Raw genomic sequence first — 288358 nt, forward strand, 5'->3', positions numbered from 1 at the left:
CCATTTATTTCTGTGAATGAGGCTGGTGCCAAGGAATAGGAGCTGACCAGAGCAAAGACAAAGGTTTGAGCAGGCAAAAAAATGCTTCATGTATCCAGTTTTTTCCCCTGACAGTTGGACAGGGGAAATGTGTGTGTGTGTGTCTCTGTGTGTGTGTGTGTCTGTGTGTGTGTAATAGTCACAAAGTATTCCTCAGGCCTTGAGGTTTTAATAAAATGTGAAAACATTTTTACCAGCACTCTCCCTTCCCTCCTGGTTTTTAGGCTCCGCCTAATTTAAGGAAATGTAATCCATATGTTTGATTATTCATACTTCCATCATCAAAAAATATTATTGACTCTTTGAGAAGTGTTTGATGTTCTGGAAGTGTTTGGGGAGGATGGGATACAGGGAAGAAAAGAAAATAATTTTTTAAAAAAACATCCTTCTTTTTCCTACTATTTAATTTTCCTTGAAAAACATGTTATGGCATTTGACTGAGAAATGAACAAAGTGGTCACTAGATTATTCTACTTTTTCCTATAGATTTTTAACATACTATATTTTCCCGAAAATAAGACCTAGCTGGACAATCAGCTCTAGTGCGTCTTTTGGAGCAAAAATTAATATAAGATCCAGTTTTATTTTAATATATAATATAATATAATATAATATAATATAATATAATATAATATAATATAATATGATATAATGTTATATAATACCGGGTCTTATATTAATTTTTGCTCCAAAAGACGCACTAGAGCTGATTGTCCGAGTAGGTCTTATTTTCAGAGAAACAGGGTAGTGCTGAGTCCAGGGATGCAGTTCTCTCAGCCTTAGGCTCTTATGTGGTGGGGAAGGGAGTTAGTATTTATGGAATTCCTACCCTGTCTTATGGGTGTTCACAATTCCCCTGGGAGGAGGTGCCATTCTTTGTATTTTATAGCGGAGAGGAGTAAGGTGGTGAGGCTAGGGAGTGCTCTAAGCGGGAACATAAATCCGGCTTTGACCCCAAAGTTGTGGTGCTCGTGCCTTTCAGTGCCTTCAAGAGAACACAAGAGTGTCTGCCATTCAGCCAGTGCATCATCCAATTCCGTCACATCGTCGTCATCTCTACATCACTAACCGACATCTGCACCCAAACCACTTCCTTTCAGGAGCCCTTGCTCACCTCTGCAGGGAGTGAGAGCTACGGGTTCGAATTCAGTGCCCCCATTTATTGAGCATCTACTATGTGCTGATTACAGAGCTAGGTGCAGGGAGGGACTGATATGAACCAGAAAAGTCCCCTCCCCTCTGGAGCACTAAGTTGGGGCGGCTGATGTGCCCTCACTACCACCAACCCTTCCAGAGCATGAAGTCACTGCAGCCTACATGCTCCTTCCTCAAAGAGACCACTTGTCTAAAGAAACCCTTCAGCTGTACTCTGTCACTTCAATCTGTTGCAATTTGCAACATAGCACTTTTCACAAGATGACATTTTTCTTGTTTATCTTTTCATTTATTATCTGTCTCTATTCCTCTCCCCTTCCCACTAGAAGTAGCATAGTCCCTGGTATACAGAAGGCCTTAAGAAGTATTTGTTGAAGGAAAGCTCATCTTATTCATCACCTAAGCCCTGAAACAGGCGAGGGGTTTAGTAATAATACTATCTAATATTGCTGAGTGCCTGTCATGTACGAAGTACTCTTTAAAGGATTTCACATGTATTTTCTCTACCTTACAAGAAACCTCTGAGGTAGTTACAATTATTATTTCCATTTTACAAAGGAGGAAACTGAGGCACCAGAAGGCTAACCTCCCACAGCTAACAAGAAGTCTTGACCCAGAGCTGGAGCTCTTAACCATGATTTTAAGTGTTTAGTGAATACAGGAATGATTGGGAGAACTGAGACTTAACAGAATACGGAGCCTTGAAGGCATGGTGGAAGCAATGGGCTAAGTGTAGAGAAGAGAATGCATTGTAGCTGAGAGAATCAAGTTGACAATTAAGCTTTCTTAGGGTGGGCGGGGTGTCAACATGTGCGTTCCAGAGTCAAGAGTCCAGAGTTAGAACCGTGGCTAAGATTGAGGGAAGGACAGATTATGCACTGACAAGTTAGGGAGGGGTAAAGAGGAGTGGGAAATAAGGCTGGAAAGGGAGGACGGGGGCAGAGAGTGGTGCGTTTTGAATGTCAGGGCAACAGATGTGTGTGTGATGGTGTACCATGGAAGGTTTCCACACAGAGAAATGCCAAGTTGTAGTGACTCCAGTGCAAGCTGCATATCGTATCTCATTTAATTGCCTCAGTCATCCTAGGAGGTCCAAATTACTCTTCCCATTTTACAGATGGCAACGTGGCTGCTCAGAGAGTTGAGTTTTCCCAAGTTTATTAGCTATTACATGTCAGAAGTAGGACTCTAATTCCGGTCTGCCCAGACTTTTCCACTGCCAGGGAAACGTTTCCACAACTCCAAGGAGAAGGAACGATGCCACCAGGCCCACCTCAACATCCTGAGGGAAAGGAGGAGAATTCCCTGGTCACTTCTCCCTTCTCAACATTTGAGGCTGGTTCCAGGAAAAGAGAGTTTTTGGTGTGGAGGGAGGAGCAAGAGGGTGGGGATGGTGGGGCAGGCTGGGGCATTAGTGAAGAGAGCCTTGTGGGGGAGGGGAAGACTGGAAGAGAGACAGCAAATTGTTTCTGGATGGAATTTTCCAGACAGGGCCTCAGAGAACAAATGTGCCTTCTGAATTTTCACTCTTAATTGTTACTGACCTTTAGTGAGATGAGCAAAATTACTCTCCCTGTGCCCCTCCACGCCCACCCTTTTTACAAAATTGTTTTCCCTGACTTTTCAAAAATTAAGTTTGGCCAGCCCAGCCCTGACTGCCTACTGTGGGAAAACAATGTATCTCCTTATGGCCCCAAAAGGGGCATTCGCAATTAATCCATTGATCTCAGTAGAAAACCCTATTGTATCAGGGCCCGCCAGGAGAAAGCTGCATCCTGCCCCTCTCCCGCCCCCGCACAGAATGTCCATTGAAGTCAGCCCCCAAATTGATGGCAGGATATGGCCCTAAGAGCCTCCAAATTAAAGGGGCCCAGAAAATAACTGGCTGGGTGGGGGAGGTTGGGAGAGTGGGGAAGGGAATGAGTTTCCTCTGGAAGCTGTGCGTAGGGGCGGGGCAGCGGGGTCTGCCCATGTGCAGAACTTTGCAAAATGTAAAGGTTTCTGTTGGCCCTTCACTCAGTGCTCCTCAGTTTGTTCTGCAGCTTTAGAACATTAGCTATCTACGTTGCTGACTGTTTGGCCTTTTGTTGATGCCGATAAAACTGACGGTTGTGGTCCTCCCTAGGATCTGCTGGGCACTGAACGACAGGTCCCCGAGGCCCTTGTGCTGCACCTCATTTGCTTCTGAAGTAACCTTTGGTGAAGGTGATGGAGACTAAGAGGACTCTCTCTTGTTGAATGGGTCCCACCTACGAGGTGCTTTGCACATTCTTTTCCATTTAACCTTCCAACCCTGGAGGTGAGCAGAGTGGCTAGTCGAACAATAATCTAGGACACAGTAACCCAGTCCACCCATATTCAAGAGGTGTTAAGCATAACATCACTGAAAATGCAAGACACCCGTTTCCCCGAGCTGCTCTGAGGTGGAGTATGTAGCTGGAAGGAAGGGTTACATAAGCAGCCTGGGCTGAAGTTACCTAAGGTGTCTTCCATGAGCGGCGTGAGATGATTGCAGGACTTGGTTTGGCTGAGTGGAGCATGTGGTGGGACGTTGCCAACCTGGGACGCCAGGCATGCCGCTGAGGTCGTGCACTGCTTCCGCGTTCCGTGTACACGTCATGTACCGTAAGTGCGTGTGCACACAGGAGCCCTGTTACATACCTTGTAATGGAGACAGGTCTACATGGCTGACCCGCTCTGGTCTCTCTTTTTAGCTCTTCCCTCATTCAATATACCTTTTGTCTTCTAAATAAATGTTAAGTTTTCAAAGAACTTTAAGCCCTCAAGCTGTCCCATAGTGTCAGTCTGGTCCTATAGGTGGGTATTATTCTCATTTTACCGATGAAGACACGGAGGCACCACCAGATGAAATGACATGCTTGAGGAGCCGCAACTATTAAGTAGTTGATTCGGAACCAGCGAGATTGGAAGCTCCAGAAAAACCCGTCGATCCTTTCTGTCTTATTCAGAACTACACTTCCAATATCTGTAGACCCGCTTACCATTTGGATAATGCCTGGTGTGTAGAGAGTGCTCGATAGATATTTGTGGCATCAGGGAATCAGCTCCTTTTTGCTCTTTTCTAGGGTACGGGCCCTGATTCCTCGCTGCCTGCCTGGTTCTTATACTAGGCTGTTTATCGGGTTCTTATGTTTTTAGAAACCTTCTACAAAGGTTTTCTGCTAAATCCCCCCCATAAAGTTCAGTTATAGGAGGAAAGTGGGTTTTCTTCAGATAAGAAAAGAGGGGAGGAAAAAGGTATGCTTCCTTCCATCCGAAAAGAGCTATAGAATTCCTCAAATTTCCCATTCTGTCCTGGCTTCCAAGAAGCTCAGAATTAAATTTGGTGTTCAATTTCATATTATTCTTGGGTTAGATTCAGAGTAGTTTTTTTCCCACATATTCTGTGGTTTAAGCTCTTTTCTCTCTCTCTACATGGTTCGATTTTACAGGTGTCTTTTGGGTGTAGAGAAGACGTAGTCTTAACAACAGCAGTGCGCTTGATGTCACTAGGGCCCTGTGTTGTCCAAAGCCGCTGATACTCCAAGAACTCTGCTGTGAAGCGCCATCCATTCCCGCACATTTGCTATAAACTTCATAGCTCCTCTACACCAGTAGTTCTCAATCAGGATGGGGCGGGGTCAGTGATTTTTGCCCCTCAAGGGACATTTGGTCATATCAAGAGATATTTTGGGTTGTCACTGGCATCTAGTAGGTGGAAGAGGCCAGAGATGCTGCTTAACATTTTATAACGTACGGGACAGTCCCCGCTGAAAAGTATTACCCAGCCCCAAATGTGAATAGTGTCAAGGATTCAGAAACCTTCATCCATACCTGCCAACTCTCTATACCTGTCAATGGTCACGAAGCATCTCATGGAAATAATTGGAACGTCACCACTTTTTTCCTTCCCTTGGCTGAGGGTTGTCAAGGAAAACCTCTGGCCAGGCTTCCTGTATGTTCTCTCCTGAGCTAGCCACCCATCATTCCCCTTACCTCCCAGTTTCTGTCTTACTCACATACTAAAGGAACCCAGACACAGGAGGACTCCATCTTACTCATCTTCTGACCTTTGACCTTCACACAGGTCGCGTGGTAGCACGGAGGCTTTTCTGTTTAAGTTATAGGGTGATCTTGCATCCTTGGCATCGGGATGAAATGGTCTTCAGGATGAAATGGTTTTCTTTTTCTGATGGACTTTAATTACACTGTCCCATAGAAGGCGTTAGTAAAAATACAGCTCCTCAGAGATCTATACTGATAACTTGTGGACAGAGCGTGGGTAGTTTTGCTGTGTTGGCATCGTTGTAATGAAGGCATTCTGCTTGTCTGCCTTTGCCATCCTGTGTTGTGTTCTCTTAGTTGACTTGTTCTCTTAGTATCAGCCCTTTGGGCCAAGGGACAATTTTATTGCCAACAACCTAGACTCTACTCTGTCCTAGCACCCTCATAATCTCTAAATTATAACTTTTCTTCCTCATCAAGCTGCCTACTTTAAATTTCTGGACATCTGCCGCATTTTCCCTGCTTGAACCCCAGGTTCTTCCTGGAATAGAGCTCAAGTTTGAACTCAAGCCTGATGGGTTGAAACCAGGCTGCCACGTCTACTTTTCCTGGTGGGGGGAGGTGGAGGGAAGGTCCGGGGTCCTGCTTTTCCTACTCATCCTTTGCTGACCAGGTCCTTCCTGCTGTGAGCCAGGATGATTTCTGCAGCCCGGTAGTGACCGCCCATCTGATTTTGAGCATTGCCTGTGGCCGTGCAGAAGTGAAGGATAGGAGCCCGTGGTACTAACACTGGGGGACGTGAGCTCAGGCTCACGTCATCAGTTAGACGCCTACTCATTCGACAGCAATTAACACTTTGGGCAAAAGTGCTACGTACCAAGCACCGTGCCAGCTATTGGGTTCACAAGATTAGTTAGATCCCATCACTAGCTCACGAAGAGACCAAATGGGGACACAGACTGCTCTGAACACAGAGGATTAGTGGAACACCTCGGAGGACGCCAAACTTGAGGGGAGGTGGTCAGGATAGCCTTCCTGGAGGAGGGGATGCCTGAGCCAGGGTTTCAAGGGCTTCTACTGGCTCAGCCAGCTCCTCCAGCCAGACTGGTCTCCCCAGCAACTGCGTCACACTGCTTCTCCTCCGCCGTATTCCTCTCAGCTCCCGGCTCCCCACATCATCTGTGCTGCCATACTTGTGGCAATTCTCTTTTCTTAGACCACACGATAAATAAAAATGAAAAAGAGAGTGGTGGGCCCATTGAATGGGAGGATGTTTCGTAGTCTGTGAGGTGATATATACCTCAGCTTGTGAGTAAGCTGGGGACCCCAAAGGTTCAACTTGGGGTTACTTCTGAGCAGTAGCCAGCCGCTTCCAGGTGCTTACTGAAGACTTCTGTTTGCTGTTAGAAACGGCCTGTAGGGGTGAGAGTGGGGTTGCCACACCTGTCAACCAGCTCCACCCACCCCACCCCCCAAAAAAAAGAGACCAGCCTCAGAGAGATGCCAAATTATGGGGCAGAGTATTTTCTGAATCACAATAGCTCTGAGAATTAGGTATCCTTGTCCCCAAAACATTGCTGAAGAAACTGAGAATCAGATGGGTTGAGGCACTTGCTGATAAATGCAGGAGCCAGGATTCAAAACCCGGGCTTTTCAATGCACATCCACTTTTTTCATGATCCCTCATTTTCTTAGCACAGCTGAGGCTCCCTGACCAGGGAAGAGCAAATCAGAGCCCCTGTCCTATTTTCCTTCAGGCTCGCACTCAGAGAGTTGCTTTGGAGATGAAACAGAACCAGAACAGACCTCATGTGTTTTTTATGCCACACCTCTTTTTCCCAAGATTTCAAAGGCATGGATCCATTTATCTAGATACTCAGATTCTCAACAGGGGCTTTAGATAGAGGTTGGAGACTGAAATGCTATTTTGGAAAGAATGAAACAACCCTTGCAGTGTTTATATTCAATTCCGGAGACCTGGTTAGAAAAATATTTTTAAAAAACGGAAGGAAGAGTAACTCTGCACTCACAAAATGTGGTGTCCTCGTGGGGGTGGGGAACCTTTGTCCTAGGATTCTGTTCCCAGGAGTAGACATGTCCAGCCCCAAACTGCCGTTAGGAGATGAAAGGGAATCTTTCAACATTTCCTCCTATTGTCTGAGCTTTCTCCCTGCTTTGTTACCATAACATTCCTTTTTGGAATTCCATTAATGTGGAGTTTTCCCCTCCCCCAGAAACAAAAGAGAATAGTTGGCAAAGCCAGCCTGGAAAGATCTGTGGCTCACTCTGAATTGACTAACTATCACATGTCTTGGAATAGTTTGCTGCTTCCAGTTGAAGAGGTTTGAGCTTAAAGAGGAAAACACATAAACAGGAGTGAAGTGAAATATGGACTTTCTATCTGGCTGCAGGATGTGATGTAGATTTTACAGTGAAGCACTGCGAGGGCTGAATATGACTTGGGGATCAGAAGACCTGGGCTCAAATCCTAATTTCACTCTTGACTAGTTGCACGACCTTGAGCAAGTTACTTAACTTTTTTGAACTTCACCAAGTTCATCAGTGAAAGTGGGAATTCTGCCTAGGTTATGTGGGCTCTTGTGAAAATGAAACAAGATGGATAGGGGATATCAAAGTACCTGGCACATGGTAGCTTTCAAATATGGCTTTCTTTCTTCCTCTTGTCACATCCGTTCCACCTGTACAGTCTCCAACATGGAGATTTTGAGTTGACAAAGTAAAAGAAATAGGAACAGTTGAAACAGGAAAGTTCAATCACTGGCAACTTCACTTAACTAATGAGGAATTATATGTACATTTGTATGTTTGGAGCAGGTAGTTTGTAACAGAAGTAAAGAGTCCTTGATTGAGGCTATCTGTCCATGTGGAGTTTCAACATTGCTTTGAGTACTAACCAGAGGTGAGGGAGGTGAGTGTGCGTGTGTGTGTGTGTGTGTGTGTGTGTGTGTGTGTAAAATAAACCCATCTTTTATAAAGCACCTGCTCTAGCCTGGGTACTTTGTGAATATTATCTCGTTTAATCCTTACAATCACATTATACAGTAGGGATTGTTAACCAAATGTCCACATAGGAATTAAGGCTGAGAGAGCTAGTCAGTAGTGAATTAGGATTTATTTTAGACTATTTTTTTCTTTTTTTTTTTCTTTTTTTGTTTTTCTTAGAGCAGTCTTAGACTTTATTGAAGTAAAATTGAGAGGGATGTACAGAGATCTCCCATATATCCCTGCCCCTGCACATGCATAGCTTTTCTTATTATCAACATCACTCACCAGAATGGTACTTCTTTTTTTTTTTCCAAAGAATGAACCTATACCAACATATCATTATCACCCAAAGTTAATAGTTTACCTTAATGTTCGCTCTTGGTTTTGTATGTTCTGTGGGTTTGAACAAATGCGTAATGACGTAATGATATATACCGTTGTTATAATATCATAGAATGTTTTTAGTGCTCTAAAAATCCTCTGTGCTCTGCCTGTTCATCTCTTCTCATTCCCCACTCTCAGCCACCCCTGGCAACCACTGCTCTTTTTATTGTTTCCATAGTTTTGCTTTTTCCAGAGTGTCGTATAGATGGAATCATACAGCATGCAGCGTTTTCAGCATGTTTCTTTCACTTAGAGATATACTTATAAGGTTCCTCCATATTTCTTCATGGCTTGATAACTCATTTTGTCTTAGCGCTGTATAATAATCTGTTGTCTATATGTACCACTATTTAGTTATTCACCTACTGAAGGACATCTTGGTTATTTCCAAGTTCTGGCAATTATGAATAAAGCTGCCATAAACATCCACGTGTAGGTTTTTGTGTGGGCATACCTTTTCAACTTTGAGTGAATAGCAAGTAGTGTGACGGCTGGAGCATATGGTAAGAGTATGTCTAGTTTTGTAAGAAACTGTCAAACTGTCTTCCAAAGTGGTTGAATCGTTTTGCATCCCCACCAGCAACGAATGAGAGTTCCTGTTGCTCCATGTCCTCGTCAGCATTTGGTGTTTGTCAGTGTTTTGGATTTTGACCATTCTAGTAGACGTGTAGTGGTATCTCGTTGTTGTTTTAATTTGTGTTTCCTTGATGGCAGGTGATATGGAACATCGTTTCATGTGCTTATTTGCCATTTGTATATCTTCTCTGGTGAGGTGTCTGTTAAAGTCTTGGCCCATGTTTTAATCAGATTGTTTGTTTTCTTATTGTTGAGTTTAAAGAGCTCTTTGTATATTTTGGATAACAGTCCTTTATCAGATGCATCTTTTGCAAATATTTTCTCGCAGTTTGTAGCTGGTTTTCTCACTCTCTTGTTATAGTCTTTTACAGAGCAGAAGTTTTTACTTTTAATGAAGTCCAGCTTATCAGTAATTTCTTTCATGGATTGTGTCTTTGGTGCAGTATCTAAGAAAGCATCACAATACCCAAGGTCATTTAGGTTTTTTTCTATGTTATAGGAGTTTTATAGTTTTGCAGTTTGCATTTGATCTATGATTCATTTTGAGTTAATTTTTGTGAATGTTGTAAGGTTTGTGTCAAGATTCATTTTTTTTTCCTTTTTGCATGTGATTGTCCAGCATCGTTTGTTGAAAATAATACTTTTGCCCTATTGCTTTTGATCCTTTATCAAAGATCTGTTTGCTATATTTGTGTGAGTTTATTTCTGGGATTTCTATTCTGTTCCATTGATCTATTTGTCAATTCTTTCATCAATATCACAATGTCTTGATTACTGTGGCATTATAGTAAGTTTTGAAGTTGGGTAATTTCAGTTTTCCAACGTTGTTCTTCTCTTTCAAAGTTGTGTTGGCTATTCTGGGTATTTTGCCTCTCCATATAAACTTTAGAATCAGTTTGTTGATATTCACAAAATAACTTGCTGAGATTTTGATGGGGATTGTATTGAATCTACAGATCAAGGTGGGAAAAACTGAGCTCTTGACAATATTGAGTCTTGCTATCTATGAACATGAAATACCTGTCCATTTATTTAGTTCTTTGATTTCATTCATGAAAGTTTTGTATTTTTTGTCATATAGATCGTATACACATTTTTTAGCTATATACAGAAGTATTTCATTTTGGGAGTGCTATTGTGGATGGCATTGTATTTTTAAAATTCCTCTTGTTTATTGTTGGCGTATAGGACAGCAACTGAATTTTATATGTTACTTGTGTATCCTGCAATGTTGCTGTAATTCCTTGCTAGTTCCAGGAAATGTTGTTGTTGTTGTTGTTGTTGTTGATTCTTTTACATTTTCTACATAGACAATCATGTCACCTATGGCAAAGACGGTTTCATGTCTTCCTTCTCCATCTGTATGGCTTTTGTTTCTTCCCGCCCCCTCCCCCACCCGCCTTATTACATTAGCAAGGACTTCTGTATGATGTTGAAAAGGAGTGGAATCTGACCTTGCCTTGTACCTGGTCTTGTACCTGACTTAATGTCTCCATTAAATACGATGTTAGCTGTGGGTTTTCTTGTAGGTAGTCTTTGTCAAGTTGAAAAAGGTTCCCTCTATTCCTAGTTTATTGAGAGTTTTTATTGCGAATGGATGTGGATTTTGTCAAATGCTTTTCCTGCACCTATTGGTATGATCCATGTGATTTTTCCATTTTAGTCTGTTGATGTGATGGATTACATTAAACAATTTTCAAACGTTGAACCACCATTGCATACTTGGGATAAAGCCCACTTGATTAAGTTAGGATTTTAATTTTGCTTTCTCTGAGGCGGAAGCCACCCTTACTACCACTGAATCACAAAAACCTTTGTGGTCTTTAACACTCGTATTAGAATTTAGCATGTACAACTTTGTATCCACTCATATATTCAGTCAAGGAAATATCATATGCTAGGTGCTATTCTAATTGGGGGGAGTTCCAAGTTGTAGAAGATGGTTTTTACCAGTTATCTAAAATTTGTGAACTTCAGGTGTTTTTTTGTTTGTTTGTTTGTTTGTTTGTTTGTTTTTTATTTGTAAGTGGAAATACTAATATTTACCTGAAAGTTTGTTTGGGAGGATTACATGAACAATGTATAGAAAGCATCTCAGAGTGTGCTTGACATATGGTAGGTGTTTGTGGAAGAGTCTCAGCACAGTCAAACTCGGCAATTTAAGGAGAATAGTTATGTAGGGAGTTACAGGCAGGGCTAAAGAAAGCAGTGACAGGTACTGCTTGGTCCTAGGGCTAGCAATAGAAAGGAGCTTTTACTAGCCCAGGCCTGAAGGCGTGAGAGGATAGAGCAATTATGGAAAGAGAAGAGGGTAGCCATATAGAGAGGGACACCTTTCAGAAGCTGTGGCGTCTGGTAAAGGAATGCAGCTAACCCACAGAAACTTGACACACGGAACAAATATCTCAACCTAATTCTTCTCTCACTTTCTGATCTCCTGCTGGTGGCTTCCCTGGCACGACCTATAGTGGTTCCCCAGTGTCTAATAAAGCCCAAACTCTAAGCAAGCATTGAAGATATTCTGCAGTGGAACTCAGATCATATTGAGTCCTCCTCTCACCAATGCTGTGGCCCCATTGGGCTGCTCGATGTTGACAGTCACTTCAGAAGCACTGCCATGACTCCATGCTTTGGTTGCAGTGCTTCCTTCAGCCCAGCAGGCCCTGCCTTCCTAACTTCCTCCACCCTTTTCCAGTACTCAGCTCACATTGCACAACGCTAGGAGTCCTTCTGAGCTCACTCCTACTCAGAATTTTAGTATGATTTCCCCTATACTTCTGCAGCACGGCATTTGCTGGTCTTGGTAGTATATATTTCATTCAGCAAACATTTCACTCGGTAGATGCTTACTGAATGCCTCTTGAATTCCTGGCACTGTACGAAAAAGAGGCTACACAGGGAATTAGAACTGGTTCTTATCCTTAAGAACTCATACTCTAATAGAGAGTAAAACTCGCCTTTTACTTGGCTATCTCTCCTCTAGATTGTGGGCGCTCGAGGGCAGGGAATCTGTTTAATTATCGCTAAGTATCTTCCAATACTTAGCGATTTTATGGCACAGAAGGCTTTCAGAAAATGTGAGGCTATAGACGAATCAAAGATAGAGAGGGAGGAAGGACGGAAAGAAGAAATGAATAATTTATTCCACAGTTATTTGCTAAGTGCCTAAAATGTCCCAGGCCCTGACATACAAGAATAGCAAATGCTACATACATGCAGTTATGTGGTGTGAGTGTGTGTGTGTGTGTGTGTGTGTGCGTGTGTGTACATGAAGAAGGAGGAATTGGTGGTGCATGTCTGCAGAGCCGAGGACAAATCAGAAGACAGCCTTTGGACTTGAGCTTTCTGAACTGAAGCTTTCAGTGTGCAGAAGAAAGGAGAAAAGGGACCTGTTTACATGCCCAACTGAGCTCTTGAGTGGTGGTGGTTTGAGAGGGCTCCTCAAACAATTTTCTGAAAGCAGGTGATTTTTGCAAATGAGGGCTTGTTGACATATGGTATTTGGATGATATAATTTCTTTAATTGAAAGTGTTATCTTAACCAGAGAGTTTTGCAAAACCCCAAAACAAAGACATCTGTTGCTGTTTTTGTTCTTTTCCCCAGCAAACAATCTGGTAGTGAAAAATAGGAATGACTAAATGGAACACCAGGAAAAATTATGGACTTGAAAAACAAACCCTGATATCTTTAAGAGGGGGGCGATTCATCCAGGGACAAGGTAAGCAGCTTCTGAACAGAGTCTTCTGTGAGCTGTTGGGTTATTATAACTCTGCTTCTTTATATATCAATAATTATTAAGACAGAACCAAAGGGGTGAGCTTGTGGCAACTTTAGTGCATTTTTCTGTTGTCCATGAAACTTAACTCTTAGCTCTGTGCTGCTTGGCTAAATCTCCAGGCCAGAGCCGTTGATCCATTGGTCTCCTGGACATCTCCTATGTTCCAGAAACTCCTCAAACTCAGCTGATCAAAACTGACCTCATCGGTCACTGCAACATGTTCTCCTCCTCCATTTTGGGGAGTGCCTCCCCACCCGCTCAGTCCCCCAGGACTTCTCCCTCCTGGAGACCCTGCACAAGGTGACCTGTGGCTCCTTGTGCAAGACCTGTGGCTTCCCCCTTGGAAAGATTCTCTCCTCTGCTGCCTTTTCTTCACCCCTACTACCTCTGCATCCCTCTCTCAGATTACTGCTATGGCCCTGCCTCTCTCTGGCCTCTATTTCACCTTGACCCCTACCGGTGAGGATCGGCAAGAAGCACAATTCACCTTGCATACTTCAAATGAAGAGCCGTTAATGAAGGGATTCTCTAGGGAGGTGGCGGCAGTGTTAATGGAATGAACAAGGGATGTTGAGGCACCAGAGACTAGCAATGGCCAGAAGCCCTGATCCCCTCTAGGACTGAAGGGACAAGGGGAAGAAATAGAGATGTGGAAGCCCGGTGAGAACTGAAACCATGACGGAAGGGCTGCCCAGCAAGAAATACCAGAGAGGCTATGTAGAGCAGGGAGGGAACAGGGAAGAAATCACACAATGCTCTCTCGACCCACCTCCTTTCTCCTTGCTGGTGTTTCCAATTGTTTGATCCCAGAACTTGGGTTCAAAGAGGATTTTATGAATTTGACCTCAAAGGTAAGGGAAGTAAAAGCTAAAATAAATGAATGGGACTATATCAAACTAAGAAGTTTCTGCACAGCAAAAGAAACCATCAACAAAACAAAGAGACAACCAACCGAATGGGAGAAGATATTTGCAAACAACGCCTCTGATAAGGGGCTAATATTCCAAAATAGATAAGGAACTCATACAACTCAACAACAAAAAGACAAACGATCCAATTAAAAAATGGGCAGAGGACATGAACAGAAACTTCTCCCAAGAAGACATACAAACAGCCAATAGATATATGAAAAAACGCTCAACTTCACAAGCTATTAGGAAATTTAAATCAAAACCACAATGAGATAATCTTTCTCTTTCATCCTCTTCGACCTAAAATTTATTAAATCAGCAGTGCTTCTTAAAATTAATGGCATCTTAGAATTTAAGAAATACTATAATTCTATGATACTCAAATTGCCCTCAGCACCCTGATGGGCTCATATAGAATGTTCCATAAATACCCCGTGTTTGATTTATTACTTTCAGTTTTTAGATAGAACATAATTTGGATTTACCCAGGGGCTGAAATATTGGGTGGAAACTAATGTTTTCTAGGTCTACAGCTGAAACAATTATTTGTTTACTAATCTATCCCCAATAGCAGTCCTTTCCCAGTAGGTAACTTTCTTCCTACCTTACAGATGAGAAAACTGAGGCTCAAAGGGAGATGCTGCTGTTTGATCAGGGTGAACAACTGGTGCTTTCCTGAACTGAGAACTCATACTTCTTCCACTGTGCCAAACAAGTTATCTGTGCGACTTGAAAAGCTCAATTCAAAAGTTACTCTTTTAGGAAGACTTCTTTGATTTTCTTTCCCAGATAATAATGATCTTTATCTTCTCTACACCTCCCTAACATTCTACCTGTGTCCAGATAATGGCCTCAATGCTTTATGCCTTAAATTATGGTAATTTGTGCATGTCTTGGTTTTCACTATTAATACCAATTCCTTGGGAGGCAATTATAACAGACCAGCCTCTACTACGAGATGTTGGCAACTTTCCCCAGAGGTTTATGACTTTTTTTTGGGAAGAGATAATTTAAGCCTTGGCTTTGTGTCTTTGTGGTTCATCTGAGATGGTAAGGTGGGGTTTTGTTGCCAACTGGTCTATACATCCTGGAGTGATTTACTTTTAAATTCATCTTGCGTCAATAGGATAGCTTGTTTTCTAGCAGTAATGTGGACCTCACACAAGTAATGAGGATTTGGGGTTGTAATTATAATTACATACAAATTTCCACTGCGTACAATGGAATAATGTCACCAGTGGTAATATAAGCCAACGTTTCGGTATCATTTTATAGATTAAAAACTACTTTCACATCTATTGTGTTGTTTCATTCTCATAACAACCCTATAAGGCTGGTAACCGCATACCCATTTTCCATAAAAGGAAACTGAGGCCAACAGTTACTCAAGGCACCCACTTACAGCAGAGCCAAAGCTAGAATGCGTCTCCATATCCACCCTGCTTTTAACAATACAATAAATGCTATTGTGGCTGGTTTTGTTATTTTCATAACACGGCTCTATCTGATGTAAACTCTTTATAGCTATGCACTCCCTGTTGGCCAAGTAGTTGATAGAAATCTGTTGTGGAGCTAGAGTTCCCCGGTGATATCTCAGGTAGGTTATTAAGATTCACAGGCAGGCAGCAGACACTATCAGTCATATGTTCCCTAAAGGCAAATAAACTACAAAGATGAAGAGAGTTACACAAGAACAGAAAGGCCCATTTCCCTGGCCATTAGGCAGGGCTCTTATGGGGCAAGTGGACAGAGCCCTGCACTAGGAGGGAAAGCACATATTTTTTGATACCTGCTAGTGGATGGTCCAGGACAGGTCCTAGACATGCTCAGTCTGATTGCCATCTATGAATCATGAATGCGATTCTGACTCACTGACTTGGTCAGGTGACTGTGAGGTCCAAAGGAGATGCTTTACATTTGTCCTGCTCAGAAAGCACTTCTCAGAGGTGGACTGTCACTGGGTTCCTGGCATATCCCAGCTCCCAGTCCCCTTCTGACTTAGGCTCACTTGCAAGGGAAATTGGCTTCTACAGTAGAAGGATTCCCTGTGGCACCTAGTGCCCATCGGCGGGATAAATCAACTGGGTGAGAGCTTTCTGCCCAGCAAAATCTGCTTGAGGATACAGGGGAGCTTATGCCTTACTTTGTATCTGTTCAATTCAGCTGTCCAATGGGAAACACGCAATTTCACCCTTCAAAGCCCTCTAGGTGGCTGCTGTCTCTGTGAAGCCTCCCTTGGTCTCTTTAGATAGAGTGTAGCATTCTGCGTCACTTCTGTTCCCTGTATTCACATTGTTTGAATTTTACTCACCTCATGGCATGGTGGAACTTGTTGACTTCTCAGTCTTCCCCACTAAACTGTGATCCCCTAAGTCCAAGAACTGCAGGGTCCCCTGGGCCTAGCAGTGAGGTTTGTATAAAGCAGGTGTTCAGATGGCTGGAAGGACAATTAAATAAATAACAATGACTAGACATTGGAAGAGCCTGAGTGGCAGTTCACGAGCTGTGTCTGATTTTTCTTTCAGGTAAGATGGATAAAATAATGTTTTTCTATTACGGTCAAAAGAGATAATGGATGGTGGAAATGCTGTGAACCAGTCAAGTTATATAATGCAAAGTAATGTTTTCTATTTCAGCAGCCTATAATGAGCAAGCACTCTATAACTGGCACACTCTAGGCAACTCAACAGAGAAGAAGGCGAACCTTGAATTGGCAGCCTGAGGGTGTGTCTTTGTTGTGCCTTGTAATTTGAGGAAGATGTGAGAATGAGGGGGATGGTTATCACTGATTAACTTAGAATTAAATATTTAGCCTGTCAGTCTTGTACTTGAAGTCACTTGACGATGTCCACACCAAGCTTTCCTCCAGCCCATGTCTCCCCGAGATGGAAACACGTCCAGGCCCATTGAAACCTGTGCAGCCACACCACCTTGTTTGTTTTAATTCTATGCTGCGGCGATCTTGAAAGTCTTAATAATTTTGAACAAGAAGCCCCATGTTTTCATTTTGCACTGGTTCCTACAAATTAAGTAGCAGATTTTACACGTCCTTTCTGGAGGCAGTTGCATCCCACTTTGGACTAGCCTGAAAGCTGTGATGCTTTTCTACTTAACGAACAGAAATCTCCCTCCCTGGTGCCCATTCGTCTTAATTTGGCCTTTGAAGCCTAAACTGGGAGAAGGATTTCTCTTTCAGCCAATGATCCTAAGATATTTAGAGACAGCTGAGGTTCTCCTCTCCCTGTATCGTCTCTTCTGTTTTCCCTCCCCATTGATTTGTGAGGTCATTGTTGTTATATCCCCCATTTGAATGTAAAATAAAGCCTATTTCTCATGTTCCTTGTACTCTATTTTCTGCCTGTGGTTTTTTTTTTTTGTACTAGTATTACACTATTTTATTAATTATAGTCTTGTGACATATTTTAAAATTGGTCAAGTTCTTCACTATTATTGTGTAAATCGTGTTTTTATTTCTCCTGTCTTTATTCATCAAGATGAACTTTAGAATCACTGCATTTCTGGGATAAATCCTACTTAGTCATGGTGAATTATTCTTTTCAATACACTATTGAATTCATTTCACTACCATCTTATTTAGCATTTTCACAAATTTGTTAAAATGTTGGACTGAACTATAATTACCCATTTTTGTTATTACGGTCAGATTTTAATATAAGGATTTATGATAGCTTTACAAATGAACGATACAACTTTTCATATTTTTCTATGCTCTGGAACATTTCAGGTAGCATGAAAATTTCTTAAAGTATATATATATAAAAAAATAATCACCATATGAAGCCTGGAGCATCTGGAGTAGCCTGTGAGGCTGAGAGGGAGAGTAATCCTAAAGATGATTTTCTTAATTTGTTCCATGGTTATTGCTATATATATATTTTTCTACTTCTTGTGGAACCAATTTTTACAATTTGTATTTTCCTGCAAATTATCTTAATCAAAATTAAGCATCAGTACAGTGGTATATAGCATTCTTTTGACGTTTACATCTTCTATCTGTATTATATATCTTCTGCATTTCTAATTTTTTCTTGAATAGATTTGTCACAAGTTTGTAAAGATATTTTATTTTTACCCCAAAGAAACAGCTTTCAGATCAAAGTCACTATATACTTTATTTCTGCTTTCAAATTGATTTAATTTCTAGTCTTTATAGTTTCTTTCTTTCTTTTTAAAAATAGTTTCTTTTCTATTACCCATCATTCTTAATCTGCTTTGGAGGGTTCATTAAAAAGAACCATGTTCACCATTTCTTTTTGGTGAAAATATTTATTCAATTTTCTTATTTAAAGATAGTAAATTATCTTAATAGAGCTTTGATGAATATTTGAAATCTTCAACTTTTTTGTGCTACTTTTCAGAATTGCTGTTTAATCATTTTAATGCGCTTGTTACCATTACGTCCTCTTTGGGGTTTGTAAATGTTATCAGTATGAAATGATTCTTGTTACCGTTCCCCCTTTCGAAATTGCTTTGTCTAATATTTAACTTTTTGGGCTTTCTCTTTTTGTTTATCTGACTTCTCATCTTTATTATTTTAAACTCTCTGTGAAAGTGTGTATATGGGTCTTTTATATCGACAAGTCATTGGTTTTTATTTTAAAATCGAACGCAAGAGTTTGTGTCCTTTACAAGATCATTTCTGTTTATCCACGTATGATTTACCGCTCCCTCACCATCCTGGTTAATAGTGGGTTTATAAGAGCTTCATGTCTTTCTAAATTTTAAGTTTTGTGGAATCCCATTTTATTACCTTCAACTCCCCATGTCCTCTTCCCTCCACTTCCAAATCTCTGCCTGTTCCCTCAAGGAAGCCAGCAAGTAGGAGCAGGAGCAATTCAATGATATGCTTATGTAAGGGTAGTACTTCTCAGACTTATGTATCTAAGACACTTAAAAAAATAATAATATTTTGATTGGATACCAAAGGAACTTCACAAATATAATGTACATTTTGATTATACAGGAATAAAATATTTTTGAGGATTTAATTGTGAGAAATAGCATTTTGATTCATATGTTTAATGCACAGCAAACATTGAATGATATTAGAAATATGTGGTACTCTTGTAAGAAATATGCATAATATAGACTAACAATCATCCAGAGGCAATACACATGAGTTGGTTAGAGCTGCCTATGCATTGTGCTATCACGGAATATTCTAGGTTTGGGAATAAGGCATTTCTCACAAGACCACCAGGCATTCCAGTGTAGGGTGTGCCATTTCTCCAGTTCTTCCGCCCACAGCATCATGCATCAGATGCTGTAATAACGAGGAACTCATTTTTTATGTATATATATATATATATATATATATATTAAATTACATTTTAGAAAAATATCCCAAGAATGATTTTTATATTTTACTTTTCATTTATTAATTTTTGGGGACAACAGCTGTCTCCTGGACTGCAAGCATTCCACAGGATATAATTTGGGGAAATCTGCCTCGGGAGCAACTGAGTTATAATAGTTCTGAAAAAGATAAAAACAATGTGCTGATAAATTTGAAGAAGTCCTTATTTATCCATTCAGTCATTCGTTATTACAGCAAATACTTACGAAGCACTTACTCTGGGTCAGACACTGTGCTCACGTACTCGAGCTATGATGTTAAATAAGACGTATCCCTAGCCCTTGTGAAGCTCACTGTCTCCAATGGGTGATCTAAGAGGGTGCGATGGATGTCATCACTGAGGGACTTCCAGGGGATTAAGGGAGCATGGAGAAGGGGGTTCATCCAGCTGGCGCATGAGAGGGCAGTCTCAGAGAAAGCCTGAATGACTCAGGGAACATTTTCTGTAGAAGAGGACACCAGAGCCACCACTCAAACACAGAGGGGGAGGACCTCTAGCTGTGCATGGTCTGTGAGGGCATATGGGCTCAGTGTTAGAGAGAAGTCCATCCTCTCTCTGTCCTAGACTCGTGGAGGAGTTTTAAGAACTTAGAATGTGGTGGGTCCCAGTTGCCTCAGGCAGATGACGATGCAAGGTAGTGGTGATTTCTCTTCATTAAACGTCAAATACAGCTGAAAAAGGCTATCTGGTGGGTGCTACTGTTCTGTTTGATGGAGGTATATTTTCTCAGAGGCTAGATGGGTCTCGACCCAAGTGAGGTGTGGAATCCCCTCTGCCTGAGATCCTTCATGCCAAGAGTGGATGGCTTTTCTGCACCCGTAGACTGAATGCTAGTATTTGTCTAGCTCATAACGATAGCCTAATAATTATATCTACACAATTCCAACTCCTTTGAAAAGAAATTCACCCTCGGACCCTAGATAAGTCAGTTTGTCTCTCTGGCCCTCAGTTTCATCATGTATACATTGAGACTTTCAAACAGAATTAGGTACAGTAAGTATATATTGGTGTGTTATTCTCTGTTTGCATATCCGGGACAGACATCCCTCATTGACTATTGCATGCCTTTTGGCTAAACTGAAACAGGCCTCAGAATCCCTCTCATCACTGCCCCACAGTCACTGCCAGATAAAACCCATGTCTTTTCCCTGGTTTCTGATGTTACTTTTGGGTCTAACATTTCGGTTTTAAGAAAGGTAGAAAAATATTCAGTGAACGTAGTTTGTATGTGAACAAAGAAGAGTAGAATCATCATGGAATGTTGAAGTCTTAATGTAAGAATGATTTAAATTCCTGTACATTCAGCAAAGAACGGTAGATGCTTGTCTATTTGTTTGCTGGACATTGTATTGTACAACTGTAGGACATTTTAGGTACCGCTGGCCCCCCATTGTGTGTCTGGTGTTTCTTGAGAGCGTCACAGTTTTGCAATCTGAATGTTTCAAAGGTGCGGAGTTGCTTGCCACGTAAAGGAAGGTTGTGAAGACTCTGTAAATAGAGAACTCTTCTGTATTTCTGGTAAGGGCCCTGTGATTTTTCTGTGGTGTTTTTGAGGTCTGTTTTTCCTTAAGTGGAGCATATTGAATGTTAACTAAATAGAGTGGGTTCCCCACTGAGAACAGGAAATCTTTTTTTATTTTATTTTGGTTTTTTTGGTTTTATAAAATAATCTAGAAAAGGCTCATAATCCAGAAATATGAACCTTTGGTAACAATGTTGGAGGCATGGCAAAGTGACATTTTTTCTGGGGGTTCAAAACCACCCTTTTCCAAGGAGGTTGAGTTGCTCCCCATCCACAGTAATCCAAGCCCAGAACATTCTCCCAGACATAGCACCTCCCCCGCCCAGGAAGAGTGGATTGGACCAGCCCCTCACAGGAAACACCTGGCCTCCCTGAACCCTCTGGAAATCACACACTGAGCTTTTCTTTAAGAATTACTTCCAGGTTTCAGGAAGAATCCCAAAGGTGAGGGAAATCGGGGGGAGAAAAAAAAAGTCCTTTGCTTTCACCCTTTGTTGCTCTTCTGGTACCAGCATTCTCCTCTTAGAACCCTGGCTTACTCCAACTGTCAAGGGGCAACGCGGTTCTGTCCACCGGGATCTTAACATCCATTTGGGGACATTCAACCCACTTAGGAGAAACTGCACACTCATTTGTTCATTCACTCGATATGGATCTGCTGAAGACCTCCTGTATTTCAGACATAGAGGAAGGTATAGATGACTGAGTCATGCTCTCTGCTGGGAAGCTCAACCTCAAAGGGGAGATGAGCAAATACATAAATGGATGCTGCGGGATGGGGGCTTGGAGTGCAATGGGAGCCCCCAGCTGTCGGGGCTCAGGGAAGATTCCCTGGGGGGATGCTGAGATCTGAATTTGATGGACAAATAGGAGTTAGCTGATGTGGGGGTATGGAAATTAAAATGCAGATATAAAGATGAAGATGATTAAGACTAGAAGACTTGCCCCAAGTCTTCTAGTTATAGGACTAGACTTCACCGTTCAGTTCAGATGGGTCAACAGATAGTCATGGAGCTCTTGTTATGTGCACAAGCTTCAAGTGAAACTAATAAATGATAATAGTAAAGAATGTCTGATTAGGTGCCCATGCTAGGAGTCACATTAAGTACTAAATGGAGGGAAGCAGACTGTGTGTGGTTGGACCTTTTTCACCCTCAATATGCAGACCACTTGACTCCTCTGAAGATCTAGCCAGGGTCACAAGGTCTCTTGAGGGACCATCCCATGATGGAATTCAACCCCAGCTCAGGTCACTACTTTCAGGACAGCAGGGAGGCTGACTCCCCATTCCTGCACTGAGTTCAGCTCTCGCACTTACCCATGTTTCTATTGTTTCAGGATTCACAATGTAGGAACAGTATTTATTCCAGTGTCTGCTTCTCCAGGAGCAGTGAATTCCTTGTTCCTCCTGGCACCTAGCAAGAGACCATGGCATAGTGCAGTAAGAGTAAAGGGTTTTACAAACACATGGCACTCCTGATTGTTATACATTACAGAGTTTAGACTTCCCCCTTGATTAACACAACAACAATAATCATAAAATCCTATATCAACAACAGAAACATCAACAACCACAAAGAACCACAAAAGTAGTTCATTCCTAATACTGAATTAGGTGAAGTGGAGCTCTCTGAAGCAACTAAGCGCCTCCTTGCAGAATTGTGTCAGGTCAGTCCCTGGATCCCCGTATCCATGTACCTGGCCTTTGGGGAGGACCAAACTTGGTGCTGAATGTCCACTGAACCATGAGTATGGAAAGCAGGCACAATGGTAGAAGCTCCCCAAGTTCTTCCCAGACTCAGACAGACTTTTATTGCACACTTACTATGAGTTCCAGGATGCCGTGTATGAAAGGGTTAAGAAGCAGCATCTGTTTGGTATGCAGTGAGCTCACTATTTGTCTTTATTAAGGGCCTCCTCTGTGTCAGACACTCGGTGGGATGCATTTTTACATCTGTTTGCTCTTTTAATGACCCTAACAACTTATGCAAGAGAAGGTGGTGATGGAAGGTGAGTCCCTGGGGTATGTGTTAGGGGCAATGGCCTTGACTTTTTCCCCATGGTGGTGAGGAAGTTTCTGGTTGCACCAGCGGTGGGAGTTGAGAGTGACTGCAGGTCATGCTCCCAGAATCCCCATTTCAGAGATGAAGACACTGAGCTTCAGTGCGATTGAGGGATTTATACCAAGTCACACTGTTTCAAAAACTATACAGCGCTGATCCAAGGTCAGCCTTTGTTTAGTCCTAGTTCTTCCATCATGATAGAGATATCACTCCTCTCTTTGGGGAAAGCCAGGCCCTTTGTTCTTCCTGTTCAAGGTGCAGTGGTGACCACCACACTAAGAGCTTGGGACCACTGGGTTTCTGCCCAACGGATGCATGGCTTTGAAAAAGTCACTCAATATCCAGGCTCGGAATCGCTTCATTATAAAACAGGATTGGTGATACCCGATTTAAATCTTGATTCTATCACCTGCCAGCTTTGTTTCCTTGGACTTCAGTTTCCTTGTCTGTAAAATGTGGCGAAATCATATTGGATGGGTGAAATGCAAAGGTATATGAAAGGGTTCGGCTTAAATCCTGCCGTTGTGCATTTCTCCCTTTTTAGGCAACCAGGCTTTCAGAGCACTCACTAGAACTTTTAGGAATTATTTGGGTGAAGGGTGTCTCTTTTTCAACTTCCCTCCCATTCTGTCCCTTCTCTAATCGCTCCATCCTGGATGCCTTGGTCCCTTATCCTCATTTACCGTCCCTGAAAATCAGACCTAGCCAGACATCAGCTCTAATGCGTTTTTTGGAGCAAAAATTAATATAAGACCCGGTCTTATAGTACAATAAGAGACAAAAGAGACAGACAGATGTATTTGTCTTATTGTACTATAAGACCGGGTCTTATATAATATAATAATAATAATAATAATAATAATAATAATAATAATAATAATAATAATAATAATATAATACTAGGTCTTATATTAATTTTTGCTCCAAAAGACGCATTATTGCTGATTGTCTGACTAGGTCTTATTTTCGGGGAAGCAGGGTAGGACTAAGCATCCATCAGGCAGGGGAGAGAGAAGTCCTCCGGGCAGTTGGGCCCCCAGGAGGAAGGGGGTGGGCAGGCCTCATTCTATTTGTACAGGTGCACTGTAATGCTGCCTGTGGTGTGAACATTTTCCACTTCATTACTCCTGGCCCTGGCCCAGGCCCCGTCTGCTCCCCTGGCCCCTGCCTTGGTTTAATTTCAGTGGTTCCTGGCCTTTGGAAGGCAGCAGTAACAGAAAGGAAAACAAATGAGGTCGCCATAAACATTTCTGCACGTTACCCAACTAGGGCAGATGGGTATACTTGTGGATCAGGAGGGGGCCTGCTTGGCTGGTACCGCTGGCACCCCTGTTAAATCACCTCAGTCCCCAGTGGCTTCTGTCTGCTGAGCCCCGTCTTTCTAATTGGAGTTGGCTTTGGTTTAATGTGGACCGTAACAGATACCCACAGGTCCCAGGACACTGTCAGTGCAGTTTATAAGAGGTGGTTGAACTGACTAAGTAATAGCTAACATTTATTGAGCACTTACTATGTGCTACGTAGATGCTGTTCTAAGCACTTCAGATGGAATATATATATATATATATAATTGGCCTGTTATTATTCTCGTTTTGCCTATGAGGAAACTCATCTGTGGAGTTCCAAACTATGAGGCACATACGAGTAGATGGTGTATAGTAGCAGAGCCGCCAGATTTTGTCCCTGGCAGTCAACTTCAGGTCGCATGTTTAAATACCATGCTATCATGCCTGATGATATAACACATTCTATGTGCCTATGTTTCAATAACGAGAAACCTTGAGTTATTCATTATATAGAATGATATGACTTGGACTCATTGACTCCTGGGATTGGATTTGACTGTAGGTGATAAAGCCCAGTGACCATTAGCGGCTGGGATTCCCCACAGACATTATCCCGACTCTGCTTACACACGTCCACTGATGTGAAATTCACTACTATGTGAGGAATCCCATCCATGACGTGACTGTTTAACTCAGTGGTAGTGCTGATAACTCTGTGCAAAATGAAGCTTCTTACCACTCCCGCTGGTTATCTGTAAAAGGGATAATGCACGCGACTGTGCCTGGCAGAGGACCTAGGTCACTGCGGGCACTCAGTACATCTGTCTGTCTCTTTTGTCTTTTACAAATTAAAAAGAAAGAAATAGTTTACTGTTGGGAAGGTGCATTTATAAAATAATATTAAACTCATGCCGCATTGGAAAGGTGAGAGCTTTAGTAGGGCAGGAAATTCCATTTCTCACCTTCTTTCTTTTTATTCCTCCTTCTCCTTCCTTTCTCAAATGATTTGTGCTAGTCCTTTGCTAGTTATGGAGCTGCAGAAAGGAATAGAGAGCGGGCTTTGCCTGACGGGAGTTCACATGGACCCTGGGAGCCTGCCGTGTAAACAACCTTCAGTTAGAGGTGTGTACATGTGCTAGGGAAAGCCAGCAGTACGAGGAGTGGCTAACTCATTGTACTCACCAAGGCAGGTTCTCCAAGGTTCATTGGGCAATACTTTTGCCACCTCCTGGTAAACTTACTCTATGTATTTCAAAAGCAGTTTAAAGCAGTTTGCATTTCAAAGCAGTTTAAAATTATCCCCAAATGTATAATTTTATTAATTGGGGGGGCATGTAATTGTAGTAGAGACACACCAGGGATTGAAATCAATCCCATCCCCTCTCATCTACCCAAGGGCATTGCTCCTAGAATAGGCCCTTCTCTTTCCTGCTTCATCAATTTATCCCTCTCTAGTAGGCCGTCACATCAGTACACAACATGCTGTGAAGTCAATCATCTTTAAAAAGAAAGCCTCCATTGATGCCACATTTCTCCTCATTTTTCTGTTCCTCTCTCCAGACAGAGTCTCCAAAGAGTTGAACTTACTAGCAGTTTTCACTTTCTCTGCCTCTATTCTCCCTGAACCCACTTAGTGAGGTAGATATTCTCAAAATCATGAAGGACAACCCTTTGCCAAATCGGAAGTTCCATGCTTAGCCCTTATGCTAACCTACCACTAGTGTGAGCCTGTAGGTCCCTCCTTTCTGAAAGCACTTCCTTCACTCAGCTGCCAGAGCAGGTGTGCATCTTAACGGGCCCCTCCTACAAAGCTTTCTGTCTGGGTCCTTTGCCTCTTAATTAGCTCTAACCATTAGACTGTTCCAAAAATTGGCCCTCTGCTTTAGCTCCACTTATTCCCTTGGGGATATCAATCCATGCCAATGACTAAATAACAGGCTCTGGAGAATGGCAAACATTTATCTCCAGCTTGCCTCTCTCCACCTTCTCCGTCTTCTCCTATTGGACCTTCAATATGCATCTCAAATGTACCAGATTTAAAACGAAACTTGATTATTGTCTCCCAGTGTGCTCCTCCCCCCAAAATTTTCCATCTCTGGAAATGGCAACTTTATTCTTCCAGTTACTCAGTCTGAAGACTGTGGAGTCATCATTGACTCTCCTTCCTCATACCCCGCCTTCAGTCCTCAGCAAATCCTGTTGCCTCTTCCTAAGAAATAGGTCCAGAATCGGCCACTTCTCACCACCTTTGTCTACCACTCTCTTTGAGCCACGGTCCTTCTTGCCTGGATTGTTGGCAGTAGCCACCTAACTGGTCTCCCTGTCCATCCTTGCGGCTCAGGTGGGGAGCCAGAGGGATCTTTGAGCATGCCGAGTCACACCATCTGCTTTGCCTGCAGCCCTCCGAAGGCTGCAGTCTCCCTCAGGGTGAAACCCAAAGTTTAGTCCATTCCCTAAGAGGCCCTCATGAACTGGACCCCTCACTTTCCTGGCTTCATTTCCTGCCCGTCTCCCCATCCCTCTCTTTGCTTCAGCGGCTCTCGTCTTCTGGATGTTCCACAGACATGCCAACATGTCCTCACCTCAGGACCTCAAGGCTGGCTCTTCCTCCTACTGGGGGACGCTCCCACCGTGGAATCCACATAACCAGCTCCTTACTTCCCTCAGGTCTCCTTGAAAAGGGCTTCCCAGACGACGCTATAGAAAATAGTATCCTGTATCACTGTGTTCTTCATTCTGCTTGTTTTTTCCTCCATAATGCTTCTCACAACCCGATATAGTATGTATCTATGTGATTGTTAACAGTCTTCTTCTTTCCTCTAGAACTTAAGCTCCTTAACAGAAATTTATTTTGTTCAATGTTTTAACCCGTGTCTAGCACAATGTTGGCACCTAGTAGCTGCTCAAGAAATATTTATTGAAAGACTAAGTTGGGGAATGTTTGTTTGAATTCCTGCTCTGCCTCTATGTCCTTTGTCACCTGGCTAAATATCACTTCACCTTTGTGCCTTATACCTTCGATCTACAGTGAAAAACAAGAATTCTTGCCCTTCCAAATCCAACAGATAGTTAAGAAAATCCAGTGATACATGGATTGGGAAAGCATACTGTAAATAAGACATAACATATAAAATCAAAGAAGATCAGTTCCTCCCCAGTGATGTCCAAACTGGTAAATTTATTTTAGATACGAGAGAACGTTATAAAAATACGTGGACTCTTGTTCATCTCTCAGAACTTTCTTTGGAGCAGCCCAGGATGAAGAAGGAAGGGAAACAAACTTTTACAGTATGTCTAGGCCCAGGCAATGGACACGTGGTGTGATCCAGCCTATTGATTAATACAGGTCTGCCAGGTAGGCAGACCTGTATTATAAGCTCCCTGAGGGCAATAACCATGTGTTTTTAGCTTTGCAATTCCAGCATCTAGATCAGGATAGGCACCAATAAGAGTTTACTGAATTGGGATTGGACTTGTTTTGTTTTTTTTTTTCCTCTGAGGAAAAGGCTCAGTGGCTGTAAATGACTTGCCCAAGGTCACACAGGTAGTAGGTGGTGTCACTGTCCTGTGCCAGAACCAGAGTCAAACCACGATGCAAAAGCTCTGCAGACAACACCAGGCCACTCAATTTAGTGTAAGTCTCTTAAAAACTATCCTGGGCAATTGGTACAGTCTTTGCACACACATCTTTTATCAGAGCAGGCATTAGGCTGTGTGCAGCTAGCATAATAGCTTCTCTTTAATTGCCTTTGAAAGGAGCCTGGAAAGCTCTTCAGTTCGAGAGGGGAGGGAAAGGTCCAGGAGAATGTCTTCTCCCAATCAGGCCCGACTTTTGCAGCACCTCCCAAGTTTCGATGTGCAGTTTCAAGGTTTCACTATGGCCACTGTGGTTGCTATGGAGATAGAGCAACAAATATTTGGAGGCTGGTAACACCTCCCTCCCCACCCCCAAGCCTAGTCAAGAATGTTCCGGACAAGGCTTCTGCCCATCAGACTGCTGTTTGCAGCTGAATACAGTCTTTGTGACAAGTCTCCTGGCCTGCCACCAGGCTTCTAAGAGATGACTCGACCCAGATCTTTCTAAATAGTGTTTGTGTAAGTTGTCCACAAGGAGGGGGAAGAAAGTTCTAAACAACTCTAAAATCACCCCGCCAATATGTGATTGTCAAGACAAAAGTAATGCTAAGGCTGACTTTGCAAAGATCACTCAGGAAAGCTTCGCCAGATCTATGGGAACAATGCAAGTTACCAGTCACTGAGCGCGGGTATGTGCAGGGAGCTCTGCTCTCACAGGGTCCTTGCCACTGCAGGGCTGTCACTCCCGGCTGACAAACGAGTAAGTTCATGCTCATGGAAGGGACACAAGTTGCTTCAGGTCATCGAGTTTGTGGTGCTGCTGAGGCTGAACTGTCCCACCAGTGGGATTGTTATTGGTGTGACTGTAAAGTTTTCTTTCTAGGTTTCTGTTGCACAATGCCTGGCAACTTTGCAGAGCCTCTCACCTTGTGCAATGCTGAGTCAATGTTGAGAGAAAAAGAATACAGTGAAGTGGAGAAATTAGGCCTTCGTTGGGAGTTATTGTACTCGTTCACGGGAGCTTGATATGCTTGTCCATCACTGCAGGCCAGGTATTGTGGGATCTTACCGGAATGTGCAGGCCCAAGGCCTGGCTTCCCATCTGGCTCCAGTTCTGTTTGGGGGGAAGGAGGTGGTGAAGGAAATTTGACTTAGCGGCAGGTGTTACTTTGAGGGCTAGAAAGGTACCATTGTCTCCCCTGCTACAAACTGCCTGGTTTTTTACCTGCTGGCAAATCGCAAATTCACTTACCATTAAAATACTGGGTCATTACTTCATTAATTTAATAAGTCTTTATTAAATGCCTGCTGAGGGTCAAGCATTGGGCTGGGTACTGGGGAGAGAGAACTGGATAATATTTGTTTAACAAGTATTTATTGAGTGTCTGCGCTGTGCTAGGTTCTACGTTAGGCCCTGGGGATACCACTCATTCCTTTTCCTCAGGGGAATTGCTTGCCGATAAGTCAAGTAAACAGACACTTGCCAAGGGAAGGATTATTTTTTCCCTTGTAAGGATCGGGAGCCAGGGGAGCACCCAGCGAGGGCACTTAAATTAGTCTCAACCCGCACTATCTACCTCAGTAGCCACGAGCCACCTGTGGCTGTTGAGCACTTGACATGTGCCTGGTCTGAATGGAGATTCATTGTAAACGTGAAACACACACAAGGCTTCAGTCTTAGTATGACAAATAGAAGGTAAAATGTCTCATTAGCCATTTGCGTTTATGACATGTTGAAATAATCATATTTTGGATATATTGGGCTAAATAAAATATATTACCAAAATTAGTTTCTCACGTTTCTCACAATGTCAGTTAAGCCACCCAACGACCTCTGAAGGTAGATATTATTTTATTCTTATTTCTATTTAACTGAGAGAGAATGGGCTTCAGTGGTAAAATGACTTGCCCAAGGTCATATGAGGGAGGATAAATGATTTGCCCAAGATCACACAACTGGATCTTCCCTCAGAGAAAGCCCATCGATCATTTGGTTTAGAAATTGGGTCTTTAATGAGCAGTTAGTGATCTCCACTCAATGTGTATTAATCTCCTCTATAGAGAACTTAAGAATATGCCAGAAGCCTGAGACAGTTCCAATCATGAATCAGTTTCAGAGAGCAGGGCAGATACATTTTGAAAGCAAAACATTCATACCTATGTCCGGGGACAGCTGGGTGTCCCCAAATATCTGTTCTTCCCTTCCTCCTTAACAGTAGAGCGCCTGGTGTTCAGCAGGGCATGTGGGTGCTCAAAATGAGGTCAGTATTGTATGGCCTCCATTACAGCTAGGTGTTGCCATGTAAGTCAGTTTTGATCCGTGGGATATAAACAGAAGTGGTGTGTGAGATTTCTGAGGAGTATTCTTAATTACAGGGGACACACCCTCCATCCTGTTCTTTCCCCTTCTCGTTGGAAGGAGCAGCCATCTTGGGCCAGAGGGTAGAAACCATGAATGGAGGATGGCAGAGCAACAAGATAGGAGGAGCCTGGGCCTCTGCCACTATGGAGTGCCATCACTTCCCTTTGGGCTTCTGTTATATGTGAAAAGAATTAAACATCATGATTATCATGAGTTTTCTGTCAGATACAGCTGACCATAATCCTAATAACACTATGTATCAAAATTTTCTCCAAATATGTCAGAAATGAGATGGTTATAGTGGAACAATCCCTGGAGTCAGAAAAGCCCAAGTCTGAATGCTCAGGATGTGTGATCTTCATGGGTCCATATTTTAAATAAATTAGTTTTATTTTTGAAAAGGAAATACATGCAGATGATTTTTTAAAAATCATTCAAACACACAATTTTAGATGATGAAAAGTTATTTAGCCTCTCTGTGCCTCTGTTTCTTCCTCTGTAAAATGGGGCTATCAATATTTAAATGAATATGTGTGCATGTGAGTGTGTGTGCGTACATGTATGTATGAGTAAGTTTAGCAACCTGCACAGGGCTAGAGCACAGGAAGTGCTCAATAACTCTTGCTTTCTGTCTCATGGCCCAATATGTGTCAAACACTACACAGAGTTAATGGTGCACAAGAAATAGTCCCTTGTCTTTAGGAAGATCACAGTAGCATTGAGTAGATGAGCCTAGTAGGAAAATGCAACACCCAACAAGATGAGCACCCCCAAAGAGGTACAAAGAACTTGCTAAATAAGAACCAAAGTAATGGAACAACTTCAGAGTCAGGCCAATGTTTGAATATCATGAGGTGTGTGAGTATGGACAAGTGAGCTCTCCTTTCTGAGTCTCAGTTTTGACATCTATAAAGGGGAATACTAATATTTATTACCATGTAAGATTTTTGGAAGTATCAAATTAAAGGAAGCATGTTAAAGTACTAACCATAATGACTTAGACAAAAGTCAATGATCAATAAATATTAACTCGTATTATCATTTTGGGCTGAGGTGATCAGGGAATGCTTCCTGAAGGAGATGATTTTAAGCTCAGATTTAAAAGATGAGTAAAACAAGGGAAGGATCTTTAAGGTGAAAGAAAGTATATTAGCAAGGGCAAGAAGAAGGAAGAGTGAAAGGCAAGGAGGAGAAAGAGTGACATATATACCATGTTAAAGTGTGGATTTAAGGGGGTACAGAGAGCAAGAAGACTGGAAAGGTAGGCTGAGGTAGAATCGAGAGGGTCTTGAACGCCAAACTGGGCCTTTTGACTTCATTCCCTAAGTACAAGGGAGCTATTAAAGATTTTTTGAACATAAGCATGACACAGTCATCATGTATGACTGTGGCAGGTTACTTAAGTTCTTAGAAGAAAGGTTAACTGAGTGGAAGCTAGGAGCCGGGTCCACATAAAAGATGATGAAGGCATTTGTGAGGGTATTGGCAATTAGAATGGAGAGGAAAGGATGCCTCTGAGTGACAGGCCACTGGGCATTGTGACTGGTTAGGTGTTGCCCTTCAGACACTCTTGTGAGAGAGGGGAGTGGACCTGGTGTGACGTCTCTGTAATTGCCCCATCTTCACCCCTGTGAAGGATTTCCCACGCAGTATGCAGGGATGGCCCAAGGGCTCCCTGGGCACACCTGTCCAACAGGACAGTTCTGCTTTCTCCTCAGGTCCCACGTTCACCTCAGCCCATGACTCAGTGTGCGAGGCTGGTGGATTGACTTAGTGACCCACGAAGAAAGGTGAGTCATGTCCAGTGTCACTCCACCCCAGCCAGAGTGGCCTGTAGTGTGGAAGTTAGTAGAAAGGTCATCAGAGCAAATCTGATGCCTGGCTCAATCATTGATGGCTGGGCAATTTGTTGAACTTTGTACAGGGTTTCCTCTCCATCTATAAAATGGGTATACCTCTTGGGGTCTGGGGGGCGGGGAGGGATAAAATTAGATAATAAGTTCTTACATCAGTTCACTCAACTGGTGTTGATTAGGACCTGTTCTGTGCCAATGTGCTGGGGACAGGAATGAACAAGATACAGGCCCTCCCTCAAGGTGATTGAGTTTAATGGGGAAAAATCAGTAAACAGAAGGACTAGCACAGAACTCAACTTCCCAACATAGAGTTTCACATTCAATAACTCACTTGAGTCATCACAGATGAGGTAGAAACAAATTACACCCATTTGACACTGAGGAAACTGAGGGCCAACCAAGCAAAGTGATTTGCCCTTTCTGGTGTTTCCACGTCACCTTGGACATACGTAATTCCATCAGTCTTTAATACTTTTCCTTGGGTTGGAGGTTCAAATGTTTATTCCCTCCCCTTTGCCCACCCCCGGCCCCGCCCCACACCCAAACTTTAAGCTCCCTGAAAGCAGAACTAGCTTCTCGTTAACCGGTTGACCACCAACATCTAGCCCAAGCTTGGCACATGGTAACAGAGGGCTGGCAGGCAGAGGGAGTGGTGAGGGGAATGCAGTTAAAAGTTGTGGAGCGTTGGCCAAATGCGGGCTTGGCCGGTCACTTTACATTTGTCACTGATTAATCGACTGCAGAAACTCGGCACTGTGGGTATTACTACCTCTGTTTTATAGGAAATGTGCCAGAGGCTGAGATGAGTTATGGGATTTGCTGAAGGTCACATTGACAGTAGCCTAAGAAACTTCAAACTCAGAGATGGCCCAGGAGGTGGTGTGTATGGAGAGTGGGGGTGAAGTGGTGGTGTGACCAGCATTCCAAGCCCAGAACCAGAGAGGTTCCTAGAGCATCTAGTGGGTCTCCTGGAAGCACCTTTCTCCATGAGAGCCCGAGCCTGCTCTCAGACTTTTACATATTAGCATTTGCATTCTTTCCGCTGAGGCTCCCAGCTGCCCCTGCCCTCTCAATGAATACTTGCTCAATAAATGCTTGAATAGGAGAACAAAGGCATGAAGAAGTCATCACACGTGCTGCACTCACACTGTGTACCAAGACACTGGGGTAAGCCATTTACTTCTGTTTTCTGTTTTCATCCTGGCAAGCTCAGGATGAAGTTGAGTATCATTGTGGCCCCCGTTTTCACAGAGAAATTGAGGCTTAAAGGTGTTGTTGTCATTGGCCTGAAGTCACAAAACTGATAAGTGGCTTTAAATCCAGGCCTGTGGCTTTGGTTCCAAAGCCTGCACTACCGATCACTACTTTAAAGTACTAATTGATCGTGGCTCCCAAGCTCTTCTGCAAGTGACAAGGTCATAGCACTGTTGGCTCCTCCAGAAGGGGTGTTTTCCAGTCACTTACTGTTTTGACTCTTGATGAAATAGCTCTATGTTTGCTGCCTCCCCTGGAGTCAGAGAACATTTTCTAGTTCTCCCTGGATCCAGCTATCTTTAGGATTTTGCATGCCTACATTTGAGGGTGTGGATTAGCTCCAAATCTGAAGTCTCCTTCAAGGTACCTGCTGAAGGAATTCCTCAAGAATCTCAGTGTAATGTAATCAAGACAGGTCTTAAGAAATCAGGCCAAGTAGAGGAAAGGACAATGGACTGGAAATCAGGACATGAGTTGTGAGTCAGCAGTGCAGAGGTGGCTGCCAAAAGAGATAATGTGAACTTTGGTTGTATCACTAGTAGCATAGTGTCAAAAGGTAGGGTGACATTGCACTTCCTCTGAGGTCAGACTCAAGCTGGAAGGTGGGGTTAACGTCTGGTTCCACATTTTCAGATTGTCTTAGTCACACCGGAACTTGTCCCAAAGCTCAGAACTGGAGCACGGAAGAGAATGACGTTGTCATCCTTGGTAGGCTGAAGGATCTGCCTTTCTTTTTCCTGAGGAAGTTGGGAGAGTGGGATTTGAGTATCTCAGAGCTTTCCCTATGAATGAGGCAATAGATTTCTTCTTTCTAATCCAAAAGGTTAAAAAGAAGGAAATAATAGGAAGCTAGAGTTAAACTCAAATTGAGGAATGCCTTTCTTCCAGTCAAAAAGATAGCCAAAGAAGGAAATACTTGTGAAGTAAAAACAAAACAGAACCACACACAAGCAAAAAACTCAGGAGCCTCCTTTCTCTCTTCTCTGTGATCCTGCGCAAGTTACCTACTTTTCCTGAGCCTCAGTTGCCTTGTCTGAAAGGTGAGGGTGGTGACACAGGAGACTCCAGCAACATGCGGACGATGGAATCAGTGCAGTGCAGTGTGGTCATTATGAGGCCCCAGGACTCAGGCTGCTGGGTTTAAACCTCCGCTTAGGGTGACCTTGCTGACTTACATTAACGTCTCAGTGCTTCAGTTTCCTCCTTTGCAAGGTAGGGTTAATATGTGTAAAGCACTCAGAATTGTACCTGTCGATAAAGTTAGTCATCAGGACCATCACTCTTCATGTATGAAAATGACGTATCGCGATATCTAGAACACAATAGGTGTTCAAAGAATGTATCCTGTTTCTCTGCTCCCGCCTCTGGCCCCCGCCCCCACCCCCACCCTTCTTCCACTAGGGAACTCCTCCAGAGTGTCTCTGGGATACCAGATTCTTCTAATCTCCTGACTTCCATAGTTTCCAAGTAGCCCAACATCTATTTACATAGATTAAAGGCAGCTACCTCCCTCCCTCCATCTAAATACCCTTTTAGTGAAGAAACAGGCAGAGCAAGGAGAAACGGCAACCGCCTCCTTGTAGAAGTTTCCCATTCTTGACTGTAAACGTTACAAAGTATTTTTACCTCCACTGCCTCATTCCCATACTAGTTCATGACTTGGCAGGCAGAGAGAGCACTGGTGTGGAAACTGAGGCTCCGAGAGGTTCATTGACTCACCCAGGGCCACTAACACCAGGTGGGTGAGCCAGGACTTGAAGCCCAGGCTTTCTCGTTCTACAGGCCAACATATATGTCAGGCGTTGTCCAGCTGCTTGCCTCTGGATGCACACGTCCTCCTGCCCTTGGATTCTGCTCCAGGGAGCATGAGAAAGGCACTCAGTCAGGTTCCAAAGGTTGATGCCAAATCCTTGCAGTATTAGAGAGGACCAAGAAAGAGAGAGGCACCTGGATCCCTGGATGTGTCTGCCATGAGCCTGAGCCCTGAGAGACCTCACCTGGGCCAGCCCTCTTTTCCGGTAGCTGAAGTGGGCAAGACCCAGCACCAAGCACCACCACCCAGAGCCCAGTGGCCCTACTAGCATTGCCCAATAGGACCTTCTGTGATAATCCTGTATTTGCGCTATCCAGTACAGTGGTCACTAGAAACGTGTGGCTCATGTGACCGAGCAGTCATTATTCCTGTTTTATAGCGTGGCCGGGGAGCTTGTCTTGGTTGTGCAGTTGGAAAGTTGCGTCGCTGGGCCCGTCTTGTCTGCCCCAAAGCCGAGCCTTTTACCACCACACTAGCCTCTTGTCCCACTCCCCAAGGAGAGTCTGTGCACCCTTCTGAACCCAGACAGGTGATTGGGTCATGTCTGCCGGTGCAGAGAGGCCTCACTTCCTGCTGGCTCCACCTGGACACAACTCTAGAAGCCACCTGTGTTGTTCTACTGATAACAGTATTTGCCCTTCCACAGCCAGGGCCATAAAAGGCAGCTTTCAAAGTCACTGCCGCAGAAATGTCAACAAAAAGGGGAGGCCAGTGGTGGTTTTTGAGGTGGAATGTCACCTCTGGGCTGCCTCAAAGGCTGTCAGAAAGATCTTCAGAATTGAGGAGCCTGGGGCCTAGGCTTTCTTCAACCACAAACATGCTGTGCTATCTTTGGCTTGTTTCTTACCTTCTCTGGGCCTTGTTTTTATCATCAGTATAAGGAGAGGGTTGGGTTGGAAGATCTTAAAGTGTTCTTCTGTCCCTAAAATGTTTAGTGTCCCCTGCTTCGGATCCTGGGGGGCAATACCCAAACCCCCGTGGAATGACTATGAAATGATTCATATAGCAATCTTCAAAACAAAACCACCCCAAACCTAGACCTGGATTTTTTTCAAAACCTCCAACAATGTGGCCATTGAAGCAGTAAAGCTACTCATTAATATCTTGTAAAACGTGATTTTGTGATTTTCTTAATGTATGAAAAATGTCCCTCACCCCCGATACTGGGCCCAGAGCCCCAAAATATAAAACCACAGTCAGACCACTATGATTCTACAGAGCTCAGGTGTTTGGACAAATTGCCCGCACTTGTGAACACAGGGTAATTTTCTCAACTTTTAAAATGTTTTCTCCCTTCCCCCCTATTCTGGGGTTTTCGTCCGTGCTTGTAACTTAAACCACAAATAAAGCTTTAAGCCTCTGGCTGTGAGGAGTGGGGTAGCGGCTGCCAAGAACAGCACGGTTCACGTGGGCCCTTTTTCTGCCACTCTGGAAAACAGCTCTGCCGAGAACAGCAAAACGGACATTTTTTTCTCCTTCTTCTCTCATGGAAAAAACAAAACAAAACAAAACAACACATTGCCTTTCCTGTGAGGGAAGGGGCAGATTGGTGTTGATTCATGGTGGGCAGAGGGGGATCGGCTGCTGTAGGTGAGTCAGAACCCATGCACGGGAGCCCCAAAGCTTCACATATGCCTCCCAGATGAGCTCCCTAGCACTGGCTTCTATTTAAGTCCTTTACTCTAGACCCTGGTACACAGTGGGGTTCACTACGTGTTTGTGTTTGAGGTTATGAACTTGTACATTCTTTCTTACTCTCAACACTCGGGTAAGTGTTCATATTCTCATTTTGTAGCTGAGGAAACCAAGACTTCGAGAGGCAAGCCAACTCATTTAGACTCGTTCCCATGATTACCTGGTAGAGCTGATGAGTCAACCCAGGCTGGTCCCATATTGAACTCCTAGACGGATGCTCTTTCTGTGTCTGCGCTCGGCCACACAGGCCAAAGAATCGCTGTGTTCTCAGCTACCGAAGGAAGCCAAGGCGTGATGGATAAGGCTTGTGGAACTAGACTTCTCTTGCCCAAGTGCTGTCTCCCACCACTTCCAAAATTATCCCTGTAGTGATGATGCTTATAACAGAAATGGGAGCTCAACCCTCTTTCCAGCTGCCTGCTGGACACCACTGCCTGAATTTCTGCTCCGTTCCATGGACAGTACATGGCTCATAGTTAGTGCTTACAATTGGTTGAATAATTAAGTCAATGATGGTCCACAGATACTATCCAACTCTAAGCTCACCTTACCTACTGTTGATTCTCCAGTGCCAAGATAGGGCTTGGTAAATAATTGCTCAATGAATGAATGAGTGACTGAAGGAGAGGGATGCATTTTCCCTTCCTCCACCCTCCCATACAGTTTATCTTCTGGATTTTCTACTTCTGCTAAAGATACTACCATCCGTCTCTAATCTCTCAAGCCAAAAGCCTGGGACTTCCCCTTGGACACCCCTTTTATTACATGACTCTTCAAATTTGTGGCTACATTCTTTCAATTTGCCTCTCACCTATCTTTTGTGCCGGTCTCCTCCTCTCCCAATAGGAATTCATGAACTTCTTGCCTTTATTATTTAAAACTGTGTTGGTTACAAGGAGCAAAATCCCAACTTAAACTTACTTGAGCAAAAAAGGGAAATTTAAGTTAGAAGACTATAGGGACAATCACAGAATTGAAGGTGAAACCAAACTACCAACCTCTAGGAAGGGCAGGATTGGCTGCATGTAGCAGGGACTCTGATTCTAACAGCACTCTTTCTCTTCAACCTCCCTTTTCTGAGTCAGTTGATGTACTGGCTTCATTTTCTCTTATCTATTTTCTCCATATCACAGCGACATAGGTGCCTCTAGAGTTCCATCTTTCTATCTGGGTAGGCCATTTTTGAAGGCAGGAACTTTATTAATTTCTTCTTGTAGCTTTCCCCATAGTAGCTAGTATCATGTCTGGAACATAAAAATGGCTCAACTGTATAGTATCTAGTACGCTACTAGAGTTGGATGAGGCAGGCATGGTCTGTTGAGGCAGAAGATGAAATGGTTAAGAGTATAGGCTCTGAGACCAGATTGCGTGGGTTTGAGTCATGGATCTTTCACTTAACTACCAATGTGGCCTAAGAAAGTTATTTAATGTCTTAGTTTTCTCGTCTATACATTGACAATGATATGTGAACCTATATCATAAGGTGGTTATGAAGAATGAGTTAACAAGTGTCGGGTTCTTAGAAAAGCGCCCAGCATAGAGTGAGCACTCATTAAAATGTGGTTGCCATAACAATAATGAAGAAGATGACGATGATGATGCTTGATCTTAATATTGGGGATGATGATCTGTGTTCTGGACTTAGTTCCCTCTTGAATGGTTTTCCAGTTCTCTGTGGAGAAGGCACAGGCTTTTGACTTAGGAGACCTGGGCTCAAGTCTTTCCTCTGCCAGCTTTCCCAAGCTAATTTCCTTTCTCTAAAATTTGTTTGTTTCTTTTTTTTTTCCCCCTCCATTGCTTTTTTTTTTTTTTTTTTTAAAGGAGGGCACAACTCACAGTGGCCCATGCGGGGATTGAACCGGCAACCTTGGTGTTATCAGCACCACACTAACCAACTGAGCTAGCTGGCCACCCCCTGAAATTTGTTTCTTCATTCATAAAGTAGTGAGGAAGTCATGAAATAGGGAATGTTGAAGGACGTGTAAGTTTTAGAACACCATGTTCCTGGCCAAGGCTTCTTTCTCTCAGAAGTCTTCTGTGACCCCCACCACTCAACTGGGTTAGTTACCCACAGACCTCTGTGCTTCTTTAAGCCATGCCCTCATTCACAGAGACTTCCTAAGTGAGCACCTACTATGTGCTGACAGAGCTGTGAACAAGACAAAATCCTTGTCTTCTTGGAACTTACATTCTTGTGGGAAGAGAGTCAGATACAAGTAATTAAAGAATCACATAACTTCAGGTTGGGAAGTGCCAGAGGACCCGGGTGCCTTCGTCAGGCAGCTCCTCAGTGCTTGGCACACAGTATTGTCATTCCCCCGTCATGCATTGGTCTCTTCCTCTGCAGTGAGATCCTGGAGGTTAGGGGCCTCATTTCACTCAGGTCTATAGCTCAGATACCCAGCATAGTCCCTGTCCATTGTAGGAGCTCAATCAAAGTTCATTACTTTCCGCCAGGACTGAATGTAATGGTCACTATGACACCTGCCATTTTCTAATCACAAGTTTCCCCGCAATAAATAGTCACTAAAAACCTACTGGGTGTCAGGCTCTGGCCTTTCACTGCCAAAGAGAGAAGACTGTGATGTAGTCCTGTTATCAAAGAACTCAGAAAAGGAAACACTCCAGTCCAGCTGGGTGAGCACCATGGTGGAGGTTTGCATAAGAGTTGTGAGGACTCCAGGGGGACCCACTCATTCTGGATCCTGAATCCTTCCGCGATCCTTCGAGCTGTCAGACCTCACAGAGCGAACAGGCTTTGGCTTTTACCAGAGAAAGATGGCGTAGCAGGATTTTTACAAATCCAACATGGTGATGGGACAGCAATAGCCTAAAAATAAGACACGTCCCATGAGCCTCCTGACTGCTCCTCAGTCCAGCTCAGGGGTCTGACCAGTCTTCCTGGGGCACAGTCATTTCTCCTCTGGAAATGTGCACTGTGCCTTAGGACCAAACTTCCTGGTTTGGGCCGCCTTTCTTCCCTGCCCGATCCAAATAACCCAGGCTTCTTTCTACCACTCACTCACGTCCATTCAGCTCTGCCATCAACAACCCGTGTGACCAGGGGCCTTGCACTGTCCCAGCTTTGGCTCCCTCATCTGCCAAATGGGGACTGTCTTAACTGACTGTCTCCATCTCTTTCTTCCTTTCATTCACCCAGTCAACAAATATTGACTCACTGCTTATTATCTGTTAGGTGCTATTGCAGGTGCCGGAGATACAGAAATGCATGAATGGGATAAAGGACCCTGCCTTCATGGAGCTTATGTTCTTGTAAAAGGAGACAGGCAGTCAGTGAATAAAAGTAACCAGGAAAACATGATATGTCAGATGGTGATAAGGGTGCAGCAGACGAAGCAGGGGAGGAGCACAGGGCATGCCTGGGGCAGTGCTTATGGACCGGTAACTTCAAATATGCTGCTACAGGGGGTCTCAGGTGTCTCACTGAGAAGATGCCTTTAGAGCAAAAATGTAAAAGAGGAAGGCAGCTCGTCCTGAGACACCTGGGAGAGTGTCCAGATGGAGGGAAGGCAGATGCTCTTTGAAGATCAAATTCCTTCCCTCCCTCTCTCCGTCCCTCCCTCCCTTTCTCCCTTTCTCCCGTCCTCCTTCCTTCTCTTCCTTCCTTTTTGTCTTCATTTATTTCTTCATCCCAAAAAAAAATAGTTTTAGAAATATGCTAGGAGCCGTGCACTGTATTAAGCCTTGCAGGTAAAAGGAAGGTCTCTTGCTTTTAACTTGCTTGAAACTAGTTGACAAAGGTGAACAAGATAAACCAACAATTCCAGTGGAGGGTGTTACCACGTTCTGCCAGAGAAAAAGGAACTATTTCACGACAGGAAGCCCTTGGCAGTCTGGGGAAGCCCAGGGACCTCTTCTCATAATAACATTTTTAAATGCATAAAGTAAACATAGACGATTGCAAAGGAAGTCAGTTCTTTTTTGTTAAAGAATTAACAAAATATATAGAAAAAAATCAAATTGGTAGTAATTTATGAGTATCTATTTATACATTAAATAATCAGATTTATACGTTTATTAACTATTGAAATTTCAAAATATCGATAAGCATAGATAATTGGTGAGATAATCTATAACTCTAAAGTAATACGAAAATTCCTGAAGGTACAGTAGATATCACTGTGATTGGAGCTTATATTTGTAATCAAAGGAAATGTTAATTTTTAGATTGAACTTAAAGATGCACTTTTCCCCCCATGAAAGTGTACAAAGCTCCTGAATTCTGACCCTGGATTAAAAACCTCTTTGCTATAGGCAAATGTATGCATGGTGGGCTCCAAGAACACAAAGGAGGGCTCAGGAGAACCTTTCTAGAGGAGGTGACTTAGCTGTGTTCTGAGGGTGGGTGGGAGTTAGCCAGGGAAAAGGGTGGAGGGGCTTCCCGGTAAGGAAAGAATACCAGGCAGCATGAAATGGGTCGCCTTACTGGGGGAGCTGAAGTTTAGTGCGGCAAGAACTCAGGGTTTGTGTGGGGTTGGGTGGGAAGTGAGGCAGGAGAGATAGATGATGGGTCCGATCATGGAGGGTCCTGGGTTCTGAGCTACAGCATCAATCCAGAAGGTGGTGGGGATCGCCAGAGGATTTCAGCAGAAGAAGGACATCATCAGAGTCAGATCTGCATCTCAGAAAGATCAGTTTGGCAACTGGGAGCTGGATAGATTGGAGGGAGGGGCGAACAGGAGGCAAGGAGACCAGTGACATAGGAAGCTGTTTTAGTTAGTCTAGGCCAGAAAGAGCTGTGAGTTCCAAGGAGAGCTGTAGAGCTAGAGAAGAGAAGACACGTAAAACTTAGAACTTGGTAATCTTTGGGGATGGGGGCCGTGGGGGAGAGCTAGGGATCAAAGCCCCCCATTTCCAGGTAAACAGCTGCAGGGGAGGAGCTGCCATGGACTGCAAAGCCCTTTCTGCTTGCTCATACATCTGTACTTGACAGAATTCTGGCCCCTTCCTGGCTCCCTCTCCTCCCATGTCACCCCACTTTCCTGGCTCAGATCACCTCCCCAGTTTTGCTTCTTCATCTCTGAACTGCAGCCTGAACATAAGAAGCCCTTGCCCAGCTCCATCTAGACACCGGAGATGCCCCTCCTGGGCAGAGGCCCCCGGACCCTCTGGGTCCTTGATATCAGTCATAGAGCCTGGCAGCTGGGCGAGTCCTAGACAACTGCCTGTGTCTGGTAGCCAACAACAGTCCCACTGGAAGTCAACAAGGGAAATGGGAAGGGAGAGACCCGGGATCCACAGGGTGCACGCCCTGGGACATGTGCCAGTGTGAACATGGCTTTCCGGGTGAGGATTTCCCCTCATGCAATGGGAATAGCAGCTGAGGGCGAGGAGAGAGAGGGAACTGCCTGTGCTTTCCAAAGGGGTTCCTTCCACAGTGTCTTAATTTATTTAAGCTTCTAACAACCCTTGGTATGTGCATGTTTGTGTGTGCACTTATACACACACGCGCGCGCGCCCACTTTCTCTGATTCACAGAGGAAAAAAAGCCACAGAGGAGAAAGGATTTGTCTAAGGTCCCCCAGCTAGTCAGAAACAAAAGGTGGGGGAGGGGGAGGGTTGGGCATGAGCACACCCATTGGAACCCTTCAGTTTGTAAAGTCAGAGGTGGTTTAGAAGGAAGGATTAGGGATTAAGGCTGTTCTGTGGGACCAGAAGGACGGTCACTGTTTCCTGGGAGCTCTCCCTTCTCCAACCCAGCCTCCATGTCCTGACTGCTGTCAGCCCTTGATGCAGGAGGGCACGGTGGCTACTGGCGGCAGGATTTGTCACCTAACATTCCCTCTTGCCCGAACCCTACACTCAAGGTACATGTTTTAGCTCCAGCCGGCTGGCACCGTTACTCTTTCAGGCTTCTGTCCTATTGAACATGTTGTTTCTTTTGTCTAGTGAGCAGGGGATGGGGAGAAAAGGAGGGCTACTTGTTTCCATAATTACATTCTCCAAAGGTGGTACCTTCTAGTTAAGGTTAGAACGACTGTCATACAATGTATGTGACACTAAAAAGGTAGAAACCGTGTGAATGCCAGACCTTGAGACAGTAGAGAAGGTGGTGAAAGGTGACACCTTTTTTAATACGCAATTTCCCCAACCAACCAGGAGTGCCACGCTGGCCTCAGCCCACCATGCTAAATGGCCCTTGGCGTTAGCACCTAGCCATGCCTGGGAGTTGTTGGCCAGTGCCTGGCACGTCAGAGGCCACCCAGACATCTTTGTGGAAGGACTAAGAAGGGCAGACATGAGGCCACAGGGAGAAGTCAATCCTTCCCCCCTGTGCTGGGATTTCCCCCTTGAGGAATGTAGTAGGCTGTCAGTTGGGTGAAAAGCACAGCTGTGGGGAAGAGCAGGAAGAGGAGGAAGAGGAAGTGGAGGAGGGGGAAGGAAAAGGGCTAGGGAGGGGATGTGGGAAACGTGGGGAGGATGCATGGTGGGGATCTAGTGCCACTAGTATCAATTCCAGAGCCTGTTTCAGCTGCTGGAGAAGTCGAGCCTGCCTATCGAGTGGGGAGGGCACTTCCTCTGAGAAGCTTGGAGGCCTGGTAATCGCCAAACCCACATCCGGGGAAGCTCGGTGGGGGCTGGGCTGCTTGTTTCTCACCCAGCCCTGCTAGCCTGGGGTCAGACCTTTCGAAGACTGACTTGCCTGGGACAGCTGCCCTGGGTCTGGATGATGCTTTGCAAGAGCTAGTGGGGTGGGGGGTTCCAGATGTGCAGCTGCCCGGGAAGCCACAGAACAGTGACTCAGAGAAGGGGTGTCCAGTGTCTGCTACAAGACTCCCGAACCCCAGCAGGACAGGGACACAGGGCTGAGGGAGAAGGATAAAATACCTACTTTTAAAAAGTGCGTAGTTGGAGGAGAGGTTTTGAGTAGACTGAGAGGTAGAAGAGCCCTGAGCTACAGGCACCAGGACAGCATTCCTTGTAGAGAACTCACTTTGTGCCAGAGCCCGTGTGAAGTGCTGGCAATATGGAAATTATTATGAACGCCTTATGGATTATTGCATGCTCCCTGTGCACCAGGGGCTCTCCCTCATCGTCTTAATTAATACCTGCAGCCACCCCCCGTGAGATAGGTGTAAATATTTTCACCCTATTATTGAGGAGGCTCAGATAGTCACTGAATGCAGAGCACCCAAAATTCAAGGCCTCCTCGCTCGACAGTTTCAGAAACGGGGGGCCTGGGAGGGTAAGCGACTTGTCACCGTTAAGAGATCTGCCACACGGTTAAGAGTTGTAGCCAGAGCTGAGCCTCCCGCCCTGCTCTGTGGCCTTTTCATCCACCACACCTATGGTCTCCGAGGTCCTCAGGCCTTCGCTTTCAGAAGGCCCAGGAAAGTGAGGCTCCACTACTGTCTCAGAGGGGAAATGCCCATTTACAGGGTTTCTAGTCCATCACCCGCTGCCAGGGCCATCTTCTCAACGAATGGCCGATTCTGGCTTGTTCCCAATGCCACGTCACAACTGGCCCTCCCAGGAGGCCATGAGTGCCCTTGGGTTGCGATGTCTCTCAGGACGGTAATGACCATGCACCCACATGCTGATAGAGAGGACAGGAAAGGAACAGGCAGGAGGGAGGAAGGAAGGGCTGGCAGGAGTCCAGGTGGCGGGTGGGGCCGTTGCCAGTGTTCCCCTGTAGGGAGTGGGCAGGCTCAGGGGAACTGCTTTCTTGTAAACAGTGCAGCCAGCTCTAAAAATACCCCTGCCCTAGACAGAGGACACTGAGCTCCTTTGGTCTCCTCCAGAGCCTTCCCAGGGGTCTTGGCCCCTTTCTTGAAATGTCAAGGGGTTGGGAAGAAAGTTGATTTGTGAAGAGTAGGATTTCCTTAGCAAGGAAAGTATAACAATATTTTTTTCCTTTGTAAAACAAAAGAAGGACACTCTGTGGGTTTTAGCAACAACAACAACAACAACAAAAGGCAAAGAGCAGCTTTCCTGGGTTCCTGTCCCTCTTCAGTAATCGGAGGCCTGGGCCTAACACAGGTTCAAGTTCTGGACCTGCATTCACAGCCTGGGATCAGGGACCGGCGAAGGCCCCCAGCTGGAATCTCCAACTGTTCCCCTTTATTAGGCATGTGATTTGTGTGACTCAACTGCTCAATGCCTCAGTTTCCACAGTTATGAAAGGGAATAATACCGTGTGTCCCCGAAAATAAGACCTAGCCGGACAATCAGCTCTAATGCATCTTTTGGAGCAAAAATTAGTATAAGACCTGGTCTTATTTTACTACAGTGTAAGACCAAGTCTAATATAATATAATATAATATATATAATATAATATAATACCGGGTCTTATATTAATTTTTGCTCCAAAAGATGCATTAGAGCTGGTTGTCCGGCTAGATCTTATTTTCGGGGAAAACATGGTAATAGTGTTTCCTTCACTTGGGTGTGGAGGGGATTAAATGAGATGCTATATATGAGGCTCTTAGCACAGTGCCTGACACGTGGTAAACACTCAAAAAACTGCTTATTATTATGATATAAGGGAGGATATAACTATCTCCTGAATTTGAACTTAAGACTTGGTTTAAAGGGAAACTTAATGGGTAGATGAAGAGAGTGGTATGGATAAGAAAAGGCAGAAAAAGTCTGAATCATAGAAAACTCAAATCTATTATTTGACAGATGGGGAAACCGAGGCCCAGGGACTAGAAAGGATTTGCCCCAGGCCAGACCCTGTATAAGCAGCTGCATGTGGGTGCAATATAAAATAATAGTGTGATGAGATCACTGAAAATCCTGGATCACTCTAAATCTGCCTCCCTAGGGGTTAGGAGAGTGAGGCCTTTCATTGATAGAGCACTTTAAAAGTTTGGAAAATTCGTTGCAAGGGGGAGACAGACCTCAGCGATCACTGCCAAAGGGCTGAACTCAGTGAAAAGGATCGATTGATGGGCATATGCAAGGACATAGCCAAACAGGACTCATCCCGGGGTGGTAGCTGAGTTGTACATCTATTGTCCATGTCCTTGAACCCAAGGTCAGTGGGGAAGAGGCACAAGCCAGAAGAGCTTTGGTTGACCTAAAGAATCTTCACACCCTGTGCTACCTAGTTTGGTGGACACTGGCCAAATATGGCTACTGTGCACTTGACATGTGGCTAGTCCGGATTTCAAAGACTTAATTTAAAAAGAAAAGACTGTAACATATCTCAATCATTTTTATTGATTCCATGTTGAAATGATATTTTTTTGAAATGATATTTTTAGATTCATTGGGTTAATTAATATATATCAGTAAAATTAATTTCACCTGTTCCTTTATACTCTTTTCCTACGGCTTCTCAAAAAAGTTAGAATCACACATGTGGCTGACAGTCTCTTTCTGTTGGGCAGCGCTGTTCTAACCACTGTGCAACAATGCAGCAGCCTGTCTCACCATGTCATAAGCCTCTCATCACTGGAAATGTTTTTTTAAAAAAAGCAGTGTTAATGGAATTCTTATAGCTCGATGGGTAAATTGTGTAATCCCTCCAATTCTGATTCCACTGTGATTCCCAGACAGTGCTCTGAGGAGTGCTTGTTCCTTAAAATGTGAATAGATGTGACAGGAGAAAAGATTGATGATCAATTTAACATGAGAAGTTCTTGGTTGAAAAAACGTTAAGTCCTTTACTCCAAGACTTCTCAGGACTTTCTAGACACAAAAGTGCCCTGTGAGTTTTTATGACAGGGATTCTGTATGACGTATTGCCCGTATTAATTGGTCACAGAGCCTTCTTTTCACAGAGCACGACCAGGAAATAATTTATTATTGGGCTCATTCCTCGACAATTGCTGTCCACAGGTTCTCAAAAGAACATGGATTCTGTTGTCAGATACCACGGTGTTCAAATTCTGGCTCAAACCCTAGGCGACCTTGGACCGGTTACTTTACATTCATCAATGGTAAAATGAAAGGAAGAATATGCACCTCTCAGTAACGCTTTTGCGAGTTACATTTTACAGGCGTATAGAAATGCATTGCGTGGCTGATGCGTAGTAGGGGATCAAGCAATGGTCGCTCTAATCACTAACGCCCTGAGAGGCAAGGTCTTCACGAAGCTCACACAAGACATGAGGGACTGCTAGGCCTTGCATCTCACTGCCGAGGCCCTTGCAGTTTGCCTTACTTCTTTTTACTAAGCAACAGCAAATTACTAAAAAAAAAAAAAAAAAAAAAAATCAGTTCATGGCGGAGCTAGGAAGCTTCCTCAAATCTGGTGTGATTGTATAGGTGAAGTGGGTTTTACACTAAAGATACGGTTTCTGTCTCTCCCTCCCTGTCTTGTCTCTGGGTCAGTCCTGGCCAAAGGAAGCTGCAGCCTGGCCTGGCGGGCTCCCCCTCCTCCCCTCAGCCGCTGGGTTCCTGTTCCTGCAGGCCTTGGAGCCCCCAGCAGATGGGCTGCCCTTATCAGTGGGCTCCAGGCCAGAGGAGGAATCCTCTGCTCACAAGCACAGGCAACTCACTGGAGGGAGGGAGACCTTGTAAATAAACACAGCCCAGCAGAGGGAGGGCAGAGGGGGAAGCGAAAAGAATCCTTGACATTTTGGTGACCAGGCCAGGATTAAAGGCCACCAGGCATAGCCCTTATTGGCCATTTCTAAGAGGAATCACCAATCCACCCAGCTTCCCTGGATGACAAGGTGGCCTCTAAATAGCCCTGAGAGCGGGGGCATTCCCAGTGTGCTGCTGGCGTGATCCAGGTCTAATCCCTTGCCCAGGACTAACCTTTCACAGTTTACAGAGCACTTGATCTCCAGCTCAGTGGACTCTCACAGAACTCTCCTAAGAGAAGGGAGGTTTAGCATCACCCCCAATTTACAAATGAGAAAACTGAGGCTCAGATTGTAATTGACTCACTCCTGGCGCCATGCCCTGGGGGAGCCCCCTTCCTCCCCAAGGAAGCCCACAGCCCAGGGAGGAGTGAAGGAAGGTCAGATGGATGAATCTCAACATCACCATGCTTAGTGAACGATGCCAGTCAAGAAAGAATACGTGTATCATTCCATTTTTATGAAAATCTAGAAAATGCAAGCCCATCTACTGCGGCAGAAAGCCGATTGTGGTTGTTTGGAGAAGGGAGGCAGGAGGAAATTTTTCCAGTGATGGGTATATTCACTGTCTCCATGGTGGTGGGGGTTTCCCAGGTCTGTACCTGTCGAATCGTGCACTTCAGATACATGTAGTGTGTCGATTATACATAACCTCCATAAAGCTGTTTAAAGAGAGGAAGATAAGAGGGGGAAGAGAATGAAGGAGATTGGCAGGCATACTACTACTCAAGAACTCTGTGAGGAGCCTTAAAATGGGGACACAAAATTCTATGGGCACCTGGAGAAGAAGAGAGAGCTTCTTTCCCAAATGGGGAGATCAGGAAAGAGTTCTTGAAACAGGTGTCTGAGGTGGCTCAAGGTCTGGATAGGGAGGTGTTTGGTTAAGAAAGATTAAGGTGGAAAAGATAGGTGGAGTTTGTTTGGAGAACAGAGTGGTATACTCCCCTCTCCTGCCTACACACACTTCCCAATTCTTGGAGTCCTGAGGTTAAAACGAATAGCTGCGATTTTCTTTTCTCCAGAAACTCAGACACATACCCTACTTGGCAGGCAGCTGCTTTTGCTAATAGGGAGTCCTGCCCTTCTCCCTCCCCAACTGTGCAGCTCATCCCTTAGGTCCCGCTGAGGCCCTGCCCTCTCAGATTTCCTCTCTGAACTGAACTGCCAAATGCTTGCTGGGTGAGCCACTGACAGCTCAGCTCCTAGAGCCCAGCGCACCCTCATGTCAGCCTCTTCTAAATCCCACAAAAAAGGAGAAGGTTTGGGGGAATTCATGTGGGAGTGGGATAGGATTCTAGGTCCAAAACAAAAATACTTTATTTCTTTTCCATACCTTTTGGCTTAGTAATAGACATGTGACCATTGGAGAATTCTGAATAATGAATTTATTATAATACATTGTGATCAAGCAGTAGAAACTTCAAGAATCATTACAGTGCTATGCACCGATTATTGGTTAATTTGCTCCCACAACAGTTCTGATCACTGCTCTTACTGTTCGTAGAGCATGAAGGTGGGTTTGGAGGACCCCATTCCTCATGCCTTTACCTAAGGGACTATTCCAATGACATATGAAACCCACATGCGAGATTGTGAGTTAGCTGTTGCTTTTCAATTTCCTTGGCATGTTTGTTGATTTTAAACCGTCCCTTTCAGAAGTTTCCTTATTAATGAAATGAACCAGTCAAGCTCATTCCCTGCATCTAATTCAGAACTCAAATGTAAGCTTAGTTCTGGAGTCAGCTTTCCAACCTTGGCTTAGGGGACACTCGTCAGTGGAAGCAAAATGTGGCATTTGAACAGCTGTTTTCGGGCATTCAGGGTCCAGGGCTTACAGATTTGGAGAAAGTGGGGGGAGGGAACCAATATTTATTTACTGAATTCCTACTGTATACCAGGTGCCCCGGCCTTTATTAAGAGTATCTCTTTTAATTCTCTGAACAGCCCGTTATTTCTTTTTTGGTTTAAGATCTATCTTCCTTAGGCACAGCAAGGTTAAGCACTTGTCAAAGCATCACACAACTCACGAGTGGTGGAGCTGAGACCTGAACCCAAACGATCTGATTCTAGAGCTCAGACTCTTGAACACTGTCCTATACGTACCTCGTGTAACCCTCCCAACCCCAAGACACAGGTACCACTATTATGAGATCTGTTTTCCAGATGAGAAAGGAGATCAGAGAAATAATTTTCCCTACTTAAACTAAATGTGGACCCTGTATCTGAACTCTGTGAGCTTGAGTAATTCACTTCACTTATCCATCTGTCATCCATCCATCCATCCATCCATCCACCCATCCATCCATCCATCCATCCATTAATTCAATAAATAGTGGCAAGTGCTTTTTTTGTCCCAGGGACTATCTTGTCCCTAAAGATGAAAAGATATATAAAATATGAAAAAATATATAAAATATGGCCCCTGCGCTTCAAGAACTCATAATCCAGTCAGCAAGAAAAAAAACATCTCATCAATAAGAAACATGATTGCAGTATGACAGGTGCTGTAAGAGGTATATAAAAAGAACTACCGGACTATACAGGGAAAAGAATCAAATTGCATGGCGAAATAAAGCAAGGAAGGCTCTTGAGAGGAGGTGGTGTTGCACTAACAACTACATGCTCCCCAGATAGAGAAAGGGAGGGGTACGACAAGCAGATCGTATCACAGGCAAAAATGTAATATAGTAACAGCTAAACTGATATTGAATGCCTACCATCTGCTTTAAGTACCATGTCTGTAATTCCTACGACAACGCTATGAAATAGGTACTAGGTTATTCAAACCACTTTTCAGAAGAGGAAACCTAGGCATACGGAAGTCTTATCTATGAGCCTCTGATCACACAGTAACTTGCCCGTGATCACACAGCTAGAAAGGAATGGAGCTGGAATTCAAACCCAGGCAACCTGGCCTCAGAGCCCACACTTTTAGCCACTGTGCTTTGAGTGTTTGGGGGTACCTGCCAGGAGTTATGGGTGTGGCAGGCGATGAGATGGCCCCATAGCAGGAATTAGGTCTGGTCTTCCTTTCCCCACAAGGCCTTCAGTGTTCTTGGTCTAAGGACCCTGGACCTCTTGGGATCTATGAAAGTAATGATGCCATGGTTGTGTGTGTGTGTGTGTGTGTGTGTGTGTGTGTGTGTTGAGGAAGGACATTCACCTTTCTCTGTAATGAGGTTGGATAGGAAAATGGTACATCAACTTTTTTTTCTTATTACATTTTTTGGATTAGTTTCAGGTGTACAAAACAATACAATGATTAGACATTTACACCCCTCACAAAGTGATAACCCCAAGAAGTGTACTACCCCTCTGACATCGTACATAGCTATTACAATACCATTGACTATATTCTCTATGCTGTTCTTTACATCTGTCTATCTATCTATCTGTCTAATCTATCTGTAACATGAACTTTATTTGTGTTTGACTGGGACTATCTGCTCACTGTAGGAATATTGGGTGTCTTATGCTCAGTGGGATTCTCTTGGCTCAATGTCAGTATTTGAATCCTTATTTTTTCGTGTTCCCTCACCCTATTGGAGAGCCCATGAGGAGCGGGCGCTTGTCCACCTTTTTCTCCACCATCCGCCAGCACCCACTGTGCACAGTGCCTGGCACATAGTAGTTACTCACGTAAATATCTGTTGAATGAATTACTATTTGTTGAAAAACTCTTGAGTCTTTAATAATTTATGTACAGAGTAAATTATGAGTTAACATATCTAGTTTGGTCAACAAAATATTTCACACTGCGCAATCAGTGGAGTAGGAGGGAATGACAAAAGGATCTTTTGAAGTTGAAAAAAATGTAGGGATTATTGACCTCGACCGTGGTTTACAATACGAAGCTGAACTTTTACAAGAACTTGCCTTCCGGGGTTTTGATTGCGTGGGTCTGAGATGGTGGTGCATGTGCTTCCCAGGTGATGCTGAAGTGACTAGGTCAGTAGGTTTGGGTATAGCAAGTATGGATCCCTTTTTGTTCTCATTTTTTCTGTTTTTCCATTTCGTTCACACTTTGAGTGATGGGAGCTGACTACCTACCTCACAGGGCAGGCTGCCCAACCCATTGTAAGAACAGCAATAATATAAGAATTACACCAATACAATGACCATATATTGAGCACTGCTTTATGTGCCAGGCATTATACGTATGTTATTGGGTCCAAAGGCTGGGCATTATTTATCCCCATTTCACAGTGAAAAAAAACGAAACGAGATGGTGAGCGGCAGGGCCAGGATTCCAACCACCCCAGCTTGTCTGCCCACGTGCTTCCCGGGGATCCGGAACTGGTCCCGAGCAGCGGGGGCGGGGCGGGAGTGACTCCTGGGGAGGAGGAGGAAGGGAGGAGGCTCGCCACGTCGCCGGCCCGGCCCAGACTCCAGACTGCGCTCCGCCCAGCCCTCCAGGACCTCCCCATAGAAGGTAAACCCGGGCAGGATCCCATGAGGGCTGGCGGGGCCTGGCGTCCTGCTGGTTTCAGTTTCTGAAGAGTGGAGCCCTGAGCAAACACGGGCAGGGAGGAGGGTTCTGGAAGCCTTCCCAACAGATAAGCAGATTAACTCCCGGCGGCCTGGGAGCCACCCACGTGGGAACGGGCGGGTTACCAGCGCGCGGCCTCCCTGGCAGCCCCACAGTCTCTGCAGGCAGGCAGGCGCCCCTGGTTCTCAGAGCCATCTGAACCCCAACAAGGCACACACTGGCCCGAGCAGACGCCGCGACTTCGGGCAGACCAAGGTCCAGTTCCAGTCGGGCTCTCTCCAGGACTTGTAGGCGGGGAGGGGAGGCTGTGGGGGCGCCCCAACCTCACCCTCCAAATATGGACGTATCTTCCTGCTTCGGCGTGCCTCTTCCTCCCTCCCTGGGGCGTTCCAACGTATTAGCAAACCTCTTAGAATGTTTGTTTTCTTTCTGAGAAAGAAGCTGAGGGACATTGCCAAGACCAGCATGAACTCCAAACACAGGGCATTCTCTGCCGATGGGACATTTTCCGGGACAGACAAACCTGGGTCTGAATACCAGTCCCACCACTTCCTAGATGGGTGACCTTTGTGCAAATTTCTTAATCGCTTTGAGCCTCATTATCCTCTTCTATAAAATGGGGGTAATGATACCTGTGTTTAAGATACGTTCTGAATAGATTAGATAGAGATAGATTATACATATTAAGTACTTAGTGCATCAATCAATGGCAATTAACATTATTATCAATTATATTGTTATGAATGACTAATCATGACACTTAGGATTATTACTAATGTTACTGTGAGCATAAGTGTAAAAATAGGCTCAATTAAAATTTTTTACTGAGGGAAATAGTTTTATGAGGAGTAAATAAAGAAGGAGCAATAACACTGGGTCAGGAAGTATATCCACATGATCTTGTTTAATATTCAAACAGCTTCATAAGGTAGGTGTTACTATCCCCATTCTACAGATGAGGAAGCTGAGGCTTCTGGAGGTTAAGTACCTTGCCCACATACCTTGTCACATACTGAGCCAGTGCCTGGTGTCCTGGCCTCCTCCTTCACTGTGCCCCTGAAGCCCCAGCCACTTCAACACCTGCCTGCCTCAGCAAAGGTGCCTCTATCTGCAGGGAATTCCTTCCCTTCCCTGATTCTCATTAACTTGGAGGAAAACAAGTCAGCTGTGGAAACGATAAAGGTCACCTCCTCCAGGCCGCTTTCCAAATTCTCTCCCCCTCTCCTGGTAGAACTAAACCTTCCCTCTTTTGTTCTCCCAGTGCCTGGAGCAGGTGACTGCACACCTGTGTGTGTGTGTGTGTCTCCACTAAGTGTGCTCCTCTGAGGCGGGCATTCGACCTTCGACCTTTTTCTCGCTTTGGGAGGGTCAGTGTAGTGTTGTGGTTGAGTACCTGGGTTTAGAAACCCAACTGCTCAGGCTCACATCTTGGCTTTAGTACTTGCTGGCTGTGAGTCTTGAGTAAGTAAGACTTAATCTCTCTCTGCCTCACTTCCCTTATCTGTAAAATGTAGATAAACAAAATAAAATCAGCCTCATGGGTTGCTGTAAGGATTGAATGAGTTAATATACATAAAATACTGTGACTGTCCAAGTGATAGGTATCCAGTGAATGAAGACAGCATCACGAAGTTCCTGAATTTTGCTTATTAACGGAAAGTAAAGCAAAGGAAGAATGTTACAGAGTTAAGAACGCGGGGTAGGCGTCAGGAGATCTAAGTTCTTGTATGGGATCTGTCTCTGTCTTAATGTGTGGACATGGACCTGTCCCTTCCTCACTCTGATTTCTTCTGCACAATGAGAAATTTGGCTCCAAGAGCCGGAGGATCTGTGAAGGGTACTGTCCAGTAATATTAATGACCAGTTCTTTGCCTGTAGGACTTTTACTCGTGTAATACAACGCTCCATGTTAGAAGTCATATTCAGAAATAAATGACTGGCTCACCAATGGAATCGCAAAGCTTGACCAGTGGTTGATAATTGTACTAACAATGATTGCCGCCAGCTTTCACTGAGCATGTACTAGTGCCTGGCATTGAGTCAAATGCCATTTATTATCCTGTTTATTTTTCCCAAGAACCCTGTAAAGAAGGGACTGCTATAATCCCCATTCTACCGATGAGAAAAACAGAGGCTCAGAGGTTGTAAGTAGTTGGACAGGGAGTAGGATCCTCATTTGTCTGGCTCTATTCCCTGCCGCCTGTAAGAATCCTCTCCAGAGCATGTCCTCCGCGGCCATGGAGTCTGTTATCTTTCAAACCAGTCCATTATTAAGCATCCTGAATATCTGGAAAGGGTAAACATGACATTTTTACATTAGGACTTGGACTCTAGGCAGACATGATTTGGGTAGAGGGTAGAAGGAAGGGAGAATATAAATTCCCCCAAGGGAAGTCTTCTGGAGTTTACAACAGGGTGGTCAGAAGACAGAAGCCTCTACTCTCTCTCACCTCTCTGGGCCTGGCTCATTTCCCTTATCCAGAGTCCTGCCTGGGGATAGAGCTGGGCATGCTAAGATCTTCCGATATGGCCTATTTGGGGATTGGACTAAACTCAAAGCATTGGAAATTTGTGTCTATAATCACCAGTCAAATTCAGATACATTTCCTTGGAGATGGTGTCTGGGGCACAGTGGGTCAGGGAATGTTTGGAACACATCAGGGCTGCAAAACTGAAGGGAGAAGTTGCCTCTGGTGCAACTGACTTTGCCTGGCTTTGTTCGGCTTGCTCTCTTTTCAAAAACAAATATCCTGCTTAAATAGTTCCAGAGACATCCTTCTCAACAGGATGGAATCCAAACTCCTTGGGGTGGCATTCAAAGCCCTTCACCATCTAGTCCCACCTTACTCATTTAGCCTCTTCTCCCACCATATTCCCAATCCCTTTCCCAGCAGAGAATGCTGCGCAGTTCCCTGAATACTCCATGCTTGTGCTTGCCTCCACGCCTTTGCTCTGCTCTTCCTTCTGCCCATGGCATGCCAACAGAGATCACATCTCAGTGACAGTAGTCCTGTCTTAGAATGTTGGATTTCCTCTTCCACTTCCAGGACGCTTCCAAATAGTGCCTGCAAAGAGAGGATCTTTGCTGCCTCTGGATTTGTAACTAATCACACAAATAAATCAAGGAACATCAAATGGAAACATTGAGAGTTAGGGCATTGAGTGGGTCCCCAAAGCATTGTGGAAAAACCAAAACTCGTTAGACCGAATGAATCCGTGTGGTATGGAAAATCTGGTGTTACTACACAACTAATTGAAGGATGATACAAGAATGGGCTCCTTAGTTTGGACAATTTGTTCACTGTGTTGATGTTATGCCAGAGTCCAACAACAGGACTAAAAGGCATTGTTAGGGGAACCTCTACAACTTGTTCAGGAAGTTAGCCAGGGTACAGAAGCCACCCCTGGGGCATTTTAACATTACGTTTCATCACAGGTTTCCGTGTGTGGAATAAGATTCACAGCCCTTTTTTTTTTTTTTCACATTAACAAAAGATGACTATATGATCTCGTTTGCCCAAGAAGTTTTATTGATTTTCACCCAATGTCCTAACATAATTATCAGTAGTTCCCCTTTTATTAGCAAGTATCCCAGTGTGGAACTTAAATTATATGTCACTCTAGCAGTAGACAATCAAACAAAAGTTTGTCTAGGTGGTTGCTTTTCTAAGGCCTTGCCATCTGTTGGATGCCAGTCCACTCTCCCAGATCCAGCCTTTGTCCCTTCCTCTGTGACAGAATTAGTAGTTTTCCTACACACTCGTATGGCACTGGGTACTTACCTTTATTCACTTTTTCTCCCCAGAAGCATTGGGCCTCCTCCCCGAGGACCACACTACTTTCTGGGTGTTTCCATGCACAAGTCCTAGACATAGTAGGCTCTTAGCAAGAAGTGGTGGACTGAATTATTTTGGAAAAAAAAATATTCCCCCAGAGGTTTTTGTTTTGCTTTATTTGCTGTCATATAAAGAAAAGAAAGAGAGAGAGAGAGAGAGAGAGAGAGAGAGAGAGAGAGAGAGAGAGAAAGAGCGAGAAAGAAAGAAAGCGTCATAAGCATGTGTTAAGCCTTATTATACCTGAACACTGAAAAGTAGATATGAAACACAAAAATCTTCAAGAGGAAAGTGAAGAAATGTTTAGAAAAATGACAAATGCCCAAACATAATTTTTTTATTGTTGTTATTAAATGTTAAAGCTGTGTCAAGCCTCTTCGATAATTCTTTAAATTTGGAATTTGAATAGCGCAAATTTGAATCTGCACTAAAAAGAATTACACTTTTTTCTTTCTACTCTTCTATTTTTTTTTAAAAAATTGCAGTATTACTTGTTCTTGAACAAGTACCTTTTTTCTTTAGTAAGTATGTATTACATATTAACTAGCACAGGTTTTATTAGAAAAGATACAAGTTTGAAAAAATCATTTTCTTTGAGACATCATTTAGATAAATTATTTTCTTTTGTATTCCAAGTGCGGGTGTGTTGGGGAGGTGGGGGCGCATGCAATCTAAGAAACTGACAGAGGCCCAAAGATTTAAGTGAGCCTGAGAGCCAGTAAGTGGCAAAGTTGGTTTTTGGACTCAGTTTTCTGAATAGGTCTCTTGATCCTTGTACAACGACCCTCTAATGTTTTGGACAGACCAAGGGCATTTGAGCAGGCACACTCTCATCTGGTCATAACTGCAGTTAGACTGTGAGCTCCATGTCTCCACTGGGCTTATGTGGATGAAGTTCAACTGTACAGCCGCACATTCAAAGGAGTCAAGGAGGAAAATTGTGCATGGATTAGGGTTTGCATCATGGGCCCTGGAGTCAGGCAAGCTGGGGTTCAGATCCTGATTTCCCATTTACTTGCTGCTTGCTGCCCTTAGTCAGGTGGCTTAGTTTCTGTGGCTTAGTCTCTGAGGCTTAGTTTCTCTATTTTCCAAGTGGGGATAACAGTGTGTTTTGTTGTAGGATTTGGTGAGGTTTAAATGAAATAGCATATGTAAAGCACTCACCAGTTTCTGGAAGTGGTAAACATTTAATAAATTAAAGGCATTATTAGAATTATATTAATACAGTGGTGTCCAAAAAATGTATACAAGTGGACACTGTGGTCAACATTGCTCAAGCAGTGGTTTGCTGTAATCAGAAGTGTCTGGAGGCTGATGGTAACCACTTTGAGCAGCTCTTGTCATTGCAGAAGTCAAACGTGACTTGTATTCATCTTTTGTTATTGGTATATATTATTACAATTTTAATAATTTTTTTCCTTTCTTAAAATGTGTATACCTTTTTTGGCACCTTTCGTATATTAATATTATATCACATATTATAATATATCCTTATAATTATATATTAGAATTAGTATAATAAGTATTTCTACTCTACTACCAAAGCTTGCACTGAAGGAGAGCTTATGGATTTCACATAGGAACTATGCAGAGAGTTCTTCTGCCTTAACATTTGGATGTCAGTCCCACAAGCAACTTGACCTAAGAAATCTGTTTCTGAGGAAGTGGTGATTGAAATTAGAATAGTATGTAGAGAGCCTATGTGACTGGTTACCCTGTCATCAGGCATTTTCCCGTGTTCCTAAATTTTTTGATACCAGTTTTATTTATTTATTTTTTTTGGCTTGGTCTTTGCAAAACTTCCTGGTGGGTAGGTTTAGTCATCCTTCCTACCAGTTTGCAAGAGTCCATTAGAAAGCTGGAGATCATTTAAAAATGTCCTGCTGTGTCAGAAAATGGAAAAAAGAAGGAAGATGGCTCCTTATGTTCATTCTCTTGAAACGTTAGCTACTAGTTCTTTATTTTTTAAATCTTTCATGGTGATTTTCTTTTCCTCTTTTTTTTTTTTTTTTTTTTTTGCTTTTCCTTCCCCCCCTACCTCCACAGACCTCTATTTACCATTGAAAACAAAAGCAACCTTGATCCTGGCATCTATACTAAAGAAATCCATTCATTCAAGCATTCACCAATTCATATGATATATATTATTTTACTGAATACCTACTTCATTCGGTATTATGCTGAGCACAAACATGAAGCTCACATAAACTGAATATAAACAGACCTGGGTTCAGACTACAGCTTCTTCAGCTCCTATAGATTCGGTCCCGGGCAGATTAGCAACTTACCCTCTGAACCAACTCTTTCTCTCAAGCGCCCTTTTGCAGCCATGGCATCACCATCGTCTCCCTGTCCCAGTTCAGAACATGGGAACGATTTTATTCTCCTCGTTAAACTTCTCCCTCACATCCACTCAGTCCTTCAGTGATACATGATTTAATTCCTAAATATCTCGAATGTGTCTTCACTGTCGCCTCCAATCCATTCAACAGCTATTCACTGAGAGCCTGCTGTATCCCAGGCGCTCTGCTGGCCACGAGCATACCTGTCGCCGAGGAGCTACCTGACTGGCCAGGTACACTCCTACACACACAATTCCCCTACAGTGAATGTGTGTAATGATAATAAAAGCCTACTTTTACTGCACACTGAATTACTGCTAGACGCTGTTCTAAGTGCTTTATACGAATTAAACCATTTAATCATGACAATGACCCTAAAAGATAGGTATTATTATTATTATTATTTTATTATTATTATTATTTTAGTTTACAGATGAGGAAACTGAGACAACAGAGTGAATAAGCAATTAGTCCAAGGTCACACAGCTAGTTAGCAGTGGAGGCAGGATGCCGTGGCTTAAAAAGCCACCTTCAAAGCCATTGCTGTTAACCACCACTGAACTCTGCCTGGCTTGAGGACATCAAGGTTTCAGGGCACCAGGGGAGGAGCTTCTAACAGGACTGAAAGTCTTTCTTTGAGCTGCTGTCTTTAATGCTGAACCCTAAAATGTGAGTAGGGTTTATCCAGAGCAATCCGTTCATCCTCTCTGTTTTTCCCCCCCCAGTGTGGGCCCTCACCTTGACTGGTTAACTCTTCATTGGTCCCACGTTCTTGTTAGTCCATTCTTCCCATGTGTGCCACAGTGAGCTTTTCATCAAATATGAACATATAATTCCTCTTGTACTTACGTTTTAGAACGTCTTTTCATCATCTACAGGAGAAAGCCTAAACTAGCTCCCCTCTTTGCTCCTAGCTGCCCTGGCCTCAGCCACAACACACCTTTTGTGGTCCCGAGTGCCACACACTCACTTCTTCCTCTGTCCATGTCAAATCCCACTCCTTCAGCCCCTGTGGACCCTTGCACACTCGACTCCTTTTGGGGATGCCTTCTCGATCCCACAGGCAAAGTGAAGTACTGTCAACAGTATGCCCATCACAAAAGCCCATCACGAGTATGCCCATGCCCAAATACTCTTATTTTAGCTTCTCCCACTGCATTGGAGCAGTTGACTTTTGAGTCTGTCTCGTTCCATACACAGTAAGCCTCTTGAATAATTCCCAGCTCCGAACAGGGCCTGACACCTAGTGAAGAATGCATGAATGAGTACCTAAAGGAAAGAGGACTGAGAACAAGGACAGCATCTCTGTCTTTTTATTTGTTGCAGTTCATAGTACAGTGCTGAGGACACGGACGTGTCCAGTTAAGTATTGATTCTTCTCTTGCACATTGACAGGATACAATCAGAACTACGACAGGGTAAATGCCATCTGTGAAGTCAGAAACATACGAGAAAAGCACTGGGCAAGTGGCTAGGAGATCTGGGATTGTTGTCTAGGCCCTGTCACCAATTCACTGTGTGGCCTTGGATAAGATGTTAACTTCTCTGAGCCTCCATTTCCTCAGCTCTAATACTGCTGTGACAAGTCTAGGAATGGCATGGGGGCCGAAGAACTCTGTAGAGTGAGTGTCAATGGCATGCTTCCTCCAGCTCCTCTCCCATTAGGAGTCTAAGTTGGGTTTACTCAGTGCGACTGCAGGCCAAGGGGCAAGCCTTTCCCACCCTTTCTCTTCTTGGCCAGAGTCCAGGAAGATTTCCATCTGTACCTTGTCTGCAAGCCAGACTCTGAACCTAGAGTTTGGAAAAACAGGCAAATTATATTCGGCCAGGTGTATCCTGTCTATATACCGAGCTGTAAGGCCAAGTTTGTTCTTAGTATAAAGTGAGCACACACATGTGCATGCGTGCATGTGTGTGCATGTGCACGTGTGTGTGTATGTGTGTGTGTGTGTGTGTGTGATTTCATTAGCAGGGCACAGTTCAGGATAATAAAGGTAACTGTGGGGTGGTGGTGAGAGTTCTGAACTTGCCGTCAGAATATCTGGGACTTAATTCTACCACTGTCACTTATGTGCTGGGTGACATAGCTTATATTAACCTCTTGTAGGCTCCTTCCTTCATCTCTAATATGAGGGCAATGCATTTGCCACAAATTCACTGTAAAGATTAAATAAAAAAAAAAAATGTAAGGCAGCCGGCACAGTTCCTGGTGTGTGGTTATGTAGTACATAGATGTTGGCTTGTTGATTTTTATTAATAATAATAACAATAACAATAATGTCTAACATTTTCTAAATGCTTTCTATGCATCAGATTTTATGCTAAGCATTTCATATGTATTATATTAAGTTGCATTATAACTTTAAAAGATCGATATTATCCCATCTTAATGACAAGGAAACTGAGGCTTTCATAGGTTAAGCAGCTACTCCCATGTCACAACAGAGCTGGTAATTAAGGGAGCCGAGTCTCAGATGTGTATCTCTATATCCTAAACTGATGCATTTGGGACTTCCAGTGCAAATATGTCTCTTTAAGTCAACATTTTCCCCCTTGTCATACCAGGAAATTATACTAAAGACATAATACAAACAGGGAGAAAAAGCTAAAAACTCAAGTAATACAAGTATAATTACATAAGCATCTATGCAAAAATACACACTAAGAAAGATAATTTTATTGACTGAAATTGGTTTCTTAAGAAGAAGAGAACTAGCATAGTAATTGTGTCATGGCTTAGAGTAATGAACTAATAGATAACTGTCCAAAAAGTGGAGAGAACTAAAGGTGTAGTATAAAGATAAAATGATAACTACAGAACAGAAATACAAACCATCCCAACTAGCAGAAAAACTATACACAAAAATTACAAATCAGTTTATATAGCAAACGACATAGATAGATAGATAGATAGATAGATAGATAGATAGATAGATAGATAGATAGATAGATAAAGGCAGGCTAGCTAGCTTAACTTCTAATTCCAGCCAAGATGGAGAAGAGGGGTTGGGTTTCCTCTCCCACCTGAAACAACCAAAAAGACCAGACAAAATATATGAAACAATGCTTTTCAAGACACTAGCTATATGCAAATGAAAGACAATGATACCCCAAAGACAGGAAACAAATGAAGTGAGCCCTACAAGAGCCCTTGTTTACTATCTTGAGAGAGTTTCCAGGTTGTAGCATGAGGATAGAATCCAGACAGAGCCTAGAAGACTCCTCATGTTGAAGAGATGGAGCTTAGAGTTCAGAGAGACCAAGGCAGAAAGATTCATGGGACAGAGTACTAGAGAGGAAACAACCACACACTGAGAGAATGGTTGCATAGGATCATACATGTGTCAAAACTTACCAAAGTGTTCATTTTAAAGATATTCACTTTATCATATCTAAATTATACCTCAATAAAGTTGTTAGAAATATATATTACTTTAAAAATAAAATGTACAAGGTGTGAGCAAAACATATGGTGAATACTGCTGCTCGTAACATCAAGGTGATGTTAATTGTGTTTTTTGACCTTGATAGAATTATGCGAGCTGAGTTTGAACCCAGGAACATTACGGTGAACTCTGAATATTATAAGGGCTTCTTAGAGTGTTTGAGAAACGAAGTGCATGGAAAATGGCCTGAGAAATGGGCAACCGGTTTCATCCTCCAATGTTACAATACTCTGTGTCGCACATCGCTTCTGGTACAGCAATTTATGTCAAATAAAAACATTACAGTGTGTCCTCATCCATCTATTCACTAGATCTGGAACCGTGCAATATTTGGCTTTACCCCAAAGTCAAAATGACCATGAAAGGTAAATGTTTTGACTCGATTCGGGACATCAAGGCAGCCACGACAGTGCAACTAAAGACATTCACAAAAGAGGACTTCCAGAACTGCTTCAGAAAGTAGCAAGAACGATGGGATAAGTGTGTTCGAAGCGAGGGGGTGTATTTTGAAGGGAATTAATGATAATGTGTCTTTTACTGTAATACACTTTTTAAATTTAAACATTCACTGTATTTTGTGATCACACCTCATATATAAAGCTGAGAATATAGCATAAAATTTGATGACAGAAATATCAAACGCATCTCTTATATCAATAAGTATAAATGAGTTTTAACTCATGTACTGAAGGAAAAAGACTGTCAGACTGGATAACAAAACAAAATCCAAAATAATCCAGAAGGTTAAAAATGGGGGAAATGTGCAGCAGACAAATTCAAACAGAAGGAAAGCTGAAGTTGCCATTTCATATGAGAAAACGTTGAATTCAGGTTTAAAAAAAAAAATTAAACCAAACAAAGAAGTGTATTTTATAATGATAAAGTATGCAATTCACTATGAGACTGCAAAAATTTTGAAAATTTGTGCACCAAATTACATAGCAGCTGTATTCATAAAGCAGAAATGATAAATGCTATAAGAAGACATTAATGAAAATATATTGGGATGAAAATGTAATTTATCCTCTCAGTCCCTGATAGATCAAGTGGATGGATAAGTAAATAAATAAATGTAGCACATATCTAAATCACAAGTGTTAAGCAAATGTAATTAGTATATTTGAAACTGTGTATCCTGAAAGTGTTTTTTCAAATGCCCATTTTATACTCACAAAAATGTATCATATATAAGGTGCCCCAAACTCAAAAATTCCAAAATGAAGAAATACTTATGGTAATATTGTTTTCTTACAAAGCCATAAAACTAGAAATTTATAATAAAATTTTAAAAAATAAATTTAGGGATTTATGTACATCAGTTAAATAACTTTTGATTTAGACAGAATTTTTAACACATTAATAAAAATATTATGTATTAAAATCATGGGATCCTGCAAAAGCAATCTTAGTGGAAAATACATACCTCAATATTTAATATCAATTAAAAAATACAAAAACCAATGGGCCAAACATATGTCTAAAATATAGAAAAAGAAAAGCCAAATAAGTTATTGGAAAGCAGGAAATATAAATTAATGAAGAAAAAATGAAAAAAATAACTTAGAAAACAGGAAAATCAGATTAAATGGATGAATCAATTATTTTTTTAAAAAGACTAGTTCTTTCTAAAAAGTTAGTGTAATAAATGAACCACTGGGTTTCCTAATCATTGAAAAAGGTGGGAGGAGGTATATAGAAAGGGCAATTACTAAAAATTAGAAACACAAGGGTTGAACCATGAAGCATTAAATTAAAATAAATATATGAAGTTTCTTCACAAAGAAATTTTCTAAAAATCTGGATGAAATAGATAATTTTCAGGAAAATCTAATTTATCAAAACAGACAGCCTAAAAGATATAGAAAACTAAAATTCATTTGTATAGAAGAAACAGAAAGTAGTCAATGATATACCCCTTCCCCAAATTTTAGGCCTCGTTTCATTAGGAAGTCCTTCAAAACCTTGAAAAGAAATTAATGACAGTGCTATTTAAACTCTATCAGGTGACAGAATTTAAAAAGCGAAAAAACAAAAAACTTCAAGTTTTCTTTTTTTTTTTTTTAAGGAAGTGAGAATGCACTGATATCCAAAGCTAACAAAGATTGCATAAAGGATGGGTAGTATTGACTCAGAAGTTCTACATGACATAGTAACAAACAACAATAGAGCAATGCATTAAGAGAATACTACATCATGATAATGTTGGGTTTAATCTAATGCAAGGATGGTTCAATATAATTCAGGGTATTATGTATAAAAAAGGACAACCACATAATCATCTCCATAGATACTGAAGAAGCATTTTACAGTATCCAGCTGTTAACATTTTTATTTTTAAAAAGCCAATGAAATAAGGATAGTTGAATATTCCACACGTTAAATGCCTGTCTCAATCCAAAAGCTAACATTATGCAAAATGAAGAAACTGTAGTCCTTTGCTGTCCAAATGGTTAATCACTTTCCACCGGTAGCTATTAAATTTAAATTAATTAAAACGAATAAAATTCCTCAGGGTCCAGAGCCACGTTTCAAGAGTACAAGAGCCCTGCGTGGCTAGATGCAGCCTTGAGAGGTAGTCTCACTAAAGTATGCTCACTGTCACAACTACACTATACTAGACATATTAGTCAATGCAAAAAGATTAATAAATAATTTGAGGTATAAATATTAGGAAGTAGAAGATAAAACGATTGCAGCTTGCAGATAATATGGTTGTATACCTGGTAAACTAAGAGAATCAGCTAAAAGCCACCATAAGTTAATAGATCATTCATTAAGGAAGTAGCACACAAAATTAATATACAGAAATCAATAGTTTTCACATATGTAAACCACAAATAGTTAGAATGTCTGGCATAACCCCCCAAAATTCCATTTACAACATTAACCCATATATAAAATACCTAAGTGTGGACTTGATAAAAAATATGCAGCTGAATATGAAGAAAATGTAAATACTCTTGAACATCACAGTAGAAAACTTAAGAAGCTGTAATCTCATAAACATATCAATTTTCCTTATGGTCTATAAATTTATCATGTGCTCAATAAAATTGCAACATGTCTTTTTTTTATATAGAATAGCTGATTCTAAAATGTCTATTAGAAAATAAACTATAATATCCAGGCAAACTGGGAAAAAGAATATCAGTATTGGGGGTGGCAATCTTTACCAGAGAGTAACACATATAAGAAAGCATCAATGATTTAAACAACCTGGTGTTAGTGCTTGAATTGGTATAGTCAAATAGAATGAGTCCAACAATAAGCCCATACTATATGAGGATTTAATTTATGATGAAAGTGACATCTCATATTTGTAGGGAAAAGATAAACTATTCAATAAATGGTGTTGGAAAAAATGAATAGTGTTCCAATTATTAGGACTGCATAACAAACCACCCCAAAACTAGAACACTTGTAGTGCTCACAGATTCTGAGTGTAAGGCTTTCTGGAAAGGCTTAACTGGGCAGATCTTGATTGGGGTGTCTTATAAAATTATAATCCGATGTTAGCCGAGGTTGTCATTATCTGAAGGCTTGACTCAGACTGGAGGATCCATGTCCAAGGTGGCTCACTCACACGAGTGGCCGGTTGGTGTTGTCTGTTGTTGTCTTTAGTTCCTCACTACGTAAGGGTCCTCATGGCATGGTGGCTCGTTTCCCTCAGAGTGAGCAATCCAGGAGACCAAGGTGCAAGGTGCAGATACCTTTTGCGATACAGCCTCAGAAGGCACATGCTGCCATTACCATAATATTCTCTTGACCAAGGAAGTTACAAAGGTCCACCCAGTTTTCCCTCTCTATGAAGGATCGTCGATGTCGCATCGTAAGAAGAAAACGTGGGATGGGATATACAGTGATACGGCCATCTTTGGAAAACACCAAGCGCCACAGGTAGACATCTGGTTATGCAACTTTTGTATATCCATACCTCATACTAGGAAAAATACTAGATATATTCTAATATAAAAAATAAACCCGTCAACTATAGGAAGAAAATATGGGAAAGATAATTCCTTTGCAACTGGAGAATCTAAATTTAATTGAAATTAATTAAAACTAATACAATTTTAATTCCTCAGTCTCAATAGCTACATTTCAAAGGGCCAATAGCCACCTGTGGCTGAGATTTGGAAGATGAGGAATGAGTGGAAGGGCGATGAGTGGGCCAAATGGGGAAGAGCATGTGCAAAGCTATGAGGAATGGAAAGAATGCCATTCCTGGAGCTATGAGGACAAGCGGAAGAGTAGTGCAAAATGGGGTGAGGATGTAGAGCATGCAGGACCACAGGGGCTGTGAGGAATTTGGAGTGAAGAGATCGGATTTATGAGTATGTATTAGCAGGATTGCTTTGGCTATAGGACAGGGAAATGGATGGGAGAGAGTTCAGGAGGCAGGAGACCAGGCAGAAGGTACAGAGGAGAAAGATGGGGCCAGGCCCGGAGCCTTCGGCACAGACCCTTTCCCCAAGGCCCAAGGTCACACCACCCTTCTAGAATTGGGTTTCGTTTCAGAGGGGCTTCTCCAGAAAACCTATAGCAAATTTGAGACTCTTGAGCTGAGCGTGAGCACAAGAAGGTAGGGAAGGCAGTCAAGACCAAGTGGAGGGGATAACCCAACCCCCCCGGGCTATTTAGCTTGGAGACTCAGAAACCAGAAATCACTGTAGCTGCCCTACTCTGCATGAGGGAACTGCCAGATCACAGAGGCCGTACCATCCCTGGAGAAGCCTGCAGTTTCCAAGGGCAGACCAAGGAGTGGAGGCCGAAGGTTTCTGGGCTTTCCCAAGGAGTTAACAAGACGGTTCTTTGGAAGAAGTGCAGACTCATTTTCCCCCCTTCTTTTTATAAAGGCATCAATCGTTTGAGTCACTTGGAATAAAACTGTTTTCGTTGAGAAGATTTCTGTGGGCGCCCCAGTAGGAGTTGGGACAGCTGCTGTCAGGGAACGGCAGAACATATGGTGGTCTGTTGTGAATGCGATCTGTTTTTTGTGTTGTTGTTAAACTTCCTCTCCTTAGCATTGGTCCCGTTATGTAAGAGCTTGAGGGTCCATATGGTTTGTTGCATAAGATGCCAAAGACGAACACGGTTTTCTTTTGTCCGGCAGCTAGTCCAATTGCTAGTTTGGAAAATGTGTGGACACAGTGTCACATGTAGGCAATGGAGCCAAGTAGTCCTGGATTTGAATATCGGTTCTATCATTGCTTAGCTGTGTGACCTTGGGCAAGTGACCTAACCTCTCTGAGCTGAAACTCTCAGAGACTTGATTTCCTTCTATGCAAGATGGAGAAAATAGTACCAACTTCATACAGTTGGTGAGAGGATACAGAATTAATAATACTAATTATAATTATTGAATATCCAACATTTTCAGTTCTGCACGCTTTATAAATATTATTTTGTTTAAATTTCATAGAACCCCCCCCCCCCGGAAGTAGCTACTATAATCTTCATGTTTCAGATGTGAAAACCGAGGAGCAAATCCTTCATCTAATAGGAAGCCTTAGAACTAAGACACAAATGTATGTTCCTGCATGGATGATTCATTGACATCGTGCCTCACTGCCTCCAGTGCTGATAAAGTACTAGGTACCGCATGGGTGCCTGATACATGGGAACCTAGAGTGTAAGTTCCCTGAGGGCAAGCCATTTGGATGATTTTGTTCACTGCTGAGTTTTCAGCGTTTAAGACAGTGGTGCCGAGTAGACACCTGACAATCAATTTTGGACTAAATAAATGGATTTGCATTTATGACATAGTTGTCAGCTCTGGAGGCAGACATGCTTGGGTTTGACTCTCAGGTCTGTCATTTACTAGCTGTGACCACAGGAAGTCACTTAGTTCATATTTTGACACATACTCTTTTCTGTATATATGGGTTAATGATAATTTCTCACAGTAACTGTTCCTTTACCTGCCTTTTTCCAGGCACACAAACAAACCCTGTGTCCCAGGCTTACTCATCTGTCCTCTACCCTATTTAAAATGGCACAAAACCCAAAACTTAACACTACAACAACAATCTTACCTGTGCTATCTAGAGCTCCCATAAGACATTGTCTTTAGTAATGCAAATATATGCCAAGATTAATGTGTTATCTTGATCAGAGGGCTTTGCACTTCAGCAAGTATATTCTTGAAATGTGGTAATTTAACCCATGCGTAATTTGACTAGTGGTAGAATTCCAGCCAAACTAGAAAAAAAGTTCATCCCGAGAAGGGTTCTCAGGTATCACTCTGGCTCAGTGGAAAAGAAAGTCATGACCACTGGTGACATCTGCATAGGTGTGGAAGGAGTCTGTGGAGGCTTGAGTGTCATCCTGGACTAAACCGATCTTCCCATATTTTATAGTTGGGAAAACTGAGGCCCCAACAAGGAAAAGTGACTTGCTCAGAATCAAAGAACTAATAGGTATCAGAAGCAGAATCCGATTCCTGGTCGGTCTGATTCAGAGTCCAATGTTCTTATCCTAATCTAACCTATAGGTTCAAGACAAAGCTTCTCCAAGACAAAAGAAAAGGGAAAGGGAACCAACATTTATGGAGCACCTTCCCTGGTCTGGACATCTGGTGAGGCACTATAAACATTTTCTTTTCTCCTTATTACAGCCCTGTGAGGTGCGCAACATTACCCCCATTTCACAGATGAGGATACAGAATCTCAGAGCCGTGATGTAACTTACCTAAGATCCCAGAGGAGGAAACAGAAGCCTGACCTATATCCCATCCCCACTCCTGCCAAAGATTTGAACCCACCCTCTAGGGCTAAATACTCATCCACCCCACAGATTCCAGAGTTAAGCATCTCTGCTCTCCCACCTACAGAACTAGCTGTGAAACCTTGGGCAAGAAACTTAACCTCTCTGGGCCTTAGTTTTCCATCCTTAAGTAAGAACAATCAGCATACATTCCTCAAAGAACGTTGTGAGGATTAAATAAGCTCAAGTATTAATATATAAAACTGATGATTACAGAGCCTGGCCCATAGTATGTGCTCATTCATGTTGGTTACAAACCAACCAATCCAGCACATGCAGCCTCCCGCCAGTCTCCGGGGAAGGCAGAGAGGCTGGGATGGCCTATGCAGGGCCCCGGGGGGGCTACAGCCAGGCCCGGCCTCCCAGCGCCTTCCGTCTTCACTGAGTGTTTGGCACCTGGCCCAGGACTGAAGAGTCCCCATTCCTCTCTCCTGTCAACTCAGCAGAACAAACTGTTTCAAGGGAAGGTGTTTCCCCTTCAGAAAATGTTCTTGCAGGCCCTGGAGGCTCTAGTCCTGCACGTAGGCAGCGATCAGGCCCGACAGGACCTGGGCCCCACCCTACACAGCCATTCTTCTCAAAGTCTGCATCCTGCCGAGTCATAAAAGGTAGTGTGTGGTCTGAACTGCTGTTGTCTTATAGCAGCACAGTGCACTTTGCCTGTGTGACGCCTTTTCACTCACTTCATCTCTCTGTGCCTCAGTCTCACACCCTTTACTATGGGCTGGTAAGTCCGGTCAACTATTTGGAAGGGAGGTTGGGAGAGACCCCTGGAGACACTGCCCCCCCACCTCACTTCCCATGGCTTCCTCAGATATCTGCAGTCGGACCTCGGTCTCCTTCACCCCACCGCAGCCACCCCGGGCTAGGTCACTACCCTGAGTCTAAATGACACTTGACCCCTAGGCAACAGTGGGAGCGCTCTTTCCTGGCTCGCTTCTTGCCACGGTGGTCTCCTAATTTTCTTCTTCCCATTCCTTCTCATTCTCCTTGGAGGGGTCCTTCCCCTGCTCCAGTCCTTAAATGTTCAATTTCTTCAAGATTCAGTCCCCAACCTCCTCCTCCCTCACTCCACACACCCTCAGGTGCCTGGACTCCTGGCTTCATGTACCATCCCCGTGTTCAGACTCTCTTGCACACAGACCATCTCTCCGGCTTCCCTCTGGCCCTCTCCTCCTGGCTGGCTGACACTTGCCTCAAACTGCACTTGTGGACTCCTCGTCAGCACCTGGCCATCCAACCTATGATCTGAATCTCAGAGAACTGCACTGCCATTCAGTCAGTAAATGTGCAGTGAGCACCTTCTGGGTGCCAGGTTCTATTCCAGGTGCAAAGGAGACAGCAGGGAACAGAACAAAGTTCCTGCTCTCATGGCATTTACATTCCATCTGTCAAGATGTCCCACGACCTGGACTCATCGCAACTCTCTTCTCACTGCACATACAATTGGACACAATTGGACACTTGTCAATTCTGCTTTTGTACTATGACTTGAATTGGCCCCCCTCTTTCCAGGCCATTCTCACTGCCATAGTTCAGGCCACGCTTCCTACTTGGTCTACCAGCCTCCAGCCTTGCCCCTTCCTGTCCACTCCACACGGCAGCCAGTGCCATTTTTTCTTTTTAGAAACACAATCTGGTTATGCTACTCCTTTGCCTAAAGCCTCTGTGGCTCCTTTCCATCACCTTAAGGATGAAGTCCACTTAGCTGGCTGGTGTGAATCAGTCCCTGCGGGTCTACCAGAGGAAAGAGAACCAAGAGATTAGTGATCTAGCTATGTATCTGTCTATTTATTTGTCTGTCTGTCTGTCTGTCTATCTACTTACTACTTAGCTAACTCTATCCATCTAAATATCAAGAGATTTATTTCCAGGAATTGGCTTCTGTGATTGTGGGGTCTGGCTAAACAGATCTTAAATGTATAGGGCAGGCTGGCAGGCAGGAAACTCTTGAGCAGGAGCTGCAGTCCACAGGCAGAATTTCTTTTTGCTCGGGGAAACCTCCGTTTCGTTCTTAAGACCTATTAAGGAATTGGATGGCGCCCACTCAGATTATTGAGGCTAATCTTTACTTAAAGTCACCTGATTGGTGGATGTTAACCATATCTACAAAATACCTTCACAGCAACACCTAGGTTGGTGTTTGAATAACTGGGAACTGTGGTCTAGCCAAGTTGACACATAAAACTAACCATCACAATGTGATACTTTTGGACCGGTTCCACGCTCGTCTCCCTCACCTCTTTTCTTTCCTCTTTCCCTACCTCCCAGTCTAGGCTCCGTCACCCCTTGTTCTGTGCCAGCTGGCCTCCTGCCACCTGTCCTTGCACAGGCCTGGAATCATCCCCACCCTTTTCCTAGATAACTCCTATTTGTCTTTAAAACCACTCAAGTGCTGCCTCCTCGGGAAGCGTTCCTTGCCCTCCTCTCGTGCCCACCCCCCGTTATCCAAGCCATGGCGCTGGGAGCTAAGAGCTCTGCGTCTGAGTCTGCAAAACCCCTACTATTCCCATGAGCTGGAAACTGCCTGGTGGCTGCACAGTCTGCCCCGTGAGCATGTGAACGGCTTTGGGACGAGAACTGAATAACTGTCACTTTCTGTCACATCACTCTGTGAAGTTCTCACATTGCACAAATCCCAACCAGCAACTATTTATTTACTTGTGTATAAGCTCCATTAGAATATTAGCTCCATGGAAGTGACAAATCATGCCTGTCTTGTTGAGGACCTACGTGTGCCTGGCACATAGTAGATGTTCAATAAATATTTTCGGAGTAGATGAATTCATATTTGTTTGAATGAATTGAACAACAAATGCTTAAGTTCTAGGAATTATTTTGGAGGCTGAAAATCATCACCAAGAAGGACGGGCCTGCTCTCAGGGAGCTTATATTCTAAGAAGGCAAGACAAACAGCAGTAAGTAAACATAAATAAGCAGGATAGGGAAAATGTAAATGCAATATGACTAAGTGAATAAATGAAGGGATGAATGAATGAACAGGTGGAAACAATATATAAATATATCTGGCTCCCTCAAGGGGAAGAACTTCATTGGGAAAGGGACGGGAATCCGTGGATTTGGAGTAGGAATTAGAAAGGTCTGACTGCTCTTAACTGCTGGTAAGTGCCTGGATAAACAATCGAGCCCCTTAGTACCTAGTAAGTTCCCACATTTGTGCTAATGGGATTAGAGCAACTGCTTCGTTTGTCTCACAGGGCTGTCATACCCATGAATCTGCAAACTTAAAGGAATTCAGTAACTGTAAAGCTGTACAAATGTTAGGGTTGATATTGTAATCGTTGCACACAGAGCACTTTTGTTCTGAAAATTAATTGCATTGTTTAGTTGGAAAGAGGCAGAAAAGTATTTTGGCACGAGACAGACCTGGGTTTCGGTTCTATGTCATCCACTCAATAGTGAGCCATGTGACCTTGAACATGAATTATTTCATTTCTTTGGGCCTCAGTTTCCTGATCTGTGAAAATGGGGACAACACCTACATCCACCTCTTAAGACTGTTACCAGGTTTAAACAAAAGTCCAGGCCAAGTGCCTAGCATAGGGTTAAACCCATACGAAGGGCTCAGCTAATATTAACTATTAATAGTCATTCTGTCAATCATTGGTGGCTGTTCATAAATGGAGCCATTCATGGTTCAATTTCTCAAGTCTCACTTTTCTGCCAGGAGTCTTTATGCACCAGCACCTGTGATTATGCAAAACTTCATTTAAAACCATAATCAGTGTCCAGAACATAAACAAGTGGAGAATTTGCTGTTCCATACCCTCCCTCCCAACTTTTCAAAAAAGTATTTTCTGGAACATAGAGAGAGATGCACTCTTCATTTCTGTAGAAAATCAGTGTTCCAGGTTTTATGATCATATAACCCTGAAACTGTTATGTTTTTTCATGTAATGCATTTTAGAAGTCCCATAAAAGAGTCCTTGTCAAGAGAAAACACAGCTGGTGCCCAATTAGAGAGGTGATTGAGACTAATCGACCAGGAGAGCTCTTAATTAAGCTGGATCCCAAGCTACAAACAGACAGACGGCAGCTGGGGAGCTGAGATGGCCCCACACGCTCCTGTAAAGGCGGTGAATGAGACGGGTACGTGGTTTACTTCAGGAGGCAAAGAGTTGGGGATTTCAGTGACACCTGAATTTAAGACTGAAAGATTGGCTCTGCCAAGCCTGGCACCTGATTCGGCCCGTTCCTTTCCATGTGAAGCCTCAGCTCTTGAACCTCAATTCAGGTACCTACCTTATTTGTAATCGCTGGCTCCTGGAACATTTCCAGAAGGGAAGGGCGGTCATCAGCTTCAGGAAGGCCCCCAGCCTGCACTTCTCTCCTGCACAGCCATCTTCAGACGACTGCTATGTGGGGACAGAGCCAGGAGAGCAGTTTCCAGGCTCTGGGCCTCACGTGGAAAGGTGCTGGCTCGGTTATTAGATGGCCATCAGCTGTAATCAGATGGCCGTCCGCTGTGGCTGGGTGGCCATCAGCTGTTACCGGTTAGCCGTTAGCCACTAATATAACTGCCATGGCTACGGTGGGGGGTTGGTTTGTTGGCAGAGAAGCAGACAGCAGGTTGCGCATCATGTGGCTCCTGCTTCCTGTGTCTCCAACCCAGCCGCCAGCGAGAATATAGTGGTATGAACCCCCTATCCATGGCTCCGCGGGTGCTCCTTTTTGGCCTCACCATGTCCTGCGTTCTTATATGGGGGGCGGGAGCTGAGACCCCGCATGTCATGCTATTTTCCTTACCAAACCCCTCCCAGCAGCACCCCCTCCCAGCAGCACCCCATTCTGGCCCATTGCTGCTGCTGTCTCGGCCCCTCTCCCCACTGTGCTCTCTGGAGCCCCTCTACTGTAACCAGCACACTGTACCCAATTAAAACCTTGCTGCTCTGTGTGCCTCTGTCTCCACACCTTCAGTGGAACTGTTGCAGAAAAAAACGGCAAGAAGGACCGAGAAACTCAAGTGACACGCGGAGATCAGGGAGACACAGCTTTATTAAATGCTCGCGGGCTCAGCGGGCTCCTTCCCAGAAGACTGAGCCCCCAGCAAGGTTTTGAACAGGTTTTTATGGGTTGGGGACTTCCTTGAGTCGGGGAAGGGGTAGGTGTCGTCTGGTGATTGGCTCAAGGTGTGGCTTGGAGGGGGTTATGCGGAAGTGGGCTGGGGCTAAGGCTGGGGACTTCGGTCTCCGCTCGGGCCACCATTTTAGGTCAGTTCCACGTGGCAGGGAACCATTTTAAGGTCAGTTTCCCCGTCAGAACCTGTATTCCTTACTCTCTCCGTGGAGCTGGTTTGTTTATCCGTATCCTCTCCTCACCCCACTGCAGGGCCAATAAGCAGGATCAGGTTTCTTCTTTGTCTCCCAGTGCTACCTAAGCCATAATCCTCTGCTTTCTGTGACACACGCACACACACACCCCTGCAGCCAGCAGCCAGGCATTTGGTAGCCACCTATGGAAAGAGATGCTGTACCTGCTGGCATCAAACAGTTGCTGTATGTGTCTACTTGTGAGGCAGTCTGAGGCATAGTCGTGCGCCCCACAGCCTGGGGATCACCTGGAACCTTCTCAGAAAGGCAAATTCCTGAGCCTCACCTCAGACCTCTAGGGGAGGGGCCCAATGCTCTGGTTTAACAACCCCCCAGGTGATGCTGATACTCACACCTGTGGGAGAACGACTGATGCAGCATGTAACAGTGTGGGCCCTAAAACCAGTGCTCCTGAGTTCAGCCCCCACTCTGACACACACGAGTGTGCAACCCTTGGCCAAGTGATACAACTCCTCTTGTGCTACTATATGCTTCTTTTTCCTCATCTGTCAGAGGGGAAATAAATAATACCTTTCTGCAGGGTGTTGTGAGAGAATTGAAATGGCTATACATCCTAAATATTTGGAACAGTGCCTAGTGGATAATAAACTCATGAATGCTCTTACTGTTATTATCAATGAGTGGCAGTTCTAATAGACCCCTGGTGGTTAGACCTTTGCATTTCTAATCCTCCTGGTTGTGGTCATCTGTGGCTTTTAGGTGACTCTTCTACATCTAGTGCTTCTCTAGCTGTCCACTGTAGAGGAGAATGGGATTCTGAACACGCCTTTCTTTGAGGTCTTATATTTTATATTTCCACGTTTGAATATTGCAAAAGATCGTTTCCAAACCTCATCTCCTAGTACAATTTGCAGCCCAGGAAACTGCAAACTTCTTAACCAGAGGCTTGTTATATCCTTCCGTGGACCCTCCTTGTCCCCAGGGAGTGGAAGCGTCTCCATCTGTCAGAACCTTTGACCACCTCAGCTCCAGGGCCCTTCACCTTTTCTCCAGCTACCTACACTCATAGCCACACCTGGCTCTTATCTTGGCTGGCTGTTGCTCCACCCATGAAATCTCTAATGGTAGGGTCTTATTCTCCAACCTCTTATCTTTCCAGAGCTCTCACCAAACTGGCTCTTTGACCTCCTCCTGAATTCCAGCCTCTGGACCCCTCCCTTCTTTTCTTCCAAGCCTTTCAGACCTTGGCTTCTCACTCTTGTCCTGCCTTGTCTCCTGCCACACTGATGGATGGAAAACTAGTAAGAGCAAAAAATAAACTTCTGTGTCTGTAAGCCACTTAGAATGCTTTTTCTCTTTTTTTCCCCTATAGCATGACCTGGCTCTTCCTACTGAGGCACCTGCCTCCTCGGTGAACGTGAAGATGAAAGGAGGTCATGTAAGTAGAGCACCAAGCTGGGGGGGTCTGTTCTGTAATAATTGCTCCAGAAATATTAGATATTACCCTTACCACCAAAATTCATAGGGGCCCATGGCACTACCTTATAATGTATCAAATTGTTCTTATAATGTATCAAATTGTACCTTATAATGAATCAAATTGTTCTTCTGTACAATAGTGATTCCAAACTTTATCCTTTATTTTCCCACCAAATCCTCAGGCTTCATAAAGAAAATAGAAGTGATCATGTGGGAGCTTTCTCAATCAGTTTTCTCCAAATCCACAAGTTACATTTTCCATCCTGTTTTAGGGACAATTGGGTTCTGTCTCCTGACCACAGGAATTGGAGGGTAGAAGTAGGAGTGACTTCTAAGACTGGGAAAGATTGAACATTATTCATCTATCCGTGCATCCATCTATCTGTCCGTCCGTCCGTCCATCCATGCATTATAAATACCTAGTAAGAAGGGATCTGGGCTTGGAGAAATGTGATTTGATAATGAGGGAAGACTAAAACTTAAAGGGATAGCCAGTCTAGACCTATTCTTCTTTCCCAAGTCTGCACTCTCTGTGCTTTCTCTTCCTGGCCTACGCGGGTACATCCAGTGGTCAAAGCTGGGAAGTGGGAGGACCAGAGTGACACTCATGAATAGGTCATCCTGCCCCTATCTTGGGTATGTGGAGGAAGGAAACAGAAGGCCAGTGAGGAATCTTTGAGGAAAGCCTGAGGAAGCGGATTTCGTTGCTTGAAACTCCATCCTTTCTCCTGGGCTACGTGAGCAGTTGGCACACAAAGAAAGGCCTGCACACTTCTCCGACCTCCAGGCAGGTTTCCCTGGAACCCCAGAGAGGCAGACAGACAGACGGTAATGTTTCTCCTCTCCAGACAGCATCCTCAGCAGCTGCCACTGACTCAGCCTCCCCACCCTCCGAATGGGTGGGGTAGGCAGGCAGCCCAGTCTGCAGGGTTGCCACTGCAGGTGGCACCAGGAAGAAAGTCGCAGACATATGCAGACACAGAGACCTTTGATTTTCCCCCAAACTCGGGGACATTTGCAACTCTCCTCTACCTGTCACTTGGCCCCACTACCTTGTTCAAACACAAACAGCCATCAGGGCCCTCCCTTGGAAATTAGGATGGTCAGTCGTTGGAGGCGCAGCAGGTCCAAGCTGAAATGGCCTGAGGGACTGGCTGCATTTCCCTGGAGGAGAAAAGGACCATCCACCCGTTCCAGGAAGACCCAGGAGTCCTGGCTGCAGGATCCAAAGAGCTGGAAAAGCTGGCAACTCATATCCAGGGTGACTTCCCTGTGAAGCACAGCAGGCACAGCACCTGGGGACCATGCTACTTTAAGTGAAAGAAAATGTTTTCGTTTATGATATTACTGTGTTTGCCTTTATGCCTGTGCAGTTGTAGAGTACAATGATATACACATGTATGTGTACATGGATATTTATATTTATGGGAAAACAGTGTCCAGGAAGCTGAAAGTACCTGGAGCCCAGGAATGTCATTGCAGCCTTGCTCACGTCACCTCCCTGGGTCTCAGTTTCCTCATCTTGAACGTGCAGAGCACGTAGCACCGTCCTCACTGTTCCCTCCCCAGGGCTCTCCCGGAACAATCGCGGACCTGACCACTTCCAGGTTTGTCCAATGTGGAAGGTTCCTCATGTACATACTATGCTATGTGACGGCCTCATCCCTTAGGCTTGCATTTGAGGCCTTTCACTGTTTTCCACTTGGAGCTTCCATCACTCTCCCCCTTTCCACAGCTCTTCAGCTAGAAACACCGTGCCTGGCACTGACAGTTTTTGGAACACGCTGAGCCTTTGCACACGCAGGGCCCTTTTGCTTCAAAAGTACCCCCTCTTCTCTGCCTGAGGGTCCCCTATGTACAGCACCACTACATAACTTGTGGTACCCAATGCAAAATGAAAATGTGGGGTCCCTTATTCAAAAATTGTTTAGAACCTCAAGATGGCAGAGCATTAAACCAAGTCTGGGGCTCGTCTGAGCGGGGGACCTGGTGCTGACTGCACGGGCTGAGTGCCTGTGAGGCCAGCCCTGCCTCCTCTTCTGAGGTCAGCCCAAATCCTACCTGCCTTTTGAAACTGTCCATGTTCCCCAAGACAACAGGAAGTCGTAAAGAATTCCTTATGCTTCAGGCACTGTGCTAAGTGCTTGATACAGCCAAGGTCTTACTTAATCCTAGCAACCACCCCATGAGGTAGGTAGTGTCACGGTCCCCATTTTGCAGATGGGGAAGTGGAGGCTCAGCAAGCAGGTGGCAGAGCTGGCATGGAAACCCAGGACTGCCTGAGTCCAGAGCTCATGCTCTTATCAGCCAGGCTGTACCAACCCTTCTGACGCCATGGCTTTTTAATCTTGCCTCTGCCCTCTAATTTCAAAAAGCCCCAGGCCCTGGCCCTGATCCCGCAGTCCCTGGGCATCCACCTCAGCACCTCTGCCCCACCTAAACACCCTAAGAAGCCAAGGCACTTCTTCCCAGCCCGGAGTAGCTTCCGGTTTCATGTTTCAGGGGATGTGTTGAAATATCTTTTCCCTGAGATACCTGTGGATTATCGGTCAGCCCCTCCACATTTCCTTTGACCCCAAGTCCAGGACATTTGGTCTCCATAAGTCACCGAAGCCCTGTGCCTTACCTCCAGTGCCGGTATTAGTTCAGACCCTCTTTATCCTGGCCAGACCTCAATGTCCCTCTCGAGCCCTTCTCTCTCTCCAATCTGACACCCTGTCGCCATCCTATCTTTAAAAAAATGCAAACCTCGTCATGTCTTCCTTCTTTAAAATCCTTCTGTGGCTCCCTATTTTCCTCGGGTCCCTTAGACTCTCACACGAGACCCTGCCCACCACCTCCCCCCCACCACTGGAGCCCTCCCACATGGTCATCACGAATTATTTGAAATTCCCAGAACTAGTCATGCTTTCTCATACCCCCGTGACTGTGCACAGAATGCTCTTCTACCCGGTATGTTCTTCCCCAAACTCGTAGAAAACCCCTCCTGACAAGTTGAGACTCATTTAGTCTCACCTCCTCCAGGAAGCCTTCCATACTGGCCTTTCCAAAGGCTGAGTTAAGAGCTTCTCTCCACCCCTGTCCTTCCCCCACCACCATAACTCCTAGAGCTCTTTTCTGGTCCAGTGTTTACTTGTGTCTATCCCACTGGGTTCATACGCCTGTGAAAGTAGGGACCGCATCTGATTAATCTCTGTGTCACCGGCCTCTGATATTAGACCTCTTTGGGATCCAGAAAGCACACAGTAGGTGTTTTATGAATAAAATCTATAGATGAATGATGATTGGGCCAAGGTGCATCTGACCCTGTTCACTTGTCTGGCATCAGGGGCCCTAAAGAAACACAGCTGGGCATAGTCACGTCTCTGCAGCAGGCAGAGAACAAGTGTCTCGGTTAGAGTGGGAACATTGGTGGCTCCAGAAGGAAGGAAGATGGACAGATGGATTGATTACCTATTGTGCTTGAAGCTTCTGAGAGGAGACTTACATTCCCACAGAGAGGAGATGGATGAGTGTACTTAGAAAATGAATCATTAAAAATGGAGACCTTAATTTCAGCAAAAAGAATAAGCTGTACGAAAGCAGAAATTTAATTGTATTGTGATATGGTTCAGCTATGATATCCATGTCCACAATGCTATAAACACCAAACCTAACCAAAAATTATGTTTTAACTAGATTGGGAAGTTGGGGTAAGGTGCAGTGACTTTGTAGGGAATAGGGCTACATCCTTCTCTTCCATCATAGCAAGTGCGTAGAGCGTACCTCAAAGTGAAAACAAAAAAGAGATGTTTCAACGTATTATTTAGAAATCCGGAGTTAAATATTGGGAAAAATACCGGTCAGTGGCTGCCTCTGGGCAATAAGATTTGGGCGTGGGGGGGCGTGGGGCTGGAGAATGGGCCTTACAGAACTATCTGACTTTATGAACTATGTACATGATGTTGGGAAAACACACGTAGACATTTTAATACATTGCCTGTGGTTTGAAGGTAATGATATGGCATGAGGCAAGAGTCCCTGTCTGATCAGTTTGACTAACATTCCTGAAACACCACTTGGGGCAGTTGCTCCAAGTCCTCTTGACTCTGGAACCAGACTGCACTGGGCCACCTTGCCATGCCCTCAGCGACCCGACCCCACCCTCCCACACACTGGCCTCGTCCCATTTCTCCTGCAGACACTGCCTCTCCCACCTCTGGGCTTTTGCTCAGGTTGTGCCTCTGCCTCCACGTGAACACATTTTCTCCCTTTTGCCTTCTCAGCTCTTCCCTCCAACACTGAGGTCGTTTGGGACACATGATTTGGTCATTTGGGCTTTCCCCAGGCCCATTCTGCAGACATTTGAGGGAACTTGTGTATGCTGGGCCTGCCTTCCCCTGGGCTTCTCTGTCATCCCTGCTCTCTAGATTTGTGTAAGAAGTCTCGAGGAGCCATGTTCCAGGCCCATCTCTACCATCCAAGGCCGATGGACCTCTCTGAGTCTGTTTCCTCATCCAGTTGAGATCTTTAGGCTTACTTGGCAGAATGTTTGTGAGAGTAGGTTGACATGTTTGTGAGAGAACTCAAGCTGACCACCTGATATCCAGCCCCCTCTTCTCCAGGCATTTCCTGCCTAATGTGGCAGCGGCTGCAGCAAGAACTAACATTTATCAAGTGTTTACAATGTGTTGGCACCCTAAGTCATACATCATCTCATTTAATTCCTGCAATGGGTAACATGATTTCCATTTCATCGATGAAGAGGTAGAGGCTCATCCAGGGTAACTTGTGGGTGACTCTACATGTCACCCCCTAGATTAGGCCACAAGCAACTGAAAGGCAGAGAGAATTGTACATCCATGGTCATGAGAGGCATAATTCACAAAAGCCAAAGTAGAAGGAAACCTGTGTTCATTGACAGATGACGAGATAAACAAAATGTGGTGCAATGGAATATTATTCAGCCTGAAAATCAAAGAAATGCTGACTCACACTGCGACATGGATAAATCCTGAAGACGTTCTGCTAAGTGAAATAAGCCAATCACAGAAAAAGACAGATACTGTATGAGTCCCCTGACATGAGGGTCCTAGAGTAGTCACTTTCACAGAGACAGAAAGTACTGTGGTGGTTGTCAGGGGCCAGCGGGAGGGAGCAGGGAACCAGGAGTTAGTGGTTAACGGGTACAGTTTCAGTGTGGAAAAATGAAAACGTTCTGGAGATGGGTGGTGGTGACGGTTACACAACAGAGGGAATGTGCTTGATGCCACCGAACTCTACACTTAAAATGGTTAAAATGTTAAATTTTATGTTGTATATTTTTCCTTTCTCTCTCTCTTATTTTATACATACATATATATATATATATATATATATATAATTTTTTTTAAAGTAGTTAAATACAGAAAGTAGAATAGGGGTTACTAAGGGTTAGGAGGAGGAGGGTAGTTATTTTTCAGTGGATACAGAATTTTTGTTGGAGATGATGGAAAAGTTTTGGGTACGATAGAGGTGATGGGCGCACACTATTGAGAATGTACTTAGTGCCACTGCATTGGACACTTATGAATGGTTAAATGATAAATATTATGAATATTTTACCACACACAAAAAGGCAGCGAGGTGTGGTTCCTCTTTGATTTCTCTGGATCCTCAGTCTCAAGCAGGGCCTGGCACACAGTAGGTGCTCAAGAGCATTTGTTGATCTGAATAAGCTTCCGTTGAAAAGGACTAGAAGCTTTCAGCCTGGGAGAGATTGAACAGGAACAGAATTCCACCCTGAGTCAGTTCTGGGGCCAGTTCTAGCTTCCCGGTGGTCAAACGTTCCATGGATGTGTGGAATCCCCCAAGACAGAGACAGAAACTGTAATTTCATAATTAGAGAGCTGCAATTAATTGCGAGGCATTTTACTTACATGTAATAGGAGCTAACAACAGAGTGCTTGTTCTATGCCAGATATTGTTCTAAGAGCCTTACAGAAATACCTCTGCGATTGTTACGATTGTAATTCCCATTTTGTGGCTGAGCAAATTAAGACACAGAGAGGTTGCATAACTCGCCAAAGATTCACACAGCCAAATGTCAGGGTAACCCAGACTCGCCCCAAGGCAGTCTGGTTTGCTTACTGGCCATGTTTTGTGCTTTTGCATTGTGCTGTGTTGTCGCTGGCGTTAATACATTTCCCGAATCTCTGACCGGGAGGGCTGGAGAGCCTCCTCAAAGGGAGAAGGGCAGTCAGGAGCAGGGCTTTGGAGGCAGGAGTGTGGGATCCACATTGGGTACCAGCCCACACCTGGGTATCACGCAGACTTGGTTCAAGGTCCAGCTCAGGGTTTGTTCATCGCGTGGCACTGGACAAACTACTTCACCTCGCTAATCCTCTGGGTTCCCATCTGTAACGTGACTATAAGTTTCCACCTCACAGAGTTTTGTAGGAATTAAATAAATGAGTAAGTGTACACCCCATAGTGAGCGTGATGCTAGGGTGTGGGGAGCGCCCATGAGGTGGGAGTTGGGATTGTGATCGCTGACTTCCTGGAAAGATCTTGGGCAACTTCGCTTCCTGTCTGAGCCCTGCTGATCTCAATTATGAAACAGTTACTAAAACCAACCACACCGGTTTGTCGTGAGGATCAAACAAACACCGTGTTTTGTGTTTTGTATTTATATCTATTTATAACTCTAATTCATTCTCCAGAAGTATTTAAGGCAGCTACCATGTTTCCCTGAAAATAAGACCTAGCCGGACAATCAGCTCTAATGAGTCTTTTGGAGCAAAAAATTAATATAAGACCCAGTCTTATATTATGTTTCGTTATATTATATTATAGTATACCCAGTCTTATAGTAAAATAAGACCGGGTCTTTTGCTCCAAAAGACATGTTAGAGCTGATCGTCTAGCTAGGTCTTATTTTCGGGAAAACATGGGAACAACAATACAAGATTATTTTTAACTTGAAAATGAAGAATATGGGGCAATGAGAAAGGGATGACAAGAGAGCAAAAAAAAAAAGGAAACGTGATAATAGTTTAAAGAGCCTGGCTGCTCTGGCATGTATTAGTCACTCAATAAATACTTAGCATTGTTTTCTGGTGGTAATATCCCTGGTCCCTGTGAATTTGGCTACTCACATTATAGTTAATTAAAGTCTGACTCAGCGTTTGGGGTGAGAGGGACTTCAGAGGGCATCAAAGGGCAGCCTAGGGAAGGCAAAGCAGAGATGAGGTTTGAAGGTTTGGATCCCACCTGCCACTTCAGAGAACTCAGACTTTATTTGCATTACACATTGGGTTTCTGAGTAAGATTTCACTTGAAGAAAGTAGACCAATAGGGAGGGAAGGAAGGGGGGAGGGTGAGAAGGAGGAAGGGAGAGAGAGAGAAAGGGAGAGAGAAGGAAAATTAAAAGAAGAAAAACACTGGTAAATATAATTCCTTCATTTTACAGAGAGATGTTGAGGCGCAGAGAAGGGGCAGCTAAATGCACTTGGCTATTGATATGTTTTCTAGGACTTTTCACTTGGAGACTTCTCCCATTCACAAAATAAATCCTTTATTAATTGATCTCCATTCAGCAAACATGTCTTGAGCCTCTACTATGTTCACATCATCATGCTAGGAACTAAGCAGTGAACAAGATACATTTCTGCCCTCAGGGAGCTCGGAGTCTAGAAGTGGGTTCAGAGGTCCATAGATCCAGAATGAGAGGTTGACGGGGAAGCCAGCCCAAGTTGAGGGGCCCAGGACAGCTTCCCCGCGGAGGGGATGCTGAGTTATGTCTTGAGAGAAGAATGGGGTCTTTTCAGGCAGCCAGCGTGAGGCCAGGCTCACCCCCTATTCTCCTGATCTTGGCACTCCCTGACTTCCCTGTCGCTACTTGTTATTGTTTAGTTGTCTTCAGTGCCTATCTCAGTGATCTGGGGGCAGGAAGCCTGTCCATTTGGCCTTGCTGTATCCAATACCCCCAGAGCAGGGGAAAAAAAGGGAGGGAAAGGAGGACAGAAGGAATTCCAGGAGCACATGCAAAAAGCCAGAGGTGGGAAGCAAAACGGTTCTAAAGAACTTTGGGTTGTTCTGGATGATTCTACCCTCAGCAGATGACGACTTCCATCAAACGTTGGCTGGGTTTTATTTTGTAGATGATGAGAAATTGCGTGTCGTGATTTTGGATTCACTGACTAGGGAAATCTTTGGTGGTTGGTGGTGTTATGGCAGCAGATATAATATCCAATGGATCTGGAATCAAGGATTTGGAATAAACTTCAGGACCTTTCAGGTATAGCCATTCACCCAACAGATCATCAACAGTGTATGATGAGCAGAAAACGTGGTTCCTGTTTTCCAGCGACCTGGCCCTCCTAGCGTTGTTGTTAACTGACCGCCTTAAATGAATGCAGGATGTGTGATGGGATATATCTTATCTTCTGGCTCTTCTAAGATAATATTTGTTCCTAGTTATTGAGCGTTTGCTTCGTGTGATGAGTTTTACATACTATTATTTCATAGACTCTAAAATATGGTTGTTTTACACACCATAGGTTGTGTGATAGGTTGTAAGACACACCATAATTTCAGAGATGCTAACTTAAGTATCTTCAGATCTATGAGCTGTGGTATAGTTATCCTTAATTTTTATAATAAATTTAAGTAATATCCACGTTTATATTTGAGAAACTGAGGCTCAGGAAGGCAACGCACTTTGTCCCTAAATCTCACAGCTCATACTTAGCAGAACTATGTGGCTCCAAAGACTGTCTGTCTCTCTGTCTCCCTCTCTCCCTCTCTCCCTCTCTCCCTTTCTCCCTTTCCATCATCTTTAAAAGTCTTTCTAAGATTTCCTTCAATTTTGCTACAATAGGCAAAATTCTGCACCTTCTTCCTGCTGCCACCCAGCCTGGAAATATTTTGCAGTGTTAATTTGTTTTCTCCTCCTTGCATTTTCTGCGTGAGCAGATCAGTTTGCCCCGATAATTTCATAAATTTCCAAATTAGCCAGGTGCTCCCATGTGACCCACCTCCTCAAGTCTGTCATGTGAGTGGAACACTCCTATTTTCCACGAAGATTTGGGCACCCCACCAAGAAGTGCCACGTGCTTGGTGCCTCCTTCTCGTTCCTCTTCTTCCTTTCTTTTTCTCTGTTGTTGCATTAGCAGAAGACAAGCATGCTCATAGCCCAGCTCTGCTGTCCCCCAGACTGCTCAGATGCCCATTGTATAAATGTACCACAGTTTCTTTATCCAGTTGTTGTCTATCGGTGGGCATTTCCATTGTTTCCATATCTTGGCTCTTGTGAATAACACTGCAATAAACACATATATATTTTTTTTCAAATTAGTGTTTTGGCTTCCTTTGGATAGATATCCAGGAGTGGAATTGCTGGGTCATAAGGTAATTCCATTTTTAAGTTTATGAGGTATCTCCATAGTGTTTTCCATAGTGGCTGCACCAATCTGCAATCTCACCAACAAGTGCATGAGGGTTCCCTTTTCTCCACATCCTCGCCAACACTTGTTTGCTGATTTATTGAAAATAGCCATTCTGACCTGGGTGAGGTGGTATGTCTTTGTGGTTTTATTTGAATCTCTCTAATGATTAGTGATGCTGAATATTTTTTCATATATCTGTTGGTCATCTGTATGTTCTCTTTAGAGAAATGTGTCTTCATGTCCTCTTCCATTCAACAAGTGCTTGTGGCATTATTGACTCCCCAGGGGAGTGGTTCTCAAAGTCAAGTGTGCTTTAGAATCAACAGAGAGCTTGGTGAACAGCGCTGCATCCAGCAAGTCTGGTTCATTGGCTCTAGGGACTGGGCGTTGGAATCTGCATTTCTGGTAAGACCTCCTGGTGATTCTGAAGCAGATGCTAAGAGAACCATGCTTAGAGAAATCTTGTTCTTCTGAAGAAAGGTGGGCACTGTGGCAGTTAATAAGAATACCAGGAATCTCACATATGGACATTTGATGTCACAGTTTGCAAGATTAGTTAATATTAGTTTAGCTACACCACACTTGGAATAAAACAAATACAAAATAAAACAAAATACATCTGTGCACTCATATAGAAAACAGGCGCTGTGGAGTTACAGAATCAGACCCGTTTACCAGGTAAGGGACCTTGGACAAGTGACCTAACCTTTCTGACACTTTGTTCACTCATCTGCTTACTAGGCAGCTGAATTCCTACCGTAGAGCATTGTTGTTAGTACTGAATGAAATATTGTATGTAAAGTGCCCATTTTAATGTCTAATAAATGTTTGGTGAATAAGGAAAAAATGAAACTAACATACTGTGATCTCTCACTGTTTGCCAAGAAGTGGGCTAAGGGCTTTATGTGCATTATGTTATCTAATGCAGCAGCCTGCAAGCAAAGGCACCAGTGTCTCTATTTGGAGGTTCACAAAGGTGACAGGACTTGTCCAAGGTCACTAAACTAGTAGCAGGGCTAAAATCCAGACTCGGGTCTCTCTCACTTTAGAAATGGAATTCTTACCTGCTATGTATTTGTGTCACTCAGAAACATAACTGATACAGTCCTTCAAACAACTCTTTTGGGATTTAATCTCCATCCTGACATCACACTGTAAAAAGATCACGGGTCAAGGTATGAGGAGAATAGCAGTCCTGGCTCTGCTGCTGATGGCTGTCTGACCTTGGGCAAGCCTTCTCCCCTCTCTGGACTGAGGGGCCGTGATTCTGCATGTAGGGGTGGCCTGTACAGCAGGCTGTTGGGCATACCCAGGGTGATATCCTGTCGGAAGCAGCTGACGACATGGAAGCAGAGGAAAAATTTGGTGTCTCCTCATGCCCAGCTACTGGCCTCTGGCCCCACTGGCAGAAGTTCCCTAGAGTAGGTTCACCCTACCTTCTCCCCTTCAGCCTCAGGTGCCAGTACAACTTTCCAGGAGATGGGCATGAGTCTCCCTTGGCAAGAGGTGACATCTGCTTCCAGAGGGGTGGGCATTGTGCAAGAGGGGATGACCACAAATATGGGACCCATGATAGTCGGCCCACTATTATGGGGGAACACTAAAACACAACCAACACCCCACAACAATAACACAGGCTGGCCGTGCAGATCTTTTACCTCCTAATCGCCTCTATAGAGAGGAAATTAACTCTTCCTGCTGGGATGATCAGAAAAAACCAGAGGGCCAAGAACTCAACTAGGTCAAAAGGAAGGAAACCTCAAACCAGAGCTCTTCCTGGCAGTGTGAAGCAGAGGTTAAGAGTGAGCTCAGAAGTCACACATGCTCAGGTTCCGGTCCTCGCTGTGTCACCAACTAGCAGTGTGATCCTGGGCAAGTCATTTGACTAATGAGTGTGAGTGCCCTAATTTTTAAAATCTGGATAATACTACCTGTCTCATAAATCAGTATGAGGAAAGACAACAGCCAGCCCATGTACATGTGCAGTGAGCATGTGTTCTTATCCAAGTCTGAGCTCATCACTCCGAGAGGTTTGGTCTCTTCCTCTTTCATCTCATCCAGTTCTCCAGACTTTCCTAGCAGTTGCTAACTGCCAGGTCTGGTTTTGGGCATTGAGTTTTTTTTTTTTTAATCAAAGTTTATTGGTGTGACAATTGTTAGTCAAGTACATAGATTTCAGGTGTACAATTCTGTAATACATCATCTATGTATCCCATTGTGTGTTCACCACCCAGAGTCAGTTCTCTTTCCATCACCATATATTTGATCCCCTTTACCCTCGTCTACCACCCCCCTGCCCCCTTACCCTCTGGTAACCACTAAACTGTTGTCTGTGTCTATGAGTTTTTGTTTCTTCATTTGTTTGGCATTGAGTTTTGACAGATACATAAGACATAATGCTTGCCTCAAGGAATTCGCAGTCAGAAATTCCTAAAATCCTTGTTTGACCTTACCACCCATACACTAATAGCTGTAATGATAATAATAATAATAATAATAATAATAATGAATACTGCATGCCATTCATCAGACAATTATCATATGCAGGCATAGTGCCAGACGCTATACATACATTATTTCTAACATTCATCGTCATCCTTTGGGATATGTGTTACTCTTCTCACTGATGAGGGAGACTGGGGCTAGAGGAGTGAGGGTGACCAAGTTACTTGTCAAAGGTTCTGCAGCCAGAAGTGGTAGAGCTCGGCTTCCGATCCAGGTCCTCCAGATTCCCGTGAAGCCCTCCTCTTCCCAGATTGCCTCCGTTGTGCTTCGGCTCAGTCCTCCCCTGGGGGAGGCACAAAGCTTTACCGATGGGCTGTCCTTTCTGAAGGACCTCATTGAATCTATACAACCACCCCCCGGAGAAAGGACAAAGGATGCAGAACCTGTATTATTGCTAGACCCATTTTCCAAGTGAGGGGACCGAGAGCAGGTGAAGGAATTTGCCAACCGTAGCTCAGCGTACGTTGTATTATACTGAGTGTAGTGGGCCACGTAAGTTATAAAGACGTTGAGTGTCTTAAGATCAAATAAAAGGCAACGCTGAGGCTGCTGCTTCCTGAGAAGCCTTCTGCAGAGGCGAAAAATATGTGCAAACAAAACCAACAGCTTTCTTTATGTTCCCCAAAGTTGCTAAAAATGCCTGCGGGTTTGCACACAAGCAGACTCTCTGCTCACAATGCTGTGTGGCTTCTGGGTTGGCTCTGGCAAGAAGAGACCTGGCAGGTATTTCTCATGTCTTTGTTAAACACACACACCAGACAAGAGAAGGAGTTCCAAGGTAGTCCCAGGGTGTGGATTTCTGCCAAATCTCCTTTTATTTGTTGTTAACTTAGGGAAAAAAATAAAAAGAGATATCATGGATGAGCCCACAATCCCCTGAGGTAACTGTGTTGTGGTGAAAAATGCATCCCCTGTACTTGGAGTCAGACAACCCTGCATCCTAATTTGGGTTCTTCCACCTGTAAGCTCTGAGATAACCTCAGTCTGGCCATCTGTAAGACAAGTTATGCCTTCTGCAGGAATGTAAGCTCCACGAAGGCAGGAATTTTTGTCCGTTCTGTTTGTTCCCACGTTCTGGTGCCTAAAACAGATTAAGTGTTCTTAGTTGAATGAATGAGCGAATAAATGCATGAGTGAGTGAGTGAATGAATGAATGAGTTGCTATCTTATAGAGTTGTAATCTTGAAATAAGATCATGGAGGTGAAATTGCTTTACAAATTGCAAATTGCTATACAAACATGAGGATTTACTATTATATACAACCCGTACTGGTTCTATCAAATACATTTATTCAACCAGTCAACTTTTTCTTGGATCTGGTATTGGGATCCAAAGAAATATGAGATATGGTTCCTTCCTCTAAGTGTTCAGAGTCCAGTAGGAAGATATACAAGTAAGTCAAGCACTAAAATACAGTAGAGGTAAACATAGGGTGCTAGGGGAACAGATAGGAGAGAATGACTGATCCGTACTGGAAAGGGATAGGTCAGGGAACTTTCTAAAAAAGGTGTTCTGGGATAGTACCAATTTCAAATCTGTTGCCAGACTTTTCCTATCACACTTTGAGTGAGCCTTTGGGTCACTGGGTTTCCTTATTGCCCTCTTTTTAACTCTCGTATTGTCATTTCCATTATAGTCACTCCCAGACTTACAATTTCTCTTTTTCCCACTTGACAAATGACCCTGCTGAGCAAAACCCCAAACCTGGTTAAAGGTGATTCTCTACCTACACTGCTGCCACACCTGTGCAGTTAACCATGGCTTGAGAAAAACATCCAAACATGCTGTTACCAGGCAAGCTACTATAGTTTTCTTCGTTACTCTTCCATTCTCAGCTGGTTCAAACCTCTGTCCTACAAACTCCAACACCTCCTTCTCCTTCATTACTTTCAGCGAAAGCCCTTGCTTCCCACCTCATTGAGGAAATAGAAGCCCTCAGAAGAAAAGTTCCATAAGCTCCCACCACCTCTCACTGTGGTGGAGCCCTGGGAAGGGCAGAAGCTGAGGGCGACTTAGGGAGGCATTCTTCTGGCAGGCAACTAGAGAAAGGACATTCCTTACCTAGGGGACAGCCTCCACCCTGTCTGGAGGTGTGAGAGAAAGTCCCTCCTGTTGGCTCACTGGGCACCTGTTCAGCTGAGGATGGAGATGCAAAGTTACTGGGAGTCAGAGAGCCTGGAGGGCTGGGGTGCCAGGAGGGGCGTCACTGAGGAGGGGAAGACATCTAGATGGACATTGAAAGACAGCAGGGACTGGGTTTGGGGGCAGGCAGTCCCCATGGGGAGAAGAGTAGACACCGTAGCTTCCAAAGCTGGAGCCCCCATGCATGGCCCAGCTTAGAAGGCAGTCACCGAGAAGTACATTGAGAAGGATGGTGGCTCCTGGAAGACCAGGATTGCTGCAGCCCGTCCTGACCCCTGCTATGGCAGAACACTTCATGTATCTACTCGCTCCATTTTCTCTTCGTTCCACTGACAAATCCTCATGGGAGGCTGTGGCAAGGTCTCCTCTGGGCACCGGGGGAGATGGCACACATGGAAAAGAGGCAGCTTCTTCTTGCACAGCAAACAGAGGAAGACAAAGCCAGCAGAAGATTCATTTACTTATGAAACGATGACTGCACGCTAACTTTGTGTGGCTGGCAGGAAACAAAACTGTCCCAGGCCCCTGATGGTGTGGATTCATTCAGTGAGGGCTGAGGGGAGGCAAATGAAGAACGCGCCCCGGGGGATGTCAGGGTGAAGGTACAGCCAGATAGAAAAACAGAGCAGAGCAGGGGAGAGAAAATTGTGGGGTCAAAATGTACAAACTGAAGCAGGTGATGAGGTCAGGCCTCCTGGAGAAGGTGGCCTGGAGCAAAGATGGAAGCGGGAGGTGGTGAGCCTGTGTGCAGCCTCCGAAGGGGAAGCGTGCCAGGACCAGGGGATCTCAGAAGCCACAAGGAGTAGTGTGGAGGGTGCCAAAGTGGGGGACAGTAAGGAAACATGGGCCTGAGGGTTGACCGGGAAGGGGCTAGATCCTACAGGACCTTATGGCCTATTGTGCTGACTCCGGCTTTTATTCTGATTGTGATGGGAGCCTTTGGAGGGTTTTGAGTAGAAAAGTGACAGTATTTGCCTCATGCTTTAACAAGATTCCTCTAGGGACTGTGTTGAAAATGGCAAAGGAGGATAGGGATGGAAGCAGGGAGACACATTGTGAAGACTGATGACAATCCAGGTGAGAGGTGATGGTTCTCAGCCGGGGGTGTTAGAGGTGGTAAGACGTGGTCAAAAGCCAAACATCTGTGGAGGGAAGAACCAGCAATATTTGCTGACAGATTTGAAAGGCAGTGCGAAAAAGAGGAGTTAGGAATAACTCCAAGGATTTGGGACCTGAGCAAACAGAAAGACTGCGCTACTGTTCACCGACCTGGGAAAGACAGCAAGAGAAGTGATTTGGGGGCGTTCGGTGAGGTAAGGAGTGAGGAAATTGGTGTTTGTAAACAGGGTCCATGTGAGACGCCTAACGTCACCAGCGGAGGTGCTGAGCGGGCAGGGGGAGGCCGAGCGGGAGAGACATGTAGGAGCCCGCAGGGCACAGATGGTATCTGAAGCCATGAGGCTGCAGGAGCTCACAGAGGAGTGAGGGTCCTGACAGAAGGGAAGAGGACCAAGGACTGAGCTCTGGGCCTCCAGTGTACAGGGTTTGGGAAAGTGGGGGAAGGAGCGGCCAAGGGGACTGAGGAGAAGCCACTGAGACAGGAGGGGAAGCAAAGGCTGTGGGTCTTAAAAGTGTGGAAAGCGCATCATGGAGGAAAAAGTGAACAGTTGTGCCCAATGCGGCTGCCTGGTTCATTAAGGTCCAGACTGAGACTTGACCACTGGGCTTGTTGTGAGGGGTCCCTGTTGACTTTAACAAGAGTACTTTTGGAGGAGAATTGGGGGCATGAATCTGACTAGAGTGACTCCAAGAGCAAGAGAGAGGAGACAATTTGGAGGTAGAGCATGTATTCAATGCTTTCGAGGAGCTTTGCTGTAAAGAGAAACAAAGAAGCTAGGTGGTATCTGGACAAGGAGGTGGGCTCAAGTGTGTGTGTATGTGTGTGTACCTGTGTGTGTACACCGGTGTGTGTGTATCTGTGGGTATATGTGTGTGTACGTGTGTGTGTGTTGTGTGTATCGGAGACATAATAGCCCATTTGTATGCCGATGTAAATTATCGAGTCTAGAGGCAAAAATGGATGATGTGGGCAAAAAGGAGAGAATTGCTGGAACCATGGCCTCGAGTAAATGAAAGGGGGTGGGATCTTGTGTCCAGTGGAGGAGTGGGTGTTTGCTAGGTGCACAAGCAGGCACCCATTGTAATAAAAAACAGGTCATTGCAGAGGGGCAAAAGAGGCAGGGAGGTACATTTTTAGTGTCTAGCGCAGAGAAACAGAAGCCCACACTTTCATAGCATGTACTGTGTGCCAAGCACGGCTCAGAACCGTTTACATATGCTAACTTCGAATTCTCCTAACAACCCTATGAGAGAAATACTATTATTGTGCTCATTTCCATAAAAAGTACTGAGGCATAGCGACATTAGGAATTTTGCCCAATGTCACACAAGTAGCAAGTGGCATAGCCTGGCTGGAGACCACTATTTGCTTTATCAGTATGGAGGGATGATGGATGAGTGGGCGGGTGCAGAGGTTTGGCCCGCCCAGAGCTGGGGTGTACTAATTGGTTTCTCCTTCTGAGACACCTATTCATTTGCAAAGCACTTTTCAGTCATCACCTACAGAGTCAGGGCAGGCAGAGGGTGGGGCTGGTTTAAGTTTCCATTTTGGCCTTGGTGCAGTCTGAAGGATCGATTTCTCCCCACTGCCCTACAACTTCTGCTATTGCCCTCAGGGAATGATCCAGACATTTCCTCTCCTTTCTCTTTAGACACCCCTAGGATTTTGAGTACCTGGAGTGCCACAGTCCTTAGTCTTCTGATGAAGGGAAGGAAAGGGAGAAAGAAATTCGGGTGGCAATAGACCTGTTTCTGTCGCCAGCTGGCTGAGAGACTGTGGCCAAGTCACTTCCATTCTCCGGGTCCCATATGTAAAAGGCAGGAGAGGCTAGGATGATATCTTACTTTATGGACTCATGTGTTCCATCAGCATATGTGTAATGAGTGTAACTGTATGTCAGACAAGTACAGGTCACTAGAAATATGGCAATGCACAGAAAGGACACATCCTGACTTAGTGGAGATTGCAGTCTATGGTGGGGGCAGAAACTGACAGTCCCACAGCTATAAACCATGATATAAGCTTTGCAGGAACATTCTAGGGTGCTATGGGGGTACCCTTTCCTGAGCACTTTTGTAATTTGGGGGTAATCTGACTGAGACTTGACCCCAACACAGAAACTTTGTTCATTCATTCATTCATTCATTCATCCATCCATTCAACAAATTTTAATGAGCGCTTATTTTTTGTAGCAGTGGCTTTGCATTTTGCAATCCCCAAGGAAAGTATAAATTAAGGCTGACAGAAAGATGTAATATGAAATGAGACTGGGAACCAGTGTATGTATTCAATAAAACTCAAGAGAAATTTGACGTGTGCTACGGTGTGCCAGTTACTATGGACACAGCGTGTGAGGGAAAGCCAGCAATCGTCTGTCCTCAGGGAATTCTCTTGGGTACCGTGGGTCTAAGCACTGGGGATGAGCAGTAAGCTGGACTCAGACCACTGTGAGCTTTGCCACCCAAGGGTCTTATACACAAGGGTATCAGACCTAAGGGGAATTCTGGAGCATGCTGTAGCCTCAGTTTCTCATCTGTATATAAAAAGAAGAACATTTCTGAGTAGTAGTATATACTGTGCATGCGTTATTTCACTGGTCCACAAAACAACCTTATGAGGTGGGTTCTTTTCTATCTCCATTCAACTGATGGGGAAACTGAAGCTCAGAACGGGAAAGTGCCACTGGCATCGCATCACAGTGCTGCGGAGGGCTCTCCTTCATTCCCATAAAACTTAGGATAGCCGTCTGACAGAAACCTTGGAACAATCTAGCAGAGTAGTCTTCCAAACTTTTTTCAAGCATGTCCTCATCCATCATAGTTATTTAAAAACACGTGTTCTACCATCACTCTAAATCGCAAATACTAGTAAAGATTCACTTTTTGTCTCGGGTAAAATGAAATAGACTAAATTAAGTATTAAAATAAATGTAAATAAAATTGCTGCCTGCCCCCCCCCCCCAATATGTCATGGAGCGCCCGGAGACCACTTACCCCGATTGCTTTGTGGGGGAGGACAGTGATACCCAGAGAGTTCCACACAAGTTGTCCGCGTTCTGCTCAGTTGGGAGTAGACTAATGGGGAGATTTTGTCCCTAGGTGACATTGGCAATGTCTGGAGACATATTTGGTTGTTGCCGGGTGGGGGTTGCTACTGGCATCTACTTGGTAGAGGCCAGGAATGCAGTTAAACACCCTGCAATGCACAGGAAAGCGGACCAGATGTCAATGGTGAATCCCTGGTCCAGGCCCTAAAACTTGGACTGAAAAAAGTGAGTGATGGCCTTTGGGAACAGGTGACCTGAGTGTGAATCTGGGCTCTACCATTAGCTGGTAACTGTGCGCATGTTACTTAACCTCTGATCTCTAGTGTTTTCAACTGAAAAATAGATTAATAAAAAATACCACTGTGGAGGGGGCACCCCTGTCTCCTGTGAACTATGAGCCTTCTGGCTCTGACTGGGGAATCTAGGAGGCCTGGCCCCTGCGGGCCCCGTGTACGTTTTCCTGCTGTAGGAGATGAGGCAGGAGGAAAGGAGACAGTAATAATACCCAACATTTCCAGAACAAAGCCACTGGATTGTCTCAAATCTGATGCTGAGCCTTTTTTAGTTCTCTTTTCTCTCCTCACGCCTTCTCCCTAGAGTTTGCATAGGAATTCAGAATCATACAGAGAGGGTTTGGTCACATCCGGTCCACCTGCACCTCATAGGTGGATGGGTGGAGGTGGAGCAGTGAAACTTGGGAGCAGCTCAGCAGGTCTGAGGTTGGTGGTGGGCTCAGGGCAGCCAGTGTGTGGGGAGGAGCCACGGGAAGCCCTGCCTCCCGGGAGATGTGGGCGGAGCCTTCTCGTTGGTCTCTCTTCTGGCTTTACTCTCACGCAGCATGGAAATACCACATAAATGGCTGTGCCCTCCCATAATGACCATCGCCACCACAGGCAATAGCTCTGACAGGATTCTACTCGGTGAGTGCACCAGGCCATTAAGGCAGGAATGACTAGCCCTTGTCACCAGGGAGGAAGCAGGAGTCCATGGTGGTTTCTTGGTTGGCTCAGGACCACACCGTCTGACCCACTGACTCCAGAGGCCCTGCTCTGTCCGGCATGCTGCATCCCTCCATGCTCCCTCCTGGCCCACCCCGCTCCCTCCCCTCCTGCTGCCTGCCCTCTGTGCTGACCCCAGAGAGGCCCTGTGCTTTGATCCCCTCACTCCTAGCTCACCTATCCAAGCCCTTTTTCTAAGGTCTTGTTAAAAACTACCCTCTTCCCTTCCTCCCTTCCACAAACACCTCCTGAGCAACTTCTTTCTCCCTCCTTGACAAAACCTTCAATAGCCACTCCCTCCTCCCATACTATATTACCGGAAAGGACAGAATGGCTATGAGGGTGGGCACTGATGTTTGCCACATGCCATTCACTGTGTACTTTATGTGTTTTACTTCATTCATTTCTCTTAGGGGGCAGGTAGTATTACTGTCCCATTTTACAGATGAGGAAACTGAGGCTTAGAAAGGTTAGGCAACTCACCCAAGGTCACAGATCCAGGAAATGGCAAAATGTGGACTTAAACTCAAGACTCTCTGAGCCTAAAGTTGTCCTCCTGCCCTCCAGGCCAGATGCCCCTCTCCAGGCTGGCCCTCTCCCTTTCAGATCTCATCTCCCATGGCCCTTCCTGTCATTCACTCCAAGTGACTTGACATGCAGTTTCATTCTTCTGAGCCTTTGCACATCCTGTTCCTTCTGCCTGGAACACCTTTTCCCTTCTTTCATGCCTTCTAAAGCCTACCCTTGTGTGGATCTTAGCTCAGCAGCCCTTGTTCCGGGACTCACTCCCTCCTCACGGCCCTGACTGCTCTTGCCGCAGATCATTGGAGAGACGCCCCCCACCCCTTCTCTCTCCTGCAGCACTGGGTGTGGTTCTCCTTGTGTGAGCCTCAGCATGCTCCAGGTGCTGGGTGGCCAAGTCTGTGCCAGCATCCAGCTGCCTTCGCTACATGTATATCGGGGCACCCATTACATGCCAAGCGCTGAGCTGGTGCTAGGGACACAGGAGTAAGCCAGACGAGCTTGCCTCGGCCTTTGCAGGGCTTGTAGGCTGGTAGGGAAGACAAACCGATGCTTAGGACCATGTGGAGGGAGGTCTGAGTCCTGTGCTGCGACAGGACACATTGCTGTGAGTGCTCCCAAGGGGAGCACCTACCCGGGATTTGGGATGTGCAGCAGGGCTTTGTGGAGTAAGCAATAGTAAACCAAAGAGGAGTTAGTTAAGCTACGCAGGGATTGAGGGAGAAGGCAATGTCCCAGGCAAAGGGAACAGCCTGTGCAAAGGGCCAGGGGTGAGAGAAAGCTTGGTGTTCTCAGGTTACCACTGAGACTGGTATGGCAGGAAAATAGAGTGTGCAGGACCAGTGCTGCAAGACCGCTGTGGAAAAGCAAACTTTGACCCTTCAGCATGAAGGCTTGCCTGAATCCTGCCTTTCTCTCCCATTCATCTGTGGGCTGTAGGTGGCTTTGAGGACAGTCTGACATGGTAGTTAATAACCTGGCCTCACGGCCAGGGATTGACTTGAGTGTCCTCAGCAAACTGCTTACCTGATCTGGACCTTACTCTCAACTTGGAAATGGGAATAATAATAGCCACCACCTCCTAGGGTTTGGGACAGGACTGTATAAGGTAATAGAATGATCGCAGTCTCTGGCACGGAGGAAGAGCTTAATAACGTCTGATGACACGTTATATAACATATTGTTGTGATCACTATTATGCTTATCACCCTTTCTGTCATTGGGCCTGAATCACCTCTGCGTCTCTCCTGTTGCCTACCCAGGTCTTGGTCCTGGGGAAGGAGCAGGGAAGGTGGGCAAGGTCCAGGGTCATAGAAGAACCCTTTTGCCCCCCACAGCTGTACATGGGCCCAGGCGTGAGATGTCTGTAGCTGTGTGGATTATTCTGGCAGTTGCACTGGACATAAAATCCGGATGCTACGTGAACACGCTGGTTGGCTCAGAGAGCTGCCAGTCAGACAGACTCTCTCCTCCTCTCATGTGGCACTCTCTTGGGATAGAGTTGACCCTCTTTAAGGTTGGTTGAGTCCATTTTCCCCTGTGGAATGCCGGGATGTCCTGTGTTGCTAATTCTTTTTTTGTGGTCATTCCCATCTAATCAATGTTCTGCCCTCTGCCTGCTCTGAGCCCCAGAGGGCTAACCTCTAAGAACTGCAGACTCCCCTGGGCTCTAAATTCTAGCTGGATTGGGCCAAAGAGAAGCTACAGCAGGAAAGACAAGGGTGAGAGGAGAGAGAAGTCAGGTGTCCGTCTTTCTCTCTGCTCGCTCCTTTCTTCCAGTTCTGGCGTTGACTATTACCAGGACGGCCACAGCTCCCCTCCTTGGCTCCAGCTCTCAGGCCTCCCAGAGCATGTCTCTTCTCTTCCCCTTGGCCCCAGAGGGGTACAGACTTCCCACTGTATGAGCCCAGGGGAATCTCAACCTCTCTTGCTGGTTTCCTAAACCCTGTCCTCACCTCTAAACAAGATCCTGCCATTCAATTCTTTGCAATTTGGCCTTTTCATACGCTATTTCTTTTCCTGCCGTGATGATTTGAATGGATAATCCCATGGAGGCTTTCCAGAGTTCCTCAAAGAGACCCTGTCCTGGCCCACAGCAGGGCACAAGTCTGCTCCTGTCCTCTCCCTCTCCTAACCTTGGCGCTTTCCAAGAGGGTGTACTTCCCAAGGGGAGTACTTCCAAGGTGACCGTAGTCATATTCAGCAATGAGGTATATAGCACTTTTTCTAGGATGAGTTCATGAACTTAATTGTCTGACTTTGTGTGTGTGTGTGTGTGTGTGTGTGTGTGTGTGTGTATAGAGAGAGAGAGAGAGAGAGAGAGAGAGAGAGAGAGAGAGAGAGATTGAGAGAGAGAGAGAGAGAGAGAGAGAAAGGGAGAAAGGGAGAGAGAGAGAGCAAGAGAGCCTGGAGAATTTTGGAGGCACCTCAAAGAGGGCCTGAGAGCTGTGTTCTGCTGTGGAGAAGGTTGCAATTCATGTGAGAGTGCAGACTAGTTTTTATGGTTCTGAATGGAAGGGCCAGTGGGAGAAAGCTCCAGAGAGATCACTTTTGAGTCAGCCTAAGGAAGAACTTTCTAGTAGTGAGAATTTCTCCAGGATGCAGCAGACTGCCCCTGCAAAGCACACTGCCCCTGCAAAGCATGCAAAGCACAAGCTGGCTTGAGAGGCAGCCGTGGAGGAGACTGTACTTCTGATGGAGTGGGAAGCAAGAGGACTGCATGCATCCTGACAGGCTCCTTGGGTTCTGAGATCGCAGGCTCGGTTATGAAAACAAACAAACAAAAAAACACCATTGATTAATTTCCTACAAGGATCTTGGCCTATCATGTTAATGAACTCATTTAATCTTGACATTAGGCTTGCAAGGTAGGTGTAATCCAGCTCGTGGATGAGGAAATGAGGTTTGGAGAAATTAGGTAACTTGCCCAGGAGAAATTGGCAGAGCCAGGATTTGAACATAAGCTGTGCCTGACCCTAGAGCTCTATCTAATAAGCCATCTGCCACTGCCTGGCCCCAGAATTTAGGTTTAGACATGCTTCACCCACATCATCAGCACCGTTTGGTTCATTTTGTTTTCATGTGCCTCAGTTTCCCCTCCAGTGTCCCTACCTCTTTGATGTTGGAAGTTGGCTGGCAGGCTAGACCATCAGACACAGTCTGCTCTGGGAGTGTGGAGTCCTGGGTCACAGACAGTTCCCAGATTGGTTGGTGTGAGACTCCCTTTGTTTCCTTCTAGAAGGAATATCCACTGTTTCCCAACCTGTTATTGGACCTCTGGACACATTTATGGATCCACATGGCCTGGGAAAGGTAAGCAGGTGTTATGAAGCATGGCAGCTACAGCTGAGAGAAGGTTTTAGAAAGGTCTGTGGCTTCAGTTTCAGGTCTGATGAAAAACATAAAAATAAAAAATGAACCCAAACCCAGCAGGCTGCCTGCCAGGAGTCTGTGAAACATGGTCCAGGCCAAAGCCAGTGTCGGCCAAGATGGAAATTACAGGCCTTAAATGGGAGACAAGTCTGCAGAAACCTCCCAGGGTTGTTTTTGGCATATGTTTGTTTGCATACATGTGTGTTTATGTGGACATGGTTTTCAAAGTGTGTCTCTCTTTTTTTCTTTATGTATTTAGCCCTGAGACCCTTTTTAAAAACAATGTGGAAACTCCACTTTGAAATACTTGATCCCCGGATGATATTTGTGTCAATTCCATTTAGTTTAGTTAAAGTCAGCCAGTATTTACTGACAGCCTATTTCTGTGCTAAGTTCTGGGGATCTAGGGATGCAGAAGGCGCTGCCCTGTCCTGAAGTAGCTCAGTGTCCCCCACAAGAAAAATACACAGGCACAAATAACAGTTCCGGAGTACCCTGGGGGCCAAGATCATTGCAATTGGGTGCAGCTGAGACCTAAAGAGGGGAAGTCTTAGCTTTTGGTGGAGGGGCGATCAGGAAGGGTCCTCACAGGCAGACAAAGGCAGAGGGGCACCATGTCATGCAAAGGAAAGAGACATTGAGGGCACTTACCTGAAGGTCAGAGATTTGTGACTTGTCCAAGGTCACACAGCTAGAAAGCAACAGCCTGAGGATTGAACCCAGATCTCTCTGATTCCTCTCTACTCCAGCAAAGAAACCTGGACGTTAAAACTCAGTGGCTTGTCTGGAGGACTGTGTCCAGTGTGTTTAAATCCTTCCTATCCCTTAAAGAATAGCTGAGTCATACATTCCCCGGAAAGGCTACTACTATCTGCCCACTGCTGAGTTCCTAGAAAAGATACGCGTCAGTATTGCTAGGTACCATTTATAAAGCTGTGCTTTTCTCTTCTACAATAGAAACACACACATTCATTTATTTTTTTTTATGAAATAAGGATTTGTGATTTCTGTGTCATGACTGTGCTCAGTAAAGGAGGGATAGAAGGAGTAAAGGAACTATCTTTGGAACTTAAAGGAGCAAAGATGATTTTAAATTCCTTTTTACTTCCCATCACACATAGGAGGGACTTAAGAAATACTCGCAGAGCTGGGCTGGCTGAGCTGAACTCTTTCATGGAAGTGTATTAGTCAGATATTGCTACAATAATGCTGGGTAACAAACCACCCACACTCAGTTGCTTTATATCTACAAGCATTTGTTTTTCTCACTCTCACTCACAGGTTTGAGGGTTCGCTGGGTGGCTTAGGTTCAGGCTGCTGGTTTGGTTTGGGGCTTTGGGTCAGGTTTGGGTCTGGTCCATATGTCTCATTGTGGGGGCCAGGCTGAAAGGTTGTCTCTGGTTGCTTCTGTCGTGATAAATGAACAAGTGAGCAGACAAGACCATGGTGAAGCAGCTGATGCCTCTTGAGGTCTCAGTCCAGAACGTCCATGCTGTCATTTCCATCCACATTCCCTCGCCTATGATAAGTCAAGGGTCAAGCTCAAAATCACTGGGAGGCCCTATAAAGGCAAAGGATGTAATTCTAATGTGAGGAGAGCATGATGAATGGAGAAAGGTATGGGGCTTCAGAAACAGACTTGATTTCAAATTTGAGTTTCTTTTGCCTGCTTTCATAACCCTCCTGAGTCTCTTTCCTCCTCATTTACTGAGTGCTTACAATGTGCCAATCGCCAAGTTCCGCATGTTATGAACATTGCTATATATATAAGGAAGGACAGGCAGGTATTCAGCTCGCAGTTAATGGATGAGGAAACTGAGGTTGGGGGAAGTAAGTGACTTGCCCAAAGTCACATGGCTGCATCCAGTGTCATGCCAGGTCCATCTGTGCTTAATTGTACTTAATTGAAAGGAGGTGTGTATACGGTCTGCCACTTAGAAGATGCTTATTTCCATTGAATTTCTGTCTCTGTTCCCCTTAAAGAATTCTGGAAACTTCCAGGTCTCTGGACTTTTACTCTCCGATGAACTTCACCCGAGGGATAACCAGCTGATGTGATTGCCACCACCCAGGCTTCAAAGTTCATTGTTGCTTAAGGAAAAAAAAAAAAAATAAGGGCTATTTTTAGCAGTGATCAGAGGGCGGTCACACTTCCCAGTCACAAGTCTTCAGGAGAAAGAACGCTTGAGCAAAGCCTGGGTGGTGATGGTGGTGCAACGTGTTTGGTGCGAAGGCATATTTCGTAATCACCAAGCCTGTCAGGTGATTCAAAGGCCTTTGCTCCCTGATAGCTTTCCACTCGGGGCCAGCTGCTCTGACATCGCTGGGGAGGGACAGCTGGCAGCCGCTCTTTTGCAAGACTTGATTCATGAGACATGGAAGATACTAACAACAGCAAATCTTTGGATCAGACAGAACTGATCTAAATCAAAGCTGTACTTCTGCTGGCTGGGTGGCCTTGCTCATGGCGATGCGGTTCCCTCTGCCTGTAGCACCCCTTCTTCTCAGGGCCAGCTCTCTGCCTAAATGTTCCTTCACCCGGGAGGTCTCATGCCACCCTCTCCAGCCCGGCGCTCCCTGAAAACCCCAGCACCCCCAGGCTCTGCACTTAGGCTACCCTAATTGCTTGCTTCATTGGCTCTCTGCTACTAGGACAAATGCTCTGTGAAGACAGGCCCTAACCTCTGTTTCCACTGAAATCCTACTTCCCAGCATGGTGTCTAACGCCTCGGAGGCACTCTATGAACATCTGTCTAATGAATTCAATAATAAGTTACTAAAAGCAGGCTATTGCTTTGCAGTCTTTCTGCGGTGGGTTCAATGCTGTCTGTGCTATAAAAGCCATGTGGCTATAAATCCTTGCTATTCAAAGTGCAGTCCTTGGACCTGCCTCCCCTGGGAACTCGTAGGCAAAGAAGCATCTCAGGCCCTGCCTCAGACCTCCTGAATCACAAGCTGCAGTTTAGCCAGATCTCAGGCGAATTGTGTGCACACTAGAGTTAAACTGCTGTAGGATGCTTTTAGAAATCAAATCTAATTGCAGAGTCTTATCTTGGGATAGTCAAAGACTGCCACAGCCTCTAAAGCCAGTTCCATTAGTAGGGGCAGCCTGGTAATGCTAAGTGTGCAGACCCCAAGGGAGCGCTGCTTGGACAGGACTGCCGTTCGTCGGGATGGACAAGTGGTGATCTGTTTGTTAAGCAGTGGATTACCTGAGTCCTAGTGATTAGCTACAAGAGCATGCTGGCTGTACCTTGGCCCCCAGGGAGATTTTCGTGAACTCTCTACCAGGGACAAGGGGATGGGCTAGTGCTTGGTGTCCAATCCTCCCTCCAACTCTGTGAGGCAGGTATTAGAATCTCCACTTTATCTAGGAGGAAGCTGAGGTCCAGGGAGGGTAAGTCACTTGCCCACAGCCACACGATTGGGAAGGGGCAAAGTAGGGATGTTCTCTTTGCACCAGGCTGACTGACTCCCACGGAAGCTACCCTTCTAACTCTGACAGTAAAACCTCTCCCTCATTCTGTGTCCTGTCCTTCCGTCCTCTTCATGCATGACCAACTACATTCTCTGAACCACACGAGCTGGCCCTTCTTAACACTCCTGACTTCATCTCCTATGATGTGTGCCCTTGGCTCCCTCTGTTCTAACCACACTGGTCTGCTTTCTGTCCCTTGAACACACAAGCTGCTGCCCACCCCAGGACCTTTGCACTTCCTTCTGCCTATAGCATATCTCCTCCGAGCTTCTTCCTATGTTTGCCTTTTTCTCATCATTCAGGTCTCATTCTAATGTGACCTCTTCCGATGGCTTTCCCCCAACCATACTAGGGAAAGTCATCCTCCCACCTCTCTACCGCCAACCAACTGTCACTCTCAGTCACATCATTTTATTATTTTCGTGGTACTTCATTTATCCAGAATCACCATGAGCATTTGTTCAGATGCTTTGTTCCCTCTCCTCTCCCTTTATTAGAGTGGAAGCTCTGTGAGGGCAGGGTCCTTGTCTGGTTAGCTGCTGTATCCCTAGACGAGAATGGCACTTGGCACATCGCAAGACTCAACGTTATACTGAAGGTATTAATGTGGGATCATGGCATCAAAAGTAATGACACAGAGTGAACAGTGAACGAAGCATGGATTTTGCCATCTGATAGACTTGGCTTTGACATCTTATTTCAATTGCATGAACTTTGCAGTTCTTACTTAACCACCATGAGCCTCGGTTTGTACATCTGTAAAGTGGGGATAACAACAAAACTCACAGAGGTGGTGAGGATCACATTAAGCCATATAAGAGACAGAGTTGGGCATAATTCAGATCCTTGGCAAATGTTAGAAAACCCCTCACGCTGTCCCTACCCCTCACACCCTGAGCTTTCACCATGACTGAACTTCTTATAATTCCTGTGAGTACACCCTCCAGGTCTTTGCTCATGATGTACCTTTGTCTGTACTGCCCTTCCTTCATCTTTGCCTGCAAAGGATCAACTCATCTTTTAAAACACTCAATAAGCTTTCTTGATCCCCGGGAATAACTGATCCCCTCCATCCTCTGCACCCTGGTAGGACCTCACCCAAACATTTGGTCAAAGTCCCTATGACATCCTCAGGCATGATTTGACATTTGGATGGGGGTCTCTTCTCCTAGCAAGTGGGAATCCAACACAAGTCCTGACAGAATTCACTGGATGTGCAGTAATCTCAACAAAGGAATATATTAGAGTCACCCCTGGAATAAACTTGAATTTGATCTTGTCCTTGAATCTAAGCTCTACGAGGCAGGACACTGTCTGTTCTTATTGCTGGTGCCTCACTTGCTTAGCCCATTGGAAACAAGCATTTGAGAAGCATTTGTTTATTCTCTGACTTATCTGGGTCTCAGTTGAAAATGTTAACAACGGTAGGCATGGCATTCTGAGCTCCTTTTTACTTTTCTCTGCCTGAGCCAAGCATAAAAAGAAAAAAGAAAAAAAGAACCGGAAAGGGGTGGAGGGAAACCTCTTCTTTCTGTTTGAATATGCAAAAGCCGCATGTTGACCTGGGAGAAGCCATTTGATTCTTGGACTCAGAGTGAGTCTGATTTCTGCCTTTTATGAGAGCAAGGCCCACTGTCCATTTGAGCCGTGGCATTGTCATATCCACATCATCCTTCTGTGGTGTGTCCTGATGACGCAAAATCCTTCTGCATGCCCACACAGTGGGCATGGAACCTCGGCTAGTGCACCAACCTTTCTAGTCTTGGATGAGGTAGCCTATGGTGATGGGATTTGCAAAACAATCTCTGACTGGGGTCTGGTTCCTAACAGAACTGTTCCCTAAGTGGCGTGGGGTCCAGTATGGGCCTGAAGCATTGCTTGGCTGGTATGATAAAGGCTGAGTGGAGAGGGTCAGTGAATCGGTCCTCATAGTGATCTGGGGCCTCTTGTGTGTGAGACACTACATACACGACCTTGAATTCTCCCAGTGACCTTTATGACTCTGTGATTTTACAGGTGAGGAAGCTGAGGCCTGGACGAGTTCAGTGCTTCCCCACTGCCCCTCAGCTAGTCAGCAGCAGAGCCTGATGTTTGGTCTCCCAGTCCCGATTCTAGTTGAGAGCTGAGGAACTCTAGCATAGGTGCTAAGAGCCTTGGCTGAAAGGTCACATCTCATATCCCCTGATAAATGGCAGAATTGGGATCCAAAGCTGGTCAGCCTCACTTCCTAAGTCTAAGCTGCCGGTTTACCCTGCACCAGCTCCAGTGCACGTCTTTGTAATAATTGGGGACGCGACTGGCTGAAGTCATACAGAGAAGTAGAGGCTGTGCTGCACACGCAGTGTCTCTCCCTGAGACCGCACCACCTGTCTTTTCTCTGCATTGCCATGGGAAGGGGCTGCTACAGAACGGTCTCAAGACTGACTGCTGATCCCTGGGAGGCCCAGACTTCTTATGAAGTGGAGTGAGTCACTTTGGGGAGGCTTCTGGCCCCTCCTTAAGAGCACTGGTGCTGTGTTTAGTCTGGTCTGCCTCCAGGGGCAAGATGATGAAACAGAGGATTGCCTGGGACAGCTTCTGTCACTGCCATGCCAATCTGCCGTCGTGTTTTCCTTTTGTCAGAGGGTCTTCATGGCTGTACTAAAAACCCATTCGATATCTACTGGAGGAACAGAGAGATTATCTACAACTCGAGCTGTAGAAAAGGAACAGCCAAGGGGACGGGGTGGCTTCCGCAGGAAGCCAGATGGGCTAGTCCCTACAGTGTAGAAAATCAGGGAATTGCTGTCTTGGAAAGATTCTTAGAAAGCCTAAGAAGTTGCAGCATAATAGCTGGAGTCAGGTCTGGTTTCCAGTTTTGCTCTGCCTCTTCCCACTACACGACATTATACCTGTAGTGTCACAAAAAGGATACTAATTTAGGACCGCTGGGATTTTAGAATGAGGTAATATGTGTGATACGCCTTGTCCAGGGATGACAAGTCATAAAGAGCAGTGTGTGTGTCTGTGTGTGTGTATGCACATGTGTATTTCCCTCATTACCTTTCTATTTTACAGACAGGGAAATGAAACCCAGAGACAGAAGTTGTGATGTCTGCAGATACATACATGTAAGTTAATGACAGAGTCAAGAGTTGAATCCTTGTCTCCAGCCTCCCAGACCAGTGTTCTTTATTCCACATCACAAAATGAGGATGAACTTTGTTAACCATCCCTAATTCTAGGCCTTGGAAGCATGAAAAATGATAATTCCCAGACAGCATATGGGGAATCCACTAAAAAGAAATTGTTCCTCAGGCATTCCAACATCTAAAAGGTCCTCTGAATGGTCAGGGCCGTAGGCATGTGACCAGACTTGATCCTTTGCACTCAAAGGACAGTTAAACTCAGCAAAGTGTCCTCACAAGTGTCCCCACACCTCCCCTCCCAAGACTGAAGGATTTCAGCCCGGTGTGATCCAAGAGAAAGTCAAGAACAGAATACGGGTACATCATGTACGGTCCCTGGGGCCAGCTGGGACAACCTTTATCTATGAGATAAGGATTGCGAATGTACCTTAGAAACCACGAGTTAACTTCAGTACTTTTGTTGTTATAATAAAGGAATATTCAGAAGTGACCTTATCGCTCAAGGCACAGGGCCTTTTCACTGGTCTCTGAGACCACATTAGAGGATAAATCCCTTACAAAAACACTGATAAATCTATAGCACATCATAATATAAGGCTGCGATTTGGTAAGCATATCCTTAAATTGAGCATTCCACATTCATGATTAAGAACTGACATTCATGATTAAGAGTCACGGGTGGGGTCAGAGAATCCGTCGGTGCCTCTGAACCATCAATGACAGGCTCAGCATGGCTCCTGTCGGCTCACTGACCTTCAGGTCTTTGCTCTAACGGCACCTTCTCCGCGCAGCCCCTTTCCCAGCCACCCTAACCAAATTATAAACCCCCCACCACGTACTCTATTCCCATTCCCTCATTTATTGTTCATCTCTGTACTTAACATCTTGCGACATACTATGTATCTTACTTCGTTGTTGTTTATGTTCCCCACTATGTAACAATGCTCGTACGCTCTAAATGTTTTACAAATATGAGCTCATTCAGTCCTCATAACAATTATAAAGGGAGACACTACTGTTTGCCCCTATACACCAAGGAGAAAAGTGAGGGACAGAGAGGTCACACAGCTTGCAAGTGGTAGGGTTCAGAGGTGATCCCAGGAGTCCGGCGTCCAAGTGCCTGTTGACACACAATAGGCTGTTCAACTCGTGGGATGTGAATTACACAAAGGCAGGGATTTGCCGATAGGATTCCTAGTGCCTAGAATAATGACTGGCACATTATAGCATCCAATCATTATTTGTGGGATAAATGGGTTCAGTGGAGCTTATATCATTTCATTGCTTTGAAAGCCCTTCATTCACAGATACTATGTGGAGACAGTCTCTCTCCATGAATCAAATGTCTGAATTCCAGGAAAGCAGTGGGGCAGGTGGAAAGAGCATGGGTTTTAGTATCAGAAAAGAACGAGGATCAAAACACTAACTTGGTCACTCCCATATTACATTACCTGAGCTTAACAAGTTCACCTAACTTTTCTGAGCCTTGGGTGCTCATCTTGAAGATGGAGAAAATTGTGGGTTCCTTGTAGGCTTGGTTGTAATGGAAGTTAAGTATAGATAAAGGGCCAGGCATAGGGCAGGTACTCAGTAAATATGAGTTCCCTCCAGCATTGGGAAGGGATTGAGGAAAGCGAAGTGAAACTCCATCTTCCTTTTGCTGAGTAAGCTCTTATTTTTTTTGGAATGAGTTTTTTAGGGTCAAGGGATGGGGAAAGCAAAGAGTTACCAGGAGATGGAAAAATTTCACTTTTCCCTCTTGCTGCAATTAAGACTGGACCAACTTCAGTCAAATCAACAATATTGTTTCTTTTGATTCTCAGATAAAGCTGTATTGACGTCACTTTTTTCTTCTGTTACCTTATTAAATTTGATTGCCTATAACATAAAACACTGACTCTTCAGAAGTGGTTTCCACCATCTTACTGAGCAGGCAGGAGGATTTCAATCTATCTTCTACCAGAACACAAAGTCTGCTTTACATTAGAGAAAACAAAGTTGTACATCTGACATTCAAGTTTCTCATTCTTCCTAATTTGTAGGCTGAGCTTTTAAAACTCTAAATATTTGTCTTACTTTTAAGACTGTTTTCTTCAAGTCTTAGTCAGATTCTGCTGTGAAACCAACCAAGAATCCTGGGCTCAAGCTAAATTAGGTTGTGGTGCTTGGAAGTTCTTCGGCTTTTTCTGGATTTGGCAAGCGCTTTGACATCAGATTGCACTGGAAACTTCCACCAACTGCCATCAAATAGAGGTATCTCCTTGTCTGTGGGGAGGTGCAAAGTCCCAGAAATTCCAGCATGTTCTGTTCTCTTTCCTGGACCCTTCTGCTGCTCACAACACAAATAATAAATAGCAGCCACATTGAATTAATTCTAAATCTTTGAATTGGTTTGCATATGCTGGTTCCTCTTCTTAGAACACCCTTCCCTCACTTCCTCTGAGCTCAGAGATCTCCTACCTAATCCCCAAGACTCAGGTGGTTGCTCCTTCGGGGCAGTGCCTCCGAGGGGCCTGTGGTTGCCAGTTCTGTGTTCTTTTCTGGCAATTAGCTCCTTTCTTGTTATCTTTAAATGTTCTTGTTTTTCATCTGTGAAGTCCTTCAGAGTAGGGCTGATGTTATTCATACAAATATCTTCAGGCCCTTGGCATAGGGCCTGGTCCATAGCAAGTGCCCAGGGAATGGTAGATTTAAAGAGAAGCACTGACGTTTAAACTTGATGCTGAAACGAACAGGGATCTGGGTCCTTAATTGAAAGGGCAGTATAGGATGAGTGGTGTGTGAACTGTGCCTGAGGAGACCCCTTGGGCCAGTCTGGTTCAGCCCTCAGAGAAAAATGGGGGCTCAGGGACATCCTTGAAGCTGCACGCATTGCTGGCAGAGCTGAGGTCTGCAGACTCTCAGTCTAGGGCCCAGCCTGTGATATCAGGAAGCTCCTCATCCTCACAAGAAGGAGCTGCAGTGCAGACATGGCTGGTGCAGTGGGGAAAGGCATACCAGCACGAGTTCCTGGGAGTGAGCAAATGTCACTGGAGTGTGGCCTGCCTTTTGGGCAGCAGGTGAGAGGCTGGTGGATGCTAATAAGAAGAAAGTACCAGAAGGGAAATGGGGAGGAGCTCTGGGATGGAGACTTGGGCTTTTCAGGCCAGACTTACTGGTGTGAGTCATGCAGAAACCGGGAGAAAATGCCACAGGGCCACCCCCAAATCAAAAGCTTCCGGCTCCTTGCAGCTGGGCATTCGGCCAGACATTAGGAAAAGGGGACACTGCAAAAAAATCTTTAGTAGGAGGAAGTGGTTTGCATTTCCTGCTTGAAGGAGGATGCTACATTTAAATAGAATTCGGTAGAATTAAGTAGAAAGGGAAGTACCCTGAACTTTCTGCTTGGATCTTGAAGTCTGCTTCTTGCCAAAAAGAAGGATTCAGAAAGGATTTCATTAAAGAACCTCAACCAGGGTAGGAATGGATGGAATAGAACATGTTTCCACCTATTGATCACCCGTTCTGTGCTGGGCATGTCCCTCAGTTAGTCCTCCTGACTTTCTTCCTAAATCATGGTGGAAACTCAGGTTCTCAAAGGGGAGTGATTTGCCACAGACACAGCGAGGCAGGGCTTGCACTCAGATCCACCCCCACGGACTGCTGTGCCAAAGTGTGCTCCCAAAGCCGGCAGGCAGACGGTCCTTGAACCCTTCGGCCCTCAACCCCAGTGAGCGGCTCTTGTCTGAGAGCCGACAGTTGCCAGGCCAGTTCCCTTCCCCGCTTTGCAAAGCTCCGTTGTGCACCGCTAACCCCCTTCAGTAGCCCCCAGGGAGGGTAGACTATGCATGCCTGAGGACAGGGCCGACTTTAAGTCATCTCTGCCTTCCCAGTACCCACCCAAGGTCCTGAGACCGAGGACATGCCCAGGAATGCTGGCTCCCCCATGTCAGGATCTTTCCATGGATTAGCTCATTTCATTCTCACATCAAACCAATGAGGTAGTTTCATCACCCCCACGTTTGAGATGGGAAAAAGACTCATGAAAGGAAGCCATTTTCTCACGACTTGTCTTTTAAAAATAAAGGTATTTCCTGAGTATGGTAGAGGTAAGCTATTTTAGGACACTTCTAGGCCAGAAGTGTCATATTTACGTGTATTTCTAAATCACATAAATCTGGCTTGCCACTCTCCTTGCAGAGATTGGGCAGAGAATTCCATCTTAACTCTGTGGGGTAGGGGTTGCCCCAGACCACGAAGGTTTATAAGGAAGGGGGTTTAGGGAAGAGTCTGTCTGCTCTTCATGCCGAGATGCTCCAACTGCAGGATGATGTTAATGAAGCTTCAGAGTTCCTTGCTTGCACAGGCCCCTTCTGAGAGAGACCCTGGAATGTGTCCACAGGTCAGATATAATTACACAATTCACAAGAGTCTGATAGTTTAACCTCAATGGGCGAGGTTAAGAGATTGGTGCCCCCTCCCCCCCAGTCTCTTCCATTACACATCCCCTCCCATTGTGTAAGTTCCAGTGGCTGTGAGCATTTTATATTTGTAGTTTTCTCCTTAAAGAAAGCTCCCCAAATTGCATATGCTTCAGACTCCACCAGGCCTAGATCTGTTCCTGCTGTGCTCTATTCAAAGTGGCAATTCTCCTCCCATACAAGCCACGGGGTGTGGGGTGTGGCTGCTCTTGTGGCCCCTGGAGCCAGCACTCTTCACGGTAAGTCTTTGCCTTTGCCTTTTACCCTTTCAGAGGTGCTGCCCCTCTTGGGTGGGGGCTGCTATATGGGGGTAGGAGGCAGGTCCCCCTTTTGGGAAGCACAACTACCACAGTTTATTTTGCCATCTTAGAGAGCCCTTCCAGGGTAGGTCATTCCTCTTTTTCACTTGAATGCCAGCCTTGCCCCCACCTTTCTTCTCTGGAACTGGCAATTCCCATTTAACTATGGAAGTGGGGAAGAGGATGGGTGAGGAGTGTTCAGACTTCCTGAAGGATAATATATATACACACACACATATATATGTATATATGGCAAAACAAATAAAAATAAAAATTTTATATATATATATATATATATGATATTTATTTATTTATTTTTGCCTTACACCCGGATGAATGGATTGAAGGAGAGACGGGGAGAGGGCTTCTGGGGAGAAATGGCATTTAAGTTAGGCCCTAAGGAACAGCTGAGCTTCTGCTGGGTAACGGGTGGGGACGCTGTGATAGCAAAGGGTCCAGTACAGATGCTTTTGTAAGCACCATGTCGCAGTGAAATAGCAGGCTTGTTGGATGTGGTTGTTTTTATTCTCTCAGATGAAGTTCAAAGCAAAGGTCTCTGATAATACCCTGAAGAGAGAACATCCAGGTTGTTTTCCTGTCCAGAGCAGAGTAAACAGGATTATTGGAGCCAGTGGTAGCCTCAGCTGGACACACGAACTGGCTGGCCCACAAAGAGAGGGCAGAGGGGAAATGGCTGAGATTAGGAGTCCTCCCATCCCTGGACTTGGGTCCCGAAGGAAACGCCCCTCAGGAGCTTGGAATCTGTATCTCAGGTCAGAAAGTGTGCATAATCTTTGACCCAAGAATTATACTTCTAGGAATACAATAAGAAGAAATATAGTTGCTGATGTGTGTAGAGATATTTGTACAAGGATAGTAAATGGAGTGTTGTTTATGGTAAAGAAAAATTGGAAGCAAATTAAATATCTAGCAACGGGGGTAAGTTGGGAAACTTATAGTGCATCTATATGATGAAAAATATTAGCCATTGATAGTCATGTGATACAAGAATAGCTGTTGATATGGAATATTCAGGCTATTTTGACAAACCAAAAAAAAAATCTATAAAGCATTATGTACTAGATGCTCTCAATTATGTAATACAGGTCTTTTATGCTGACATTTCTCGAACACTTATGATGTGCCAGGCATGGCCCTAAGCATTTAAAAAATATTAATACATTTAATCAGGCAACAAGCTTACGAGGGAGAGTTTTTTATCTCTATTTTACATATAAGGGGGCTGAGACACAAAGTGTTTAAGTAATTTGTCCAAGGTCACATGGTAGTAAGTGGTGGAACCTGAATGTGAGTAAGGCAGGCGGACTCCAGAGCCCATATGTAAACCAAAAGCCTGGCTGAGCACTCTCTTCGTGTGTGAGCACACATGCGGGAGAATTTGTGTAGTTCTCTCTATCTTTCTTAGAGGATTTATACCAAAATCTTAGCCATGGTTTAAGTAATCCCCTCCTAGGACAAGATACAGCAAATATTTCCATGACGTGCATGTACAGCGAATGTAGCATCCAGTATACGCAGTGGCACACGTCTGCGCCTTCCGCAGAGACCACCCACACCCTCTTCTGGGTTCTCAGGATTCAGCAGTGAGCAAGGCAAAGCACACAAGGCAAATTTTCCCATAAAACTTACGTCCTAGTTGGGGCGGCAGGGTGGTAACCAGTAAATAAATAGCCAAGAAAAATATCAGCTGGAACTCAGTGCTGTTGAGAGCTGCAGTTTGAATGGTATGACAGGGTGGGACCTTGGGCTTAAGGATTGAATGGTCAGGGAAACTGACCTTTCAGAGGTGGCATTGTAGCTTAGTCTGAGAGAGAGACAGAACCCAGTAATGTGTCACCATTTGGGGAATCTGGGTGAAGGGTACGCTAATCCTTTTTTTTTTTTTTTTTAATTTTAAAAGTAAAAGGTTGGAAATATATTAAAATAAATATATTAAAAATAAAAATGATTGCTCTACATCTAAGGAAGTAGTCAACAGGGCTTGCTGATGAATGACATATGATGAGTGAGGAAATCAAAGGGCTGGTGCATGCTAGTGCCTTTGACTGAAGTGGGGTGAGGTTGAAGTTTGGGGAGCAAAAATCAGCATTCCTTCTTGGCCCTGTTAAGCTGATGTACCTGATAGTCACAGTTTATAAACTAGCACACATTCATCTTCTCATTGGGTCTTCCCCTGTATGCCTCTGAGTACTTCAGGGCTGGGATGATATTTCTTTTGTGTCAATGAAGAAACTGAGCCCAAGAGTGGGAAAATGATTGCACAAGGTCTCACGGTGAGTAAGTAGCAGAGTCAGGGACCAAAGTCAGATCTTCTGAATTCACAAAACACAATGTTGCCAAAGCTGAGTCTTCCGAGACACTTTGCACATATTTTCTGCTGCTTCCAAGATTACATAGACATTGAAGAGGCTGGTGAAAAATTTGGTCCACGGAGGATGCATATTAGCTCCGTCTTAACTGGTTGTCTGAGGATGGTTGAGACAACACTCTTTCTTAGAAACTGCCAAGAGTCCCCAGTGCCTAGTGGCCTAATTTAATCACCAAGAGGCACAGTGCAATGGGGCTGCAACTTGACTTCTCTTGATGCCAGTTATTCTTCCTTTTTAATTATTCTGTAATTATTATTAAAGATACAGGTGAAACCACCCGTCCCCACGCAAAGATAGTTAGGTGAATTAGCATCCAAAGGAGAGAGTACAAATGAAAGAGCTCTATGGTCTTCAACACTTGGCTGGACGAAACTCCCAATTGGGTCTTGGGGCCATGTCCATTGCCTCCAACACATAGCAAGTGCTTCAAAGTGACTCTGTAGTCATGCCTTGTGACTGGCTGGATTTCTGCCAATTTGGAGACCCATTTAAAACCATAAGACATTAAAAACAAAACAACAATGACCATAGGAGCTTAGAGAAAGAGACTTGACTTTATCACCAAAGTAACACCTACTAAGGCTCTGTTCTCATTTAACTGAGGCAGCTCTGTTAGCCTCGTTTTACAGAGGAGGAAGCATTAAACGACAGGGTCCCACCCTGGCTGTGAACCCGTACTGTCTAATGTCAAAGCCTGTGCCATTTCCATTGTACCACATGGCCACATTGACCCTCCCTGCTCCCAAAGATGAAAGCTAACCCAATCGCAAGGGTGCAAGCATACTCAGTGGAATCCACAGTCTGAAGGACCTCATCATCCTAAGTCAACGATCTGCATTATTTCACTGGCATGGTATGCATGCTTAATTTATATTGGCACAGAACTGCCTATAAATTATGCCCATGGACCCACTGAAGCCTTTTCTCACATTGAAGATATTTATAGAAATAGGTAAAACGGCCTTTGCATGAACATACTGGTCCTTTCTATGTCATCATAAATAGATGTATCTAGGATCTCAGCCTGGACTGTTTTCCATAGATACTCAGCAAGCCCTGGAGGTGGGTCATTATTAACAAGGAGGGGGAATGGGGCCTCCCTCATGTCTAGCACTTATCCTGACAGGAGGCCCACTCACCTGGGAACCACTGAAAATGCCCCACTCCTTCTCCTTGCTAGGAGGTGGGTCTTGTCCTGTTGGATGTCCCTCCCCTTTTTGCAGCTTTGATCTGCAGGCTTCTGACCTGGGAATCCAGAGTCCTAGAGCTGTTCTCTGCCCCTGGAGAAGTGGGTCCACCCTGTGGCCTGACTACATCTCCACATGCACTGCCCTGTCCACTTCCCTTTATTACAATGTCCCCTCATACGGATCATGTGAGCGCACTGTGTTTCGTGTCCCCATTTTGCAGATGGGGAGGATGAGGCACAAGGTGGGAAGAGTTCATTATCTGGCTTTGAGTTCCTCACAGCGTGTAGCAGTAAACTTTACCCATCTCAAGGGACTTTGTACTCGTGGTTGTAGATCACTAGAAGATCACCATCAGCAGGCATCAATACCTGTGTCTGGGAGAGGCCTGCCAAAAAACAGCCGGTGCACTTAATAAGCGTTCAAATTAAATTGCATTTATGAAGATACTATTGCAGAGGTGTGGACCAGGTTGGGGCCGAGTCCATAGGGACTCACAGCAATAGGGAGCCGTTAGTACCTGTAATGGACTGAATCATGAACCCCCCAAATTCATATGTGGCTTGCAGTGCTCTGGGAAGGCTTCCTGAAGAAGGTGGATCTGAACCTCAACCTTCAAAGATGGGCTGGATTGAAGTAATCCGAGAGGAATGAGGTGTACATGGTGTGAGGCAAAGTGCAAAGGTAGAGACTATCAGGGAGTGCTGAGAATACCTAAGCACCCTTGCATAACGTGTCAGCAGCCACAGCTGTCAGCCAGTTACAGTAACAGCTTACACGCATGTGCTTTTCTATTATTTCTGCAGACTCCTTCCATGTCCCTGGAAAGTGTGCAGGGTAGTGTGTTAACCTGTGGACTCCCAAAGCACTTTGAGCACAGCATTGGGAGCTTTTCCATGTGTACAGAGGAGCTCAAGAGGGGTCTGTCCCTGCGTCCATTATAGGCTCCCAAGGCCAGCATCACGCACCCTTACAGCTCTGGGGCTTGGAATAGGGAAGGCACCCACTCGGGTCGGCAGATCAGTTGAACAGAGAAAACAGAGGATCGGAGGATTGAGTGACTTGCCCAAGGTCACATGGGGAGCAGATTCTGGCGCTGGAATTTGAACCCAAGACTCTAGAGCCCTGTTCTTGCCACTCTACCATATGGTCACAGGTACCCAAAACATAGACCTTACTCCATGCTTGCTGACTAAATGAGTGAAAGAAAAAATGGAGGAAGGGATAGAAGGAAGGAAAAACAAGACTAATTTTCTTATTTGGCTTTTTAAATAAATTTAAATGGGACTTTACAAGAGGGAGTTGACAGGATAATAGGCAGAATCATAAGGGAAGGAAAAAGAATCAGCATTTATTGAGTATTTATATTGCATTTTGTTTATGCAATCTCACTTTAATTTACATAGGACAACATCCCACCAGAGTAGATATCGTCTGAGTTTTACAGATGAGAAAATTAGGGCCCAGAGAAATGAAAACATTTTCCCAAGGTCGCACAGGTTGAAACTTGAAGGGAAGTTATATCAAGACTAGATTTAACCCCAGGTCAACTCCACCTGCCCTGATTTTTCCCCCACACATCAGTGGGAAGTGTAGAGTCTCCGAGTGGGACTTCTTACAAGAGTCACACCCGTTTGGATGCATCTATTCTGAGTGATTTTGTTTTTACAAGTAAGGCTCCCTCCTTACTACGTAATCATAGCTTATAAACCCTAAGGATAATGCCGTTTCTTTATTTGTTGTACTATCCCAAGAAATTATCAGAATGCTTGTCCTCCTGGGGATTACTGAATACGTCGTGACTGAATGTCTTCGATCAAGTTCCCTGGCTTTCTGTGGACAGCCACCCCGGCATGCTCACTTCTCTGAGACTTTTTATCTCTTCCTCATCCTGGTGTTTCTGTTTCCCTTAGTGTGGGCACTTGTGTGACCTTCTGCAAGTTCTCCACAGACAACCTTGTAGTGTATTTGGATTATGTCTCAGAGTGGACTTTCAGAAAGGTCATGTGAGGGGACTGTTTCAACACTTGTCATGTGTTGAATCCTATGTCAGAGGAGAGTGCTTCCATATCAGTAAACCCTCTGATATCCCACTATCTATTGCCCCTGGACCCAGGCCCATACCCGTGCTCCTGGTACCTGCCAATGTAGTTGGACGCTGCAGCTCCTTCAGGGTTCAGCCCCTTTCCTGGAGGCCCAGCACTGCCCTGGTGGCATGATGGTGTGACTTGATCCTAGTGTTTGGTCTGGTGGCCTGGAGAGGAAGTCCAGGTCGGTACACGTGTGCTGACCTTGTCAGGTAAAGTCCTCTGACTCATTTGCAAGCAACGGGGAACAGTCAGTCCATGATTGGGAAGATCAGGCCAGTTGTGCAGCCCAGAAGGCCCAGGCAGGCTGGAATGTCAATGCCTCACCCGATATCTGCGGGTCCTCACACTCTGCTGGACAATTAGACTTTCGCTGCAACTCTGCTACCCTTCTCCCTAAGTCCTGGGCCCAGTCCCCAGCTGCTCCTGCTCTCCAGCTGCAAGAGATGAGACTCTTGATTTCCTGCCAAGGAGGCCCTCTGACTTTCACACGGTGTCTTAAATTAGTGATTAATCACTTCCAGTCTTTCATTGACTTTCTTCAATACACTGATAGCACTCAGTAGAGTCATCTCATTCTATAGTCTTAGCAATTCCTACTTTCCCCGAAATCTGTCAACTGTCTGATACATTGTACCTGCCAGTTCTTTTGCTTTTACTATTATCCCATCCCAGCTCGCCAAGAGTGAAAAATCTTCCCAGTTGCAGGGCTTCAGTGAGCCAGGTGCTGTTAGGACTCTCCCTGCCACCCAGTGGTGGGATTCTCATTGCCAGCCAGCTGGCACGTGGCCCACCTCCGAAATCCCCCCACACCAACTGTCTTAGGTTGCGTGCCGTGGGGATCACACTCTAAGACAGATGTCTGCATGCAGAAAGTGTATCAGTGAGGGCTTCTGGGTATACCACCTGTAAGGGAAGAAGCAGAACCGGATTGAGGGGAAGGAGAAATTGAGCTTGGATGCAGTTTCCAGGGCTGTGCAGTTGAGATAGCCCTTTTAAGTTGTCACAAATTGACACAAGGAAGCCAAGCTCTTGTACCTTCCACATCAATCCCTTGATGGACAAGGCTGCCCCTAGAAAGCAGGCATAGCTTTGCTTGAGGCAGCACCCTTCAACAAATGGTAATTCTGGGAGAGGAAGTCAGCTATATATAACTCTCAGCAACCAGTGCTCCTGGCAATTGGGAAAATGGTCTTCGGGGGCATTTGGGCAATATACCACAGCATCCACTGCACTGAATGAATAAATGAATGTTCTGCTTTTCTTTCTAACTACCTTGAAAATCCTTTGGGGGAAAAAGGCTCTTTAACTGTGGTCTTTTCAGCCCGAGCAGTGCTGGTTGCCTGGTATTATGCTGTATATTTGGCACTTTCGTTCAAAAGAACTTTGGAAAGGGCCTTCTGATTCAAGCTACTTATTTTCCAGAAGAGAAAACTGAGGCCCAAAATGTTGAAACAGCTTGCCTCAAGTCCCACACTGAATTTGTGATTGAGCCGAGACATCATATGTATTGTTTCAGTTTCAGGAACAGAGGCTTAAACACATAAGGATTTCCTCTGTCATATCAAAGAAGACTACAGGTCCAGAGTTGGCTCGGGCTCCATACTTATCAGAGACCGCCCCCCCCCCCCATTCTAGCACATGACTTCCATCCTCAAGGTCACCTCAGAGTCCAACACGGCTTCTGGAATTGCAGATGTATCACATCTGTTTCTAGATTAGCAGCAGGAGAAATCAGGGGAAACAAAAGGGCACTCACTCTATCACCTTTCAGGAGCCCCCTCTGAAGTCCCACTTGCCCCTTCTGACTACACTATTGGATAGAACTTCATCACATGACTTCTCCAACAGTAATGGAGGCTGGTAACTGCCTTCATTCTAGATGGTAATTTGCCCAGCAGAGAGTAGAAATTCTGTATCTAAGTACAAAGGGTAGATGTCATATTTGGTAAGTAATTTACAATCTGTACCTTATTGACTCTGAGACTGTACAAAAGCATACATTGGGGATTGTACCTGGGTCTGTCCTCTCCTAGATGTAGGACTGATTGAAAGTCATTTAACCTCTAGACCTTTAGTTTCTCCGCATGTGAAATAGACAACAATCCCTAACCTCACAGATTTATTACAGACCAGCCTGTGGAAAGCACGTAGCACATTGTCAGGTACACATATTGGCAGAATGTCCATCCCTCCTCCCCAGTGATTGAATACCTTGGTTACAGTTTAATGGCATAGTACCCCATTGACTCGGTCAAAAAAAAAACAACAAAACAAAACAAAGAAGGGGTTCCCATGTTGATCTCGGAGCATAGTTTGCTTGAGATATATGTCCAGCATTCTACCAATTTGTTGAACATAGTTTATGGGAGAAGAAAAGAAAAGTCTGTCATGAGGTTTTCAACAGGATTCTCCGAGAAGTTTGCTGGTGGCAGACAGACATAAAACCAAAACAACCCCCAGAGTATTTTTTTTTTTTAAATGAAACTTTCTTTTCCATTTCCTCTTCTTTATGAGACCAGATCCAGCCTCTAAGTATTGCCACACACACACCCTGGGCAGCTCTTCTGTGCATCACAGCCACTGCCTGGCCTGCACAGGCCTCTCTGCCCCTTTAAGTGGTTCAGCAACTCAGACAGCTTCTGTTGATTGAGTCAGGCCCTGTGGGAGGAGCTAGATCTAGAGGTGTGCAAGGTAAGGCGCCTGCTTTTGCAGAACCACAGGCTGGTGGGGAGACCAACATGTAGATAGATCATTTTATTTCTGCCAGTTGAGTGCTCAGTGAAAGGAGCTGGGGTACAGAGGAGCACCTAACCCAGCTTGGGGTGGCTGCTCACTGGTGACTTCTCAGAGGTCGTGATGTTTGAGCTGCATTTTAAAGGATGACTCAGAGTCTCCTTAGGTGAAGAAGAGGGCAAGGAAGGGGTGAGTCCTCCATAAAGAGAACAGCAAGAACAAAGGCTCTGTGCAATATTATACCTTTGGATTGAAAACTGCAGATAGTCTGGTGATGGATTGTAAAGGAAGAGACAGAGAGGTCTCACCGCTGGAAGCGCCATTGGGTCTGACATTGGAAGTTGCAATGATTTGCCTCAATCTGCCTTTCTCTATGAATAGGTTATTCTAGAAAGCAATGAACTCCCCATCAGTGCCAGCAGTCAAGCAGTGGTGGACGGTAGGGAATATACAGTATTAAAATCTGATGTAATTATTCTGTAATTGATAATTGCTAAAGTCACTTCCAGTTTCAGGATACTATGAGTCAAGATGCTCCTGGAGCATGTTTTTCATAGATATGTTTGCCTAAAAACATCTGGCATAAAGTTTCTTTGTGTTTTCTTGGCAGTCTCTGATTCTCTTTAAATAGAAAACACACAAGAATAAAAATGAGCAATTTGGAACACCTACAGCTATTTTCACAAGCCATCTCTGTTAAACCTCACAAGTAATTGCGAATAAAAATGATTAGTCTGTTTTTTTTTTTTTTAACAGATGAAGAAACAAGCCCAGAGAGGTTAAGTGGCATGCCTAAGGTTACACAGCTAGTGAGTGATGGAATTGGGAGTTGAATCTAAGACCACATCAGTCTGAAGTCTCTGCAAACTCTTCTATCATCCTAAATGCTTTGACTTCGTTCAAGAGAACTTTGTTTTATTCCTTTCCTTTCTTGCTCTCCTCAGTTTTAAACCCCCGGTTTTTGGGGAACTTTCCCTCTAGTCTGATCTTGAAGTTGGAATAGTAGCCTATTACTTTAAAAGAGACACCTGAATTTGCTGAGGTCGGGTTTCCTTTAGGAGAATGGGCCTTTGTTTGATGGTTCATTCTTCTATTAGTAAGTTCTTGCCACAGATCATTTGTAATGTCCTAGCATCATGGAAGGTTAGACCTAGTCCTGAGTCTGCTGGAAACCAACCACCATTGTTTTACAAGTGAAGTCATCGAGGCTCAGAGTGGGGCCGTGCATTGCACGTGGTCACTCAGGGAGCAAGTAGACTTTAATGCAGTTTCACAAGAATGTTGTGTTAGGATTTACCATCTCTGTTCTCCTAATGAATTTTTGGCTTCAGAAAGAGATGTGGTAAGCCAGGCATGAGCCTAGACATGCAGACTTGTGGCAGGAGTTGCTGTGCTTTAAAGAGTGTGGGAGAGGATTGTCAGGTTTCTACTGACTTGGGAGAGTTGACTATTCTCAGTGGGAAGCCCTGGACGGAAGGACACTGCAGAGAAGTTCGTGTCTCCAGGAGGAAGAGAGTTTCCAGACCATTGAGTGCAATCTTTTTATTTTCCAAATGAGGAAACTGAGGCTTAGAGAGTAAAGTGGCTTGCCCAAATCAAAAAGCAAGTGAATGGCAGAGCCAGGCTTCAAACCTAGTTCTTCAAACCTCAAGAACTAGGAAGGTCTGTGAGTCAATAATTAGAGCCTCAGACACTTGGATTCAGCCTCTGATTTCTGCCACTTTCTATCTGTGTGTCTTTATCAAGTCACTTAGCATATCTGAACATCGACTGTAAAATGCAGTCCCCGGTCTATAGTCAGAGTGCTGCAAGAATTAAATGAGACTATAACATAGGGGGAAGTATCTGGTACATAGTGGCTCATTTCCAGGCCAGAGCCTCCTACCCCATCCCAAAACTTTGATAATACTATGCTGAGGCAGGGAGAGAGGGAATTGTCATATGTTCAATATAAAGGTGTCAGGAAAGCAGAGTGTGAAGGTGCCTGGTCTGCTGGGGGAGAATGGTGAAGTGCAGTGCATCTGGAGCACCGCTGTGAGCAGAATAATCCATGAGGCTGGGGTACTAGCAGTTGCCAGGGCCTGGCAGGGTGCTTGGTTGTTGTCTGTTTGTCCTACAGAGTAGCTTACACTTAATCTTACAGGTAAAGGGAAACCACTAAAAGTTTTTAACCTAGGAGAATAACATAGTTTGACTTATGTTCTTTAAAGTCCCGACCAGGGACATTGTATTAGGTTGGTGCAAAAGTAATTGGGGTTTAAAAGGTTAAAAATAATTGCAAAAACTGGAATTACTTTGGCACAAACGTAATATCTAGATGAGAGTAGAAATGGGGGATCTGTTAAGAAATAAATGCAACTGTCCAAGAGAAGAGCACGGAGGGCTTGACCCAGGAACCATGAACATGGATAGATGACAGAGACAGGAGAGAAAAATCAACAGGGCTCAGAAACAAATTTGATGTAGAAAGTAAGGGAGAAGAACATATCAACGATGATTCTCTCTACGGGCATTAAAACATGAAAACTTCTGTCTACCAAAAGTCACTATAAACAAAGTGAGAAAGAGAAGAGATGGATAGGAGAAAGCATTAAAGACAGCAGACTACATATGAGTATTAAGAATATCAATAAGAAAAAGTTTTTTTAAAATATGAACAGATATGAACAAATAAATCACAGGAGAGGAAATATGAATGGGTAATAAACTTTTGAAAAGGAGCTCAATCTCACTAGTAATCAGAAATAAACACTGAGACATCATTCCATACACATCAGATTGGCAAAAACTTAAAAATCCAGCAATACCAAAAGTTGATGAGTAAATGAAAGAAAGAAAACTTGCATACTGCTAATATAAGTCTAAATTGTTAGCACCACTTTGATATGTATTTTGATGCTATCTAGCAAAGTTGATGATGGATATACCTTACATTTTAGCAATTTTATATACATGTACATATTCTGAAAAAGCTGTGTACATATTCATGGAGAATATAAGCAAAGACCCTGATACTTATCAATAGAGAAAGAATAAAGACATTGTAGTGTATTCATCCAATGGACTATAACAGTTGAAAATAAATAAAGTAGGCATTTCTGGTTTCAGCTAAGATGGAATGAGCATACTCCAACCTGTTTCTTTCATTAATTACAACTAAAAACCCTGGAGAGAATATATAAAGCAACTATTTGGGAACTCTGAGAAGCAAACAATTGCAGGTTGAGTTGGAGAGGGAAATCAAAACTCAAAGAACAATTTGATAGGAGGTGTATTAGTCAGGATTCTCCAGAGAAACAGAACCAATAAGGTGAATCTAAATAAATAAAGAGATTTATTGTAAGGAATTGACTCATGCAATTATGGCGACTCGTAAGTCCTAAGACTTGTAGTCAGCAAGCTGGAGAACCAGGGGAGCTGATGGCATGGTTCCCATCCAAAGGTTGGCAGGCTCAAGATCCAGGAAGAGCCAATGCTTCAGTTTGAGTCCAAAGACAGAAAAAAAAAACAAAAAAAAAACAAAAAAACAAAAAAACTGTTCCAGCTCAGAGGCAGTCAGGCAGGAAGAATTTCTTTTTACTCACAGGAGGGTTAGCTTTTTGTTCTAGTCAGGCCTTCAACTGATTGGAAGAGACCCACCCATATTAGAGAGGGCAGTCTGCTTTACTCAGTCTACAGATTCAAATGCTAATCTCATCCAGAAATACCCTCACAGAAACATACAAAATAATGTTTGACCAAATGTCTGGGCACCCTGTGTCCCAGTTAAGTTGACACACAAAATTAACAATCACAGATGTTAAGTTTTCTGGGTATTCTTTTCCCTCCTGTATCTCCTAGCTTAGACCCAGGGCAGCCTGAACCTGGAATTGGGCAGTAATCATGAACAGTAAAAACTCTAAGACAAACTCCTTCTTTCTGGCTAGAGGACTAGGAAGAATGGGCTCTGCAGGACATAAAGTGTGTGTGTGTGTGTGTGTGTGTGTGTGTGTGTGTGTGTGTGTAGGGGAATCTCATTTTATTTTACTCTTTTTACTTGCTTAGCTTGGCCCCAAGACAAACCCCTGTTATGAAATATACTCCTGCAGTGGCAGTTTCTTAGGCACCTAAAACTCTGAGAAAAAATTCTTCCCTCTGATTAGAAGAACTGGGGAAAGGGCTCTCTGTGGTCTGAAGACTGTGTGAGAGGAATTTCTATTTCTTTTTTTCTCACTACTTCGTCCTCAAGGTGGACCCTGTTGTGGAAAATGTGTGATAGCATGAGGGAGCTAAAACCATGGCTTTCTATCCAGCACACAAGGAAAATGGGACCCTGGGTATAAGAGAGTGAAGGAAATCATGAAGAAGGAGCTCAAGAAAGGAGTCCCTTAAGTTTGTGTATGAAATTCTGAGCTCCCTCCCGGGCTGCACATAAAAGGAACTGACCGAAAGCAGCAGAACGAAAGCTTTGTGTCTGAACTGCAGTGTAGATCACTTCCCAGGTACCAGCCTGGCCCCTAAGTGATGCACGTCTGGAGCAGACTTTAAAGCACAGCAAAGGCCTTGAAAACTATGGACCATAGCCCAGAGAAGATAGGTTAGGATGTGTGGTCTAAACCTAGCTATTTTGATTGCTTGCTTAAAAAAAAAAAAAAAAAAAAAAATCAACATTCTTCAGAGACTCTTACCAGAATCTAGAATCTCATAACGTAACATTCAAATGTGCAAGATACAATTCAAAATTAAACAATATACAAAGAACAAAGAACCAGGGAAAGCTCAACAACTTTCAAAGGAAAAGATAATTAATAGACATTAACACCAAGCTGACCCAGATGTTGCACTATTCAGGCAAAGCTTTAAAAGCAGTAATTATACCATGCTTTATGAAATAAGAGCAAAGATTATTGAAACAAATGAAAAGATAGGAGTTTTCAGCAATGAGATTGAAGCTATTGAGAAAATGGAAATTTTATAACTGAAAAATAAGATAACAGAAATAAAAATTTACAGGTGGGTATATGTATATATAGGTATGTATACATTTACAAGAGGCAGAGTACAGCATTGGGAGTGGAGACAGTGGAAATGGGATGGCTCGGTGCCATGTCAGAGAGATAGTGGATGGGGGGTGGGGGGGTCCACAGTGTGAGGGATATAAATGATAAACGTCTAAGGAAAAAAACAAAAAACAAAAAACCTCATAGACAAGACAGACAATAGTTTAGTGGTTACCAGAGGGTAAGGGGGGTGGGGGGTGGGAGATGAGGGTAAGGGGGATCAAATATATGGTGATGGAAGGAGAACTGACTCTGGGTGGTGAACACACAATGTAACTTATAGATGATGTGATACAGAATTGTACACCTGAAATCTATGTAATTTTACTAACAATTGTCACCCCAATAAATTAAAAAATAATAATAAAATAAAATAAAATAAAAATAATTATACAGGTGGGGATCAGTAACATAATGGAGATAGAATCAATGAACTTGAAGCTAGATCAAAGATTGGATTGTCCATCTTTTTCTGTAAAAGGACAGATAGTAAGTAATGTGGACTTTGCTGGCCATATAGTTTCTGTTGCACCTCCTCTGCTCTTCAGTTGTAGCGTGAAAATAGCCCAAGAAAGTATGTAAATGAATTGGTATGGCTATGTTCCAATAAATCTTATTTACCAAAGCAAGAACTGGATTTATCCTGTGGACTATAGTTTTCTGACTACTGAGCTAGATCAATAGAAGTTATTTAATCTGAAAAACGCAGAAGAAAATGATTGGGAAAAAAAAGAACAACCTCAGGGATTAGTGGAACAATATCAGAAGATTTAACATTTATGTCATTGGAGTCCCTGAAGAGAGGAAAAAGAGATTAGTAGCAGAAAAATACTTGAAGAAATAATGGCTTAAAACTTCCCAAATTTGAAGACATGAATTTACATATTCAAAAAGCTCAGTGAATCTCAAATAAGATAAACTTAATGTAAAATATACCCAGGTACATCATAATCAAACCAAATATAATGAAAAACATCTTGAAAGAAACTAGAGAAAATTGAGGAACAGTGACTATGTATTTCTCATCAGAATCTATGGAGAGTAGAAGACAGTGGAACATTTTTAAAGGGCTGTGAGAAATAAACTGTCAACTCAGAATTCTATATCCAGTGAAGATATCCTTCAGGAACAAAGGCAAAATGAAGATATTATCAGATGAAGGAAAACTAACAAAATTTGTTATTAATAGATCTGCTCTAAAACAATTGCTAAAGGAAGTTCTTTGGGTGGAAAGAAAATGATAAAGGGACACTTGGAAATTTGTGAATGAAGAAAGAAGATAAAAAGTGAGAAAACACAAATTGTCAATATCAGGAACAAAAGATGGGATATCACTACAGAAACCACAGACATTAAAAGGGTAATAGGAAATACTATAAACAACTCTATATCCATAAATTTAACAACTTAGAATAGACCAATTCCTTAAATTTAACAACTTAGAAATAGACCAATTCCTTAAAAGACAAAAACTATTGAAACTCGCTCATGAAAAAAACCAAAACCAAAACCATGACCTACATAGTGCTATCTTTATTAAATAAGTGAGTTTATGATTTAAAACGTTCAAAAACAAAAAAAAAGTTTGGGCCCGGGTGGTTTCACTAGTGAAACATACCAAAGATTAAAGGAAGAAATAGTATTAATTATATACAGTCTTTCAGAAAATAGAGAATTTCCCAACTCATCTTATGTGACCAGCATTATCCTAATACTAAAAACAGACACAGTAAAAACAAATCAAATCCATATATATATTATATGATAGAATGTGATATGTTACATGATATAAAAAGGATAAAATTCACAACCAAGTAGGATTAATCCAAGGAATGCAAGAGTGGTTCATCATTTAAAAATCAAAGAATTTAATCCACCATATTAACAGACAAAATAAACATAGAATAATAGATGCAAAAAAAGCAACATCTATTCATGATAGACTCTCAACAAACTAGTAATAGAAAGGAACTTCCTTAATTTGATAAAAAATATCTACAAAAATCTGGAGTTACATATTTCTATGCGAATAAATCTCAAGATACTGAGTAAGGAAGGATATTGCAGGGGACTATTTATAGTATGATATTGTTTACATAAAGCTTTATTATAGGCAAAACTACTACATATTGCTTGCAAGGGGATAGAAAACATTTAAGTCAAAATAAAAGCCACATCTGTGGACTGAGAGAAGAGAATACGATTGGAGATTGGCTCACAAAGGACCTCAGTTTCACTCACTCAGTTTCAATGCTTAAATTCTTTTTTTTCAATCTGAGTCAAACATGATAAAATGATATGATTTAAACAGCAGAATGGAAGAAACAAGATTATTCATTGTATTATCCTTTATACTTTCCTGCATGGTGAAGACTATATATATATTATATATATATATATATATATATATATATATATATATATATATATATATATATATATATATATATTTTTTTTTTTTTTAATGTGGTAAAATACTGTGATAGAAGGGTACTCAGGATTTTATGGAAGCCTTGGGAAGAAGGGAAGAGATCAGGTCTTAGAGGACTTCCTGCAGATGATGCTAATAATTTTTGAACTCACCACATGCCAGACAATGTTCTAAAACAGTAACTTCTAGAAGTAATAAGTTACTTATTTTTGTGGAAGAAGAAACTGAACCCAGAAAGTTTAAATAATATAATAATACTTGCTCTAAGTCAGAAAGCCAGTAAGTGGGGAGCTGGGATGGAAACCAGGCAGTCTGATCCCAAATCCTGAGCTGGTCACCATGAAAATCACCCATTGTGCCACTAAGCAGGGTGGTGGATTGGTCCGATCCTTACTTGAGAGTAACTTCTCTGCTTGTGTGTGGAGAATCGATTAGCCTCAGGTGAGGCTGGGACAGGGAGAGAGTAAGTTATTACTGTCCAAGCCTTTCTCTTTTTTCTTACTGAATTTTTCTATATCTTTTATTCTGTATATTTAGCAACTGCTTTCATCATCCATGGCTCTTTTCTTCCCTTTATTTATGGTGGCTCTTGGTGTATGACAGTTTATTATTTCCTCTGGAAAATGAGACCTGACTTAGTGGTGAAAGCAAGGAGGAGAAAAGTTTAAGAGAGGTCATAAAGGCAGCAGAAATGGTAGGATTTGGTAAAGCTGCCCACCTCCTCATAACTTGCAGAGCACGCTGGCCAGCTGGTGGGGACACTTTATTCTCTCTGTTCTGTGCGTGTCTAAATTTCCCTCAAGGCTGACTCATGCTTGGCTTGGCATCTCCCATAACACCTAGACGAGGGCCTGCCAGGCTGGAGCGCTTGAGTCCAGAAGCCGAGGACAGATCACGGTTCGAACCACGATCTTGACTCCTGGGGTTGGGAAGTGAGAAAAATACGGGGGTGCAGTGAGGTTTTCATACAGCTAAGTTTATTCGGTTGAATAAACTTTATCATATGTGTGTGTGTGTTTTCCCGAAGGGTATGTGGTTAAATTTTTTTACTAAGCAAGAGTAGTGACATTAGATGGTAAATTAATTGCTTTCCAATGTTCTTTTTTTTGCCAAATGAAAATTTGGCAACACTGTGAGTGCCTCAGAGTTATTTTTAAGTCTTTCTGCTCCGTTGAATTTTTTTTAAAAAATTGAGAAAAACTGTCATAGAGAAAAGAACATAGGCTTTTGAGTCTCAAAAACATGTGTTTTCAGTTCTGTCACATATATTAGCTCTATAACCAGACTCAAGTCACTGAACTTTGGTGAATCTTGGTTTCTTCACTAAAATGGGGTGATTATAATCATCTTAAGGAGATTGTGAGGATTAAATGAGATAATAGCTATAGGGACTTAGTTCCACGTATAGCTGAATTCAGGTTCATTTTGCTGCCTTCTCCTTCTTGGAGGGTAGGCACTAGACTTTATTTGTATGTCCTGACAATAATGTGGTTTAGACATGGACCATAGTAGGTACTTAAAAATCACACGGAGATACCACCTCACATTCATTAGGATAGCCATTATTAAAAAAAAAAAAAAAAGAAGGTCCAAAATAGAAAATAACGTGTTGGTGAGGATGTGGAGAAATTGGAAACTTTGTGCATTGTAAAATGGTATAGCCACTGTGGAAAATAATATAATAGTTCCTCAAAAAATTAAACAAACAAAGTTACCATGTGATCCAGCAATTCCACTTTTGGGTATATACCTCCAAAAATAAAAGCAGGGACTTGAATAGATAGATATTTGTACACTCAAGTTTATAGCAGCATAATTCACAATAACCAAAAGGTGGAAGTGATTCAATTGTCCATCAAGAGATAAATGGATAAACAAAATACAGTGTGTGTATATATATATATATATATATATACATATATATGTATATATATATGTATGTATATATATATACATGTATATATATATGTATATATATATGTATATATATATATATGTGTATATATATATGTATATATATATATATATATGAAATATTATTCAGCCTTAAAAAAGGAAGGAAATTCTGATACATGCTACAACATGGATGAACCTTGAGGACATTATAATAAACAAAACGATCCAGTCACAAAAGGACAACTGTTGTATAATCCATTTATATGAGGTTCCTAGAGTAGTCAAATTCATAGAGACAGAAAATAGAATGGTTCTGGGGGTGGGGGAAGTGGGAATGGGTGTTCTGGGGTTGGGGGAAGTGAGAATGGGGTGTTCATGTTTAATGAGTACAGAGTTTCAGTTTTGCACGATGAAAAAAATTATGTAGATGGATAGTGATGATGGTTGAACAACAATGTAAATAAATGTACTTGGTGCCACTGAACTGTATACTTAAAAAGGTAAATTTTACCTTCTTTTTTTTTTTTTTTTACCATAATTGAAAATGAAAATTTTTAAGTTTAAATATTGTCGAATGTCAGAACTCATAGATAAATAAGAGGAAGGATAGAGCCACGGGGAGGCTTGAAACAAGAGCCTTCTAAGCAAGGAAACAGTAAGTGTGCTCACTCCATGGAGAAACAGCTAAGAGCACTGCTTGCCTGCAGTAGGGTGGGTGAAGGGGAGAGCAGAAGAAATGAGGGCTGGAGGGGCAGCCAGGAATCACATCATGCCAGCTTTGTAGGATCTTGCACTTTATTTTACTGAAGATGATGGGAAGCAATAAATGAGTGAATGAAAGGAAGGAGGGAGCGCTGGAAGCCTAGAAGAGTGCCGGGGCTGCTGTGGGCCTGTGGCAGAGCTTCTGTGTCCCTCCTCCCCAGCCACACACCTGCTCTTAGGCCTGAGTGCCTCAAGGAACAGGCAGGCATACCATAGGAACTCATGGCATTCGCTGATCAGACCCCCACTCTTGAACGTCCTGATGGTGGTGTAGCCTGAACAGGGGGAAGTGTGTGTCTTCCCAGAGACAACTGGGGCTCTGACACAAATGCAGATCAGTTCTCTTGGTTTCTAATGTGGGAGGAGGAAGTGTGAAGGGTGGGGGAGCTATTTCTTTTTTCACACACTTAGATTAGAAAGTGGCTGGTTGCTCGGGGCAGGGACCCACCCAAACTAGGCCTACAGAAGAGTTGGCTTGCTAGGTGGTCCAAACCCCTGGAGGGGTTTGAATTTTCTGGATCTTTAGCTCTTCATATCCTTGAGAAAAGGCCTATGGTACGCTTCACACCAAAAACTTACTTTGAGTTCTTATACTCATGTATTCATTCATTCACTCATTGATCATTTATTGAGCAACTACTATGTGCTAAGCACTATTCTAGGCATTGAAATACACACATAGATCCAATCATTGAGGTGCTCAAAGAATCAATGTGGGAATCAGACAAATACATCTTAAATTATGTTACGTACGTTGTATCATGCTATTCTGGTAATAAAAAATAAAAATAAATTGGTAATATTTATTAAGTGCTTAGTATATGCCAGGCATTAGTCTAAGTGATTTACATATATTGACTCATTTAATCCTTCGGAAAACCCTATGAGGTGGGCACTGCCATCACCCATTTTACAGATGTCACTGTTGAGGCACAGAGAGATTAAGTGGCAAAGGCACCATGCAGCTAGGAAATGGTGCAGCCAGGAGTAGCAAGCCGGGCAGGCTGGCTAAGAGACGCCCTCACAGCACTCTGCTGACTCTATGAGAACGTAGAGGAGGATGGGTAAGGTATATTGCCTAGAGAAGATGGCGCCCGGCCTGTGTGTTGGAGGATGACAAGAAGTTGGCAAAGCAGAACAGACAGGGACAGTGGATTGGTGAGCACTTTTACCCATCAACTTTTCACCCACCAAAACTTTCAAATGGAACGGCAAATGCAAAGCAAAGAAGCATATTAGGACATAGGCATTCCAGAAAGTACAAGGAGGGGAGAGGCAGGAGATGAGCCAGAAGAGGGGGCCTGGGACAGGATCCCAGGGGTAGGGGTAGGGGGTCATTTCTTTAGGCACTGGGGAGCCATTGTAGGAGTTTTAGGCCTGAAGTGATGTGATTACAATCACCACCCTAGGATTTTTGCAGGAGTTTGTTTATGGCTCGGGTTGACTAATGCTACCCAATATGTAAATCATAAGGAATTCCTCTCTGACCAGCCTGGTGATTCACCATTTGTACCCTTTTCCCACCGAGATGAATTCTCTTGTCTGTACTGTGCCTTGGGAAGCTGACTCCCACTTGCATCAGGGGCCTCCTTTGCCCCATCTTCCAGCTGGGCTTGGCCAGTGACAGGCCAAGGGACTGTCACGTGGCCAGTGACAGGTAAGGGACTAAAAGGTGGGAGACGGAGAAGCTGGGATATTTCCCCCAGCTCCCTCCCTGCTTCTGTGTCTGGGTCTGTCAGTGCTTATGTTCCTCTAAAAGGATAGCTCCTGCCAGTGGTCCCTCTCCTGTAGCTCCACCTCCCCCTGGGCTCCAGCAACACCTTGCCTTCCTCTTCTACCTGCAAGTCTAGAGGTGGTGACGCCTCCCCACCGTTGCAGGTCTCTGGGTCCCTCAGTATCCCTTGTTGGTTCCCTTAGACTCCCCTCATCCCTATAAATTATCCCTTCATTAAATCCTCTTCAGAATCCCAGCAGAGGGAGCCTTCTTTTTCTTGCTGATAATTAATCATGCTGAGACGTTGATAACAGTATTTATTTATTGAATCCCTACTGAGTGCTTGAGGCTTTATATACATTTTTCCCCCATTTTAATTCTCACCACAGCACATGGGTTATGGATCGTTTATATCCATTTTCAAGATGAGGAAGCTGAGGCAGGTGCAGAGATGTTAAGAGCCTTGCCCAAGACCATTTTTAACCTCTTGTCCAGAGTCACTCAGCTCGTCAGGAACAATGTCAAAACTCAATCCCAGGTCTCTGGATTCCAGAACTTACCCTCTTTCCACTGCTCCATATGACTGCGTAAATCTTTGCAAATGCTTAATTTGTTAGATTCTAGTCAATCAGGAAGGGCTGTAATAATAAAATCTCTAGGGGAAGTGGGGAAGGGGTTTCCGTGGAGAGACGTGTGTCTATTGAGAAGTGGTAGACCTTTAAGTAAAAGTGCCAGAAAGTGGCTCTTCCTGCGTCAGTGGGAAACACAGTGGAGGACAGCTACTCAGCCTCTCTCTTGCTTCACCATGTGCGATTCCTCTGCAGAGGGATACTTCTCTTAGAATGAGATTAGAAGAAGAGGGCACTCGTCCCTCTAAGACCGACGGCATCAGCGTTTATTTATAGAGAAGGATTTTAGTATTTGTTAAAATCACTTGTGAGCTTCTGCACCAAAGCTTAGGAAAAGGCGCATACTCGAGGCCGGTGGTCAAGGGAAACCACCCTGTTTTCTTTCTTGGCAGTGCTGTGGCTGAAACAGCCCTTCCCAAAAACAATACGTGGGGGAAGGAAAGGCGAAACCAACGGGAGGTTTTAAAATGCTGTGGTTGGCTTTTTAATTTTTAATTTTTTTTATTTTTCCTGTTGGTGTCTTTGGGGCTGAAGAAAGCAGTGAGCTGGATTCTACAACTGGCCGAAAGTGTAGTTCCCCTCAGACCAGGAGCTCCTGGAGCTGCCCTCGCATGCCTTCCACCACCCCACACTGCCCTCGTCCAGGCTCATCTGTGCAGGATAGTGATAATCACACAGCAATGGTCGAGCCTCCACCTTCAATATCAGTAGCTCGCTCTGTTTCACAGAACTCTCCCGGATTCTAACAATGGCTGCCTCTATCTTAAGTGCCTGGCTCCTTACCCTCATGATTTTATTTCATCTTGTCAACAACCCTTTGGAGGCCTTCTCTTGATCCTCATTTGACAAATGAAGAAACTGAGGCTCAGAAAATTAAATACCATGCCCCAAATCACAGGGCTAGTAAGGAACCAAGCTGAGATTTAAACCCAGGCTCATTGCAAAACTGGTGGTCCTGTGCTTCAGAATTGTTCTGAAAATTCACATTCTCTTCCCATTTTCCAAAGAGGAAAGCAAAGTAGAGGAGGATAGAGGGGATGTTGCAGACCACTGAGGAAGCTGGGGACAGACTCGGACTGAAGGCAGAGCGTAGGCTGCCTGCCAGGCACTGCTCTGTCCACAGGCACATGGCAGTGTCTCAGGAATGGTACCACCTGGTCAGGTGCACAGACCGCCACCTGCTGGGCCGCATCAAGCCAGTCACAAAACTGAGGTTTCAGTCCCAGATGGGTTTCCACATATGCTCAGATATATCCACAGCCTTGACTTGGGATATTATCAGTTCTTATGTCCAGTTTTAAAGCAGACCTGTTCCCCTCCTCCACCCACCAAAGGCCAAGGAGTATGTGGTGCTTGAATCTGATGTAAAATAGTACAATCTCTAGAACAGATTTAAAGTTACCTCACATTCTTCCCCAAGAGGAATCAGAGCTAGAGAAAAAAGCTCTTGCCTCGGACACCTCTCCACAGATTTTTGCTGTCCTGTGTGTTTGGTACCCTGAACTCTGACCGACTTTCACTCATTAGCTGTGTGTCCTCAGGCAAGTTACTAAACCTCTCTGAGCCATACATTCCTCAGAAGACTGATTTTGTATTTCACAGTCAAGAGGTTATTCCTTCTGAATATCTTACTTACAGTGAGGAGACCCAGCCAGGTCTTCTGGGCCTACAGAGACCTGGGATGGGACTGGTGCTGTAGAGCACAGTGGATGCTAAAAATGGTAAACCCTCCACCAAGATTCACAGTTTATTTTAAATTGGGGCAGTTTTCAGCCATTAAAAAGAATAGTGCATATGTGTAGAGTTGTAAAATTCTGCTCTTCTTGCACAGAATTTCGGAGTAGATGGGTCTATACCAGCCATCTTGTCTGATAAGCCCCTCCTAATATAGAGGTTAAGGTCTGGGAAAGGGAAGTCCTGGGTTGAGATCGCACAAGGGCTTGACCCCAATCACCAGTGCTCTTTCCAATATGTCCTACTGCCATGTTGAAGAATTCTCTCATCTGTATACAGGCATAGTAACCATTAACATATAGTATTTTCTGAGGATAATAGGAATTGAGGAACGTGAAAATGTTCTGTACACTAAAGCGGCATGCATCTGTCAAGAGTGATTATTAATCTCGGTAGAGTTGTTCCAGAGATGCTGAAGAAGCAGTGTGTGACGGAGCGTATGGAAGGCCTTGCTTGAAAACATAATTGAGCTTTGACTTTTCAGTCAGTGTATTGGCTTCACTTAGAAGCTGTAATTAACATTGAAGGTAGACAGTTTCTGATTTTGTTTCTCAACGTGGGTTTGTGAACGGTGAGAGATACTGTTTTACCAAGATTCTCAAATTCATACGCCCGTAGAAGTCTGGAGATCAATGCCTTACAGTGGGTGGTGAGCTCCCGTCCTTTTTAATGCCAGCTGACGTTTGCCAGGCAGGAATGAAAATATATCCCCTTCACCATGCTGATGGCTATTGTTATTATTATTTTTTTAATTTGTCTTTAAGGATGGGCTTCAGATTTTTTTAAAAAAACTTGATTGAGCCCTTCAAAAAATATATCTGTGAGACCGATACAAACTGTGGCTCACCGGTGTGCAATCTCTGCTAGTCTAGGTGTTAACATTGTACGGTTTCTATTCCTCTGCTTATTGAAATATGGGCATCTTCTTCCCTAAGTCCACTGGACATCATGACACGTTACCATTACTTACCCCTGAAGCCAATGTCGCAGGCTAAGGGTGCCACAGCTTAGAAAGTGCACAGTCTCCAGGCAGGTGGCCTAAGGTTGGATCTCAGCTCTGCCATCTACCAGCTGAGCAAGGGATATAATCTTTCTTATCAAGCCTCAGTTTCCTCATTTGTAAATATATACTGCACCATTCTGGGTTGTGGTAAGGAGTAAATAAGATGCAGGTATAAAGGCGTAGCCCATAGAAGATGCTTCCATATGGTAGCTCCCTTCTCTTTTTACAAATATTAGCAGATGTTCAAAACTCATTGCAGGCTGTGGCCCTTCCAGAAAGGTTCTCGGACCTCTCCTGCTCACAGGACCTCTTTCTCTTCTGAATTCCAGTTGCCTTTTATGGTTGGCATTTAGTGGACAATCCTCGGCCTTACCAGGTTTCATATGTACATAATACTTTGCTTCAGTTAGGTCAACAGCACCCCAAAGGCACTTCTTTTCTCCTTTTCATGAGCTGAAGTCCTTGCACTTTACCTTTGACTAGACACTGCCTTGTGTCAAGCTTTCTCCTAACAACTGCATACAGGTGAGAGCCCATGGGCTGGGTACTCTAACAGGGCAGTTGACACACAAAGTTGGAAAACTGGAAAGAACTAGGTAAATGCATAATATTTATGGTCACCAAGAAGACCAGGCAAGAGAGTATGGAGGAACAAACTCAACCCCACTTCCATTCCTGGAAGAACAACACGAAGCTCTTTTCAAGGGAAAGATGTCCCCCAAAGATATCAGGTCCTAATCCCCAGGAGCTGTGAATATTACCTGAGATGGAAAGAGATATAACTGAGTTAAGGAACTTGAGTTAGGGAGATTATTTATCTTGGGTAACCCAGATGGGCCCTAAATGCAATCAGAAGTGTCACTGTAAGAGAGAGGCAGAGGGAGATTTGATAGAGGCAGGAAAGAAGAAAAACAAAAAGACCATGTGTGGCTGGAAACAGGGAAAGAGCTCTGACTACAACAGAAGAGAAGAAGGTCATGTGTTGGAAGAAGAGGGAAGCAGAATCAGAGAGAGAAGGTGCTACACTGCAGGCTCTGAATATGGAGGAAAGAGTCACGAGCCAAGGAATACAAGGAATGCATCTGTAGATGGTGGAAAAGGCAAGAAAATGGATTCTCTCCTACAGCCTCCGGAGGGAGTATGATGCTGCCAACACCTTGATTTCAGCCCAGTGATACTGATTTGCAACTTCTGGCCTGCGGAACTGTAAGAGAATCAACGTGTGTTGTCTTCAGCCACCAAATCTGTAGTCATTTGCCACAGCAGCAGTACGAAACTAATGTAGCAAGTGGGGGAAAGAAGTAGCGGAAATAAAGTAAAAAAGAGAGGTGTGGAATTAATGTGGGGTACTTGAAATGGCCTTTCTGAAAGTCTAAGAAAACTTCAGTGCTTGTCCCAGTTATTTTCAGCTTCGGGCTATTTCATCATCGGGCCACATCGGGCACATCACGTAACCTCTTTGAGCCAGGATTTCCTCATCTGGAAAATAGGATGATTACCTGTCCTATGCAGGTACTCACAAAGGGCAGCTGCTATTATCCTAACATTAAAGAATGACAACATATCATGGCTAGGTGGTAGCAGTGGGTTCCAACTATGCTTCTGTGGAACACAAGAGCTGGACTGATGCGACCTACTGATGAAGTTGAATAGGCCCTCCCGTTATTCGTACCACAGGGAGAGAAAGGACTCAAAAGGGATAGTTCTATTAATTTTATGTTTTGTTTTCACGCTTTCATTTAGGCTTTTGGTCCTTGCCCATGTTAGAAGTCAGTTAACAAGGTAACGGACTTAGTGCAAATTATACATTTAGTCATTTTCAGTTTAAAATATATTCTGCCTCTAGGTGATAGTCTACCGAGACTACCAAACCAGGCTTTGAACCACTAGTACAACCGAGCTGACACCCTGAGATCCTTCTGCCACTTACTGGCTAGGGGGCTTTCGGGAAGCTCCTCACCTTCTCTCAGAGTCGCTGACTTCATCTATAAAGTGGGGATAACACCTTCTTCAAAGGGCACATTTGTGGAATGGTTGACATAATACACGTAAAGTGCTTAGCCCAGGCATAGTAAGTGAAATAACAGGTTGCTTCTTAGCAGTATTAGTATTTGTTATTATTGTTATCTAGCTCTTAGTGAGGTAAATTAATTTTAGTAAAATTTCATCTCCTGTTTTCTTTGACCGGTGAGCTACAACTCCTATAAGCAGGAAACTTTCAGAATAGGAGAGCTTAGTAGTTAAAAGAAACGAAGTTAGAGATAGACGTAAGTTTGCGTCCTATTCATACCACGGACTGTGTGATATTGGGCCGATCCTGTGGTCTTTCTGCTCTCAGTTTTCTCATCTGTAATGTGGGATGATGGTGGTAGTTACCTCGTAGAATTCTTAGGATGACACAAGACAATTCATTTGAAGGGCTTCGCTTAACTGGCATGTAGTAGGCACTTAACATTCGAAGAATTCAATTCCCTTGATTTAATTTCCATTTTAAAATAGAGGAAAAAAAGCCTGAGGGTCCGAAGCCATGAATGTTATTAGGCTATTAACCGAATGTGAAAAACTGTAGTTTTGCTCCTGGCATTTGTGTCACTTTAAAAGACCTAGGGTCCGTGGTTACTCTTGGTATCGTTTCTAGGAGTTATACTGACAGAAAACAGGACCTCTCTCTCTCTCTCCCAGAAAGCTGAGGTGTTAGGCTGGAGAAAAATCCCTTAGCCAGGAGGCTGTTCAGTTGTGACCTTTCACAGGCAAATTTACCACAAACCTGGGTGGGAAGAGACCTCGGAGGCCCCCTCCCAAATGCCCAGTGCTGTGGGAATTTCCTTCTGACCTTCTGGCCCTGGTTGTGCCTGACTGAGTGCCTTGTGGTTTCTGTCAGCGCTGAAACTGCTGTGGAAAGTTCAGCCTGAGAAGAAGAGGGAACTAGGGTGTTTTGATTATTTTTTCCCTTTCTTCCTAACATCAAACACCCTAAGACTTGATTTCAGAAATCTTAACCCAAACCACATGCTTTTCCGATGGGGAACCACTCCGTGTGGAGCACACAGGGCATTTGGACTTGGCGAAGACAGTGAGCCTGGGCAGGAATAAGTTCTCTTCAGAAATCAAATGGTGCAGGTTCACATGCCACCAGGGACTGGTGGAATGTTGCTTTGTTTTGGACACTGGATTTATTATTGAACCCTCCTTCCCCACCCCCTGGAACTTGATTTATTATTGTGCAGACCCAGTGGCTTTCTTCCAACTTTATTTCTTTCTTCAGAAGTAAACAAGGATTTTACAGCTCCATAACCTCCCCAAAGTTTGTTTGTTCTTCCCTCCATACAGTGTGGGCCATGTTTGTTCCCTGGGAAAGCCTCTTCTCTAATTATTTTCACATTTCAACAGCTTTTGTTTCTTCTTCTTTCTCTGAGGTTTATAAAAATGCTGATGGTGGATTTGCTTCAGGCTAAATTGTACCATAAACATTTTCTCCTAGGCACAGGGGAGCCTCGGGGACTAGAGGCCATGCTGCCTTTTCTTATTGTGTAACATGCCAGAAGGAAATTTGAAAATCCTGAAGTGCTCCTTTGGATGGCTGGAGGAAAAAATATGTGAATTGGTAAAACAAGGAAATTCTGCTAATCTTGGACAAAGAGCCTTTGACAATACTATGTGTGTAAGACTCATCTGAGGAAAAGGCTGCCTTGAAGACTGGGTTTTCATTTTAAGTTGGGGTCTTTCTGCCTCCAAGCACAGATGGAAGTTTAGTGCATTTTAAGGAAAAAAAAGATTTAGAAAACCAAAGGCCAATATATCATGGCAAAATCATGGATTAAGGCTTATTCTAACTAAAGGTTGTGAATCTAATCTTAATGTTTGCGCATTCAGTTTGAAGCCTGAAGAATCTCTTTCTAACAATAGTAAAAGTTGGTTCTGGGTGAAATTGAGGCTCAAAAGGATGGTGCGGTGTTCGTTTCTCTGATCTTGTACGGCCCTAAGTGTCTTGCACTTATTTCAATACAACCTCTCCTTTCCATCCACCCCGAGATAGCATTACTGCCTGTGGGCCCACAATCTCAGATCCACAGGTTCCGTCAGCTGTTGTTTGGAGTTTCAGACCTGCCCCTAAGCCTCGCTCCTAGTATCTGACAGGCACCTTCCCCACCTGCTGGAACTTGATTGATTATTGTGCAGACCCAGTGGCCTTCTTCCAACTTTGTTTCTTTCTTCAGAAGTGGACAAGGATTTTACAGGTCCATACCCTCCCCAAATAATCTGAATTGGAATCTGTGATCTGACCCTCAATTATATTCTCCTCACATCTTCCACTTCAGTAAGGGGCACGCACAAAGGCCCTTTGCAGGAAGCCCGGGTTGTCCAAACTTCTCTCTCCCTTAGCTGATCAGGTCTTGAGTCCTGCCTGTTTCGCCTGCCTAATGTCTTTTGAAGTGTTGTACTTCTTTCCTTCCTCACAGGCAGTCATTTGCCTCCTTCAGATTTTTATTGCCTCAGACCTAGACGCTACTCTAGTCTCCCGATGGGTCTCTGCTGTGGTCTAAATGTTTGTGTCCCCTCAAAATCATATGTTGAAATCCTAACACCCCATGTGATGGTACTAGGATGTGGGGCCTTTGGGAGTCATTAGGTCTTGCAGAATCCTCACAGGATTAGTACCTTTATATAATAAAAATAAATAAGTAAATAAGTAAATAAGTAAATAAATTTTGGAAAAGGCCCCAGAGAGCTCCCTAGCCCCTTCCACCCTGTGAGGACACAGTGGGAAGTCCACAGTCTGCAACTCAGAAGAGGGCCCTCACCAGAACCTGACCATGCCGTCACCTTGATCTTGGATTTCCAGCCTCTAGAAATATAAGACACAAATTCCTGTTGTTTATAAGCTACCCAGTCTGTGGTATTTTGTTATAGCAGCTCAAATGGACTAAACGTTTTCCCACAAACCTCAATCCCCTCCCCCCCGTTAAGAAAGTCACCTCCTGAGCTATAAGAGTATTCAGACCAGAGGACTGTTACATCCTTGCTCAGACATCATTTGTGTCTCTCTCACCCCGCTGTCTGCACAGGCTGGTCCAGGCCATGCAGCATGGCACTCCGTGCCCCCACGAGCCCGTTTCCGCCTTCTCTCCAGGCTCGATGCCCACACCCACCAGCCCATCACATAGCTGACTAGTCCTCCCAATACACGCCACGCTCCTTCCAGGCTTGACTTAGAGTGCTCTTTTGCCCTTTCTCTAGCTGGCAAAACTCCGCTTAACTTTAAAGGCCCAAATCAAAAATCAGCTCCTCTATGAAACCTTCCCAATTCCCCTAAGCAGTATCTGTTGCTCCCTCCCAGTTTTTCGAAAGCATCTGGTGCACATCTATTTTTTGTATTATTTCTTATGGTGCCATTTGTTAATAACATACGAGTTTCCAGTGTACGGTTCTATAATATGTCATCTGTATATTGCATTGTGTGCTTCTCACCCAAAGTCTAGTCTCCCTCCGTCACCATATATTCCACCGCCTTCACCCTCTTCATCCTCGCCTCCCCTCTCGCCCTCTGGTAACCACCCTTCTGTTGTCTGTGTCTATGAGCTTCCTTGTTTTTTTGTTGCTTTCTGTTTTATATCCCACATATTAGAGAAATCATGTAGTTCTTGTCCTTTTCCATCTGACTTATTTCACTTAGCATGTTGTCACAAATGTCAGTATTTCATCCTTTCTCATGGCTGAGTAATATTCCACTGTGTATATATACCACATCTTCTTTATCCGATCATCCATTGAAGGACACGTAGGTTGTTTCCATGTCTTGGCTACCTTGTGTAATGCTGCAGTGAACATAGGGATACATGTATCTTTACAAATAAATGTTTTCAAATTTTGGGGGTAGATACCCAGAAGAGGGATTGCTGGGTCATATGGTAGTTCTATTTTTAATTTTTTGAGGTGATTCCATCCTGTTTTCCATAGTGGCTACAGCTCGTCCACATATTTACACTACATTTTTGCCGTGGTCTGTCCTTACCCAAACCCCCCATTCCCCATCCCCTGCCTCTCCCAGTACTTATGAGTCCCTAGAAAGTAGGATCTGAGTCCTTCATACCTTGATAGGCCTTCTACTAGCAGAATCTGACCTATGGGAGGGACTGGAGATAGTTGTGGGGAAGATGTGTGGACTGAATTGTGGCGCTATCCCCGAATCACCCAAATTCATGTGCCAGAACCCTAACCCCTAATGTGATACTATTTGGAGATGGGGCCATTAGCAGGTAATTACGTTTAGATGAGGTCACGAGGATGGTCTTCATGATGGGATTAGGATGCTTATAAGAGACATCAGAGAGTTTGCTTGTTCTCTTTTTTGTCTTCACCCTGTGAGGACATAGGAGGAAGGTGGCTGTCTAAAAGCCAGGAAGAGAGCCCTCACTGGGAAACCACACTGGCCAGCAACTTGATCTTAGGCTTCTAGCCACCAGAACTGTGAGAAGTAAATTCCTATTGTTCGAGCCTCTCAGTTTGTGGTATTCTGTTATGGCAGCCCAATCTGACTAAAATAGGAGATGTCACTGAGTCCTCTTCAAGGGAGACCCCCTTGGGATGTACTTGTGGTGATGAGAGTATAAACATGGCTCTCAGCCTGGCTTAGGTGACTATGAACAAAGCTTTGATCCAGGCCTAGGGGACATTGACTCAATGGGATGGGACAGAGGCTGCTGTCATAGGCTGTACATGTGTCCCCTTCAGAGTCTTCCTTTCAGAACAAAGGGGAAATCATCTGGGATCTCACCTAGCTTCAGGTACCATGCACCATCCGGAGCCTCCTGTTGCCGTGCACCTCTGCCATCTTGGACCCTCTTGCCCCAGGTTCAAAGACTTGAACTGGGGGCCACCTGGCTCAGGGTCCTTCCTCCTCAACTCTGGTAGTGCCCTGATCCAGCTTCTGTCACAAATGAGGAAGTCCCACCTATGTCTATTGGCATGTTTTATGTAGGAACAGGGCAGCAAAGAGGCTATGATGTAGAGGGCAGTGTACCTGCTGCCAAGACTTGAATGAGACAGGAAAGACTCTAGATCTAAGAGGCCCAAAGTACAGAGCTTTATTCATTCATTCAATTCACTTTTCAGAAAACCTACTATGTGCCCAGGATTGGAGCAAGGTGATGAGGAAACAGAGATGAATTTAACTAGCATTCTTGTTTTAGAAGTACTCTTAACTCAATGTGGGAGGTTCCCCTCTGGGACCTGCTTACTTCTAGCCCGAGGACCAGAAAATATCCTGTACTCAAAGTCAGAGTGCACATACAAGATGGGTCGGGCTGGGCTCGGGACAGGGGAAAGAGCGAGCTAAAGGTCTATCCCAAGAAGATCTGAGTCTTGCCATTATCCAGGGCCCTTATTTCCTGTGGGTCTCAGTTCCTTGATTTACAAAGCCGTGATCTACATCCTTGCTTGTTCACAGTACAGGGTTATGAGCACCTGCTCTGTAGAGCCTGAGGTCCAGGCTAGGGAGGCAGACATGCACCCAGTACAGTGTCTGCCGTTCTATAGGTACTCGATAAGTATTGGTTGAATAAATGGTTTCTGCTCTCAGCCTTATAGGGCACGGCCATTTATAGAGTGTCTGCTCTACTTCACCTATGTCACAACATGGCACATACAACCACAGCTAACAGGACTAGATCGCATGAACTGAGGCTGCATGTGAGGCAGATGGCCTGCTTTTCCTCTCCACAGTGCCCCATGGGGAATGGGGAAAGATGGGTTGGGCAAGGCACAGACCAGAAGGGGCCTTACCAGCTATTCATGTAGTTAGACATTTGACCTTTAAATTAGATGAAATTGGTTCTCTCTCTCTCTCTCTCTCTCTCTCTCTCTCTCTCTCTCTCACTTTTTATCTATCTATCTATCTCACCCCTTGGTTTATACATTAATGTCTTTTAAATGGAGTATATTTGTTCAATCTCAGTTATGTCAAATCAAGCTTATGGAAATATCCTTGTCTCTCGGATTATATTCTAGTCACTCCCTCCATTTTAGCAATGCTTTATGAACTAACTCATCAATTTTCATTTTGGGTAACATGGGCTGACCCAGTAGACGAAAAGCACTGGGTATGTAATCTGCTAGTATTTAACCTCTGTCATCCCTAGTTTCCCAATCTGTAAAATGCTACCAGGATGGTGCTCACTGCATGGCTTGCTGTGGGGATCAAAGGAGCTAGGCTACAAAAGAGCTTTCAAAAGGCCAGGTATAGTCAATGGCAGCTACTTACTAAAACTATCGCCCCTGTGCAGCTCTTCTCAACCAGCCGTAACCGTTGTTCTGGGAAGTATCCATGCCCTTCCAGATCCCACTCAGGTTTCTGCACTCTGCATCCCAGCAGTGATCTGAATGGACCATGTCAGTGAGCTCCCTTCCCCTCTAGTTTCCAGTTCAGTCCAGCCTGTGGGAGGCACCAACGGGAGGTCTGGAGAGTGAAAGGAGAGTAAGATTGGGTTCTTTGTTCTCCCCAGCTCCCTCCTTTCAGGGTTTCTGGGGCTTGGCGGGTTTCCTCTCTCAAGGCAGCCTCTTCTCAAGAGGCCCTCTCCCTACAACCTCTGGTTCCAGGAACTGCATCCTCTTCTTGCTCCTTGAAGACCTAGTGATGGTAGGAGTTCCCTACTGTTGGAAGCCCCAAGGGTTCCTTTGTACTTTGTACTGTTTCCAGTTGGTCTTCTTTACCCCAGAGTAGTTGTCCTTTCACTAAGTGTCCCCCAATAACCCCATTTGAGCATGTCTCCTTTTCGAACCCAGATTGAGACATCTTTTTTCCCAGTATGGGGCTGCTGGCTACGCAGGCCAACAAGACCTCATCCTGATAAGAAAGCCCTTGTCTCTCTGGTCAGCTGTGGAACATGTACCAGGGTGACTATGTGGTCACAAGACCATTTCTTTTTCATTCTGCAAGAAGTTTTAAAAGTATTAAGGAAATTTGCAAGCTTACTATGCATAGTGACCATACTCCACACTAGCAAATGAAACCAAAACCAAGTTCTGACCCAGGCAGAAAACTGGGTTTCTGTGGGTTTCCTGCAGCCAAGGGGCCATGCGTCGGAGTGAATGACTGGAAGCCATGAGGGGAAGTAGGCCAGTGGGTCTAGGGACCACTGGAGTCACCCTCATGTCCTGAGTAGGCCTCCGCTTTTCCCTCCCGCCACGCTTCTGGGCTGTGTGGACCCTTCATCCATTTACTTCTCCAGCCACCACACTTGAATGGGTTATTTCCTGCTGGCCATATCCCTGAAATGGCATTTCCAAGCTGCTTTTTCCCCACTGCAGTCCCAGTGTTACACTGAAAAAATACAAGTTCAATCCCTTTTATATTTACCCCCATGCAGGTTTGAAGGATCCAGCACTTCTGCAGCCCTCCTCCTTCCCCTCCTTACCCCCACCCCATAACTTGATTCTTTTTTTGTTCAAATCAGGTCTCCCTTTTCTACGCTGTGAGCTTGTTGTGGTCAGGGAATGAGTCTTTATATCCTTGGTAGCCAGCTCAGAGCCTGTCATTGAGAAAGTCCTGAGTCTCGCCGGCATGGCAATGAGGAATACAGGCCTTGGTGGCAGAGAGAGGAATCTTGGTTCCCTTCATCGTTTAACAATCACTTCTCAAATTACCTTGTTTATATCTTTTGAGTCTTGTCTTGATACCACTGTATCATGTGTAAAATGGAGATAACATTACCCTCCTCTTAGAGTTGTTAGGGGTATTGAGATAGCGTATACAAAGCTCTTAGTATATTAGGATACACAGAAACTATTATTACTATTTTGCTGATGAATCAAGTTTTCTGAAATTAGAGACCCACATGGCTGGTTGTCTATAATTTCAAAATAGACAAAGGAACAAGAGGAACATCAGAGAATCTGATCAAAGTAGAAGCATTACGTTTCCATCAATGCATCCACCTGTATCCATGGAGCAGCCGTATCCTATAGGATGAGAGGCCTGGGTTTTGAGGAGAGTTTTGGGTCTCAGATCTGTCAATTACACGTTGCTAATGGGAGACGTGTCACTCCACATCCGGGAGCTTCAGTGTCTTCATCTCCAAAATTGGTAGAGTAACCCCCTCCACTCAAGGTTGTTTTCTTTTCTTTTTTTTTTTTTAAAATTTTATTGGGGGATATTGGGGAGCAGTGTGTTTCTTTAGGGCCCCTCAGCTCCAAGTAGTTGTCCTTTATTCTAGTTGTAGAGGGCGCAGCTAGGCTCCAAGTCCAGTCGCCGTTTTCAATCTTAATTGCAGGGGGCGCAACCCACCATCCCATGTGGGAATTGAACCAGCAACCTTGTTGTTGGGAGCTTGCACTCGAACCAATTGAGCCATCTGGCTGCCCCTCCAGCAGCTCAGTGGCAGCTCATTGTCTTCAATCTAGTTGTGGAGGGCGCAGCTCACTGGCCCATGTGGGAATCGAACCAGCAACCCTGTTGTTCAGAGCTCACGCTCTAACCAACTGAGCCATCCAGCCGCCCACAGGTTGTTTTCTTATTGGATGAGAATTGGAAAACTACTATGTGCCAGACACGATTCTAGGCTGTAAATAGAGCCACAAACAAGATAGGCTAACCTCTGACCTCACAGGGCTTACGTTTTTGTTGGGAAAGGCAGACAATAACAAGTAAATAAATCGATAAGCTAATTTCCGGTGTTAATAAGTGTTATGAGAATGAAAGAGGACACTGGAATATAGAATAACTGTGGAGGGATCAGGTTGTGTTCCCTGGCTAAGGTGGTCAGGATGAGACTCTCAGAGGAGGTGACATTTGAACTTAAATAAGAATGAAGAAAAAGAGCCAACCATAGAAGGATCTGGGGGGAAAGTGTTCCAGGCAGATGGACAACCAGCACAAGAGTCGGAGGTTGAACAAGCTTGTATATTTAAGGCATTATAAATAGGCCAGTGTGGCTGGTGCACGGTGAAGAAGAGGGAGAGATAAGGTCAGAAGGTGAGAAAAATTAAATGAGATGGTGTGATTGAACTGCTCAGAATAATGTCTGACACAGAAGGTGTGTTTGATGGGTGCTATCCTTTCCCCAACTGTGGGGGGCACCTACTGTGTGCCAGAGTAAGATGCAAAAAATCAGTAAATCACATTGCTATGTCTAAGGAGCTCATGGTCTAATAGAGAAGAAAAGATATCCACCTTAAAAATAAATGAATCAGTTACCCGAGGGTAAGGGGGGTGGGAGGTGGGAGATGAGGGTAAGCGGGATCAAATATATGGTGATGGAAGGAGAACTGACTCCGGGTGGTGAACACACCATGGGATTTATAGATGATGTAATGCAGAATTATACACCTGAAATCTATGTAATTTTACTAACAATTGTCACCCCAATAAATTTAAAAAATAAAAAAATAAATGAATCAAAACCAGGCAAATGATAACCAAGAACAAGTGATAGTACTTGGGTGATGACATAAATACAGACTAAATATAGATACGGATGTGGGATGATGGATGTGGATGATGGATGGTGGATGGTGGATGGTGGATGTGGGATGATGGGTGTGGATGAGGATGTAGATATAGATGTTGGGTATGGATGTGGATATGGAGATAGACATTATGTGAATGTGGATGTGGATACTGGTTGTAGAGGTGGATATTAAGTGTGGATGTGAATGTACATGTTGGGTGTTGGAAGTGGATGTGGATTTGAATAAGTAGATATTAATGATAGAATGAATAAGTGATTTAATGAGTGAATATACATAAAGGAGGCAGAAAGTCTGGAGGTGGCTGAGAAGAGGGCTTCCTAAAAAAGGCACAGGTAGGCAGAGATGGTGATGCAGAAGACATGTTCACCACAGGAAAACACCAGTTGGGATGGCACAGAGGGTTCTTGTAGGGGGATAATGGCTGAAAATAGGCAGAGGATCTATCGTGGAGGATTTTGGATTTGCTCTGTGGGCCTGCTGTGCTATTTATGCTTGTACAATAAACAGACATTCTTATTGCAAATGACTGGATGGACAAAGGATGTCTGCAGCACACCTGAATTTACATGGGCATATTTTATTTCCCCAATTTCCTCATGGGAAAGCAGAAGTGCAGAAAATGGCTTCCACCTGCCTTTTCTCCATGACCGTTTTGAGTTCAAGCATTAAATTCAACAAACAGTGAAAGGCTCATTGTAGACTGATGGGGGAAATAGTATGGTGGAATCAGTGGTGAGGTTAAAAAAATGCCATAACTTTATTTATAAGAAATATTTTTAAATGTCAAAATCTAAATATGAAACAAAAATCAGGAAGGTTCAAAAAATAAAATTATTATAGATGTCAAAATTGAGGTGGTATATGAACACAGATCTGCAGACTGTAAAAACCCTCATGATTTCTATCAGTGAACTCTCCATTTGATTCTGTGCAGCGACATAGTCAAAACCAATCAGAGTTAGACCCCAGAACTCCTTACACAAATGATCTTCTTGTGGGACTATGTTTGACAAAGGAAGCTCTGGAAAACGCGAATATGTAACGTTGGCTCTAGTCGGATAACTTAGACATGAACACTTTCAAAGCAGGCGTTGCCAACTGTCCACTAAAACTGCAGAAATAGTTTTAATAATATACTATGGAACGTGTAGTTTTGAGCAATATAACTTGCCAATAAGTCTTCAAGGTTGAATTAGTTGCAAATTATGTCACTAACACTACCATTAAAAAATGAGCCATTTTAGGGTTATTGGCTATGAGACAATTACATTTTTGTAGTTGTCAGCCCAAGCGAGTTTTAGAAGTATTGATGGTAAGCTGCCCTTGCTGCCAACAGTTAGAAGATCATTTGTGCATTGAAATAATACTTCAGCCAAAGAGAAGATCCTTTATCCCAGTCTCTATGGGAATGCAGCGTAGGGCGCATTTGTGAATAATCGTCTAATCGTGGTAGGTAGATCCAGCGCTGGACTTTGTAGTCCTGGAGCCCACATGAAGAGGGCCTTAAAAAAGGCTAAGTGACGGTGATGCCAAAAGAAAGCTGCAGCTCTTTAACAAAGGGAACTGGGTTGAGATGGTGGACCCTTGTTTTGTTTATTTAGAGAATGCAATGATTCGGAAGAGTTTTACAATGCAGGAAGTGAGTCCATTTTCCTTTCCTCTGCTGTGGTCGAATTCATTTGCATTTGAGGCATGTGGAAGGAAGCTAAGTGCTTGGCCTTGGTAGAGGTTTTGAGTCAGCCCTGTGTCTTGCAGTTTGTTAGAAGACAGTCCCTCCCCCCCACCCCCAAATCATTACAGCTGTCTTCTAGTATGTGGCACTTGGGCCAGGATTTCAACCTGCTCTAGGCTCTATTTCCAGCATATCCACCCAAAGGTCTCCCCAAATCAAAAGTCCTATTTTCCCTGAGGGCATCTAGATGCAGACATCCCCATGCTGAAAGCCCAGGGACTGTGGAGTAGAAAAATATGACTCCTTTCTCTCCATCATGTTTTGTTAGGTGTAGAAAAAGCAAGTGCAAATCACAACTGAACTTGATAGCTCAAAAGAAGCCAAAGCAAACCAAGTTAACAACAGAAGAAGCTTATTATAGCAAAATGTGGAGAAAAACTTCAGCAGTGGCACCTCCAAGCCATTATCAACTCCCTGGCTGATTTCAAAGCCCCTCAGGACCTCATGTGGATTGAATCTCTATGATCTAGCCTCATGTGAGGGCTGAGTGGGCTTTTCTTGAGCCAAATGTCTGTGGTTGTGGGTAAATATATTGATATCCTAGCAACTTGCAAAAGCCACAGTACCTTAAACAGGGCTTGTTTTTGCCTTTTGTTAACAGGACAGTAGGTTTGAGATGGAGGGCTGGGGATATTTTGAGCCAAGCAAAGAGGTTCTTGGCAAACACACAAATTCATTTCCTTCTGGTCATCCTTGGCTGCCCCTTGCGAGTTGGAGTCATCTTCCTTTTCAGCCTACCAGTGTCCTTCTGAAGTCTGAAGTGTGCTCTCTTTTTCAAGTGTAGACACCAGTATCATTCATTCACCAAACTCTTACTAGTTTGGGGTGACTATTTCCAGGTGCTGTGCGGGATTATGAAAAGGTAGATTTTTTTAAGATATGGCTTCCATCTTAAGAAGCACACTGTCTAGTCAGGGAGACTTACTGTAACGTCCAAACTAGACTTGCTGCTTCCCACCTTGGTGTCCTGGCACTTGCCCTTTTGTCTGCCTATAGGGGATGGCCTTGCTTCTCTTTCTCCTCTGTTGGAGGCCTTCTCCACCTCCACCCACAGAGGAGTCGTCCGCGCCTCTGGGATGTTCTGTACTTGGGTCCCACATCTGTTTCACATTTCTCACCTAGCACAGGATTATCTGAGATCCTGTTTTTCACTTCTTCCAGACATATTCCTTCAGCCTGGACTGTTTCCTAGCATGTGATAAGCACATCTTATTATTGGTGGAATGAATGAGGAAATGAATTCATGAGAAAGGTACAGCACTCTAATGTCTAACTGCTTCAGCTTAAATGCTGGCTCCAATGCTTATGGGTTGGGCAAACCTAGCCAAGTTATTTAGCTTCTCAAGACTCACTTTCTGTCTCTGTGAAATGGGAATAAGACCTACTTAGTAAGGCTATTGCAGGATGAGCAAATTCTTAAGTGCTTAGCAAAATGACTGCCACCTGGTAAGAGACCCATGACTAGTAGCCATTAGGATAGTTGTCACTGACATACATCTACTGATTGCCCACTCTGTGCCAGGCACTGTCCTAGCCACTGAGGACGTAAAATGAATAGGGAAGGGTGCCTGCCCTCAATAAACACCCTCCCTAGTTTAGGGGACAGATGTGTTAACAGAAATTAAAAGGCTGTTTTACTAGTGAGTGGGATTAGAAACACAGAGGTATGGGGTGAGTTCTTCAATGTGGAAGAATTTATAGGAGAAGCGATCCTGGGAATTATGAGGTCCAAATGGAAAACAAATTCAGAATCTTTAATGCCTTCTCCAAACCATACCCTAAATATTTCCAACATACTTCAGCATTTCCCTTCTCTTCCATTTCTCTGGCTATATTGTTGGTCATTCTTCATCTTTGAATTCCCTAAGCGTATTGCTTTATAATTTACAAAGGGCTTCCACACACCATATAATTGTTTCATTTGATTGTCCCAACTTTCTTGTGAGGCAGATAAAACAGGTAAACATCCAGTCCACATGTGAGGAAGCTGAAGCTCAGAGAAACCAAACAGCTTCTAAGTGATCGGCTAGATGCGACCCCCAGGACTGAACTAAGTCTGATGCCTTCCCATCCCCCCAGACTGTAAACCCCAGGAACAAACCAGAAGCTCAGACTTCTGCATCTTTGCCACCCTATTTCCCCCACTGAAATTCCCTCCCCATCCTCTCTGTTTGTCTGAATCTTTCTCTTCTTGAAATCTCTGCTCTGAGCCTAACTTCCCTGAGAAGTCTTTTGAATTCTAAGAAGACTTGCTTTCTAGGCTGTAATAGGACATTGATATCCTCTGGCATCATGTTTATGGTTCGTTTTCATGTACCCATGTCTGCCTCCTGCACCTGGCTGTGAGACCCTGCAGGGAAAGACTGTACCGTTTTAACCTCTGTACTTGTCAGATAGTAGATGCTCAGTAAATGCCTGTTGAGTAAGTGAATGACACCAAGGGTCTTAGGCAAGCTTCCTCTGAGGCTGATGGGAACATATTTGTAGGGGAAGCAGGTGAGCTTTTATTTGGCAATTAGGCACTGGTGCAGAGATGAAAGTGAGAGGAAGACGATGAGAGCTAGGGTTTCCAGGCGGGAATTCCCGCCCGTTCTCAGGAATTGTTTTCGCTTTCCCGTTCCTGAATCCTGAGATATAAACAGTTTTCTGTTCTCCACGATTCCACGATGAATTGTTCCACAAAGTGACAGCCAATACTACCAACCACCTGGGTTCAAGGAGTCAATTTTCCCAATTTCCCGACCAACTTTTCTCGGGATTTGGGAATGGAAAAGCGAAAAAAATTCCCGAGAACGGACGGGAAACCCCAGTGATAAATAGGAAAAATGTCTAAGAGACACATTGTTAGTAGTACATTTATTTCCCATTGTGGGTATTACTGGGTTCAAGGAGCCAATTTTCCTGATTGCCTGACGAACTTTTCTCGGGATTCGGGCATGGGAGAGTGAAAAAAATTCCTGAGAACGGGCGGGAATTCCTGTCTGGAAACACTAATGAGAACCTAGTCTCATTAAGGGAGAGCAAGTACATAGATAATAACCATACAGATTGAAAATTTCCAACTAGAGTGAGGTATATGTGAAATGGGAGAATTCAGGTGGTATGGGGAGGAGAGAATAGGAGGAGGGGATAAAAACAACAACAAAGAAAAGGGGAGATGGTGAGTGAGATCTGAGAAAGTTGTTGGAGCATGAGTAGGTATTGATCAGGAGAATACGGGTGGGATAGTGGAGTGTAGAACGGGGATCTAAGATCTACAGAAGAAATGAAAAACAAAAACAACCCAGTGTCATGAAAGTATATGAAATGGATATAAAAATATCACTATGTGTTATTTAAATGCCAACCTAAAGCCCAAATACATTTTGCCTCCTGGCTGGATGGATGGATGGATGATATGAGCACCCCTCAGGAAGAAAAAAGAGGAAACATAAGTCAGAGATGAGTTCTTGACTCTGAATATTAGAATCGTTGGTATTAATAGTTATGTATTAACAAGAGCAACATAAGTTTATTATTCAATGATCAGGAAATAAAGGTGAGTAGTTTTAAAAAGTACTCTAAATTTCCCCATCCAGATATAACCACTGTTAACATGTTGGTAAGGTTTCCAGTCTTTTTCTTTCTATCTACCTCACCCATCTGTCTGTCCATCTAGCTATATGTATACCTTCCTTTCTACACAACTGTCTATGATCTTTCTATCCAACCATGCATCCATCTATCCATCTACACTTTCCTAAAACAAAAATAGGCTCCTATGGTACTTTAAATTCTGTAACCTAATTTTTATAACCAATTTATTATGAGAATCCAGTTATGTATACCTATTTTTAATCAGATTTTAATAGTATTATGAAAGTACTACGGTTCATATTACAATCCCATTTTTGTTTTGTTTTGCCATTATCAAAGATGCTTCAGTGAACATTGGTGTTCTCCTTTTGGTCCAAATTTATAGCAGAGTGGCTACCTTTCTCTAAAGCTTTGAGGCTCTGGATTGCTCAAGGAAAACTTGAACTTAATATGGAGTCACATTTAATCCTCTGACATAAGTCATCTGCCTCCTGATATGTCATCCCTTCATCTCCATGTATCGCTCCCTGCGGCAGCCAGGCAGGGCAGAAGGGCCTCAGACCTGGTGCAGGTACGTTCGTGCAGCCATCGGCAGTTGCAGTCTGTCTCCAGTTGATATGCTTTGACAGTACCAGCTCTCCTGGCATCTTCACAGCACCGGTGATTCAGAGCTGTCAGCTAACGCAGCTGCGAGGAAACGTCGATGATAGATTTATGGTGTGCAGCAATGACTTCGTGACCCACAGATGGAAAAGCAGATGACTTTGAAATAAGACTAGTCACTGTGGCAAGAGGGAAGAGCGAGAGACCTACCATATAGTAAAATAGAACCCATCCAGCTACTTCCTTAAAACTTCTAATATTCAGTGGATCCCTGTTCCTTACAAGACAAGTACCACACTTTTTAGTCTACAAAGAGATAATTGATATGGAGGAAAGAGGGCTGCCTTGAAAGCCAGAAGCCATAGATTCTAGCTGCACTGCTGCTCCCCACTAGCTGTGTGACCTGGACAAATCACTCTCCTTGGGTTTATTTTTCTCAATCTCTAAAATGATCATACAGAGATGATGTACGAGTGTTTGAATAAATGAGTCAGTGAAAAATCATTCATCATCCGAAAGTCATTTACTGAGGGACTCCCATATGCTGCAGGTACAGAGTTGAGTAAGACAGACCAGCCGCTGACTTTGGAACTTGCACTCTAGGGAGTGGTGTGAGGGATCGGAACGTAGAATAATCAAGTAGACTGGCAAATAGTGATCAGTGCTCTGTTGAATACAAAGCAGCTGGGATGATCTAGACTGACTCAGGGCCTGGGCTGGGTTGGGTGGTCAGGAAATGGCGACCCTGCAACTAAGGTTGGAAAGAGAAGATAGAAAAAGCCATGAGTGGAGCTGGGAGAAAGCAACCCAGGGAACCACCATAACAAGATCCTACAGGCGAAGGTGAGCTTGGTGTTCAATTAACTAAACACGCATTCACTGCCTGTCCCTCTGCTAGATGCTGGGGACGCAAGGACGAATGGGAAAACTGCAGGCCCCACCCTTACTGGGCTTGGAGGGAAGGGGAGTGATGAGCAGCGTGATGATGAGCAGGAACTCAGGATGCTTCTTGGAAAATGTGATAGGAGTCTGTAACCCAGCCCAGGAAAGTTGGGAAGGCTTCCTTGAGGAGGTGCCGGTGAAGCTGAAATCAGATCAAGCAAAATCAAAATTCAACCAAACAAAACAAGCCAGCAGGGACTTGAATTCTAACGTACCGATGGTCTGCCTGCCCCAGCCCATTCTTTGACGGGCCTGGGATTCTACTGGACCCTAAGTGATGGTGTAGAAATTCTTTACTCATTTGGGGGTAGCCCAGGACATTGCAGAAAAAATACATGAGATTCATTAAAGCATTCAGTGAAATATTCATGCTGTCACATTATCACTTATGGCAGTAGCTCTCAAAGTTTGACTCACATCAGAATCCCTTAGTGGATTTGTTGAAACAGAATGTTCAGCCCCACCCCCCTGAGTTTCCGATTCAGGACGCTTGGCTCAGGTCTGAATTTGCATCTCTAACAAGTTCTCTAACAAGTGATGGAGATGCTGGTCTGTTGGGGACCATATTTTGAGAACTGCTGCCTTAGAGGGAGTCTCTGGGGAGGACTTTTAGGGTCATAGGGGTTTTCATGTTTTCCTCAAAGCTGGTGGAGGACAAAAGAGAGAGCAGAGCTGGGGCGGGAACTCCCAGTCTGGGGCATCTGGGACCCTTCTGGAAGGATCCTCTCCAGCCTGGTTTCCCCTTCATAGTTTTTGTAGCCAGTGGATCTTAAAGCAAAACACCTACTTTTGCTTTGGCATTTGTGTTCTAACATGTAAACCAACTTAGAATTTTTTTCTTATTTTCTGAAAGAAAGATAGTAGGGATTTGCCAAACCAAATATGCATGCTCCGAACACACATTTCAGCTTGTCCCCTTGGTAGTTTATCTTCAGTTCTTTTTTTCTCAGTCTTGTGCCTCCCAAAGTTCATGTTGATTTTTCTCCTGGATCATCTCACCAAAACGCTGCTCTGATGGCCTCTAGGCTCTGGACATTGTCCACCCAAACCCACTGGGCAGCATATAAGATGTATGATACTGGAGCAAGCTTTGCAGTCACATAATTCTGGGTCTGAATTCTAGGCCAGCCACTTAACAAGGACCCATCATGGGTGTTGCCTAACCTCTTGAGCTTTAGAAGAATGGTAGGGGAGGGGTAGTAATAGTTTCACAGGCTTGTTGAGATAAGTACAAGAGATGATGGATGTTAAGCCTCTGAGGCATAGGATGTACCCAGTAGGTTAGGGACTCACAGCATTCTGTCATTTAATGTGCTGGGCGTAGAATTATTGGCTCCAAGCCCATCACCCTCTCCCACATTTCCTCAGGCCTCAAGGGCACACAGTAGGGGATGGTGGGGCCATCACTCCACGCTTACTATGCTTTCCTCCATGGAACAATTGCAGGCCCTTGACATATTTTGCCTGAATTATTACAATGGCCTCCAAAGGACTTGTTTGCCTCCAGAGCACCTCTACAATCCTTTTAATCATCAAGACCAAGGGAACCTTGGTAAAGCAGAGACCTCATCATGTCTGCCACAAACCTTTCAAACACTCTTCAACATCCAGAGCAGGAACCATGCTCTCAGAGCCTACACGAGGCAGAAGGAAACGTAAATGAGAGCCTGGACCATGGATAGGCAATGGGGGCAGTGAGGTCTGTGGTGAACTGAAGTATCGCTGTGTCAAGGCATTCAAACTCAGGATTTTATAAAATCCTCTGTGGGCCAAATCAAGCTTGTCCTGGTACTGTGTGTAGGCTAGGACAACCAGTGTGAGAGAGCTGACCTGGAGTCCACCCAAACCCAATCTTATAAGCCATGCTCCGTAGCCTGGCTTATAAGATTTAGCCTCCCTCTTGCCTGACGTAGCCTGACGTCAGGCTGATGTAGCCTGATGTAGCCTCCCTCCCTGCCTGATGTAGAAGTCATACGACCATCAAACTGCTTGCAGTCTCCCTGCACATACCATGCTGGTCCTCAGCGGTGCACATTGATCAAGCCTGGAATTCCCTTTCCTTACTGGTTACTTAGTAAAATCCTGCTCATCACTTTAGAACTCAGTTCAGGCAACGCCTCTCAGGAAGCCTTTGCACTAATTCCCAGTTCTGCCAGATGGGTTATGTATCTTTTCCTGGTGCCCCAACAATACCTATTGCTTTTCTTCTTTATTATACTCATCAAATGGTAATAATGTCTTTTGTGTCTGCCTGCCCTGCTAAGGTATCAGCACCTAAGATCAGGGACCAAGTGTTGTGAACCTTTGTACTTAGCAAAAAAGAGTCGATCAATCATTGTTAATCAATGGATGGGGAGGCAGCTGGTCCCCACAGTGGTGGGCAGGAGTCTGAATGGTGGCACAAGTGGTGCATCCATCTGTGACAGGCGAAAATTGGGAGAAACATAGGACTGGTCATCCCTATCTCCCTTCCCAGGCACAAACATCACAGGAATGAGTAGAAGACAGTGGAAGCAACAGAACTGAGGAACAAGAATGCCCTTGACTTCATCTCTTGACTATAAGACTGTTTCTCCTTATTGCCCATTCAAATTCCCCAGAGAGAATCTGATTGTGCAGTTAAATCACTTTGGCCCTGGTGGGACGCTGCCACATCAGCCCACGTCCAGCTGCCAGCCAGACTGCAATTGGCTACCTGTGGACAGGGGTCCTTCTTTGGTCCGGTTGGGTCAGCATCATCCGCTAAGAAACATGGTAACTTCCATGGATAGAATTTCTCTGAAGGGACTTTAAGGCAGGTGTTCTCCAGCCTGGGTGGTGCAGGGTTTAGGGCCGAGCCTAGGGTAAGGTGAGTGAGGTACCTAAGAGTACAAAATTTAAGGAGAGACCACGCTCAGCGTTGTGGAAGTACCTCACTTGCTTCACCCCCATCCTAGTTCTGATGGGGTTCCTTTTCTGCGTGGCATCAAGGAACTCAGTGTCTCTCTGATCTTCAGTTTCTTTATCTGTAAAATCAAGGAGTCAAACTATTTGGCGTGTCAGGTTCTTTGAGGCTTTGACTCTCCTTTATACTCACTCAGCTTCTGGGACAGCTCACCTCCCTTCGTCTCACCCACTGGACTTTCTCCCTTGTCTGAGAGGGGCCTGATTATCTTGATTAGCTTCTGCAGCCAAGCCTGGCTTGCCTTCTAAGGGCCCAGCTCCCAAGCCACTGAGCAAAGGCAGTCGTGAAAGAACAACATAACATCTGTTCCGGGCTCTCGTGGACGACATACCTCACATTCCTGCCCTCAAAGTAAAATGGATCGGCCTTGACCTGGGGCTGCAGCAGGCAGAAGTAACCCTCGGGGGGGCTGGGGTACCATTCGGTGCCCAGATGAGGTCAGTTATCACATGGTCCTTGGTAGCCCCGAGGAATGAGAGGTATTTGCCTCCTCTATTAATCACTCAGAATATCTTGAGTCAAATTGACAGTTTGCATCTTGGCAGGCAAAGGGGCCTAAGGTTCGACACCCACTTAGTAAAAGTCCATGTAGTTTTGTTCCACTGAGATAGAGACAGAGGACCACAGAGATGGGAAGGGGGAGATAACGGGAAGGGGTGACGAGAAGGCAAGAGGATATTATTCCTGTAGTCCAGTCTTAGATCTGATACTTGCACCCAAGCTAAGAGGGTTTCATCCATCATCTTTCTCCAAAGACAGCTCGTTTCACTGTTGAGTGGCAAAGATTATTAGAAATATATATATATGATGAGCTAAAGTATATCTCTCTGACACATTCATATACTAGTGTAGAAGAAAAACAAATTTCACATCCAAATAGTTGCTCCTGAAACATTTGAAGACATCTTAGTCAAATTTCCTATTTGCCATGAAAAAGAAAAAAATCCCTATGTTTTTCAGTCCATCCTTATGTGACCAGTTTTCCAGGCGCCCCATCCATCCCCTCTGGCTCATCCTAACCCTCCTCTTCTGGAATCACAGTGTGCACTGGGGACCTTCACATGGTTCTGCAAGTGTGCGGAGTAGATCAATCCTCTCAAATCACAGACGCCATTGGATTAGGACAGAGCCAGGACAGAACCCAGTTCTGCTGATTCCCAGGTACCTGGGGTAGATGGTAAAATGCTGATAAACCAGTCAAAGAGGGGACTAGCCTTTACAACACAAAAATATTTTGTATGGACTTTATCATCCTTGGGGATCCTATGGACCTATAGATCCTATAGACCATGCATTTGCACAAAGCCAGCAAAAGCTCATAGATGCAGAAACACTGACCAACTAGCTGTGCTGTCAGCTGACCTATACCAATTACAATTACATGGTTGTGTTAGAAAGCAGGTCATGTGGAGGGAAGAGGCCTGGATGAGGATCCAAGCCTCTTGATGTACACCCATGTTGTCTACACTGCTTCCTTTTCTTGACTAGCAACAACCACGTAGCTGCTCAGTTTCCCTTTATACTACATGTCCAGAAACTCATAGCTATGTGCAAGCTCAGTTTCCCTGGCTTCTCTTAGCCTAATGTTCTGGAATAATTATTCCCTTATTTCATATAATACCGGATTTTTCAGTCTACTTTTAATGATTTTTGTTATTTCCTCTGTAAGGTACATATTAGTCACCTAAGTGTTACACAGCATTGCTATGGGATTGGGAAAGGACTCTATTTTTGACTTGCCCGAGTGGTGTCAGCTGCTACCTGTACAGTGACATTTCCCAAACTTTTACCCCCACACTATATCTGGAGCCTTTATCCCAAAACGTGTGCTACACCTTTGCAATGAGACCTCTCCCTTTGGGAGTCCCACAGGTACTTGAAATTTATCATCTTCTGCTCCCTACACAAACCTTAAATAACCTACCATGATTAACTGTCCTGTGATCACTTCCAGGTGCAGTTCTATGCTGCTGAGAGAGAAAATTCATATTTCTTGAACATCCACTGTGAAGGTTAACAATCTTATAGTGCAAATAGTATTCCTAGTTTACAGATAAGGAGTCTGAGGCACACTCTCTCATGCCCCAAACCTGATCCTGTTAACAAATGCAGTGGGCTGTACTTTATAAGAGCATCTAGAATTCTAGTGGATCTTACACATTTACCACATACCTACCCTGTTTCCTGTCACCATCATCTCCTGCTGTGGTTATTGCAGTAGCCTCTAAACAGGTCTATATGTTTCCCTACCTGCTCCTCTAAAACCTAACTTTGTAAAGTCCCCAGAGGATAGACCTATGTCTATTAAAGAAATTGTATCAATAATTAAAAACTTTCTAAAACAGAAAGCTCCAAGCCTAGATGGGTTCACTGGTGAACTCCACTAAACAACTGAAAGAAATGATACCAATTTTCTACAATCTCTTTCAGAGGATAGAAACAGGGGAAATACTTTCTAACTCATTTCTATGAGGCCAGCGTTACCGTAATACCAGTAGACAAACACATTATAAGAAAACAAAACTACAGACCGATATCTCTCATGAACATAGATGCAAAACTCCTCAACAAAATATTCACATATTTAATCCAGTGGTATATAAAGAGAATTATACACCATGATCAAGCAGAGTTTACCCCACATATGCAAGACTGGCTCAACATTAGAAAATCAATTAATGTAATCAATCACATCAGTAGTCTCAGAAAAAAATCACACGATCACATGATCGAATTAATAGATGCAGAAAAAGCATTTGACAAAATCCAAGACCCATTTATGATAAAAATTTTCAGTAAATTAGGAATAGAAAGGGACTTCCCCAATTTGATAAGGAATATCTACAAAAAAAAAAAAAGACATAAAAAACAAAAAACAAAAAAAACCCACAGCTAACACCATACTTAATGGTGAAAAACTCAAACTTTCCCTTTAAGATTGGATACAAGGCAAGGATGTTCCCTCTCACCACTCCTTTTCAACATCTTACTGTAAGATCTAGCTAATGCAATAAGACAAGAAAAGGAAATAAAAGGTATACAGATTAGGAAGAAAGAACTAAAACTATCTGTTCGTAGATGACATGATCATCTAAGTAGAAAATCTGACTCAACAACAATAAAAAAACTCCTAAAACTAATAAGTGATTATTACAAGGTCAATTATTACAAGGTCACAAAGTCGATATACAAAAGTCAATTGCTTTCCTATATACCAGAGATGAACAAATGGAATTTGAAATTAAAAATACAATACCATTAATATTAGTACCAAAAAAATGAAACACATAGGTATAAATCTAATAATATATACAAGATCTATATGAGGAAAACTACAAAACTCTGATGAACAATATTAAAGAAAAGCTAAATGAATGGAAAGATAATTGATATTTATGGATAGGAAGACTCAGTATTATCAAGATATCAGTTCTTTGCAACTTGATCTATAGAGTCAATGCCATCTCAATAAAAATCCTAGCAAATTATTTTGTGTATAATCAGTTTGACAAACTGATTCTAAAGTTGATATGCAAAGGCAAAAGATGCAAAATAGCTACCACCATATTGAAGAAAAACAAAGTTGAAGGACTGAAACTACCCTACTTCAAGACTTACTGTAAAGTAATAGTAATCAAAACAGTGTGATATTAGCAAAAGATTAGACAAATAGATCAATAGAACAGAGACAGAACCTAGAAATAGACCTCCATACATGTAGTTAACTGATCTTTGATAAAGGAGCAAAGGCAATACAATGGAGCAAATTTAGTCTTTTCAACAAATGGTGCTGTAACAACTGAGCATACACATGCAAAAAAATTGAACCTAGACACAGAACCTACATCTTTCAGGAAAATTAACTCAAAATGGATCACAGACCTACGTATAAAATGCAAAACTATAAAACTCCTAGAAGATAACATAGGAGATAACATAGATGACCTTGGGTATGTTGATGCCTTTTTAAATATAACTCTAAAGTCATGATTCATGAAAAATAATTGGTAAGCTGGACTTCATTAAAATTAAAAACTTCTGCTCTGTGAAAGAGATTATCAATAGAAATAGAAGACAATCCTCAGATTGGGAGAAAATATTTGCAAAAGTACATCTGATAAAGGACTAGTACTCAAAACGTACAAAGAACTCTTAAAACTCAACAATAAGAAAAACAACCTGATTTAAAAATGGGCCAGTATCTTAACAGAAACCTCACCAAAGAAGATATACAGATGACAAATCAACATATGAAAATATACAGATGGCAAATAAACTTGAAAAGATGCTCCACATTACATATCATCAGGGAAATGCAATTTAAAACAACAATGATATATCAGTTCACACCTATTAGCGTGGCCAAAATCCTGAACACTGACACCACCAAATGCTGAAGAGGGTGTGAAACAACAAGAACACTCATTATTGCCAGTGGGAATGCAAAATGATACAGCCACTTTGAAAGAGTTTTTCAGTTTCTAACACAACTAAACATACTTTTACCATATGATCCTGCAATCTCACTCCTTGGTATTTACCCAAAGAAGTTGAAAACTTAATGTCCAAACAAAAACCTGCACATGGGTTTTTATAGCAGCTTTATTCGTAGTTGCCCAAACTTGGAAACAACCAAGATGTCCTTCAGTACGTGAATGGAAAAATAAACTGTGGTACATCCAGATAATGGACTGTTACTCAGGGCTAAAAAGCAATGAGCTATCAAACCCTGAAAAGACATAGAGGAGCCTTAAATGCATACTACTAAGTGAAAGACGTCAATTTGAAAAGGCTACATACTGTATGATTCCAACTACATGACACCTGGAAAAGGCAAAACTATGGAAACAGTAAATAGATCAACAGTTGCCAGGGGTTGGGATGAGGGCGGAAGTGAATACATGGCGCACAGAGGACTTTTAAGGTGGTAAAAATGCTCTATACCGATGGATACATGTCATTATACATTTGTCCAAACCCACAGAATGTTGTCAAGGGTAAATGATGGACTTTCGGTAATTATGATGTGCCAGTGTAGGTTCATCAATTATAACACATGCACCACTCTGGTGGGGGACGGTGATAATGGGGGAGGATGTGCATGTGTGCGGACAGGGGGTTATGGGAAATCTCTGTACCTGCCCCTCAAGTCTGCAGTGAATCTTAAACTGCTCTAAGGAAATAAAATCTTAATTTAAAAAATATACCTCTCATCGAAGATCGTTATGAAATTAAGTGAGATAAATCATGCAGAATATTTAGCAAAATTCCTGGCACAAAATAAATGATCAATGATTCTTAACCATGGGATGATAAAGATAAGGATTATGAAGTTATTCTGGCTCCAGCTGACAAAACCAAGGATACATCTGGCTAATAAGGTCAGTTTAGCAGCTTCTGCTAAGACACTATTCAGCGAAAAAGCTGGGGACCTATTCTTCACAGTCCCACAGTGTAAAATGTTGTTAGGTCAAGGAGGAAGGTAAAGTTGCTGTCAGACTTTTGCTCTCCACAAAGCTGTAAAACCCAAGAAGGGTTTATTTTTGCTCTGTCCTAAATCCTTTTTGAATGAATTCTCCTTCTGGAGGAAATCCTAATCAGGATGTCTACACATTTATACATTTAAGAATGTTGATACGCTTTTTAAATTTCACTTTGCTTTGAGGTTTTGATCTGCATTTTGTGCATGTCTCAGCTATGCTCTGGGTGGCTGCTCTAACATTTCTGCTGAAGCAGGCTGGGCACTACACCCACCCAAATGCATTTCATCTAAATGCGATTTGGTCTGGGACATCTTGGTAATCAGGGAAGACAAAGCAGATTGAAAACATGTGAGAGGCTAGTTTCCCAATGAGCTGAAACATGCTCTTTTGATAGAAACCACTCTACACAGGGCATGGGTGGGATGCAGTGGGAGAGGGGAGAAGGGAGTGGGGAAGGATTGGGGCAGGTAGTGACGAGGAGGCAGGAGTTTGGTCAGGCCAAGGGGTCTGTCCGGGATCCGGCCATGAGAAAACAAGCTTCAGCACAGATGTGTGATGTGGAGTAAGCCCACATATTTAGATTTCAAAACTGGTTTCCTGGGGGGGGATTTTTGGGAATTCACAACATGTTGTGAAGGTCAGACAATCCTTGGGGATTGGTTGTGTTCTCCCAGGACTCCATAACATTCAGTATGACGAAAACCCAAGAAAATGACCCTATCTTGATTCCCGATTGTGAAATGGGAAGGGGGAAGTGAAAGGGTTACATCGACTGAGAATCTATCCCGTGCTTTTCTTAATTTTTCTCTAATTATCACAGAAGACGTTACCTACATTCTGAGAGGAGCAGGAATTAGTATTTGAACACCTGACTGTCCGAAAAGGGCCCTGGACATGTGTTGGAGAGTAGAGAAGGAGGGAGCCGACCATTTAAAGTACCTTCTAAGTTGTAAGCAGGGCATTGAAAACTGAGCCAGGGGACACAGGCAGCCAGTGAACAAGGCCTATTTCAGATCATTCTGGGGAGTTTCTCTCCAGTTCCAAAGGCTGTTTCAGGTTCCCTCAGGGGTGATTTTGGAGGCCCCAAAGGACCTCCTACCGGAGGTGAGGGAAGAGAGAGGTCATCCCTATGCCCTTGAAAATGATTCAGCCAAGCCCACCATGTCAACCTTCTAGGCCAGTGAGCAAAACAATAATATCTATTCAGTCTTTTCAAGGGAAATTGCCATCACTTGTCCTTATTTTGTTGTCCTGGAAATAGGTTTGCCAGCTGAAACACAGGATGCCCAGTTAAATTTGAACGTCAGATAAATAATGACAACTTTTTTGCTAGGAGTATGTCCCGAATGTTGCATGGGATATATTTATACAAAAAAAAATATATTTAATGTGTATCTGAAATTAGAATTTAAGCAAGTGTTCTGTATTTTTATTTGCTAAATCTGGCAAGTGCTTCCACAAGTCAGTAGGTAACTTCTTATAAGTGTGCCCCTTGCAGGTGGTGGGAGGTAGCATGACATAGTACAAATGACAAAATGAGGATAATGAGAGAATATGTCCCTGAGGGGTAGTGAGCCTCCCATTGCTGACAGTTCACTTGGCAGTTTTCCTATCTTTCCTGCACTCTTAACCCCTCGCTCTTCAGTTTCTGGGGACAAGGAGCATAAACCCGGAGGCGACTGCTTGTGTTTGAACCCTGGTTCCACAGCGTGTTAACTGTATGACCTTATATTGAGTAATGTAACCTCTCTGTGTGTTTCTCGTTTTCTCATCTGTGAAATGGGGACAATAATAGAAATTGCCGTATAAAGTTGTTTTGAGGCTTAACAGTACTTAGATCAGTGGTTGGCCCCTGGGAAGAAATAAATGTTCATTATCATCATTATTCTTATTCTTATTATTCCCTGGTAACTATTTATATATAAGAGGAGTTGGGCCGGTGAGAATCATGTTGTCACCTCAAAACCTGGGTAGAATTTTGGGTCTTGGAAGCCTTTGCAGAACCGCATAGTTCATAGAAGTAAAAGACTTCGGGAATATTTAGTGCAATCGTCTTGTTTTGCTGACGAAGAGAAAACTCAAGGCAGAGAAGCCAAATAGCTGGCTCCAAACTTCACAGTGGTTGAGGGTAAGATCTTAGAGTAAAAAAGGCAGATACAGATCAAAGATCAAAAGAAAATAAAGGAATTGAGCTAATGGTGGGGAGACTTTTCCAAGAATCACAGAAGTACAGGATTTTAGAACCACGGGAATGACCGTGGCAAAATGTGCAGCAGGGCCAGCCTAAGGCGATACTGACATGAGTCCAGTGTGCTTGGCGTCCTATTCTTAGTTTTGCCCTGGTGTTTGCTACGCATCTTTTGACAAGTCCTCACCTTCTCTGGACTTCAGTGTCCCATCTGTACAATGGAGATAATCATCTTAGCTCTGTCTGCTTCCTAGGGCTGTTGCAAAATGTTTGGAAAGAATGACACCTCGCTCTGTCCCTAAAACTCACTAGCCCACTCTGCCCTTGTAGTCTCTCCCCAGCTCATCAGAGTGCTGCCTTCCTTCACGTCCTTGGCTTCCAGCCCTCAGAAGCGTGGGGTATCTGGGCCGCCACTGACTGATGACCGGCAGATTCCAGTAGGTGGGGTAAGGGTAGAGATGGCTCCTTGCTTAGCTGGCTTGCTTTACCCATCGGCCTAGCTTTAAGCCATGCAAGGACAGCCTCTGTGCTCAGCACTCAACCGTTGCTTTTTCGACTGAGGAGAGTGACCTTGCTAAAAAGCACGTCCGATCTTGACATCTACCAACCTAACTCTTACGGTATCTGTGTGACACTTGGTCCCCAACCCAGTGCCATTGATCACCTTTTGCCCAGACTGTTGAAACCTAGCTTCTCTCTATCCAATTTTTTTACATAGCCAGGAAGAAATTCTTCTAAAATAAAACCTAATTAGGATACCTCTCTGCTTAAAACCTATCATCCATTGCAGGGACTTGAATAGGCTTCAGGGAATTTGTGAACACCTTGAAATGTACACTCTGGTTCTGTTTGTGTGCGCATCCACTTTGATCAGATTCCCAGAGGGGTCTGTGACATTCCTCACCTCCACCCCGCCACCCCTGCCCAAAAGTTTAGAAACCTGTGCTCCACAGGATATAGTCGAAACGTCTTAATTTGTAGGGCATACAAAGCCCTCGTGATACAGTTTTTACCTATACCAGCTTCATTTGGGAGTCTCTCGGTCCCAGTTGTTCAAACACATCTTGCTATTTCTCAGCTCTTTGGCTTTGCTCAAGCTGCACCCTCTGCCCTGAGTACCTTCTTCTTTCAATCCTTCCCCGTGAACTCCCTGACATGGTTGACTCCTACTTACGTATGTAGTATAACTCAATTCAATAGTTCCTTCTTCCACAAAGCTTCCCCTAACCCTCTGCTTTGCCCCCACACTACAGAGATGTCCCTCCCAGGGCTGTCACCATGGAGATGCATCCACCTCTCTAGATTGTACTGGTCACATTGTGCTACCATGAAATGAAAACTCTTTGAGGGAAAGACTGTGTCTTACTCATCCTTTTCCTCCTCTTTCCCGAAAGACAGCATCTGAGACCTGGCTCGCAATACAATTCTCAGCTCCCACCTCAGACCTATTGTGTCAGAAATCTTGGCGGGGTGGGGCCAGCAAGCTGTGCTTCAAGTGTCTTCCAGATGATTCTGATGCCTACTCAAGTCGGAGAAGCACTGACTTGGAGAGACACCCCCGCCCATCTCTTGCCTGGTCTACTGAGACAGCTCCTAACTGGGCTTCTGTGTCTGTCACCTTCTATTGTCAACGCTACAGCCAGAATTCCCTTTTTATGACATGTGAGGGCCTTGCTCAAAAGCCTTCAATGGCTTCCTTTTGCCCTTAGAATTAAATCCAGGCCCTCACCCTGGCCTACGGGGCCCTGCTTGATCTGGTCTTACTTTTTTCTCCAGCCTCATCCCTCATCTCCCTTCACTAATTCTCTACCACTAGGCACTCTGGCCTGCTTTAACTTCTCAGACCAACAATCCTTTCTTATGGCTCGGGCCTTGTGCTGAGGGTGGGGGAAGGGGCACGAGTGAGTCACCTTCTCTGTCCTTGAGGAGGGACAGTCAAGTAGGGGAGATCGATATGAATATAAATAAACATGCAGATTACAAGAACCAAAGTACTAGAGCTACGTGTGGGGTACACAAGCAGCAAAGATGAATTCCATTTGGGGACTTGCATTCTGTGGCGATTTCCACTGTCTCCAAAGCTCAAAGATGTAGGTTTCCCATTTGAACATTCCACCACTAGTCATTTTATCACCCTGAGCCTCAGTCCCCACATCTGTAAAATGGGTGATGCCCACCATGAAGGGGCATTGGGAGATGCGCGTCAGAGTACGCGAAAAGCACGCTTGAGCACAGGGCCGGGCTGCAGCAGGGGCCAAGCAAGGACTAGTTCTCCCTTATTTCTGGGGCAGGTTCACATTTAGATCTTGAGGGGACCTGAGTTTCAGTGGGAAACTAAGTATGTTCTGGAAAACTGAGGAGTTAGTGAGCAGACTTGAGGTTAGGCCTCAAGAGAAAGGAAATTTCCCCTCCACATTGAGAAATCTCAGTGTGGGTGTGGTAACGAATGTGAAAGTGGAACCTCCCTCCAGGGCCCTGCACTTACCAGAAGGGGCAGCAGGGCTTGCAAAGGCCTTACAGAAAGAGCAGCAGCTGAACAGGAACTGGGGCCACCAGTTCTGGGAAGCTGGGGCTTCAGGGGCAGAGCCCAGCAGGCCTAGTGTTTACAGACTCTGGGTACACCTGCACCGAGGCTGTGTTAGAGCAAATCACAGTAAGCTATTGGCACAGGTCCTCTGGAGTTGGAAAGTTGGAGAGAAAGCTTAGGATCACTTTTCCGGGGCCCAGGGCTCCCACTCTCCACACAGACAGCCTAGCTGTGGCCCCTGGGAGGAAGTAGGAGACACAGAGCTGGCTAAGTGGCTTAGACATTCATTTATTTGTTGGTTAATTCACTCCCAATTTCGTCATCTGTGAAATGGGAAAAGGAATTCCTTCCCTGTCTATTTGGAATGTATATAGTAGGGAAGCGTTGTTATGGAGATCAAGTGAGATAATAAATTTAATCATCCATTTATTGAATGTACACCAAGCACCTGCTGTAATGAAAATAATAATGGACACTTATTGAGTGCCTGTTAGATGCCAGGCCTGATGCTAACTACTTTAATCCTTACAACCACTGTCTGAGGCAGCTAATGTTATTTCCATCGACAGATAAGGAAACTGAGGCTCAGAGAGACGAACTCACCCAGATCGCACAGCTAGTTGATGGTGGAGTTGGAATTTGAGTACGAGATGACTGCTCACTAGTCCTGTATTTGTTGCCACAAACGGGGCCTAAGTCTTATCTTCCGTGCTAGAGTGGGGGGGTGCTTCAAGCTTAGGAATTATCTACTCACCTCTGAATCTGCCGTGCCTAGGCCGTGGCCCAGTGTGGAGTAGGTGCTCACTAAACGTGGGTGTGCAACTTGAAGATCTGTAAAACAAGGTGAAATGCAGCCGTGAGGTGGGCAGACAAAGAAGAAAAGAGCATGTTACATAACAGAGAGGTGCCTACAAAGGGCCCCCTGGGGTCTATGCTGGGTCAGTATGTATCAGTCAAGGTCTCAGTGACCCACTGGTGGCTCCCATGAAATAGTCAGAGGAGCGCTTATTTGCAAAAGTGTAGGTGTACAAGACTCTCAAGGGAGAGTATAGGAGCTTAGTAGCCGCCGAACTTTTCCCTGAAGGGGAGGGAAGTCCTGCCGAGTTGACAACCTTAGGAGGCACAGTGAGAGACATGGCCAGCTCCAGTGACCTTGCAAGGGGGGAGCCAAAGGAACACATTCCCTCTTTCCCTCTGCTCTTCTGAAGCTCCCAATAGGCCAAGCACCACTGATGGCATCCCCTCAGATCAACCTTCTGGCCACAGAGCAGATGGGGGAAGGGGGAATACGGTTCTAACAGGGGAAAGGAAAGATATTCTGCACGGACGGAAGAATGTGCAGGTGTTTCCTGGAAAGCAGAGCTGGGAAGGCTCCCTGTCAAGGGAAAGAATGTGCAGTCACATTGTCCAGAAGGCTTGGAGCATGGGAAGTACTTTGGTATACCAAAGACATTGGGAATGAGAGATGCAGTGGTTGGAAATGAGACGAGAGACAAGCAAGGGCTGGGTCATGGAGAGGTAAGGCAGGAAACTCTATTCTGCCAGCACTGAGGAACCACTGAAGGTAGTTAAGCAGGGAAATGACTCAGGTGGGTCATGACTCTGGAGCAGTTCCTTTGACTGCAGAGTGGTGAATGAGTCAAGGAAAGAAGCGGCCGTCTAGAGGCAGGCGGACCCCTCGGAAGCCTCCTGCAGCCATCCTGGAGAGATGAGCCCAGGGGTCTGAATAGGCAGGAGCACATCCTCCTTAAAGTAAGATGACAGACCAGGCCTCGGGCATCGCAGGGCCTGGACCTACTTCCACATGACGCCTTTGGCTCCCTGCACGGGCACGCTTGGAGCAGACGGGTCCCGAAGCTGAAAACCCGAGTAAGGTCATGGTATCCTGGGGAGAACTCTGGATTCTGTTTCTTTTTACGTGGAGAGAGGTTGTGAAGAGGACTTTAGGAGAGATTGTAAATCTGTAAGGGGCAAGCCTCCCTTGGCCAAATAAGAGATAAAGAGGAGGAGAGAAGAGGTCAGAAAATTAAAAGAAGCTGCCGTTGTTCTCAAAATGTGTGGGAGACCATTCTCCAGGGGAAGAAGTGGATCCTGAAAAGTGTATCTGACACTAGGAAACAAATGGAAGGGAAATTGGTAGATCTCTGTGATGATTGATTGATTGATTGATTGATTTGCTGGTATTGAATACCAGGGGAACTGGGAGAGGAGGAGGGGCTTAGGAGAGATTGGGAGAATCAAAAGCAAATATTTCTGGGGAAATTAACTTGAAATGCCTAGAGGCTGGGAGAAGAAGCAAAGAGCCTAAACTGAGCTTAGAAGAAGATGTACACCTTCAGGACACATCACAGAAGGGCTGATGTTTTGGAGGTGCAGCATATTTTAGGTTTCAGGGATTTGAGGGAGGGTATGTTTTTCTTTATCACTGAAGTATAATTATGTCTGCATTCCTTACAATACAGTAGGTGACAGAATAATAAGATGGGGAGTGGAATAAACAAAGCAATAACTCACGTTAGTATAGCATCAGGATAACACCTTTCATTAGGGCAGATTAGAGCTGGAAGGAGGCTTACAGACCTCTAACTCCTCCTTTTAAAGGGGGAAACTGAGGTCCAATGAAGGAAAATAACGTCCCCAAATTATATGAAGACACTCCCACGAGGGGAGATGGTATTGTCAGGAGTTGTCAACCTTTTCCTGTAAAGCGCCAGGTAGTAAATATTTTAAGCTTTGTGGGGCCACATATGCTCTCTGTCACATATTCTTCTTTGTTCTTATTCTTGAAACAATGCCTTAAAAATGTAAAAACCATTCGTAGCTTGCAGGCCATACAAAATCAGGCCCCACAAAAAGAGGTATATCTTTAAAAGCATGGTCATTGCATTTTTGACCTGGGTTTAAATTTTGATTCTGTCCTGAACAGGTTGTATGATTTTTGGCAAGTCACTTAAACTTCTTTCCCTTCTTTGTGAAAGGACCACACCTGCCTCACCAGGCTGTTGAGAGGATACAAAGAGATGCTTCCTCTTGTTCAAATCCTAGTTCTGCCACCTCCTTGCAGTGTGTCTCTCACTAATTAAACTCTGTGCCTCAGTTTCCTCATCTGAAAAATGAAGATAATAGTAGTCCCAACTTTATGTGAATGTTGTATGTATAAAATGACATAAATGTAAAATTCATCGAATAGTACCCAGCATGTATAAGTTTTACATGTGATTAATAATATTATATAAACACTTAAGGTACCCAGTACAAGACAGATGCTTGGCAAATGGTAACTAACTATAGCAGCCATTCCCCAATGAGAAAGCAGACTAAGAAATTAAGGAAGGTCGGGCCACAATGGAGAGGCCTGGTCTTTCCAGGGTTCAGCTATAGTTCACTCTTGATTTCTGTCCTATAGGATCAAGCAAGTATGATTGGCTGCATGAAAATAAGCTCTGTCTCTTCCCCATCTGGGGGCTCCCCCCACCATCAGATAAGTACTTGTGTAACCTAAATCCATTTTGATCTCAGCAGAGATGTACGTACACATGCATATACTTGGCAGCTGTGGGTTTCAGACCTGGTGCTCTGGCTGGTGATTTGAGCCGTGTTATCAATACTTGTGAGTGTAAACTTGGGAGATCAAAGCAATTCAGGTCGGAAAGGCTAATATTTAAATTCCAGACTTGCAGGCACAACTCTGAAATTCCATGGCTCATAATCAAGTTCACGTACCAAATCAAGTCAAACATTTGTTTGACAGAGTTGTAGGGCTCTGGAGTGTGGGCGGAGTTTGCATTTAAAGAAATTGGGGGTCTGCCCAGAATGGAATTTTGTGAAATTCTGGCTGAGAACAGTTTTTAGGATCAAAGCTCTGCGTGACCCTAGTTGGAGCAAACACATTTTCATGGCCCAGCTTTGATATCATAGAGGAGATGTTTTCAGTCTCCAGAAATAATATATTCTGCTGCTCTCAAGCAGTAAGACCTGGAGATATCACCAGCACTTACCTTGCAAGGTAATATAAAAACTGGAGATAATGAACATACATTTCCTGAAACATAACAGGCTCTCAACACATGCTAGCTATGGATTTTTAATTGTCCCTGCTATCCCCATTTTTCTGTCTCCCTCACTACTGCCAAAGGAGACCAAAGCCAATCTCCTTTGGAGATACCAAATTATCGTCTGTCTGCCTGCCTTACTCAGTTCAATAAACCTTTGTTGAGTGCATTTCACAAGTTGGGTAGAATGTAAAACTTATTTTGAAGGCAAAAATGAATAAGACGCATCCTCAAGGAGATTCGTCTGGTCACAGGAGGCAGTTCACTCACTGCTAATTACAATACAATGCAAATGACTTGGAAGCAGAAAGTTCCCAGGTCTGTGGGAAGAATCAGGTAATGGGAAGACTCATCCTAGTATAGTGGATTAGCTTTCATGGAAGACTGGGACCTCCAATCTCTTCTCCAAGTAGTGTAACAAATAGCCTTAGATCCAAGAAACCTAGGTTCAGATACTGGTTCTGCCACTTTTTGAACTGTGTCATCTAGAACATATAACCAAACCTCAGTTTCGTTGTCTGTAGAATGGGGATAATTATACTATCTACCTTATGGAGGTGTTAGAAGAAATAATGCGCTTAGCACTGTTCCTTGTATAGCCAGCACATAGTAAATCATTTTAGCTACTACCCTCATTTAAAAAACGAATCGACTTCATCTTTCATCTTAAAAAACTGATATTCTTACTTAGTCTGCTGACATATAATCAAATTAACTGTCTTACATCCATATGTTTTTTAAACTTTTATAGTAAGTTGAAACATACAAATTTGCCAAAATTTAACCAATTTTGACCTACAAAAATGGCAACTTCATAATAGCTTGTCAAATCACGCTCCCCTGCAATGTCTCTTTTGAGCTCCACAAAAACTCTGTGAGTATGTTGGCACCTGTGGGATTTCCTCCCACAATCTTTTTCTAAAAGCTTCTCCTCCCCCAATCTACATGGATGCTGCGACATCATGTTCAATGGCTACTGTTGTTTGGTCCAAGGATAAGCATATGGCCTAGTGGGACCAAAGAGTCCCTTCGCTGAGTTTTTTGTTTCGTTTTGTTTTGTTTTGAAGAGAGTCCTAGAGAGCTTTGCTAGCCTTTCTCTAGTAACTGAAGTCATTGGGTATTAAACTCTGGGGCAATTGGTGGCTATGTTTTCTATCATTAATTATCCAATTAGTATTTACTGAGCACCTTCTATGTTCCAGACACTGTTAGGTGCAAGGGATATAGAAATGAACAAATGAATAATATCCTTTCCCTCAATGAACTTTATTATACTGGAAGAGACTGAAAGCAAGCAACAAAACAAACAAATACATAAGTTATGGCAGAGTGTGATAAACGCAATGCTGGGACTTTGTGGAAAGAGCTAGACTGCATAGAGAGAGAAGCATGCAGCCAGCCAACACACTAAATGAAGTAGAGAAAAGGTTGGCGGAGCACTGGTGGGATTTGAGCCTCTGGTTCCAGGAGTTCCTGAGGCCCTCCCTGCTCTTTTGCCGTCCTCCCAGCCCCTTGGTTATTCAGCTTTCCTTGGGTCTTGAGCTACCAAAACATTTCACTCGTAGTATAGTTGACTCAAGTTAGGTTTCCATCATTTGTAATCCTAAGGGTCCATTCTAATATAGCAGTCTAGATGGGAGCATTTATTCTTCTACCTGTATGAATGAAGCAAGTAAGGACGTGTTTGGGAAAGTGGGTCTGAAACCTGAGCCACACAAATCAGTTTTGGATATGTAGCTTAAGTATAAATCATAAATAACTAATGTAACTTGGGATGTTACATGAGATTAAAAAAATAATTCATCAGCTTTAGTTGGGTCATTGCTGTCGTCACCATCTTTGACAGCTTTTTATGGTCAACAATGTGGAAAGATTGAAAGGATCAGAGTATCTGGAAACTGAAAAGAAATTTAAGGATCATGAAATCAGATCTCCTTTTACAGATGTGGAGATGGAGACCCAGAGCAGATATGTGACATACTCAGTCACATAGCTTGAGAACAACCAGGTTAGAGTTGAACACAGGACTCCTGACTCTCAGTCCACGTTCAAGCGACCATTGACTCATTCATTTGTTCACTCAAGAAATATTTTGAGTGTCTGTTAAGTGTCAGGGCCTGTTCTAGGTGCTAGGGTCATATTGGGCTCCTACCCTTGTAGAGTTTTATTCTAATTGGGGGAAGATAGACAATAAACGGACAAATAGAAAACCTGGTGCTGCATGTTAGGAAGAACCTAAAATATCATAAGAGAGCATGACTCTATATAGATGGAGGCGAGGAGTCATGTGATTCTAAACTGAGTGATCAAGGAAGGCTTCTCTGAAGAGGTGACATTTAAGTCAGGATCTGAATGGCCAGAGGGATTGGCCACCTGAGCATCTGAGGGAAGAGGAAGTGTTCTAGGAAGCGGAGACAGTTGATACCAAAGCCCCGAAATGAATTGACCTGTTCAAAGAACAGAAAGAGGAATAGTGTGGCTGAAGCACAATGAGCAAAGGTGGGGAACTGGGGGGTGATATGAAGTGAGGGTGCAGAGGTCACCAAGGGCCAGCTTATTGCCTCTGGGGCCAAGGGAAAGAACTGGGCTTTTATCCTAAGTGGAACAGGAAGCCATCTGGGCAATTTTAAACAAAGAAGCAACATGATCTAACTTCTGTTTTAAAACCTGATTCTGATCACTTGTTAGACAATGGAGAGTGGAAATAAAGAGCCAGTAGTCGTGCAGGCAAGAATGCTCGGGATCTGGATAGGTTGGAACAGTGGAGGTGAGAGAAGGGGATGGATTGCAGAGTGTTACAGAGGTTGAGTTGATAGGACCTGCCGATGGCTTGGGGATGGGGAACAAGGGACCAGATATGCATCAATCGTTAAGTCCCGGGGTTTTGACTTAAGAAACTGAATAGGTGATGTTGCCAGTCACTGTGGTAACTGAGAAAGATGAAGTTTTCAGGAGGCAAAAAACAAACCAAGAGTTCTGTTTTAGGGATTACTTTGCACTCTTGTGCAATAAGAGGCACATGTCTAAGGTCAACAACTGACAAAGCAAACCTGAAGAAGAATCAATAGAAAACCTTAGAGGACACACACCGCTGACTGCTGCTCAGTTACTATAGGGCTGGCTATCTGGTTCCTTATCCCTTATTGGTTAATCAGTGTGGAGCAGCCTGATAAGTAATCATTGCCATTGTGGCAAACCACAGAGAGGTATGCAGAAATGACCAGGAGATACAACCTAGCACGAGAAGTTACCAGGTCAAACCCCACCAGGAGATGCAGAGCTGGGAGGGGAAGGGCGTTCCGGGCAGAGGACCAGCTTGTTCTCCAAAAGTTCAAGGACAGGCAGGGTCATGGTGAGCTGGAAGAGAGAGACAAGGGCACTTGTGATAGACTTACATTCTAAGGTGATAGGTCAGTATTCTATTCTGTAGGTGAGAGGTAAGTATAAGGAAACATCACAATGTGAACAAGCTGGAAGGAAAAACAGAGTCTTAAATTCATTCAACAAATTGTTGAACCCAATCTTTGTGCAAAACTGTTCTAAGTACAAAAAACATAACAATGAATGGAACAAAGACCCTGCCCTCCAGAAACTGATATTCTAGCAGGAAAAGACCTACCGTAAACAAGTAATGTAGCCATATGTCGGGGGCAGATATGTGCTATGGAGAAAAATAAAGTGGTTTGTGTGTTTTGTGAAGTTTGATCATTTTGTTCCCTGCCCAGTGGAGCTCAGCCTTTCGAGAAAGTGGGTGTGAAACCCAGTACTTGCTCTGCTCGCTGAGCTCTGCCCAGCTGCTGGTGGCCTTCACACCAAGGAAGCCTTCTTCCTCTTTCCCGGCACAAATCCCTGGAGCTGAGTGTACAAGGGTGGTGAGGGGACTTGGACAGAGAGACAACAGGGCCAGGTCTTGTAACGCCTTATAAGCCACTGTCAGAACGTTGGGTTTTACTCCGAAGGCGTAGGTTTTCCCAGAACAATGTGGAAGGCGGGAGCAGAAAGAGGTGCCCTATGTTTGTTCCCCACCTTACTTCATTCACCCATCTCTGCCCTGGCCCGCTTTGGCCAGTACCTTCCCTGCAGGTAGGGAAAGAAACAGAAACTTTCATTGTCTCTCTATAATGACGTATACCAAACCTCTGATTCTCCATTGGTCCTTAACAGGCAGTCCTCCAGAAATTTTCAGGTGTGATGGGGAGAGGGGTAAACCTGTTTATTTCAAACCAAATAACTTCCAGTTTAACCCACTCTATCCCCAAGGTGGTCTTCTTGGTGGGAAGGCTCCAGGATGAAGGAGAGAGGTGTCAAGAAACCTGGTCTCGGGTTTGTCCCTGTCTCTGTGTGACTTCTTGGGTAAGTCAATTCCCTTCTCTGTAGGTGGGATCTGGAGCTCAAACTTCATTCTCTCTAAACTTCCCTCCCACTCTAATATTTCTTAAACCTTTGCCCATTTTTTTCCTTCTCAAAGATTCCCCGCCTTCCGTCTTTGGTATGTGTACAGCGTTGGAAAAAAGAGTAGGAGGCTCCGGGTGGAGAGGGGCATGGAGGCTGGGCGAGTGCAAGGCCTCCGGGCCTGCCTGCTCCAACACCGGGAGGCCGGGGCAGCTGGAGCCGCAGGGGTCTGTCTTGGTGACTGCTGGGGAAAGTACTAACTCTCAGTGCAGAGGGGACTCTGACAGGCTAAATCCAAACCAGATGTGCCAGAGAGAGCAGGGCCTATTACAAAGTGTTGTGAAATGGCCCAGGGGAGGTAAATAAGCAAAAACAGGCCGGTTGCCTAGCAGCACTTACAACAAAACAAGCAGCAGCTTAATTGGCATTGGCCAGGGCAGAACTGCTTTCTGCAGTGAGGAGAAAGGACAGGGAGGGTTTGAGTCTGATGAGGACCCAGGGGGCCTGCTCTCAGCAGCCCTTCCCCACTCCCTGCAGGCCGCTCCTGCTCTCGGAGGTGGCAGGGCCAGTGGCACTGGCTGGCCCTGCCTAGCCTGGCTCCACAGCCTCAGGGGCTTTGCACCAGCCCGACCCCCACATTAGGGTGGGTGCCTCTGCTCAGTGCTGGGGAACTAGGGTGAGGGAAGGACCACACCCACTCCTGAGAACTGTGCTCTGGCTGCATCCACCAGAAGGGGGGAGAGGAGGCACAGCTACCGGGCTCCGTTAAAGGTCTCCTGTGTGCCCAGTACCTGTGCTGCACAGGTAACCCTTCATCATTCAGTCCTTCATACATCAAGTATTTCTTGAGCATCTATTATGGACCAGGCACTGTGACTGACCTCAGGGATGGACAGAAAGGACAAAAGAGACACACTCTTTGTTCTCCGTCTATAGGAGGAGACAGACATTAAACAAGGAATCACACAATCAAATGCATGACTATAAATCATGGTAGGGGCTGTGAAGGAAAAGAAAGAGTGGCATGAAACGTGAAAGAGGAGGGTAGGATTTAAACAGAGCATTCAGGGAAGACCTCTCTTAGGAAGGTAAGTTGAGACTTAAAGAATGAGTAGGTGTCAGCCAGGTGAAGGAGGGGACAGGGAGTCCCAGACAGCTGGAACAGCAGGCAAGAAGGCCCTGCGCAGGACAGAGCCTCCGCATAGGAGGCAATGACAAGGGGAGCAGGGCTGTGGAGTCTGTGACGGGGTGGCGAGGTGGAGAGGTAGGCCTTTCCATGAGAAGGATGTGGGATTTCGTCCTAAGTGCAACAACAACAAAAAACCCTTGAGGTTTATTTGTTGATGACAATATTAGGGGAATGGCAGGGGCCCTGAGTTGATCAGATTCGCATTTTTAAAAGATTATTCCTGGGTATAATATAGCAATTCTGAAAGGGAACAAGAGAGGAGACAAGAAGGCCAGTTAGGAGACTCCTGACATAATCCCAGCAGAAATGCTAATGACTTGACTGGGAGAAGGAGAAGGGAGCTGAAGAAGCAGATAAATTCAAGGTGTGTTTTCTGTTGATTCCCATATTACAAGTCAGGGATTGCTTTCCCATTCAGAAAGGTTGCCCAAATCACACAACTCTCTTGGAGCGGCAGCGCATAAAGGACAGATCTGGAATTAGAACCTAGACCTTCTTGACTCCTAAACCCATGCTCTGTTCATAATACTGTACTGCCTAAAATGCCATATGATCTCACTTATATGTGGAGTCTAAAAAAACCAAAATAAATGAACAAACAAAACAGAAACAAACACATAAATACAGTGAACACATTGATGGTTGCCAGATGGGAGGGGGGGGTTTGGGGAAGGATGAAAAAGGGGAAGAGATTAAGAAGTACAAATCACCAGTTATAAAAATAGTCACATGGAGGTAAAGTACAACATAGGGAATGTAGGTCACTAATACTGTCATAAGTATATACGGTGTCAGATGGCTACTAGCCTTATCAGGATAATCACTTCATACGTTATATAAATGTCTAATCACTATGCTGTACACCTGTAACTAATATAATATTGTATGTCAACTGTAATTGAAAAAAAATGTTAAAAGTGATTGGTTTTCTCCAATGACCTACTAAGGGTACAGAGCCAACCACAGCTGAAGATGGCTAGCTCTGGAAAAGTGTGGTGGAGTATAGAGGTCACAGTAGGAAGGGAGAGTATTATGTGTGTGTATGTACGTGTGTGCGTGTGTGTGTGTGTGTGTGAGGGAGGGAGGGGGGAAGAGAGAGAGAGAGAGAAGTAGGCACAGCTTCTCAGCACGTTTCTCACCTCTTTGTGGCAGCTTTGAAAAGCATCTCTGGCTACTGTCATGATTAGCCCTTTCCAGTCCAGTGTTTGCTGATCCCCCAGCAATGATGGAGACACTCCTCCTTGGGGGAGGGTTGAGGCAGCTTCCACAGCCCAGTGACAAGCTGGTCTGGGAGTCAGGCGCCTGGAGACACAAGCTTGGTGGTTACCCTTTGGGTCCAGGCTTGGCTCTCAGAACGGCTTGTGTCCTTGGGCTAGTTTATGAGCTCCATTTTCAGTTTGCTTGTCTGCAAAATGGGCATTGTAATACCTGCTTTGTAGGGTTACTGTGTTTAAGTAGATACTGGTGCTTACCTTTAGCCTGACGCAGAAGAAGCACGCAATACGGTATCCATTTTTATCATGGCAGCTGAAGACCCTTGTCAAAATGAAGCTAAGAGGTCTGTACTCCACACATGCACAGTGAACATCTCCCACTCCTATGATGTGCTGCTATTTGAAAGGCCTGCAAATTGGGAGACCTGAGCCCGTCTTCTGTCTCTGTTGCAGACGTGCTGTGTGACTTTGGGTGAGATCCTTGCCTCTCTAAACTTCATGTATTCTCAACTATAAAATAAGGGGGTTGTACCAGATGGTGTTCCATTCCAGGGCAGAGAAAGTAGATTCCGCTATTCACTTGGGGCTGCTCTGGTGATGGGAAGGAATGGAGGAACAGGGCACAAAGGATAACATTAACATAAATGTTTTGAATTAAATGTGGAGTTTTTTCCTGAACACTCTTTAATATACCCCAAAGATTCTGCAGTTTAGGCAAATCTGTTCAACACAATAGAGTTCCTGTAGGCACACAGGTGGGTTCTCTGGTCTCCTGGTTTACTTCCTTTTTCTTTCTCCCAGAGACAGTTCATTATCCATGGGGTTGTAGAATCTTTTTCCAGCGTGCAAAAACCCTTTGAGGTTTCCACTGTAGGAGAAAGAACTACCAAAGAGGCAACTATGTGGGATAATAGAAGGAGCCCTGTGGAGCTGGGTTGGAGTTGGAGACATTAGCATGAGCTCCCATTTATTAGTGAAGATACACATGGGTACAGATGCGTGTATATGGGGGTGAATACCTACTTTTCCTAGCTTTGTCCCCTCAGGGGACCTAGAAGCAGGGACACTCTGATAACAACAACTTTAGTGACCAGCCATTCCGTTTCTAAATACCATTCTCCAATGAAAGAAATCAGGATTCCTTGGAGACATACAAGATAAGCCCGGAGTGTCTGTCATATATAGTGGCAAAAAAAAAAAAAAAGAAACAAAGAAAAAAGCAAGCGTTCAATAAAAGAATGAGGAATGTCAGAAAAACACAGAAACCAACCTGAAAAGCACTCCCAATGGCCTAGGCCAGAAAAATTTGATCAATAAAATAAATGACAATTGCAACAAGATAAATGACAATTGGATGATAACCCAAAGAATAAAATAAATACCCACGAGTCCATATTGACATAAATAAATGATTGATTGAATAATAAATAAATGGACAGGAAAGAGTCAATCTTCCTTACAGAATATTTCAATAATGAATGTAACAGGAACGAGGAAATAGCAAATCAGCCTTGGAACACAGTAATAACTGCCTCAGGCAAGGTCCACTGATGAAGGCTGAAACTAATGGATGAAACCTTAAGGAAAAACAAGGTACTTGCATAGCCTCAATCTATTTTCCTTCTAAATATGTATTAATTACTTTGGTGGTTTTAACATACGTCCTAAATTCCTTGATACTCCTGTCTCCAGAGGCTGAACTTAATTTCTGTCCTTGAGCGTGGGTTAGACTTGGTGACTCACTCACTTCTAATGATTAGAGTATGGGAAGGGAAAAAGAGCAATTTTCTAGTAGAGAAACCCGGCAGACACCGCATTAGCAAAGTACTCAAGGTAAACATTACCTGTGATAAGTCATGTTGATGTGATGTACCCACACAAATCATCTCTGTGTATTCCTCCTGAAATCCATAACCTCAGTCTAATCACAAGAGAAACATCAGATGAACACAAATTGAAGGACATTCCACAAATCATCTCATCAGTATCAAGGTCAAGGTTATGAAAGACAAGGAAAGACAGAGAAACTATCACAGGTCAGAGGAGACTTGGAGGTCATGAGAAGTGACTGCAATATGGTAATGTAGATTGGGTCCTAGACCAGAAACAAGGACATAGGTGGAAAAACTGGGGAAATCTGAATCATTTCTGTAATCTAGTTAATAGTCATGTACTATTACTAGTGTTAATTTCTTGGGGTTGACATGTACCATGGTGATGTAAGATGTTAACATCAGGGGACGTTGGGTGAAAGGTATATGGGAATCTCTGTACTATCTTTGCAAGTTTTCTGTAAATCTAAAATTGTCCTCCCCCAAAAGTGTAAAAAAAAAAAAAAAAAAAAAACCCAAAACTTTATAAGTGTAAACTCTTCCAGAGAAAAGATCATATTGTGTACTTTTTCTCTGTCTTCTCAGAGTTCCTAGCAGTGCCAAATATTCTCAAGGAATCCTTGTAGAAAAGAGCTCTTTGGACAGAATGTGTCTTAATCACATCTGATTCCTCAGCATAAACACGTGATAAGTGAACATGACTCTGGGAGACAGGAGGACAGGGTTCCAAGTCAAGATTCACAATGAATGACTGTGCACACCGTCGGAAGCTCACTTAATCTCTGAGTCATGTATTTCTTTGTCCGGAAAATGGGGACAAAAATACTACTTGCTTCATAGGGTTATGAGGATTAAATGAGACAATGCATTGTGGGAAAAAGCTTTATAAATTTCAAAGCCCTGTGTAAATAATCACTGTTAGGTTGACACGCGGATAATGATCGATCAGCAGATCCACCGATCCACCAAATGGATCGGTGTTTCCCCAGCTCTCCCTCCAACACACCGATGCACAGTCAGGGGTGTAGCCTTCCCTTCCAAAGCTCACCTAATCCCGCCACCTATCCATACACACCCTGGATATGTTAACCACGTACAGGTCCAGCGCTCTTTTCCTAACACGGATACCATCAGCTTCAGCCTCTGCCTGCTTCTCTTCATATGCTGCCAAAGAAAAAGGAGGAAATCCTGGTTGTCCCATAATATCTAAGGCTTCTTCTCATAATACTATAAAACTCTTATCAAATTGTAACATGCTAAGATATTATAATAATAACAATGTCTACCATTCATGGTGGTAAGACTTGTATATGCTCACTGTTTCCAAGATTTAAGTCATTTTTGCTCCACCTTCATTCGTTTTGTCATATATATCATTATTATCTTCCGTTTGCTTTAACATGTTCACTATAGATTCAGTGAGCTCTGTAAGTCTGTTTATTTTGTTCTATACCCTGAGATGTATTCTTGCCCTGAGCAGGAAAACATATTCCAGGGGTATTTAGTCAAGAGGTTACAGTTCAGAGATGAGATTTCTGTTATATTTAACTCCATTCAACACCAAAGTTTTGTTAATGAGCATAATTGATGTTAGAAATAGGTTTTCATTGATAAAATTAATGATTTTAAAGATGTGTGGGTTAGTTAAAATAGTGTGGGGACAATCCTCACCTTTGCATGAATGGTATACAAGATTCTAGTGGAATTTTCACCTTTCACTCTTTGGAATGATGGATGAGGCTTGATTCGAAAACAATTTGAGTCAAGCCACTAATTGAGAGTATTCTGATTGCCGGCTGCTAAGGCGGACACTAGAATGGACTTCTCAGACAGCTGACTGCATGGAACATGAGGGCCCTCACTGCTGGGCTCTGATATCTCTGCCTGAGTCTTTGAGCAAGGCTCCCACAGCTGCTCTCAGCCAATCACTAAACGCTCCTGGTTGCCCTGAGACGGGGGACTCTTCTGATGAGTGCCGCCGCGGGCTCAGGAGCCCCAACAACTTTGCCAAACTTCCCCTGGGACTACACTGTAGTCAAAGACACTTCCACCCAAGTTTTCTTCCTTAATTCCCTCTCCCCTTCCCTCAGGGTCCAACCAGCATCAGGGTCTAACACTCCCCCCAGGTCCCCCCAGTTCCTTCCCCACTTTCTCCCTCACTTTCCCTAATACAGTTCTCACACATTTAAACCCACCTATATCTGCTTCTCAGAGGACCCAGAATAACATGAGTGGCACTGAGAGTGGCCTGAAGACAGAGACAGAAAGATAGGGACTTGAGATTGGCTCATCTGCCACAGGGCAGGTGAAGGGGACCCAGTTACCGTTTCCAGGTGAGGCACAGATGGTCCCTGGAACAAGGTGGTGGCTTAACTAATAAGAGTTCATCACCTGGTAACCTGGGAAAATTCCCTGCTGGAGGGAAATGCCTGGCAGGTTCAATGATGTAAACATTTGAGAAATATGGGAGACTAATGCCTGAAAGACCAGGGAGTTAGTGGTTACTATTAAGTTGAGTTAGCATCCTGCAGAAGGATAATGAGAGAGTGAGGGCATTTAACAAGCAGCAAGTGGGTAAGTGTGAGAGTCATCTGCCTCTGTGGCAGCTGACACAGGCACTCGTCATCTGTGACTGAAGGGCAAATCCAACTGAAGAACATGCTAAAGCTGTAACTGTGAGTACCGCCCGAGCTCCAGAGATGTTTGAATACTCAATCAAAGCAGGTCTGTTATGAGAAGGACAGGGTCCTGGTGGGAAAACCTGGGACCCTGAAATATGGGACAGGGACATCTGGATGGGTGCCCTGAAGATGTTGATTCTGCTAGCTTCCAAGTCAATATCTAGGGTTAAATCCCCGAATATCTGAGCTGGAGACATGCTGGGCCTAAGAAGGGAGGAAACTGACTATGCACTTAAAAAGAGTTGTAAGAATTAGCTTTTATGTACAAATAGCATCCAGGGGTCTACCCCTGGGATTGAATTTTAAGGATGCTTGGTCAAGGAAGCCAGAAAATAAAGACTGGATAAGCAAGGATTCATTGCCTTAGGGGCATGTTTTGGGGACACAGGAATTAAAATTTCAGGAATGGGATACAGTCACCACAGGAATGGATGTTAGAAACCTGGAAAAATGACGGTCAACAGTCAGGGAAGAGGAACTACCGAAATTGTCCTGGAAAATGGTAGAGGAAGGAGCAAAGAGGCTGACAGATGAGGTGCGCTGGAATTTATATAATATATAAGGCCAGAAGCCCAACCAGAAGACAGACCATTCTTCAAGGCCATCAGGAAGACACCGGGTAGAGGAGCACGGTATGGGTAAGAAGTTCAGAGGTGGCCCCCTCTGCAGACCAGGGATGATGGCAGGAGAGGCCATCACAGAGACGGACTCTTTAATAGCCCTGGGGGTGATGGCCCACCCATCCACTCATCCACCCACGTAATGGAGTCAGATGCTAGTGCTTAACCACCAGAAGCCAGGAGTCCACAATTACTGGAATGACCAGCAAGGCCAGCAAGGGAGCTTGACCCACAGGGAGTTGAGGAGATGATTAATAGCACATGATGTCCTTCGGAGCAAGCTAGATGGACAGTCAACAAGGGTGATGCTTAACATGTGTTAGCAAGGAAAATCAAAAACAGAAGAGCAGGAAGGTTGAGGGCAGTCCCTTTAATAAAAACTCATGATGCTTTTTCAGTTCGCATATCTAATCGAATTTCCCAATCCAGGACCCATTGTTTGAAGAGGTGATTGGGTCCCTAGGAGGAAAAGCCCTGCAACCCCATGATAGGTATTATGCTACTATGATGCTTCCCCCAGGCCCTTCCTAAATAGACCTATGACCATTTACCTGGGAGACTATTCTGAGTGAAAGGGGGATATCCAGACATTTGGAGGACTACTGGCCACAGGGTCTGAGTTGACATCAGTGTCCTGAGTTGACATAATGTCCAGAGATGTAAAGTGTCATCGCAGTTCCCTGTTAGAGTGGGGGCCGGAGTCTTGGACTAGCCATGTGACCAGCGGAGCCATACAAGTCCACATACTCAGAAGGGCCTGCACGTGGTGTTTAATGCTCTGTGATTGCTGTCTTGAAACTCTTCATAATTTTATCTTTGAATTTGTTTTATACGTGAAGACTAATGGGACAATGGGCTGTAGCGTGACCCCCACCCACTACTGCCTCCTTAGGACAAGTTCTCTGCCACCTGCTTCCCTACTTGCTTATCCTTCCAGGACCTGCCCAGTCTCCCCCTCGATGTTGTGGGATCACTGCTGTTCTTCAACCTGGGAGGAACCTGGGGATGGGCCGAGGAAGGGAGGGGGGCCCAAGCATCCCGCAGCATCTCGGGTAGGCCATGAAAGCAGCTGCTTCTGCCCTGTGCTGGTAGTACCACAATATACTTACTGGGTGACGGGTCAGAGGCTGTGAGCAGGCCTCTTGCTCACCCCTGATCTGGGTACCAAGCATGTCCTGGGGCAGGTATTTAAAGACCCTTGGGGGTTGCCTGTCTGCCATGAGCTGGGATAACTGCCTCACATCCTGCCCTCAGCTCAGGATACGGTGCGTCAGTCCAATGGCTGGTGAGAAGGGGAAGCCTCCCGTCCTTAGGCCAGAGTGAGGGAATGTGCACCCTGCTTTACTAGGCCGGCTTGCACTCACCCTGCAAGGATCTTCGTGCTCAGGAGTGATCCATCATCTGACTCTATGCCTGAAGGGAGAGGGTAATCCTCTTTCTCTCCTTCCAACCTTCCTGAGTCTGGCTTATATTTGCCTCTCTTGGCCATTTTGAGGCACCCTTAGGGGCAAGTTATGAAATACAAATGTGTAATTTTGGTGTTTCTGCAGACAAGTTGAATACTCTGATATTTGCATTGAAAGCAGGCATATTAAATGGTAAAATTAACGCTAACAGTTTCAAATTCTGATTTTCATTTACTTACATTAAATAGCAAACAAAAATACCATGACAAATTGAGACAACACACAAAAGAAAGTCTTTATATGCACCATTAATGGCACTTTTTTCCCTGCTTTTTTGAACAAGGGGTTCTGCACTTTCATTTTGTATTGGGTTCTGCAAATTGTGTAGGCAGCCCTGCCTTCAGGATACAGGTAATAAATGAAATCCTGGCTAAAGTCTGACTCATAGTAAGCCCACTGGGCCCATGGACCCACTCAATGGTAATTTTCTCAGACCGTGAATGTATAATTAGAATGTATACATTTGGCAATTGAAGTAATCCCCCATTACGTCCTTGGGTTGTGGGGTAAAGGCTATCATGGTAGGGAAAGCAAAGAAAAACTCTGAAACTGCTCCCCACCCCAGCCAAGACAGTAAATCAAAAACAATCACATCCTGTGGGAGTGGGAGCTTAATCTCCCCATTAAACACTTAAAAATTGCAGGAATGGTGGTCCCCTATAATTCATCAGTTCAGTTCCTGCAGAAATGATAGATCCTGGAGACTGAAGACTACTGCAGACATAACTCACTAGTACCCCTGACTGCAGCGGCTGTACCAAACGTCGTAGTCCCGCTACAACTGATTCAGAAGGCTTCAGGGACATGGTATGCCACCATTAGTTTGGCAAATGCATTCTTTTCCATTTCAATTTAAAAAGAGTATCAGAAAGAGTTTGCATTCACATGGGATAGATGAGAATATTCATTTTCTCAGGATTATGTTAACTGGCCGGGCCTCTGTTGTGATACAGCTTGAGCGAATTGGAGAACAGAATTCTGGTCTTTTACATTGATTGTATCGTGTGGATTGGATAAGCTGAATAAACAGTGGCTCGTATGCTGGAAGCCTTGCTAAGAGACATACACCACAGAGGGTGGGAAATCAACCCTACAGAGATTCAGAGAGCTGTCACTACAGTGAAGGTGTTATGCATCTAGTGGTCCAGGACATCCTGGGAGAGTTCCTCCAAAATTAAAGACAAATTGCTGCATTTTGCATCTATGAGTATTACTCAGTCGTGGCGATGACCTCCAGCTGACCCTGAACCTAGGTATCATTCCCTCAAGATTTGAAGTCCAAGGCTGAAGCCTCTGATTGGGCCAGCGTTCGTCAGTTTCTCATGGTCTAGTGCAGAGCTTCCCAACCAGTAAGATTCCTATCCTGGGGACAGCTGGACAGGACCTTGGGGCTTCGTTCAGAAGCAATGTCATCTGGCTCTAACCTTCACTCTATGTAACTCAGGGTGCTGTATATGCATCACTGTGGTGTGGAAAAATGCTGAGAAGCACTGTTCTAGCTGCCTGGGGTAGAAAAAGGAAATAGCTTTCTTCTTAGACACAAAGCCATGCTCCCATTCCAATTTAAGAAGAACTTCCAGGCATTTGGCAACCCCCAAAATGTCCACTCCACTAAGGTAGTTATTAATTCAATAGCTTTTACTTTTTATTTACTTTTAAATGTTTTTTTTTTTAATTTTTCAATTACAGTTGACATACAATATTAGTTTCAGGTGTACAACACAGTGATTAGACATTTATATAACTTATGAAGTGATCACCCCAATAAGTCTAGTACCCGTCTGACACCATACATAGTTATTACAATATTATTGACTATATTCCCTATGCTATACTTTACATCCCTGTGACTATTTTTATTTTTTAATTTATTTTTAAGATTTTTATTAAAATATAGCTAACATACAGTATTATATTAGTTTCAGGTGTACATCGAAGTTATTCAACAGTATCCACCTGGCACTACACAGAGTTATTATCACATTATTTATTATATTCCTTATGATAAAGAAGTGATCACCATGATAAATCCAGCAACCATCTGACACTGTACCATGCTATCACAATATTACTGACTATATTTCCTATGCTGTATATTACATCCCCAAGACTTATCTGTTTTATATCTGGAACTTTGAACCTCTAATTCTTCTTTATATTTTCCCCCCATTTTAATTATTCAATTTGAGTTGATACTCAGTATTATTTTGTATTAGTTTCAGGTGTACAGCATAGTGGTTAGACATTTATATAATTTAGGAAGTGATCCCCCTGACCAGTACCCAGCTGGTACTACACATAGTTATTACCATATTGTTGACCACATGCCCTATAATTTACATCCCCATGACTATTTTGTAACTACCAGTTTCTATTTCTTAATCCCTTCCGTTTTTCACCCTGCCCCCAAGCTCTCTCCTATCTGGCAACCATCAAAATGTTCTGTTTCTATGAGTTTATTTCTGTTTCATTTGTTTGTTGATTTTGTTCTTTACATTCCACTTACAAGTGAAATCAATGACATTTGTCTTTCTCTGTCTGACTTAGTACACTCAGCACAATACTCTCTAGGTCCATCCATGTTTTCACAGATGGCAAGATTCCGTTCTTTTTTACGGCTGAGTAATTTCCATTGTATATATGAACCACCTCTTCTTTATCCATTCATCCATTCAGGGACAACCAAGTTGCCTTCATATCTTGGCTATTGTAAATAATGCTGTGGTGAACATGTGGACAAGCATGTCCCCTCAAAATAGCATTTTGGGTTTGTTCGAATAAATACCCAAAAGTGGGATTACTAGGTCCTTCTTTGTCTCTTGTTTTAAATTCTATTCTGTCTGGTAAAAGTGTTACTACTCCAGCTTTTGTTTGTTTCCATTTTCATGAAATATATTTTCCATCCCTTTACTTTCAGTCTGTGTGTATTTTTCGATCTGAAGCGAGTCTTTTGCAGGCAGCATATGTAAAGGTCTTACTTTCTTATCCATTCAGCCACCCTATGTCTTTTTTTTCCCTTTTTTTTCTTTTGCTCTCCTGTGCTACATTTTACTTTTTTAAAAAAATTTATTGGGGTGACAATTGTTAGTAAAATTACATAGATTTCAGGTGTACAATTCTGTATTACATCATGTATAAATCTCATTGTGTGTTCACCACCCAGAGTCAGTTCTCCTTCCATCACCATATATTTGATCTCCTTTACCCTCATCTACCACCTCCCACCCCCCTTACCCTCGGGTAACCACTAAACTATTGTCTGTGTCTATGAGTTTTTGTTTCTCATTTGTTTGTCTTGTTCTTTTGTTGTTTTGGGTTTGTATACCACATATCAGTGAAATCATATGGTTCTCTGCTTTTTCTGTCTGACTTATTTCGCTTAGCATTATACTCTCAAGTTCCATCCATGTTGTCACAAATGTTCCTATATCATCTTTTCTTACCGCCGAATAGTATTCCATTGTGTATATATACCACAACTTCTTTATCCATTCATCTATTGAAGGACATTTTGGTTGTTTCTATGTCTTAGCCACCGTAAACAAAGCTGCAATGAACATTGGAGCATACGTGTCTTTATGTATAAATGTTTTCAGAGTTTTTGGGTAGATACCCAGGAGAGGGATTGCTGGGTCATATGGTAATTCTATTCGTAATTTTTTGAGGAACCTCCACACTGCCTTCCATAATGGCTGCACCAGTCTGCATTCCCACCAACAGTGTATGAGGGTTCCCTTTTCTCCACAGCCTCTCCAACACTTGTCACTATTTGTCTTGTTGATGGCAGCCATTCTGACTGTGGTGAGGTGGTATCTCATTGGTTTTTATATACATTTCTCTGATGATTAGTGATGTTGAGCATTTTTTCATACGTCTATTTGCCATTTGTATGTCCTCTTTGGAGAAATGTCTCTTCAGGTCGTCTGCCCATTTTTCAATTGGGTTGTTTGATTTTTTGTTGTTGAGTTGCATGAGTTCCTTGTATATTTTGGATATTAGCCCCTTATCGGAGGCACTGTTTGCAAAAATCTTCTCCCATTCAGTTAGTTGGTTGCCTCTTTATTTTGTCGATGGTTTCTTTTGCTGTGCAGAAGCTTTTACGTTTCATATAGTCCCATTCATTTATTTTAGCTTTTACTTTCATTGCCTTTGGAGTCAAATTCATAAAATGCTCTTTGAACCCAAGGTCCATAAGTTTAGTACCTATGTTCTCTTCTATGCAGTTTATTGTGTCAGGTCTTATGCTTAAGTCTTTGATCCATTTTGAATTAATTTTGGTACATGGTGACAGATAGCAGTCCAGTTTCATTCTTTTGCACGTGGCTTTCCAATTCTCCCAGCACCATTTATTGAAGAGGCTGTCTTTTCTCCTTTGTATGTTTTTTGCCTCTTTGTCAAAAATTATCTGTCCATATTTATGTGGTTTTATTTCTGGGTTCTCAATTCTATTCCATTGGTCTATGTGTCTGTTTTTCTGCCAATACCATGCTATTTTGATTATTGTAGCCTTGTAGTACAACCTAAAGTCCACCCTATGTCTTTTGATTGGAGCATTTAGTTCATTTACATTTAAAGTAATTGTTGTCGTTTTATCATTCATATTTTTCATCTTTTTTTCTTATTCTTAAAGAAGTTCCTTTAACATTTCTTGTAATATTGGCTTGGCGGTGATGAACTCCGTTAGTGTTTTCTAACATGGGAATAGCTTTCATTTTTTAAGCACTTACTATGTGCTCCATATTCTGCCTCTCAAAATAAACCAGGTCCCTCTGGTTAATATGTACTAAGAGTGATTAAAACTATTTCCTGAATAATTTGAACTGTGTGAGCATGATGTTTCTTGTTTTTGTCATTTCTGGTAATTTCACTTTGTGGCTCCTGTTTTGTTTGTTTGTTTGCTTTGTTTTCTGTTTTTAACCAACTTGGACTAATGACCTATTTGTATCATTCTCTGTTGCGGATGTGTGACCTTCCTTCAGAATCCTAGGAACCTGTATTGCAATTCTTCTACTTGAGTGTGCCATGAGATTCATAGTGACATTTTTCCTACTCTGTTACCTCCTACATCCTGTCATCTGCCAGAACGTATGTGCCAAGGGTCAGTGCTGATTGAACTGCAGCCCTCACCTCCTGAGAAACTCTGTCCTACTTTGGGCCCCCTTAAAAACTGCCAGCCTTTCCTGTCATCCCGTATATGAACCAGAGCCGAAGTCTTATATATGGAATGTGCTGCCACAAGAACCGAAGGAAGCCTACCTGGTGCCATACTTTGGACAACTTTTGGGGAGACACTGGGTTTCCTGCAGGGGCTGTCAGCATGACCCTCCAGATGCCAGGAAATGAACTTTTATAAGGTTAAAGCACGGACAGTTCATGGTTATCTGTTAAAGACGTTAACTTACTGTGACGAATACTGATGACCAGCTCAGCGGCAACATCCTGAATAGCTTGTGCTTGTGCTGGCATTGAGCTCTGTCTTATTCCCATCCCTTTACCTTCCCATCAATTCTATGAACAAGGCACAGGGTCACCCAGTACATACAGTGCCTTTCCATGAATTTCTTAAAGGTGTACCTGTCTTGGTAGATCACTAGAAAGAAACAAACCTTCCTTCAAGCTGAGCACAGTCTCCACTCATTGCCCTCTATCCAGGTGCCTTTCTACAGGACACAGCCTACATAACTCTGCTTGACACACCCTACACAACTCTACTTGGCATTAACTATGCATATATCATTCCAATCTATTTATTTTCCACCTAATTCAACAAGAATTGATTCCTTTTTGTGGCAAACATTGCTATGTATTTACCAAACCTCATTTCCTTTTCCTCCTGAGCACACAGCTGACTACATTTCCCAGCAATCCTTGCAGTTCTTTGGTTCCATATGACTGACCTCTGGCCGACAGAATACAGAAAGAAGTGATGTACTTCCAGGGGTGACCCATACAAACCTCTCATACCATCCACTACTCTCTGGCTTTCCCCAGATGTTCATTGAAGTTAGCTAGAAGAGGGTAAAGCCACAAGACGGGAGGAGCCTGAGCTCCTGGTTTTTGAATGAGTATGTAGAAATGAATCCCTCCCACCATATGCCAGGAAATGAACTTTTATTAGGTTAAAGTACTGATAGTTTGTGGTTGTCTGTTAAAGAAGCTAACTTATTATGACAAATACGCTGTTTGCAAACAAGAATCCTGATTAGTCCTGGTCTCCCTATGTTACTAAATTTTATCCATGTCTCAATTATGAATATAAGCTTCTTAAAAATGAGACCTAGAGTTTGACATGTATTTTTTATTCATCTAATACCTAGCTCAGGGTTGGCCTGTAGGTATATTAGAGCCAGAGGATTCTTTAGAAATGTGTAGTTCAATTCTCCTTGTTCCAGTTTCCTCTCCACCAATACACTTTTCACAGAAAAGAAAACCAAGGTTTGAAGTAAGTGAAATAGTAGGAACTAAATGAATATTCAATTGAATAAAATTATGTGTAACTGTTGATTCTTACTCCAGTTTTCCATATTCACTGAGTTAGAAAAATGTTTCCTTTTTGTCCTTGCATAGTTTTTTTAATAAAAGGAACTTCATTAATCATCTATTGTATATAACAAATTACCCCACAATTTACTGGCTCAAAACAACTCACATTTATAATTGCAATTCTGTGGGTCCGGAATCTGGGTGTGATTTAGCCTCTGGCTAAAGGTCTCTCCTGAGGTTGTAGTCAAATGGTGAGGCTGCAGTCTCATCTGAGGGAAGACTGAGGGGAGGGAGTGTGATCTGCTTTCAAGCTCACTCATGTGTTTGCAGACCATGTGTGTCTGGCAACAGAACTGTCTATCCACATGGCAGCTAGCTTCCCCTAAAGTGAGCAATCCAAGAGAAAGTATCCAAGATGGAAGCCATAGTCTTTTTTGTAACCTGATCTTAGAAGTGGCATCCTATCAATTCTACATGAACACCAGAATATAGAGCTCAGTGGGGGTCACCTTAGAAGCTGTTTACCACAGGAACATTCTAGAATTTTTCAAGGAGTCTTAAAGACTGCCAGAGTTTCCTGAGCTCTTTTCTACAAAGTTCTCCTTTTTCTTCTCCAAACCTAACCTAATATGTCAGTGAGTATATTCGTTCAGTACACAGTAGGAGACAGAAAACATACCAGTTATTTTAACAAAGAGAATTTAATATAAATAATTGTTAATTCAGTGTGGAAGAACTAATATACCATGTTTCTCCAAAAATAAGATCTAGCCAGACTATCAGCTCTAACGCATCTTTTGGAGCAAAAATTAATATAAGACCCGGTATTATATATATTATATTAAAGACCTGGTAGTATATTATATTATATTATATTATATTATATTATATTATATTATATTATATTATACCTGGTATTATATTATACCTGGTCTTATATTAATTTTTGCTCCCAAAGTTAGAGCTGATGGTCTGGCTAGATCTTATTTTCAGGGAAACACGGTAGCAAAAAGAGTAACAGAAGATAACAACTGTGGGAAGTTGCTATCCCTTGTAGTATTAGGGGAACAAAGGAAAGAGTTGGAATAATTAAAATGTAGAAATTTGAAGGAAAAGCCCTGCGGACTGAAACATAAGGGGGTTTTGCTCAGCTGGTGCTAAGATCTCAGTTTAGAGGAGGAGATGTGGTACTGCAGCCCAGACCCCTTAAGAGGGAGTGCCAGCAGCTAGTACTGATGTCTCTGAGGAGATTCAGTGAAGCGGGTGCTCTAAGTACTGGAAAATTGCCAACTGGTAGGAACTGCTGCTGCCAGGGTGAAGAGGCAAGACTGGGGTGACACTGACAGGAACAGAAAGAAAACTGGAAAGAGCCAGTCTCTTCTTCCTCTGCCAATCTTATAGTCTCTCTCTAGCATCCCCTATTGGTAGAGTCTAAAAGGGAACTGCTGGGAAAGGAGGCATTTGGTTTGTAGAGTCCCAGCCAAGTTTCTCAAAACGGTACGGAAATGTGTGAATGGCGGGGGTGGGAGTGGGGGTGGGGGTGGGGTAGATGGGGGAGGGTGTTGTAACTGAGAGACAGTATCTTCATAACTTGTACATAGAGCCATCTCCAATGCTGGTGACAGTCATTTGGTATATTCTTTAATTTCCTTAAATGGTCTATTATAACCAAATGTCAAATGCTGACATTTGCACATCTCATTACAGTTTTTTTGAAGTCTATTATTTTATTTAAACTTACGATAATAATAGAAATCATTCTTTTCCTGTTGAAGATAATGGTGCCCAGATAAGTCAAGCACTTGCCTAATGACATACAATCATATATAAGTGGTAGACTTGTGTCTCTCTGATCTCAAGTCCAATGTCTTTCACTATACCATACTGTCTTCTCAAAATTAGTCCCCAAAGTAAATGAATCAATGACCCTATCTTTATTAGTAAATTCTCAATTAACCAGAAATTAATACTTGCAAGCATATTTAGTAATTATCATTTTAATGCTCCTCGAGTGAATAAAATTTCTTCCGTTCATTCAACAAATATTTGACGAGTGCACTTTATGCTGTGGAAAGAGATAAAACCTTAAATAGGATAAGGTATCTGTCCTGAAGGATCTAGTGTAGGAGACAAAAATCACATTACAGTGTGTAAGAAGTGTTAGTATAGGGGCTATATAGGATCCAGAAGAGAGGTGAGCCTCCCTACTGCACTGTGCAAGGGGAGAGGAGGGCAGGAGATCAGTGAAGGTTGTGGGGAGATGACAGAACAAGGGAAGTGTTACAGGAATAGGACACAGCCTATAATGGATCCAGAGGCAAGAAAGAGCAGGGTTCGTTTGGGGGAACTGCTTTTGTACGTGCATCAAGATTCCATCCTGGAGAATGGGGTGAGGGGAAGAGACTGGAGAAAGAGAAAGAAGTACCAAGTCAGGAATAACCATCTTAAGTGGTCCCATTGTAGTCCTGCGGGCAATCTTGTCCCAGGAGTCTGCTCTTAAAACAGCAGCAAAGCCAGAGTTTGCATCTGGCCCTATCCCCTGTGTGCTTGAGGTAGCAGAAGATAAAAACTTTCCCCTCTCCTGGGTCCCCTGGACTAAGGGGATTATGCGCTAGGTAGCCAGAACCAGGGCCTGAGCCCACTGTTGATGAAATTCTCATCTTTCTTCATTCCATTAGATCACGCTTTGATGTCACAGGACATTTTGTAGGGAAAACATATGGCAAACTTTCCCCCCTAATGTCTGCAGTGCTCCCATAGATAAATCAAAGAGGAGAAAGTCCCTATTTGGAAAGTCCCAGGTGACCATGTTTGTGGCCCTTTGTGTTTTCATTCTCCCTCCCCTAGTTCTCTAAAGATCCCTCTCTGAAGTCACCGTAGACTCTAAATCCCCATCTGAAAATACAACACAAAGAATTCCACTCCTCCACTTAATAAGCCCAAACTCACTACTCCTTGTCATTTACCGCACTGAGATGATTGCACTGATTAAGGTAGAGAAGAAACTTGAACTCCTTTAGCAAAAGGTCCTGCAGGCTCACTGAGCAGGAGTAGCTGAGAGCCACTTTTGGTGGGTGGTCACATTCTTAAATACTTTACTCCATTAAACAGTGGTTCTCTCTTGGGAGCGGGATTACCAGGCCACTTCTACATTCTGTGTTTTTGTATTTCTCTATTTGAATTTTTTAACCACCTGTATCTGTAACCACACATATGTGTAATTTAACAAATGAGTGGATAAACGTATACTTAAACCCACTGGAGACATTCTTGTCACTAAAAAAGAGTGTGAGGTATGCAGAGTGCAGGAGCTGAAGGGACTTTTGAAATAGACCCTTACCCCAACTGTGGTCTGTGGTCCAGCAGCAAGAGCTTGACCTGAGAGCTTGTTAGAAATGTAGGTGCCCAGATCAACCCTAGACCTGCTGCATCAAAATCTGCATTTTCATAGATCCCAGGGTGATTTAGATGCACATTAACAGTTGAAAAGCCTTGATCTAGTCTAACCAACTTCCAGATTTTTACTACTAAGGAAACAGGTGGGGTAGGGGGAATCATTTGTCAAAAGTTCACACAGCTTGTCAGCATCAAAACTAAGGTTTCAATTCCTCTCTTTAGAGTCCCAGACCAGGACTCTTTCCATGCCTGTAGGTTGCCTCTCCAGCTTGTGGTCTTCCTAGAACCTTAGCTTATTTTTCTGTACGTTATAAGTGAATGCAGTCTAGGGCTCAGGGCAACATAGAAAGTGAACACTAGTCTTTCCACACAGCTCAGTACTGCTGGGTGAGATAAAGCACTGCAGTCGGAGACCTTGGCCCACCAGCCCTGGACTGACCCAAAATCATATTCTAATAGTGTTTGAGAGAAAGCCTAAGGTGGATTTAGGAAAGAGTGAGGACAGAAAAACCAACAAGCCCAGTGATATCAGGACATCTCAGGAAACTCAGGGGCAGGGGAAATGTTTGGGAATCCCTTAGTTACTGGTTCCCATTTGTGCAGGTGCTAGAATGAGTCAAATGCTGCCTGCTGTGTGACAAAGAAGGGAATCACCTGTGATTGAGTATGGAGTGCTTATGCAAATGTTGACCAGCTCAGCTGTTTAAAATTTGAGTTTGGTCTGCTATATACTCATTCAGATGAGACCATCCCAGCCTATTATTGGCAGATCTAGGAAGAAAGCCTAGATCTGCAGTGTTAGCTGCTCCTATTGACCTGAAGACGTGCTCAGACTGGGGTATATCTGACTCAAGATAAGTCTGAGTCCAGTTCCAACCAGAAGAGGGGCCAGATCAGAGAAGAGCATCCCCAGGGCCACATGTCTAAAGCCTAAGACCTTCGGAGATACCTTAGGAGGCCAAAGGCGCAGGTTGAGCCAAAAGTCCACAAGAAAGTCAAAGTCCCAAACATCAGAAGTGCAGTGTGGAAATTAGCTACAGTGCAGGGAATGAGCACCAGGGAGAAGCCAGTAAGCTTGAAGAGTGGCGTGGTTCATAGCTAAGAAGTGGGCGGAGGAGAAAGGTTCAGCTCTGGTTCCACCAGTCTCTAGTTGTATAATTGTGGGTGAGTGCCTTTTACTCTCAAAGGCATTATGCAGCAAACTCATTGATATTATTTCAAGTTAATATTATATCATTTTGTTCAAATAAAGCACTGATTTTTATAAGGAGTTAAATATAAAGCCACTCCCTACTATGGTCTGAATGTGTCTCCCCAAAACTTGTATGTTGAAATCCTAATGCCCAGTGGGATGTTATTAGGAGGTGGGGCCTTTGGGACCTACTTTGGACCCGAGGATGGAGCGCTTATGAATGGGACTAGTGCTCTTACAAGAGACTCCACAGAGATCCTTAGTCCCTGCTGACACAGGAGGATATAAAGAAAAGTCTGTGACCCAGAAGAAGGCCCTCACCTGACCATGCTGGTACTCTGATCGCAGACTTCCAGCCTCCAGGACTGTGAGAAATAAATAGAAGCTACCCAGTCTGTTGTATTTTGTTATAGCAGCCCAAAGTTTTCTGAGAGAGAGGGTTATTTTTGGTGGGTGGGGAAGGAGGGTGACAAACATTGCCTTACATTCTGTCCCATCAGTGAACTTATTCAAGGTTTTAGTTAGTGAGTGGTAGAGGAGGATTCGACACCATCTCCTCCCAGAGTCCAAGTTCTTAGTCGCAAAGCTGAGATGTGTCTCCTTCAGGACTAAATGCAGGCATCACCTTCCCAAGCCCTCCTTGACCAGCATTCCCTCGTTCCCCACATATACATGAGACCTATGTAAGCATCCCTGCTCTGCTTTCCTCATAGAACTTAGCACACCATGCTATAAATTGTACAGGAGAACTCTTGGAGGGTAAGGACTGTGTCGTACTCATCTGTGACCACAGCATTTAATGCAGTGACTAACACATAATAAATGCTCAGTAGAAAATATCTATTGAATGACTGTATACCCTCAGGATGCAATAAATCCACTTTGCCAGATATAGTGGGTTAGCACCCCAAAATCCATCTCATCCCCCTTCTTGTGTATATCCCTATAATGTAGGGGCTAGAAAGGTACAGGTCCTAGACTCCCTTGCAGCTAAGCTCTGGATGTAATTTAGGTTTGTCCAATCAGATGCGTGGGCATGATTTCTGGAAGGCAGAAGTGACGGGGCAAGCTTCTGCTGCCTCTGTTGCTTCTGTGGCAAGATTAGTCATGAGGATGTTTGGTTTTTCTGCAGCCCAGTCAGTGGAGGGCCCAATGCTGAGTTGCTTGAATTGTGGGGTTCAAGAGTCAGGACACAGGGCACCCATTCTGTTGGTTCTGACTGTAGTAGGCATAACTTTTCCTAGTCCTAGTAATGCTGGAGTGTTTTAGAACCAAAGCTTACATTTCATAGAAAGGCCAAGAAGAAGTAGAAGATCTCTGGATTGCTCAAGACGTTGGGGTCATTTCTAAAAGCTCAATATACGTAGTGTTTCTTCAGTCCTCCCAATGACTCCACAGCCATTTAATATTAGATGTTTCTGATCAGGGCAGTGTTTCAGCTGCTTCACCCAGACAAATACAGTCACTTAAACAAGGTAAAAGGAAGTCCAGTAGACTATGGGGGCTCCATCCCTCAAGATCATTCAAGGACTCAGTTTCCTTTTTTCTTGGTGCCTGCTCATACCCTGGAGTGCTGCGCTTATCCTGTGGTTGTAGCTGTTCACCACCATCATGCCCCACTTTACTGTATGTGGGAAGTGGGGGAGGAGAAATGCAGGGGAAGCAGCTTCCTTATAAGGAAAGGAATTAAAGCTTCATGCATCCACAGCCTACTCAACTGGACACTTACAGGAAGATCTAAAAAAGGGTTCTTGACCTCAATCATGCTAAAAGCACATTGCAATTGGATAGGCCTCTGTTTGAGATTCAACTCTCCCTCCTATGACTCTTATTACTCTATGACCCTGGAACCATTTCTTTACTTTTCTGTGCTTTGATTTCCTCACTGTAAGATATAGATTACAATGGTATTTATTCCACTGGGTCGTTAGAGAATAAATGAGATAACTCATTTATTATTGTTGTGAAATAAGGTAACTCGGGAAGGCATTTAGCACAGCATGTAGCAGAGTAAGTGCTCAATAAAGAGTGACTATCGGTGAGAAAGGAAAAGCAAGAAACCGATTTATGAAGTAATGGGGCAATGGGAGGGAGGAAGAGACGAACTAGATAAAACCATTTAAACCGACACCGTCAATAAAAATGATTTGCCTACTCAAATTCACAAATCTGAGTTGCGAAACTGTCATATCCCTAAAGAGGAGAAGTAAATGAGTTTGTCTGGGGACAGCATTTCTTTCTCCTTCCTCTTCTCCTTCCCCAGAGAGAACTGCTTTAGGGGAGGGAACATCAAGTGTGCTGAGTACCTACTGTGTGCAGGATTCTTTATCAAGATCTTTCTTTTATATCCGGATGTAAATTCTGTATTTATTTTAGTTTTTTAATTTAAAGCCAAGGGCCCAGGATCTAGCCCTTGGTACTTTATTATTATTTTTTATTATTATTATTTAAAAATTTTTATTACTGGGGAAGGGGAACAGAACATTATTGGGGAACAGTGTGTACTTCCAGGACTTTTTCCAAGTCAAGTTGTTGTCCTTTGAATCTTAGTTACAGGGGGCGCAGCCCACTATCCCTGTGGGAGTCGAGTCGAACCAGCAACCTTGTGGTTGAAAGCCCACTGGCCCATGTGGGAATCGAACTGGCAGCCTTCGGCATTAGGAGCACGGAGCTCCAACCGCCTGAGCCATCGGGCCGGCCAGGGACATAAATTCTATTAACTCCATTTTATAGAGGAGGAACCAGGCCTCAGGTTGAGAGCTACGCTGGACATCCCAAGCTCATTAGTGATGGATCTTGGATTCAGATCCAGCTCTGTTGCGCCCACATCGAGGCTTTGAAGGGCTCCTTCAGTGCACTCGCGCCTCCCTGGGCCCAGCCGGTACTCATTGGGCTTGTAGGATGACACAATTCAGCACCAGATGGTTTCAGAAAACACTCCATCAATGAGCACAGAATCATCCACCCATAAGCTAGGTGGCTAAGTTTTATTGGCCCCACTTCACCCTTAGAGGAGGCAATTGAGTTAATACTTGAGCTGAGAGCCCCTTGGTGGTATCAGTTGAGATAATGAGCACAGTTAGGGGCTGCCAGTGGTAACCAGAAGCCTTTGTTCACACCTTCGCTCCGAGAAACTCCAGCACTCAATTGCTCATTAACATGATTTGGATAATTTTCTCAACAGCCCTCCAGTGAAACTTCCAAAGAAGAAAACTGTAAAACCCATCAGTACAAATGCTTCCCTCCCCTCCCTCCCAAGTAGTGGAGAAAGACAGATGTGCATTGGAATGCTGGCTGGAACAGCCACTTGCTGGGTACTCCTAGTTTATAATGTTCTCTTTCTAGGTCTTATTGTAAAACGAGACTATAATACCGTGCCATTCATGAAATGCTGAAGGACTAACTGGTAACGTCTGTAGGGATACCTTGGACTGTACCTGGGGTTTAGGTGATGCTTGATGAGGGAGAGGGGAAGGAGGGAATAGAGAGGGGGGAAAAGGAAGGGAGAAACGAAGGAAGGAAGTGGTAGGTTTCCTGAGTGCCCATTGGGTAGCAGGGAATGCATAAACATTATTTTATTTGATCCTCACAACAATCTTATAAGTAGTCCCTCCCTCATTGTACATATGAGGAAACTGAGTCCGAGAGCTTTACTAAAAATTGTACGGATAGTAAAAAAGCAATGTTTCAAACCAAGTCTGGGAGACTTCAAAGCCAGATCTCTCTTTTCTCTCTCTCTCTCATCCTCTCTTCCTCACTCTTATTTGCCCCTTTTTGTTCTTTCATTCTCTCTCTCATTCACTCTTATTTTCTCACTCTCTTTCATTCTTGGTCTCTCTCAGACCATGTTATTTCTTTAAATAACCAACTAGGAAAAAGGAAAGGGAAAAGACTGAACAAAGACGTGGAAGCCAAAGCAGCAGATGAGAAGTCTGAACCCTGGTCTTGTGTGTGGACTCTGAGCCTGAGAGGGAAAAATTTAGAGAAAGAGTGAGGAAGGTTAGGAAGGCAGAACAGTCTTTCCTGTATGGATTTACATACTGAGGGTCAAGTCCAAACCCAAGGCAAAATTCAACTTCTAAAATGTCTTTAGTAAGTGAGGAGAAAATGCTCAACTTTTTTCATCTATCCCTGTTTCACAGGTGAAACTCAGATCTCTCCTCGAGACTTGGTTCACGTCGCTATCCCTGCCATTTTAGCGTTGAAACTTTGGGCAGAGCCCCTTATGTTCTCTAAGCCTCGGTTTATCATCTGTAAAATGGGCATCATAGAAACATCCCTGTTCCAGGAATTTAGATGAGGATTAAACTAGATTGGGCAGGGGCAAGGCTCTCCACTGTGTCTGGCACCCAGCAAGTACTTAGTAAGTGCTTAGCGTACTAGTGCTGCTGCCATCACTAACCCAGTAATAGAGCTCTGTCTCTGGGTTTCTCAAAACTCCTTTCTCTGACATGTAGGTCTTTTGCAAACATGAAATTGTCCCTTTCTGCAGACTACCCATGGTGATCTGGCCCCCTTAACTACGGAGATGTCAAGGAATCTTCGTGAATCAGCCATCAAGTGTAGGCTGCTTGACGTGACTGTGGGGTTAACTTACAAGTGACTAATTTTTGGAGGCGCAATTTGGTACCTTCCCACGGGTGGCACCAAGGCTGGGGGTAATTACTGCTGATGAGTCTACTGAGGGTCTCATTACAGTGTCGGTATTAATATCCATATGAATACTCGCAACAAAACCTTTTGTTCTGGGAGGAGGGGGTGTGGCAGGTCCTTACAGGAACTGTCTTGCTTTTCCAAATTGAATTGTCTAAATACAATGCTGTCTCAGCAATGCAGGGTAAATTTTTTCACTCTTTCTTTCTTCACAAGGCGCTGCCAAAAGCCTACTTTGGCAACAGAAATGATTAGTTTGTGTTTCAATAAACTTGACCCCCCAGAGTCCCTTCATCCCAGCAGGGGCACGGGGAGTCAAAACGTGCTCCCTGTAACCAGTCTGAGCTGTTATTTATTAGAGATGAGTCTGGGTCAAGGGTTGTGGGCGTTTGGGGTGAAGAGGAGCTTACTAGCCCATAAGGAAGTCATCTATCTTTCAGTCAGTACTTGGGGCTACCCGTGAATGTCAGGGTCACCGTCTCCCTAAAGTTAGTCCCACCCTCCTTTTCACAGCCTGCTGAATTAATCATCGCTAGCCTTGCTTTCAGTGTCCGCACTGTGCAAAGCTTTGCTAAATTAATCTTCATAATAATGCAAGAACTATTATCAGCAGTCTCATTTTGCAGATATGGAAGCCGAGTCTCAGAGAAATTCATTTGCCCAAGTTCACACAGAAATCAAGTGGTGGCATCAGTATTCGAACCCAGGTTTGAATGATTTGGGTTGAATCCATTTGGACTTGATTCCAGTCTGCTGCTTTTAACTGTGGGCTACAGCCAGGCTGGGGAGCTCCACAGAAAAGGCCAGAAACCTGTTATTTCTCCTTCTTACCCCAGGGCCCACCACAGAAATTTCTTCAGGCCCTCTTCACCATCTTATCTCTGCATTCCAACTGGAGATTGGAAACGCTGGGGGTGGGGGGAGGGCGGGAGGAGGGGGAAGAGACTCTAAGAACCAAAATGTGTCTGTGCTGAAATCTAAGTAAATTTAGTTAAAAAAAAAAAAATCTGTGATTTCTTTGACAGGAAGCAGAGTTCACATCAAGGGCCCATGTTTTAATTGACTATGATGATTTTTTGTTCTGCACCTCGGAAGAGTCTTAGAGGCAAGACTAGAATGTTAATCTAAAATGAGTGCAACTTTCTTCTGGAACCATTCCTGGCCAGGAAGGCGATCTTAAACTCCCTTTAAGCTGTTCACCTTCCCTATGTGCTTAGACTGGGGGTGGCGGGAGGTCTCTTTATGGGAGTCCCTCAGACTCCCAGCTGCTGACTCTTGCTGTCTAGGTAATTCTAGCCCTTAGTCATCCATTACCTGTCTAAGCTACCTACTAAACTGTAAGCTTCTGGGTTCACAATGTACAGCTCATCCCCAGCAGTGTTTGGCATATATTTGGAACCCAATTAAAAGTTTTTTAAATTTATTGATTGTTCATTGTTCTGATAATACCTACCTTGGTAGATTTCAGCATAATACCAATTCCTCACCCACCCACCTTCCACCTCTACTAAGGCTAAGCCCCCAACCCCTACGTGCGCGCGCACAGACACACACACACACACACACACACACACACACACAGAGTTTCTGCTGCTGTACCTCTGGGGTGAGCCAGAAAAATCTGAATTACAAAAAAAGCTCCAAAGCATACATTCTTCTTTTTAACTCCAAAGGAGAAAGGAACGAAAGTCCTGTTCTGCATTGATCCTATTTATTTTCCTCTCTAAATGTGCACAGAAGACTAGATTAAGATAAAAGTTGGACAGAAGCCACCCAGAAACGATAGCTTATAACGGTTGCTCACCTTACCTCTGAGTAAGGATTGCCCTGCAACTGAAAACTTTGTCCTACCAGGCCCAGCTGGACCCAGACGCTCCTACGTAGGCTGGGTCCTTAGCCTCAAGGTGCGGGGTCTTTTCTGGCTCCAGGATCCAGGCTGGGGGGCCTAGAGATTCTGAGCTCCTGTCATTTCCCTCCCTTCCTCCTTCCTTCCTTCTCTCTTGGCAGAGATTGTATCCTGTTGCTCTGAACAAGGCCCAAGAGAAAGGCCAGCAGCAAGTTATTGTGTTGGGAATGAAGACAAATGAGTCCCTTTTCTGTGGGGCTCCTGGCATCCTGTTGGAGGAAGGAAAGGACAATGTTTTGAGCAAGCTGGCTCTGCTGACCCCCTCCTGAAGGGCTCTCCCCTCCCCTTTCCGGTGCAGCGTTTGTCAGCCCCAAAGCCTCCACTTCCTGAGGAATCATTAGATGCACGTGTGAGGTATGTGGTTCCCCCTGCCAGGGCAGATTCCTGGCCCAGCCTCAGGAAGCATAGCTCAAAGAGCCCTGGGCTGGGACCCTGGAACAGAGGAGTCTTGGCTGTTTCTCTCTGTGCCATGGTGGCCACTGCCAGATCACTTCACATCCCTGGGCCTCCATTTGGCATTTTTATAGTGCTTCCTGTATGCCTGAAAGTGCCGTCTGCATCAGTGGTTCCCAAACCTTGCTGTGCACCCAAATCACGTGGGGGGCGTTACAGCCTCCCACCCTGAATATGCCAAGCCTGCAGGCTAGGCACATTGAGCAGACTTTTCATCCCTCGGATATACTCTGTGATGCTTCAGGGCCACCGAATAAGAGGACTATCCCTTCGCCTCTCCTTACCTAGCTCTTTTCTATCCCTCTCTGATAAATATGTGGGTGAGAGATTGGTATGTACAGGATACAAGAAGCAAAGCAGTAAGGACGAGCAGTTACGAGAGTGGACCTCAGAGACAGATTCCTGGCAATTAAAACACAGATCCGTCACTAGATGTGTGGCTCTGGGCAGAACTTATAGCCATTAGGTATTTCCCTTTATTCATCTGTAAAATAGGAATAATAATAATCATAATAATAACTTCCTAGGATTGTTATGAGAGTTAATTGAGTTAGGTTCAAAGCCCTTAAAATAGTATTTGGCAAATTATAAATACTATGTGTTAACTAATATTATTATCCTAAAGATTTACAGATCTATTTCTCTCCTTCATTGAAGATATAATCAGCATCTTTTCTGGACCTAATACCAGGCCAAGCTCTGGTCATTTAAGAATGAATAAAATGAGTTTTCTGCCCTCAAGAAGCATAAGGTTAGCAGTTTTTGGACTCATAAAGAACTATAATACAATATTCTCACAGACTGAGTCCTCCAGGAAGCAAACGCAAAAGGTGTTTAGTCCACAGGACATTTTTAGGGAGTGCCTGGGGATTAACACCTGTGGAAAGAGGCGAGGTCAGAAGCAGCATTGACAGAGTGAGAAAGCAATCCATGATGCAGACCCCAAAACAAACTTGGCTGATGCCACCAAGAGCTCAGGACCCAGAATGACTCTTCAAAGTTGTCCAAAGTGAGGCCCAGGTGGCCAAGTCTTCATACTCCTGCATTAATCAGTCACTGAATGTGAGCTGCTCCAGGAAGGGGTGTGACGGGGGCGGGGGGGGGGGGCCCTCTGCAGCTGAGGGATCTCGGAAAGCTGTCTGCTGACAGCACTCCCAGCAGCCGCTGGGGGAATAACGAGTTCTTCATTGAAAGGGGATCGGGATGGTGCAAAACAGTGTGCACCCCAAATATGGAATGGCAATTGTGATGAAATGACAAAAGTAGAGATGAATACTTTAAAAGACGAGTAGTTGATAAGATATTTTTAAACCCCTGATATTTCTATGGCATTTTATGTACATGTTTGAAAGCATTCTCCCGTACAAAAGCTTCCTCACATCTTCCATTTTAGGGTCTGCAGGCAGACTGGGAAGCCATAAAGCAAAAGCACTGGATTTGGAGCAAGAGAGGACACTGAATCCAGTTCTGCCACAGTTTAGGTGAGAGTCATTGAGCAAGTTGCTCATGTTTTCTGGGTCTACTTTGTGAAAAGGAAATGATCATACATAATTCACAGATTTGTTGTAGGGCTGCAATTAAGTAATAGACATAAAACAGAGTGTCTGGCACATAGAACTCAAAAACTAGTAAAAACAACTTTACAAGGAGCAACAACAATAAATATTGTCTTCCCTAAATTACACACAAAAATACTGAAACCCATACAGGTAAGAGACTCTCCTAAAACCTCATAGTGGGTTATAGGTAGATCTAAGAGTATGACGGACTTACTGTGTCCAGTACTATGTGACCCCACAGTTTGTCATCTACTTTAGAGCCCATAGAAGTTGAACAACATCCGAGGGGTCAGGTCAGGTGTTTTGTTTACGGTTAACATTAGAAGGAACCTTAGAGGTAATCGTATTGTAACCTTCATAAATCCAGGGCTCTGTGTGGCCTCGTCTCTATGCTGAGTAGACTATAAATAAGCATGGCTCAGTAGTAATGATGGACAAATTCCCTTTCTTTTTTTCCTTATGTCTCTTGGGAACTTGAACAAAGACCAATTCTCAGCAACACTACGCAGGAAGTCTTTCCTCCCTATTAATTCATTAAATTATAGTACTTTCCCAGAACCCCACACGCTATGGTTCCAGCAAACCACACACTGTGTGGTTCCAATATTCCCGCAAATACACTGACACATTCTCAAACTTTAGCCTTCAAGACTTTATTTCCTTTCCTATCCTTTTCAACTCTTTATTCCACAGGTCAACTCAGTTTCCCTTTCAGTCTCCCTTTCTAGTTCTAGTCTGCCCATTTTCCAGATTCAGCATCCCATAAATCAAGGACCCACATTGGCAAAGATGGAACTTTCCATAGATGAACTGGGTGTAAGGGAGGGGAAGAAGCAGGCTAGGGGCAGGGAAAATATTCAAAGTTGTTAACAACTGATATAGTATTGAAACTCATGGGGGTCCAATATATGGTGATGGAAGGAGAACTAACTCTGGGTGATGAGCCACAATGTGATATATAGATGATGTATTATAGAATTGTACACTTGAAACCTATGTAATTTTATTAACCATTGTTACCGCAATAAATTTAATTAAATCATAAAAAAAAGGAATCAGAGTAAATTGGCCAAAGAATTGTACTAAGTTCCCCATAGGCCTCCTAATGGACAATGACTTAACTATTTGGTTGCTGAAGGGGAGAAGTCTGAGAAGTCCTGGGGCGGAAGTGGAGGGCTGGGTGGGGGTTGGGGGTGTGGGATGGTGGAGGTAGCAGAGGGACCATTCGAGGGGCTCAGGTCAGCAGCAGTTTATGAATTAGTATGAAAATATTTTAGTTTTCACTATTTTAACAACTGGTACTGTCTTACAGGTAAGTTACAAACTGTCTTGTCTGTCTGTTAAGCCTGAGCTCTTATCACCACCTTATGTACCTCCAAAGGCATGCAAGGAGTCTGGCTATGGGAAACCATAGCCAGTTTCTTCTGTTCTATCTCACACAGGCGTTATAGTATACAGAAGAGAACGTAAGAGCTGGAATCAGAAAACCAAGAAACCATTCAACTGCCCCTCACTAGCTCTGAGAGCTTGGGCAAGCCTCTTACCCTCTAAGTTTCAGTTTCTTCCTTTATTTAAAGAAAATAATTATACCAGTCTCTTGGAAGACAGTGACAATTAAACATCATTATACAGGTAAAAGCAACTGGTAGCATGCCTGAAATAGAGTGGGTGCTCAGTAAATGCTATCCCCCCTAGTTTCTGTCTCTTGTGGTCTTTCTTTGCTAGTTTCCTGTCCCCTAGCCTAATCCCTTGGGACCATGTCCCTGAACTAAAGACACTAAGATCAAAAAGAATTACAAAATCCTTTGGAAACATGACATATCACAAAGATCTGCAAATTCCTGAGTGGAGAATGTAGTTCTAATAAAGAAAGTAAAATCCCACGGTCAGTCCTTTTCTGCCCAAGAATGGCAGACCTTCCTTCTTCTCTAACTATAGCGGAAAGCACTACTCATCAGCTTTGGGGTCAAGGTTAACTGCTTTAGGAAGATGACTGAAATAGCCAGAGACCTACTCTACATGTCACACACGCACACGCACACACGCACCCCTCTTTGTTTCTCTGTAAAAGACTCAGTAAGACTTGCTATCCCAATTCTTTGAAAGCAGAATTAATAACGTTTGGAATTTTGATGATTTTGCCCGATTGCTAATGTTGCTTGGTGGTCATTGGTATTTTACATCAAGCAGACTCATGGCTGTTTTGTTTCCCCTTCTCACCAAAATGGTTGCTGCTTTATATCATTTTGTCCTCCTTGTTATTAAGAGACCAGGCAAGGATGTTTTCCTACCAATTCAACTTTCCTTATTGATTTATTTAGTTGGTACGAGTCAAGCAAATGCTAGTTTTTAAAAATGGTATTACATGTACAACTGTGGAAAGAGTCTTCATCATTTGAACAACTCTGAGCGAAGGCCCCTGTAAAATGTAACTTGTTTTTAAAATTTATAAATTTGTGACACCCATGTATGCAAAATGACTCCATCAGTTAAGTATATTTCCTAATAGAAGTCAATAAGAAACCTGCTTTACTACCAATAAATAGGAGTGTTCTGTAAATAATCATAGACAACTGCCATTGAGTACTTATTATGTGGCACGCTACCCCATGTTAGTAGTGAAGAGGTGTAATGATGGAATGTGACAGAGAAAATTTTACTAGAACACCTTTCAGTGTGTGTCTAGATAGGACTTTGAAAGGCTGCATAGGGTGGGACAGAGCTGTGATCCCTAACGTATTAAACTCCCGTCTAAGGAGGATCAGCAGGACAATGTCAGCCCTTTGGGTTTGTGGAGTAGGATGTGCAAGTTTAGATGCAAAATTTGGTCAAGAACTGACAAGGGGTGAGAGACAGAGGATCATGGGAAAATTTAAAAGTGGGACAATAGAGCTTCACCTGGTTAACAGATGAGCAAGTTGAGGGGCAGTGCAGAAACTAGATTCAGGAGAAGAAAGATGTCAAAAGAGGATTCCAAACACTTGTTCTGGGATGTGTAATGTAAATTACCGCCTCTGTCTCCCTGATAAGATCTCCAGGAAACTCCATCTTTGGTATGAATGAATTTCTTTGTGAGAGCACAGAGGTGCTGAGACCTGCATTAAGACTGGTCTGAGGCAAGGGTGGGACTGCAAATATGGACCGCGCACATTTGAGAAATAATAATAAAAATGATAATAATAGCAATAAGCTCCCTCATTGCTGAGCACTCCTTAAAGCTAAATTCTTTGTAGATCTTATATCAGTTAATCCTCATTGCTACACCTTAGCTCAGAGAATTATCCCTCGTGATGTAACTGAGGACACTATAGCTCAGAGAGGTTAAGGAACTTGCTGAAAATGTTCAGCAGTCCATGGAAAAGTTGGGCTGAGAACGAGGTCTGTCTGACTCCAAAGTCGGTCTGTCTCCAGCCATCACTGTGCTGCCTCTTCAAGAATAGAGGTAATGGTCTGCCATCTGAATCAGGCAGTAGCTTTATCAGGATACATCTTCCATGTGGGACAGCCAGTGTGTTTGACCATTTCCATTCCTGGCTGCCTGGTCTCTGGTGTCCCAGGAGAGCCTATTGATTTCCAGGTTCCTTCTTCATAGGGTACTTGGGAGGATTAAATAAGTTCAGACATGTTTTAAAAAATGCTTAAAGCATTGCCTGACATTGGAGGTGCTCAATAAATGTTATTCATTATTAGGAAGACCTTTACATGTGGGCATTTTTCATTTAATTCTCACAAACATATAGTGGATGCTATTACCTCCATTTTACAGATAATAAAACTGAGGTTCAAAGAGGTTAATTAGCCCACGTTCACACCAAAGAGTAAATTATAGAGCATGAATTCAAGCCCCCAATTGAGAGACTACAGATTTGTCACTACATCTACTGTCTTCAGCTCCTTCCCTCTGACTCTAGCTCCCAAAGATTCTGGATTTGGAAAATGACAGGCCCCACACTGGTCCTAAGTCTGAAGTCCACTTACAACTCAAGCATTCATGCTGAATCACAGCACACACTCTGTGGACTTCCTATATTCTGCTCCTCTCTGTATTGCAAGGGGCCAGAGATGGAAGCTGGCAAGTCTGGCTCCTGTAACATCCCATGTTCTGGCGTGGATGTGAGCATGCAATGTTTAGTCTATTGTTGGTTTCCAGCAAGTCTGGATTTCAAGCTCTTTTCCTGGAGGATTATGACTTAGGAATCCAGAACAAATGGCTTTTCCAAAGCACTCCTGGTCATGTCTTCTGCGTTTATTCATGCTAAGATGTTTTATCATGTTACCTATCCCAACTGATGCAACCAAAAATGTCAAATATCATGGTGGCAGGGATTAAGTGACAGGCAACTCAGAGGTGCTGTGTGCAGAGGCATGTGAAGCACATTCTCACTCCCCAAAAATGTCTTTTGAAATTGAGAACTGTTCGCAGTGACCACATTGAACGTTCACAACTATTCATGACAGTTACCACTATTGTAAATTTTGACAAGGGCATTTGGAAGTACGTAATGATGGAGTCTGGAGTCCAGCCATTGACTCTAAGGAGATGAATCCCAGCTCCATTACTTACTAGATGTGTGACCTGAGGCAAATAACTTCATTTGTCAAGGACTTGGTAGCCTCATCTATAAAAGGGAAATGATAATAGCATTATTATATTTCATAAGGCTATTGTGAGGCTTAATGAGCAAGTACATATAAAATGCTTAGACATGCTTAGACACGTGTAATAGCTCACTACTGATTGGCTTCTATTATTCGGAGCCCATACCTCACAGTTCTTTGAGGGATTTAATGATTTGGGTAAAGGCGATTGGTATAATATAATGCTTGATGCTGTTCTTAACTGTTGACATTATCATTACTGTGCCGGGAGTATTTTACCTTTTCTTCATTTGTTCGTTCATTCACAAACCCGAAGTCGGATATTGCTCTCAACACTGGAATGAGTCAGGCACCATCCCTGGTGTCTGGAAGGTCACAAAATCATGGGGGAGGCTAGCTGGTGAAGAGAAGGGTTTTAGCCATGGAATGAGATGCACTGGAGCCCGTCAAGGGGAGACTGGTGGAAGCAGGAACTTCTGGACCAGGAGTAGAGAGCAGGAAGACCTCCACTGAAGAAGGCACCGAGCGGAGGGCTGAGGGAAGTGTGGGGGTTCACTGGAGAGTCCAGGGGAGAGGGAGGTAACTCCAGGCAGGCAGCCTTGAGACATGAAGCAGCGAATGTTGAATGTGGCCAAGTACAGAGGGTTTAGGATGGCTTACGGACGGGGACAAAAACATGGGAAAGGAGTTGAGTGAGGGAAGAGCTGGCTAAGGCAGAAGGGTGGAGGGCCTTCTCTGCATAGTAAGGATGTGGGCTCCATCCCATTTGTAAGTGGAGAGACACACGTGGCCTGTTGGAGAAGTAGGAAGGTCTGTGGGGCTGGAGATTCAGAGGGGGGAGGGGCAAGACTGAAGGGAGAAGCATAGGAAATAAGACTGGAGAAAGAGGCAGGGCCTGATCGCCAGTGTAATAAGCCCCCAATTTCCTTGCTCACCACCCCTATTCTAGGGCTCTTCCTACCTTGAGCACGTCCTGAAGGCCACTGTCGCACAGACTGAACCCAGAGGAGACCTCAAATGTCCCTCACAGTGGCAAGCCTCCATGGCATCATGTTAGTGGCCGCAGGTGTCACTCCCATGGCCACAGGTTCTCTGGCTTCAGGGCTCCTTACGTCACTATGTATTTGACCTCCCCCCTTTACCATCACTCTTCGTCCTCCTAAATTTAATTTTTTTAAAATTAAGGTCCTAGGGCCTGTGATCTGACAAGAAGCAAGAATTGTTTTGAAGGTTTTGTTTTTCACTCTTAGGATGAAAAAAGGAAAAGAGACTTCCCACCCCCCATCTTTTTATTTGGAAAATTTTCAATTTACAGAAAAGTTGCAAGAATAGTACACTGGAGCATATGCCCTTTGAGCAGCTCCACTAAGTGTTCACATCTGGCAACATTTGCTTCCTTTCTCTCTTTTCTCTCTCTGTCTCTCTTTCTCTGTGTGTGTTTTACCCATTTTAAGTTTTTGCTGAACCATTTCAATATTAGTTGCAGACATCATGATAGTTGGCCCCAAAGTATTTTGGCGTGGATCTCTAAAGAGCAAGGGAATGGGAATATTCTTCTATATAATCACAATTTTCATAGTTAAGAAACTTACATTGGTAATATACAATATATATTATATATTAATATAATATACTATAAATATTATACTATCATATAACATGAAATCTATATTCAAATTTCCCCAATTGTCTCAAAACTGTCCTTTATACCTGTCCTGTTTTGTTTTCCAAGATCCAATCAAAGACCATGCATTTTAATTAATATGTTTTTTAGTTTCCTTTCATCTAGAATAATTTCCCAGCATTTTTTTTTTTAAGTGTTTCATGCCAGTGAAATGTTTGAAGAGTCTAGGTCAGTTGTTGCGCAGAATATTCCTCAGTTTGAATTTGTTTGATTATTTCTTCTTAATTATGTTCAGGTTAATAAGTTCTGTCAGGACTAATATATAGATGATGTTGAATCCTTCTCAGTACCACATATAAGGGGTCACAGGATGTCCCATCGTTGGTAATATTACCTTTGATCATCTGGCTAGATGGAGTCCACCAGCTCTCTCCACTGTGGAGGTAGCTTTATGCCTTTGTAGTTGATAAATAACCTTTGCAGTGGCACTTTGGGACTGTGAATATCCTGTTCCCCAACGTTTTTTCCCTGAACAGTTTTCGTATCCATTGATGATTCTTGTCTGAATCCATTATTACGGTGGTTATAAAATGGTCATTTTCTATCTTAGCTTTCCTGCTACATTTCTTATTTGATGCCATTTAGTAAGGAAGAGCTTTCTTTCCTTGCCACCCACCTCCAGGACATATCCACGTCTGACATTCTTGGTGCTTGGGTTATACTGTCCAAGATTCAAATTCCATTCAAATTCAAACTCCAGTTGGTCCAGATTAGGGGAAGGTGATGCAACTTAATTCTCAGTTCCACTAAGCCTGGGGAAGGGGTCATTCCTCAAAGAAAACTTGAGGTATAATGATTAAAACTGGAAGCCAGGCAGGCAAAAGCAGCAGATACCCATTATAGCAAGAAGTTAATATTGGTAGGACTACTTTCCATCACTGCATGAGATAGTCTAGTCCCCAAAATAGCAGTGGTTTAAAAACAATAGAAAAAAAAAATCTTACATCGAAATATTAGTCAGCTGTTCAGGATGGTTCAGGGCTCACAGTGGCCCAGACTCCTAGCATGGGCTTCATTGTGTGTGGCTTTCATTCCCAGGGTTACCTCTTGGTCCCTGATAACTCCTGTAGCTCGACTTTTCATCACTGTATTCCAACCAAAGGCAGGAAAAAAAAAAAAAGTAGAAGAAGGTCGTACTTCTGCCCTTTAAGGTTATTCCTGGAAGTTGGACATACCATTTCTGCTGGCTTTCCACCAGACAGAGCTTAGTCACATGGCCATAGCTACAAACCGGGGAAATGTGGTCTTTATTCCAGACAGCCTTTTTCGCAGCTAAGAATTGGGGGTAGGGGTTCTATTAGTATGGAGGAAGGGGAAACCAAACTGAGAATGATTAGCACTGTCTTCCACAGATTCCACAGGTACATGCTCATTTTAAAAGTGAGAACAAACAAAGCTCAGTGAAATTGAACAACCTGGTAAAGGTCACATAGACAGTAAATTATTGTGTCTGTTTGATTCCAAACAATGCTATGCTAGAGTGATTCTGATTTTGTCTCATTTGATCCTCATTCTAACTCTACGTGTCAATATAGTTGTGTTAGATTGCCTTCTTTGTGGAGTGAGTTGCAGCCTCATGACATAATGACTCTAGTGATATCAGGTCTTTCTTAGAAATGTGCTGTTCATTTCTGGCCAATGTTCCCTAGACAACCAGCATAGACAGTTGAAGTCCTGATATGTACGTGATAGTGACAAGAGATGCAGATGGAAAATAGAATGACAGTGGGTGTGTGTTGGAATGTACCCCAGCCTGAGAGCCTGGATACCGAGTTTCTAGTCCCAGCTCCATCACTCATTGATTGTGTGATCCTGGTCAGATCAGGACCCACTGGTCCTCAGTTCCCTCCTCCGTGTGTTCCCTCCAGCTCTGATGCTTTCTTATTTTAGGTAATATCTGCTTGCATGATGATTCAAACTGGGATCTGTATTATAAAAGTATTGAAAGCCTCCACTTCCCTATGTGGTACAATTTTAGCATCTGTTGAATTGCAAGGCCTGGCTTGCTAATTGGGTTTGCATTTTGCTTTTGTAAAATCTTGTGTGATTAATGGGAAATATTCATTACCCAGAAGCTCTATGATTGCAGGAATCGTGTTTGATTTTCTCACTGTCATATTCCTCGCAACTGTCACAGCTCCTGGTACATGGTGAGAGCTGCAATATTGACTGACTTATTGACTGCCCTAGACAATGGCCTTGCTAGACAGGTGTGACAAATTATTCCCTTCCTCCCCTTCCTCCAGAGCAAGCATGAGCCTCAAAGGAAAGAGTAAGGGAACTAGGATTTACACAGGACTTAGTTTGCAATTTACCTCATTTACTATTCACAGTAACTCTTCAAGGAAACTATTATAATCCCCTTTTTTTATGCGTGAAAAATCTGATAGTCAGAAGGATAAAGTAACTTATTTAAGATGACATAATTTCTAGTAAGAAATGCTCAGAAATTATACAAAGAAAACTACAAATCACACTTGAAAGATATAAAAGTAGATCTAAACAGCACTTATTCCACTTGCTATTATTGCTCAAAGCAATTCACAAAGCCATCCCAAATTCAAGGGAAGAAGAAATAGATTCCACCTTTTGCTGGAGGAGCAGCAAATAATTTGTGGCCGTAAAAATCTCCCACAAGTATGTGCATTTCCATGAATGGATGGATGTGGAGTGACTTCCAGGAAAAAAAAGCAAAGTGCAAAAGTATATATAGGGCATTACCTTTTGTGTAAGAAAGAAGGAGAAATAAGAAAACACAAATGTATCTGTCTGTTTACCTTTGCAAAAAGAAATACAGGAATGATAAACTAGAAAGCAATAAAATTGGTTACCGACAAGGGGTTGAGGGAATGAGGTGGAAAGGATTAGAGAGGAAGAACACATCTCTGTATAGTTTTGACTTTGAAAGTATGTTAATGTTCTAAATATTCAAAAAACAAAATTAAACCAACAAGGAAAAATGTAACATTGAATACAGAAATAAATGAACCCCATAATTTCTCCAGATACTCTATATAAGACATTGGCGCAATTGAAAAAATTGGAATGCAGACTGTACATAAAAGTATTCTATGAATTTTAGAGTTCCTGAAACTACACTGAGGTTATATAAGAAAATATCCTTGTTCTTAGATAACACACATGAAAGTACTAAGAGGCATAATGTATGGGGCATGATATAAACAATCTACTTTCAAATGGTTCCAAAAAACAAATTGTGTATTAATATATAACATTAAAGTGTCCCAAAAATCTTAGTGCAGTTTTCGGCTTTAATAACCTTAGCAGTATAACTACTACAAACTTAAAAACAGTATCATTTTAAAGTTTATAGTTCTTTTATATTTATTTAGTTTAGTGACTTGTGAATAACTTTTTATTCAAATTTTTTGTTTAAGAATGTAATTTTGTGTGTGTGGATTAACATTTGTCCTCTTTAATCAGAAGGACTGACTGAAACAAAAAAATTGAAAGAGAAAGAGAATGAGATACAAAATGTGGCAAAATGTGAAAAATTGGTGAATCTGAGCAAAGGGTCCCCAGGAATTCCCTGTACTATTCCTGAAACATTTCTGTTAGTTTAGAATTATTTCAAAATAAAATTAAAAAGAAAATAAAAATTACCCAGTTGGTAAGTGAATAAGGGATCCATGTTTGGTTCCTAGGGTTGTCTGATATCAAAGCTCAAGTGTCTTCTTCTTCATGGCCCTGTATTTCATTTTAAGGAGGAGGGATGGAGTCACACTGACCTGTGCTCACTCTCGAATCATTGCGCCCCGTCAGAATCGTGGGCAACACTGGCCAGGACTGGGCAGTCAGCCTGCAGCCGTGGAGCAGAGGACGGGAAAAGGCTCCCACTGCGCTTGGCTTTGAGGGACTCAGTCTCTAATCCACTGAGCTAACCAACTCCAGACCTTTCCCTACAGAGAACTGTGTAATAGCCATGTAAAAGCGATGAAGGGGATTGCTTTGGAAACTTGTGTAAATAACTCTTTTGGCAGGAGAAAGATTGCCAACACCTGCTTTTTGTTTTCTGGTATTTATTAGAGCCACCCTGTGAGGGACCTCTAAGCTTCCTGGATCTTATTCATTTATCTGAGTTCATTCTTGGTTCAGGGTCTGCACTGTTGGGGGTGTAGAAAGAGTTGGCAAGGATCAGAAGTGGGTCACCGACTCTGGGTTTTCAGTAGAGTGTGGTTCAGATGTCCCCAGTTAGACAATAGTGATCAGAAGGCCAAATCTGATTGTTCCATGCTTTCCCTAACCCATTACTTCCTAGTCCCCTCTCCTCACGGTTATTTATTAATTTATCCACCCAGCTATCTATCCATCCACCCACCCATGACCCAGTGATAATAATTACGCCCAAACCACGATAGGCATTGTACTAGGTGCTGGGAATAGAGTGATAAATAAGCTGGTCCATGCCTCCAGGAAGATAAAGGGGCGAACGACTTAACACAGCATGTCAGTGCTGTGATAGTCCTAGATACGGGGTACCAGAGCAGAGAGGCCCCTTGCCGAGCCTGCTGAGGTCACTCCAGGGAAGTCTGTGGGTCTGGAAAATGGTGGGAATGGTGTGTTAGGCAGAAGAATAGCATGAGCAAAGACAGAGTAACCTGAACACTTGCTACTCAGAAGTGTGGTCCTTTGATAAACAGATGCGGCATCACCTGGAGTTCATTAGAAATGCAGACTCTGGCCCCACCCCTGAAGCAGGTTCTGCATATTAACACGATCCTATGCACATGAATATTTAGGAAGCACTAATCTAAATGCCATTTCTTGGGGACATAGCCCGCGGTTTCTAGGTGTTGCGCTCTTAGTTGAGAACTCCCTTTTCTTCATTGCAGACTTGAAGATTCAGCTCCGGGCTCTCCTTCCACTCCCTAACTCGTTTCAGACACCAACATCTCCATCTTAAGGTTTCTGGGAAATGAGATCCTTCCTCTGGAAGAGTTGCTATGTCTAGTTTTCTTCTAGCTATATCACTGTCTGTACTTTTTGACCTAGTAATTCCACTCTGAGGACATTTGCCCAAAGGAAAAAAAAAAACAAAACAAAAGAAAATAATCATTTATACTCAGATGTTAGATGTTTACATCCATGTCATCTTCAATCATAAACAGTCAGAGGAAAAACAACCCAAAAGCCCAGCACGGCACAGGCGTGGGGCAGCTTTTCCCTAAGTGCACTCGAGGACAGCCAGGCTGCCTCCAGGGACCAGTCAGGATGTCATGGAAAGTGTCCTGGCTGGGAAGTCAGGACACCTGGGTCTACTTTTACTTCCATCCCTCTAGACTGGCTCCCCCTGGGTAAGCCCATTTCGTCTGAAGGCTTCAGGTTCTTCTGTGATCTCTAAGCTTTGGCATGCAATCTGCGCCACTTCACTCCTTGGTGCCCCAACCCAAATCCTCCCAGCATGAGCCTGCCTTCCACACAGAGAGGAGAGGCTCAGAACACCAGAACACAAAGACCCTGGGGGCTCAGTGTGGTAGCAAAGATTCAAGCAGAGCCCACAGTAACTACTGCGGGAAGGGAGAGAAAAACCAACCTGTATTGCACTCGGTGCAGACTCTGTGACACTCATAATGGCTAACGTTGACTCGGTGTTTGCTGTTTGCCAGGCCCTGTGTTAAGTGCCTTCCGTGAATTATCTCACTTAATCCTCACATCAACACTATACCGTAGGAGTGATTATTCCCCCATTTTCCAGATACGGTTTAGGAACACGTCCAAAAGCACTCTACTAGAGGTGGCACGAGCAGGACGCAAACCCTCGTCGTTGGACTCCAGGACTCACACACTTAAGCTCTAACCCCATGGTGATCCCCTCGCCCACCCCCTCGGGTCAGCAGCATAAGCATCACCTGGCACCTTGTTAGGAAGGCAATGCTGTCCAGACCCACTGAGTCAGAAACTTGGGGACAGGCCCAGCAATCTCGGTTTTAAAAGCTGTCTGACTCAGGTGATTCAGATGCCTGATAAATTTCTTGAACCGCTGCTCTAGCCACATGTTGCTTTTAGTATTTATAATAATCCCTAGAAGTAGGTCTAAGGAATACCATTATATCCCCAAGGCAATTGACGCTCAAAAGGATCACCTGCTCAGTCAGACAACTAGAAAATGCTAGAGTCCGGATTTGAACCCAAGTCCACTGATACCTGCACACCAGCTCTCTTTCCAGTATACCACGTATGTCTGCCAAAGTTGACCAGAAGTAGAAAAGAGGAAGGAGGAGAGGAAGGCACTGGCCCTGATGGGACTGGGGACTAGGGAGGAGGGTAGGGAAAGAGGATGCATGTGGAGAAATTAACTAAACCATCGCCCTTTGGCCACTGTGCCCCTGGGATGGTGGTGGCCTTGGTTCTGCCTGGTTGGCCAACCTCATGTTTGCTAGGCTGCTGATTTTCCTGGGCCCCACAGCACAGGGCCTATTTTTAGCTCAGCCCTGATGGGACATGTTTGCTGGGTGTTGCCAAATCACAAGAACAATCACACCCCGGTAGCAGGCAGGCTCTGCTTGGCTCACAGACCATGCAAGGCTGCCTGGGCACGCACGCAGCCTCCACCCAGATGCTGGGCCCACCTGGACCAGCCCTAGGTGGGGAGAGAGAGATTACAGGGGAATTCAGGCCATTGCACATCCTTTCTGTGGCCACAGGTTGCTGTGGCTGAGCAGGCTGTCCAAAGTCAGAAGCCCAGACGGGCACTGTGACTTATCCCCGGTCACCGAGCCAATGGGTGGTAAGGTGGCAATCGGGACCCACGCTCCCTGACTCCTCTACCCCTACAATGCTGACAATCTTTGAGTTCTCCATCGTGTTTGTGTATTTGTGTTCTGTCTGCTTCTGCTAACAACAAAAACAACAACAAATCAGCCAAGGAATGCCAATGCCCATTCTAACAGATGGAGCTTCCCAGGAGGCAGTTTACTAAGGGAGACAGCAAACCAGAGACCCCATGAGGCGATTCTATGGACAGCAACAACAATCCAGTGAAACTGGTAAAAACAGACAAAATTGTGGCTCCTGGTCACAATTGTAGGTGGTATTTTAATGATAATTTTCCCTCCCCAAAAATGTTAAAAGTTTCTTCCCCTTTATTATCGAATACTTCATCATAACTTACCTGGGAAGGAAGAGGAGCCAGAGATGTCTTATTGTTATTAATTATAAAATGCTAGTAATGATAATAACTGCTGTATTTGGTGGCAGGCTCTGTGATTTGCATTCATTAGCTCATTTAAGCCTCACAATAACCTCACGAAGTGGGTCACATCAGCCTCACTTAACAAACGGAGAAAGAAAGGCTCAGAAAATGTCAGTTGCTCAAGACACAGCTAGCAAGTGTCAGAGCCAGGCCTGATGACTCCCAAGAATGTCAGCTCACCCATATGGCACACTCCCTCTAGAACAGAAGAGACTAGTTGGAAAGCAGTGGACAAACAGATGGACAAACAGACGTGAGAGCTGCCTTCACATACCAAAAGGGTTTTTTAGTAGAATGAGGAATAAGCAAGACCTGTTTCCTAGCCGAACCAGAGTTTTTGGGTAGAAGTCACCGGGCAGCAAATATGATTCAGTGTAAGAAATGAGCATTGTGACTCACGAGTCGGCCTCAGATGTAGCCTCCAACTCTGGAGATGTGCAAGCAGAAGTTGAAGACAATTCATCTAGGATGGATTGGAAAGAGGACTGGACTGGACCGTCCCCAAGATCCCTTCCAGCTCCGAGATTATGTAGTGTGTCAGCACGTTCGCATCTGCACGGTAGATATCACACTCAACACTTCTCCACACCCCACAGACCACCCAGCACAGGCCTGCCTAGGCAATGGTGAGAAAATGTTTGCTAGGGCATGGCTTCCCCAGAGATGGACTCAACTTCCTCTGCAAGGGCCTCTGAATGAGCCATCAAGGAGTAGCTCCCTCTTTGCCACACTAGTAGGTCTCAACTGTAGCAAATGGTGACCTAGAATAATTTTTATTTTCCAGGCTCTCCAGCCCCTACATATGGCAATGTGACTAAGATCTGTTCATTAGAAGTAAGCAGAGAGAAGTGTGCAAATTCCAGGAAGTGTCCTCTCCTCCCATTCTCTTGCCTGAGAAACAGATCTAATGATGAAAGCTGGAGCAGCCATCTTGAATCATGAGGTGGCAGCCATGAGCTGAGAATGGCAGAGCAGTAAGATAGCAAGAGCCTGGGCCTGACAATTTGGGAGCACACCTGCAAGGCCTGTGCTGCCTACATTGACAGGAGAGAAAAAGAAGTCTACTGTTATTTGGGGGTTTCAGTTACTTCCAGCACAGTCCAATTTTAATTGTTACAGAGTTGAAAAAATTCAAAATTCAAAAACACCCACATGAGGAAATGATTGTGAAAGAAAATCTGAAAGGACTGTTGAGATGTAAATAATTATAGAAGAAGAGGAGAAAAGGGGAAAACAACAGGGAGAGGAGGAAGAAGGAGGAGGAAGAAGCGGAGGAGAAAGAGGAGGGAGAGGAGGAGGAGGGAGAGGAGGGAGAGGAGGAGGGAGAGGAGGGAGAGGAGGGAGAGGAGGAGGGAGAGGAGGGAGAGGAGGAGGAGGGAGAGGAGGGAGAGGAGGAGGAGGAAAAGGAGGGAGAGGAGAGCAACAAGAAAAATGACAATGATAATGACAAAAATGTGTTCTTTTGATGACCAGGCTACCATAGTCCTGATGCCTGAGGTAGAAAGACCACTGTGGTCCCATTGCCACTGTCCTACTTCACACGCTCATCGTATTTCACCTGCAGTGTTGGGTTGACTTTCTACTTGGCATCTGTCTCTAGTCTCTCCTTCCCTCTCCTCTGTCCATCCTGCAGACTATTGTCCTAGATATCACTATCACTCTCTTGCTCAAAATCCTTCCAGGCCTCCCTTTTTGGTTAGATAAGGGCTTCTTATTTTGACGTGTATCAAAAATACACCATTCCTACCTTATACCCACTTCACGCTCCAACCCCCTCACGCACCTTCCATTTCAGGAAGAGCATTTGTTCCCCAAATGCTCCTGCTACATTCCTGCCTCTGTCCCTTTGCTCACATTGGTTTCTCCACCTGGGATGCCCTTTGCCCTCGTCTCTGAGTGCTGACACTTCATTTGTCCTTCACATCCCTGGTCAAGTGCCCACTTATCCATGAATAATGCTCAACCTGAACCTGTCTTGCTCCACTTGGAATCCATCTTCTACTGATGAGTTTTCTACTACCTAGGACTGCCTCCTTCAACTCCCCCACGAAAGCCTGTCTATGGCAAGAGGACTCAGTAACAAAGAGGAAGCTCTTTCACAGTGTTTCTCTCTGGGGCTAATGATTATGGCTAGTCACTGTTAAACTCTGTCCAGGGTTCCCCAGTACCTCTCGGTCCCAACCCTTTTGTGTGGCAGTCAAGGCATCCCTGTAATATGGCCATTTCTGTCTCTTCATTCCTGCGAAGATGTCCCAGGCCAGGTAAACTAAATCACATCTCTTAAGATTTCCCACCCATGAGACTTCATATTGCTATGGCTTCCATATATAATCTTCTCTTCCCCCATAAAGGCCCACCTCATTTCTCAAGACTCTGCTCCAGTTTACTCCTCTATGGATTCTTACTGATCTTCTCAGTCAGATACCATCTTTCCCTCATTTGAACTACCTCCTGTCTCACAGCGCATTCATCATGCTCCTTCCTCCGTTATATAGATCTGAATTTTTATACTTGCTAGACAGGAAGAACATGGAGCTTTGGAATTATCATTGGACAAGATAGTAACCTTGCTTAGCCTCCATTTTCCTACCTGTAAAATGGGGATTTTAATATCAATGTCAAAGAATAGTGAGCAGATTACGAAGACTAAATAAGAGTAACTGGTGCTAGAAACAAGGTTAGCATCATCTGATACTGGGGACTCAACAGTAGCATAGAACCTGACAGAAAGGTGACGTTTCTTGGAGCTGGTGAATTGCTGAGCTGTTGAGTTTGGAGCTCCTGGAAGCCACACTCTCTGAGGTTAGCGGGGAGTCACTGTTTGCAATCATACAAGTTAAGTGAGTGTTGCTGTGATCTCGGCACACCTGAACAAAGTGGGCTTTCCTGTGTAGTGGAGGAGAAATCTCCAAACTTTCAGAGGCAGGTAGAGAACATGACCTACTAGCTAGAGAACCACATAATTCAGGCAAGAGGCTTCTCATGTGCCCAGTTTGGGCTTTGGGACCGACAGATGTCCTGGGACAACCTGGGCTGCCTTGTCACCAGGAAGCATAGGAGAGCAACATGGAGGTCCTCATTGACCTGGTGAGACTGGTCCAACAGGAGAAGCTGGGCTGGGAGATCTCAAGATCTCAAGAGATGTGAGGCATCTATGCCCCGGTACTCGGTGCTGGTGAGACCCTTCCCAAGGAGCTTGGTTTTCTAAGAGTCCCATTCTGTCAGAGGGATTTGGATTAATGCAAAGTTTCAGAAGAGAGGGGCAACCCTGGAGGAGGATGAAGACTCCACGCTCTGGAAAAATTCACTGAGCTAGGGTATCAAGTCTGAAGAAAGGAAGTTCAGAGAGCTTGGGTCCTGGTGTCCTATATTTGATGGGCTGTCATGGGAACATAAATGAGTAAAGTTGGCCAGATGCAAGAGACAGTAGGGAGTGATGAGAATAGACACAGAGGCAGCTGCGTATAACTGACTATTGCGTGTAGGGATCCAGGTCCAGATCATCCAGCTTGTCTAGAGAAGATACAAATCTGGGTTTTCTTGTGAAGTCTCACAATTTTTAGGTTAGGAAACTTATTCAAATATTTTCATAGCTCTGTACCAACCAACACTATGCAGACCAAAGAAAACATATCTCTGGAAAATGAGAGGGTCACAGAGCTAACAGTTTACAGTCTTTGGGGGAGACGATCTCTATGGTTATAAAATGGTCCATAAATCTGGGGTTGTTTGACTCAAACGGTGGGTGTTGGCATCATGTGCCTTAAGAAAATACACTCTGTTATGTCTTTCTAGTGCCCATTATTATTGTTCCCATTAGCCATGCAGAAAGGTTGAGGGCACAAGGGGGCTGGAGTCAGATAGATCTGTGTTCAAATCCCAGCTGTGCCACTTTATCGTTCTGTGACCTTGGATAGGTTACTTAACTTTTGACCTCAGGTTTTTCAGCTTGAACGAGTAGGTGAATTTATTAAGTTTACAGGTGCTTTACTTATTAACCTCTTTAGCCCTCTAAACAATCCTATAAGGAGGCGGAAAGTACCATTACCTCTATTTCACAGATGAGAAGACTGAGGCAAAGAATAATTATGGTGTCACAGCTAGTAAATAGGAAGCTGAGATGCAAACTCAGACATGCTGTCTCCCGGGGCTGTGACCTAGACAATTTGGTATACATACTGGCTGGAATCTGAGAAATGGGGATAGTAGTGGGAGTGACTCCCAGGATTTTTATGAGAATAAAAATGAGGATATGTAAGATAATTAGCCCAGTGCCTCCATATACTAACAATACAATAAAAGGTGCTTGTTATTATTATTATTAATAATTTCCAATTTTCATCCATAGTTCTCCTTTTCTCTCTCTCTCTCTCCTCTATTCTCATTCTCACTATTATAATACGAATTACTGCAACATCCAGCTCCAGACAAACCCCTTCTTTATTTGCCTTCAAACCATGGCTTATTTCTATTTACCTTTCTGTTCCCTGCAATCCCTCCCTAGTCTCTCCCCTACCTTTTTTGTTTAATCCCAGGGATTATTATCAGGTAAATCTATCATTAGGTAATGTTTTAATAACACGTTTCTTATCAGATAGTGGATATTACGTATTCCCTCTATCCAACCATGCTTTATGGTAGATCTCACCTTACAAAGGAAATTCATGACTCACAATTAACTGAACAGCCGACTGGGAAGCCAGGGAGTCCTCATATGAAAATTATTATTGTTTGATTGACTTTTAACCCACCCACTGCCTGAGGGTCCTTTGAGTCATGCTGTACATATGTAGTGTGCAAACTGGCAGGGGCTGATTGGCTGGGGATGAAGTCAGGGTTATTTAATATCCTATATTTATAATATCTACTTACAAGGGAAAGAGCTCCTCTGTTTTATGCAATTACGTGTAATCAGGAATTTGCTGGCCACACACACACACACACACACACACACACACACACAATGGGTTCCACACCTCACCTGCCCCAGCAAGCCAAGAGAGATACCTCCCAGTTCCTTTCGTCCATCCCAGGTGTGAGCTGTATGGAAGGTGCTCAGATTTGGCGATGGTTCATGCCTAGTTTGGAACCTGGCACTGTCACTTACTTGCTATCTAAATTTAGACAGATAAACTCTCTGAGCTTCAGTTTTACCCCCATGGAGATATCATGAGGATTAAATCAGATAAAGTGCCTGGCACACAGTAAAGTGCTCAAAATATGGCACTGCTGAGGAGCCATAGATGAATGGGAGACTCGGGGAAATTCTGCACCCAGACAATGGTGGCTAAATTTTTGAGATCATGACTGGAGACGTACAAGACTCATTTTAGAACCATCAGTTCTCTGGTTTGTATTAATAGGTCTGGAAACCGTGCCTCCTCCACACAACAAAGCTGAAATCGAGGTTACCTGTCCTGGAGCAATTACTGCATGTCAGGGACGAGGATAGGTAAGTGCAGGGTCATTTAGAGAAGAGCGTCATATCATCCCTTGCCACCATGGAGCTCACAAGTAACCAAGATTCTCTAAGTTCGGTGTCATCTCCAGACCCTCTGTCTGAGTCACCTTGATTCCTGGGCCTGGACCGCAGACTTATTGAATCACAATTCCTGGAGGAGAGGCCTCAGGTCATGCATTTTCACCAGTTCTTCTGATTAATCTCTTTTTCATTAAGTTTATTGATGTGATCTTGGCTAATAAAATTACATACATTTCAGATGTACAACTTTATAATTCAACATCTGCATATTCTATTGTGTGCTCGCCACCCAAAGTCTAGCCTCTTTCTGTCACCTTGTATTTGACCTCCTTTACCCTCTCAGACCTCCTGCTAACCCCCGTCCCATCTGATGGCCACCATTCTGTTGTCTGTATCCATAAGTTTGGTTTATTTGTTTGTTTTATTAGCTCATTTGTTGCTTTTTGTTTTATATCTCACATATGAGTGAAATCACATGGTTCTTGTCCTTTTCAGTCTGATTTACTTCGTGTAACATAATACTGTCATGTTGTCACAAATGGCAGTATTTCATCTTTTTAATGGCTGTGTAGTAGTCCATTGTGTATATATATACCACATTTTCTTTATCCAATTATCCATCAAAGGACACTTGGGTGTTTCCATGTCTTGGCTGTTGTGAATATGTTGTAACGAACACAGGGGCACATATATCTTCACGAATAAGTATTTTCAAATTTTTTGAGTAGACGCCCAAAGAGGAATTGCTGAATCATATACTTGCCAGCAATTAGTGGCATCCAAGATTTATTGTGCACTGACTATACACTCCTTCATTCAACAAATATTTGCTGAGGGTATTTCTGTGCAAGGCCGTGTGCTAAATGTGCTATGTGCACTGTTTCATTTAATCCCTCAACAGAGCTATATGGTAGGTGCTGCTAACTTTATTTTTCTAGTCAGAGAACTAAGGAAAATGCACACTTAACATGACTAGATATGTTAAGTATCATGACAAAAGTACAGAAAATGTGCTTTGGAAATCCCCCAAAAAGAAGCCATATCTAAGTAAGAGAGGTAGTGCAAGGGAGGCTCTAAAAAAGGGCCAGATCAAAGGTCATTCCAGCATAGTTTTGGGTTCCATTGGGGATGCGCAAGGGGCTAAGGCATGAAGAAGCCAACTTCCCACAGCCCTCCTGGTTATAAGGTGTGGGAAAGTAGATGAGCCACTCCTCATGGAGAATTACGTGTCAATAAGCCCTTTGCATGATTTATCAGAAATAACTGATAGCTTAACAAATAGTATATGCACCAAGAAGGAAGTATTGACTTTTGCTATTGGATTATGAGGGAATGTGAGGTGCTTTTAAAACAAATCATCATTCGTCAACTGTTTTGAGTTAGTGATATTCACTGTCTCTAAGTAAACTAAGTCCGTGTGGTATTTGTTTTTACAGAGCTCTGAACGTGAGGCCTATCAGGTAGATAGGATGAAAAAGACAGAGAGAAAGAATATTCCATGTTGGCGAGGGTGTGGTGAAATGGACTGTCTCAGAAATTGCTGAAATTGATGGGAGTGTAAATTGTTACACCCTTTCTGAGGGTTATTTGGCAATATATATTAAGAACTTGAATGAATGTTCATACCCTTGAACTTTATAATTCCCACTTTTGGAAACTCTCCTAATGAAATAAGCAGAAATTTTGGATCTAGATTTATAAATCAGAATGCTGTCCCTCACAGTGTGATTTTTTTTTAAAAAAAGGATACTAAGTCAGAAACAGTTGAAACATTCGGCAATAGAGATTGGTTAGGTCAATTATCACAAAGCCACATGACAGTTGTGAAATAAAATGTAAACCCCATCATGTAGTAGACACTCAGCAAATACCTGTCGAATGACTACAATACCGTAGTTAGGAAGGAGAGCTTTGAAGGTGGACCTCCTGGCCCTCACTTGCTGTTGTGAGAACTTGGCCTCAGTATCCTCATGTGCAATATGAAGGTGAACATAGAATCTTTTACGTAGGACTGTGTTAAGGATTAAAAGCCATAATAAATATATAAGGTGGCACGAACATAGAAGCACTACATAAATGTTAGCTGCTGCTATTAATCCATGCAAATTATAAGGGGACATCCTCATGATTAATAAAAACTAGCACCTCGGCTATCATCAGTGAGATTCAAAATTTGTAATAGGAAAGTACAAATATAGTATTTATATTTAAAAGACAAAAAAGATGGTCACTAAGAGAGGTGATCTCCGGGCCATTTCATGAGCAGAGGAACAAAATGCCCGCCCCTGGAAGACTTGTAGCTAAAGACTGAATTTAATACATGCATCCCTCAGTCTCTACATTCACAGCCACTGAGGGAATCAGAGTAATTCAGCAGGATCTGGGAAGAGAGGGAGGGGATTAGAATGGTGCTGTAATCAATTATTAGAATGACAAACAGAGGGGCTTTGAAAACGTTATTTATATCAAGCCGCATGTTTAGTGTTGATTCCTGATCTTCGTCTGCTTGCTGATAAGAAGCCCCAAAAAATGAAATTTAGTTCTTGGCGTACTTCTAGAATTTCTAGAGAACATCTGTGAACCTCAGGGAAAGTTCTGTCATTTGCTATTGCAAGGTTTTCCCTGAAGCCCTTCTTTGGCTCTAGACAAAGCACAAGCCCAGGTCAGTTTTCCAGAACTTTGTCTAACAACTTCAGTTAGATCTTGCCAGTCTAACAATCCTAAAAGGTAATTCATGTTTTCAGAGCTTGCCGTAATATCTCCTGTTGGCATGGGCAGCCCACAATAATCTGTGGTTAAGAGCAGTGATAATTGTTTGGGGTGACTTTGTGCCTTAAGGAGCTACCGACAGATGTCATATTATGGAATTTTAAGATGTTCCCAGGCCACCAGCCTTAAATAGAATCTGTGAATCCAAAGGAAAGCCTATGACACAACAGCATTTTTGTGATTCCACCACTACTGCAGTATTGTTAGGCTGGTTTGGGCCATGGAGATGGAAAATGGGAGAGGAACCAGTCCTATATCAGTTACTGAAATCAACGGTGAGAGACCTCTGGCTGATAGGACATTTAAAGTATACCAGGAGAACTTTTAAATCACAAAACAAGGAGAAAATTTTCTGTTTTAAACTGCTTTAAAAATCAAGGCAAGGAGGATTGGTGAGGTGGTGTGTTGGCTGAAATGCTGATTCCTAGGTTTTAGGCCAAGAAATTTTTATTTCCATTTTTAGTAAGGATTCCAAGTGAAAAACACTGATCTGGGAAAACGTTGTCTGAGGAAATAAATGCTCCTTTGCTGGAGAAGTTACTTTAATTGGTTTTTGGGGCTCTGCAAATGCAGGTGCCAGGCTCATCTTGATGGGAGAGGACAAAAAAAGGATGAGCGAGATTTACATTTTTTATTTTATTTTACAACATAACAGGACTTGAGGTTTTCTATTTTTAAAAAATATTTTTATTAAAATATAGCTAGTTTATTAGTTTCAGGTGTACACCATAGTTATTCAACATTTATATACATAAAGAAGTGATCACCATGATGAATCCAGCAACCATCTGACACCGTACCATGCTATCACAATATTACTGACTATATTCCCTCTGCTGTACATCACATCCCCATGAATTAACCTGGAAATTTGGACCTCTTATTCTCCTTCACCTTCCTCCACGTTTTAATTTTTATAACCATATTATTGACTATATTCCCTGTGCCTTACTTTATATCCCCATGACTATTTTGTAAATACCAGTTTGTTCTTCTTAATGCCTTCACCTTTTTCTCTATGACCCCCAAAGCCTTCCCATCTATCACCCCAACAAATCTAGTACCCATTTGAATCCATACATAGTTGTTACAATATATTTCTTACGGTATACCCTACATCCCCATAATTACTGTGTAACAACCAATTTGTGCTTCTTAATCCCTTCTTTTTCACTCACTCCCAATACCCCTCCCATCTGGCAACCATCAACATGTTCTTTGTATCAGTGTGTTTGTTTCTGTTTTGTTTGTTTATTTTGTTCTTTGGATTCCACCTATAAGTGAAATCACATTGCATCTGTCTTTCTCTGTCTTACACTCCACTTAGCACAGTACCCTCCAGTCCTTCCATGCTGATGCAGTTGGCAAGAACCCATTCCCTTCCCTGGCTGAGCAATATTCCATTGTATATATGTACCAGCTACTCTTTATCCATTCTTCCATCGATAGACACCCAGGCTGCTTCCACATCTTGGCCACTGCAAACAATGCTGCAATGAACATATGGATGCACACATCCCTTGAAGTAGTGTTTTGGGTTTCTTCAGATAAATACCCAGAAGTGGGATTACTAGGTCCTTCTTGGTCTCTTCTTATAGCCTTTGTTTTCAAGTTTATTTTGTCTGGTATAAGTATTGCTGCCCCAGTTTTTTTTTTTTTTTTTTTTTTTTTTTGGCTTTTTGTTGGTTTGTTGGATTCCATTTTCATGAAGTATCTTTTTCCATCCCTTTACTTTCCATCTGTGTGTGTCTTTCAATCTGAAGTGAGTTTCTTGTAGGCAGAACATATAAGAGTTTTGTTTTCTTATCCATTCAGCCCTCCTATACCTTTTGAGTGGAGCATGTAATCCATTTACATTGAAAGTAATTGTTGATATATAGCTATTGCCATTTTATTTTTCTTAATATTGATCTCTTTTTTCTTTTCTTTCCATCTTAAAGAAGACCCTCTAACATTCCTTGTAATACTGGTTTGGTGGTGATAAACTCCTTTAGCTTTTTCTTGTCTGGGAAGCGCTTTATCTGTCCTTCAATTCTAAACAATAGCTTTGCTGACTAGAATAATCTTGGTTTCAGGTCCTTGCTTTTCATCGTGTTGAATATTTTGTGCCAATATCTTCTGGGCTGCAAAGTTTCTATTGAGAAATTAGTTGACAATTTTATGATGGCTCTCTTATAAGTTACTACTTGACTTTCTCTTGCTGCTTTTAGGATTCTTTCTTTGTCTTAACTTTTCCCATTCTAATTATGATGTATCTTGGTATTGGCCTGTTTGGGTTCATCTTGTTTGGGAATCTCTGCACTTCCTGGACTTGTATGTCTATTTCTTTTGCCAGGTTAGGAAAGTTGTCAGTCGTTATTTCTTCAAATAGGTTCTCAATCCCTTGCTTTCTCTCTTCTTTTTCTGGTACCCCTATGATGTGAATGTTGTTACACTTGATGTTGTCCCAGAGGTCTCTTAAACTATACTATTTTTTCTTAATTCTTTTTTTCTTTTTGCTGTTCCAATTGGGTGTTTTTTGTTATCTTGTCTTTCAAATTACTAATTTGATCCTCTGCTTCATCTAGTCTGCTGGTGATCCCTTCTAGTGCATTCTTCATTTCAGTTATTGTATTCTTCACTTCTGACTGGTTCTTTTTTATGGTTTCCATGTCCTTTTTTATGCTTGCTACCTCTTTGTTGAAGTTCTCACTAAGTTCCTTGAGCATCCTTATAATCATTGCTTTGAACTCTGTCTCTGGTAGGTTGCTTGCCTCCATTTTGTTTAGTTCTGTTTCTGGAGTTTTCTCCTGTTCTTTCATTTGGGATGTATTTCTTTGTTTTCTTATTTTGGCTGCCTCTCTGATTGTTTCTATATATCAGGTCGATCTGCTATGTTACCAGGTTTAGGCTGGGTATAGTAGGTGCCCTGTGGGGCCCTGGCACAGCCTTTTGGTCTGGGTGCTCCAGGAGTGTCCCTTGTGTGGGTTGTGTGTGCCCTTGATTACTATTGGCACATCAGTTGATTGGCTATGGGGTTTGGCCATGTCCACAGTTTATAGGCTGCTGTACAGGAGGCTTACCCTACTGAGTGGGATTTGGCGCAGTGGGTTCTGGTGCCTGTTGAGACTGCTTGTTGGGTGTTCCACTTGTGGGGCTAATTGGGTAGTGGTCTGCAGCCAACCTCCAAGTATGTTGGTTCTGGGGCCTCTTGAGAGGAGCTCCAGTACAGGCCCAGGTCACCCACTGCCTGTGACCATCCAGGCACTACCTGGTAAGAGCTACAAAGTGATCCGTGATTGTTTGCTGCCTGTGCATAACCCTGGAGGTGCATGGGAGAGGCCATGCTGTGAACTGAAAATGGCTGCCACCAGTACTAGGCCTGGGGTAACTGCACAAAAAGCCAGGAAACCCTAAGTTCTGCTGCAACCTGCCTGATCACTTAAGGTTTAGCCACTGATAAAGCCTCGTGCAGTACACAGTTTGGGTGAGGAAGGGTCTCAGGGCGTCACTAAAGTGGGAAGAGTTGTGGTCAACAGGTTAATGTAGACTCTGGTTTGGTGCCAGTGCTGAGCCTCGAGTGACTCAGCAAAAGTTTCAGAGCACAGCAAGGCCAGGTGCCGCTTGCCTGCATCCTGCAGACCGTTAGTTTTTCAAGAAAGAGGGCAGTTTGGGCAGTGCTGGCTGCTCTTGGAGAAAGTGCCTCTGGTGTTGGGCGAGTTGGCTGGGGTAGGGCCTCAGGGAGTCAGTAGGGCAGAGCAGCAGAGCTCACTAGTCCAATCAGATTCAGATTTGGCCTCGTGGAGGCGGGCTCAACACAGGAAAGATGGTGCTTGTCTGCTGGCTGCAGAGAAGGAGGATCCCACCGTGAGAAAATGGCGACTGTCCTCTAGCTCTTGCTTCACAGCCACACACCTCAATCTGCCCTCCCGTATACCTCTGATGCCCGCCAAGTTACTGTCTCTCTGCTGGGGCCCAAGGTAAGTGTCTGCGAGTGAGACAGTTTGTGTGCGGGCCGTTTAAGAGGACGCCTGAGCTTCTCACAGCCTTCTGTCCTACTTGATGGTGGGAATCCCCGATGTTTTTCACAGCCAGATGTTGTGGGGGCTCTTTTTCCCAGCACCAGTACTCTAGGCTGGGGAGGCCAGCGTAGGGCTGTGGTCTCTTGCTCCTCCAGGGGGAAACTCACTGGCCGAGATATCCCTCCTGGTTCTCAACTGCCACACGGAGGTTTGGGGCAGCCTGTTTTGCCCCTTCTATCAGTCTTGATGTGGCTTCTTTACATCCTTAGTTATAAAACTTCTCTTCAGCCAGACTTCAGATGATTCTCCTGGTTGATTGCTCTATAAGCATGAGAATTTTAGTTGCTCCACAAAATTTTAGTTGCTTGTCTATACTTGATATTATCCATCTAAATTTAGCTATTTGAATGAATGTCTCCTGGTGTCTCACTGTGGTTTTAATTTGCATTTCCCTAATGACTAATAAGATTGAGCATCTGCCTTCTTTTGGAAAGTATCTGTTCTATGATTTTGCTTATGTAAAATTTTGTTTTGTTTTGTTTTTATGAGTTGTAAGGGTTCTTTATATAGTCTAGCTATTTGTCTTTGTCAGATTTATTTATGACAAATACTTTTACCAGTCTATGGAGTGCCTTATTATTTTTTGCTGTTGTTTTTGGAAGAGCAGTTTTAAATTTTTCACTAAGTCTTATTTATCTAATTGTTTTCATACTGCTTGTGTTCTATTGAAGAAAGATTTGCTGACATAAAGATTGCAAAGATTTTACTTTATGTTTTCTTCTGGAAACATAGTTTTAGCTTTTACATTTCAATCTAAGATTCATTTTAAGTAATTTTTTTGTGTTGTGATTTGTCAGTGGTCTTGTTCCTGATTTTAGGATGAAAGCATTCAGTCTTTCACTTTTACATATGTTAGCTGTAAGTTTTTATAGATGGCCTTTATCAGGTGGTTGAAGAAGTTCCCTTTTAAGTTTGAGAGGTGTTTTCTTTCTTTAAAAAAAGAAACCAGGAATGAACACAAATTTTGTCAAGTGTTTTTTCTTCATCCACTGAATTTTCTCTCTTTTTTCCTGCTAATACATTAGATTACATTCACTGATATTAATTGTTAAATCAACATTTTGTTCCTGAAATAAACCCCACTTGAATGGGGTATATTAACTTTTAGTTTTTCTCCACTGAATTTTATTTGCTAATTTTATTTGCTAATGTTTATGAAGAATATTATTTTGTAATTTTTGTTTCTTATTCAGTCTTTGGTTTTGATAGCAGCATAAGAATAGCTTCATAAAATCAGTTGTGAAGTATTCTCTCCTCCAGTGTCTTCTGAAACAATTTATGTAGGATTGGTACTATTGCTCCATTAAATGTTTGATATAATTTACCTCAGAAGTCTTTAATATTATTTATGGAAAGGTTTTAATAACAATTTCAAATTCTGTAGCAGATTTAGGACAATACAGGTTTTCTATTTCTTCAGGAATCAGTTTTGGTAATTTGAGTATTTCAAGGAATTTGTGCATTTCATTTAAATTGTTGAATTTTTGGCATATGATTGTTTATAATATTACCTTTTTATCCTTTTAGTTTCTGTAAGATTTGTAATGTTGCCCCCTCATTTATTCCCATTATTGATCTTTGTGCCTTCTTCCTTTTCTATTTAATTAGTCTACTAAGACAAATCCATTTATTGATGTTTCAAAAAGCCAGCTTTGGTATTCATTACTTTTCTCTGATAATTATTTTATTTTCTATGTTATTGATTTCTGCTCTTAGTTTTATTATTGTCTTCTACATATTTGTGTTTAACGCAGTTTTCTTTTTCTAGCTTCTTAAGGTAAGTCACTGATTTTGGACACTTACGATTTTCTAATACAAGCACTTAAAGCCGTACATTTCTCCCTGACCACTGCCTTAGCTGCATCCTACAAATTTTGAAGTGTGTTTTTATTTTCATTCAGTACAGTATATTTTCTAATATACTTTGTGATTTATTTTCTGACCCATGAGTTATTGCGAACTGTGTTGTTTAATTTCCAAATAGTTGAGAGTTTTCCAGACATGTGTCTGGAAATATGATTTCTAATGTATTTTTATTGTGGTCAAAGAGCATACTGTATATGATTTTAATACTTTTAAATTTGCTGGAACTTATTTTATTGCCTTGCATATGATAGATCTTATTGAGTGTTCTATGTGCACTTAAAAAGAATGTTCATTCTATGTTGCTGGGTAGAATATTCTATAAATATCAATAATGTCAAGTTGGTTGATACCTTTGTTCAAGTCTGCTATAATTCTTTATACTTGTTATATCAATTACTGAGAGAAAACTATTGGAATCTTCAAATATTGTAGTGGATTTGTCTATATCCCCTTTTTGCTCTGTCAGTTTTGTCTTGATGCATTTTGAAGATCTGGGGTAGGTATTTAGGATTTTCGTCCCTTTTTGGTGAACTGACCCCTTTATCATTATGAAACATCCCTCTTTATCCCTGGTCATATCATTTTTTGTTGAAGTTTAGTTTGTCTGATATTATTGGCCACTCAAGATTTCTTATAATTGGATGTTTTCACAGTATATTTTTTTCTACCCTTTTACTTTATACCTTTATATAACAGTCAGAATATGTATGAGCAACTCTGGTTGCTCTCCTGGTTCTGTCTGGATTAGCAAGTCAGGCACCTTCTTGGCTCTAACTCACTCCTCTGTCTCTAGGAACCTGTAGCTCTAGCTTGACAGTTCTGCCATATTTTTTTCTATGATTTTTGGAAAATTATGACACAGAGATGACAAAATAATACTTGGAAATCAGTACTGAAGGAATTAGGCATCACGTGGTACAACATGAAAATTTTTCTGTTGAAAATATTGACAGCATAGTTTCATCATTTAATGTATATATTTGCTAACATGTGTTGATTTTACTACCCTTCCTGGGTCAAATAGGACTAATTAATAACTATAACTCTCCTATAGAGAGAGATTTATATGTAGATTTTTACAGCCTGTAGAAAGATGGTGATTTACATGCATTATGAATATCAAGAGTTTCCACCTATAGAATGTGGACCGAAGAACTGACCAAAAATGACTGATGGGATCATGGTAAAGACTACTAGTGGTCCCATAATATGGGTTTTTCTCTCATTTTTTTGTAATAAACCTTTTAATTTTTAGATGAGTGCTTGGCCCATAATAAAAACCTTGTAGTTAAGTAGGTGTGTTAAAGTCCCAACAAAAAGCAGATGACACACTCAAAATGAGATAAGCCAAGGAGTGTTTATTTATAAAGGGGTTATTTACTAAGATCTGGTGTGGAAAAGCTATAACTATAGTTCAGTAATTCAGAGCTCATAGCAGATAGGCTGTTACATCCTTTAGGGCCTAATAGGATGAAGAGAGTGAACGATTACCAGAGCCTACAAAAAGAGAAAGGCAGGTAGAATCAGTTATTGTACAAGGATCCCATTTTTCAGGTAACCCTCAGTTGAGAGACAAAGCCAGCCCAGAGCAACCATGGAAGGAGGGATCCAGAGAAATAAATACCCTGACCTCACTCTTCTATATTTCTGATCTCTGATCTCCTGCTAAAGCACTATTATCTGAACTAGAATCATAAAAGCCAGGGATTACAATCTTCCATTGATGTGGTCCATGCAGCTTCCCAAGGCAGAGAGCAGATGAAGAAGAATAGGCAGTGGGTCTGGAGAGGCAAATGGAAGATAGCTGGCATATGGGAGTTATGTAACTAAATTATAGCCAATGGAATAGAAGCAGAAACATTGTGATTAATTTTGGGAACACACCTTTAAAAGGGAGGCATGTCTTCCTTCTTCCTATAGGCTGGATTGATGACACGATGACTGGAATTTGAGCAGTCATCATAGTCCATGAGATGGAAGTTACATCCTGAGATTAGTGGAACAAATGATAGAGGGAATTTGGATTCCTGAGAGTCAGGCAATTAATTCTGATCATCTATATTCACTTGAGAGAGAAATAAACTTGTTTCTTTTTAAAAAGATTTTATTAAAAATATGGCTAACATACATTATATTAATTTCAGGGGTACACCATAATTATTCAACATTTATATACCAAAAGAAGTGATAACAATGATAAGTCCAACAACCCTCTGACACCATATTATGCTATATTCACAATATACGTTCACAATATATATATTCACAACATACAGTCACAATATTATTGACTATATTCCTTATGCTGTACATTACATCCCCATGACTTATTTGTTTGTACCTCGAAATTTGGACCTCTTATTCCCCTTCACTTTTCCCCCTTTTTAAAATTTTTCAATTACAGTTGACATTCAGTATTATTTTATATTAATTTCAGGTGTACAGCATACTAGTTAAACTTTTATATAATTTAAGATATGATCCCTCTGACTAGTCTAGTCCCTACATGGCACTATACATTAGTGTTACCATATCATTGACTATATTCCCTATGCTTTACTTCACATCTCCATGACTATTTTGTAACTACCAATTTGTATTTCTTAATGCCTTCACCTTTTTCACCCTGCCTCCCTTCTGTCACCCCAACAAATCTGGTACTCATCTGACCCATACATTGTTATTACAGTATTATTGATTATATTCTTTATGCTATACCCTATATCCCCATAACTACTTTTAAGCAACCATTTGTACTTCTTAATTCTTTCACCTTTTCTCACCCACATCCCCAACCCCACTCCCATCTGGCAACCATAAAAATGTTTTCTGTATCTGAATTTATTTCTGTTTTTGTTTGTTTTGTTCTTTAGCTTCCATATGCAAGCGAAATCACATTGCATGTGTCTTTCTCTGTCTTGCACTCCACTCAGCACAGTACATTCTAGGTCCATCCATACTGCCACAGATGGCAACAACGCATTCCCTTCCGTGGCCGAGCAGTATTCCATTGTACATACTATGTACTACCTCCTCTTTATCCATTCTTCCTTCGATGACAGGCTGCCTCCACATCTTGGCCATTGTAAGCAATTCTGCAATGAACACATGGATGCACAGGTCCTCTTGAAGTAGCATTTTAGGTGTCTTTTTGGATAAATACCCAGAAGTGGGATTACTGGGTCCTTCTTTGTCTCTTGTAATAGCTTTTGTTTTAAAGTCTATTTTGTCTGGTTAAGTATCACTACCCCAGCTTTTTCTATTTTTTTATTTCCATTTTCATGAAATAACTTTCCCCTTCCCTTTACTTTCCATCTGTATGTGTCTTTCAATCTGAAATGACTGTCTTGTAGGCAGCATATGTGAGAGTTTGTTTTCTTATCCATTCAGCCATTTTATTATTAATAATATTGATCTTTTTTTTCTTCTGTCTTAAACAAGTCCCTGTAACATTCCTTGTGATACTGGTTTGGTGGTGATGAACTTTCAGTTGTTTTTTTTGTTTGGTTGGTTGGTTGGTTTTTTTGTCTGGGAAGCTCTTTATCTGTCCTTCAATTTTAAATAATAGCCTTGCTGGGTAGAATACCCTGGTTGTAGTTTCTTGCTTTTCATCACGTTGAATATTTTGTGCCAATTGCTTCTGGCATGCAAAGTTTCTGTTGAGAAATCAGGGACAGTCTTATGGGGGCTCCTTTATAATTTACTAGTTGCCTTTCTCTTGCTGCTTTTAGGGTTCTCTTTTTGTCTTTAACCTTTGCATTTTAATTATAATGTTTCCTGGTGTGGGCCTGTTTGAATTCATCTTGTTTGGGACTCTCTGCACTTACTGGAATTGTATGTCTGTTTCCTTTGCCAGGTTAGGAAAGTTGTCTGTCATTGTTTCTTCAAACAGGTTCCCAATCCCTTGCTTTCTGTCTTCTGCTGGTACCCCTATGATTTGAATGTTGTTATGCTTGAAGTTGTCTCAGAGGTCTCTTAAACTATCCTCATTTTTTTGGATTTTTTTTTTTCTTTTTGCTATTACAATTGGGTGTATTCTGCTACCTTGTGTTACAAATTGCTGATTTGATGCTCTGCTTTATCTACTCTGCTGGCGATTTATTCTAGTGTATTCTCCATTTCAGGTATTGCATTTTTCACTTCTGACTGGTTCTTTTGTATGGTTTCTTTGTCCTTTTTTAATGCTTGCTCTCTTTTGAAGTTCTCACTAAGTTCCTTGCTTATAATCATTGTTTGAACATGCTTATAACCATTGTTTTGAACTCTGTATCTGGTAGGTTGCTTACATCCATTTCATTTAGCTCTTTTTCTGGAGTTGTTCTTTTATATGGAAACTATTTTTTTTTTTTGTTTCCTTATTTTGGCTGCCTGTCTGTGTTTGTTTCTATATATTACAGTTAGATCTGCTATGTTCCCAAGTCTTGACCAAGTGGGCTAATGTAGTAGGTGCCCTGTGGGGCCCTGACAGTCTCCCAGGTCACCTGTTCTCAGTGCTCCAAGAGTGTCCCTCTGTGTGTTGTGTGTGCCTTCCAGTTATAGTTGAGCCTTAATAGCTATTGGCACATCAGTGAGTGGCTAATTGGCTATGGAGTTTAGTCATGTTCACAGCTTACAGGCTGCTGTGTAGGGGACTTACCCCACTGGGTGGGCTTCCCCTTAGTGGGCTCTGATGTCTATTGAGACTGTGCTTTGGGTGTGCCACTTGGGGGCTAATTGGGTAGTTATCTGCTGTGATCTGAAGCCAACCTCCAAATATATTGGTTCTGGGGCCTCTTGGGAGGGGATCTGGTATAGACCCAGGTCACCCACTGCCTGTGACCAGCCTGGTACTACCTGGTAGAAGCTACAAAGCTACCTATGGTTGTTCTCTGCCTGTGCTAAAGTTGGAGGCATGTGGGGGAGGCCACACTGCAAACCAAGGATGGCTGCCACCAGTACCGGGCCTGGGGTAGCAAAAATCCAAGACACCCCAAGGCCTGATGCCAACTGCTAGATCCCTTAAGGTTCAGCTCCTGCTAAAGACTCATGCAGTTCATGAGTTGGTTGAGGCAGGGTCTCAGGGCGTCACTAAAGTGGGAAGAGTTGTGGTCACCAAGTTAATGTAGACTCTGTTTTGGCGCCAGTGCTGAGCCTGGAGCTACTCACCAGAAGTCTCAGAGCACACCAAGGCCAATCACTGCCATCCTGGGACCCGTGGACTCTGATAGTTTTTCACAAAAGAGTGCAATGTGTGTGGGTCTGGCTGCTCGTGAGAAAGTGCCTCTGTTGTTGGGGAAGTTGGGTGTGGTGGGGGTTCCAGCAGAGCTCACCAGGCCAATCAGATTCAGATTTGGCCATATGGGGGAGGGCTCAACACAGGAAAGATGGCGCCCGCCTACTGACTGCATAGGAGTAGAGCCCCACATAGGGAAAATGGCAGTTGTCCTCCAGCCCTTGCTTTGAAGCCACACACTTCTGTCTGGACCCCACCCCTCTCCCCACCTGCATGCCTCCAACGCCCCTGAGTCACCATCCCTCTGCTGGAGCCCAGGGTGAGTACGTGGAAGTGAGAGAGTCTCTGTGCAGGCCATTTAAGAGGACATCTGGGTTTCCCCACAGCCTTCCATCCCACCCAGGGGGTTGGAATCCCCAGTGTTTTTTACAGCAATATGTTGTTGGCACTCCTCTTCCCAGGCACCAGTACTCTGGGTTGATTATCCTGGTGTGGGGCTGTCCCTCACTCATCCAGAGGGAGCCTCTGTGGCTGAGATATCCCTCTTGATTCTCAACTACCACACAGAGGTTTGGGGATAACCTGTTTTGCATCTCTGCCCATCCTATCAGTCTCGACGTGGCTTCTTCTTTATATCCTTAGTTATAAAATTTCTGTTCAGCCAGACTTCAGATGGTCATCCAGGTTGATTGTTCTAGTTGTAATTTTGATGTGTTCATGGAAGAATGCATGCACAGTGTTTATCTACTTTGCCATCTTGGATCTCTCCTAAATGTGTATCCTTTTAAAGCCACTCTTATTTTGGGTTTTCTGTCACTGCAGCTGATGCAAATCCTAACTTAATTCAGAGACCAAACAGGAAATTCTTTGGGCATTTGGACTGTCTTAGTTATGATTTCTTTTTTTATTTATCTTTTACTCGTAAGCATTTGAAATGGACTTTGTCTAGCATAAGCAAAGGGGAAATTTATTGGAAGGATGCTGGGGGTGTCTCCGAGAATCAAAGGAAATGCTGAACAACCAAGATAGGAGAACCCGAAGCAGTTCTAGTATCTGAAAATTTTTCATGGCCTTTTACCCTGGAGGACTGCCACAAATATGACTCAACTCCAGCAACTCCCACTCTCTTCAGGAATCTATTCCAAATTTTATATTTCTGTTAGAGAGAACCTGATTGGACCAGCTTGCATCAGGTTTTTGTGTCTTTGTTGGGGGAGGGTCACAACACAAAGTCACAGGGGTCCCCAAGAATCTTACAGCCCTGGGTGCATTGTGGGTCAGTCACCCCAAGAGTTATGATTTGAAGTGACAAAGAGGGCATTACCTCAATCTATACTAATCTTTAAAACATTCACGTAAGTATAAGTGTGTCTCCATCATAAAATCAAAAGCTGTTTGAGGGTGTGTTTTATACTCATTCTGGAAACAAAATGAACAATAACAAAGCCTGGTCCACAGTAGATACCTAATAAAAATTCATTTCCTTTCATTTTGTTCCTCCACCAACAGCTGATATTACAATTACAAGCCTCATTACAGGGGTCAGGATGGGCAACAACTCAAAGCCACAGTTTTGTATAATTCAAAATTTTGTGCAACTAATTTTACCAAAATTCTCAATATCTACCATGTTCCCTGACCTATGTTAGATAAAATTAACAGAAAAAACATACAAAAAAACTAAGTGATTTTGAGTTCGGAGACTATCAGGGAACAGAATCATGTAGACAAATCATAATAATAAACAGCAAGTTATATGCCATAGTAGAATTAAGTATTAGATGCCTTAAGATTGAGCAGAGAGAGAGCAACAGAGAGGGTTGGAAGAGGTGATGTTTGAGGTGGGTGTATGTAGGTGAGTAGGAGTCCTACAGACATAAAATGGAGAAGAGAGTTCTAAGCAAAAGTAATAGCATCTGAAAAACTACTGAGACATAAAAATGCTCAGCTGTGTTCAGGAAAAAGCCAAGGCTTCCATGTGACTAGACTCCTAGGCACTGACTGGAAACTCATGTATTTATTCAGCAGTAACTTATTGACTGCTGTGTGCAGGGTTACCATATAAATGAGTTGCATTCCTCCCCTTCAGTGGGAGAGGCCAACACAATGACTATGGTCAGATGAGTTCTATAGCAGAGGGGGAGGAAAATCCCTACTGTGAGATTGTAGAGGGGAAGAGGCATTATCTAGGGACTCAGGAAGAAGAGTCCAGAGCTGTAGGCAGCAGTCAGAGCCTGGAAAGCAATGCTAAAGCCACTTGAGTGGTTTTTATCTTGTAGGTCATGGGACCCTCTGATGTTGTCCTCATGTGTTTGTTAAAGCAAGAAGATTCAAATTTGCTGAGGCTGCTTTAAAATTTTCTGACTCAAGACAGATCAATCCCATTTGTTTTACACTTGTGGGCCAGGCACTGAGCCAAGGATTTTACATATGTTATCTCATTTGAACTGAGATTGGTCTGCAGGTGTAGAGGGTTATATACCCAACTTGGGAGGTAAGCATAGCAGAAAATAGAGAAAGGAACATTGTGTAGTTTGAGGGGGAATGGGTGGGCAGGTTAATATTGTTTCATAAGTAGGATATAGGCTTAAATTCTTCTTCCACTTTAGAGAAAGATCCCTGTTTTGGTCAAAATGGCTACCATTCACTTTAAAATCGTATCTCCTGGTATGATTGATATGTCAAAGCTTAGAATACTCCATCAGTCAAGATATGGACAACTGCAAACTGCTTAATCTAACTAAGGTCTATTCTTAGCAGGTCTTAATTCTAACTAAGGTCTTAGCAATGAGAAACACAGGGAAGAAAACAGTCTAATAATACCGACAGAGATGCAAGGTCTTCCATCTTTTCAAGATGGCTGCTGAATCTCTAGTTCTTCTATTCCTTAGAATGCACTTCCATTCCAAGAAGGAAGAAGGGAAGAAGAAAGGCTTTCACCAAAAGGGTTTAGCTTTCTTATTTCTAGAGAATTCTGCTTACATTTCACTGGCCAGAATTATGTCACATGGTCACTCCCAGGTGCAAGAGAGCTTGGAAAATGGTTGATTTGCTGCCTCCTGCACCCCACATTAGGATTGAGTCACGAAGGAAGGAGAAAATACGTAGCAAGTAGGCAGCATGTATAATCCCATTCCATTTTCCCAACAGTTCTGTAAGGTAGGTAAAGTTATGTACATTCTACATATGGGGAAGTGGAGGACCCAGAGAGGAAAGTAAACGCCCAAAGGCATCCAAGTAGTGAGTCATGGAATAAAGATTTTAAAACAAGTCTGTATCTCTCCAAAAGCAAAGGATTTCTTTTTTTTTCTTTCTTTCTTTCTTTCTTTTTTTTTTTTTTTTTTTTTTGTGTGTGTGATACCATCCTGTCTCCCTTAGCTGTGTGACCTTGAGTAAATCACAATATCTCTTTGAGTCTCGGTTCCAAGGTCTATAAAATGAGGATGGTCATCCCTGACTCCAAGGTTCTTGAAGCAAGTTAGACGGTGAATGCAAAAGGGTAGGGAAGAATAATATCGATGGGCCCCTGATTATTATCCATTAACTTTTGCAAAAATGTCTCTTCCAGAGTTGACAATCAGGAATGGCCCTCCAACATTGGTATGTGAGCTTGGCGCCTGTAAAACCTCTTGACTGGCATTTCCTATTTGAGCCCCATCACAGTTTCCCAGGAATTTCCACTGGCTGGGTTTCCTTTGTCCACTCCAATAGCTGCCTGTACAGATGAGTTATGAGCCACATTCCACAGCAGGTCAGATGGAAACAATGTGTAAACTATCCATCCTGACTTTCTTGCCTTCTTCTCCCTATGGCTGCTCCCCACGTAGAACTAAACGCAGACCATTCCTCACACTGTCCTTTTTCTGGTGCCCCATCCCAAGTTGGAATAAACCATCTGAGAATTGAGGGAGTCATTCAGCCACAGACCTACCACAGCCCACACTGTTTCATGCCTGTAGGCTTGGGTGCTTGTCAGCCTCTGTTTGGAAAGCGTTGCCTTCCTTTCTTTCCCTAGAGAGCCTACTCCTCAGACAAAGCCTAGGCTGAATCTTAGATCCTCCTCCTCTGTGATATCTCCCTCCACTCTTCTAGGCAGGTATTTTGTTTTGTTTTACATTTTCCTCTGTATCAGCATCGGGCTTTGTCCATATTTTATTATAGTGTAACACTTGCTACAGCCAAATTCACGAGTCTGGCCTTGCCTTTACTGGACACCAGAACCTTAAAAAAAGAACAAGTACGGTAATATTGATACCAAAAAATGCATGTTCATTATACTGAAGGAGGAAAGGAGAGAAGGGAGGAAGGAAGATAATGAAACTCCCTTCCCTATCCATCCCTGTCCCTTATAATCACTTAGTTTTGTATCTGGTATGGCACAGGCATGGACCGATCAGAATAGACAAAGAGCTGGGATAACCTGCTAGAGGCCTCCTGTGGAGACAAAGGTTTAGTTTTTTTGTTACCAGAATCTGGTCATCTTTCCATTTCAACGCATATAGACCTATTGAATTTGTTGTCACCACTCCCTAACGATTGTATGAATATACCATAATTTAAAAAACCTTTTTCCTACTTTGGAAGCTTCCAGTTTTCTGTCACAGATGGTGCTAGAATGAACATGCTTGAAAATATATCTGTGGGCACATGTGCTGGTTTTTGTGTGATAGAGTTCTAGAAATGGAATTTTGGTGGCGACTCCAAAGTTACATCCCCGCTAACTGGATATAATCATACTCATTTCCTCAGAACCTCACTGACCCTGGATGTTTTTGATCTTTTTAACTTTTACAAACCTTGAAAAATATCTCATTATTTGGTTTAAATTTCTTTGGTGATTAGTACAGTTGAGCATCTTTCTATTTGTTTATAGGTCATTTATTTTTCATCATGACTATTCTCATCAGAATCTTGACTGCAATGGGTTCTGCTCAGTCCTAAGATCCCTCTCTAACAATACCCTGTGAAGTTTTTCACCTCAAGGCTACATGACAATGACATGAGAATTTGTTAAGAATGCCTGAGACAACACTCTGGGATTAGAATCCCCAAAAGTTTCCCTTTAGAGTGTATTTGGTATCACTGTGTTTGCAACCATGTGTACCATTCACTGAGGTTCTGAGGACAACTTTCAGCCCATCCACATTAAGCATCTATTAAGAGGATAAGGGAAGAGTTTTTTTGTGTTTTTTTTTTTTTTTTTTTTTGTCTTGGGGTTGGGGGGAAGAGGGTTGTCTCGTCTGCACTGCTCTTGACTTTGCTTTGTCCCAGTCTGGCTGAATCCCTTCAGTGTGAGATGATGTCTAGCTCTGCAGTATTTTGACCTGGGAAGTCACCTTCTCAAGTCAGAGCTCTTAGTATTAAATACTCATAGTCTATTATCTTTGCATGATGAGTCAATTTCATTTCATTTCAAATTCACTGAGCACCTATTCTGTGCTAAACTGTGGGAATACAAAAATGGATAACACTCAGTCCCTATTTCAGAAGAGCCTGAAGTCCAGTGGAGATAAAAGCCATATAGGGAGAATTGTCATGATCCACAGGGTCACATCAAGAAAGCGTGAAGCCAAAGATGCCCTGGGAGATAGGACAGCTCTCCTGCTTATCACTGATGAGATCTTGGGCAGGAAATGTAAACTCTGTTGCCTTGGTTTCTTCATCCATAAATGCAGAACATAGTAACACGTACCTCACAGGATTGTTTTGAGGACTAAATGAGTTAATTCAAGTAAAATATTATATTTACAGCCTTATTGTAGTAACTTATCAATAAATGTTAGTTTTTAGTGTTATCATTATCACTATTTTTCTTAATTATTAATAGTATTAAAGCAAAGCAAAAAGGATCTAACCCAATCTGGAGGCTACTGGAGAAGGTATTAGCAGGGTTAATATTAAACAGTAGAGAAAGGAGATATAGCTTTGGTATAAAGGTGAAATATTCCATTATTATCTCATGTTGAGCAGTGACAACTGGCTGAACAGTTAACCACCATGACCTCATTTACAAATAAAGATGCTCAGGCACAGAGAATTTACATAACTTGCCCAAGGTAACACAGCAAGTAACCCACAGTATTTTTATTTCCTCTGTTTTATAGATAAGAATGGTGAAGTACAGGCCAGTGTTAGAGTCAAGATTTAAATCTATGTCTCTCTCCTACACCCGTGTTCTTCCCACTGCACTGTATTTCCATTCAAGGGATGTGCGAGTGTTGTCTCTTTGACTCTTTTGAGAAGACCCTGGGCTTCACTATGCTTTGGTTTTCTTATTTCTAAACCAGACATCTCCATACCTCTCCTGTCTGCACACTGTCCCTCCTTCAACCTCCAGGAGAAGCTGTGACAATGGGGGGGCTCCCTTTCTAAGATGTCTTGATATATCTTTGAAGAAAGACAGCAAGGAAATGTGAAGTGTGGTGATGGTGACCTCTTCAAGGGTGGGTGATGAACGGAAACTTCCTGACATTTCAAGTGGCAACATCTGAAAGGAAGTGGAATTTTCCTGAAGCCCAGGCAGGAGATATCTGTCACCAACTATTGATTTGGGGTGTACGTCTCGCATTTAATCCAGTGATTAATTTGGAGGGAGGCAGCATGCATGCTGGGCTTTCATTTAGTGAGATTAAAAGCATAGTGCTTCTGATTTATTCTGTCTTCATTCATGCAGGGCTATTTTATTGCCAAAGGTTGAATGACAGGCTTCCCGGCAGGCTGTAAAGACAGGTAAATTTTAAATAAGAAACAGAAAATCTTTCAAGACACTGTCTTTATTATTTGTAATTTATTAATCACACCTACTGGAGGCTGGTTGACCCTGGGATAGTCTGTTTGTTTTTCCTTATTTGTACAATGTGTGTATCCTTCCATGTTTATTGATAGCCTACTATGTGATTATGCCAGTGTGCTAGGCCCTGGACACCCAACAATGAGCAAGACAGAGATGGACCCTGCCCTCCCTGAAGCTTATTGAGTAAGGGAGGAGACTGATGAGATATTAACATAAAGTATTTGCTGTGGGAGGATTAGCAGGACTGAAATAACACTTGACATACGGGACTATTAGGACTAAATGAGACAAAGTATTTAAGAACCCACCATGCCTTTGCTGAGAGCACAGACTCCTGAACCAGACTGCTTGGTTTCAAATCCCAACTTGGAGACTTATTAACTATCTCACTTCAGGAGGTTAATAAACCTGCCTCAGTTTCCTCATCTATAAAATGGGGAAATAATAGTATTTAATTAATGGGGTTGTTCAGAAGATGAAATAGTTAATATATGTAAAGAGTTTAGATCATTGCATGGCCCACGCTAAGTACATAATATTTATTAATGATTGTCGTCGTTGTTGTTAACACAGACCCTGGCCGGTGGTGGGTGCTGAGAATGCTATGGCTCTTCTGAAAGTCCCACACCTCTGGCAGAGAACAATGCCCATGTTTCATGTTCCACCATCTATCAAAGACCCAGACTGGTGACTACGAAAAGGATTGTTCTTGGTATAATTTATTATTTATTCCTGTCTAAGCAATTGGCCTGTTGAGCCTTTGAAGAGCACAGAGGTCCTCCCTGTGTTTGGCGGGAGTGAGCACAAAAGGGTGTGGTGTAATGAAAGCCACAGAGATGAGAGAACCTGGCAAAGAACTTGGGCCCCGCATGGATGGCAGCTGGCCCTTTTCCCAGGAATCTCATGGAGGAAAAGGCCCGATCCAATGTTGATGTTCAGCCATAAGCTTGGTCTTTAGGGTCTCTCACAGTTGTGAGCAATGCTTCACTCGCACCCAGAGGACAGCCATAAGCTGTGCAATCTCCTGAGTCATGTCTATCTCATGTGACTGCTGTGAGGATTGTATGGAATGACTGATTTTCAAATGCCTGAGAATTAACAGAACAGTCCTGCAGCCTTGTCATGAAATAAGGTTCATTAAATACTTCGAGCCGGCTTCCGTCTCAGCACTGAGGGGCGGTTACGGTTTTCATAGTCCAACAGCCTTCCTCCTCCAGGGCGTGAAGCACTGCTCTACACCCTTCCAGGAACGTGGCCTTAGATTTGGGCACCCACACCCCTGGACACAGGAACTGGCGAGTCTTGCTCAATGTTGTGCCACCAGGTGCTCCCCGGCATACAGCAGGACTGCAGCAAAGACTTGCTGAAAGGTTAGATCATGAAAAGACAGACGTAAAAATGTAACATGTTTGGGAAGGGAGCAGCATGGCGGAGGGAATCGAAGGCACATCATGTAAAAACATTGGTGGAACTAAGTCTGTGTAACTGGAGAAAGAAGACTGGGGGCTAGAAGCCTTCTGAAAGGTGAGCAGTCCAAGTTCAACCAGTAGGAGAGATAGATGATTGAGATGATAGATAGATAGATAGATAGATAGATAGATAGATAGATAGATAGATAGATAGATAGATGATAGATTTATTAAAGGAAAATTAATTCAATATATACATCTATCACATCATTATGTTGTATACCTAAAACCAATACAATGTTATTATATGTCAATTATGTCTCAATTTAAAAATTAAAATTAGATAAATACATAGAAGTAAGAGGGCTGTTTCAATAACACTTGGGAAAGTTATGATCTGCTGTAGCGTCGTACCAAAAAGCTCATATGCCTGATTTTTATCTTGTCTCTTTCTTGTTTTGTTTTATGAAACAATAACACTTAAAAAAAATGAAGAGGATGTCTACAATCCTTTCTGTTACTAGACTAGCACACTTGTGTTTTTTTTTAAATAAAATACCAACTGTGTTAGTATAAAAATCTGTAACTGCAAGTCCCAGCAGTTTCTGTCTGAAAGCAAGAACAGCAAATCAAGAAGAAAGTGATTCAGCTTACTTTTAGATTTAAAAAATCCAGTCATGTTTCACATGTCCAATAAACTAAGTGCTTTAGGTTTTACATGTAGCAATCATATGCAAACAAATGGAAGAACAGGCTTAAGAATGTTATAAACTCTAACAAAACCCAATTATCAAGGGACTCATTTGTAGATGACCACAAAAAAATAAAATGTAGCAAGAAATGTACTAGGGACTCACAATTTTCTAAGCAATATAGCAATAACTAATTCCATATTATCTGTCCCACAACAAAGAGTAAATTTTAAAAAAGAAAATTTAGTAATTTACAATTATTATTGTTACGATTGTTGTCAGTTATCCTGTGTAATTGTGGGAGCTGGCTGAGCTGATGACATCCACAGGGGAGGCAGTCAGGAAGGGAGACCTATAGGGAAGTGAGAGCAAGTGCAGACCCCGCAGGCTGTGTCCACAGGGAGAGACTTCCTGAGGAGTTAGGGTTAGAGCAGGGACTTCAAAGAAGAGGCAGATTCAAACAGAGAGAACAGAGAGCCTTTCAGGTTGGGGACATAGTATGGCAAAGTTACAGAGATCGTGGGCTTCTGGTTTGTTCCTGGAGTGTACAGTCTGTGGCAGTGGGACGGCATCAGACTTCGTTCAGCCCTGGGGGTTGGATCTAGCTGATAATTTAGAAGCTGTGTGGTTTCTCTGAGGCTCCATTTCCTCACTCCTGAGCTGGATAACACCTGCTTCATGTGCCTCCCTGGGAGGAGGATTTGGACCCAGTCAAAGAACTTTATAACAGACAGGGATGTGTTGCTGAGTCCTTGCTATTGGCAAGGCCTGTGGGAGGGTGACCGGTAAAGACCCTTCCCATGCACAGGATTTTTGTGAGCCCATAAGTCAGGGACACAGGCCCTGGTGCTCATGTTGCTGCTCACACACTGGCCTCATGCCAACACTCCATCCCCACTGGTTGATGGCTTGCTGTGCGCCAGGCCCTGTGCTCAGCAAGGTAAGATCTGAGAGGGAGTCAGTCTAAATGACAAGTGAATCGCTTCAATTTTAACATCCAACAAATCCTTTCCTAGGAATGAGTGAGATGCTACCCATGTCCTTAACATGACATAGCAACAAAGACAAGACAGTTAAAACCATGTATGCCAATTTGGGGCATCCCCAAATCTGTGGGTCCCATGGCCTGGGGGAGAAGCTCAGACCTCACCACTCAGGCAAATACACAGGTGGCTTCATTGTCTATGTTGGTCTGTGGTGAATCGATACCTCTAAACTCTCCATGAGGATAGTGAATCTCTCCCATTTTAAAAATAATGTATGTGCCCTTTTACCCCTGGAAACCTTAGCACTTGCTATCGTGTCCTCTTCCTGAAATGCCCTCACAGTCAGTTCAAGGTAGTGAATGTCGCATAATAAGCACCCCAAGATGTAGAGATTTAAAAGCACAAAAGCATTTATATTACCCCGGAATCTGCAATTTAAGTCAACTGAGAGGGAACAGCTCATCTCTGCTTCACTGTCAACTGGGGTGGCTCGAAGGCTGGGGTTGGAATTATCCACAGGAGGGCTCCTTGGGCATCTCCCTCTATTGCTGAGTGGCTGTTGCATGTGGTGTCTACAGCTTGGCAGCTTCAGGGCAGCCAGATTTCTTACAAGTCAGCTTAGGGCTCCTGAGGCATGTGTCTCAAGAGAACAAGAGCCAAGTAGAAGCAGAATCACCTTTTGGTGACTTCGTCTCAGAAGTCACATGCATCACCTCTGCCCCACTCCTTGGATGGAAGCAGTCAGAGGCCCCTGAGCCAGACTCAAGGGCAGGGAACACAGACGCCCCTCCCCCAACTTCTCTGTGTGAGGTATGCCAGTCCCGTCGTGGGAAGAACATGTTGGAGGGGAGATATATCTTAGTGAGTCCATCTTGGAAAGTATAACGTGTACCCACTCATCTCCATCTGAACAACTTCTCATGTTTCAAGACCTAGCACAAATATGACCTCCTTTATAAAGCCTCTCCGGCTCTCCTACAGCTAGTTACCTCCTCCATGGGGCCTAATGGCACTTTGTACCTCTGCTTTCAGAGTACTTAATACCCTGAAACGGCATTATTTGTCTGTTTCCTTCTGGAGACTGTAGATCATGAGCTCGTCAAGGTCTCATGAGGACAAAGAGGGAGAGGTATTTCTGTATTTCTCTCTTTCATCACTGGTGAGGTGCTTAGGAAATAGATGTTACTATAAGCTAAGCAAGGGTTTCTCATATACCCTGGACTACCTGTATCAGAATGCCTGGAGGCTTGTTAAAAATGCAGACTCCCGGGTCTGCATCAAACCTCCTGCATTGACTCTTGGGGCTGGTGCTTGAGAAGCATTAGTAAACTCCCCGGATGTTTCCAATGGGTATTCGCCTTTGCAAGCTGTTGTTTCCCCAGTATCTAGTACCATGCCTGGCTCATAGGTGCTGCTCAATAGACACCCTTTGAAGGAATAAGTAAATGAGTGAGTGAATGAATAAATATTTTTACACTGGACTGGGCACACGACTCAGTTTGCTCTTTTTGGCTAATGTGAAGTCGAGTTCTGGCTCTGGCATCAGATAAGCAGACATCCCTCTAGGTGAGGTTCAGGCGGGGCTCACTGCCCCATTTCCCCTTAACGAGAATCTTGACAGTTGTGAAGTTCGTACGTTGCCAGAAGGCTCCTATATCGTCCCCACCTCCTCCTCATCTCCCCACCCCAAGCATCCTGTCACATCCAGATCAGAACGATTCTGGAAGCAGTATTTGCTAGTTTGACATTTCAAAATAGCATCAAGAAGGCTAAAGATAGCTAGGTTACAAGGGAGGTTAAACAGCTTGCCAAATGACGCTGAGCAAATTTGGTCTTTTCCATACTGGTCCAAGGAGTGCTTTGGTGTTTTTTTCTCTATTTGGAGGAATAGAAGTATTAGACAAAGAGGGAGAGGATATTGAACCAAGAGCCGAAGTCTGAATTCAGCGAATGGTAAAGGAATGCATATATGTCAGAGGACTCAGTTAATCTCTGTTTTCTCTAGCTGTCTAAAACAAAAAGCTTTACATAATAAAACCCTGCACGGAGGGCCTCTTGTATGGCCCTGTGTCTACCTCTGTATCTGATTTCCACTTGGACCAGCATGACCAGGAACCATTCGAGTTGGGGAAACAGTTTATCAGAGATCATGAAAAAATGTCACAAGCTTTTTTACTTCCTTTTCGTTTTAGCTACATTTTCCAAAGCCAGACTGATTGTACATTTCAGGAGGTTGGGCCAGAGCCTGGTGACGGGGGAGATGCCATGTTACCCAGGGATCAAGTATCTACTGAGAGATCAGCCTGTACAAATAATAATACCTACCATTTATGGACTGTTTACCGTTTGCCAAGAACTCTGCTGAGCTTCTTACATACTTTACCTCATTTATTCTCACGACAACGCTACAGACTAGGTAATATTACCGTCTCTGTATAGATGAAGATCTGAGGGCCAGGGAGAGTTAGCAACTTGTTTCGGGTGCCACAGCTAGTCAGTGGCAGAGTTGGGATGCTAACTCAGGTACAGCTGATTACAAAGCCTGCTTTCCTCCCTGCCACGTTCTGTCATCTCCCTTTACAGAGACAGATAAGCGACTTCCTCCCCTGCGTGCCCTGAATTGAATCCGTTCTAGGAATCAAACCGGCTTCAGAAAGGGGACCCTTGAGATGGGCAGACAACAATGATAGAATTGAGGGGATGGACACTCACGCTCCGTGACTCAGCAGCCAGCCCACTTGTCTGACCTTTTCCAGTGTTACAGATACCTAATGAAAGGGTTATTCCTGCTTGGATCCTGCAGCCCCAGGGGCAAGTGGCAACCTGAGTCACGAGGGACAAGCTGAATGTCAGAGTTGAAGTGAGTCTCTCTGCCTCACCCTCTCTGAATGTGACTGTGGCTGCCCATTCAGTGGTAGCAGTGCTGTCCCAGCCAGAACATGCTGGCAGAGATGCAGGCAGTGTGGCTGAGAGGGCAGGATGCTGGTCGTCTGGCTAAAGGAGGGGGGTGGCGTGGGTAAAGCAACCCAATGATGCCTGGCTTTGGTTCCAAGTTCTGTAATAGGATTCAGGTGCGTCCAAAGACCCCCTGCCTCTTCTGAGCAAATTCAGTTAAGAGCAGGGGGAGGGTGCACTAATGGTTTCCACATTCAGACCCCTGAATGCAGCAAGGACTTTCAAGATCTGGGGTAAGGAATCTGACCTCGCCTCTGAGTACAGTGTTGCTTTGTGGAACGCAAAGGTGTTCACTGAGCACCTCTTAAGAGTGAGGGTCTTCAGCCTTGTGGGCTGGACAGTGAGAATATGATGATAAACAAACAAACACAGACGCACCCTGCCCAGAGCTTACAGCTGGTGGGAGAGACAGAAAATGTACCAGAAAATTACAATACAGAGTGCACAAGTCTGTGGGCTCACAGAGGACGCTGCCTACCTGAGATTTAGGCATTCAAGGGAGGGCTGGTTCCCTGTGTGAGTGACCTAGATATGCAGGGTAAAGAGGAGTCCACTGGGAAACCTGGGGGCTCCAGGAGCAGAGAAATAGCACATGAGAAGTGGCTGAGGCGGGGGAGGTGTGTGAGATGACCAGAGCACAGGGGGCAAAGGAAAAAGTATAAAGTTAGACATACGCAGCAGTTGATAAAACTTCAGGTCTTGAAATCCATCAAGGAGAGCAATTGAAGAATTATAAGAAGGCCAGAGGTATAATGCAATCCACTGAGAAATGCCAATCCGTCTGGGACAGGACAAGCTATGTGCAGGGACACCAGTTAGGAGATTGTTGCAATGATTCAGGGCACTTCTGGACGAGGGTGGTGGCCGAGCCCATGGAGACGAGGGAAAAGGTAAAGCTCGTTACAAGATCAAATTAACAAATTATACGGTCCTTGCTTTCAAGGAGAAAACAGTTTTTGTTGAAAAAATATTTTCTCCCTTAATTCATCCCAGTTTTACGTGACTGAAAGGGAACTCAGAGGTCATTTAGTTCAGTCTCCCTTTGCAAAAAGTCCAGTGGTTTTTCAACCTGGGTTTGATTTTTTTCAGTGTGAGGCAGCTGGGTGGGCAGCTGTCCTGATCACAAGCTCTCTGAAAGTTTCAGAAATCCCTAGACAGGGGAGAGTGTGTATCCTGCTGGTGTGGCCTATGGCACCAGGCAATGGAGCTGTTTGAGGCATCGCCTATTCTGCAGGCTATGATGGGGCCAGTTGCCACCCTCACTAGGCAGAGCCCCCAACAGAGGGGGGGCACGGAGGCTGGCAGAGGCTGAGGGCCCCTTTCTGCCAACAGACCTACCCACAAGAACTTGCTGAGTGACGGCCCCATGCCCAGGTTTGTTCCTGGAAACTGCTGTGATAACACTCTGGGTGAGAACCAACACTTGCTGACCTTTTGCATGGGTAGAATCCACAGGAAAAGGTCATTCCTTTTGGAGGTTGTTGAAAATTTAATGGCAGCAATTCCTTAGGCTTGTAAAACCCTTCTGACATTCTCAGAGCACAGACAACATCTTCTCTTACCCTGAGCAGCGCTTTCCAGATCTGAAGTACTTACTCAGTGACATGCTCGATCCACAGACCACCCTGGGAGGGAGGCAGACGTCCTGGGCCCTAGAGCCCTAGTGACATTTCAGACCCTCACTCCACCCCTTGCTACTGACTGTGTGACTGTGGTCCTTGCTTTACTTCTCCGAGCTTCCTCCTCTGTAGCATAGGGATGCTACACCTATTTTGAAAGATTGCTGTGAGCGTTAAAGACGAGACTGCCCAGCCCCGTGTTCGGTAAAGGCTATTTCCTCCACCTTATTTCTCTCCCATTTCCATCTTCCAAACAAGAACATAGCCAAGGTTGCAACGCAAGAAGAAGTGGTATCTGGCACATAGTGTCTTAGCCAGCTTAGGCTCCTATAACAAAAATACCATAGAATGGGGGGCTTAAAAAATAGACATTTATTTCTCACAGTTCTGCAGCCTAGAAGCCTGAGATCAGGGTGACAGCACAGTCAGGCCTGGTGAGGACCCACTCCCAGGTTTGCAGACGCCGCCTTCTGGCTGTATCCTATAGTGGAGGGAGGAGGGCCCAATGTCCTTTCCCTTCGTATAAGGTCACTAATCCCATCATGGGACTTCATCTATACTTAATTACCTCCCAGAGACCACACCTCACTGGGGATTAGGGCTTCAACATATGAATTTAAGGGGACACAAAATTTAGTCCATAACACAGTGGGTCTGAAATAAACATTAGTTCCACTTTTCCTCCCCTTCGAGACCCTGAATGAGAGCTGTCTTTTCCCCAGGCATCTCCTTATGCAGTCCCTAGTATTTACTGGGAACCCTCTTTGACAACATAATAACAGCCTTAGAGCCCCTCCCCTGAATATGCATATCTTCTTACCCACATAATTCTACTTACAATTTTAAGGAGTTCACAGATTCCCTGAAGCTTATCCATGGACTCTAATTTAAAAACCTGTTATAGCACCCATATGCCACAAACTACCTTCTGCCACGAATTGTGGTTCAGTTATCTAATTTTCCCTGGTAGATTATAAATTAAACATAGCTGGGAACCAGCTCTTCTTCTTCAAGTCTGTATTCCATGTAGTGACTGGAGAGTGGTAGATACATAGCGAATATTAATTGAATACCTTAGTGGATAAAGAGGTGGATGGATGGAAAGGTAGATGGTTGGGTAGGTGAATGGGTAAGTGGGTGATTTGAGTGGGTGGATAAGTGGGGAATGGATGGGTGGACAGATAAGATGATAAGGGGGCTGCCATGTTCAGAGAAGGGCCAGGCAAGCAGTAAGAAGATAAATGAGTGGTTGTGGAGGACCCAAATGCTGGAAGACCTTGCAACCCTGGCTAAGGACCTCTGATTTATCAGTAGAGAATGTGGCATCTAGAAAGATCAGAAGCAGAGGCTGAGCAGAGGGAAGAGTGTCTTATAGGCTGGGTCTGAAGCAGAGCTATGCATTGGGTGGGACAGGAAGAATATGAGTCAGAAAGCCAGATAGGAAGCTGGGCAAAGGGTGGAGGGAATCTCTGACTGGGAAAGCAGCATTGGTACTACTACATGGAAAGCAGAAACTACAAGACCCATTTCTAAAGAAAATTGGAGAGCAGGTAGGACCTAAGGGGTAGAGGAGACAGCTGAATAGAGAATCGATGGCATGTGGGATTCTCTGGGTCATTTATTCAACAGTCATTTGTTGAGCCCCTCGTAAGTGTCAGGGGTTGGTTTAGGCACTGAGGGTAAGACCCAGTCCTTGCTGTCAGATAAAAAAGACAGAAACATGAACAAAAGTTGAAATTTATGGAGCACCTTCTATGCACCAGACACTGTTCTAAGTTTATCATGTGATACTCCTCAAAAACAACCATCCAAAGGAGGTGTCATTATCAAACCTACTTAAGAGATTAGAAAACTGAGGCACAGAGAGAATAAGTAACTTCCCCAAAGTAACACAACTAGTGAGTGTCAGAGCCAGGATTTAAACCCAGGTTCTGGAGCTTATGTGCTTCCTCACCGCTATCCTGTTTCCATTAAATGAATGCTTAAAACTAGTCATAAGGCAGGGTGAATGAGAGGTGTGACGGCCGTCTGTACTGGTCACAGTGGGACACAAAGGGAAGGTGATTGGCTTCTGTGGGTGGGTCTAGAGGATTTTAGAGAGGACGCCCTTTGGAGCTGGGTCTTGGAGAATGAGTAAGGGGTGACGTTGAAGGATGAAAGGAAGGGCATTGCAGATAAAGAAACCAGCCTGTTCAATATGACAGGCACTGAGGTCTGGAACAGCAGAGACCTGCGCAGGAAACCATAAGTGCTTCTGTGTGACTGCTTTGCAGGGTTGGGAGATGGGAGGAAGGAGTACAAGCTGCACTTTGGCAATAATGCTTGAGAATATTTCCTCACGCTTGTGGGTAGATTTACGATGGTCAGCATGCTTTTTAATTCTTTTGATCATCCTGAACAGTCCAAGATATAGGCAAGTCAAATATTAATATTAAGTCTATCCCTACTTTGGAGCTAAGGAAACAGGTCAGAAATTAAATGACTGGTAGAAGGTTCTATCACCAGCATGTGGCAGAGACCAAACTACATCCTCTGACTGCTGGCTTGAATAATCTGTGCACTTCTGGCACATACAACACTTTGTTGAGCGCTGCTGGAACGGAGATAAATAAGATTGAGTTCTCTGTGTTTGCTGCTACAAAGGCAGAGATGAGGCAACTCAGATCAGCAAAGGACTAGATACACAGCTTTGACAGAGAAATTACTACCTAGAAGAATCAACTTGGGCACAGCACTTGCCAGTTGCAAAGCACATGGACATACAGAACCCCATTTGACATCTATGAAGACACTCTGTGGCAGTGTTCACATAATCCTTTTGTGCTCATTTTTCAGGTGAAAAAACTAAGGTTCAGGGATATTAATTGATTGGCCTAAAGTCACACACCTGGTAGGTGATAGAGCTAAGACTCAAACATGAGTCTTTCTAATGCCAAATGTACAAAACCTATGAGGGCTGCTAATATGATAACAGCGGCTATTTATTGTATGATTATAGTGGGCTCCTATGTGTTCAGTGCTGACTTGCAACATTTCATTTCATGTCTACAAATACGCCATGAGATAGATGCTGCTATTATGTTCATTTTCAAATAAAGACAATTGACACTCGAGGCACTTAAGCTAGGATGACCAACGAACCAAGCACTATGCAAAGACCCTGGTCTTCGACATCATGTGAACCTGTCCTCTGTCGAGCCTGCCTGAACTAAGGGAAAAAATGCTTTGACCTTTATTAACTGGTCCTTCACAATTCCATGCCTCAGTGCCTTTGCACAAAACCTCTATGAAAGCAGGTACCTTGGACGATAAAATGTTTCTAACTGTTCTGTACAAAACTATCCCCCAGATAAAAAGGCCTTGACTGAAATTCCACTGAGTTCCAAGAGTCTTGAGATTCCCCTGGTGTCTTCATAGTCAGGAAGGCAGATCAGGACTCCCGTGGCTTTGGGAAAACAAGATCTTAGACTAGGCATGAGCCAGGTACCAGATAGGCCTGAGCCATAGGGCAAGACACTCATTTATCCAAGAAAATATGTGCATTCATACAACAACATATTGAGATTCTAGTATGTGCCAGACATTGTTCAGGAGGAGCACTGCCCAATAAAAATAATCGTACTAACCACATATGAAAGGCCAGGCAGTCTCCAGCCTTGGCTGGATGGAAGCTGCAGGATAGAGCTGGGATAACAGAAAAATAAGCTAACATTCATTTTTTTTTTTGAGTGCTTACTTTGTGCCAGATGCCCTTCCAGACATTGAACATAAACCATTACTCCTGCCATCTGCCCCACGAGGAAGTAACAGTTATAGCAATCTTTCAGATGAGAAAATTGAGGCCCAGGAAGCTTAAGTGACTTGTCCAAGAGCACACAGCAAGTCAGTAGTGGAAGCAGGTTGCCAGCCCCGCTAATTGGGCTCCAGAGCCTATGTGCTAACCTACATGTTGCAACTAAAAGAGGCTTTTGTAGCCATCAAGCCAAGCTCTCCATTTTACCTGTGAGAAGAACCCAGAGAGGTCATGAAACTTAATAACACACAGCAGTACCCAACTCTTAGCCTAGTGTTCAAAAGTTTCAACACCAAAGCCATTTCATGCCTCTTTCCTCACGTCTCTCTTCTTTGAGGTAGCCTTGCCTTCAACCTGGCCTTGTAAGGTAATGGGAACCAGCCTGGGAGTCAGTCAAATGGCAGTTTGAATTCTGGCCATACAACTAACCAGTCACAGGTACTTGGACAAGTTGCATAGTCTCTCAGCCATAGTCTCTCAGCCACAGTTTTCATATTTATAAAATTGTTATATGTAGTATGCAACATGTAGGAGGATTGAAGGGCTAATTGAGGTACTGTCCAGTCATTCTATGTTCCTATTTTGTTTTATTTCTTCATACTGTGATTCTCCGAAAATAAGACCTAGCTGGAAAATCTGCTCTAATGCATCTTTTGGAGCAAAAATTAATATAAGACCGGGTCTTATATTATTATATTGTATAAGACCCTGTCTTATACTAAAATAAGATCGGGTCTTACATTATATTATTATATTGTATAAGACCCAGTTTTATAATAAAGTAAAATAAGACCGGGTCTTATATTAATTTTTGCTCCAAAAGACTCATTAGAGCTGATTGTCCTGCTAGGTCTTATTTTCGGGGAAACACGGTAGCAATTAACGCTATTATTAGCTTATTTTTTCATGAGTTTACTGATTATTTCTTCCTAAGTCCCTCTTCATCTGATCCATAGCTATTCTCCAAATGTCTAGAATTGCACTGCCCAGTACCACAGCCACTTGAAATGTGCTTGGTCCTCACTGAGATGTGCTGCGAATGTAACTTACCCACAGAATTTCAAAGACTCAGCATGAAAAGAATAATGAAAAATTTCTCATTGATAATTTTTATGTTGCTTGCATGTTGAAATGATATCTTGAGTATATTGGGTTAAATACAATTTACTATTAAAAATAATATCTGTTACTTTTTTAATGGGGCCACTAGAAAATTTTAAATTTCATATGTGGTTCCTATTATTTCTATTGGACAGAGTTCATCCTGTACGATGTCTGGCACATACTAGGTGCTCAATAAATCGTTGAATGAATGCATACCTTTTCTTGAATAAATGAGTGTCTAGCACCAAGGCGAAAGTAGATAAATATTAGCTTTCTCTCAATTAGGTGACCCCCATAGGACATGCTTGCCTGTTTTGGATTAATCGGCTAATTTTGGTTGAGGTGTTATTAGCCGATAAGAGTTTAAACTATTGTCATGCTTCAAGATAAGACTGACATTTTAATTGCAAGTTTCCAGAAAGTCAGATAAAAGGAGGCTTTTTAAATCCTACCCTGGGACCTTCCAGAAGAAAGGTATCTTTACAAAAAGGAGAGGAAGTGGAAACCACAAATAATGGGAGGGAAGGGGAAAGATGAGGGTGGAGAGAGATCAGAGGGCAACGGAGATGTGCAGAAAGAGGAAAAAGACCCAGCAAGCGTCCAATCAGCGGGTACCCTTGTTTGCATCTCTGACTGCCAGACCCTAGTGCAGTCCGGGGCACACCGTGGGCAATTCATAACTGTTAAAAGAGTGACTGCGAACAAAAAAGGAAAACAGAGTGGGGAGAACAAACTCGGGCAGGGGAGAGACAGAGATGAAGACAGAAAATCCGAGAGACAGAGGTCTAGCTGACATGGAGACAAGAGTCAGAGAGGCAGACAGTGCGACAGACGGAGGGGCAGGATAGAAGGGGAGGAACGTTGCAGGCTGGGGCGGAGAGGTCGGGGCTCCACCAGCCGGGGTGGCGCAGGGCCGCTGTCGCCCGGGCGGGGGCGCCAGCCGAGGGATCCTCGGTGGCGGAGAGGCGGCCAGGGTAGCTGGAGCGCACCCAGAGCGCACCCGCCTCCCGCCGGCGGGCCCAGGCCGCCGGGGAGGAGAACAAGGCCTAGCGGAATGTCACAGCCTCGCCCTAGGTACTTTCCTGGGGTGTGGGAGGACCTGGGAACCTTTAACTTCCTAGGTCGGACTCGGGCTGGGACCACCCCGCCAGGCCTCTGACGCAGGAAAGCCACTGAGTGCTCTGCAGTCTGCCTGGGATTTGTCCTTTCGCGTGACCTTTTAAGTCCTTCCCTGCCTTCAAGACTCTACAAAGTCCCTTCTTTCCCCAAGCCCAGGGGTTCCCACACTTAAACGCATCAGAATAACCTGGAAGCTTTGATAAATTAGTAATTTAATTATTATTAGGACACACTGCTGGACCCTCCCCTCCCCTGTTTCTGATTCAGTCGGTTTAGAATGGGGCCTGAGATTAATGCATTTCTAACGATTTCCAGGTAATGCGGATGGGTCTGGTCCAGGGACTGTCCCTTGAGAACCACTGTCCTGTATGGAACAATTGTCTCCCAAATTTTCATCCTTAATGCAGTAAATAACTTGTTCAACTTTCCACTGAGCCTGGAACGTTTCACAGCGGGGAAAACAGGTCTAGAGAAGGGACCTGTATTTGAGCAAAGCCAGGAGGTCACCTGGGAATCCCAGCTCCCAGTCCAGGGGCCTTTCCCCTGCATCAACGGCTTTCTTTAGTCTCTTGGGAGGCCTCTGTGTGAGATCCAGGGCAGGGCAGAATCCTGAATGGTAAAAGCTGAGTGGGAAGCAAGGTTAATCAAGTCCAGCTGAAGGAAAAGGAGAAAAAGTCTCTTTCTTTAGGACAGGAGAGGTTGCATGGAGGAGGCCTGTTCATCAACCAGTCGAACCGGAAGCAGTGCCACTGATAACTTTCCTTCATTCAAAAAAGGTTAATAGAGCAGTTACCCTATGCCAGGCACTGTCTGGGTTTGGGGGATAATGTGGGAAATAAAGCTGAGATCACTGTCTTTAGGGAACATGCTTTCTAGTAGGGAGATTAATAAGAAACATAATAAAAGAGTAAATTATTGAGTATATTAGAAGATAATAAATGCTATGGAAAAAAAACAAAAAACAGTAGGGTAAGGGAGTGCCAACGGAGGTTGCAATTTTGAATGAGATGGTCAAGGTAGACGTTATCAGGAAGGTGACATTTGAACCAGGAGTTCAGGTCGTTGGCCATGTGATAACTAGAGGAAGAATGTTTTAGGCAACGGGACCAGCCAGTGCAAATGGCCTCAGGGAGGAGCATGTTTGGTACGTGTGAGCCTCAGCAAAGAGTTCAGTGTCACGAGTGGAGGTGGGTAGGAGGCAGAGCTGAGTAGGAGATGAGGTCAGCGAGGTCAGGGGGCAGGCAGGAAAACCTGATAGGGCCGGGGAGGGGGGACAGAGGAGGCATCGTTAGGGGCTTGACTTTCACCCATTCTCTCCATTTTTCTTTACCTTCTTGCCATTATTGTTCTTGCCTCTTCTAACTATAAAACCAGACTCAAGAATAGTCTTAACCATTCCCTGTTTCACAGTAGGAGCTGGTTTTGAGGAAAAGGCAATTTCCAGGAAATCAGGGGGCCCCAACATCTCGGATTAGGGGCTTACAAAGACTGCGATTACTCTTTCTGACCGGCAGGATAGAAGACGGAAAGCTTACGTTTGCTTTCAGCATCCTCTTTTCTTTTTTCCCATTATACTCTACTCCTTCAGGCTCTAGTTCCCCTGATGTGCCTGCTCCCTGACGCTTTCCAGCCTTTTAGAGCAGCACTGTGCCATCAAAATTTAATGTGAGCCCCACATGTAATTAAAAATTCTCTAGTGTCCACATTTAAAAAGTAAATTAAAAAACAGGTAAAATTAATTTTAATAATATGTTTGATTTAACCTGATATATCCAAAATATCACCAGGTCAGTATGTAATCAATACAAAAAAAAGAAAAAAGGATAGTTTATGTTATTTTTTTCCTGCGCTAAATCTTTGAAAGCCAGTATGCATTTTACACTTATAGGACCCCTGGATGCCTTTCAAATGCTCTATAGAGTATAGCCTCAAGTGGCTCATGGCTGCATAAAGAGCACAGTCGGAGACTGTGCTCCTACCCTGCCATTCCCCTCCTCAACATAACTAACTCCTCCTGTTTTCAGGTCTAATTGACACCTTGCATTGAATTGAAGCCTTCATCGATTTCTCTACTTCCCTTCTTGCCCCGTGAGAATGAAATGAGTTGATTTATACAGAGTACTGAGAATAGTTCCTGGTACATACTAAGTTCAATCAAAACCTTTGCTATCCTTATTATACCACTTACTGCAATTGTAACAAACCGATCGGTTATATAGCTCTCATTTCGTGTTCTTCTCTCCCCATTGTACTGAAAGCTCCTTGAGGACCATGCTTACCTTTTTTATAGTTCTATTCTGGGGACTTTGTGTCTGGCTCAAGTAGATAAATATGTAATATAAATGTATTGAAGAAGTGAATAAGAAAGTATGCTTAGAGTTATGATTAAATGTTTTTTTTTTAATTTATTGGGGTGACAATTGTTAGTAAAATTACATAGATTTCAGGTGTACAATTCTGTAATACATCATCTATAAATCCCATTGTGTGTTCACCACCCAGAGTCAGTTCTCCTTCCATCACCATATATTTGATCTCCTTTACCCTCGTCTCCTACCTCCCACCCCCTTACCCTCGGGTAACCACTAAACTATTGTCTGTGTCTATGAGTTTTTGTTTCTCATTTGTTTGTCGTGTTCTTTTGTTGTTTTTGGTTTATATACCACATATCAGTGAAATCATATGGTTCTCTGCTTTTTCTGTCTGACTTATTTCGCTTAGCATTATACTCTCAAGATCCATCCATGTTGTCACAAATGTTCCTATATCATCTTTTCTTACCGCCGAATAGTATTCCATTGTGTATACATACCACAACTTCTTTATCCATTCATCTATCGAAGGACATTTTGGTTGTTTCCATGTCTTGGCCACTGTAAACAAAGCTGCAATGAACATTGGAGCACACGTATCTTTATGTATAAATGTTTTCAGATTTTTTGGGTAGATACCCAGGAGAGGGATTGCTGGGTCATATGGTAATTCTATTCGTAATTTTTTGAGGAACCTCCACACTGCCTTCCATAATGGCTGCACCAGTCTGCATTCCCACCAACAGTGTATGAGGGTTCCTTTTTCTCCACAGCCTCTCCAACACTTGTTACTATTTGTCTTGTTGGTGATAGCCATTCTGACTGGGGTGAGGTGATATCTCATTGTGGTTTTTATTTGCATTTCTCTGATGATTAGTGATGTTGAGCATTTTTTTCAAATGTCTATTTGCCATTTGGATGTCCTTTTTGGAGAAATGTCTCTTCAGGTCGAAATATTCTAATTCTAGCATTACAGTTGATAACAATCATAATCCTGGATGACAATGATATCACATTTCGTTTGTACAGAGGTTCATATAGTAGATATAAAGAGAGATAAAATCTGGTCTTAAAATGAAAACAAAAAACAAAAAAAACCCAAAACAAGCCGGTTGGTGTGGTGGAAAAGGCCCAGACTTTGAATTCAGACAGACCTGCATCCAAAGTCGTTATCTTACATACTACTTTTATGACCTTGGAGAGGTTAGTTAACTTCTCTGCAAGCCTCAGCTTCCCCATCTGTAAAATGGGGATACATTATGTACCTATGTACACAGTAAATTTGTAAGAGGCAAGAACACAGGCCCTAATCTCAGCTCAGATACTCTTAGGCATGTTACTTAGCCTCTCTGTGCTGCAATATCTAGTGTGTGTGTGTGTATGTGTATTCTTTCACTATTTAATGAGATATGGTACTATTTAATGAGATATGATGTTATATAGTAAATGCTCATGTTAGTGTTATTTTTCTTTAATTTTCAGTCAGTAGCATGTGATCTTTCTTTTCTCCTTATCCTTTTCCTCCTTAAATGAAGGAGAAAATTTCAAGCAGTTTATTTCTATTTCAGGGAAATTGAGTCCTCCTGTCTAGTAGGTAATGAATGTATAACAGGTTTAAATTAAGAAAAGCCTCTTTAGTAAAACTGTAAAACTTGCCATTTTAGTCTTCCTGCCCTTTTGCCTCCTTGTTCACCCTCCCTTCTTCCAGAAAGTCCTTTTCTTGTACCATGTTGGTTCCTGGCATTTTCTTCTCTCCCTGGCTCCAATAGGTAAAGTAATTACCACACACACTCTGAATTTTGCTGCATGTTAAAGAGGAATTTCAGGCACCTGGAAAGGGTTGCCACTTGCTTCTTGGTATTGTCAAAGCTCTCTATAGCTCTGCCACAGTGCTTTTTCCATTACTTCCTAAATGTCTGTTAATACATTTTCTCGCACAAGAGCTCTGAACAGTATGGGCAGATACAGCCATGTCTCTCTGGATCCCAGCTCTTAGCAATCAGACAGACACATAGTAGGTGGTGGATAAACATGTGCTAAATGCATACGTGAATGCATGATGCCTGAGCTACTGTTTCTGATTACTTCTCCTCCAGAATGCCCAGAAGACTAATAGCTGTGTGGTGAGAACTGTATGGGAGGAGGTTGACTGCTTGTTTAGAAATGAAACTGAAAATGCTGAGAAGCTCCCCCGTGTCTGCTTCCCTTTAGTGTCCTCTGGGGCTGAAGGAGAGTGAAGAGGGGAGTTGAGAGCCCAGGAGGGCTGACAAGGTGCCCTCTCCAGCCCTGAGTCAGCAACACCCAGCCCTGTGGACACAGGAAGATCCCGCTTTCAGGGGCTGAGTCACATGAATAACTGGAATAGTTGTTTAGATCATAATGAATTCCCAGAACCTTTCCAAGCCAACCAGCAGGCACACGCTCTCTGCCTACCCTAAGAGCTTTCCAGCTTAGTGACTTAGCAAAAAGGAGGAGCCAGGCCTGGGTTTCGGGAGGGGAGGGGCACCAGGGGAGTGGGGCACAGGATACTTTGCCATTCCCATCACCCGGAGCTGCAGGTTATTTCTGGGCCCTTTTATATTTCCAGGAAGATGTAGAAAGAGACTGCATTGCTGGCATGAAGCCTTTACAGGCGGCACAGCCGTTCTGTCAACTGGATGAGGTGTGGACCACAGGCCCTGGCACCTCTCGGTGAGCGGTTAGGGTGTCAGTGGATACTAAAGTTCCTTGGAGCCTGGGCAGGTTATCCTCTGCTGAAATGTCTTTAGAGATCTGTGTACCTTGGACGAAACAAGATAGCTAAACTGCAGCCCTAGAAGAAACTGTATGAGAGAGGAGGGAGGCTGGCATCTGAGACCTTATGAGATTGGCGCACAGGTCTGCAGGTTTTCATCGTCTCATCTGCAAGTCCAGAGCCCAGCAGCTCCCAGAAATGCCTGTTTTGAGCTCCTTAGAAGCCCTCAGTGAATATCTTCTCCAAAATATTGGCACAGTTCAAAGCTTATGTCTCAGTGTTCCTTCCTGAGATTATCCAAAGATCTCAGATTTCTAAGATTTTGCTCTACCCTTCTTGATACCACACGCACTGTAAATTTTCCAGGGGACAGCGCCTACTGGCATAGCACTCATGCTTATGCTTGCTGTAGGGCAGTTGTTTGCACACTTGAGCATACCTCAGAAGCACGTGGAAGACTTGCTAACACAGATTTCTGAGCCCTACCCTCAGAGTTTCTGGTTCAGTAGGTCTTGGATGGGGCCTGGGAATATGCATTCCCAATAAGTTCCCAGGAAATGCTGATGCTGCTGGTTTAGGGATCACATTTTGAGAACCACTCTTAAATGTATTTTTAGATCACAGACCCATTTGAGAATCTGTTAGTAAGACTTGCCACCACTTCCCCAAAAAACAATATGCCAATGAAGGAACCTGATTACAATTTCAGGGTTCACTAGACTTGCAGAAATCCATCCTGATTCAGGGTCCAAGCCAGAATTCATAAGTGATTTGCAGATTCATCAAGTACATGAAAGCAAATGTTATCCCTAAGAGCAGAGGAATTCCTAGCAAATTGGTTGAATATTTGTTTCTAAAACTAGACTACCTGGTTTTAAATCCTGGCTGTGCCATTTGCCAGCTGTGCTTCCGTTCCCTCCTCTGTAGATATTAGTTGATAATAGAACCTACTTCATAGAATTTTGTAAGGATTGAATGAGTTCACAATTGCAAAGTGTATAGAATAGCCCTTGGCGCATCGTATACATACAATAATTGTTCCCAATTACTTGAGCTCAATTGAGTTCTGTTGATTCAATTCCTGATATATTCCAAGTCCTTTCTTCCCATCCTAACATCCCTTATAGAGGCAACATTATAAGCATCTACTCCCAGTGTAGGTTCTAACCCTGTCTAGTCTACCATATTGCAATATCCTCCCAACTGCTCTCTTTATTCCAATTTCTCTCCCTTCTACTGTATCTTCCACACAACATCCAGGGTGACCTTTCTAAAAACCCATCTTATCTTGTCATTCCCAGTAAAATCTTCCAAGGTCCCCCCATCACTTCCAGGAGAAAGTCCATGCCTTGCGTCTGCCTTGATCCCTGTCACTTCTCAGACCTCATTGCACTCCTCTTTCTCCTTTCAGTTTCAGGAAGGGAGAGCACAGGCTGACCAGGTGCACTGCACTTTTTTCATACTTTTTCTGCCTTGACTCAGAATGCTTATTCTGCCCCACATTTCCTTTAGCCCTCTTTGAGGCAAACTTCTACAGGATAGTCTTCAAGACTCAGCAAGCGGTGTCTCTTCTCTGCCATTTTCCCTGAACCCGTTAGGACTGATCTCTCCCTTCTTTGTGACCTATTATAACTTGTATAGTATGCTTCCTCTAACACTTTTGTGCACATATATGTTCACAAGTTTATGGAGACACTGCTAGTTATTCTCCCAATATCCACTCCACTTCTATAGTTCAAGTCCATTTTCCAGACTTCCCTGTAGATAGGGTTCCAGATGCAAATTAAGTTCCATCAATAGATGTACATATATGAGATTTGAAAAGGAGAAATGAAACAAGGGACATATTGCTGTGTTAAATATTTTCTTCTGGCAAGCACAGTTGTAGAGACATGAGTTGTAGAGACATTTTCTGTTTTCTAGTAACTCGTCAACAGTTTTATGATTGTCAAGAGTCCATTTTAACAGCAGCAATAATAGCTTCCTGCTGCTGCCTTTCTGATTCCCTAGGTTAAATGTATGTGATTTGTGACAGATTCTAGAATCTAGAACTCACTGTTCAATTTGGGACCTCGTGATATCCACCTTCCTGATGGAGTAGAGGTAGCAGCTTTCTCTGGAGCCTACAATCTACTCCTCCAGCCCTTACAATAATTTAATAAGCATCTAATCCTTGTATGGAAATCTGTTCTGCTTGAAATACCTAGAAGGGCTTTCATTTCTTGAATCGAATACTAAATGACAACACCTATCTCCCTTACCCTGGAGAGACCTGTTAGTAGACAGACCATGTCTCGTTCATCTTTGCATCCTTTGTTCTAAATTGTCAAGAGAGGTTTCTGGGATATGAACCCCATAAAGAAGGGGGTAGAGCCACTAACCTGAGTTGGAGAAGGGCTTGCCTGCTGGTGCACTGAGTGCAGGCCATTCATCTGTGTCCACCTAATGAGCTATGAGGGCAGAGCTGCTCTCAGACCAACCAGCAAACAACCACACACCATCACCAAAATAACAAAAAGTAAGGATTGAATGAATAACTGGAACAGTCATGCCACCGTTTGTAATAGGAAGACTCAGACCCTGTTCCTCACTGTGAGATTACTGCTCTCCTCCACGAAGACGCCTGACCCCTGAGGACCAATGGGGACGTCAGAGAAGAATGAAGGAGAAGAGACTATGGATAGTTCCAATAGGCTCCCTTAGGAATATGCTTCAGGAAAACTGTGAAGAAAGGAGCAAACAAGTGCAGGGGTGAGGGGTGCCTCAGAGTCTGAGGTACAATATGGCCAGAGACCAGAGGGGTTGGCTGTGTGAGGTACAGGCAGGTGGATTGTGGGGTATATTCTGTGTAAAAATCTAAAAAGTGCACAATGGGAAATCCATGGTGTTTGAGAATCAGACTGACGCATGATCAAATCCCAGGTCCATTGCCAACCTCTGTGTGACCTGAGACAAATTCTGCAAACTCCACGAGCCTCTGTCCCCTCCCTCAAACTGGGGAATTACAATCCTTACCCCAAAGGATAAGCCTCCCAACAGAGAGAGGGCCTGGCACACAGACCCTTAAAACCCTCCCTGGCATTCTTTTTAGTGTTAACACTTTGCTCTAATGAAATTATTTAATTTAGTGTTTGGTTTTGTTTTCTAATTATGGTGCCTTGAAGGTAAGGAGACACAGAGGTTTGTGTGAAGGGTGATTTCTCAATCCATTTATCTTGTTTGATAAGGCGTAAGGTGGGAACTAAGATTCCCGGAAGTTTTGAAGCAAGAGGATAGGAGGTAGGAGGGAGCCATTCCAGGCAGATTTCTCCTGGCAGCTGGGGAGAGAGTGCAGAAGTTGGCCTTGCCATCCCTGTGTAATTATTTTGTCCGTGCTCGTCAGTGGGGCTATTAGCATTTGAGTCCAAGCCAGTCTTTCTGTGGCATCCCCCAGGACTCTGAATTTAATGCCCAGTCTCTTACCATGTGCCCTTTGTAATCTGCTGCAGGTTTATTGTTATGAATTTATCCACTAAAGGACCAGAAGGTTTCCACTTAGAGAGAGATGTCTCAGGTATGCCTTTTCACCAAGGTATGTTGCATTTCTTAGGGTAGAGAATACCAGAGATTCTTCAGGAACCATCTAAGCCCTAAAGCACTGGAAAGGCTGTTTATCCTTCAATGAATCTGATGTTCCATGGTCCTTTGGCATCTTCTAGGAAGTTAGCTGTTGGGTTCATCCAGGACAGGTAGGATTAAGAGAAACAAGCCTCACAGGAATTGAAGTGGCTCCCAGGAGGGCAGTAGTGATGACACTTACATAGAACCTCAGTAAATCAGCCACTGGGGAACTTGAAGAGATGACCCCGATATCTGTTTGGGAGTAGAATTCAGAATTAGGAAGAAAACTACCATTACTGGGCACCCATTTGTGCACAGCATTGTGGCAGGGGATTTTGCAGCAGCTAGTGCAGACTGGCCCTGAAACAGTTAAACTATCAAATTCTGAGCTTCTGCACCCAATGGGAATATTTGATGTTAATGCACAGGAAGCATGTCCTAGAGTGAATAATACTGCACAGCAGGGGGACCTTTTTGCAGGTTGAACTCTGTCTAGAAGCTACTCTTTTCTTGTCATAGAACCAGGGACAAACAGCTATCATCCTGCTCTCCCTGACCCTGCCCTCCCCCACCAAGCTCAACACCCATGGAGACCTCAGAGCACCATGGGTAGAAATCTGGTGAAGTTACTACTACTATGCTTTGTGCAAAATGTAGGAAAACAAAGCTCCTACTGTATTTCCCTAAAAATAAGACCTAGCCAGACAATCAGCTCTAATGCGTCTTTTGGAGCAAAAACTAATATAAGACCTGGTGTTATGTTATGTTATATTATAATTTTATGTTATTAAAACCTGATAATAATAAATTATACATTATATCTATATTATATTATATATATCTATATATATTATATTATATTCCCGGTCTTATATTAATTTTTGCTCCAAAAGACGCAGTAGAGCTAATTGTCCAGCTAGGTCTTATTTTGGGGAACACGGTATTAGCTGTTGAAGACCCTCTGTATCTATAAGTGCCTATAGCAGAGACTGGAAACTTTCTACCATTACTTTAAAAAATAACTCACAGGGAAGTGACCGTTGTTTTGTGTACCTGAGCAGGATACAGACAAGGATTTCTCATCCTCAGAAAGGGATGAGAGCAGTATGAAAACAGGATGACCACAATGAGGGGTGTCTAGATCAGAGGGTTCCCAGATCCCTGTGAAAGACTAGACCCACAGTAGGGATTAGAGTGTGTCAAGTGTGTGTGTGTGTCTGTGTATAATAAACCTCTTTTTCAAACTGTTTATATTATACATACAGAGGGGGAGAAGAAAGGAAAAAAAGAATAAGCAAAGTGCCACTCCAGATATTATTCTACATGAATATCTGGAATTGAAGGGATTCTAATAATTCTTATAATCAAAATGTTTGTAAGTAGCCTCCCTTTTAGTGCATGGCTTTAACAAGGGTTATACCCATTGTTTTATGCCACGCGTGTAAGAAGAATGTTTGATTTATTCCTCATAGAAACACTGAGAGATAGGTTCACAAGATCCATTTTACAGACAAATGAACGAAGGTGCAAGGGTGTTAACTGAGTTGCCCATGATAACATAATATCAAGTAGCAGAGCTGAAATGCAAGTCCAAATGTACCTGACTATTTCCAAACCTGTGCTGTATCTACTAAGCCATGCTCATCTCCTTGATCTATGTTCTAATTTGTGAAATGTCCTCTTAGAGACAAAGGAAGCTGATACTAGAGGGAAGAACTGGGATCACTAATTTAAAAAAAAACACAAAAACTTTAAACAACCCAATTAGAAACAAAGGGGACAAAAGATTTGAACAGGGATTTCAGCAAAGAGGAGATATAGATGGCAAATAAGCACATGAAAGTATGCTCCAATCATTAGTTCTTAGGGAAACCCCAGTTAAACCTACAATGAAATACCTCTACGTAACAACTAGAATGACTAAAATTAAAAAGATTGATCATATCAAGTTTTGGTGAGGATATGGAGCAACGGGAACTCTCAGACATTGCTGGTGAGAGTATAAAATGGTACAACCACTTTGAAAAACTGTTAGGCAGTTTCTTAAAAAGTTAAATATACATCTATTATTCAACTCAGTCATTTTTGCACTTCCAGGTGTTTATTTAAATGAAAGTCTATATCCACCCAAAACTTGTACATGAATATTCATAGTAGCCATGTTTGTGCTGCTATGTGTAATGCTAGATGTAGCAGCATCCATACCATGAATGCTTAGTTAGAAATTAAAATATAATGTAATTAAAATATAATTTCAGTGAATAGTTAGAAATTAAAAAAACTAAACAAATTATTGATATACTTAACATTATGGTGGATCTCAAAATAATTCAGCTGACTGAAAGAAGGCAGACAGGAAACACTACATACTATATGATTCCAATTATATAAAATTCTAGAAAAAAGCAAACTGATCCATGGTTACCTAGAGATGGGGGAGAGAGGGAGAAGAGATGAAGTAGAAAGAGGCACGAGGAAAATTTGAGGAGGAGTGATGGATATGTTCTTTATCTGAATTGCAGTGATATTTTCATGGGTGCAAACATACGCCAATTTGTTCTGTTTATTGTATAGCAATTGTACCAAAAAAAAAAAAATCAGTAGAAATAGGCTGTCGAGAAGATGCAGCAGTAGGAGATAGGACAAAATAAAAGCAAAATCAGCAAGGAAAGCAACTGAAAAATAAATATAATGGTTATGAACCTAAGCCATCGATTCAAATGTAAGCTCAGCTTTAGCCAGGACACTTAACTGCCTCTGTAAAATGCAAGATAATAATAGTAACCTACCTCACAGGATAGTTGGGACGTTTAAATGAGTGATACATATAAAGCCCTGGATCAGTCCCTGGCACTTAGTAAGGATCCAATAAGCATGGGAAAAGGAAGGGCAAGGAAGGGGTAAGAGAAGAGAAAAGAAGGAAGCGCAGAGAAGATCAGATATTAAGAGAGAAACCGAGTATCCAATTGCTGTGAGATTTCTGGTCCGGACCACTGCCAGACTTAACTGAATCCCTGTACTCGGGTTCCATGAGATACCCTTATTCCTGTAACAGTTTCGCCTCATTCACACAAGCTAAATCCAGTTCTTTTCTGATACCTTTAACCAGTAGATATCTCCTACTATAAAAATATGGACCCTGAGAATTCCATAAGTAAACAGATTTACCCATCCATCAGGGAAATAGATAAGAAGCCACGGTCTCTACTGCTCCCTCACTCCTGAGAAGTACAGCCAACCAGACAGAAATGCTTTTGCCTGCAGATAACATGCCAACTCATAAAAGCTGAAGAAAACAAAGGCCATTTTGTTTATTGAACTTGACTAGGAGTGGGGAAGGCAGGCAACCTCCCAGGTGTGTTTGCAAGCCCCAACGTGTCACCAGCACCCAGCCATCCTCAACGTACTGGTTTTCTATCTTGTGCTTTCTGCTCCTAAAGGCTACCACAGCTCTGGGCATCTGACCAAATTCAATGGCAAACCTAAGGGACTCTGCTTGCTCCCATTTTATGACAGGCTTGATACAATTTTCCTGGCCCACCACCAGCAGTAATATATATCTCTGTGATATTATGAAACGAGCCCACCATGGAAGTGAAAGTCTGGGACTGTGCTCTGAGTCTTTGTTTTTTCTACTCACTATGTTATCGTGGAAAAGTCACTGAAGCTTTCATCTCAATTTTTCATGTTTAAAAAACAAAATGGAAAGCATTTAAGCTTGGTGGTTGTAGACAGTAAATGAAATTATCTCTATCTATCCATCCATCCATCCATCCATCCATCCATCCATCTACCCATCTATCTACCTACCTATCTATCATCTATCATCTATGCCTAGTTGAATGCCTTAGAACTTATAAGTTTCTCAAAGAATGAGGCTTTCCTTCCTTGCTTTCCTTCCGACACCCTGTTCCCTCAGGGAGAAAGTACAAGGGCAGTTCAGAAAAAGCATGGATTTTGGATATCTTTTGTTTGGATAAGATCTGTACTGCTCAAAAGCAATCATTCATCTTAATATACAGTGGCAAAATGGGTATATTGTACTGTATGATCATCTAAAAACAAATTCATAACATTTATCAAGGATTTACTAAATTCAAGCCTTGTGCTATAATCCCTATGCTTTTTGCTTTAATATCCAACAACAGCTCTATGAAGCAGGAATTCTTACCTTCGTTTTATGTAAGAAACTGAGCCTCAGAGAAACGAATTTGGTCAAAGTCATGCAGCTGGTCAGAGGCAAAAGTGGTATTGATATCCCACACCTGTCTGACTCTAAAAAATCTTTTAGCTTTTGCCCTCCTCTGTTTTTGTGTGGCTGTTCAGAGCTTGTCCTAACACCACGGGACATAGTCAGTGATGCCATAATGTATTCAGTATGTGCTATCTGGAAGGAGTGCCTCCTGCGTGGTCATCCAGGAGACGACACCGACCTATCTATGTCTGTCCCTCTTCTTCATCCCAGCTGGCTCCTGCACAGCGGCCTCTCCCTGCCCCCATTTCTGTGGATGGGTCCATGTCATGAATGGGAAACCAATTATTATTGCTCAGGAGTAATGTTTTTTATTTCACATTGGACATCTGCTACTTATTTGGCTTGGAGTTTGGCAAGTGTTTCCATTCATTGTGGTGGTCAGACCTAGAGGGAATAATGAGGTGATCATGGCAACCAGCATCCAGGCTCACAACAGTGACACCGAGGAGGGAGCCCTGAATGCGGAGTCCAGATGTCCACTCTGCTGAGTGTTCTGGCCTCAGGTTCCTTGGCAGGGCTTCTGCTCCTTTAGTTCTAAAATTCTCTCAAGAGTAGAGTGAAATATTTAATTCTGTGCTGAAAGATATAGGTCCTGAGAGCCAAAGAGCACATGGAGAGGTGGCACAGAGACCAAAATTCATCCTAAGCTGAGAAAGACTAAGGAGGGGTGCCAACATTCTTGAATGAAACCTCCACTATGTCACAGGAGCTGTGCTATGTGCTTTATACGATCACCTTAGTTAGTCCTCCCAATATCTCTTCATTGGACAAGGAAAACACTAAAGCTTGGAGAGGTGTGAAACAACTTGCCTAAGATCCCAGAGCTAGATGGTAAAGGAATCAGAATTTGAACCTGGTCTAGCGGACCCTAAAACTTTGTTACAATGCCTACACTCAGCTGCCATAAGAACCTTTCCTGAGATTGCTTTCTGCGGGAGGTGGAGGAAGGGCTGAGTGGAAGGTGAGATGGCACCTTCCTGAAAGCCAAGTCATTGGTTGACGTCCCCTCCCCTATGTTGCCCAGCTTGGTGGGATTCTGTCCTTTGGTGTAAACCTAAACCATTCTAGCATAGGTCATACATCTTTTCCTCACCAATTATTTTTAAATCCATGTTCTCTCTACAGTGTTTCTGCTGTGCCCTAGGCCATAGATTGCAGTTGAGTCTAAGCCCAACTCTCTCTCTTTGCCTTATTGAAAAAAATGGACAGAATGTGCATGATACGCTCCAACTCCTGGATTTATACCTTCCATCTGACCCAGAAATCAGATTACTTGCTACCTTATAGGTCTTTGAAAATTCCTGTTCCCCATAGGCAGTTTTAGAAAAATCCCAATCTTTAGCAATTTTTCTTCCCTTTTCCACATTCCTGTTAATTGTTTAGTCTCATGAGATTATATATACCTTTTGCTTAGTAAGGGCAGGTTAACTGGCACCTTATGCCCTGGAGGCTCTAGGAACAGAAAATTCCAATATTCCCTAATATAGGAATCAGAAAGCCTGTCTTTGAGTCCCCTTTCTACTACTACTAGCTCTTTACCTTGGGAAGTTACTAGACATTTTTATACATGTGAAATAAGAAGTCAGGCAAACCACTACTGAAGGTGTCTTTCAATGCTAAGATTTGGTCATTCAAATCTTCCTTCTAGTGAATAAATTTCAGTTTCCATTTGAAAGTTAAGATTGTTCAACCTGCTCCTCACTTCAGAACGGAGAGTGTTACCTCTCAGGTTGATGCCAACAAAAGCTCTCCTCATCTTGAGCTTTTGTTTTTTGCATCTCATATTTTTTCTGAATTCTGAAGAGGTAACCTGTGAGTTTTAGGGAGTTGTCTTTCTTTCTCTCCTGATGGGTAGAACACTGGATGAAGGGCAAATAGAGATAGTGATGATGCCAGTGAAGAAAGTAACAAGTTAAGTGATACTTTTAAGAAGTTGCAGACAACCGTTGCCTGGGTCAAGCTGCCCTCACTATTAATATATTTCACTGAGCTTTGGCCACAGTGGATAATGGTGTCATAAGAAGGGCACAGCCTTTGGATCTTGGGCAAATCATACAGCCCCTTCAAGCATCAGTGTCCTTTTCTGCTACAGGTGGATAGTGGTACTTGATGATTGTTGTGAGGATTGCGGATAAGATGGATAAAACACTGGGCATGGAAGTTTATATCCATGATATAATTATGGATGAATTGACATATTTGGGATTTGCTTCAAAGTAACTGGGGGGAATGAATATTTAATTTTCAACAAGGGAGCTAAGATAATTCAACAGTGTTTTGAATATTCTTTTTAACAATTGGTGCTGGGACAACTAGAAATCTACATGCAAGAGAACACAGTGGGACCTCATCCCACCATCTATAAAAATTCACTCAAAATGGATCAAACACCTAAATGTAAGGCCTAAAACTATAGAACTCTTAGAAAAAAGTGTGGTTGTAAATCTTTGTGATCTTGAATTAGGCGACCATTTTTTGAATATACCATAAATATAGCAACAACAAAAAGATAGATAACTTAGACTTCCTCAGAATTAAAAACTGTTCATAGTAACGTTATTCATAATAGCCAAAAAAGTGTAACTCCAATGTCCGTGAACTGATGAATGGATAAATAAAATGTAATATATCCACACAATGGAGTAGTATCTGGCATTAAAAAGAAGTGAAGTACTGATATATGCTCCAAGACGGATAAACCTTGAAAACATTATGCTAAGTGACAGAAGCCAATCACAAAAGACTACATATTGTATGATTCCGTTTATATGAAATATCCATAATAGGCAAAGCTATAGCAACAGAAAATAGATTAATGCTTGCTTAGGGCTGGGGGAAGAGAGACTTGGGGACAATGGCTTATAACTAAAGAGTATAGGGTTTCTTTTGGGGTTGATGAAATGGCCTAAATTGATTGTGGTAATGGCTTCACAACTCTAAGAATATACTAAAAACCATTGAATTATATACTTTAAATAGCTAAATTGTATGGTATATCGATTATGTCTCAGTAAAGATTTTTATTAAAAAAATAATAATAATAACCTGGTCTGGGGTATTAGGATAGTATGAGTGAGCAAATAGAGGAAACAAGATCTCTTGGCTAGGATTTGATCATGTTGAAGCTGGTTAACCAGTATTTGCAGGTTCATTATCCTAGTCTCCCTAGTTTCGCATATGTTTAAAATTTTCTATAGTAAAAATAAGTAAGCAAATAAATAAAACAGTAAGGCCTAATTGACTGGCAATAAATGGCATTATTTCTCATTATTATTATTATTATTATTATTATTATTATTATTATTATTATATTGCCAACCATTGAATTTAAGAATTTAAGCACATAGCCCTACATAACACAGTTTGCCTTTAACTTGCCTAAATTCCTTTTGCAAAAGTTAGCACGTTTCTCTTCATCCTGGCCTCAGAGGTGCAGGAGAACAATTGATCACAGACATGAAGAAGGCCCGTAACCCCTGACTCATCCTCTGCTCTATCTCCCCATGGCCAATCTGCCACCCACCTTTGCCAATTTCTCTTCCGAATGACTATTAGCTGTACCCATCCTGCATACCCATTGCCACATACCTAGACCAAGCCTTTGGTAAATTCTGAGGCTACAACCACACTGGTCTCCCACAGCCTCTCGTCATTCCTTCTTCTGAATCTAGTACCCAGCTCTCCCACATACCACCCGCAGATTCTTTCCCTGACTATCTTTCCATATTCCAGCTCAAAAGTTTAGAGGCTCTGTATTTCTTATGGTATAAACTCTTAATTTTTCTGTTGGATTCTTATCATCTGATATCAGCCTGTGAATCCAAACTTATTTCTCACCATTTCATAATTGTACCCACTGCTCTCTGATCTAGCATTTTCATCCACTGCATTCATTCAGGCAGTCATATGTTTCAAGTGAAGTGAATCTTGATTAATTATCCTTCTCCAATCATTTTATTTAATTTTTCTTCCCACTGATTGGTTTTGGGAATGAACATGTGATGAGATTCTGAGCAATAATACATGAGAGGAGGTCTGTTGGGGGAAAGTACTTCTTGAAAAAAAAGTATTGCTCATAAAAGACATGAAAGAAGAGACAAGCCCTTTCCTTCTGCCTCCACCCCCAGACATCTAGGCATTGAGGAACAAAACGTAATAATACCTGGAATTGCTGAAGTCCCCTTCTGACCATGAAGAGAAAGCCAAGAGGATGAGACAGAGACCATTGAGCGGGAGCTGTGATACCATCGAGCTGCTGAATTCAGTCAATGTTGGAAATGAGCTACCCCTGCACATCTCATTAAATGAAATAATAGACATCTTTATTGTTCAAGGCAACTTAACTTCAAATCCTAAAACTTCATAAACCATCTCAGAGCCCCTCTGACTCTGGTTTAGGAGCCAGCCAGACTCTAATTTCCAAGCCTCGCACTGCTACTTATTAGCTCTATGAATCTGGCAAGTTACTGACCTTTTCTAGTCCAGTGCTTCTCAAACTTTAGCCTGCATCAGAATCACCAAGGGAGCTTGTTAAAAAACAGATTCCTGAACCCCCCCGCACCCCCCGCCCCAGAAATTCTTATCCCATAGGTTGATGGTGAAGCTGGAGAATTTGCATTTCTATTAATAATAAGTTCCCAGCTAATGCTGTTTCTCCCAGGACCACACTTTGAGTAACAGTGTCCTGGGCCTAAGTGGCTCCGTCCATAACATGGACATGAGCACATTCCCTAGTGGGCTTTCTGAGCACTAAACACCCTAATGCAGACACCGTGCTTGGCACAGAGCCTGGCACAGCCTCATGGCTCTGAGATGGTAGCTATTATTATTAACTTGGGAAGATGTTAATGTTGCAGCAGAGGGCTTAGTGTGTGTAAATTCCGGGAACAGACTCATTCCTGTGGCGTCTGGGCCCTTGTGTAGCAGGCTTTCCCAGACAAAAGAGGGAAAAGAAACCTGGTGACTGGGGATATTAACTAGGTGGTTGTGGGAGAATGACATAAGTGATTTGCTGAGATTATTGAAAATCATCTGAAATACTGCTGGGATGAGAAGCCGACAGGAGGAAAATGGGCTTCACTTATCAGCCTTGCATTAAAACGGCTTGTAGTGCGTCTCAGCATCCTCCGAATGATTAAAGAGGTGAGACCTTGAAGTGGGGTGGGGGGGGAGCACGACTGGCCCGCCGACTTTAAACGAAGGAAGGCAATAAAAGATTAGTTATTAAATAAATGAAGTTCAGGAAATGGTCCAATGTCTTGGGAGTGTTCAATCACAAGAGACGAGAAGCTTCTAACCTCAGAGTCAAAGCAAATTCACAGAGAAGCATGCCGCCTCAGGAATGGTATTCTCTTGCTGTTTCTCAGGGTAAGGACAAATTAAGAAGACCAAGAATGCTGGATTTTTAAAAAGTTCCATGAATTCATCTCCTAAAACCCCAATAGATCTTACGTGCTTTACTTCCCAGCATTAAAGCAGTTTCTATTGCTGCTGTTGTTGGTATCTACGTATAAACACAGCCACATACTGAGTACGGAATATGTGCCAGACACCATGGTGAGCATTTACCTACAGTATTTCATTTAATCCCTTTAACGATGGTATAACATAGGTTCTATTTTTATGTCTTTTACAAATGAGTAAACAGGTTCAGAAAAGCGAAGTGGTTTAGGTTGTATGTCTAGTAAAAGTGACTTTAACCTGGCTCCAAATGGTATTTTAACTTCTCAAATAATATGCATGCTATTTTCTCACTTCGTTCTCCCCAGAAGGTCAGATAGGTATGAATATTCCTGTTTTACAAATAGGGACCTAGAGATTTGGAACACTTAACATGACGTGTGCAAATGTAACCATAGGAGCTAAACAGTATTAATACTTTTCTTCCCACCTCCTAAGTTCTTCTAGCTGGGCCAATAAGCAAATTAACAGAGACAGATTAGCAGGAGAAAATCAAAATTATAATACAGGTGCATGGGGAATTCACATTAGCATGAAAATTCCAAAGACAGTGAAACAATATTAGGTATATATGATGTTTTCGGACAATGGAGAAAAGGGAACAGGGTATTAGATTTCAGAAGTGAGAACGGGCGGTTTGCAGGTCGTTGAGGAAGAACAGAACATATATGGTAGAAAAATTCTTGCTAGGCAACTCACAAGCTATAGGACACGAGGTGTCTAGCTAACAGGCTTGGAGTCTTCCTGACTAGTGCTGGAGTGAAGATTCTTAAGGTGATTAAGCCAAGGCTCCCTTCTTGAAGCAGGGTTTCCTGTCTGAATCTCTTGGGCATGAAAGGGGGGGAGGTCAAAAGTTCTTCATTGAATTATCTTAGCTCCCTTGTAATAATGCCTTGTTTCTTAATATAACAACTTAGAGATCAATATCCTAACAAGGTAGCTTTAGGGTGGCAAAACTTTGGTTCCCTTCATAACCATGGATAGGAAGTTGTGAAATCAGACTTGGAACTCTACTACATTATACTGCTATTGGAAATCACTCAGGATAGAATTGTGTTTTTTGTGTTTTTTTTTTTTTAAAGATTTTATTGGGGGTGGGGAACAGGACTTTTTTGGGGAACAGTGTGTACTTCCAGGACTTTTTTCCAAGTCAAGTTGTTGTCCTTTCAATCTTAGTTGTGGAGGGTGCCGTTCAGCTTCAAGTTGTCCTTTCAGTCTTAGTTGTGGAGGGCGCAGCTCAGCTCCAGGTCTGGTTGTCGTAGCTAGTTAAAGGGGGCGCAGCCCACTATCCCTTGTGGGAGTCGAACTGGCAACCTTGTGGTTGAGAGGACGTGCTCCAACCAACTGAGCCATCTGGGAGCTCAGCGGAAGCTCAGCTCAGGGTGCCATGTTCAATCTTAGTTGCAGGGGGCGCTGCCCACCATCCCTTGTGGCACTCGAGGAATTGAACTGGCAACCTTGTGGTTGAGAGCCCACTGGCCAATGTGGGAATCGAACCGGCAGCCTTCGGGGTTAGGAGCATGGAGCTCTAACCGCCTGAGCCACCGGACCGGCCCTAGAATTGTTTTTTAACGGTAATTTGCATGATATACATATTTATAATTCCTTCCCCATCAGTAAATGAGACAAAAATGTTTCCAAAATCTTTTCTCACAACTGTTTCTTATAAACAGAGTTCGCCATTATTTTTATTTTTCTTCTCTCTCTTATTTCCATTTCCAGAGTAGGTATCACCTCTCCAAATAGTTCATCTTCTGACTTTGTTATGAATTTAAATGTATTAAAATTCCTATGGCGCTAGAGAGCCAGAATGACTTAGTCATAGATCTTCTTTCTGGTCCCCATTTCCTTTTAATTAGTCCTCACCACCTGCGACTTACAAAGGTCAGATATTATTATCTCCATATTAAAGATGAGGAAATTGAGTCAACAGAAAGGTTAAAAATCATGTCCAACTTCCCAGCTTTAGTCAGTCTGATTTTAAAGCCTGTATTCTTTATGAGGCTTTACTTGGAGTTGGCCAGAGAACTGACTTGGAGAAGAGTCAGAATCGGCCCGTGGTCAGTGTAGCATCAGACTGATTTTAAGCAAATTTTTTATCATCTCTGGCTTAAGTTTCCTCTTTTGCAAAATGGAATTCCTGTGAAGTTCGGAGATAATATCTGTGAAGTGCTTGCTACCATGCCTACAGTAGAAGACATCAATAAAAGTAGATTATAGGTGTTAAATAAATATATTAGTTTTATAATTTTAGTTCTCATGTTTAGACCTTTGATCCACTTTGAGTTAATTTTTGTATGTGGTATAAAGTAAAGGTCAAAGGTTTTTTTTTTTTTTTTTCCCTTGTGGACATACAATTTTCCAAACACTATTTGTGGAATAAACTGTTCTTTCCCCCATTGAATGGTGTTGGCACACTTGTTGAAAATCATTTAGCCATGTATATACAAGGGTTTGTTTCTGGGCTTTCGTTCTGTCCCATTGGTCTATATATATATGTCTACCTTTATACCAGCACTTCACTGTTTTGATCCCCATAGCTTTGCAGCAAGTTTTGAAATCAGGAAGTGTGACACCTCTAAATTTGTTCTTCTTTTTCAAAATTGTATTGGCTATTAAAGGTCCTTCGAGATTTCATATGAATTTTAGAATGGGTTTTTCTGTTTCTGCAAAATCATCATTGGGGTTTTAACAGTAGTTGCATTGAATCTGTAGGTAGCTTTGGATAGCGTTGACATTAAAGAAGACACCAATAATGGAAAGACATCCTTAGCAATATGGTCTTCCTTTCCATGAACACAGGATGTCCTTCCATTATTTGTGTCTTTTTAAATTTCTTTCAGCAACATTTTGCAGTTTTCAGTGTACAGGTCTTTTTCCGCCTTGATTAAGTGTATTCCTAAGTATTCTTTTTGTGCTATTGTTTTCCTAATTTCCCTTTTGGATTATTCATTGTTAGTGTATAGCGATGCAACTGATATTTTGTATGTTGGTTTTGTATTCTGCATCTTTGCTGATTCATTTAGTAGTTCTAACTGTGTGTGTGTGTGTGTGTGTGTGTGTGTGTAATCTGTAGGGTTTTCTACATGTAAGATCATGTCATCTGTGAACAGAGACAATTGTATATCTTATTTTCAATTTGGATGCCTTTTATTTCTTTTTCTTGACTAATTACTCTGGCTAGGACTGCCACTGTCATGTTGAATAAAAGTGACACAAGTTGGCATCTGTGTCTTGTCTTGATCTTAGAGGAAAAGCTTCCAGTCTTTCACCAGTGAGCATGATGGTAGTTGTGAGTTTTTCATACATGGCCTTTATTATGTTAAGGTAGTTTCCTTCTACTCCTAGTTTTGTTTTGTTTTGTTTTGTTTTTTAGTACAGATTTACAATTTTTAAAGACACCTTGGTTGCTAAGTGGAGAATGAACTGGGTGGAGATGAGCTGATAGCAAGGAGACCCTTTTGGAAGCTGTTATAGTAGTTTAATAAAAGATGATATAATCCTGGATTAGGGAATTATCAGAAAGAATGGAGAGGAAGGAACAGTTATAAAAATCTTTTAGGAGGTAATATTAATAGAGCTTAGTGATTAACTTGATGTACTAGAAAGGGAAGGGTCCAGGATACTTTCCAGTTTTCTGACTTGGGAAATTCAGTAAAGGGAACACTGGAGAGGGATAATTTTGTGAGGAAAGATGATAAGTTATTTGAAAATGAGGCATTCAGGAACAGGTAGATAGATAGAAGAGGTAGAAGCTTAAAGAAAAAGGCATGAATTAGAGATGGATGTTTTGCACTATTTCCACTCAGGTGGGAGTCCAAACCATATGCATGGAAGAATTGAGAAGGGTTACAAAAACAAATGCTTGGGGGTGTGGGCAGACAGGTAACAACCATAGTGAATGGGACCTATGCAGTTCTCTAAGGGAGCTTCAGGATATGGGGCAAATGACCGTGCATGCCCTGCCCAAAGGCTTCCCAAAGAATCAGCCAAGTAAAGACGGCTGGTTTGCGTGCAGGCCCTCGCCCGTCCCATTGTTCTTCCTCATAAACCTAAAGGACGAGGTTCCATCATCTTAATGGAATTTTAGGGAGCGTGGCCTACCAGTTGGGAGGTAATTAGAGTCAGCATATGCCCCTCCCCTCTGCCCTAGCACATTTGACATCATTCCACAGAGGCAGATGTGACTCCAGCTGCAGTTGGTTCTGTTCTTTGCTGTGTTCCTTAGCAGTATTACTCAGAGCAGTGACTGCTGGGAGCTCAAATTTGGGAGCCCGAGTTTCTTTAATACGAAAGAGACAAGAGAGCTCAAGGCCCAGGCCAGCAGACCTGGCTCCTGTTTCAAAGCCTGGAAGCACAGTTCTTTAAAACATTTTAATGACCTGTTGAAGGCTTCTCATGCATGGGATATTTGGAAAGAAAGGGTAATTTTTGTTGTTGTTTTTATACAAAAATAACACAATCTGACTTTTCAGCACTTTAGAGAGGTTAGGGCAGCCAGGATGGGAAGACCCCCCCCACTGGAGTGAAATTCTGAAGCCAGTTCTTGCACCAGCCTGAAGCTCCAAGGGAACTCGCGTCTAAGCAGCCAGAGGTTAGCGTTTCTGTTCCTGTTTATCCAATGATTGGCGTGTCAATTAGAGAAGGGGATCAAGACACTGGTCGGGGTTCTTGAGACTGATTGTCTGAAAAGCTGGATTGAACAAATTTAGCAAATCCGAATTTGCCTGTTTGATGGCTGTGTGGACCAGGGAGGAGATTTTAGGAGGCTCTTTCCGGTGGCAGAAATAATCAGTTCCGTTAAGCAACCAGTAAGAAAACCAAACTCATTCTCCCGACTCAGATGTCACCTACTATATCCAAACTTTCGCCTGTTTCATTGTTTTGGGGCCCCATGACATTTACTTGTGTTATGAGCCTGACTGGACCACACTTTGAAATTCTCAACGGGAGGATTTCAAATGTATCTGCATGTAGCCGCTCCAGGGCCAAGCAAGGTATCTCATACACATTCAGTGTTTGAATTAATGGACAGCTTTTAAACTTTCTTTCAGCCATTGTGTTACTTTCCTGGGGCTGCCATAACAAAGTGCCACAAACTGGGTGGCTTAAACAACAGGAATATATTGTCCCACAGTTCTGGAGGCTGGAAGCCCAAGATCAAGGTGTCGACAAAGTTGGTTCTTTCTAAGGACTGTCAGGGAGTCTGTTCCACACCTCCCTCCTAGCTTCTGGTGGTTTTCTGGCTTGCAGACATATCACCCCAATCTTTACCAATAATCACATGGCATTCTCCCTGTGTGAATGTCTAAATTTCCTTTTTAAATAAGGATACCCGTCCTTATTGGATTGGGGGCCCACTGCACTCCAATATGATCTCATCTGAATTAATTATATCAGCACTGACCTTATTTTCCTGTCAGGCCATATTCTAAGGTGCTGGAAGGTTAGGGTTTCAAATTATGAGTTTGAGGAGGACTCAATTCAATTCATAACAGCCATGTTTTACACCTACTGATTGTCACGGTCCTCTCCACTCCCCTAGCCTTCTCAGGGTCAAAGATTGTATCTTGTTCTTCTCACAAGGTTAAAGTGTATAAGTAGGAGATCTGCTCTAGGAGAATAAGTCACTCCTCTTTCCTGGCCTCAGTTGTCTGATAAGTAAACTGCAAAGTTAGAGTCAATAATCCTTTAGGCCACTGAAGATTCTTGGATTTTTCTGGGAATCAATAGCTCCGGGGCCTGCTGTCTTCTCTGAGTTCTGCTCCCATCTTTAACTAGCTGCAGATCTCACCATTAGTATGTTTATTGCGATTTTTACTGATCAGTGGCATTTCTCATTTTCTATTCAATAATTTGCATAATCTTAATATAGTTTGTCAGTCCATAATTTTCATAGTGTGGGAAGATGTACTCATAATTGAATTATTAATAACCTTGAAGAAGATGTTATCCAAGCAGTCCGAAAGGAGTTCACACTCTGTTGTACAAATGATCTAGCCTCCTCTGGCTTCTTGTTGCATTAAAGAACTATTAGGTTTGGTGTATGTCCGTAATCCGTGTGGCCCAAACCCATTTTATTCACCTCTATCAGCCAGTTCTTTCCTTTATGCACATTTCTCTATACGAGTATACCTCTGTTTGCTTCTGCATTGTTATTATTTCTACCTTCATGCCTTTGTTTTTGATATGTTTTACTTGTGGCACATGGCTTTTCCCGTTATCTCCTACTCATCCAAGAAGACCCAGCTGAACTCCACCTCTTCCATGAAGCTCTCTCTTACCTCCCCAGGCCGAAGAACTCAACCCATTCTCTGAGCTGCTGTTGTACTGTATGTGTACCTTTCTTTGACATTTAATCACTTTTTACTTTGTGCTATCATTATCTGCAGTGCCCAGCTCCAACTCTGAGTAAATCAGTTAAACTCTCAAGTCTCAGTTTATTCATGTGCAAAGTGGGAATCATAATCTAGTACTCAACATCTAGGGTACTTATGAGAATTATCTAAGACAAAAAATGTGAAAATAGTGGAACACAGTAGGTGCTCAATAAATGTTAGTTTCCTCTCTTCCACCCCCATGTCAGGGTCAGTATATTTGCTCATTTCTGTATTCCCTCATCCTCCTCTAGAATAGCATCTGGTATTTGCTGGATGCTTAATAAGAGATGTATATATGGACAGGAGGATGGTAAACTGAATACCCATGAGGAAAACTGCGAATACTATGAGCTACTACTTTTATATAAACAATGCCAGAATTGAGTCTTCATGGGTCAAAAATATGATCTAATTGGTAAGTAAAGAAAAACATTTTAGGTCCTTACTCACAGAACCCCTACCACCAGTATTCCTGCCTCAGACACACACATTATTTATTCATTCACACCTACTCAAGTACAGCGGCCTCTCAGCTACTTTATTTAGGCCTACCTTTCTCCCTGGACTTGACTTGTTCTCTGTATTTTCTCGTCTTTCTCACTGCTAGTCTATCAAAAGTTACCTGTTCCCTGTGCTCATCACTTAAGGTTCCAATTATCACAGAAAAGGGGCTTTGTTCAGTGACAAGAATAGCTTAATGATGTGATTGCCATCCTCCAAGATGGCCCCTAACAATCCTCACTTTCTAGTACATATGAGTATGCCCTTGTGTAATGCCCTCACATCTTGAATAAGGAAGACTTAGGTGATCAATAAATATTGAGAAAGTGACTGTGTGTGATGTACAACGTGAGGGGACAAAACACATTGCTGCCTTTCCTGAGGCTCTTGGATGGATTACACTGGGGGATGCCAGCCTCCATGTTGTGAGGACACCCAAGCAGCCCCGTGGAAAGGTTCATACGGAGAAACACTGAGGCTTTCTGTGAACAGCCAGCACCAACTTGCCAATAGTATGAGAGTAACAGCCTGAAAGTTGATCCTCTAGCCCCAGTCAATCCATCTGATGACTGTAGCCCAGCCCGATAATCTGATTTAATCTCGTCAGAGACTTTAAGCTTGCGGTCAGTCCCAAACTCTTGATCCACAAAAACTGAGAGATAATAAATATGTGTTTCTGTTTTAGGCCACTATGTTTGGAGGGGATTTGTTGCATAGGAATAGTCAACGAATACTTTGGGTTACCCAGGAGCTACTGATTTCTTATACACAAAGAGTAGGTGTACAATTCCTGGATTCCAGGAAGTACAGGTCCAGAGAAAGAGAGATTGAGAGCAGATGGAACTCTCAAAGCCTCTCAAGTTCCTAGCAGTTAATGTAAGGGATATGTCAACCACTTTGCCAAACTATATAACAGTATCTACACGAAGTGAACATGTACGAATCCTAACACCCAGAAATTCCACTCACAGATATGCATTCTGTTGTACTCAACAGAAATGCATTCACTAAAGACACATGCATGAGTGTTTATCCCAGCATTACTGATAATTGCCCAAATCCAGAAATTAGTCAGGTGAACATCAACAATAGAAAGAACCAATATAAATTTTAGTACATTCACTGAAACATTGCACGGCAATGAGAATGTTCAAGCAAGCTACAGCTACCTGCAACCATATGCATCGAGTGACAAACATTGCATCGAGTGTCAAAAAGCTAGGAAGAATATTGATATGTGATTCTATTTGTATAAATTATATAAAGGCACAATGACTCTATAGTGTAAGATAGTGTTTAATTTCAGAGGACTTAATGAGGGGGTTATACTTCGATAAACAATTTACCTTTAAACATTTTTAAGTTTTAAAAAAGGAAATAAGTATAGCTGAGATCAGTACAGTTTCAAAAGGATCTTGCTTTATATTCAGGAAGGGGATGGAAAATGCCTGGTCTGCCATTAACTTGTGCTGGACCTAGTTGCCTAATATTAATAAAATAGCAGTTAATATTTCTTACATAGCAACTATACCTAAAGCATTATGTCAGTCAAATAAGTATGGAATTTTATTTAAGTTCAAAATATTACTTGAAGACTGACTGATAATATTATACTCATTTAAAAAATGTGGAACCAGAAGTTACGAGGAATTGAGTAACTTGCCCGGAGTTACAACGTATGTCAATGGCATAGGCTGCATTTGAATCGAGACCTCTGCTTCCTCAGACTTTACTTTTTTCAACAATGCTATGATCACACTGAAAAGAGGGAAGGAACTAGGTATGTCTTATACTCCTCTTGTACAAGATTAGGACCCATACAAGTGTAAATCTGTATGTACTTATGTATGTAGATATGTGCACAAATCTATGTATGTGTACATGTACATACATACACATACGAGGTCAGACAATTAAGTTCACGAACTTGTTGCAACAATATTGATAACCTTTATGATATCAGAGGGATTATTCATTATGAATTTGTACCAACTGGACAAACAGTTAACCAAGTTTACTATTTGGAAGTGCTGAAAAGGCTGCATGAAAATATTAGATGACCTGAACTTTTCGCCAACAATTTATGGCTCTTGCGTCAGGACAATGCACCAGCTCACATAGGTAGCACTGTTTGTGAGGGAGCTTTTAGCCAGTAAACAAATAACTATTGGAGCACTCTCCTTACTCACCTGATCTGGCCCCTGACTTCTTTCTTTACCCGAAGATAAAGGAAATATTGAAAGAAAGGCATTTTGATGACAGTCAGGACATCAAGGGTAATACGACGACAGCTCTGATGGCCATTCCAGAATAAGAGTTCCAAAATTGCTTCTAAGGGTGGACTAGGCACTGGCGTAGGTTCGTAACTTCCCAAGGGAAGTACTTTGAAGGTGACTAAAGTGATATTCAGCAATGAGGTATGTAGCACTTTTTCTAGGATGAGTTCATGAATTTAATTGCCCGATCTCATACAAATATGTATGTACCTGCCTATATGTGTGTGGGTGTATGTGAGTGTTCATGTAGTGAGCTATAGGACCCAGACTATGTCTACCCAGAGACAAGATCTAGAGAAAAACTGAAAAATGTGAAGATTCACTGGTATTTGATTTTTTGGCATTGGGTAAATCAAACATCTGAATAAACTCTCTTTCTCTGCTTTTCACCCAGATATTTGCTCAGTACAGACACAGGCTGAGACTTAGTGACCCAGTGGGTGAATTGATCAGTATTCATTTCCCTGGATGCTTTCCTGGCTTTTGCTATTCTTGATCTTGAACTTAGAATCATAACTCCCAAATTGAGTCTGGGCACAGAGTCACCCAGCCAGAGATTACATTTGTTATCCTCTCGTGCAGTGTGGAGCTCTAACTGAGGGTAAATGGTGCATGGAACCTCCAGGTCACCTCCTTAAAGACAATGTCCCTTGTGTCAGACTTGCATTTTCTTTTCCCTGCAAGCTGGAAATCAGACCAGACAGTAACTTCATCCTCAACCAGAGATGAAGATAATATTTTGGGGATGGTGCAGAAACATGTTGGAAAAAACCTGGGGTGGCTTATGGAGCCAAGCCACCCCACTAACCCAGATTACTTTCCTTTGGACTGTTACATAAGAGAAATAAACCTGTTTTACCTGAGCCAATGTGGGGGCTCCCTGTATCCCCCCATGCATGGCTTTTACAGGAGGGGGTTAATTCACAAAGACATAGGCAAGCACCTTGGCCAATGGCCATTAACTTAATCCGCAGGGAGCAGACAATTGGGTCCCCAAGGAGAGAGCACTCTGTGGGAGGCAGCCTCAGAGGGAGTGATCATGTCCCTTTCACAGCTTACAACACTGTCTCATATACACCTTTTTATGGGGTAGGAATCAACTTTATTTCTATTTTATCTGAGAAACTGGGTTTCAAAGAAGTGTCCTGCTCTTGTTAATAAGTGGCATGGAGCCAAAACCTTTTTATCATTCCTGGTCTCCCTGGAAAAGGAGGTACGTGGAAAATTCAGGCCGTGAAGGGATTCCTGACAGATGTCTTTTCACCATTTTTGTAGAGCATCAGAATTCAGAATTAAAGCACAAGGCTGCATCTATAAGGCTGTAAAATAATGCAGGAATTTATAGAACCTTACTTTTTAAAAAAATTGTGGTATAATTGACCTATAGCAGTGTATTTGTTTCAGGTGTACAACATAATGATTCAATACGAGGTGTGATCAAAAAATACAGTGAATGTTTAAATAAAAAAGTTATTACAGTAAAAGACACATTACCATTAATCCTCAAAATACTCCCCCTCTCTTCGAACATACTTATCCCATCATTCTTGCCACTTTTTGAAGCAGTTCTGGAAGTCCTCTTTCCTTAGTGTCCTTACTTCATCCTCCATCATGACAACGCTCCGTGTCACACATCTCTTCTGGTATGGCAATTTCTGTCAAACAAAAACATTACGGTGTGTCCTTATCCACCTTATTCACCGGACCTGGGACTGTGTGACTTCTGGCTCTTACCCAAAGTCAAAATGACTGTGAAAAGAAAATGTTTTGAATCGATTCAGGACATTGAGGCAGCCATGACAGCGTGACTAAAGACATTCATGAAAGAGGACTTCCAGAACTGCTTCAGAAAGTGGCAAGAATGACGGGATAAGTGAGGCGCAGGGGGTATTTTGAGGCGGATTAATGGCAATGTGTCTTTTACTGTGATAAATGTTTTTATTTAAACATCACCGTATCTTTTGATCACACCTCATATTTGTATATGCTGCAAAATGATTACCACAATAAGGCTACTTATCATCTGTCACCATGCGTAGTTCTAACTTTTTTTTTCTTGTGACGAGGACTTTTAAGATTTACTGTCTTAGCAACTTTCAAATATGCAATACAGTATTTATCCAATATAGTGACTATGCTTTACATGACATCTCCATAACTTCCTTTTTTCTGCAGCTGGAAGTTTGTACCTTTTGACCCACTTCACCCATTTCACCCTTCCCACACACCGCTTCCTTTCTGGCAACCACCAATCTGTTCTTTGTATCTATGAGCTTGGTTTTTCTTTTTGTTGTTGTTTTTTTTAGATGCCACATGTGAATGAGATCACACTGTAGTTGTTTTTGTCTGACTTATTTCGCTTAGCATAATGCCCTCAATCTCCATCCATGTTGTCACAAATGGCAAGATTCTATTATTTTTCATGGCTGAATTGTATTCCATTATATATGTGTGTAGTATATATGTGTATATACTACATCTTCTTTATCTATTCATCTATCAATGGACACTTAGGTTGTTTCCATATCTTGGTTATTGTAAATAATACTGCAATGAACATGGAGGAACATATATCTTTTTGAGTTGGTGTTTTCATTTATTTCAGATAAATGCCCAGAAATGGAATTATTAGATGTTATGGTAGTTCTATTTTTAATTTTTTGAGGAAACTTCACACTGTTTTCCACAGTGGATGTACCCATTTACATTCCCACCAACAGTGCACGAGTCTTCCCTTTTCTTCACATCCTTACCAACATGTTATTTCTTGTCTTTTTGAAAATAGCTATTCTAAGAGTTGTGCAGAGACATCTCATGGTGGTTTTGATTTGCATTTCCCTGATGATTAGTGATATTGAACATCTTTTCATGTGTCTTCTTTGGGAAACATGCCTATTTAAATTCTCTGCCCATTTTTAATTAAATTGTTTGATTTCTGCTATTGAGTTGTATGAGTTCTTTATACGTACATGTATATTTTGGATATTAACCCTTTATCAGATTTATGATTTGCAAATACTTTCTCTCATTTAATAGATTGTCTTTTCATTTTATTGATGATTTCCTTTGCTTTGTAGAAGCTTTTTAGTTTGATGTAGTTCCACTTGTTTATTTTTACCTTTGTTGCCTTTCTTTTGGAATTAGATCCAAAAAACTCACCGCCAAGATCAATGTCGAGGAGCTTGCTGCCTATGTAATCAGCATATGTCTCTCTCCTTTGCCAGCCTTGGGTTCAAGTTGAAATATCTGGACAGCCTTTTGATGATGACCCAGACTTTGTCCATTTTTTCCAGTTTTATTGAGAAATAATTGACATACATCACTGTATATGTACAGCATGATGGTTCAACTTACACATATTGTGAAATGACTACCACTATAGGTTTAGTTAACATCCATCATCTCCTATAGATACAATAAAAAGAAGGAAAACATTTTTCCCTGTGATGAGAACTCTTAGGGTTTGCTCTCTTAAGAGTTTTCAAACACACCATACAGCAGTACTAACTATAGTCATCATGCTGTACGGTACATCTCTAGTACTTATTTATCTTGTAACTAGAAGTTACAACTTTTTAAATGCCTTCGTTCAGTGCTCCCCCTCCCAACCCCAACTCGGATAACCACAAATTACGTCTTTTTCTATGAGTTTGGTGTTTTTTCTCATTTTTTATGGCCAAATAATATTCCATTATGTGTCTGTTTGTGTGTGTGTGTGTGTGTGTGTGTGTAAAGTTCTTTATCCATTCATCCATCAGTGAATAGACTTTGCCCATTTAAGTCACATTTCCATAAAATTTGTGGCCTACAGCACACTCATGTTCTCACTGGAGCCTGATGACTAACCTGTACAGTAAGTACTTTCATTTTTCCATTTCTTTGTAATGGCGAAACTGAGGCTCAGAGAGGTTAAGCAACTTGCTCATGTACCACAGTAAATAGCTGAGGTTCTCCACATCACATGGAGCTCTGTGTCTCGCACTCTTGAAGTATACAATAAAATGTTAGTTGCTATTTTGAATGTCAGGTTGGTACTGAAATTGAAGTCTCCTGGCTGTAAATGCACTATTCCACTTGGCCTCTCTCCTGTGGCTTTCCATCTCAGAACTCCCTGTCCCCGAGTCTGCCTTGGTAACCTACCTGGTAATTATAATGGCATCCGTGACATGGTGCTTACCCTGTGCCAGGAACTATTTGTTCTACATGCTTTCCATTTATCAAGTTGTGCCCGTGTCCTCTAGCCAAAGACCACCAGGAAGACATTTGTAGTTAAACAACACTGAGTGGCTTGACTTGAGGCAGAGTGAACATCATAGGGGACCATGGGGTGTCCCACTAGAGGATGTTCGAAAGGACTTACGAGTGTGTATAGGATGTGAGCTTGAGGTCAGTGACTTTGGTGAGAATTCAAGGAAGCAAGAGTTTGTTCTGCATAGGTTGTTATCATGAAGCAAGTGTAATTTTATGATTGTGTACCTTAAAGAATCTTACCTAGAAGGAGAGAAGAATAGAAAGAGGCTAAAGAAGTAATTAGCAAAGAAGCAGCAATATTAGCTGGGAGAGGGGAATATTTGGTATTTTTGTGGTTTGCATGATGCCTCTGTTTTTGTATATGCTTAGAAAAAAATGATAAAATAGTTTTTTTGGTTTGGTTTGGTTTGGTTTTTTTGGTCTCCTTTGTAAGAGTCTTATGTTTAGCGTGAAAGCACCACGGCCTGGCTGCCTGTGCCAGGCCAGCACCTAACAGCACCAAGGTCTTTCTTCTAGTGGTAGGCCAATTCACAGATGTCAGGGACTGCTTGTATCTTTCTTATTTATTTAATCTTCACAACAAATGTATGAGTTAGAGTTTATTAGTATCCTAGATGAGGAGCGTGAGACATAGAGGATTTAAGTAACTTGCTAAAGTCACACAGCTAACAAATGGAAGAGGTAGGGTGAGAATCCAGACAGTGTGTCCTCTGAAATATTCCCTCCTGACCACCATGATATTCCACCTCTCCAGGTATCTCCCTGATCTCCTCAGCCTTTGACCCTAATGGAATACTCCTGTATATGCCTGACCATGTGCTTTGGATTCTCTAGCTTGCCTGGACACTCACATGGCTGGATTCCACAGATGGATGGTAGCCCTGACTTACCCTTTGGAAAACAGCTGGAATGCCTGAATAGCCTGCCTAGACCATTCGCTCATTCCCATCCCTAACTTTGTGAAACCCGCTCCGCCTGCTTCTTTGGACACCCCCCCATCATCACCTCCCTTTCCTCCCCAATGTCCTCCCCACCCTGGTGAAGGAAGCTTGTTTCTGTAGCGGCTAGACTTACAGCCTCCCAACTCCAAGTGTCTGCAGTTGTGACATCCTAAAAGAATCTGTGTGCAGCCCCCTAGGGTGTTAAACATTGCCTGCAAGCTTGGAGGCAGTGTGGTGTAGGGAAAAGCACGCGCTGAGTCTCTACCTCATAGATTCATATCCTCTCAGCAAGTTACTTAACCTCTCTGGGTTCATCAGCTGTAAAACTGAGGGCAGTAGTGCCCATTTCGGTATTGCTGAGAGGGTCAGATGGAGGATCAGATGAGATAACATATATCTGAGATAACATATATATATATATTTATGTATATATATATATATATATAAGTATATATATATATATATGTTATCTCAGATATATGTTATCTCATCTGATCCTCCATCTGAGGATATATATATATGTGTGTGTGTATATATATACATATATTTTAGGTGGAAACTGAAGAGGGGATTAAGTTTCCTGTCTGGGTTGATGTGGAATAGACAGAGAGCCAGCAAAGGCGGGCAAAACAAGCTACAAGCTATCCTGTGCAGGAGAAGCCCTCCAGCGCTGTTCATATTCCCCTCCTCTTAGGAGATAGAAGGAGTGACAGGTTGGGGACTGTGCGCAAGAGGTTATGAGAACAAACACTGGAATCATAGTTCCGTGTGAACAGCAACAACCAAAAAAATTGG

General features: G+C 43.2%; 1 long non-coding RNA gene across 1 annotated transcript; it reads left to right on the forward strand.

The window, feature by feature from the left end:
* The first annotated feature begins 51456 nt into the window (after positions 1-51456).
* LOC117027177 (uncharacterized) lies at positions 51457-220684 on the forward strand. The gene is made up of 5 exons (XR_004423877.1): positions 51457-51649; positions 74756-74821; positions 172722-172814; positions 201332-201419; positions 220357-220684. It is a non-coding gene; the product is annotated as an uncharacterized LOC117027177 (long non-coding RNA).
* Positions 220685-288358: the final 67674 nt, after the last annotated feature.

Source organism: Rhinolophus ferrumequinum, chromosome 9, assembly GCF_004115265.2.
Source record: "Rhinolophus ferrumequinum isolate MPI-CBG mRhiFer1 chromosome 9, mRhiFer1_v1.p, whole genome shotgun sequence".
Classification (NCBI taxonomy): domain Eukaryota; kingdom Metazoa; phylum Chordata; class Mammalia; order Chiroptera; family Rhinolophidae; genus Rhinolophus; species Rhinolophus ferrumequinum.